General features: G+C 39.6%; 2 protein-coding genes and 3 long non-coding RNA genes across 7 annotated transcripts; 3 read left to right on the top strand and 2 right to left on the bottom strand.

Annotated features, from left to right (window-relative positions):
- Nucleotides 1–13,649: 13,649 nt before the first annotated feature.
- Nucleotides 13,650–139,969, top strand: dscamb (Down syndrome cell adhesion molecule b). 3 transcript variants are annotated; one of them, XM_044354778.1, is made up of 33 exons: nucleotides 13,760–14,481; nucleotides 33,836–34,153; nucleotides 35,443–35,589; nucleotides 95,356–95,502; nucleotides 96,266–96,544; nucleotides 96,921–97,196; nucleotides 98,637–98,933; nucleotides 100,038–100,310; nucleotides 101,884–102,162; nucleotides 102,422–102,541; nucleotides 105,442–105,621; nucleotides 115,616–115,812; nucleotides 116,323–116,419; nucleotides 116,757–116,885; nucleotides 116,977–117,144; nucleotides 117,893–117,963; nucleotides 119,264–119,507; nucleotides 120,697–120,843; nucleotides 121,853–122,008; nucleotides 122,621–122,760; nucleotides 122,995–123,148; nucleotides 123,404–123,521; nucleotides 123,643–123,809; nucleotides 124,504–124,602; nucleotides 125,382–125,570; nucleotides 126,020–126,310; nucleotides 128,034–128,210; nucleotides 128,657–128,687; nucleotides 128,927–129,042; nucleotides 129,156–129,320; nucleotides 131,493–131,693; nucleotides 132,102–132,404; nucleotides 138,541–139,969. In XM_044354778.1, exons 1-33 carry the CDS (start codon nucleotides 14,439–14,441, stop codon nucleotides 139,092–139,094), a joined length of 6,273 nt encoding a protein of 2,090 aa, XP_044210713.1. In that variant the 5' UTR covers nucleotides 13,760–14,438; the 3' UTR covers nucleotides 139,095–139,969. The 3 variants fall into 3 exon arrangements, with proteins under 3 accessions (XP_044210715.1, XP_044210713.1, XP_044210714.1); XM_044354779.1 differs by having other exon boundaries at nucleotides 13,761–14,481; nucleotides 122,621–122,754; XM_044354780.1 differs by lacking the exons at nucleotides 101,884–102,162; nucleotides 102,422–102,541; nucleotides 105,442–105,621; ... (20 more) ...; nucleotides 132,102–132,404; nucleotides 138,541–139,969 and having other exon boundaries at nucleotides 13,650–14,481; nucleotides 98,637–98,926; nucleotides 100,038–100,159.
- On the bottom strand, nucleotides 97,105–98,723 carry LOC122984379. The gene is made up of 3 exons (XR_006403873.1): nucleotides 98,584–98,723; nucleotides 97,460–97,502; nucleotides 97,105–97,189 (listed from the first exon to the last, which is right to left on the bottom strand). It is a non-coding gene; the product is annotated as an uncharacterized LOC122984379 (long non-coding RNA).
- A 16,480-nt stretch (nucleotides 139,970–156,449) lies between the features above and the next one.
- pcp4b (Purkinje cell protein 4b) lies at nucleotides 156,450–195,862 on the bottom strand. Its single transcript, XM_044354318.1, has 3 exons — nucleotides 195,682–195,862; nucleotides 172,259–172,310; nucleotides 156,450–157,210 (listed from the first exon to the last, which is right to left on the bottom strand). The coding sequence occupies exons 1-3, from the start codon at nucleotides 195,688–195,690 to the stop codon at nucleotides 157,080–157,082; spliced, it is 192 nt and encodes a 63-aa protein (XP_044210253.1). The 5' UTR covers nucleotides 195,691–195,862; the 3' UTR covers nucleotides 156,450–157,079.
- LOC122984039 lies at nucleotides 158,930–167,280 on the top strand. Its single transcript, XR_006403809.1, has 3 exons — nucleotides 158,930–158,942; nucleotides 162,515–162,520; nucleotides 167,190–167,280. It is a non-coding gene; the product is annotated as an uncharacterized LOC122984039 (long non-coding RNA).
- Nucleotides 183,425–185,585, top strand: LOC122984040. Its single transcript, XR_006403810.1, has 3 exons — nucleotides 183,425–184,278; nucleotides 184,534–184,918; nucleotides 185,103–185,585. It is a non-coding gene; the product is annotated as an uncharacterized LOC122984040 (long non-coding RNA).
- Nucleotides 195,863–202,706: the final 6,844 nt, after the last annotated feature.

Genomic DNA, 202,706 nt, shown 5'->3' on the forward strand with positions numbered 1-202,706 from the left:
CTCCCTCTCTCTCTGTCTCACTCTCTTACTGAAGTTAATCACTATAGTTACAATAACCCTAATAATGTGGGGACAGGCTGTGACCACAAAAATTCATCTTTCCGGTATTGCTTGTCATGCACTGGGTCTTGTGAATGACCCATTTAAGCATAGTTCCTGCTTCTTCTTCTTCCCTGTGACTTTGAGATACTTCCTTGGCCCCAGAGTATAAAAACTGGGGGAAGCCGGAATGCATCGTTTACTTGTCTGTTACTACCCATGACACATTGTGAATCCGGTGGTTGATCATGTGTGTCATACCTCTTTGGGTTAGAGGGTTTCCCAACCTTTTATGGCTTATGACCTAATTTTTAGGTACCAATGAAATTCTTATTAATCCAATCCAGCAATTAGAGGCTTGTGAAGTTGTCATAAAAAAGCTGATTATGACACACACAATTGTTTTTTTTTTCTAGAGTTGCACATTTATTACAAACAGTAATAGATGTCCAACCAATTTAATTCAAATTATGAGATAAATCAAACACTGTTAGACCGGTCTGTTAGAAGTTAACTCATTTACAGCATTTAATTTGTAATGATCGATTGAAAAATGTCTCAGATGCTCCTGTGTGACTTTCATTTACTCTCAGTTTTGTTTTGATTATGTTCCTGTGTTTTATCCGTCGATTAAGTTTTTCTCATGGGGCCATGCAGCTTCCTCCTGCAGTCCCACATCTGGCCACAGCAAGGCACTCTACACCATTCTTGTGCCAGGTTTAAATCCAATCTGAAGGCGCTGCAGCATCATCTGTGGATGAGCAAATTAGGCAGATTAGGAGAGCCACTGGTCCTACATTTGGCAGTGCAAAGCTCCTTTACTGGGACATTGGTACTTAATCCTCACAGCTCTGATCATTATAGCTGATCAGAGGAGGACATTATCTCATATGCACTCACTCCCCGTAAACAACACAGCCACATCTTCACCTAATCACAGATGTAAACCATCTATAGGCTTTTTTTTGCTTTAAGGTCAGTCATTATTACAATTATGGATCAAAATTGGTTTGTGTAATTCAGCATCAGCAGTATGAGCTGATTTTGAAGCTGCTAAATGAATTTCTAGTATCTCTGTGTTTTTACACACAGCTATATAAAGTCATGTCAACTAGTTAACACAATATGTCACCCTGATGTATTTAATTGTTAAAGTGAGACACGTGTCAGTTGTTCTTTTGCCCAAAAGAGAACAGGAAAAAAGATGGTACTCCAGCGGTAATGACAAAGTCACCTCATACTCTATCTTGATTATTTTTTGAGAATTCTGTTTACAACTAAGTGTAAAAATGACAAGTTTTCGTTTGTCAACGCTGGACAGAGCCTGGCTAGCTGTTTTCTTGTCTTTTTGCTAAGCTAACTGGTTGCTGGCAGTACCTGAGTGCAAATTACTTCCCAAAGTATCAACCTATTCTTTTGAAGTAAGAACCAAAAGAAAAAAAAATCATTTGAATCACCAGATATGTTTATATTCATTGCCATCATATCTTCAGTTTTTTATTTTACATTACAATGTCCCTCATTACATGAAAGAGTTTTTCCATTTCAAACAAAAGTTTCAACGTATAAATTGTGTTATGAAGTCCTTAATTGGCAGTATTTCCTGTTCAGTGACCCCAGCCTTCTGCCTTTTTTAGCCTCATGCAGGTCTGTGATAAGCAGCTCCCCAGACAACCCAAAGTCTATAACGCTTATCTGAGATTTGCTGAATCTGTTAGCATTTCCCCGTGATATCAGATGCAGTGTAATTACAGCACAGGGATGACAGAGCTGGATGAGCGGCAAATGGGGATTTACAGTGTGGCAGGTTATAATGATCAGGCCTCCTCCTTTCTGAGGCAAATCTCATTTTGATAGTAACTGGGGTCAATTAGCTTTTAGCTCAGTACATTCAAATATTAAAAATGGGTCTGTCTTTATTAAAGATAAGTTATATGAAAATTTTAAAGATGTTTTTGTATCTTAAAGACAATCTCTTGTTTATTCTCTGTCTGTTTTTGTGTTTCCTCTCTCTGCAAAGCAGGGATTGACATATAGTTAGCCTGTTCTTCATAACAAGCTACTCTTCTGCCTCTCCCTCTGCCAGAACTGTCAGCCTCCTAACAAGGTGTACATATTCACAGCTGCCACTGCAGGAGAGCAGCCCAAATGAGGAGAGCCTGGATGAGATGAGAGGGACGAGCCAGACAACAGGTGCATGGGTACCTCACTGCTCATCTACTGGCACCACACTGCATGTTTCCAGCTATATAAAAGACAGCTGGTTTTGATTTATTTTTGTTTTTTTAGATCAATTACTTGTAACTGTATGGCAACTCTGTGCTCAGACAGGCAGGAGTATGACTAAGGATGGCTCATGCTAGTCTCACAGGCTATTCACACTTACACTTCCCCCTGTGGTGGTAGCGTTGCCTTTCTGCAGTGTATCTGTATCTGTCCATTCATAGGGAAAGCATTAGTGACACGTAGATGAGTCACAGAGGCTAGCGTCTAAACAGGCCACAGTGGGAGTCAGGAACCCTGCCACCCTTCTGCTCCTCGCCTCAAGGCACTACTCATACCCTCACCAGTGTCCCTAGTTACTCTAACGCTTACACACACACACATATGCCGCCTGTGTTTGTTCAGATACCACAGATCCCACCTGATGCGTTGGGTGCCTCAGAGCAGATGTTGCTGTAATCGTGGGCAGGGGAGCCATGGCGTGGCGGGTTGTGGCTGTCCTCATTATTGAGTTGCTGCTTGTCAACAAAGTTAGGGCACTGTGCTGTAGTAGTACTTGTTTACTGCAGTGGTTGTTATAATTATTCACTCCAAGACCCACATGAAAACTGCCAAAATCTATCTGAATCTATTGTGGAGCTCTTGCAGGTGAGACATTCCACTTGTGGACTGTTTCTCCAGTTTTTCATCATAAAAAATAGACAGATTTTCACTTGGGCGGAAAGATGAGATTTAGATTTTTCTGAAACCTAGAGAGGGAAGATCAGGATACAGTTTTTTTTTTTTTTTTTACATCAAAGTCACCTATTGGTTTGACATCTAAATAGCTTTGTGGCTCTATTTCTGAGTTGAATAAATGTGAAGGAGTCAAATTGCAGATCTTTGCGTTGACTTTGCTGTGAGCATCCGGACATCATCATTATGGCCTGACAGTGTTTATTGTAGAGCAGACAGATGGAGCAGGGGTGTGTGTGTATGTGTCATAGTCCCTCTGTGAATCCCAGAGGTTATATCAGGTGCAACACCTGGAGTTTGTTATCTCATTAGGGTGGGGGTCTCCAAGGTGAAGGCCAATTATAAAAGCTGAACCTGGCTCTTAGGACTCATGAGTGGATAGAGATCAGATGCATCTCATCTCTCACAAGCAAATTGCTTTCACAAATACAGCACATTTGTGAAGCTCATCGCAAAGGGAAGCCTACTGTATTTCTGTTGTTTTCTCATACAAACAAGCACATTCTCTCACACTCTGCCATGTTTCCTTTCTCCCACAGTGGGCAGAACAGAAATTCCACTCTCAAGTAATATTCTCATGAAGGCTGGTGCACCGACTCACCTTGCGGTTTTGGTATTGAGTCTCCTTTGCGCTTGACTGTGTCCCTCTGTTCTTACAGCTATCTATCGGTTTCATAGCATGCAATCTGCATCCTTCCTGCCTCCCACTACCCGCCCACCAGTGCTGTATCTGTTGGGTTCTGCATGCATGTAGTGTGCACATACAGCGCATACAGGCGCATTGTGTTTTTGCAAAAGGCTCAAGTGTGTACATGTTTCCCGACCCCCCCTCTGTAATAAAGAGAGGGGAGCTCCTAGGCAGATAACACCTACCGCAGAGCTGCCCTGGCAGGGGTAGGAGAGCATGGAGGGTGCTTGCCCCCTGGCTAGATGCTACTCAGAGAGGGGGAGATAAGGGCTGTGAGGGTGGTAGTATGGTTATAGGAAGGACTGAACAGAGGCAGGCAGGGAGGAGGTTGGAAGGCAAGGAGATGGGGGGGGGCTTCTTCATACATTTTTATGACCACATAGATAAGGTCAGTAGTGTGCCATCGTTACTAGGCAACACTGCGACCCTGAGTTGGATTGAGTTGTGAAGCTGAGAAGTCAGATATTCTTATTACAACAGCCCTGCTTTAGTTCTGCTGTGTGCATTTGTTAACAAGCAGCCTGTCTCCATGTGCCATTCTGAGAGTCAAGGCTGAAAGACTGCTTTAACTGGACGATTAACTGAGGCACTGAAATAATTAGAAGGCCATTGATTGGATTATTACATTGTTACAGCCATGTTGGTGATATACTGATATCAGCGCCCGTTCAGAAACGAGATCATGGTAATAGTGATGAAAAATGACGGTGGGGTGTTTGATTATATATTTTTAATGATCCAGTGCATGTGGGGATACACTAGACTGTGGGTGTATTGATTTTTCCAGTTTTCAAGCAGAGAATGGAGGAGATGGAGACCAGGTGCATATGCAGCCAGAGTACAAATCACCAAAACCCACCCTGTTCTCTCTCTCCCTTTACTTATACTCGCCACCTTCACTCCCTTCCCTCTCCACTGCTTCCCTCTGTATCCCCTCTTTTCCATCACCCTCTCAGCTCTCCATCCTCACTTCCTTATTTCTGCCACTCCTCCAGCAGCCTTTCATTACGTTTTTTTCCTTCTCTCTCTCCTTTCGCTCACTCCCCTGCCTCTCCTCCTCTCTCCTCCCATTTCTGTCCCCTTCAGCGTCCTAGTTTAGCACGTCAAGGTTGGCTACAGATATGCTCCTCTGTGCCTTGGGGCTAACCAATGGGAAACTGGCTGGGGTTGCTGTAGCAGGCTGGGGTGTTGGTATCATGAATTGAGAGGGAGATGGGAAAAGGTTACTGTAGTGCATGTTCTGTGGTCCATTCTGCAAAGTGTGCGGTTTATAGGTTAATCTACAGGAAATCTGGAGTTCTGTGACAGAAATGTCTCACCTCTTAGATCCTGTCATATCTGTTGAGCAGCTGTGGTCAATTAAGTAAAGTTTAAATTACAATTAGCAATTTAAAGCATGAATCTAACAGATAAACTTAGAAATTTACAAAAAAAAAAAAACAGTATATAATCTTGGATGGTTCTGCTGCCATGAATTAAGATTTTAAAGCTGCTAATGTAATTAATATTGTTAGATTAACAAAGCATCACATAATCCATTATTACTCTTATGTATTTGGGGTCCCTTGTAGTCATGATCCTACTTGGAGTGCTGTTTACCTCAGCTCTACAAAGATTTAAAGCATCTTTCAGCTCTCTGTTTTGGTTTTCCTGCTGGCAACCTTAAGCTAATATTATGGTTCACTTGCACTGGTCTCATCAGCATCATTTTTGGCTGCAAAACGCAGCTGTTTTCCCTGCACATTACCTGCCCAGTACCAAATGACAGACAGACAAAGTCAGCAACTAGCTGGTGAACATAGTAAAGCATTTAACTGCTAAATAGCCAAATAATTTCTCAGAGGATGGTAGAGATCAAAATAGAGCTAAAAGGAAAGTGAATATTTGACTTTCATCCACTGCATGGCCAGAGACTCGACTTCAAATGAATGCTAATACTCCTCCATGTCTGCTGGATGTGTAAATAAGCAACTGTACGCTAACAAGTTTACCATATGAGTGAATAAGGCAAAAATATGTCAGTGTTATGTCTGCTGCTGGTTTCCGCTGTCCGCAAGTGGCCAGAAAAACAATTAGTGCATGTTTAATGGTTTGGTCCGTTCAAGTTGGAGGTCAAAAATTTCCATGATGAAAATTCCACAAAATGATTTTAAATGCAAACAATCAACATAGCTGACCGCGACAAAATCTATATCTAGCTAGCTAGCAATAGCTCTCCATATAGCTAGTTAACTAGCTTGCAACATTTATAATTAATTTTGACACTTCATCACTTTACATAGAGAGTTTGTCTTATTTTATTTACAGCCTGTCTCTTTTCAGACAGGAGAAATGACTATATGGCCTTAAGTTGACCTCTATATTTGCGGTCAGAGCATCTGCTTCTTGGTGAAATCAGGTTGCATGAAAGTGTTCTGAGTTTCACAGTTAGAGCTTAAAGAGCTGTTCCATCATACTTTTTCTAGAAGGAATTCGGAAATTTTTGAGTTCTGAGTTGTCTGGAACGCAGCATAAAATCAAATTATCAAGTAAAGATCATGAAACATCTAAAATAGTGCATGCCTTTATCCAAGCCATCAAGCAGTGCCACTGTGGGTGGCGCTCCAAAGAAAGTAGTGAAACCTCTAACCCTCACACCCTTGCTCTTTCCATTGACCTCTGCAGCACATCTCCTCTTCAGTATTTTCAATATTTATCATTACCCATTCTGATGTGTTAACTTCTTAAACCCTGATGTCTTTGTCACAGTTGGCACATTCTCAAGTTAGTGCCCACCCCTCACGTATAGCAGTCTTAATTTAAAGAGTGTGCATGTGTCTTGATGCTGATTGACCTGCAGGTGTCTTTTCATCCCACCGGGACCAACAGAGGGTAAGAGTACACCACCCTGAACTCTGTTTAGGAGCCACATCACTCCTGCCCTGGCTACATGTAACCTTATACACACTTCTATCAGGAGCCACGAGTGCAGCTTGTCTCTTATCAATGTCATTGTCTTAGCAAACAAAGGGGATCATTATACCGGTGCTGAGAATGTTTCTATTCTGAGTTAATGGGTCGCATAGTGTAAAGGCAACCTGATCCTCCTTTGGGTGACTAAGGAGTGAGCCGGGGGCTGACATTTTGCTGATGATAGGCCAGTCTATGTTTTGTTGTAAGAGACACTGGGCTTCACAGGAGTTGTCAAAACAAGAGGCCCCATCCTGAGGGATTACCTAGCCTGTCTGCACACACGCCAGGGACAGGGTCGGCCAGAGGGATAGGGAGGGGCTGGGGGGACTCTGAGTGTGTGTATGAACATGTGTGGCGTGTGAGTGCCCTGCAGAGATGAAGGTGTGGCATAGCTAAAGGAAAATGTGCTCTATCTGTCTTGCTATCATTGTTAATATCTTGCAGTGACAATGGTTATTAATGAGTTTACATGCAGGCTTGACCACAGCAGTATTGGAGTATGTTTCAATAAATCACAAGAAACACTTGATTTGATTTAGCTTATGATGTAATTAGTATGACCACTGAAGCGCACTCTGCATTGTTACCTATCTGGTCTCAATTCATTAGCTAGGCAAGATAGTGTGTATATTGTGTGTAGTAGAGTTAATTTGGTAGCAGTGTTTTAAGAATTTTCTCTGATGTAAAATCTACATGAATACCCAATGAACACTTAAAGTGCACTTCCAGTCTTTGTCAACCTGAGACTTATTCTCATATTTTTGTTACTTACCAACTTAGCTGTAGAGATTTGGTAGCAAGAGTATTGTCGAAGGAGGCAAGGAGGTCAAGGCTTCTGCAGCTTTTTGAAAATCTTGCAGGAATTATCTACAACATTTGTTTTCCAGTCCGACTCAATGTAAACACTGAAAGTAGTCCCCTGGAAATCCCCGTAGCTGTTTGAAGCAGAGAAGTAAGTAAATGATTATGACCAGTTGTCTTTATATACATAAATATGAGAATAGGAGCCAGGCTGACAAAAATACTGGCATTTTCCTTTAATATTAACCTTTAACCCTATTTATGTCTGATTATGTCTCTTTTTTGTGCTATTGTTTGATCATTTTTTGTAGTGAATAAATGCTTTAGCTAAACTAAATGAGGTAAGGTACAATAATAGAGCGGAGCAAATACAATCATATCCATAAATTGTACATCTGATAGAATACTGATACACATAATACACGTTAAATTGCTCCAAAAGTCTTTAATCTAAATCAGTGATAGATGCAGTCTTTTTCCTTGGATTCATAAATATATTTTAAGAGAAGTCTCCCTAATATTTTTGTATATTGAGTTTACTCTCTTACAGACATCAGCAGTCTTTACTTTAGAGTGATTTAACAATTCAGACAACACAGTTCTCACATCCATGTGTAGGATCGATTAAAATAATGCAACTTCTACTACTGCTGCTATGGCTGCTACAACAACTCTGATTAATATCTTTTTAATCTTATTTGATCATCCATGATGAAGTTGGCAGTAAAACAAAGGGCACCAAGCACAGATCCCATGCCGTTATGAGTTTTACAGTATGAGGAGTCACGACCCTGGGTGTTCAATGTTCATGAATTGTCTCATATGTGCTCCACTTCCTTCCTTGTATCCATGCTCAGACATGGTAACACATACAAACTCACACACACACACATGCATGGCCACACAGCAGGGCTAAGAACGTCTGCAGCAGCCTACGGCCCTCATTGTCACATTCACTTACCACGGTTTAGGCATCATACTGGGGGGCTAAAATGAACTACACCCTCCTCCTCCCTCTACCCACACAGTAAACTCTAAACCACCAAAAATCAAGCTCATATTCAAAACATTTCTGCAAAGAGAAACTGAATTACGTTACTTCATGTTTCTTCATGCTCATATCATGTTAGCGTGTATCTTGTTAACTGTGCAGGAATAAGATCAGTGCATGTAAAACAGAAAGATTTTATGTGGAAGCTGAAATCTGTTATTATAACTGATGAAGATGGTCAACATTTAGCATTGTAGTAGAAAAGTATGGAGAATATCAATGTACAGATTCACCACACTCCACCAAACAGATGGATGTAATAATGAGATATGAATAAAAAAGCATTATGGGTTTCAGATTTACATTCTGTATGTAATTGAAAATAATGTACATTATAAAGCCTCACCAAGGACATTCATATTGCTTTTGCAGTTAGAAAACATGTGTGCCTCTTCTGCATGCCTGAATATAATCTAATAGGAGTCACCACTGAATACCTCAACCCCGCTGGTCACAAGGTCAACGCTCTTGTCTTCAGAGTGAAAATTCAAGGTATTGTCTTTCACATTGCAAGTAGTCTGTTCAGTTGTACAGCTGTCCTCCTGGTGTAAATGATAAATACCAGCACCTGTTTTCTATGAGTATGGGAGAACCAGTGTGCTGCTATGGGAAACATTTGATATGTATCACTACGGTCAGTTAAATTTGATCTTTGTATCGCCAAATATGACAAATGAGCTTTCTCTTTCTCTACATTTGTGTGTTGGAGATTATATTATAGCACAGTGCGTGTGGTATTACTGGAAAAGCTTCTCTCAGAGTTGTATATTTCTCAATACAGAAAAAGAGGAATTTATTTTCTAATTATGGTTTTTAAGGTGAAATGGCAATTAAACCCCCCTAATCAAATGTTAGACACTGGGATCAAATGGCCCATATTCTTGATATTTCTCAACCTATGATGTCACAACATTGCCCTGATGAGTGCGAGAGAAACTGTCACACACACCTGCTGTCATTTGGTCGTTATAAGGTCATTTCGTCATTAACAGTGTTGATGTTACTCTGTGTTTGTTTGCTGTCAAACACACATTGTGAAACGGTGCTTATACCGGGCAACTCCCACATATGGAGTGTGTGTACAGTGGTGTGAGTGTGTATATACTGTACACACCCTACAGCAGGGGTTCTCAAACTTTTTGGGGCCAGGGACCCCTTACAGGGGAGAAATTTTTCCAAGGAACCCCTCATAATTGTAACACTTCACATTGTAGCATATGCTTACTACCATTTTTACTCTTACATGCGATTGGAACTATTTGTATTCTAAAATCTTTCAACCTAAATACTTCAGATCTGTTTCAATTTGAATCATGTTAATACCACTTATATACTTTTAAACAGAGGGTCACTTTATTCAAATTTCATTTGGACTTGACAGCATTCATACTCACCTGTTGTCCTCCCAGGCACCTCCTTGCAGAACAGAGAGTCCTCCAAAATGTTCCCTTCCCATGGATGGTGAAAGAAAACAATCAACTGAACCACCCTGGCAACGTCTGTTGATTTGTCCAACTGAATAGAAAATTGCTCACAGGAACACAATCTATCCAGTAGCTGTGACTGAATTTCAACTGAGAGTTCTTCAGTTCTCCTCCTCACGGTGTCATTTTAGAGCAGAACAGCTTTCAGTATATTAGCTGCCTCTGTCCAAAGCATAACTAGACTAAGCATAACACATTTCAAACGGTGCTGGAAGTATGGGTTCTAGTACAATTGTGTGTGGCTTCTTACTTTTAGCAATCCATTGAGCCATCAAACAAGAAGACTTCTGTGCTTTCTCTGAAGTTGTGGCCAGGTTCACCATCCGTGTTTTCTGGCGGGCGTATTCCTTGCTCTTTTGATGGAAAAATTCTTTTTTTTTGCCCCCATGTTCCGGGTGCTTTGAAATCAGATGTCACTTGGGCTTGGCTGGCTCCATGGCTTTGTTCACTAGCACCAGCGTTGCCAGATGGGAAATGTTAAAGTATTGTACCAGAGGCTTAAAATGATCGTATTTTGAGGAAAGTCATCGTACGTGAGTCATAACCAAGAGAACAAATAGGCATAAATGTGTAATTTCATAAAACACATTTGCTGAGACGAACGACTTTTTGACACCACCTACAAATCTAGCCATATTGTTTGAAAATAATTTGAAAATTTGTTGACGTAGTAATATGATGCATGGAAGGTGTTAGTCTTTCAGAACTCATCAAATAAAAATGTCCCAACATCGAAAACAAAAGCATAGCTCTTCAATAAATTAAGGGCTATAATAGTAAACTATAACAACATGAGTTGTAGCCTCTTCAGCATCTACATAGAAATTAAATAAATAACATACCCACCATATCAGCTCAACTTCCACATAGCCCACCGTTCTGCAATCTTCACATAGGTTACTCTATGTGTCCAGACTGGCAGGAAAGACGTCACGTGGGAAGAGATGCGTAAACACAGATGTAGGACCCATATTTTACTATCCTGATCATGTTGGGAAATGAACTGAAATGAGATATCCTAGACTGACTACAACTAATACTAAGTGTCACAAAATGATCAAATGATCGTACATTACAGGATTTTTGGCATTATTGATTGTACATTGGGCAAAAGTATCGTACAAATATAATAATTATCTGGCAACACTGGCTAGCACTTGAAGACACATGACGCATGACCCATCGCTGTTCTCAATAAAACCAAACTTGATATAACTGTGGTCATATTTTTTCAATTCAGCTAGTTTGGGCTTAGTGTCACTTGATGTCGTGGACTGACTCAAATATTTCTCCATGTTGCCAGCTAGCTAGTTGGCTAATAAACCGAGCTAAGCAGCAGAAGGAAACGGTTCATTGCACCCTGAGTGAAGTGAGTGATTGATGACAGATTGACGTGATGTGTCACAGTCACATCTGAGTTTCTATTGGCCCAATGCTAAAGTGGATGGGAGTAATGGACACAGTGTTGGTTACGTACCATAATCCCAGTTTCTATGAGTATAGGTGTACTTGTTTTATTGCACAGCTTGGTGTAAGTAACTTATAGCAAATTATTTACCTCCTGGCTATGGGGTCTGCAGGCCCCACTGTGAGAACCACTGCTCTGCAGTACGTAGCCCCCCCCCCCCCCGCAAGTTACCCTGTGTGCTGGGGTGAAAAGAGCAGTCGAAACCAAGCTTGATTGTTCCATCTGTGTGTTAGTGTTGGTTTTCACATCCCACACAAACAAGTATAACCTTTTGATTTGCATTTCTTTATTTATTACATTTCCTTTTTTACATTTTTTTAATTTCAGCTTCTCATGAAATCCTGTTTACTGAGCTAGATTATAGTAATGCCTCATTTCCTCTAAAATGTCAGATGGCACCCTCTAATTCCACGGATCCCCTCTCCCGATCCCTTGAACCCACAGCCAAATCTTTCTTCTTCTGTCTTTGAGTTTTATTTGTCTTTCCAGGCTATTAATGTCACCTTCAGTGTCAAAAAAAAAATCTTCTACCATTTAACACTGCTGAGGGCTGAAGAAGGGAAAAGTACATGTATTACTGGTCTGGTTGGTTACCTGCAGGGCATGAATATACTTTGTGGCATCATACACCCTTTTTTGAACAAGACACTTAACTTTCTCTTTACCCTTGTGAAATTGCTTAGTGGTGAGTCTTGTGAGGAAAAAACTCCCATAAATGTTTAGTCACGTGGTATTGCATCCTTGGTCTTCAGTGATCATATCCCTACAGCCTGTCACTCCTAATGAACTTACTTGCTCGTCCATGCCAAAAATCCAGTGCTGAAACACTAGGACAGTGCTCCTAATCCACTTTAAATGACAGGCAGGATCTCTGACCCACTGCCCTGATTCGCCTGTGCTTTCTTCTCAGCGCTACAGGGACTTCAACTTGTTTGGGTTTATCTTACAGCTTAGGACATAGAGTAAACACTAGGTAAGTAAACATGTAAAACGAGCCCTTAATTTTTGGTGTGACAGTGGTTCAAAATTAGGAAATCTGTGATGAAAAAACAATTTAATTTGGGCCGCTGCTGAATAGATCAAACAGAAGTCCAAAAAAGAGGGAACCGTACCGTTTTTAAGGCAAGCTAGAACAGTGTGCTCTGGTACAGACTTCAGTACGTGCAGAACAGTGCACTGGAATGAGCACTGTAAGAGAGGCCGTTAGACAAGTGGACACAGACTGCAGACAAACATATATTATACTGCACTTAGAACCAGGAAAAGGTCAAATCCTGCTACAAAATTGTGCCTCCATCATTCTCAAATGAACACACAGAGATTAGACTAATTAGCTCTTTTAGACAAACACACTCACCATAAATAAAATGACAGACAGTGCTGTGTATCTGTTCACAGGAGTATTTATTATTTTCCTTTGTACACATTCAAAATTGTAAAGACTCTCTCGTCAGCCCTGATATAAGGACAGAAAAATGAGTATCCTGCGGTAAATAAACAGGATTTCACTTTCAGTATATTCTGTCATGTGGAATAGAGAATGAGATGCAGACTGCCCTGCTGGTTATATCACATTCAGTGTAGCCCTGCTCTGTGGACAGGCCCACAGGCTTCCACAGCCTACTATAGCTACACCCTTGACTTCAAGGCAGGCATTAAAATGGAGGGGTGGTGGTGTTGCTGGATTATGGGGTTTGAGGGAGGCGGTGTGTGTGTGTGTGTGTGTGTGTGTGTGTGTGTGTGTGTGTGTGTGCCTTTGGGGTGGGGGATGCTTTAGTTTAACCCTGTATTTTCTGCAACCACTGCCACTTTTCTTTCTATTTTCTTGTTGCAGAATTCTTAAACCACTTTAATCAATTTAAAAGTGTTATTCAATTAAGCACTTTTATTATTTTTCCTCCTTAATGCACAAAATATGCGTCATTGGATATCCTTGTATAATTTCATTCCTAAAGGGAACTCCTCTCTGTCCTTATCCATATGAGAAACACCCTTATTGAGTAAATTAAGGACAAATCTGACATGTAACTCCGTATGCTGAGTGCACCTGCACGCCCGCAGACAGCGCTTTCTGTTTGTGCCGGTACATCGCCGTGCGTAAAAACGTTATGCTCGGTGGCTCAGTGCGTCAGGTGCAGCTCATTTCCTTAATGCAAATGCCCCACACACGCACTGCGCGCTCTCACACTCACCTCCAGTAGTACCTTGCCCTCAGGATCGACCGGTATCCGCCTCTGCTCCTTTAAGGCAATGAGGAATTAAAGCGTCTGCAGGGGCAGGGGAGAGGGTTATTCTGTGTAATGCTCAGAGAGTCAGTGTGGTGCGATTAGAGAGCGGCAGCGGGGAAGATGCGCTTGCTCGCCTCTTGCTGGACGCACAGAGGCGATGAAGATGATCTGACTTTGGAGTCTCTGATAAAAACCTGTTTTCATTCTTATTCTACCACCCTCTCCCCCTTGTTTGCTTCTTTGCTATTTTACTTGTTTTAATTTTCTAACATTTTTATTTTTTCCCCCCAAGGATGATCCGTCAGTCAGTTTATTTAGGATATCGGAGCTTCTGACATTTTTGTTTTTTTTATTTAAAGATTTAGTTTAGCCAGTTTTGGCATTCATTTTTGTTTCAGGATTCGCTCGTACCCGGCTCTGACTCAGCATCACACACACCTGGGGTTCACCCCTTCAGCATCCTTTTGAATAACAGGGAGAAGCAGCAAGACGCGGAGCAGAGGAGGAGAGTCTGAGCACAGCTCTCCCCAAGACAATCACTGAGGCTCATTTATGTTCCAAGCGCAAAGAGAGGGCTCAGAAAAAACACATCAGAGTGAAACGGAAAAAGTAGGAAGGAGATATTAAAAGTAGAGACTTGGACCGGCTTGCTTCAAGACAGTGGCAAATGTTTAACCTTACCCCAAGCGCACAGGAGAGAAACCCAGGGAGGCACCGGTCGGAGGAAGAAGAGAAAGCATAGCTTGGGGGGGATTGAACGGAGCAGGGCATGTGGATATTGGCTTTTATCTTTTTCCAGAGCATCTTGAATGGTAAGTTTCGGCTCGTCTTTTTTTTTTTTTTTTTTTTTTTTTATATATATATATATTAGTGCTCATTCCCTGATGCAGAAGGCAAATCACTGGTAGACAGCTAAGTGACTGGAGAGGGAGGATGGAGGTCACCTGTGACCCACATGAAATGGATTTTATATGGTTGTCAAAAGGCTGACACCCTTGATAGAGGGAGAGAGACAGGGCGAGGCATGAATTACCTTTTAAATCCTTCAAGCTCTCCTACAAACCAGCAGACACATCTCTGGCCTCCAGATATATATCCTGAGCTAGATGAAATAAAACATACAATTTATGTTTGTTTCTCCCTTTATTTAATTGATTAATTGGATATGTTTGGTTAGATGTAATTTTATAAGTTTTAATTGTGCTCATTCGCATCCAGTGAATGTGATTTGTTTGTTTTTATTTGATGCTTGATGATACTTATTCTGTCACAACCTTGTTCCACTGTGGCCCTTAGTAATAAGTGACGTATTTGATATAATGGACATTTGGTTTAACCCTTTCCCCCTCCCCCCCAGTGAGCATATTTTTCAAGTTCAAAGTGGCCTAAATTAATGTAATACATGACAAGGGTCAAATCATACACATATATATGAGACAGTAATTCCAATTTTCATTTTAAACACATTTGAAATAAAATATTCAAATATATTTATGGCTCTATCAGAATGTATTTTTGAACACAGCTTTACATTATTTACCTTGAAATGCAGTTTGTAGGAAGAAATTAGCACCATATTGTGTATGTTAATAATTAAAAAACAACAAAGTGCAACGTTGTGGATGAGACACATTCCACCGAGGTCACATTTTTCAGGAAATGCAAAGGTAGTTCAAAATACACACACACACACACACACAAAATGTGAAATACATTTTCCATTCAAATAGTTGAAAGCCTCATTCTACATTCAAATACTGTATTCAAAACCCGGATTTGGATGTGTGTCTTGTCTGTGTTTTCTTGCACACATGTGTGTTTGCGTGAGTGCATGTGCACCAGTGCACACATGCATGCGGCTGAGGTTGTGCACGCATATTCGTGTGCTCATATAGTGTATCTATAATCAATAGCAGAAAATTGATACAGTTTATTGCATTCACTTATTGGCCAGAGCCCCTTCTACAGGGAGGGATTATGGCTGACTGGGTGTGTACGAAAACAGGGGGAAGAAAAAGGGAGAGTCGTTGAAGGAGAGGGAGGAGGAAAGAAAATGGAAACATGTCTGTGAGAAAATATATCGGGGTGAGAAGATGGGGATTGTTCACATATTTAAACAACATCAAACCCGCAGTTGGCTGCGTTTGTATCACAGGGTCAAGAAAAGCTGAATTCACAAAGCAAAAATTTGGGGAAGTGGGGATTTACAGGTATGAATACATTTCAACCACATCGAGGGGCAGCGATGTGATACGGTGTGTCCCCGAAATGGATTTTCCCTTCTGGCCGGGATGATAAAATAAGGCTTCGAAATGGATTTTTGTTTCTGTGTCATGTCTTTTTCAGTGCTGAGGCAACCCTCAGTCGGTAGCGTTTATTGACATTGACTCCATGTAAAATGGTATCTCCCTCAGTCCAGCTTGTGCAGAAACTCATAAAGGAACAATAAGGAATCCTCATTAATCATAATCATCTGACTCTGACATTAGATCAACTGCTATGCAAGACTGTGTCCGTTTATTGCATAAGGGATTATTGAGGAGGCCTGTGGCAAACAATTGATAGGGATTAAGCAGTAGACGGCGTTGAGTGCAGACATTACACTTTTTGTGTCAGTCATTTGCAGTGCAATCGTTTTTTTTTCTTTTTTCTTTTTTTAAAGAACGGGTTTTTGCTGTTTGCGTTGTCATTTTATTTGATTTCTCCGTCGCTGTACAGGAGCCTTGCTATATGACTTTGTCCTCTGTGGATGGATGTTTTGTTGATTATCATGAAAATGAGGTGTTCATCGGCTGAGCAGGCGTTGTCAGAATGAATGAATGACCTTGTAGATAGAAGCCAGCACAGCGATTGGATTCCAGACAGTTCTTGCTGTTTCAGAGTTAGGCCTATCACATGCTCACTGGCCTGTCTCTATGGTAACCTCCTTAATGGGTGTCAGGGGCTGAGTCCGAAAACGTTCACTCATTCACTATACGGGGTATTCTATGTAGAAAACTATATAGTGTGTTGTTGTCTGGTGGCAAAAAAAGATATCAGACATTCAAGTCTTGAGCATGAGGGTTGTTGGTTAGTGTCTTATGCTTGTTTACTACTTTCTGCATTGCATTGTGGGATCATTTTTGTCCATTGTATAGGGTGAAATAATTCATCCAAGACGACTCCGCAGCACTACAAAATGGCAGACCCTCTCACTATATAGTGGACTGTATGAGGTGACCTGGAAGTACTTGTTGAGGAGCTAATAACATCCTGTCACATCAGCGCATCCATAAGTGATAAGTGGCATACAGGTGGCTGCCTAGTTTTTCTTTTTCCTCACTGCATTGTGTTAATTTCACTGCACTTATATCAGCTCAGTGAACATAGCAACCGATTAAAAAAACACCCATGTTTGCTAAAAATGTCAAATTTGAATCACGTTCAAGTCCTGTCAAAAGGAAGCAAAATCACAGTCTGATAGATCATTCTTCTGTCATGTTCCAGACATTCAAAACATATTCAAAAATGTTTAATCTGTTCAACAGGCACATGTATTTCTTGTATTCTATCTAAGATCTTATGCTTTTGCTGTTTTCTGTCTATCAAAGTACAATCTATAAATTCAGTCATCAGTACAGGATAGGAAACATATTAAATATCTCTCCCTGAAAGCTGCCTCTAGGCAAAACCACAGCAAGCTAAACTGGCCTATTCAAATTTTCATTGCAAAGATATAACGAGAGAAGGCTCCTCGCACAGTCCCCGTGAAGACTGCGATGATTTGTAGACATGCACACATGACTTAACCTGATACTCGCGACTTAAAAGGACTTAATCTTGTATGTGTTCAATAAATGAGCATTTACACAAAGGTCAGGGGATCACGCAATCAAATTTTGATCTCAATTAGCTCTGACCTTTCTTGGAGTAAAAGCAGATCCACTTCGGAATAAGGAGGCTCCTCCAGAGCATCTAACCCAGTGTAGCTTACAGTACAGAAAATAGCTGCCAACATCAGTTAGCCTACCAATTTTACATGACCTCACATTATTAGCAACCTGAAACAGTGGATGAAAATGCTATGGGGACTGGAGTGGATAGATAGATTGAACTTGGCTGCGAGTGGAAAAGGGGGAACCGGAGTTTGCATGGTAATAAATCTACATGAAGGCAATGAAGGCAGTGCACTGATGAGAGCCACATTTGTTGGAAGGGTGAGGTGCTCCTCAAGTGTGTGTAAAGTCGTGTGTAGCGTCCAAAGATCAGTGGCCTCCCAATTGGCCAAAGTGGCCCTGCACAGACTTCATAAAGGAAAGAAGTGAAATCTGACTGGCTTTATATCTGCGCTCACAGCCATCAGTCTGTTTACTAATTACCAATTAGGGTTTGGTTGCAGAAGCGGTATCACAGCTCATGAAATTAAATTACACCTTGAAAACATGTAGCATACGGTCAAGTGATAGATCATCTTGTGCAGTATTACTCTGATATAAATATCTAATGGGCTAAATTAAGTTTACAAACCCACTTAACTCTTGCTCACTTGTGTGAGTTATAAGAGGGTTTGTTGGGTTACATTCTGAACTCTGTGTGTGATTGCAGTTGAAAGGGCTGCTAATGTTGGGTAATGGATACCCTGATGTGTGATCATAATAGATATCCCCTAGTTCATACATCCTAGCTGTATAATGAGGGCTACTCTACTGTACCGTACCTCCTCGAGCATGTTTAGCTCTCTAATTAGGAGCCAGCTTTGGCGACTAGTGTGTGTGTGTGTGTGTGTGTGTGTGTATGTGCGCTGCATTTCACGCAATGTAAAATCTAATTACCGATCACACTGTGTCTGTCTGGATTCCACTGAATCAGAGGTGTAATTGCGCAAGCCCACGTGTAAATGTCTCTTGCATTAAAATGTTAACGATATCATTTAGCATCTGCAGGGAAGAGCAGAAAAGCCCTCAGCACCCAGATGTAGGTGTTTGATCATGCGTGCAAAGTGAGGTTGTAGTACATCTGGCGGGGGTTTCCCTCTCAGACGGGTTCTCAGTAGAGAGGATGTTTTTAATTCACTCAGCACCTGTCAAAGTGACATGTCATATTACTGTGCTGCACTGCACAGGTACTGTAGTGGAGGAGTTGGTGTAAAAGCTTTATCTGACAGTTTAAAACAGGCTAAGTCAAGAAAGAGGCACATTTGCTCTCATGTGCAAAAGTGCTTCTATCTCGATTTAGTTTCAAAGAAAAGAATTCAAGAAGAAGGGTGTAGAAATTTAGAAAAAAAAGCCATCCTAAGACGTGAGCGATCTTTCTGCAAAACCCTCCATCAACTTAGTCTTGTAATGCCAAGATTTCCAGCCTGGTGCTGATACACTGCAGAAAAATAACAGACTAACCTGGTTTGCAAAACTTTCTTGATTTACTTTCAAAAACTAATTTGTGCTTTATACTTCTTGGTTTTTCCACTTGCTATGAACCAAAGACTGTTTTTACTGAAAAATGTCATTTCTTTATTATTGGTGGATTGAACAGCACATTGCTTGTCTCCCATGGAAACCAACTCAAACACTTGAGTTATCTTTATCATAATCCAAAACACTGCAACACAAAGGTTGGTCTTGCTAGGTGGAAGGTGAATGCAGGCCAAATCACCTGCACCTAAACTGCAGGAGCAGCAGTAAACTAACCATCAGAGATATGACCAACATACACAGAATGTAAGAGGCTGTTAAATGTAGCTAATGGACAAGTAAACTAATATGATGGTCTTTTGTGGTAACATTTGAAGTGTTGATAAATTCACTTCAAAGTTCATGTCATTCACTTTATTTTGTCTACATTCTGAACAATAAATGAATATTTTAGGTTGTAATGCTGCATGAGCTTTTGTGCTGACAACATATAAAGTGGTCTACAGTGTATACAAGTCACAATAACATTTAATACAATAATATAATAACATTTTGATATTTCCTTTCTGTCCTGTTTACCTCATATTAACCCTGTCTCCTAGAAATGATGTTTTTATATCCAGAAGGGCTGAATAATATATCATGACATACATTTATATACCATTATAGAAATGCAATGGAACTTAGATTACCTTTTTTATTAACCAAGTCAAAATTTTTTTATACTGAACGTATCTGTAACCTGACATATTTCATTTTTTCCTGCAACAATATCCACTTATAGTAACTAAATTGTGATTTCTAGTTATTTTTAGGTGCTCATATCACTTGGTTAGTAGAGAAAGATAGTGGTCTTAGTTAAATATTGGAGACAGGGCTCCTGCTCAGTATGTCAGTTGTACATCTGTGCACTAATATCCAGACAAATCTGTATAAATATATATTTACCCCACAATTACTATAATATTGTCTGAAATTTCAATTTCTGGATAGACTTTTCTAACAGTACACAAGTGTCTGCAGTAAAAGCAGTGAACCCTCTGCTGAGTGAGTGTGCTGCACACTGTGCACTAGGCCCATAGTCTTTGTAGTGAGTGCCCCAACAGAGCTTTTGTTCATTGTAGAAGACAGGTGGCGGAGGTGTGATGAGTTTGCTATCCATCACCCACCAAGACAAACATTCATGCTGGACCTCATAAATACTGCCTCTTAATCCAGTCCTCCACATAGCAGAGCCAGGCTTTGAACTCAACACACTCTGAGGCCCAAGGCTGAATTGATCCCCGCGACTGGCCTGGGCATGATGCATGTGCCTGATGTATTGTGGCTCACTAACATGTCTACCATTCTGTCTCTTTCTCTCCCTTGCTGCCTTTGAGCTTGGCTTTCTCCTCTCATATTTCATGGACTTCTCCTGTAGATGCTAACCCTTTTTATAAAAAATAGTCGCGCCCCATGTCTCTTTGACCTCTTTGCAGTCTTCCACCTGTCGTATCTTTGCTGTAGATTTCTGTGTCTCAGTCTGATTTTATTCAAGACTGCATATCCAGGGGATATTTCACCCGTGTGTCTGATGCTCCACAGTCCGAATATTAAAGTAGGCTAAGGGATAACGGAGGAGGCAAAGCTGGATAGACAGAGTGACAGAAAGACAAATGGGTCCAGCTTGGTTTCTCGACACTGCTCTTTATTTTTAAACCTGGCACACATACTAAGATTTAAGACCAAGTTAGTGGCGGTTATTTTTAGCCGGCCATTTTTAAAGCGATGTCATCTTGTTGGAGTTGAGGTAAGGTGTGAGAGTGTGTGTGCATGTGTGTGTTAGAGATGTCTATAGTGGGTGCTTTATTGTGTGTGTTGCTGATGTTGATGTGCATGTGCAAGTACCTATATGTGCTTCTTGTGTGCATCGTGTGTACTTGCCTGTATGTGTGTGTGTTTAACCGGGGAGCTGGGTGGGTGGGTTAGGGCGTGACATGAAGTGCAGCCACAGGAGTCTGATTTATGTCCTTCCAGCCACTCATCGATCCCCCGGCCTGGTGTGAGACTGAGTGCATTGTCAATAATCTTAGCACTTTGTGGTATTCCTAGAATTCCCAGACCTCCTCTGCTCAGACCAAGGTGTGATGCTGCAGTAAGCCATCTTGTCCAAGATCAAATAAGAGGGCACAGGGCCTGGCAGCAGTGCATTTGATTGTAGGGTAGTCTAGCAGTGAATAGATCATTTTGCAGTGGAAGCACTGTTGTTGGATATGGAGAATTGGATGTATTGTTTGCACAAAGGGACGTAATTTGGACAGAGCCCTGCATGGGTCCCTAGAAGCATGTAGCTGTTTACAGGTTGCTAAGTGTCCCCATAGACTGTTGCCAGGATGAGGTCTATTATGTGTTGCTCTGTGTCTCTCTATCTAGACCATCCATCCCCACAAGTGATTATGCTAATTAGTGTTTGATCAGATGATTAAATTAAAACTCGATTCATCCAAAGTACTAAATGCTCAGAATACATTTGTGTCTGCTTGGCTGCCTGGCTTCACACGGCACGAGTCCCCCGGTGCTGCTGCCACTGGAGGAAAGGATGACCGGAGAGGAGAGGAGAGGAGAGGAGAGGATAAGAGGGGAAGAATAGTGCAAAACAATCTCTCCTTTTTTAAGGCAGTGGCACATAGAGAAAGAGAGTTGTAATAAAACAAGCTGGAGGGGGAGGCTGAGGGAGAGAGGAGGAGCAGAGATGGAGAGAAACGAGGCAAAGGAGAAAATAAGGATGTGTGTGTGTGTGTGTGTACGGTGGGGGCGGGGTAGAGGGGGAGTACTGAAAGGAGCCGTGCTGTGGTCCCCTAAGTGTTGAATAAACATGCTTGGTTTAGGGAAATGGCTGCGATAAATGTTTAATATGATAAGTCCATAAAGACGGTCAAATGAGTCTGGAGTATTAAAATGAGCATGGCACGCAGCAGCAGTAGCAGCAGCTTTAAAGGAGGAGGAGAAGGAGGGGGGAGGTGGGGGGGGGGTGGTTGATAATGGCAGGCAGAGCTAACAGGATGAGGGCAGCCAGCTGCTGTGACATCAACATTAACACACTCCACCAGCTGCTGGTCACAGACGTTTCTTGGGCTAAACAGGGACAGTGGAACATCTTCAAAGGCCCACCATGGCCTGATAATGACATTATTACCTGTATGATATTAGTAACAAGCGCAGCATATTTATGTAGCACTTTTCAAAATCAACTTCAAAAGTGCTGCAAAAAAGGTAGAAAAAAACAACAACAATCAGCTGGAGTGAAGGGAAGACTTGCAGTAGTGGCGCAATTCAAGCCAATAGCTCGTTAAAAAGAAAATACAAAAGGAAAAATTGAATGCAAGAAAAAGAAAATAGGGATTTACAGCACATACAACAAGCAGCATTATACGTATTAGCAAAATTACTGGGAAAAGATCATAAAGATTCAAGTAGAAAAGCGAACACGAGTTTAGAATTAAATCTAATAGCAACCCGGTCTCCTACAAACACATTCACAGCACATGTACAGTTTACTGAATTATGCTTTTAATCAGCATAATGAATTTATAATAACCTTTTTGATGGACAAATTCACAAAATGTTGATATAACGTATTTCATTTATTTTTCATACTTGCTCCTACAGTACAATATCCGCTCATAGCAACTAAGGCATAATATATAAAAAAACAACTTCATGCTTATGTTTTGGCACTCGCTGCACAAGGTTAAGATTAGGGAGATATTGTTTATGGTCTTGGTTCAATACAGAAAAAGTCCACTTGACGCACGCAGCAGGATGTATTTACTTCATTAATAATTAGAGTGAGAGAGATTAATCCAGTCGATTAATTGATTAGTCAATCAACAGAAAAATAATCGCCAACTATTTTGATAATGGATTAATTATTTTCAGTCATTTTATAAGAAAAAAAAAAGACCAAATTCTCGGGTTGCAGCTTCTTAAATGTAAATATTTTCTTGTTTCTTCAGTCCTCTATGATAGTAAACTGAATATCTTTGGGTAGTGGATTATTGGTCAGAACAAAACAAGACATCTTAAGTTGCATCATGGGCTTTAGGAAACAGCAACTGACAGTTTTCTTTATTTTCTGACATTTTATAGTCCAAACAACTGATCAATTCATTGAGAAAATTAAAGTCATTCATTTAAATTGAGGGATGAAATTCAGCATGTGGTCACTAATTGAGCTGAGTCACCACCTCATAATTTACAGTTAAGAGAGTTAGTTTTGTCACCATTTCAGAAAAGTGCATAACAGTTTCAGGTGAAACAAGTGAAATAAGATCCTCAAGGGTCAAAGGCCATCAGTGTCAGGTCGTTCTTTTCATGTTGCAACTCGTGTACAATGAAGCTTCTCTGGACAGTAAAACCTCCACTGACATTGTGTGTTACCTTAGCTGGCATGCAGGTGGACAGCGGTCATGTTAACCCACCATCAACAGCAACTCCTTTGAGGGCCCTTAACCTTAATGTTTGGTGACATAATAAGGTTGGTTGTCCACTATGTGCCATATCTGCTTGACTAACTGAGGTAAGGCTTCTGCCAACAGCAATCTGCACAATGAGAACGCTGCTGCTTAATCGTGTTATCAAGAGAGACGGTGTATGCTGACCATTAGATTAGTTTCGAAGCGATTCGATTACATCCACTCAAGTCTCAATCAGACATGTTTGAGTATCATAGTAAATTACAAAGAGGATCTCAAAGGATAGAAGTTTCTGAGGCTCACCGTTCATAGTGATGATGCACCAACTGAACTTTGCTCATCATCAAAAATATGACTAAAGCTAAAGTTGAATCGTAGCCTAAATGCAGCAGTGCTTTATTTGGTGCATAAACATGTTTTGACATATGTGTAGTTGTCAAGAGAGATGTTAAATCATTAACAGGCGGTAGATATATTTGTTGAAAAGGGTTTTTTTCTGCGTGTGTGAGAGAGAGCCAATTGTAAACCTGGATATCATTATTAAATATTTAACAAATCTCTATTCATGATTATCGGATTATATTTCTGTTCACCTCTGCTCATGTTCAACAATATCCCACATGAATGTATTGGTTGGTTTGGTTTAATACTGGGTATTTTCTTTTAGAAAAATCATATTGAAATGTATGAAAGTTGTATTTCCTTACAGTTTTCTATTTGAAAACTCAAACCAAAACCAGTTATGAAATATAATTTTAGACTTTAATTAGGCAACAAACTTAATATCACATATGCAGTTTGGTACACTTCCATTTAATTATTAAATGTGATTTTTAAGAATATAGTCCTACACTACCGCACTCAAGTGTCAGTGTGATACCTCCTGGCAAACTACCATGCTGCAACTCAGTAGACTGAATAAACCATAAAATATATTTATAAATATATTCACACAAGCCTAATCCACTGTCACATGGATTAGCATTAGCTTTCTATAAATACAGTTTTTATTCTTGTTAATTAGGTTGAGAAGCGGCAGCAACACAGTACTGCTCTCCCCAGTTTCTTGGTAAAATTAGAAAATGATTTTAATTAACGGGTAAGATTGCAGGTGTTGAAATTCAAAATAATCTGAATCAAGTTTAATTGGAAAGGCTGCGATACAGTAGATCAGAACAATTTTCTAGATTCACATGGTGACAGCCAACTCAGACAGACAGTCAACCTGTGCATCACTTTTTATGTAGTCTTTGTTTTATTTACTTTATTACAGACATGGATTTCCCTCCACTTGTTACATCACAGAGCAATATTAGATTTATACTAGCAGTAGTTTTTATTCATCATCAGCAGCAGCAGAGGGAGCTGCTATAGTTTGCTACAGTATAATCCCTCATCAGATCCTCTCTCATGCACTCATCATCATCAGCAGCAGCAGCATAATTTAGATATCAATGTCTTTATCGTTCAGATTTGCTAACTGAGAAACAGTCCAGGGTCTCTGGCTTCCCTTGATGAGACAGGCAGCCACTCTGGCCCATTTAAGACATGAAAATAGACCGGGGAGGAGGAGGCTCATCTGCTGTGGGGGCCTCGTTTTAGCGTTGCCCGCCCCTCCTAGACATCAGAGGACAGATCTGTCGGTGTGGATCAGCAGCTTGCATACAGCCAACCCTTTCTACTGTCACAGCACTGCTTAATATTCATGAGAGCAAATTGGAAGACAGTCATTTAACTTCCGTGCATGGTGTATTGCCTCTGGGCAGATCAGATCAGTGGGAATGCTTATTCACACTGGACTGCCTGGCCCCGACTGGTTGTTATCTGCCTGTCTCAGGACTTCTAGCTACTTTACGTTATTTTCAGGTTCAAGATCTTGTATGTATGGTTAAATTTACTTTGGTGAAGCATGATTTCCAACATTTTTAATCAGATTAAACAAAAAAGACCTGTACTGATTTTTAAAAAAAAATTGGGTCAAAGCTGCTGTGTAAATTCAGCCAGTGAATACAGCTTGATCACATGCTTTAGTACAGCATGCATCATACCAGTGCTGCTATCCATAAATCCACAGAGTGGAAACAGGAATTTGTTAAGGTGGAAAATTGCTCTTTGGCTACTGTGAGTCTTGAATGTCAGCGAGCCAGGTATGATCTCCACGTCCCAGGCAGACTTGCCCTGAGGGCACAGAGCAGAGAGCTGCTTTAATTACCCAGGGTTCCTGCTGTCACATTGTCACTGTGAAGCACCCGGTGCCACGCTGCCGTGCCGTGCTGAGTCCCCCTGCCGTAGCGGCGATGACAACTCAGACAATGGCTCTACTCGCTCAACAGATGCAACACGAGTGCCCTCTGAAATATGGGAAGCTGAATCAATCCCACTGTCTCTCTGATTCTCTCTTTGCCTCTCCTTGTTTGCTCTCTGCTGTTCTCTTTTCTTCCATGTCAGAGAGTGTTCATGAAAAGAGCCAGCAGCTGCATGAAAGGAGAGAATATGTATCCACACAACTATGAAATAAGATTTAATAGGTTGTCACCAGCTTCCCATGTGGCACTGGGACCATTCACATAACACTGCAGGTACATGAGAGGATGAAAATCACTGCACCTCTATGTGACTTTTACATGCTTTGATCAGGTGTCCGATCAGCCGTTACCCTAAAAATAGATGAGCTGTGAATTCAAGATTAGAAATGTGGCAACTTCTTCCTTTTAGTGATTCAGCAAAGAGCCAGTTAGTGAATTCAGTTACCTGCTGTTTGCTCCCAGCGTCATTGATTGCACGTTTACTTAAATGAAGCGCCCCAGCGGCTCTGAAAGCACATGTCATGGTTGGTTACACCCTGTCAACTGATCAGCTCTATTGTGTGAAGGATCACAGTCCTGTGATGATACCAAACCATAGCTGTTGTTTGTTATATTGTACAGTCACTCTGTGGGAACATTACGGCTGCTGCTTCCCCAATTCACATTTTAAATATTAAATCATCAGAGAGTAAATACAGTGAAGAGCAGTTCAATACAGTAAACATAAATCATGAATACCTAGCAGTTACAGTATTACAGTACTGTACAGTTATGTAACGCAGCAGGCAGTTCAGATTATGTAAAACTTGAGGTTGCATTGCTGATGAGCCTGATTGTTGTCTGAGAAAAAGAGTGCTAGCATCAACTAAAGTCAGATATATTTATGGCTTTCACATGCTAAAATATCAAGTTTGAAATGACACATTTAATCTAAGACCCCGTAGCTTCAAGCCATGTCATGTTCATTAGTGAAATTCCGCCTTCAAGATGTAAACACACACTGTACAGATACAGTTCATGTAACATGTATAGTTTTTGTCTGTGAATGCAAGCAGTGGCAGCCTAAAAACTGCAGATGCAGCTTTGTGAATAGATGGTTGCTGGTTTGAACAGAATAAAAGTGTAAATTTTAAGATACAGCAAGGCTCCATCTTCTTCAGTATCTGCTTGAACTGGTCAACACTGAGCTGTCCTACAGTATAAATATGTAGCATACATGCTCATCAGAAAATTCAATCAATTATTGCTCAAAGGTAGTGCCAAACTGATATGTTCCATGTAGACTGACATGGATTTTACATTACTTTTAAAACGAAATAATTAACTTTGCTCTAATCAATATTTTTATATTAACAGTGGATCAAATGACTATGTGTAATGTGAGGTTGCTCGCAGTGATTAACTCATAATTGAGAAACTAGCTGGTGAAGACAGTGAAGAATTTAGCAGCTAAAGATATTTCCCTCCGGAGTTGGTGGAGACCAAAACAGAGCCGAAAGGAGAGTGAATATTGGATTTATCAGGTGGCAAGAAACAAGACTCAAAATGAAAATGAATACTAATGTTGTTTTATGTGTGTTCAATGTTTAAATGTTGCTATTTGCTAACATGTTAACCATATCAACTTAGGATATGTCAGTGTTGTGTTTACAGGTTGCTGCACTGTCCCCAAGCAGTGAAAAAGGCTATTCATACTAGGAAATTGCTGCCATGATATAAATAAATTAATAATTTTGAATCTCAACAATGATGGTACAGCAGTGACAACACTGCTATGCTACTCTACACCATTTGCACCCACCAAAGCTATGACAACAAGAACCAGCTTTCAAACAACAGTATATGTCTTAAAAAGAATAAATGGAAAAAGTAATATATTAAACTACTTGTTCCAACATGTCTCAGAATAATGCGTTCTCCCTGCTACTGTTTGGTATTATTGTTTGGTTTATTATCTCTTCCGCTGTATCCAGAACAGAAAGGTTTAAATGAAACAGCTTTTTTTCTCTCCCCCCTCTTCTCCCTGAAGATATCCCGTCAGAAAAAAAAAATCATAGTCAATTATAGATGCATATAATCCATTATTGAACAGTGTCATTTATTTCACCTTTACGGTTGGACTCATGAAAAATTATGCCAATTACTGATTTCCTCTCGGGCAATGTAGTAAGTGGTCGGGCCCTGAGGCCGTTTGTTGGGGCATGACATGGTGCTCTTTGTGAGGTCTGAGGAGGCGATGTACCTGCGTCACCGGACCATTTGTGGTCTGGCTCCTGAGCTTAGTCAATTAGGAAAACGAGTAGCGCAGTGATATGCACCCTTCCACCGGAGTCCATTTCTTTTTTTAATTAAATCAATCTCGCTATCACTCAGCCAGTCGAAATTGAGTTGCTCTCACATACTTTTCATATGTGAAATAGACGAATATCGAAACAGCCACAGCATAAATCCTAATCCAATTTCTCCGATGCTTGCACAGAATTGAAGCTTTCCTAGCAACCGCACACTTCTTTGATCTGCTTCTCTCCAGCCATTTGCTATTATAGCGCTGTAACATTCAAAGTATCAATTAACTAAGTACCCAAATTGTATTTGCTTAAAGTTTGATGGGTGCCAGTTGTATCAGTTGCTGGATTTTTTAAATGAAGAAAATACTGTTTTGCTTTTTATTTGTGCATATTATTTTTGAAAAACAGTCTCGTTTTCTTCACTTACTTCCCAAAATCCCCTCTGTACGATAACATCAAAGCAGGATCTCAGAGTGTTTTGCTGACATATTACAACACTAATACGAAAGCCAAATTTACAAAAGTCTTGTATATTCACCTACACATTTTGTATTTCACACACATGTAAATTTTCTGCTGATCAACAAAGACTGTTTGTTTTTAAAGTATAGACACAAGTGATCTCAAAGTGTCCTCTCCTTCTCATTAACCTTGAGCACCGTCCATGAACAGGTGGGTTTTGATCCCCAACCCCCTCATGGCTCCAGTCTGTATTATCAACAGAGCGCTGAAAAGATTGATACTCCCTGTGCCAGTGGAAAAAAAGAGAATGAATCAGAATTTAATATGACTTTGATGTATTATTTTCATCTTGGCCGGTGCCACAGACCCACTGAGAACCCAGCACACTATCCCGCCGCATTTTAAAAGATTCAAATTGACTAAAAATGTTTGATGTAAGAGACTCTACAGGAGTGTTTACAAAAGTTTCTCTGTTTGGAGCATATAGTCACCCCTAAAATGACACACATTCACAGCACAAATTTTATTCTAATGAAAAATGACTTGAATATGGACAAAGCATATAAATATTGCTCATTAATTTAGGATTAATGTAAACCAATTCAGGAGTAAAAACATTTGTTTATATAAAATATTAGTGAAAGAATGCTATATTATCTAAATACAAGACAGATTAGGATAACACCAGAATTATTTGCAAATGCTTTTTGGCACAATTTTTTTTTTTAGTAAAATGTTTATCAGTGATTCATTCATATAATAAAATGTCTTGTTTTCCTTTTCTTTGTATTGTATTGCAACTGAAACTTATAAATCTGTAATAAACAGACCGATAGTGAAAAGTAAAGGCGTCTGTGCAGCCATGCTTTGTGGTTTTCATTCATAGATACATTAAATAATAATATACTGAATTTGACTCGTCAGTGTGCATTGCTGCCTATTCCATTTTCCCTGGTAAGGATGGGAAGACATGCACCCAGATTTGCTAATAAGCATAGCGAGTTGTTCACAGTATCATATCTAGAGACTTAGAGACTGAACCTCCAACATATGCACAGAAATATGTGCAGAGCCAGAGGTAGATTGTTAGTCATCACCCTGTACAGTTCACAGATGGAAGTAACAAATAGTGCATCATTAGCATTTACAGATGGAAACATACAGAGACAGACAGGAGGCAGAGTGACTCATGGGCAGATAAATGAAGAGATGGATTCAGTCATCAGATTGTCCTGCTACATTTGCTACTTGCAAGCGACCTTATAGTCACAACTCGCATGTTGAAGAAGATGGTTATAGTCACTACCAAAGTCTGTAAAAACAATTCTGTGATTGCTTTGTTATTTAACTTAAATAAAGCAATGGGCTTACAAAAGGTGCATAATTGTCAGCAAACATCCTCCTGTCACTCCTTGGGAACTAATGCCACATACCACAGTGTTTATAGCCTAAGATAGTTTGCATAAAACTCAACAATAAAAGACATAATATGTGAACTATGCACAGTCCAATAATACATACAGTACACATACTGCACCTTAAAGCACAAAATACAAAACCTTGATGCAAGCTGCACTGCAGTTGCTGTCCATGGTGTCTACAGGTTGTAATCCACAAACAGGTGAATGTAAAGTCACTGGCTGTAAATTTTAACATTTGTATCACAATCAAAATGTGATCTTGTTACAGGGAGACTTGATGGGCAACTAAAATCACTGACATGAGTAAATACATTACAGTGCACAATGTTCCAAAATTGTTGAATGGAATCAGTCATTTAAGTGTTTTATGTTAAATTTAATAACTACTTCATCATTGTATTTTGAAAAGCTGACAAAGTGCAGACAGTAAACAGTCAGCTTAACAGTCAGTTAAACGTCATTCCTTTAAGAGACCTACAGGTCAGCTGCTCCTTCACACTAATGTGATATAAATCAGACACACATGTGATGCTACCGTCACTAAAATGTATACTCTATTCCTGTCTTTGATGTATAGCTTATCTGCCCAGTGTTAACGTTAATGTTAGCTAGTTAGATAGTTATTGTAGGATTAAAATGTGTGCTAAAAAGGTAAGATACTACTAGGTTAAACCTAATAGGTTAAACTAACATTAGCCAAAAAGGGCGACAATTTATATTTCCAACATCTAAAAACCACATTGCTCGAAAATACGGAAGCCGAGAACGGCCATGCTTGCAATTATTTTTTTTATTACCGTTATCTCTAGATCACAAGTTAATTATGTTGTTATCTCAGGAAAACGAGCTTTGTTATGTTGAGAAAAAGAGATAATTGACCAGTTATCATGAGAAAACAAAAGGTCTGACCTTTCTACTGTTTGGACTACCAGGCTGAGAGGTCATATTTTCTTGGATGTCTAACACTATGTATTTTATATTTTCAAGCCATATCCATACATGGATATGTTATGTCTACTTAACAACAGAAGTGAGAATGAATGAATGAGTCATCCATTTCATGTGAGCAATAATTCAAAACCTCAGGATATTAAATAAATAAACATAACCCTAACCATTTACTGCATAATGTACTCCATTGGCTATAATGATGGCTCAGTTTACACCACTAACAATTTAGATGCTTTTATCATATCAATAATGATAAACCTAATGAAAATATAACAATGCATATTATTTAGTCATGGAGACACACATTAGTCTAAGTGTTTTGATAGTATCAGAGATTCTGCTGTTTAGTCTGACTTCTGGCTATAGGACAGTGTAGTTAGTTAGATGTACCACAGCTGAGTGCATATCTCTTCAAACATCTTCCATGAGTGTGACTATTACGAGTGCACTATTGTAAATGTAGCACTGGGTCAACATAATGGACAATGCATGGAGGAATGACATGCATTGATTATCTTGTTATCTCAAGATAACAAAGCTCGTTTTCTTGAGATAACGAAATAATTAACTCATGATCTCTAGATAACAGTATTAAAAAAAAATGCAAGCATGGCTGTTCTCAGCTTCCGTAGGAAAAACAACAAAAGTGAGTTACCTTCTCTACATGTGAATTAATGGGACATTGTCCTCGCCTTCTCTTTGCCACATCACATGTTAACCGACACCTGTTGGCTCTAATGTTAGGCATTGTTAACAGGAAAAATAGTGAAAAATGACCACAAATTGCTAAGCATGAACTATGAACAACCTCAATACTGAAACTGTATAAATATCATATCATCATTGACAGCACAATAACGCTATATCAGACATTCAGAACTCATAATCTTAGATGCCTGCAACATAGACGTGCAAAATATCACTCATATTTATGTGAAATTATTTTTGGTATTATTACTCAGTAATATAAAAAAATCCAAATCCTTAACTGTACCACCTTAAATCTTTTAGCCCTAATGTTAAACACCACTGTACATCCATGCAGGTGTTTTTACTTATTGTGGCTGATTAGTGACTGTTAGTTTTGTTGCATTTTTCAAGGCAGGATAACTTATGTCTTGAATGTTTCTATTAAGACTTGGAGTTTGGGGACCTCAGAAAATTCACACTGAAGAGTTGAGAACTGATAATCATAAGAATGTGAATACATTTTGTTTGTTTTTATAGCTGTCAGCGAAATCTTCACAATAAATCCACAATATAATAATGCATTTGGCCCGACATCAATTATTGGACATGGCCCTGTCTTCTTTCCACTTTTGAAACTCCCCACAGTCAGTCCACTTTATCTAAATAGGTTTACCAATGCATATGCCAGTTTCTGTAAGAATATAGAGTTGGTTTGATTCACTGAAATAGTGCAAATGTCCATATCTCCAATATGTCAGCTAATAGTTGTAGGACAAAAATGCTGCAGTAGACTATTGATTGTTTGTGCGCTAATAATCTTGAAAGGGTATTCCTAATTTGTAGCAACAAATGAGTGTTGTGTGGATGTGCGTGTGTACATGAGCAAGTCATTGGAGTGTCTCATTGCTGGTTTAGAGCTACTGGAGCAGAGAAAAGGATGAAAACGTCTGCAATTTGAAACCTTGTTAGGAATTTATGAAGTGCTAAAATGTTTTCTCCCCAGGGAGAACCCAAGCCAGCTGCCACTGCCACTGTAAGCCATTTAGTGCAGAGCCTCTGGGCTCGTCACCAGCCTGAGCTGGCAAGCTAGATACACATATACAAATATTTCTGCATGAAAAACAAAAATACAGATTCTCTCTCAAACATAGCACCTCAGACTGTAAACAGACATCTGCTGAATTTATCTCCCAGAAATTAAACAGCTACTAAGGAGCTAACTGGACCAATGTTGACATTTATTACCCTCTTCTCCTCTGGATAAAACCCCCACACAAACTGCTCTTAACGTTGTTCTCTTCACTGTGATGTTGGCTTAAATTAAAGCATGAACATGATCAAGGCAGCTGACCTTATTTTATAATTGATAGTATGTTAATTTAATGTTACAGAGGTCCCAAGAATAGGAATACATTGATGAATCTAAAACTACGGATCATGCTCCATAAATAGAAGCACTTACAGAACAAAACTACAGTAAATGCCTTTAAAGGAATACTAATTTGTAACTGTAATTTGTAATTTGTAATAACTAATTTTATTTGATTTTTGACATTTTAAATGGACATTTTCATACTCAAATACAGGAATGCAACTATTATTTTCATTATTGATTACCTGTAGATAATTTTCTTGATTAACTGATTATTTTTTTTGTCTATAAAATGTTCGAAAAAGGGGAAAAATGCCTGGTCCAAGGTGACGTCATCAAATGTGTCGATTTGTAGAATCAGCAGCCCAAAATCCAAATATATTCAGTTTTCTATCATGTATGACACATAAAAGTTTCAAATCCTGATATCTGATAAGCTGCAACCAGCAAATGTTTGGCATTTTTCCTTAAAAAAAAAGACTAAAATGATCGTTCAGTTATCAAAATAGTTGCTTATTAATTTTCTGTCAATTAACTAATCAATTAATCGACTAATCATTTTAACTCAACGCAAATACCAAACAATCTAAATACAAAAAAGAACACTTTTTTTTTTTGCAAAATTAAATGTTTTATCATTCCAGGATCTCTGGTCCAGACTTCATTTGAGAATTTATTTCTGCCTTTGCAAACTTTATTTACAGTAAAACACAGTTGAGACGTGATCCATATACAGTGAAATCCAATAAACAAATGCAGAACAACAGAGGGTTGAAAACTACCACCTAATCAAAATGGTAACAACAAACATCCTGTGTTTCCTCTCTTGCAGTTTTCAGTGAGGACCTACATTCCAGCCTATACTTTGTCAATGCATCTCTGCAAGAGGTAGTATTTGCCAGCACCACAGGGACCTCGGTGCCCTGTCCTGCTGGGGGTGCGCCGCCTGCCTCGCTGCGCTGGTATCTGGCTACCGGCGAGGAGATCTACGATGTCCCTGGCATCCGCCATGTCCACCCCAATGGAACCCTCCAGATCTTCAACTTCCTGCCATCCAGCTTCAGCAAGCTGATCCACGACAACACGTACTACTGCACTGCCGAGAACCCCTCTGGCAAGATCAGGAGTCAGGATGTCCACATCAAAGCAGGTGAGTCCACAGAGGAACAATCAGGGTAGCAGGAGTACTTTTAATAACAGTGGTGGTGAGTATAACAGTAGTATTAGTAGTATGTAGTAGTAGTTAGTGGTAGAAGCAGGGATGAAAGTCATCATTCTAGTAGCTGTAGAAGTAGTTATTAGCAGTAGCAACAGCTCTAGTAGTGGAGCTATTTGTAGAAGTCAAACTAGCAGTGAAACACTTGGGAGACCAACTAATGTGAGTGTATAAAACTTAATTCAAGTGAGGTTTTCCATAATAATAACCTTGTCTTCTACCTTTGGAAAAAAAAGCTCAAAGCATTTTGAATCTTTCTTAAGTAAAAATACATAAGTATTAGCAGCAATACTGACTCACTGATGAGTACATGTAAGCAGCATTTTATTGCTGTGAAGGCAGAGCTAATTTTAGAAACTTATACTGTTGTGTAGTCTAATGCTGTTTTATACTTATTTTACAAAGTCATCATACTGTATGTTTTACATATAAAATATTGATATGAAAAGTAGCTAGTAACTATAGCTGTGAAATAAATAAAGTGGAGTAAAAAGTACAAGTACAAGTACAATTCACTGTGAAATGTAGCTGACTATAATCGTAACGTAGCTCAAGTATTCAAGTAAAGTACAAGTACTTCAAAATTGTACTGAAGCACTTGAGTTAAAGTACTTAGTTACATTCAACCACTGCTGAACTGAGTCTGATTGATGAATGTCTTGAACCAGAGACTGTAAGTGACTGTAAAGTGACTGTAAACATCATCTGAGCTTTGTGAGAGCATGTGCATTAAAAATATCAAAAGGCAAATGCAGGCAATTTTTTTTTACTTTTAAAAATATGTCAGAGATGATATAATATTGTTATATACTGTAGATCCGTCATCTGTTTGTCTATTACCCTGTTAATGTTTTTGAAAGCTTATCAAATATAATTTCATTAACCAGCATGTAAGAATTATACAGATTATTTTTGCTTATTTTCTTTTAAAAATATACTGAAACACAAATATCCAATAGTAGTAATACTGGAGTCAACTACCTGTGGCCCCCTGACACTGGTAGGTTCAATTTGCTCAAGGACACTTCATCAGGTTTGAAGTTTTGCTAGATGAGGGCTTTATCCTGATCCCTCTGGTTCAAGGATGTAGTAGTGCTGTAGTCTGCAAAAGCAATGTGGCCACCCACTATCTCCCCTAAAACAGAAAAGCACACGATAAAGTTAGTGGTCTCTTATATATGAGACCTGTCATGTATTTAGTGACTGTTTTTCCTCCTACTTAGTTTCACGGGAACCCTACACAGTCAGAGTGGCTGACCAGAAGGCTATGAGAGGCAGTGTAGCCGTCTTCAAGTGCATTATCCCTGCTTCTGTTGAGGCCTACGTCACTGTTGTATCCTGGGAGAAAGACACTGTTTCACTCAGCTCAGGTAAGACAATGATAATCATATTTGGTATGTATGCAACTGAGTGTTTCAGTATGGAGCTTTAGAGCTTCAATTCAGGGGAAAAACCTGTTAAAATCAGGCCTCATGTCTGTGATATGTGAAGATAAAAGAACCGTGTTAATGTTAAAACGACTGACCACATTTGTGACTTTATATAAAGTATTTCAACACAAAAAAAACACAAGTGAAGCCTTTTTGTGCCCACTTTGATTACAACAAAAACAACGAGATTAAATGTTTGTCGGTGAGAGAGGCGTGTTGCCTTTTTTCGGCTGTTTTTCTCAGTCCCCTCCCTGCTCTGCTACGCTCCGTGCTCTTTGGACACTCTGTTCTGTTTCACTGTGAGTCATCTCCTTACCTGTTTACTGTCGTAGTCTGCCATTACTGGGGCTTTGCAGCTCCATACAGCCCTGTCCTCTCACTAGCCAGAGGATGTTGATAACTGTCACATTGAATCACCGAGCTTCTTCCTCCTATGCACACTCCACCTCAGCCACCTCCATTTTGAGTCCAGCAAGGGGTAAAGTGGAACAGTTTACATAGCATCATTGACCTAGTTACCCTCCTTGTTTAAATCCAGTGGCACAGCGTGATAACGCGAGATGCCAGAACGTTCTGCGGGGTTGGATTTTTTACTCAAGTTAAATGGGATGCTTATCTCTTTGATTGCTCCATGTACTGCCCGCTGGCTGATTTCGCTTCATACTGGGGCATTCAGGGACCTGTAAGTGAGCACTTGATGTCATTTGACTGAGGGCAGAATCTGGGACGGTGTTTTGGTGGCATTTTAAATGTGTCTGCTCAAGCATGAAGATGTATCTTCTGATCCATGCCAGCGACTTATTTACTCGAGGTTACTAGAGTTACTCGCTGCAAGCTGTTGGTTTGAAGACACTGCCTAATGTCATGGAGAGCAGGCAAATATGCAGCATGCAGATGTGATTACATTCTTGTAAATGAAATGAATCATGTAGACAAGACTCAGAAGTGATGTTTTTCTCAGCTGTGGTTAAAAAAATGTCCGTGATCAGGATAAAATGCTGTAACATATCACCTCTACCTCACAAAAACATAGAAAAAGGTGACATGTGTGTGCAAAAACCATCTCTTCATGTATGAACTGTGAATATACTGCAGGTGTGTTCTTTATATTAAAAAAAACAATCATTGCTAATCATTTTTAAATCAGCTCTTATTGTACTGTCTACAATGCCATCTTTCCATTTTTAAAGCAGGTCTGACAGCCCATAGAATATGCAGTGAAGTTTTGATGGATTATATTGTATGCCTGGTGTTCTTTTGAGTTCTTTCGCAAGCGTTCAAAAGAACAACGATATTGGATCCGTGTTTACTCCAATAAGTATTGCAGCAGGCGAGTGCTGTCAAAAGCATGAGCACACGGTCAAAATCACTGCTGCTCCGTGATAAATATTTGATGGTAGATTCTGATGCATGAGCGGATTCACCTCGCACTGTTATGGAGAGGGTATGTTTACTCTAGGAGCGAGGGTTTGAGGGATGTGTGCGCGAATGTGTTTGTGCGCGAGCGGAAAGCGCGCGCAAGAGAGAGCGGGACCATGCCGACAGGGCTTGACAATGGCAACCGAGTGCAGTTTGACCCAGCCTAGTTTTCCGACTCCTTCTCCAGCCCCTCTTTTCTTCTCTTTTTTTCAATTTTTCATGAAAGAAGATTTGGTCTCAGTGGACACAAAATAACAGCCGCACTGAATTATTAATCTCAGGTTTTTGTTGGGAACGGTAACATCAAGTGCACTTCCCTTCTCTTGCATTGTGCATCAGAACGTGAGCAAGAACAGTCAATACTTGAGATATTTCTCTTACTACAGACACAAAATAACATAATAGCAGAGTGAGCTCTGCTGTGAAACACAGTGAGAAATTTAGGCTGGAGATGTCACTTGATTATTAAGCTAATGTTGATGAACATCCACAGTTTAAATACACTTTGATGACTGCTTGTTTAATAGTCAGGTGCTTTTTAAGATCACTAACTTGCATGTACAGAGGAAACTGGCTTAAATCACGGCTGCTGAAATCTTTGAATATCCAGTGATTCATATTAGGGTCAAAAATAGATGCATAATTACAGACTAGGGCCTGTCTTAATTAATCAGCTGTGATTGAAAAGTTAATTACAATATGAATTACCTCTCAGAATGAGGACTGCTTAGTAGTCATTTGAAGCGGCCTGTTTTCAATGTGAATGAGCATGACGCAAGCTCACTGGGTCCTAATGTTGCCACTAACATACCATTAACCCGTCATGAATTTTAAAATGGATCTCGCAGCACGAGCTTTCAATTGCCCGGCTCCAATCGCCTCCTCGCTGCTTTTGATAAACAATTGACAGAGCTAATAGAGAGATGAAAGAGGCAAAAAAAAAAAGAAGAGAAAGTAAACCGGGGAGGGGACGAGTTGAGCTGTTCTACTTTGCTGCTGCCAGGATTTTATATAGTGGACCTTTATTTTAATGCATGTGTGTGTTGGTGTTGCCACATGCACCTTTGTGTATTAGTGTGTACACATTTGATGTGTGTGTGTATTTTTTTACGTGCTGCTGTGTGTTTGTGTGTCAAGTGGCCATGCTTTTGAAAAAGGGATGGTGTGTGTTTTTGTGTTTTTCCATCTACCTACCTTTTGTCTCTCATCATTCATAATATTAGCCAGCGTAATGAGCTGGGTGGCCTTGGTTGAAGAGAAACGCTTCAACAAAACCAATGCTTGGATATTGAATGAGCTTCAAACAACATGTCGTCACTGAGACCTTGCACTCTTCTTCAAGATTCGTGCAATTAGAATTTAACTATTTGCATTCACATTTCGGCTGTTTGAGTCTTTTTAACGTGTTAGTCGTGACCCATCAGCTCACGGCTTTTACTCTGTACCTCGCATGTATGATCGTGTGTGTACGTCTCCTACACAGTGACTTCCTATTGACTTTTCTTGCGGATGTAGAAGCAACATTAGCGTAGAGTCAGTATAATCTCTGTAGCAAATGATACACACAGTGCCTCATTCAGAGCTTTTCATGCATGTATCATTTGCATCCATTTAAACCTTGCGCTGTACTGTAAATGTAAGCATCTTGCAAATTTGGACAACAATACCAATCCAGTCAAAATGGATTATGTTGGGAATACCATAAATTAGATTTTGTGACAATAGCAAAATCTGAATGTTAAACTGTTCGTCATAAAACATGTTCAGTGTTAAGATTAGGTTAGTAAGCTCACTCTGGTTAACTGTAGGTTCTGTTAATAAAGGGTGAAGTGTTGGTCATACTAAACACTTTTTCTTAAATTTGAACATAATTCTCATTAAAAACCTCTGATTTATATTTTATTTTTGATGTCAAATTACTGTTTCTAGTTGTGGCACTTTCATGTGATCCATTCATGGTTGGAAAACATGTTTGTCATTTGTGGATTAATATGTCAGTTGAATTGAACTATTTTGATGATCAATTAAGTCATTTATTTCAGCAAAATTGCAAAAACTGGCAAAACAAGACATTTTAAGATGTCATCAGTGGCTCCAGGAACATGTGAGAATTGGTTAATAACTTGTTAATGGAAATTGGTTGCAGCCCTACACTTTTCATCCAAATGGAAACTGAGTTCCTTCATCTAGTCACTCATCCAGATGGAAGCCTGACTCAACCATGGATAGATAGACAGGCAGCCTGTATAATGCCCCTGGAGAGGACAAGAAAAAAGGGAAAAGGTGAGGAGAGGTGAGGTAAGAAGAGAGTGAATGAAGGCAGACAGTTCTTCTCTGGTGTGGAGAGATATGTAGGGTTTCCTCTTTGGAACAAACATGCAGACCTTTCATCTTTTCAGGCTGGAGATTAGGATAGAGATGGAGGACAGGAAAGCTTTATTCTGTATTAAGACGTAGGCTTAGTGCGAGGCCGGTGAAGAGGGATGACTCCATAAGCCATTCCTACCTCCCAGATGTGTGTCTGTCTTCCCTCCTCTTAATTGTACTAGAGCTACAATGATTAGTCAATCGATTAGTTGATTGACAGAAAATGAATTGTCAACTATTTTGATAACTGATAAAACGTGTTGGTCATTTAAGCAAAAATGCCCAAATATTTGTTAGCTTCAACTCCTCAAATGTGATGATTTAATGCTTTTCTTAGTCGTACGTGACAGTAAAGTGAATATAATTGTGTTTGTGACTGTGTTGTTGGACAAAATAAGACGTTTAAAGACATAACCTTTGATTTTGGGAAATAATTAATGGCTTTTTTCACTATTTTCTGATATTTTATGGACAAAATGAATAATCATGATAATAATCTGTAGATTAATCGATGATGAGAACAATATACACCAACCATACTAACCATTTATTCCTTGTTTCTCTTTTAAGACAATATATATTGTGAGATTATATAAATTTGCCAACAGTCAGAAATTCTGCAGGACTATTTATATCGTGGTAGCTACAGCGTCATGTTAATGTCTGTTTGTTTAAGGCCATTTTGTATTTTGTCTGGTATTTTATTTGCTTGATAAGCCAAAAACAGACTCTTTCTCCATTGTTTTACAGAAAATTAAAATTACATATAGCCTGTCGTGATAGAGGACTTTTTCCATATTGCTCACACTTAGTTGGACTTCAGTGACACTAATTGTAGAGAAAGGGGCTTTACAGTTTTCTATGTACACAGAATATTTGTTTTTTAATATTGAATATGCCACTTACTAACAATATCAGATACTGACATTATTTATGTTGCATTCATATTGGGAAAACATACAGAGTGACAGTCAGGCAGATCAGTAAATTCTCTCTTTCCCTTCTGTCCTTTTGCTTTGTTCTCTTCTTTTGTTTCCTTTCATTTTTCCTTCCTTTCTCTTCTCCATCCTCCACTCCTCTCCATCCTCCTCCGCTGGCCTTCGCTGTCGGCCTTCTCCCCTCTGCTTCTCATCTCATTGCATAACCTGCTTGGCACAGCGCCCCAGTCAATTTCCTCCTGTGTGGAAAATGTTGTTTTTTTATTTGCTTTATGCAAATAAGTCCATTCAATACTCAGGGCATCAGAAAAAAATAAATCTCCAGTTACATTTTTCAGTCACATTCACGCCGGCCGCTTCCCAACTGTGCGTTTAGCATTTAAGCGATGGAAGTGCCTGCGCACTCTCGCATTCTGCTCACTCTTCTCTCATGGGTTCTTGTGAGTGCTTATAGAGGCTAATTAAACAGTTTGCTTGCTAATAGAATCACAGTCTTAACCAGCCACCAGCTCAGTCGCAAGAATGTTAAGGATGTCTTCAAAGAGGCTACTGTAGGTGTTTGGTTTACAGGATCACTGCTCAGCAGGAATTTATCATGCCAGTGATGTGCCACCGCCTCCATTTTTCACTGAGATTGACAGTGAGGGCACTGAGAGGCAGGCGGAGATGGGGCTGTAAATTCAACACGCCCAAAGTCAGGCCAACCTTGAAAGGAGGGCACAGCGATAGAAATGAGCTCGTGAGAAATGAAGATGCAAGGAAATGTAGAGGAAGAGAGGGCAGATTAGAAGAAAGGAAGTGAGAGGAGAGTTGGGGAAACAAGAGAATAAGAAGGAGGAGATCTGAGAGGTAGAGAGGAGGAGAGTGGGCGAGGCTTTTTTTCCCTGGTAAACAAGGGACTGCGTCACGTTAGCCACAAGATCTTCTTCCTCTTTTCCTCTCCCTTCTCACTTTCCTTCCTCACTCACTGTTCTCTCTCTCCATCCCCCCCCCCCTCATTCTTATTCTCCATCTCTCTCCAGATTTCTGTCTCTCCTCCTCGCACAAACATGGTTTGTTGATCTTGTTGTTAGGGGGGCTGGAAAATGGGTCATGGCTCAAGCAGGAGTGCGTGATCCTTGCATGTAACCACATAGCAATCGAGAGGAAGACATAGATAGATTACTGTGTACGTCTGCATGTACATGCATGCAAATATACCGTACATGTATGTGTTTCCTGAGTGTGTGTGTACGTGGATGTATTTTGTGCGTGCTACTCCACCCATCCTGCAGCGAAACCCTCTGAAAACAACACAGCCTATCATTTTTGCTCCCCCCCCCCACACACACATCAGCAGTTAGTGAAATGCTGACCCTTGTCTTTCACTGCACCCCTTTTCCCAGTCCACTCACACACAGCTGCCTGAAAGCTGAGGGAGATGGGGGTGCTTATTGTTTGTACAGTGAGAGTGTGTGTGTTTGTAAAGGTGCTGTAATTGTGTGTGCATTTTCATTTAAATGTATGTTCATTGTCTGTACATGTGAGTGACAGTGTGTGATGTGTGACACTGTCAAATAGGAAATGTTTGGGGCGGGGGGCGGGGGGCACTCTCCTGAAAGAAATAAAAAGAAAAAAAGCAAAGAAAAAAAATCAATAGTTGTGTGCATTAATCACGCTGCTGCCACAGAGAATTATGGGCACATGAGCTGAAGGATGCATTTTGTGCATTTGCAACATATGAGTGCTATGTGAAGGGGAGTTTGGGGAATTGGAAGAGGACAAGACAAGACCCTTTTAGTAAGAAGCGAGGTTAGACCAGAGATAGTTTAAGGGTGTTTTCTTTACATATTGTGTGTCTCACTGTTGCCTTTTGTAGAAGATTAAACCCACTGTCTTTTGTAAAGCTCGCTTTAGGACAGCGTACACAACATGTTGTTTTGAAAGCTTTGATGCTACAGCTTTTAAAATAGCTGAGATTACATTTTTATTTTCAAGCTTTTTATAATATGTAATGGTTTTGGGGATGTTGTGGCACACATTTTTAGTCTTTTCACATTCTCACATCTTCCCTTTGCTATGAGGTTTGCCATTTGGAAAGAAAAGAAACCTAGCACTCCTTTGACTTTCTGTTTGAGCTGTTGCTGTTTGAAGTCTCCATCTTAGCTGTGGTGAAGGCTTGAGGATGTGATACATATTTGATAAGGATCGATAGAAGGGTTACTGAGACAGAGATGGAGGGAAATCGATCTTGGACTGGGCTTCCCAAAAGCATCTTAAACCTAAGGTCATCTTTGGAACGTCCTTCTGGCTCAGCGGCTGAGGCACAGACTTGTAATTTGTGCCAAAACACAATGAACATTTTTATTCCTTCCTTGCTATCACATTCTCTTCTATAATACATCAGCAGAATAATTCAGAAAAATACCAGAAGAAGGGCTGCTCTCAGCTCTCAAGTTTGCTTTATGTTGTATCTAAGGTTTATGCTTTATATTAAGCCATCTACTGACATCCTAATCACTATGCACATAAAACAATAAAGCAATCTGTTTAGTGACGGGAGACTGAACAGCAGACAACATTCTGGCACGGTGGCTGCGATTCCCAGCTGATACTCCATACGGATAGACAAAATCAACAACTGTTGAAGCGGGCACTCTTCCATCAGTGTTTACTAATAAACAGTAGCAATATGGCAGCCATTAGGCTGTTTAGGCAGGGAATGATTAGGGTGGTGATGGCTGGGCGCGTTGGGAGACTGAACATGCTCTCATCTTTAATAGGCAATTTGGCTTTCTGTGATGGGGATGCCCCTTTGTTTTTCGACTTGGATTGAAGACAGAAGCTTAAATAAGCACTGTGTGCAGGAATCTAGTTTACTGTAATGGCCTGAATTTATTTTATTTACTGTCTTGGGGTGTCTGTGCATGACACATGCCTATGAAACCAATTCAAACAAAGTGCAGAATATCAATACGATTTTCATTTTAACTATCTGTAAATCTGAAGTGGAACAGTTTGTTATGGAGACGGCACTTTACCAGAGTGAAAGTAGGATTATATAGACAACACTGTGCAATTTTAGCTCTCATTCAATATTAATAAGAACTTAATAAAATGACTCATTCATAGAAAAGTTAGAAATATGGGTTTATAGTTGAGTGCAGCTCAGTTAGTGGAACGGGTCCATCCTGCCAGAGCTTATGGATTACTGTAGAGCAACACTGCTGAAAATGGACTGGAGCCGGGCCAGAACTAGCCTGGCGTCAGGCCAAGACACAGATTAGTAATAAGCATGGTGGGAGCTAATTACAGCCGAAACAAGCAAGTAATTTCTGTTTATAAACTCTCCTGGATGTGGGCTGTTGGATGACTGTGGCTGTGTAGGTCAAATTTCCCTGCGTTTGCTGCTGGTTCGTGTGTGCGTGCGTCTGCGTGTGTCAGTGACAGGTGGCGTGTTTCATGCTGGAACCTTCCCATATGCTCCCAGCTGAAGCGCTGGGGGAAATGGAGACAAACTGGTGCACTCAATCACATCCCATAATGCAACAGTGTCTGATCCCATCTTAAAAGTGACTGATTAGAGTAAAAAAAGGCACTTAATAACTCAAATCACTCTGCCGACCTAATAGGGATTTTTCACTCCACTTTTTTTCTCTCTTTCTCGTCTTCCATCCAATCAAGGATTAATACATGGTCTTATTCTGCTCACAGGGTGGTAAATCTGGAAAAATACAGTAAATCACGTTGAGCCTCTTTAAACTTTCACACAAAGCCTTGGTGGTTGTGGCCCCACGCTGGGCATCTGTAACACTGATTAGACATGATCATGGTTTTAGAGCACCTGCTGGACACCAATCAGAAGGAGAGATCTTATTGGAGTGTTTTTGTAATCACAGGACCGAAAATCTGTCTCAGAACAGTTCATCTGAAATGTACTAGTTCAAGATTTAGAATAAAACTTATATTACCTAAATATTTTGGAAGCAAAAGATACAGGAACTTCAATAATACTTCAGAGTGAACCTGAAGATCAAATTTTTAAAGCTTCACAAATCAATATTTTTATTGCAAAACAATTGATTAATTTAATATGTTTTATGTTAAAGATGTGACTCTTAATGACAAATTTATTTTCACTATCAATTAATCTATCAATAATTTTCTCGATCAATTGTTTAGTCTATGAAATGTTAAAAAATAGTGAAAAAAGTCCAAAGATATTAAATTCACTGTCATATATGACAGAGAAAAACAGCAACGCATCACATATAAGAAGCTGGAACCAGAAAATGTTTGGCATTTTTGCTTGAAAAATAACTGAAAACAATTATTCGATTATCAAAATAGTTGCTGATTAATTTACTGAAATTAACCGATTAATCATTGCAGCTCCACACCCAACTGTGCAGTTGAGTAGTTGCAGTAGCTTGCAGCTCATTGTTTTGATTTTACAGCCAATGTTACTGTTGTTATTGTTGGTTCATTCTCACTGCTCTCATCAGCAACTTATCCAGGGCAACATTAAACAGCAGATGGGCAAAGTCAGTGACTAGTTGGTGAACATAATACATTTAGCAGCTAAAGAGCGATATTTCCATCAGGAGTTGGGTGTGGAGACCAAAATAGAGCTAAAAACAGAGTAAATAATAGATTTAAAATCATCAGGTGGCCAGAACGTCACTCGTAATGAGGGCTAATGTTGCTGCTGGATGTGTAAATAGGCATCAGTTTGCTAACACGTTTGCGACATAAGGTGATAATATATTAATTTTGTGCTTACAAGTTGGTCCTTGACCAGTGAAAAAAAAAAAAAACAATTGTTACTCCTGTAAAATGAATCATTTAAGCAAAAACATTTAAACTTTTTTGTCAAGCAGAAGAAAATGAAAAACCTACAAATTTTTGAAACCAAATATTTTGAGCCCATTAATAATAATAAGTGGTGGCTGTAATATCTGCAACATGAATGAATGCATAGAATTAGTTGAATGAACAAGAGACGTCATATACTGTAAGTTACGTTTGCAGATGTTTGTTAGACTTTTTAATGCAAAGCACAGGGCTGGGCAAGATGATAGAAATCAATATCACAATATTAATAAGAATGTTTTTCAGATACTGATATATATCATGATAAATGTATACATAATCACATATAAAATAATAAAAAATATATTAAATTACTGCACAGTCCTACTGCATGATATCAGTTTCCGTTGACTTCACCTGTGATTTCGACAAATCGTTCTCCAGATTGACTCCCTCGGTAGCAAATGACCAGCTGACTTCACTGCAAGGTGACCCTCTATCTTTTTCTTGATGTATGAGGCATCAAGCATCATTATTTTTCTTCAAGGCTCGTTTTCTCTCCTCTTGCCTCTTTTCTGGCATGCGCCTTGAGAACTCACTCTGACACACACACACACACACACACACACACACACACACACTGAGTATACTTGCAGCCTGTCTTTGACCTCACCTTGCCATTGTACAGCCAACGACTAAGATCCAAACAACACCCAAACTCCCTGCAGGCTGCTGCTAAGTGGCTGTGGTGAAAACAAGGGGACTGGATGGGCCACAGGCAGTCAGTTTCTGTCATAACCTTAGATGATCAGAGCTGTGTATATGTGTGTGTGTGGGTGTTTAAGGGCAGCTCAAGCTATGAATGTGTTTGATGCATTCACAATTATCTTATCATGATGTTATTACAGTGAACACATAATTTAAAAATATGTCCCTCACCTTGTTTTAAATGTAAGAGGATGCGTCACACAGAAACATTAAAAGTGGAATGATGTAAATCTCATTCTTTGTGCCGCGAGTACGGCCAGTCAAACTGTCATTTGCGGCAGTGACGTCACAAGGTGACAACCACAAGCAGAGTGGCCTTTTGACAGACGCAGCCTGCAATCTTCACATCAGCGTAGGAGTTGAGCCAGCCAATCAGAGCCGAGCGCCCATCGCTGCACACGCTTATCACCTGCATACAGCTGCTGCTGCCCCTCCGAGGGAGCGAGTGAAGAGGATGGAGAGAAAGGAAAGAAAGAGCAAGAACGAATGGTGCGCCCGAGACAGAGGGTGATTTGTGTTGTGTGTCGTAGCACATTCATGCCCGCATCTTTCTTTCATTTCAGAGGTTTTGCGTATTTTTCTGGCTACTGTAATCCACATTTGTCATTTTAAGGGAATGAATAGGAAAACAGTTGTGTTTGTTGTGATTAGTGCTGCATCAGCCCAGCAATAGTTAAAATGTGATTCAGAGTGGAAACGTGCTTTGTAGCCCTTGTGAAATGAGACGGGAGCAAGAGAGAGAGGGAGAGATAAGCTCAATCTGAATTGATTTTCCTGTTACTTTCTGCTGTACTTGAGTTTCCATAGCAACGTGGCCAGGTTCCCTCGGCCTCCTAGGGCAAGTGTAATTGTTGTCTGTTTCTCCCAGCCAAACTCTCCATTTCTCTCTCTTTCACTCCTTTTCTTCCTCTGTCTGTTTTCTCTCAACAATGGAAAATGGTGTAGATGAGATTCTTTTTGGACTTTTTTTTAGTCCAGTTTCACCAACCAGCCACATCTAAAGGTATAAAAAGTCCTTTATATTCAATGAATATGAGCTTTGCATATATAACATAAAGTTTATGTTTATCCAGCCAAAATGGCTGAAAAATGTGGTTTGATTGAAATTTGTATTCAATAAATTTAGGGCAGCAACTAACAATTGTTTTCATTACCAATTAATCTGCCTAATATTTCATGATTAATCAATAATTGTACTGATAAAAAGAATGTCAGAAAGTAGTGTAAATTATTATAAAATGCTCATTAATGTCCCAAAACCCAAAGATATTTACTTTACTATATATATTATTACTAACAGTAAATCCCCACATGTAACTACAAAATGTTTGGTATTTTTCCTTTACTAAATGATAAATCAAAAAATCAAAATAGCTGTGAAATCATTTTCTATCCACAAATATAATCTGCAAATCAGTTCAGCTCTAAATAGGTTAAATCAGAAGGTAAATGTATTTGATTTCACAGTTTAATTTGTCTGGGTTTCTATTGTTTTATGAGTCTGGTGATTTATCACTGTGTCTACAGTGATAGTTATTGCATTACAGTGTTGGCCATATGCTAAAAAAGTATTTGCAGTTATAAAATAAAATGCTGCCGCTGTCCCTGGCTGATTATCACAGCACAAGATTTGCTGAATCACATGAAACTGTCACGCTCTCACACACTGTAGTGCCATGCACATACTGGCTCAGCAGAAACCAAACCTAAATAAGGAAATGTGCAGAATAATGAGGAACAATATTCAGTTCAGGATTTGTGAAATGTTCTTGTGACTTTATACCCGACTCCCCCACATGATCATTTCAGAAGTCAAATATCAGATCAAGGATAATGATACAGCAGAAATCTGATTTACTTTAAATAAAACTGTATTGGAGAAGTTTGTAGATAATCAATGAAAACTGCTGTGCCACAGCTTTTGCAGGAATGTGATCATAAGCACAAAATTTTGTGTGGAAGAACAGATTTTGAATGTGGCTGAAAAAGCGACAGAGACAAGAAGGAGGCTAAAATAATCCTAAATTGAGTTTGACGCACATACAAAGATGTCTGGTGGACCCCTTTTTATCTGAATTAGATATTACCAGCTCTCTCTCTGACTCCACTGGTACACTGCTGTGTGCATAACAAGGCATTCACAGCTGTTTGGAGCCTAATGGCTCAAAGAGGCCTTGCCTGCTCAGCAAGAAGAGATGGAATGCATCTTGGGTCTGCGATTAGGACTGCTGATCTAGAAACATTTACATTATGGCTTTCAGGTCATTACAGAAGAAAAATGGTCAAAAAGGTCCAGGTGAGAGAGCCTAGATCAGCACTATGACCCTGAGTAATCTACAGTGTATAAGAAACAAAGAACTCAGCAAAACAGACACAAGTTTCACGCCTACTCTTCAAAACATACTTGTTGATATCAAATTAAAACTGGAACATATGAGAAGTGGACAGAATTCCTCATTTGTAAAGCAAATACGGCAACATATCGTTCTGCTGTTGCACACATGGTGCTTTGCTGTGTTTCCGGCTGTCAGTTAGCTGCCTAAAATGTAAAATGTAAATGTATTCTGTGCTGTATTTCAAGTAAGCTCCTGTATCTGTGATAGCCTTGGACCTGTCCCAATCTGCTCTGTGTTTTCTTGCTCCAGATCAATGCTAATTAATACACATCTCCCTCAGGGACAGCAGGGAGGCCATGCAGAGAATCAGAAATCGCCGTCATAGCCGAAGCTTGATCTGGACGCTACATGGGAGGGAAACCTTCAGAAATATTTGCACGCAGGAAGTAGCTTAAAGCTCACCTTGCGTGTTTCCCCGCAGCACTGCCGCTGTGAGGCAGCAGTGATAAACTAAAGCACACTCACGGACGCTCCGTGGTCAATGAGCGCTCGTTCAGTGGCATTCTTACATGATAATTAGTTTGTTAGGTGTCTAACCATGTGCTTTGATGCAAATCAAGTTCAATTTCGTATTTAGTAGCATTGTCATGTGTTTTCTCAACACCTGAATGCAGAGCTAAGGAAAGATGCAAAGTTGTCCTCGCCTCTGCATTCAGTTGGACGATACAGATGGGTGAGCCTTTACATAGACCACAGTATAAGTGTGAGACCTGCTGGTTTTGTGCTTGTTTGGTTTACTCTCCCGTTCTATTTCTCTTTCTGCTCTTTCCTCTCCATCTCCCTTCTGAAACGCGCTGTTAAAACAAGTAAGAAAAAATGAAATTGGGCGACATGTTTTTGTGCATGCCTGGCGGACAGATAGGCGCTGCATAACTAGCAGTTTCCTCTGAAGTAGGGAGAAATCTATTTGCTTGTAGAAGCTGCTTGCATAATCCTTTAGTTACACTTGCCAGCTGTGAGCAAAGATACGGCGCTGTGGGATTTGGCATGAATATCATTGGGAGGACAAAGAAATGAAACTGATAAGTGTTTGTGCACAGGGTCCTTTGCATAATCCAGGATAACCCATAATCTGAGTTCTTTAAAATCATGCCCAAATAGATGCGGTGAGAAACCATTAATAAGAGAACATACTGTTTGGAAATTTTGTTTGTCCAAAAATAACTGGAGCATTTGAGCTCCTTTGAAATCAGATTTTTTGATTTTTTTGATGTATTTTTTTTTACTCTTAGATTTTGTATCAGAGAGTTTCTGCTGAGTGACTGATGGTGAATTTAATTTTAGAGAAAAGTCTTATTACTGTCAAATGTACTGTAGGTATTCTCATGGCCATGCTTGGCACATCGCATTTCCATACATACAGTACAGTCTGGCCTTGTTTTGGCTTACACCCATATGAAAGGATTTTATTCTTACAGAAACACACCTCACCCCTCTCTCTCTCTCTCTCTCTCTCTCTCTCTCTCTCTCTCTCTCTCTCTCTTACATATCCTTCTTCCCCTCTCTCTCAGTCAACAGTGTGCACAGCAATAAAGAAAAAACACATCACTCAACAGCTTTCAATACATCTGTCCTTTCCCTCCCCACCTCTCAGTGTGTTTGTTTGCTCAGCCTCCTCTACCCTGGCGCCTGCATTTTATTCCTCTCTCAATGTGTTATCGGACGGTAATAGACAGCTGCTGAAAGCTAGCATGAAATACCAGCATGCTACATGCTACGTGTGTGGACCTCTTGTTGTATAATACAGAGGGCTCTCTCTTCCACAGTCACAAAGTATGCATCTAAACAATCTCAGCAAGTATGAGATGTTCATTAAAACACATTATTACATTTTTTGCATTTTTTCTCCTTGCTGCATGGTTTGTTCAAATAATTTGATGAGTACATAATTCAGATCCATCAAGGCTTTTTATAGGTCATTATAATAATAAATAAGGAATGTATCAGGAGGTAAATAAAGAACATTTTTATCTGTGAAAAGCTCATTTGTAATTGCTATTTATCTGACTAAATTTGAAGACTTTTTAAGTACAATACAAAGTACCTTCACTTTGTATAGATGTTTAAAAATGTATTAAAAGTAAAGTAGATTTAAAGGGTATCCTTATTTTTTTTCTTATTTTTTAAAAAATCCCACAAAAAGTCCAAAACCAGTTAGAGTGTCGCTCAGTACCTTCTGACTTCCATGCCTGTGGCTCTGAGCCCAAACTCATTTGTTCCCACTGAGGATGTAAAATAAAAAAATAAATAAATAAAAAAAAAAAAACAGGTCACAAATATACTGTGTAATTTGTTAAAATGACTATTAATATCCTAAAACAGCTGGGCACTGGAGTTTGTTGTAAAATACAGTGTGTGGGACTCAAAATAAATTACCATGCCCATGTTCATTGTGAAGCAGATGTATTTTTACTAGTGTTATGAAACAATGGAGGTCTATGGCACAGAGGAATAAGCTATATCAGGCTTTGGCTACACAGACAATACTGGTTAATAAAACCAGTTCACTGTTGGTTTTGGTCTTTTCATGGAATTTGTTGACAATAAGAAAAATATCCTTAAATTCAAACAGTGTTTGAAAACTGCTCAGCCCAGTAACTTGTTACTGTAACTCTAATTGTTCCCACTCTGTGTGACTATTAAGAAAGTGTCCACTTGAATGAAGTGTGTCCAGATCAAAGTGACTCTCAAGCGGTGATGTTTTCTCTCTAAGAGGATCTACCCATGCAGATGGCCTCAGTTTTCTTGATTTTTGCAACATGGCCGGCATGGTTGTCTTTGACCTGTGTTTACAGCATGTCTCTCATTCCCACATAACATTAACATTTCATTATGCAGTGGAAACAATAGAAATGTACAAAAAAAGAGGGGGAAGTCTCTGCATCAGGAGGCCTAAAATATTGATGCGATTGTGAGGTAAATGGCTCCAAAATCTGAGCGAGAGGGTGAAAATGGGAGCTATGAGGAGAGTGAGCAAGGCGAAGAGGGGAAGACATCACTTGTAAAGCTGGGCTCTGAGGGGCTTGGGTGCATAATCAATGAAGTGAAGTGTGTGTTGTATCTGTGGCGTCGAGTCAGCTTCACAGAAGCCAATCCTATTTTTACAGGGAAGACAGGTCTGTTGCTATGCTCTTTGAGAAGGTCTCCTGCAGCTCGAAAAAGTCAAGAAGCATCCACTCAGGGGTCGTATCACACCTCCAGAGTGGACAGAAGAAAAAAGAGCAGTTGAAATGAGGGGAGCTGCATCTGCTAGGTGACAGATTCAATTGATTATTGATGATTTGATCCATTACACACTCAAAGGAACATGTTGACACCAGCAGAAATAGACTCTGTACTTATTCATGTCTTTTTAGGCAGAGGTGTGAATGCAGTGAGACACAAGCTGTCTGGCAAAAGAAGAGGTGCATATGAGGAGTGGGTTTTAAGTATTTATTATGTATTTCATTATTTACAGTTTAATTGTTGATTTCCCAAATTCAAAATCTCAAACTAAAACTAAAAAGTTATTTAATCAAAAACCTAAATATTGGATCATCACTGCGATGGGTGCTTGTCAGCTTTGTCTCAAAGGAAAATAACATGTTTCTAGTTATTTAGCGATAAACACAGATAAATTCATGCTTATGTAAACAAAGTTACTGTACGGACAAGATAATCATTCCCAAACAAGTCAATCAGATTGTCCGCGGGCTGTGTTTTTTTATGTTGTCTCGTCCAGATGTCGTCTATTAGACATCAGATTAGGAAGAGTGGTGTTGGATTAGCCAATCCAGAGCCAGAATCATCTTAGATTAGATTATAGTATATGGACATCTGGGTCGCTGCGATGGCTCTGCTCAAGCAAAATAACATTAAGTCAGTGTTACACAGCTAGACAGTACACAGACTGTAATCAGCAGCCAGGCAGAAGGAGGATGACAGCATTAGGACGTAGATGGATGAGAAATCCTTCGGTTTTTACAACTTCCCAATTACAGTATGGCAACAGACTGTACAACAAAAGCAGTGGTGCTCCTAACTGTCCGTATAAAGTCAAAATTACAAGGCAAAATAGGAGTTGTGTGTGTCATGTCACTGTACAAAGCGTGTGTGTGTGTGTTTGTGTGTAAAGAAGGTGATCAGGCCTCCAGTGCAGACAGCTCTGTCTGCTAATAATAATGGTTATTTTCTCCTCCTCTCCCTCTCTCTCTCTCTTTGCTCAGCGTTTGTGCCCAGGCCTCCTGGCAGATAGATGTGCAGAGATTACACCTTCTAATTGGTGCCAGCGGCTGTGGGCCGGTGGAGTTCAATGTAGTTTAGTGCTGTGTAGACTGGTTTTTATGTGATGTGGATTTGTAATCACAATGATAATGACTTTAGAATAGTACGTCTGTAGTACAGTTAAATGTGGTAAAGCATGTGAACTATGAGTACATGTGGTCGGGTGAACTAAGCAGAAAAAAACACATTGTACTCATTGATATGTTCCCATGAAATCTGACTACTGATGCACCAAAACTACACTTTGAAATGTTTGTTAGACATGATGACTTCTGCCTAATTGGTCATATCTTTTGCCAGAGGACGCACACCAGGACAACCTATTTAACTTATCAACATATATATTATGAGTGCAGATAGGAAGAAGCAACAAAGAAGAAGGTACACTATTGTCCAGCAAACCAGTTTTTAGTGGGGTTAGTCAGTTAAGGCCCTGAAAACCTTTTTTTCCAATCAATTTCTCAGTATTAGCAGTGGGGTCCAACATGAAGACAAATGTTTCTGCCAAAATGTGAACAGTTTTGTATTTTTTCACATGATATTTTTGTATTTGTGTTTTGGTCTCTGCTTTTCCCTACTGGTTTGAAGTTGGTGGGGCTCAGTTGGAGAAAGGTGATGTGACACATAATCACAATTTAGAAATATTTGAATCAAAATATACCCTTTTTTCAATATCCAACTCTGAGAAACATCAACATATTATACAAAACACCCCCCCCCCCCCCCCAAATTAACAAAAGAAACCAAACTTCATAAATGTTTAATGTTCCCTAAACTCAAGCAGCTAGACAACAGCTTTGACTAAATGATGTACTGTCTAAAATTGGCAACATTTTGCTTGAAATCAGAAACTCAAAGAACAAGTAAACAAGATTATCAGTCTTACCAAACATTCAATACCAACTTTCAGTACTTGACAGTTTTCTTTACTCGGTGCTAAAGACATACTTCTGTTGGTACCAAAATGTATTGAGGTTTGATACACAGCCCAAAATAACACACACACACTGGATATAAACACATTTTTTAGAGCTTCAGTAGTTGTATATTTTGCATATGAATGAATCAAGCCGAACAAATACCTGACACAACCCATATGATGAATGATGTTGTTAATGTGTGACATTATTGGAGGTGACAGTGTGATGTGGTCTCTGGATGATGATGCAGTGGGGCCAGCTAAAGGAAAGCATCTCTATCTCAGCCGTTTGCATCAGTGCCTTTTCTGTCTCTCCGACAGTCTGTAGAGAGCGAAAGAAAATGATCTGAAAATGAAATATGACGTGTCATTTTTTTGTATTTGCTGCACATTTTGCAAAGGGTCCCGTGATGCCCGTCTGCAGGAAAATGACGCCTTCACACACACACACATCTGCACACAGTGTGTCTGCTGTATGTCATTTGTGCATACAGTATGTGTGTGACAGTCGGCTTCCCCCTGTGAAAGTATATCTATGCGAGTGTGTGATTCTAGTTGCATTTGTCACCCTTTTTCCTGGGGTGTGTGTGTGTGTCATGTCTGATTAAAGTTAACCCCTGTGCGGCGGCTGGTGCACCCCTCCTCTGTATCCCCCATCCCCCCCCGCTCTATTTCTCCTTCCCCTCTCCCTCCACTCCTCCACCCTTCTATCACTCCATCCCTGTTCTCCTTCCTCCTGGCACTCTGACAGCACAGGAGAATATGCTCCCTCAAGGTCTCACCCTCCCTTTCTGGCTCCCGCGGGTGGCGTTTCCTTGGAAACAGTGTCAGAGTTGACTGGGTGGGTGCAGATAGATGGCTGCCCTTTATCAGACTACACCACTGGTCCATTAAAAGCAACCATACTGGACCTGTGTGCACACTCACACCCCTCTGTTCTCACCCCAAATGGACCGTTCCACCTGACACGCGTGAATATTAGCTCGACCCAGGCTGTGGATGTGTGTGTGTGTGGATGTGTGTGTGTGTGTGTGTGTGTGTGTGTGCTCTTTTTTCTGTGTGTACTTTGAATGTCTATGTTTATTACTGCTTATGCACAGTGGGTGCAAATGTATGTGTGACTGATCAGCAATATCTCTCATTGAATTGGACATATTTGGGGAGAAATACTGTGCAAGTGTCTTCCTTCCTCTGTGTCCTTGGGAGAGAAACAAAATGGAGACTGGTCTTTTCTCTGCTTTGTCTCCCTCCTCTCAAAATGATGGAGCAAAGATCCCTCTACAGCAAGCTCTAGTGAAAGTGAATTTGATCTATCATTTTAAACAACTGTATTACACTCCTAGATATATGACTACAGTGATTGGCTGTTAAATAATTTAAATGCAAACAGTTGCATTTGGTGTTGAGGCCACACATCAGCAGGGAGCAACATGAACAAACCAAACCTGATGCACAGTTTCCTAATTTAAAGAGGGGCTGTTGCAAACACCTTATTGCTGGATGTGGCTGTAATTGCCTGCAATATTAAAGCAATCTACCATACAGTAGATATTGAAGAATACATATTGCATGAGCTCATTTGAGTGTGAACACAGTGTTGTTACATGATTTAACACAATCTGAAGACTAAACACATTCAGAGACGGTACATACCGTATGTTTAGGTGGGGAAACACTTGTGGGGTGTGACTACTAAGAATTTAAACTTTTAATTTTCAGCCGTGATGTGTGAAACTGTGTTTTAGATGTGATGACAATAGTTGTATAACTACTGGAAAACATAGTTTGATGTCGACTTCACAAGCTTTTCTAGTTGTGAAGCTATAATGAGTCTCTTATCTGCCAAAATGTGTATGAAAGCTTGTCAGTAAAAACTGGAAAAAGAAAGAACAAAAAGAACAAAACATTCATGTTTCCCATCTGGTGCTTGTTCTTCCATTAGCGTTAATGCTTTGTCAGAAATTACCCAAATTAATCACTGACCCGCAGTGGGAACAAGGTCAATGATGGTGTCAAACAGTGAATTTTTACTACCTGATGGTATTTATTATAGCACTTTTTGCATATTTCCTACTATCATTATATCGTTGTGTTTTATGTGGGTGGCTCTCTCTAAATTGAAAGTTAATGTTCTCAGGTTACAGATTCTCTCAGATAGGACATGTAGATAGATAGGACTGTTTTTTTTTTGTTTTTTTTACTATTTTGTTCTTTCTTATGTAAAGAATTTATACACAGGTTTCAGGTCCATAGCCTTGCCCAAATTTGTACCTACTTCTGCATTTGTTTTAATGACATTTCTATGCATCTGATACTGTGTAAAGTCTGAGTCAGTCTTTACTGTGTATTTTCCTTCATCATGCGTGGAACTCCTCTGCAGTCAAGTGTCTTTAACTTGAAATGGTGTTGCAAGCCCACTTTATTGGAAACTTTATGGTAAAGTATGGAGCTACCTTCCAAAAGAGGTCACATTTGTGAGTCACATCTTTTTGCTAACTGTGACAAAAATGATTTAAAAATTATTGTGCTTAAGCATATAATTACCAAATTCATAAGTTCCTACGGTCAAAACATGGCTTATGTATAGTAGTCATGAGTAAACATCTGTTAACTCATGACAGCTTTACTATTCACTAAAAAAGTCTATATTTGAACATGTTTTTTTTGCCATTTGATACTATCATATATCAGAAAGTGGTGACAGGATATGCGCTATTTTTCAGGGTAAACAAACCTAACCAGCAAGATTTTATTTCTTTATCATCTACACAGTAATGTTGGCCTCTGCTCACAAAGTAGTGCACAGCAGGACTGCAACTGTCGAGACAACCTCTTGCTTAAATATCAATACAGTGGGTCACAGTCTGTCAGCAGTGCACATGCGCATGCACACACACACGCACACACACAGTATTATGTATTTAAAGTAATTACCTCAGGCCTGATCCATACTGAGTTTAGTAGCATGTGATAATCCATGTAGGCAGCATATGGGAGGAGGGGAATTAGAAGTCCAGAAGAAAATTAAGAAATTAAAGTGTCCTGGTGGCTGTCTGCAGATCTGCAGGAGGGAACATTAAACTTCTCTATGACACCCAAAAAGGGGGTGGGGGTGTTAGGAGTGTGTGTGTGTGTGTGTGTGTGTGTGTGTGTGTGTGTGTGCATTTGAAGGTTTTCTGCATGCATGCATGTGGTCAGCCGTAAGGATTGAGGAGGTGGTAAAGAATGATTTTGTATGCCAAATGGATGAGTATCAGACAGATGGTGTAATTAATGACATCACTGGATACAGAGTGTATTGCCTTATGCTGTATAAAGGGTCATCGTAATATCATCAGAGGAAAACTCAGCTGCTGGATAACGAGAGGGGAAAAAAAACAGCTCCATATTGTCAGAATCACATACTAATTTGGATAACCTCCCCCACAGAGACTTTGTAAATTGATTGAACTGCCACAGAGCCTGTACTTTCAACAAATTCTCATCCAATTTCACCTCCTGTTTTTTTTGGCACCAGGGTATCTTTTCCTGGTTGATTTGCATCAATAAACCTCAGTAAGCAAGGCATTGTAATGCCTAATTGGGCGGTAATGAGCTGTCGCATTATGCAGAGTGCTGAGGTTCAAGCTTATTAGTTGCTTGGTTGCCCATAACATTTTCCTGTCTTCCCTCTGCTACTGTACTTCAGCGTTGCACGATTGTCAGTGCAATCTCCCTCTCGCTCTCTCACCTCATGTTCTCCCTCTCTGCTTCATCCCTATTCTTCTCAGCCATTTCTCTCAATCTCTCTCCCCCTTTCCCCTCTCTATCTGTCTCTCTCTGCTGTTCTAAAAATAGTCTCCTATTATCCAGGAGGCCGGGGCCATGTACAGTGAGGCAGCAATCAGCATGGCGGCCGTGCACATCAAGATTCACAATAGCTGTCATTCTGCTAACGCTGGCTAATATAATTCTCTCTACATTACTCAGAGCCCTCCTGGACTGAATAGAGGGTTATATTCCAGGCTAATCTAAATTAAAGGTCCCATATTATACTCTTTTTTTCTTAACAAGTTCATACAATTCCTCGGAGTCTAAAAAAAGTCTGTTAAGTGTTTAGCAGAAAATACCTTGCAAATCCTGCATTTGTGGTTTCTGTCTAGTCCTTTTGTCTATCCCTCAGTGCCTGTTGCTTTAAATGCAGATGTGACAAAGCTCACCACGCCTTCCCTCGAGGGGAGTATAGAGAGGCAATGGACACTGTGCTCTCCCTGATTTACTTTGAATACACCCATAATATATAGCTGCTAATGCAAAATACTTAACATCTTACTATGGCACTTATATGCTAAGGATCAGCAAGTTAGCACCATTTGCTGATCCTTATGACCTACAGGCCTCCTTGTAATATTATACACAGGTCAGCAGGTGACATTGTCTCCTCAGGGTCTGAGCAAAGTGGTGACCTGATAGTAACCAGATGTTGCAGTCTCCTAGGAACAGCGTTACCTGGTGCTCAAATCAAAAACAGCATAATGCAAGGGGCTTTGTCAGTGAGGGCTTGTTGCAAGTAAGCTACCCGGAATTTGATTGGCCAAGGCAATGCATTGCCCGATTGGGTTTGCGCTAAAAGTTGAGCGACGTTCAATTTCTTGCTGAATTACCCTTCATATTTTGGTAGAGCTCTATGTGTTGGCAAACAGATAGGGTAGTGCCAACTCTCCCATCTGTGGCCTTATTGAAATGAATGAGAGGGCTGCATTTTTTCATGCACTGCAGACATGCAGCCTTAGAGGTGAAGTAATTGCTCATAGTAAAACCATATACCTACCTCAGGAAGCTCTTGGTGAACATGGAACTACTGTCATGTTAGCTGCAATCAAGCTTGTCCTTGGAAAAGTGCTAGGGGCTCGAAATCCAAACCGCTTGTTGAATCACTTGTTACAGAAAACAAATCAAAGATTTTCCTTTTTTCATTTTCAGGGTTGGTAGGTATTGGTGACCCACATTTATGTGCACAGGAAGAAACAATTCCACAATATAGTACCTTTACAGAACATAGGGTAAAACAGTTTCTCATAATTTTTGTGGATGGCATGGCAATCATAAATGTTACTTGATTTCATGGGAACAAACATATTTCAAATACATTTTAGCCACAAGTCATTTTTGCTGACAGTCAACTATTTCCATTTCTAGTATGAACTGTGAATGCTGCACTCTAAGCTCCAGCTCTGTACTGTGCTGCAAACCAAACTAGACCTTTTAATTTACTATATATTTAACTATATACAGTATATATTTTTTCTGCAGCTCTTTTCCAGAGGAAAGGTTAAATACAACTCAGGACTAATGCTCCTCAACCCGATGATGTTGGCAGAAAAATAGTCGAATTAGCTGGAGCTCGATGCTCGTTAGTCAATCATTTCTTCACCCAGAAGACACCAGCCAATAGATCAGACAGGTCTCCCAGGGCCCCATCCTGCTGCTTGGTGGGGCCTGCAATTAGCACTGAAGGGAGGAGGAGGGTGTTGGTGTTTTAGGGTGGCAGTGGAAGGTGGAGGGGGGTAAGAGGTGGTGGGACTGTGTGAAACATTTTCATCTTCCAATCTGAACACAGTAAGGAAGGAAAACATGCCCTGAGGCAACTGTTGACATTGCGTTCAGAGCTACTCTGCACTGAGCTCCTGTGCAGTATTGTTATAATGTATTTATATAACGCTGCTAAATGGCGAGACCTGTTCCACATTCATCTACATAAAGCAGGGCCGTATTGCCTAGGGGTGGAAATAGACATTTACACACACACACATACACACGTGAACATACACACATACTCAGATGAGATCGTTAAGCAAAGCCCTCCCATTGCTACCCCCAACCCCTTAACACACCCTGTGTTCACTGTTGATTCCCTGCTCACTTGTCACTTGTGATTGCCAAAAAGCAAGGCACCATATGTCATTCTGTTTGTAAGTGAGACCACCCCCTGTGTTGTCTTAAATACACACACACATGCACAGGAACGCTCAGACACTGACACATACACCTAAACTTGTGAGCACCCATATGCACACACACACACACACTACAGATACACACACACACACTATAGACACAATTTTCCTGTCACAGTCAAAGACAACGACAAAGTGCAATTCCCCTCAGCAAACGACTCTCAGATGATGAAAGTGAACGTTTTCTGCCTGTGATTTTTGATGTGCAGCATGGATGTGATCAGAGGCCTCACATTGCCACTCTTCTCTCTCTCTCTCTCTCTTTCTCAGCATTATGCAGTCTGTTTCTATCCCCCCCTGCTGTAAAGGGAAACACTCACAGTAGACATGAACAAACAGTTTCCAGCTGCTTGCTAATTCTCTTTTTGTTAGTCTGGCTAGCAGGTGTTTTCCAAGCAAATGACGACTTTTACCTCTAGTGTCAATAGAGGGTCAAGCCTAGATTTGTCCCCCATCCTTTCAATGTAAATCTCATGTGCTGTATAGGTGAAATATAAAAGATTATCGAAGAAATATTGTAAGCCTTTCCAGCTTTATTCCCTGTTGACGGTTTCAGTGGGATGAATCTTTTCACATGTTGTCACATTCTAAAACAAGCTATAAAGAAACATCTGGCTGTGCAAGACTGACTGTCATTATCCCTCATGAACTGGTGGTTCATCATTATCGCACTGACTGGCTGACTGACAGCAGTCACTGAGTAACATATTGACTCTAATTGACTGTCTGGCTGGCCATCTAAATGACTGACTTAAGTGGAGACTTACCGACTGGCTGGCTGACCGGCTTACTAACACAGCCACATGGCCCGTTCACTGACTTACTAATTAACTGACTGACCCACTAAATTCTCAACTCTCTGCTGACTGACTGATTGACTTGCTGTCTACGGACTGACCAGCTGACGGTCGCACTGACTCATCTGTCACTGGATGTGTTTTCATCACGGTGGAAAGGGAACCCTCGCTCCTGATATCAGCAGTACGGCTGTCTGAATGATAGGCACATTTCCATTTTTTCCCATTAACTCTGATATGGCAAGAAATGGGAAGAAATGATGAGATATGAAAAGAGCCTGGGAAGAAAGAGACTGGTGGCCATGTGTGTTTGTGTGTGTGTGTGTTTATTCAAATGGAAGAGACCAACCATCCAGCTTGTTTCATCCTTATTGACTAAGTTCTATCTATCTTGTTGCATTTGTCTATAATGTGCAATCAGTGTAGAAAGGATTTGGAACAAGTTGCTGATATCGAGCTGCTGCCTGATTTGCACATTCAATTTCTTACTCGCATCCGGGCTCCAAATTCTTTTTTTCTCAGCTTCGTCTCTCCTTCATCAATGTCTATCCTTCGTGACTGAAATGCACGTAATCTGTGAAATCAATAAGTGATCAGAGATTTCACCTGACATTCATTAGGTCAGACAGTTTAATACAAAGAGCAGCTGTTCCTAACATTTTATCATGATCTGTGCATCCCTGTTACATAGATCCATGCGTTTTTTAACCACCTGTCCTCTTCAGGGTTGTGGGAGGCAGAGGCCCTTCCCAGCATGCACCTTTGAGGATGTGGTCTCATTCCAGTCCCAAACAAACTCTGGAGCGGTTCATTTGTGGTGGGAATGTGATCTCACATTTACCCAACAAGTGAAATTGCTAGCAACTAGCCACTGAATTAATTGAGGTCCAATCTGGACTAGCGCAACAAAGAGTGCTGCATTTAGCCAGGGGTCCTTCTTCAGGACCTTCCTCCTGTTTTTTTTTTTTATGTTCTTGCTCCCACCCCAGACACATCTGACCAATAAGTGGTATGAACATTCTCCTGTGGCTTGTAGTGATGCAGCTTGGTTTGTTTGGATTTTTGTCTGTGTGAAAAGAAACCGAATCAAGTGGAAAACACACTAACTCGTCCACTGATTCAGACAAACTATAGGTTTGAAAACGTTCTTACTCTCACTGGTGACATTTGCTTCCAGCAAATTAAGTAATGTGTGGAGGTTGAGGAGGAGATGAAAGTGTTCACCCTCAACACCTGTGGCCAGGGTTTATCTTAAACAAGTCAATATGAACATTTTTTGTATTCATTTAGCAATATTTATATTTATTCACGACTTTAATCCATCTCTGTCTTTGGGGTTTTAGCTGCCTAAACATACCTTAGTCATGCTGTAGTTGTGGATATTGTTGTTTATATTTACATTCACGGTGACCTGTCTGCAAAAAAAAAAAAAAATGCTTGCGGTTTCAATTCATTTACTCATTTTCGTATATGTGAATGTGTAAGTGTGTTTGTATTGTATTGTATTGGATGTGTGCCTGTGCCTGTGTGCCTGTATTTGTGTGTGAACGTAACCATGTGTGTGTTTGTGTGTGTGGTGACTCATAAACCACAGCAATGAAGGCCGCCTGTGACAGCTGCTATATAATCAGATTACTACTGCTTCAATTTGGGCATGTTGTGTGTGTGTGTGTGTGTGTGTTAATGTTTGGTCATTTGGACTGGGCCCAGCTTTGTTAGTATTGGTGGCCCTATCAGCATATGTGGCCAGAACACATTCATTCACTCTGATCCTTTTACCACCTCTGTGCTGTAGATGGTCCAAACACAGGGTCAGTGTGTGTGTGTGTCTGGGAATATTGAACTGTACACATATGTGTACAGTACATGTTTGTGGCTGCAGGTTGGTTCACAGAAGGTATCTGAACCAGAGCAGGAGAGCTTAAAAGGAAACAAAGCATGTCAGTGTGTCACACAAGCTGTGCTTTTACATATTCTGCTCCATTTAATGCAGGCACACCAGCCTTCTCATCTGTTCCTTTCATCTTTTCATTTTCCACATTCTTCCTCTCACTCTCCAACTCTTGTTGAATTCTCGGAAGCTAATTAATGTTGAAAAGGACATTTTTTTTTTAGCAAAGTCCTGCAAATGCTTTTTGGCTTTCCCTTGGGGCCATCTTATCACATCCTTCGTTCTAATTTTTTACGCATTAATTTAGATCTTTTTTAAAGTTCTGTCCTTTCAGTAACATAATTTCTTTTTTACTGTTCAGAGAGTTCGCAGAGTTCAGTATGTATGTATCCAGACTTACTTTACATACATGGGGGTGAGATTCAATTCCTGTCAGGGTAAAAATCTGTTACCGTTACAGCAGAAAATTACATTTTTACACAGAGCCATCATATTGATGATTGATCGATGTAACAACTTTCTCTGAGTTTCTTTTGAAAATTGAGAACACAAGGTCATCAGCATTGCCTAAAGAGGATTAGTGGCTCAGTACCTTTCTTCAAAGCACCTCGGCATTGCTGCAGGGCACCGCAGATCTAATGCCAGCTTCCTTCCAGCTGCCATGTATGACCTGGAATAGACCCTGCTGTCGGAAACGGAAATTGAACCAGTGACCTCAGTCAAAGTATATTTCTAGGCCAGCTGGTTGCCCCTGTGTGTGTTTTACCCCTGTGTATGTCTCCAGTGTGGGTATTGTGTCCACCACAAGGGCATTTTGTCACCTCCCAGCTGGTCTTATCAGAGTCTTGCAGAGCTACGTGGCGCTGGAAAGGTCATCCACACCACAGGAGGCAGCATCCACACTGCAGGCTCCCTACAGCGCTATTTGCTCTGTCTCTTCGACTCCTCATAAAGGCCTCTAAAGATGTTGTGGACCCTATTTCTTTGGTTTTTCATTTTTTTTGGAGTGAGCGTCACAAGTGAAGACTCAATCGAGGTCAGAGGTCAATGTCACAGACACAGCGTTGCAAAGACAGTTCTTCCTCCTCATTTCAATCACCAAGCAAGAAGCAGAGAGAGAGAGAAAGACAGAGAGAGAGAGAGAAAGTGAGACAGACAAAGAGGAAGGATTGCACAGAATGTCCTCAACTTCCTCATTATCTCCTTGGCTGCTTATGCCCTCATGTAGAGCTGGCTCACTGCGCTTCATTACTGTAAGGAGACTATCTTAAGGGAGGAATGGCAGGCTTCCAGTTGGCTCTATCAACCTGTCAATCACTCTGGTCTAATCTTAGCTCTGCCCCTCAGTGCTGCCCATCATTTCCTGGCACTGTGGAGCAGTGAGCAGATTCTGTGTGCCTAATTCCCCTAAAATAGATAAGGCCTTTAATGGATGGCCTACTCAATTATGCAATGATGTTTTGTTGTCTCGTATCTTGTTGTTTGCTGTGGTGTTCCATACTGCGCCACTCTGGTCTGTCCTGTTATGTTTGTTCTGTTTTTTTTTTTATTATTTCCTGGCATTTTTTACTTCTTCTCTTCTCTTCTCTTCTCTTCTCTTCTCTTCTCTTCTCTTCTCTTCTCTTCTCTTCTCTTCTCTTCTCTTCTCTTCTCTTCTCTTCTCTTCTCTTCTTCTGCAAACATACATCAGCTTGAATGCTTCGGTGTATTTTTCTAGTCAAAATAAGTGGTATTCACCACTGAGCTACAGTCGACTTCCAAGACTTTATTGTTCACTGAAAAGCTGCATAAAATAGCCACCTTCAGGGACACATACAATACACATATAATGACTGCTGTAGAATATCGTCTTGTACTCGCACACATACACATCTGCACACACACACACACACACACTGCTCTCTGCCACTCTGCCCGTCATTCTCTGCTGTTGTCACAGTAACCATCTCACCTTCCCTTCACAGTCCCGCCCTAATGAGACCACTGGAGGACAGAGAGAGAGTGCGAGGGAGAGTAGCAAGGGGGTGGAAGAGAGATGCAGACACAGAGAAAAGGAGAGATATATCACAGGGAAGATAGGCAGAATGGAGGCAGAATTGCCATTGTCTTGTATCTCCTCTTTGCACACAAGAAACCTCCCTCTCCCCTGTCAACTGGCCAGGATCCTTCTAGAAACAAAAGCCACTGCCCTGCCAGCAACATCCGCTGATTACATTGTCTCCTCATGACCACACCACAAGTTCAGTTTGCTGCCCTGGCATTTCCATATAAATCCAATAACATTATCGTTAATAGATAATTACCCCACACTGCATGATTTGTAACCGCAAACACAGATTAAAATTCAATTAAAGGTAAAAGTGTGCGCGGGTGCTGCCTGTTCTGCTTTGCTGAGTGGCTCCATTTAAACCCAATAAATCACGTTCAGTGATTATATCTAATGTGCGTGCATGTAATAAGACAGAAAATGTGCATTCAGTTGATGGAGGCCAAATTAGAATAAAACTGAGTTTTAATATTCTGATAATATTATATAACAATGTGAACCTAGCCTCACATCATAAACAAATTGATACAGCATGTAGATATAATGAAAGAAACGCAGAGATATGAAATGAGGCAGAGCAGAGCAGCAGTATGATGTTAACATCTGTTCCTTTATGTACTTTTAAAGTCTCTCCGTCTGCTGCGCTACCATCAATGGCCTAAACGAAGTGAACGAGGCCTCTGGGCTCGGCACAGATTGGCTATTATACACCTCAACATTTGAGGAGACCTTTAGTGGTCCAGCCCTGGGTATTTCATCTGCACACACATCTGCCAAATGTTAATAGGCGGGCCTCTTGGACTGGAATTTGAGTGTTGCAACAGGTGTTAAGAGGCTCTTGGTTGAATGCATACATATGTGCACTTGGCAGGTGACAAATGGATACATACAGTATGTGAATAATCTTGTTGAGTAGAAGTGTGTAATAAATGTGTGTGTTTGATGTTGCAGGGCTCACTTGGCACCACCTGTACATTTGTATTGGTGTTTTATAGGTTGTTATTGGCGATTAGCCCAGGTTTAATTGAGACCCTTTTACATGGAACACTAATTGTTTGTGTCATTAGCTAGCATCTCAGTGGGACGGTCATTAATAGAGTTTCTAAAATAGTTAGATGGTCTCACATTTAACAGTGTTTCTGGGCTCCAGTCCCACACACACTATTTTTTGCCTTCTCAGGACTGTGTGTATGTGTACAAACTGAGCTTGATTGACATTTATCTCACTTGTTTGTTACACCTGTTAGGGTGAGACAACTTACATGGTATACCCAACATCAGCCTGAGCAGAGGTCTAATCAGTCGCAATAACTGAATAACTGAAAACACCTGTGCCTCTAAAAGGGTTGGGGTTAATTTTGGGGTCACTTGTTTAATGTTTTTCAAAGCTGGTTCCACTTTCTAAAGGCCTGGTCACACCACAAAATGTGGCACAGCAGAGTTCCTCCGTATGTCCTCATAGATGGTGTCAGAAACTTGATTTCATAATGATTACTCACAGGACAAGATGGCAAATTGCTGTAACTGGTGAGCTAACTGCTAACACGCTAGGTAGTTGGGAGCATGCTAGCGCTAGCCAGTCCCAGTCGCTCCCCTGGCAACTGCCAGTTAGAAGGGTAGTTAGCTTTGTCGCCTGGTCACTAACAGAATAAATAGTTTATGCAGGAGATGGTAATTAAATTCAATTAATCAATAATTACATTGCAGTCTCAGTTTTCACACCCACACATACAGTACAGTATAAAAACATGTGATCTTACACTCTCATGTTACACATGGTTGTGCTTGTCTTAATTAAATCATTTGTCTCTTCACATTCATGGTGACAGAGTGATTTGCACCTGCACACCATAGTACACAAACACATACAGCAGACCTACGACACAACACACACCAATACATGCACTCACATCATCTGCATGATGAATGATGAATACCCTGACATTGCTCCAGACCTAACAGTCCTCACCCTGTGATACCATTCACTCCCAGTCAACTTCCCCTGTCAATATTTACTATCGTCTGCCTTTGCCGTTCCATCAGCCGCCTCTGCCGTGCTCGCGTCTCTCACCATCAACCTAATTAGTCACATCTCTCGGTTTAATTACATCAAGTGGAAGGAAGTTGCAATCTCAAGTAGATCAAATTAAGCCCTATGCAAATCCTGGAGTGTCTCGTTCTCGGTCTCTGTGGCAATAATGTCTCTATCTCCCTTATTTCTGTGGGGAGGAGTCACATGAGGCTTGTCATCAGTTGCTAAATGAAATCTTACACTGGAAATCACCCCTCTTAGGCTGGTTAAGTGGTTGACTGTCTGTTTAAGTTCCCAGTGAGAAGTGACTAATCTCAGTGTGTCTGTGTGTGTGTGTGTGTGTGTGTGTGTGTGTGTGTGTGTGTGTGAGAGAGAGAGAGAGAGAGAGAGAGAGACTAAGAATGAATCAGCTTGAATTTGTGGGGCACTTAATTTGGATAAATCTAACGTTGAACCTGCAGTATATGGTGATGATTAACTTTATCATCATGATGCACTGGCAAGTACCCTGATTTACAGGCTACTCTCATAATAAATTTGGTTGGTATTTGAGACTTGAAGCAGGTAGAGCTTTAGAGTTAGGCTAATTAAAATAAGCAAGTGATTATTCACTTTTTACTCATGTGCTTGAGCTTTTACGCTGACAAACTCAAACTACTACAACAATAATTGATGTTTTTTGTCACTTGGGGGCAGCACAACAAGCTATAAACACAATAATAGCAAATGTGTTAACAAACTGCCTATTTATACACTCAGCAGGCACGTAGCAATATTAGCATTGATTTGAAGTCATGTTTTTGGCCACCCAGCGAATGTAAGTCCAATATTCACTCTCTTTTTAGCTCTGTTTTGGTCTCCACCAACTCCTGAAAAAAATATCTATTAGTTTCTCAATGCTTTGCCATGTTCACCTGCTAGCCACTAACTTTGTCTTTATGCTGTTTGGCACTCAGGAGGCAGTGAGCCAGGTTATCACGGCTTTTTCATGGCAAACAGCTGCCTGCTGCGTCTTGAGACTGAAACAAAAGAGTAAAGTTATAGGCCGTAAAAGCAAAACAGTGACAACAGTGCAGAGACTAGTGATAATACCCTGTGGGCTTATCACTATGAGCGACCCCTTTCATATTACACCGGCACTATCACACAAATTCAGGTCAGTCATAACACACCTGTAAACTTATGACTTAAACTCAGGACAGTATTAACATAATATTTTTCTATGAATCGCCATTCTTCATACGTGATGTTATCTGAGAAAAATTATTTTACATTACATGTACTTGAAAAGTGTTCTATAAATAAAATATATTATTATTATTAACAGGTAGAATTTACCTACAAATGTTTCATGATCCCCATTTTGTATTCAGAATATATATCATCAGGCCACTCTTCATTGTTAGCAATCAGCTGAGGGATTGGGCAAAATCTGTACTTGTTTAATGACATATTGATATAGATAAAAGCGAATATCCAATACAACTAGACATCCTGTAATACTGTTATTTGCTTTTTTCACCAGTTTTTTTTCCGATTGTGCACTCAAACTCCAACAACTCAACAAACTCCTGAATTTGTCACATAACTTTTCATCCCAAAGTGTGAAATTGTGACAGGAGTGAGACGTGACCTTTGATTCTTGTACACCATCCCAGAAAGCAGTGTTAATTAATATGCCTTGCTGAATGAAAACTCTGACCTTGTGGCATGTGAATTTCTCACACCAGTTTCTTCTTCTTTCACTCCATCATTAAAATTCCAGCCTGGGTCTTCTATCTACCTCATGAGCCCCTGCCCTTTTCCCTCCATCTCTCTTCCCGTCCCGTTCTTCTGTCATCTCTCCACACACACACACCAGATGCATAAACCATGTGATATCGGGAGAGAGCACACAAAGGCTCGCCTGACAGTTATGAGAGGATAAAAGTGAATTTGGAAAGGGCAGTTGCTGTGAGGATCATTCCTAGCCATCATCCACACCTTACTGTGCTGCATCTTACATGTTTGATGAAATGACAATGATAGGGTGAAGATGGTATTTTGAACTGTTCTTTTAAATCACACAATATCTAACCCTTATTTGTTTCTGTTTTGCAAAATATTCATTGCACACTTACAGATGAGCATCCATATAAGGCAAATTAACTTCTTAACTTCTTATGTTCCTCTGGCTGTTTGCACAAATAAAGACAAGCGCAACATTTACAGGTAAAACCCCAAATATAAAGAATTTAAATCCAAACAAATCCAAAGAGACACCAAGTAGCTTCTGTGCAGCAATTATGCTGGATTACATTTAATTTACTTTGCGCACATAGGACTACAGTGTGCCATATAAGGGATTTGTAAACTTATACATCATGTATGGGGCTTTAATCTACTACACATGCTTTGCATTAACAGGGAGATTTTCATTTATTCCTTATTCATTTTTTGAGGCTGTTGTTTTGTCTGTCGGTGGACATGTGGTCCTCCCTTTAATCCAATCCCACAAAACAACTGGCCATTGTTCAGTAGTAACCCAGATGATCCCCAAACATTAAATAATACATTATCAGGCCAGCTGAACAAAACACCTCAGGGGGGGCCATAGTGTTTCTGTGTACCACACAGCAGCTAGAGATGCAGCGGCTAAACTCACTTTACCTTTTAATTTATAAATTGTGTCAATCAAAATAACAGTGATCGAAATAATAATCGTAATGAGAATCCAAATGAGCACAATCATAGTCATCATTTACATGGAATTTTCTTAAACAGGGTTCACAATAGATATTATTATATAATGACTAAATATAACAAAACAAAGCATTTTGATTAAACAAGATATAGTCTAAATATATAAGATCAAACAGAGACAATACACTCACAGTGACCAGTGAAATGGAAGCTTTTGTAAAATATGATGTAATTTATTTAAATACTACTGTCTTATATTTAATGTTTTGTTCCAGGATTTATGTAAATTAGGTAAAATATATACCTTTCTGTACATCTATATAGTAGTGCACCAAAAAAATGAATGTAAGGATGAGTTGACAGCCAGTGTTGCAAAAAAACTGAGATCATGAGTCCTGCATGCTGTTTTTGGTCAGAAAAATGAATAATAAGCAGGCTTTTTTTCTATTAAATTGTTTCCACACACATTTTTTAAGAATTCGTTACATTTGTTACAGAGCTATTGTAGTGGATTGCATCACATTGTGCACAGGTCTCTGACTGTTTAGCACTCTACATATATTTTTAGATTGTTATAATTTGCACATCAATTTACATTAAACATGTTAGTAATGCAGGTGAAAATTGGATCATATCCAGCTGTTTCCCTCAGGTTCCTTTTATGCCTTTATGTCAGTAGTAGAAATTCATTAATGAAAACTACGATCACTATGAGCTTGTACATAAAATCTTTGGTCTTTCTATGGGATTACAGTGTAGACAGAAGTAAAGTCCTATTCTTCTTATGTAGTAGTGAGGCTGTGGTTGACACTAAATGGCTTCCATTAACGATCAAAAAGAGGTAATTTGTGTCACAATCTGACATCAGTGACGGGCTGCATCTGGCTGCACCCAATCTGTGTGCTTAGATGAGCCAGGAGAAACAGAGGGAGGGTAGTGAAGGAAGGAGGAAGGGAGGCAGACAGAGGAAGAGGACAGAGAGAGAGAAGAGAGAGAGAGAGAGAGTGCAGCTTTTTTTCAGACAGCTGGTGATGTGCAGCTGTCTAGGAGGTTGGATTACTCCCTAAAGTCTGGCCTCTGAGAGAGAGGCGAGAGGGAGAAGAAAAGAGAAATAAATAGAAATGGAGACTGAAACGGGGACAGAGAAGGAAAGGGATGAAGACTGTGAAACAAAGGGGATTTGGGCAGGCAAAGACGAGGAAAGCAGTGCAGAACAAAAAAGGAACAGATGTAAGTTATTGAGATGGAGGAGGAGATTGAGAGAGACATGAGAGAGGGAGAATGATCATCTGAGATAAACAGCATACAGAGGAGAGATCAGAACTCATCAAACCAACCCTGCAAATGATGATACTTTCAGCCTTTTTCATTTAATTGGTTTGAAGTTTTATTTCATTGAGGTTATGCTGTGTTACATGGATTTTATGTGCACTTAAATCAGTGTTCCTCTTGTTATTGATATTACAAAGTTATTACTTCTGTAATACCATGCTTTTACAAGATATTAGCCCTTATTACCTTGTTATTACTGAGTTGTAATGTAAAGAACTATCTCTGTTACTTTAATTCCAGTTTTGAAGATATTTGAAATATCACACACCATTTCTCTGGCATATGCTAACCTTTACAGGTACTAGTATGATACAATACAGTAGGTGCATTTGAGATTCTTGACCTTGGAAACAACAGTTGTTAAAAACAACCTCACCACAAGGTCCACTCAGTAGATGCTCTGGAGTGTTCGATCATATCGCAAGAACTTCTTCAGCAGTTGTCCTGTAAATGTAGACGTTGAAATTTCCATTTTTCTGTGCACTTTAGGCACTTAACATTTAAAGTTGAGATTGAAAGCTCATCCTTGACCTTGGAAATAGCAGCTGACAAAAATAAGGCCCACTCAATAGCTGTTTTGGAGCTTTTTGTTCGTATCACACCGTCTTCCTCAGCATGTTGATATAGCAAAGTTAAACAGTACAAAACAGTATCCATTTTGCACACTTAATGCTAAAATATATATGTATTTTAAAAGCCTACCTAGGGACAGGCATTGTGAACTGGCTTAGGTTATAAATGCTGTGGTATGTGGCAAGTTCATGCTATATACTTTTCCCTATACAAATAAACATTAATAGATAAATGTTAAAGCACTGTTTTTCAATCTCCCTTTCTAACATTATTTTTAGATTCACATTGTGTTTTCAGATATATGACTCATGGTCCTAGGTCCATAGTTCCACGATGTAAATATGTCAGTTTATGCTTATAGTATTTAGTATTTAGTAGTCTCTCTGTTCTGTATGAAAGGTTGTGTGTTCTTTGAACCTTGCATGTCAGTAACTCAGGGAAAATCTCCTCCCCAGAAACACCAATTGAAACATTGCTCTACATGAAGTCTGATTCTGAATATTACTTTGAACCATGTCACCGGGAAAATTTCCTGTGCCTTTGTTGTCGGTTAAAGTGATCTTGATTCTGATCAAAGTGAACATGATATCCTCTCTAGCTCAGAATATAATAGAGGAGCATGCAAGGCCAGAACCGGCTGGAGATCAGTAGCAGATGCTGCCAAAGAAACAGGAACTGTAGCTGGCTGGCTAGCAGGCTCGTATAATAATAAGAGACTGTCTCCTGCCCATGTGTTCCCCTCAGACTGAACTAATATAGTTTTTGCTAGGTAAAGATACCGAGACGCAAGCTCACATTCCCCCGTAATTGATCCTGCCGGCTACTGCCACACACTAACGAGCTAAACGAGGAGGAAAACCCTCCTAGCAACTAGAGGGTGAGAGAGGTAGAGAGACACATAGGGAGGAGGAGAGAGAGGACGGATGGTTTAGCCAAGCAAATAAATGTATGTCAAGTCAAGTCAATTTTATTTATATAGCGCCAAATCATAACAGAGGTTATCTCAGAGCACTTTTCATATAGAGCAGGTCTAGACCGTACTCTTTACAATATTATTTACAGAGACCCAACAACCCCATGAGCAAGCACTTGGCGACAGTGGCAAGGAAAAACTCCCCTTTAATGGGAAGGAACCTTGAACAGAGCTGGGCTCTGGGTGGGCGGCCATCTGCCTTGACCGGTTGGGTTGAGAGAGTGAGAGGGGGAGGGAGGAGAGAGCAAGTGAGGGGGGGGGGGCATAGCACAATGCAAGTTCCACGTAGAGATGTATAGTAATAGTAATAATAATAATATTAACAATAATAATAATAATAATAATAATAATAATAATAATAATTGTAGCAGTGGGTGTTTAGCAGGATCACGGGGGCAATGGGTGTTGCAATCACAGATCTAGATTCTACAGCAGAAATACCTGCAGAAAGCAACAGGAGGAAAGAGATGAGAAAGCACAAAATTACTGGAGAGAGATGTCAAGTTAGTAACATGCATTAATGGGACATGAATGTGTACAGATGGAGAAGGAGAGGAGGAGAGAGGAGCTCAGTGCATCATGGGAAGTCCCCCAGCAGGCCTGAAGCAGCCTATCTAGGGGCTAGTCCAAGGCAAGCCTGGGTCGGCCCTAACTATAAGCTTTATCAAAAAAGAAAATTTTAAGCCTGCCCTTAAATGTAGAGAGGATGTCTGCCTCCTGGACCAAGACTGGAAGATGGTTCCATAGGAGAGGAGCCTGATAGCTGAAGGCTCTGCCTTCTCTTCTCCTAGTTTTTGTCCGTACATGTGCAGCTGCATTCTAGACCAGCAGGAGAGTCTTTAGAAACTTGTTGGGGCAGTCTGATAATAAGGAATTGCAATAATCCAGCATTGAAGTAACAAATGTGTAGATTAGATTTTCTGCATCTTTTTGAGATAGGATGTGCCTGATTTTTGCAATATTACGTAGGTGTAAAAAGGCAGTTCTTGAAATTAATTTGGTTTCATTGATAAATATAATTGGGTGTCATCTGCATAACAATGAAAGTTTATGGAGTGTTTCCTAATAATATTACCTAAAGGAAGCATATATAAGGTGAATAGTGTTGGTCCAAGCACAGAACCTTGTGGAACTCTGTGTCTAACTTTTGCGTGCATGGAGGATTCATTGTTAACGCGTACAAACTGAAATCAATCTGATAAATAGGACTTAAACCAGCTTAATGCAGTCCCTTTAATGCCAATTAAATGTTCCAGTCTCTGTAATAGGATGTGATGGTCAATGGTGTCAAATGCAGCATTAAGATCTGACAAGACAAGCACAGAAAGAAGTCCTTTGTCTGATGCAATTAGGAGGTCATTTGTAACTTTCACCAGTGCTGTCTCTGTGCTATGATGCGCTTTAAATCCTGACTGAAAATCCTCAAATAAACTATTGTTATGTAGAAAATCACACAACTGATTGGCGACTGCTATCTATAGTTATCTAAAATGCCTCAATTACAGCTACTTTAAAGAACTGTTGTACATAGCCTGTTACTAAAGACAGATTGATCATATTTAGTAAATAAGTGCTAACTAAGGGTAAGACTTCCTTAAGCAGCCTAGTTGGGATGGGGTCTAAGAGACAGGCTGATGGTTGAAGTTAGTTCAGGAAGGTTGATTGGAGAAAAAAAGTCTAAATATATATCAGATTTTACAGCTGTTTCTAAGGTTCTTGTGTTCGGGGATAAATTGTTGCCTGTTGAGGGCAGGAAGGGATGAATAATAGTTAGAATTGTATCATTTAAGAAGCTCATGAAGTCGTCACCACTGAGAGCTATAGGAATACATGGATCAATAGAATTATGACTCTTTGTCAGCCTGGCCAAATTGCTGAAAAGGAACCTAGGGGTATTTTTATTCTCCTCTATTAATGATGAGTAATAGGCAGCTCTGGTATTACAGAGGGCCTTTCTATATGTTTTAAGACTTCTTGCCAGACTAAGCGAGATTCTTCCAGTTTGGTGGAACGCCAAATCCTTTGTGTGTTCGCAATGTTTGCTTTAAAAATTTGGGTTTGGGAGTTATACCATGGTTATACCATGGAGCTAACCTTTTATGTTTTATTGTCTTCTTTCTTAAAGGGGCGGTGGAGTTGAGTGTCATTTGCAATGAGCCTGTGGCACTATCAACAAGATTATCAATTTGGGAGGGACTAAAGTTAGCAGAAGAGTCATCTGTTGTATTGAGACATGGCACTGAATTCAATAATGATGGAATCACTTCCTTAAATTTAGCCACAGCACTTTCAGATAGACATCTCGTGAAGACATTTTTGTCTAATGGTGTGTAGTCTAGTAATAGGAATATAAAAGTTATTAAATACTGGTCTGATGAAAGAGGATTCTGTGGAAAGACTTTTAAATGTTCAATTTCAATGTCATATATCAAAACAAGGTCAAGGGTGTGGTTAAGACAGTGAGTGGGTTTATTTACACTCTGAGAGAAGCCAATTGAGTCTAATAATGAGATAAACGCAGTGCTAAAGCTATCATTATCAACATCCACATGAATATTAAAATCACCTTCTATAATTACTTTATCTGAACTAAGGACTAAACTTAAATAAAAATTCGGTGTATGGGCCAAGAGGACGGTATACTATAACAAATAAGAAAATGGCCATAAAGTTTTCCAGGTTGGGTGTGAAAGACTAAGAACAAGGATTTCAACTGAGTTATGATTGAGTTTAGGTCTAGGGTTGATTATTAGGCTTGAGTTCAAAATGGCACCAGCCAGGTTTTGGTAAGACAAAATAAATCAAAATGATAATGCGAGATTAGATCACTTATTAATACGGCTTTAGATGACAGAGATCTAATGTTTAAGAGTCCACATTTAATTCTCCTATTTTGTTGTACTATTGCAGTGGTGGTGTTGTTTTGTATTGGGTTATCAGTGTTTCCCCTATAATTGTACAGGCCTGGCAGAGTCAGGCCAAAAAAATATTTTTTTTAATGCCAAAAATAATGCCAAATATCCATTTATTCAGAAACTAATAGTGTTTGGAGGCCTCGCTGTGCAGCGCTGTTCCGAAACTTGAGTCAACCTCTGTGTTGTTGCCTGGGAAACTCTTGGAATAGGGTAATGCGTAATGTGTGTGCCTAGTGAGTGTGTGGTTGAGCCAGTGTGAGAGAGTGAGCGGCAGAAAAGTGACAATGAATGCGAGCGGAATAGAAGAAAAGGTTAGCAGTAAGTTGTCAATCTGGCAGTAAATGAACAGTATTGAATATAATGTTTCAGTTAATAAATGTTGCAGCTTCTTGAGACCAAGAAAAGTCTCGCCTGTCTCCCCAACTGCTGGAAAAGTGAAGGGGGCTAGCCCCGAAGTTAGCAACAATGGGTTAGCCTAACCTGACGATGCTAAACAGCTCAGCACTATTTTTTTATCATATTTATGCTTATCCTTAGCCAGCAGTTTGAAATAGGATTCTACGTCGCCTGCTCTGGCCCCAGGAATATATTTGACTATGGTTGCTGGTGTCACTAACTTCGCGTTTCTCATGATAGAGATGCCAATAATCAGAGTTGGTTTCTCTGCGTGTGTGTCACTAGAGCCTGTTAGAAACATGATGCATGTGAGTCAAACTACGGTAAAAGAAGGAGAAATCTAATACAGAGACACTGAGATTGAGATCTGTTACTATGACGGCGGCATGCTGTAAGGAGATCAAAGCAGGTAGTGTAAAATGGTTGAAGAGTGCAGGAGCTGCTTGAGTATTCACTTTCTTTTTTCTCTCTATTCCAGAGAGAATGAGCAGAGAGAGAAAGAGAGAGCAGTGCGGACAGAGCACCAGTGCACACTACCTCTTTCATCTTTGACAACATTCACGGGGGATTGGGCTATTGTGAATTTGGAGTGAAATATTTCAAAGGGGTGTTGGAGTAGGGCTGGGGCTGGGCTTCTTGGTTGGGTTCAGGCTGTGTTTCAGAGAGATGAAACACACCTGGTTCCCAGCCTCTCCTCTGATTAAACAAGGTTTTGTAGCCGATGCCACAGGCACTCACTGATTAATAAGGTCTTGATTTAATGACTGACTGATAGTAACAGATAATATTCTTCAAGCACCTTTGTATCTGGCAAAGCCATCAAAGGCAGACCTTTTGTTTTTAAATGAACTTGTCTTTGTTAACCTTTTTGATTTCATATTTATTCATATTTATTGTTTTCAGATGCACTGATGAATAATTTGTTCTCAGTCAAATTGATCTCAGTCAAAGGTTGCATTCTTTGGATCTAACTTAATTGGTGTTGATAGGTTTTCAGCACATGATAACAATGTTTTTCAGCTGAAAATTACAAGATCGATATACCTTTATATACAATATGCATATACTGTACATCATTACACACTAAACATGGCTGTGTTGTATTCTGATAGTCCAAAGCACAAATCTAAACCTTTCTCCTTTTTTCTGTTTCATGCTTTCCCCATTTCTCTCTTGGATACAGGTAAGTCCTATTGATATTCTAAAGTGAAAAATGTTGATTTGGTGTCCACAGAATGGGCTAATATCTGCACATTGTGAGAACCGCACTGGTGGTTCTTCCTTGGCTTTTAATCAATACCTCTCAGATATACACTGCTCATACTGTAGCAAATGAGGGGAAAGAGACAAACGAGCTAAACTCAGCAAAGCGTAAACAATGCCCGTTTTGAAAGAGTGGGTGCAAAAGAAAGGCCCTGACTGTGTGTATGTGTGTGTGTGTGTGTGTGTGTTTATGTATTTGTGTGTTTTTCTCTCCCTGCATCTGCGTGTGTGCAAGCAATTGCGTGCACGCGCCTACTGTTGTCTGCCGAAACGGAGATGGGGGCTGCTGAATATTCATGGTGTCTGTGCTCGGTTGGGGCCGAGAGATAAGACGTTTATGTTCTGGCAGCCGGAGAGGGAGAGAGTGCGTGTTTGTGTGTGTGTGTGTGTGTGTGTGTGTGTATGGGGGTAAGGGGGGAGGCCAATGGGCGTGGCGGAGATGTGTCGACATCAGTGGTTTAATGGTTTGAATCTAACTTGGGCCAATTAAAAGGCATGCCGCGTGCACCAGGGTGGGCTCCCATTCATTTCGGGGGAAATTGAGGTTGAAATGAGCCATTGTCGGGCCACGTGGCCACTGTGCATACTAAGCGGCGGGCCTTCAGTAGCTCTCCAAAACGGCAGATAGAAGACAGAGGAGAGTCTTTGTCCAAAGGGGGAGGCTGTGGACAAGGATAGGCAGTGTTCGCTTTGAGAAGCAGAGGAAGGAGAGAGGAAGTGATGCGCACGGAGAGACAGGAGAGAGGGATGGAGACAGATGCAGAGAGATAGAGGGAGAGAGGAAGAAGTAGGGAGAGAATGACAAGAGGCCAGAGAGGAAAGCACAGAAAGAATGACAAGTATGTAAGAAAATGAAAGAAACAAACAAAGAAAGTAGAGGTTGAAGCAGGAAGAAGCAGAAGTGATGAAACAGGAGGGAGGGATAAGAGATGAAAAGAACAAAATGAGCTGATATCAAAAGAAGAGAGAGCAGAAAGAGAGGGCCATATGGATGCATAGATCCAGAGCTTTCACTGGGCTGTGGATGGGGGTTGCCTGGCTGCCTGGTACAGTAGCTCCTGCCCTCCTGACGTCAGCTGGACAAGCTGTGGAAGTGCTGACTGAGCCCTAGACACACACACACACACACACACACACAGAAAATGCCTGCCAAGTCGATGCCTGAAAATTGTACATCACAGCATATCAGGCAAATGGGTGTGCGCATGTGTTTGTGTGTGTCATAGACGAGGAGCTCCAAAATAACAGATGCCCTATCAGATCCCATACCCAGATAGCACAATTCCTGTCCATGCCGTCACTCTCTATCTTCAGCAGTTTACAACATCATTCCCTCATCACGTTCCTAGGTGAGCGCATGTTTCTGACTGCTAACAAGCCCCCTTGTCAAACAAAACAACCTAACATTTCTCATCATCATGAGTCCTCAGCGTCCAAATCCAGATTTGAGCAGCCAGAGGCGATTATGTCACAACACTGTCCAATCGAGAAACAGATCCACAGTGCTCAGAGTGTATCACTTCCTGTTTGGCTCCCCCCACCATCCGTCTGCATGATTGGATGGTAGCACGTATCCCTCTGAGGCTCGGAGCCATGGCGGCTGTGGAAGGAGTCTACATGCGACCTTTGGTTAATGTCAGACGTCACAGGCTTTTATGTCACCCTCGGATGACAACGTGACATGACAGGAATCTTTAGTGACTTTTTTTCCCGGAGTGAGGTCTCCTTCACAGAGGAATGCAGGGCCTCATCAAGGATATTTCAGAGCACCGATGCAACATTAATTATCCTTGTGAGTGGTTGTGATGGAAGAAGGGCAGTTGTACACAGGCAGCATTGGCTATGTGTGTGTGTGTGTGTGTGTGTGTGTGTGTGAGACCCTGAGGTCTACCCTAGAAAGTCCTGACAGAGGACAGAGGTGGTATCTGGGGTGATTTCATCTCTACTGCCAGACAAACATCAGAGCAACTTTCTGCATCTCAGAGGACTTAGTTTCCTTTTTTTGATATGCATCTCTTTGATGCAAGCCTGAGTCTACCAAATACAAAGCACTTTACTCAAAACACAAAGAGCAGCCCTCCATTATTGCAATAGCACAGCTTCCATGAACAAAATGGGCACAATGACGTCTACTGAAGTTCACAAAAGACAGCATCAATATTTCAAACCTGAAAACTTTGGGAGGAGAGCCTGGGAGCAGGAGGAGGAGATGTGACACAAGGGCGAGTGAAAAAAGGTGGATATGATATTAAAACTGAACATAACTCAGGAATTCCTTTATGTTATTATAACAGTTGTCAAGGAGAAAGATGGATGACCAAGCTAACTGATCCACTATTACCTTTGTATAATAGAACATTTTCTCTTTCAAACAACTTTAGATCTTTAATGAAAACTTTTGCAGTCTCACTACCAATTTCTGCTCTTGCATTTCTGCATTTAGCTTGCTGTCAGTGAAGTAAAAAACATTTCCAATTTTAAGTGTAACTATTTATTATTGACTTGTCCCTTACTGTGATGGTGGCATCTGTAGGTTTGTCGACTATCTAATCAGGCAGCACAGACATTATTCTGTCTGAATCTCCTGCCATGAGAAAAGGCAAGTCCAGCCCCCATGAACAAAAAAACATTTAATATATGAATATATTGCACAGTATGTATGTATCTGCTTTACTATCATTCTGTGGTGGACTATTGTCAATTTTGTACTGCGAAGATTTATTACCATTCTCTCTTAACTAGAAGGAAAAAAGTAAAAGAAAGGCTAACTTCTGCTTAATAACATGTTAGCGTCTTGTACAAGTGACTCTTCTTATAGTGTGTCTGTTTTTGTTTCCTTCATACTTGCTTTAACAGCAAAGACATTATATAGATGTATAGTTTAGAGACATCCAATAAGATTTGAATCCAAGTTTTCTGGCCCCAATCCGAATCCTTTAATATCTATTGTCTGCCAAGACTGATTCTGATCCAGTATTTATATTTAACTAAATGGCCCAGCTGCCTAATGCACACTGAACCTACAACTTGAAAATGAGACAAGATAGAACTTAATTCAGTTCAGTATACATAGTAAAAAGACATATATCAGCAGAAGATATGTAATGCTGATTAAATATGTATCCTGTATCCTGCACATAATAGCCTACATAATTTAGTGCACCTTATTTATCACATGTCCTGGAACAAATATATGAAGTTAAACAGCTTAAATTATTAACATGAAACTCCAAAAACACTCTTTATTGTACAATGTGGTTACAGTGTGGAGCTTCTACCCTCACAAATGATGTTTAGCCCAGTTAACACCAGCTTTTCAGAGAGCACTTAAACCAGGATGACTTTTTTGACATTTGTTCTTTTAACCAAGGAAAGTGTCAGCGCTGGCTAAAAATGAGAAGCTGCTAGTTGAATGTTGTGCACACTGCTGCTTTTTGTTAATAAGACTGATTTGTTTTGTGCCAGAGCTTAATGAATCCATGTATTTTGCCAGTCCAGGTGCAAATAATGTTTCACATTCACACCTTTCTAATTTTTCACATGTGGGGCCAAATGCTGCACTGTCTGGCTGTCGAGAGCCGTTTTGCAAAACTAGCAGGCTACTGTAAAGAAAGGATCAGCGTTTGATTGGGTTAACTTTAGCCAATACTGACTCATTAAAATGTGCCTCAATACAATCCCAAGCTTGGGAGATCTCTAGTTTTCACTTATTTTGCCTGGTAACACCTTGACTGAGGAGCCTGCAAGAGAGCCAGCATCCACGCTACCAGGACTGTGTCCAAAACCACTCCCATGTTAACTCATTCACTACTCCCTTTCCAGTAGACACTCAGTTAACTCAATAGTGAGCTGTCAATTGAGATTTTGGACACATTCAGATAAAATGATGGAGGATGATGTATCAAACGTTTGTTTGAATTGTTTACATGGAAATGTGTTTGCTTACTTTCCTGCTAAGCTCCACCTTCCATGTGTACTGTATATCTGCGAAAGGAGGCTGAATCTTACTACAACAACATGCCTCAAGCTACAGGTTGTGTTGCTAGAGTAAAAACATGCACGTTGTGTGTCAATCTGTTTCCTGGAGCTTTGATACTCTCGCTCCTCTCTTCTATTCCCTGTCCTCCTTTCTGACTTGCTCTCTCCCTTTTTCTTTGTTGTCTTCCCCTTTCTGCAAACACTGACTTTTATGAACACCTGCATTGACAGAAACAACACACACACACACACACACACACACAGTCTTAAACAGTCGTTCCCGCCATGTCTCCCTCTCCCCATCATCCCTGTGACCTGCTCTCTCAGGTAAATTGGGGCCTGAGGCGAGTGTGTAATGCAGAGTAAGTTTCTGACCCTTTTACACGCTTCATTGAGTCATTTCCCATAGAGAACAACAGGGCTGCATTGTGAAATGGATTTTATTGTTGCCCTCGTTGCTTAATATAAAGCACAGACATGATAATTTTGCTAGAAGCCATATCTGTCAGAAGTGTGATATGCAGTTATGTGGGTTATTTTAAGTTGCTATGTACTGTAGGCCAGGCTAAGCCTAGATTCATATTTCTTGTTTCACTCTATTATTGTTCTGTTATTGCTCAGTTGAGTCTGGAGAGAAAAAAAAGTATTGAAGCAAGCAGTTTTGTATAGTTTTATTGTTTTGAGCAGTAATGTGAAGTTTGTACATCTACTGTTCAGAAAATCTAAATCTCGTGTTTTTTTTTAGCCAAATGGCTAAAGATTAAATTATATTTTTCCAGTTTTTTGTTGCGGGTATAGTAAGTTGTGGTCTTAACAGGATTGTATATATGCTGACCTTTTTCAAAAGCCATGCTGTCAATACTTTTGATAGCATATTTTCTCAGTAAAACAATCAATATAGATTTAGTATATCCTGTTCTTCATGGCACTTAGGCAAAGATGTAACATAACAAGTAAATGTTATAAAGAAACTATATATAAGCACATACAGTCATTGATGTGTGATTATGTTTTGGTTTGCTACTTGTTTGTCTTGTGGTCACCAGTGATTGGTTTTCATATTTTATCCACCCATGAACTGCAGATCTCAAACAGGGACAGCATCCCACTCACTAAGGAGTCGAGCCATTTGTCATTAATGTCTTTTGTTGACATGGATTTGAAAATAATGGAAGATTGTTGCAGATTGTGTTGTGTATGGGAAGCAACTGACCCACAGCTTGGTACCGGATATATTTGAGTGTGGATGGATCGATGTTGTAGCTTTGGGCAGAATTGCTGGATCTGACAGTGCATAGATCTGACAGTGCGTGTGAATGTCTCCACACCAAGATTTCTGCATGCAGTATCCTTCCTGTGTTTGCAGACAGGTGGGCTTAATGGATGTATTCTTGTGAAGTGTGAGGCTGAGTCTGAGACTTCCAGGAATTCTGCATTACCAGACAACGTACATGTGGGGTTACCCTCAGAAAATTCATAGCAATAAGATGTGAGAGTATCAAAGACATGGAACTGGTAGTAATGGTATTAATAATAATCTAAGAATGGATCTTCCAGTATGTGTAAAATACACTAAATGTATGGCTATATATTAGTTTTCATTGCTACTTGCGTCATTAGCAGAGTTAACCTTTCTTGCATGGGATTCAAGTTGTGCACCACACACTTGGGATTCTCAGAGACCACTGTGTGCACATACTAATGTGAAACACAGTATTCAATTTGGAGTTCAGTGGACATTGGACTTTATTAAAGTGTGACACGATGAACTTTTCAAATCACTGTTTGGCAGCACTGTAAACACATGAGTTGCTCTTCTTCTGTTACTAAACGTGGCTAGAGGCACATATGCTGCAGTTTTAAGAAAGGATCAAAATCAGTGCAGCAGAAGCAGGGACATCTTCTTTTTTATTCCACTCATTCTTCTTCCTTGTCAAAACCTGGCGCCTACATTACCCAAAATGAAATTCAATTACCGATAGTTCGGTAGGAGATTAAGGTGTGTTATGCAAAGTGGCTATTCTAACCACACACTGCTAGCTTCAAGCAGAGATCTGGTAACCTCACTTCGTCCGAATCCCAAGTGACATCACTTGAGGCAATTTATCAGACTTTGCCAGCTCTGGAGCCACAAAAGGCTTTAAACAACTTTTACTTACGTATGCAGTAGTCCTCCCCAAGACCTGTAAACAGACTTTCATTTGTTAAAGTTTTTGTAGTTAGATGATGTTGCACATGTACAGTACCAGTCAAAAGTTTGGATACACTTTCTCATTCAAGTGAATGGGAAGGTGTGTCCAAACTTTTGACTGGAACTGTAAATAATACGCCTAAAACTGCAAGATCTGAGAAACAATTGTTTTCATCCAGTTAAGAGAAACTTATGACCACTATGGTGTGAAGGACAAGTGAGATGCACACAGCTTAGGGTTGCACAGTGTTACAAACATTAATACACTAAAAATACAGTTGTGATCAGAAGCCAAGATCTCCCTTAAGCAGTTTAGCCTACTCTGCACAGCTACACCTTGTGTAAAATGCTAATGTGGATTCCTTTCAGAAAAATGCTCAATGAGATGGATTAGAGGGTCAAGATCTTGGCATTGGTTGTCTCCCCAGCAACACATGAGGCCTGTAGTCCTGTCTCATTAATGCATTTTTTACCCTTGCTACTCTGCACCTTTTCAGACTTGATGTACTGACGATGAGATATTCAGTTGTGTCACTGTAGACTGAGATTTGTGAGAGTCCGATAGTCCACATCTCAGTGTTGGAGCTGAAGGCAGCTGGCAGCAGATCTCAGTCCTAACATTAATGGTGTATCTGCTGGACAGAACACACATTTCTCTCTGTGCTTGTTGCTGAGTTTGTGAGTGTGTGCGTATTTCTGTATGTATCTGTGTGGTGTGTTTATGTGTGTCAGTCTCAAATGCTGCAGCACATCCAGGTGCAGTATATCTTTATTATACTGTATCTGTATATCATTATGTCACAGTATGTAGTGTGCTTTTGCCTGTGCAGAGCAACCCAAGGAATCGATTATTGAGGGGGCCTGACAGCTCTGCTCGCCGGATGCAGCAGAATACATACTGTAGCAAGGGAGCGCCATCAGTTGCCCTGACAACACCAGCGCCTGTCAACACCTCCGTCTTAATAGTGACAAATTGTACTTATTACATCAGCGTTAATTCCCCCCGATCTCCCTCAGATGAAGATACTTAGCTCCGCGCTGATCAAATTGTGTCAGCATAATTACTGGGAACAGAACCCTATTAAAAACCAGGGCCTCAGACGCACTGTCCAGACTCATCCACAGGCCTATCACTCAACATGCATCTCTGCGTAGGAAGTAAGGGAGGGAGGGTAGAGGGTAGAGGAAGGCAGGGAGATGGGGAAATGAGGGGGGATGAGGATGGAGGAAGGGAGAATGTTATTCTGAGGCAGTTGTATGCACATAGATGTAACTGCTGGAGTCGTCCACCGCTAACATTTTTTGACTGGTGCTGAATTCTCACAAGCAGCTGCTACAAAAATCCTGCAGTAGTGAAGCGGGGTGATTGAGGAATCTTGTAAAAACTTTTAAAAACTTTTTAAAAAACGAAATAGAGGTGAAGATTGGATATGGCCTTACATCAGCAAAAAAGTATCATACTTAATTGCAAAGTGGCAAACGTTGTAATTGGACATTTGTAAGTTAGTTGTTAATTAATTATAAATAATCATGGTCATTATAGATATACCATCAGATTATCTAGCTCTAGAAGGCTATACACTTAGGCGCATGAATATTACCAAAAAGGGATTCTCCTTTTCCCCTGGAGTGAGAGGAAATCATTGTTCGATGGAGCAATTTCATTTTTCTTAGGGAGCTGTTGGGGAGAGGCGTTTTATGGGGAAGTCAGATGAGGAAACATGGGGTCCCTGGGGGAGCAGTCAGTAAATGTGGACTATACAAAAAACAAATGATTAAAATTTGAAATTTCATTAAAGCTTCAGCCTAGTTTTACAATAACTGCAATTACCATAAGCAATTTTCACAGCTCTATAGATATGGATTTAGCATTGCCAGTTGCCAGTAGCTCAACAGTGAATTAAGTCTCTCTCGCTCTCTCTCTCTCTCTCTCTCTCTCTCTCTTTCTGTCTCTCTCTCTCCGTGTTGGTCCTGAATGGTGCTGGAATGGAATTCACAAATTAGTGTCGTCTGATGGAAATGTGCTAATTGCTGTTGTTAAGCTGCTGCAATAATTAGGTTATGATGGCAGACTGCTACACATGTTGCACACACACACACACACACACACACACACACACACACACACACACACACACACACACACACACACACACACACAACTCAGCAGCCCAAAGCCAACATCCTCTCTCCAGTATGGTGGAAATAGAAGGCTAGATTTAATTACTCATTTTACTATCCATCTGTGAGTATAATTTTCCAGACACAGAGTCAAACACAGAGTGCAACAGTTGACTACAGTTTCTCCTGCTGTGGGTTAGAGAGATGTTTTTTTAATTACAGTAGTACACTGTAATGTAGTAACGCTAAGTAAATGATTAGATTAGTTAGCCGGCCATTTGGCTGTGGAAATGTGCATAGCAAGATGACAGAGACAAAGCACAGAGGCAGGTCGGTGTGGCATTAGCTGGGATCTCCTTCTGGGCTGAAGACTTTTCCTCTCAACAGATAAATACTTCAATAGTAGGTGATGTTTTGCAGCAACGTAGGCATAGTGATGGTACTGGGCATCCCATTTGAGTGGCATGGCATCCTGCTCCAGTATCACCTTGCTCCAAACACTTTGTTGTATCTAAGTATAGCTCCAACAGTTTCCTCTTTCTATACATACTGCTGTCTCATCAGGCCAACACTCTTCTTCCTCAATGTACTGCATAAAGCTGACAACATGCTAAACAAGCAACAGTGAGCTATTAAAACAAGGAAAATATGCAAAGTCCTAAACACAGACAGCTTTCTACAGTCCATACATAAAGCACTGTAGAGACAATGAACTCATATTGCTCATCATTCATCATCTAAAAATTTTTGTTATAGTGTGCGATTTCAACATGTTATAGCAGTGGACACAAAAAAATAAATAGCCATGTTAAATGAGAGAGAAATAGTATTGAGGCTGCCACTGTGTTGACTGCTTAACACTTAACATGAACATCTTTGAGGAAAAAAACATGTGGAAGCAGGTCAGAGTACATAACATTTTTGGGGGGGCAGTGAACTGAATATGTCTGGTTTGGACTAGTGGTTGTTGTTTTTGTGACCTGATAACATCACATCTATCCAAGTTGCCTTACTAAAAAAAAAAATCGCTCTGTACTGTGTGTAGTTGTTGTTTCGATGCTGCTGTCCTGACGTTCTTCAATGCACAGACCTGCTTAGCAACATGCTATTTAATGGCTCTGGGCTTCAGCAGAGATTACTGGATTGCTAACCTCATCAAAGACATCAGCTACCCCCAGACTCTTTAACCTTGGAGACCTGACACTCCTTTTCTGCAGTTTTTGTGATATATGTGTGTGTGTGCCTGCAGCCAGACTCAGCAAGCTACTATACATTTATGTAAAATGAATCTTCTCGCCTTGCGCTCTTGTATAAGGGTGCTCTCCCATCACGACATAAACCTTCTCCACACACAGGTGCAGTGCTTCTCTTCCTTCAACTCCATCATTGTAACATATTGTTGTTTCACATCTCTGAAAAACAAAAGAAAACCTCTATGTTGCCCGTTGCTGTGTACTCCATGTCGACGTAGTGTTGTTATTGGCAACATGCATTGCAGGGCTGTCTTCTGAGTCATCCCTCAGTTTACTTTCCTTTCACAAATTTTAATGTTCAGTTGTGTGGGAAAATATTTACAAAAACTATTCAGAATGCTTCAAATTATGTTACAATTCCTGCAGTAATATCCAATTTCTGTTACATCACAGTGCATTTATTTAAAACTAATCCATTCAGCAGTGTCCCAAAATATGTTTATTCAACTTCTAATAGACATAAAACGTAACAGTAATGTACCAAATCAATATTTTTAATGTTTTAGCTGTCATCACACATGACTAAATGTATTTACATTTCCCAAATCTGCTGTCAGTCCTGTTACTCTAATGTAGCAAATCTGACCAGTACCAGGAGCAAGCAAATACCGTGAAATAGGGGGGTCCCATGATTTATTAAGAAGACATCCTTCACTTGTTCAGTTGTTTATTAAATATGAATTGTTCATCTCATGGCAGTTGGACATTTTTTGCATGGATTACAACGCACAAATTATTTATGATAAATGAAAACCCATTTTTAATTTAAAACTGTGGTGATATAACACGACCAGTCACTGCATTTCACTCTGTCTGCCTTTCTCATAGCGGATTACTGTTCAGAAATGCAGTTGAAAAAACGACAACACATCATCACACTTTAATTCACATTCATTGTTGACACTCCAGTGACTTTTAGTCATCAGATGAGTGAATGGTTAGTTTATGGAAGTCAAACACACTTAAAACACACAAGCATGATTTAAGGGAAATATAAAACACAATGAAAACAGTCTTTTATTCTCTCTTATCGATCTAAAGAGCCTTCAATATTTGCATTTCCCTATCCCTAGAATCAAAAAGTGTATCTTTACATACAGAAGATGCAAGTTATTGGTATTGGTTTTATTCACCCATCCCTTTTATCTTTGTCTTTTTTGACATGTGTAATTCCTTTGCTCATTGAAGCCTTATTTTTATTGCTATGAGATTATTTTAAATGATTTTTGGCTGTTTTCCCCCTAAATTGAATTCATTATGCAGTATGACATCTAGTAATTTCAATACTCAAAAGGCTTTTATGGTATTCAACCAAGTGTTTATCAAAGGTGAAATACAGCTTTGGGATGAACTTGTAGGTAAAGGAAGGTGTTTACTGGATGTGGGCGTTTGACACTGCAGGATTTCATTGCAGTGTTCTGACAGAGCCAACCACTGTTTAAGCATTCAGGACACAGAGAGAGACGGAGAGAGAGAGAGAGAAAGCGAGCAGGAGAGAGAGACGAAGCAGGAGAGGAAGTAGAATGAGCCAAACAGGAACACAGAGGTTTTTGAGGGTGAATAAGAGACAGAGAGTCTCTTAGCATTCCAGCTCTGATGCCAAAACTTTCACTGAACCAAAGATGCCTTCTTCACTGGGGCTTCAATGGCAGCTCTGTCATTTACTTGTATTCCTAAAATCTATTCATACAGCAGGTGCATTGAGAGAAAGAGATTTTTATAGGTGACTTTTACAGGTGCTGAAAGCTTTTTGAATTGACTCGGTTTTAATAGCATTAGCTTGGAGTTTTTGCAAGCAAATCTGCGATATTTATGTTCCAATCTTAGTCTTCACTGCGCTGTTTTGGTTGGGATTTTTCCTTTGCTGTCTCAAAACAATTTGGAGCTCAAAAACACAACCAGAATTGGATAGTTTTGGGTCATCACTCTTAAAAATAAAACCTTGAAGGCTAGTTAATGGCACTAAAAAACAACTTTATTTTAATTCCTTACTCATAAGCTATATGATGTAGAAGTATTTTTTTCTTCTTCTGATTCCTGCCTCAAGACACTGCACACATGGTTTTTCATGATTATTTTATATCATTATTTTATATTTTATATATTGTTTTATATATTGTTTGGCTGTGATGCAAACAAAGCTGGCGAAGGCATGCAAATAAATGACCCATTTATGGATAATTTGTGGGATTAAATGCATCAATTTTGGAAGCCCTGAAGTGGTGCACTCCTATACAGTTTTATATTTTACACTGCAAATTCATGAAGAAATTCAAGAAGAACAAAGAACAGCACTGAGGACATACTATTTCATTTTACAAGAAGATTCAATCATGAACGGATTTCTTGATCCTGTTGACGTTGGTCTAATACTACTTACATTTATCACTTTTCTAAGGGTGCACTACTACACACTGCATCTCCAGAGTCCTAATTCATTTCTTCTACTGCAGTGGGCAACTCAGCAGCCCACTCCTGATCTACCACATTATGCTGCTGTAGTGAACTAGCTAACCACTGCTGTAATTTACCTACTTGATAGTCAAAAAGCTCATTTGGCATCCCATCTTCTCATGGTCAATGTCTCAGATGTGTTATGCAGTAGTCAGAATAGGAGGGCAGTCAAAAAATAATGTGATGCATTCAGAAAGTTGTTTTTGAACTTTCAAATATGTGGCACAAACATGAAGTATGACACAGAGAGGAGCCAGCAGCAAACCTACAGTACATGTTAGTGTTGCAGATTACTGTAACAACAAAAGATTACATTCAAGATTGACTTAAATACATGTATTTCCATATAAAGAGTGTTGCAGTAGTTTGAGAAGTAGCATGTCTTTTATAGATTTCAGAGTCATCATTTTAATTAAATACATCCAGGAGAGAGACAGTGTCTGCATTCACCCCATGGTCTACAGCGAGACACTTACAGTTCACTGTCAGGCTTAAGCTTCAGTTATCTGTAATATATTTTAACAGTGCATGAATGCAGTTATGATTATATATGGTAATCTAGATAGAAAGTTACAGTAGATCAGCAATAGATATTTCTTGGTTTGGTCCGCAGAATAGTCATAGTACTCATTTCAATTTCTCTGCATGTAGCCATGCAGCACTGAGGAGCCCTGCGGTGGAGAGTTCAGTCCTGCGATCTGACCTCAATCAGCTCAGATTAGAGCTGTGATCCAACGTGAGGCCCCCCGTGCCCTGTTTCACGATGCAACGTACCCCCGACTCTGAGCATGCAGAAATTAGTCTGAGAACACACTGTTCACTCCTCTGACATTACCACCACAGGAGTCAAGGCAGTGCTTCCTCTTAAATGTTTTTTTTGCAGCAGCATAGGATTGTATTGCAATCTCTGCAATGTTAAAAACAGTAAATGCTGAATTCATCCAGGTTAACAGCACACCTACAGTATCATTTTAATTGTTTTTTAGCTGAAAAACATTTGGATAGGTGGTTCATTTTCTCAACAGATGCAGTGTACAGAAGACCTATGATAGCAGCTATCTGTTTTTAATTTCAATATAATAACTGAACTGACTCAGGAGAGTTGAAGTGGGCCAGAGAAGTTACCACACAGACCTAGAACATTCATAAGCCCATTTATCATCTCTCTGTCTCCGCTGACCTGACTAGAACTGGGTCCCTCTTCACTGTCTGACTCACAGTGCACTGTAGATGCAGTCCCACCATCCTCTTTAAGCAATAACAACACTGACTCACCGACTCACCCTTTATAGAAGAGACTACAGTCTATACATAACATTTTTACCCTATTACATTCAAAGTGTACTGACATATAGTGTTGCATACTGTTTTTAGTGCAAGCTGCAACCTCCAAGGCTGAAAAATGAAGCCAACATGGAAGTAACAAAAACTGCAGTTCCTCAAATGGCCACTTGAGGCTGGCTCTAAAGGTGATTCAATCATCATAGACCCCCATGTTAAGATGCCCAACTTATAGCAGAAATAAACATGTTTACAGCCTGGTACAAAATGGTTTTGGTCTCGATAGCTAATTTCCCCTTTCATGACAACTGTGTGGGAGATGAATTTTTTTTTTTATATATATATATAACTCACCTGTTTAAATTTTTATCAAGGCTTAAAACATACATAATTAAGGGCATGGCTGCTTTGAGTGACAGGTGCTAACACAGCAACAACGTTGGTTAGGGAACGTAACCATGACGTAACCCCAGATTCACAGAGTATAGGTGTAGCCATAACTTTTGCTATTTTAGTGTGTATGGTCACCTAAAAAAGTCTTGTTCAGTGTTTGGTTGCACTAAAAGACCCTCTAAGGAGTCGAATGTTCAGTTTTTCCGGTAAGTACATTTTGTTTGAATGGTTTTAAGCCTGTTTTTCACTAGCAAAAATTAGCATTAGCATTAGCACAGCTAACCATGGACTGTAAATGCACCATGTTAACCAAGCTAGCAGCTGGCGTTAGGAGCAGCTCCACCCTCTTGTCCAAATATGGTCACTTCTGGCTCCAAAAATCCAACATGGCAACAGTCAAAATGCAAACTTGAGGCTTCAAAATGGGAGTCCACAAACCAAAGGGTGACGTCATGATGGCTACGTCCAATATTTTTTACAGTCTATGGTTTATTGTGTAATATTGAGGTTGCTTCCCGTGATAAATGGATAAACTGACCACTTAAACAGAGTGAGAACCCATCACAAACAGAAACTAAGCATTAACAGAATACACTTTTCCACTTTCACATTTGCAATATTGTAAATTAATAAAGACAGGACCTACTTCATTAGTAAATATCCCAGATAAATTATTCTTTGTACAATGACTAAATGTACATTACCACTCAGTTTGGACACACCTTCCCATTCTCTTGAATGAGAAAGTGTGTCAAAACCTTTCACTGATAATGTATATGTGATATTAGCATGTTGACTACAAATTTTGTTTTAATTTTAAGAAAATCAAGAGCTTAACAGGTTTGGTACATCACTAGTTGTAAGCATATTTTAAATTCTATAATATTCAAAGAATTTTTGAACCATTTTCAGATTCATTATGCTGAAAAGGCTGAATGCCACAAAGTCATCTTTTTCAGGTAGCTTAAAAATAAGTTTAGTTGTTTAGTTGTGTTAGTTAAGTTTAATCTATGACATTTGTTTGTCAGGGGCCATGTACAGAAAAAAACCTTGATCTCACATACAGAGAAGAGTACCAGATTTAGCCACTAGCTAATTTCCATCTCCAAATGAAGTATAAATAATAATAACATAAGTATTATATTTGTGAGAAATGTGAAGCACTTGCAGCCGCGCTGGACTGCAGATGTTGATTTTACATGGCAGATTGGAATGAAGATGTTGGCATTTTATCACTAATTCATTCTAGTCACTGAGTTGCAAATTGTCAGCTAAGATGTGACCAACTGGGCTCCCATTTAAATCACAGTGACTTCAGTGCATCTGTTGGCAGTGAGGATGCTGTGACACTAGCTCATCTGTACGTCGAGGCTTATTTAGCCTGCTGAGAGTGAGAGCCCGCTGTTCGTATTAGATTCTGTCTCTGGCAAAGTGGGGATGATTAGATAAAGTGTGTCTGGTGGAGTGGAGCACTTTTTCACTTTACAGTAGCAGCGCCTGTGAATGAACAGAGAGAAGGGCTCCACTTTCTGACAATAACACAGAAATCTCTGTCCAGAGGATTTCAATACATCTGGGAACTGAGGCCTCAATTACTGCTGTAATTAATCCATAGCAGTTTATATACTGGACTGGACTACACTACACGTTTACAGTCCTTTCACATTTAGTGTATTTAAAGGGGCGTAATTTTTCACTTCACATACTGGCTTTGTGAACGGGAATTACTCCTAAATGCTGATGCAGTGAGCGAGTTAAAGACAAAGCAGTGGAATTAAAGGGAGCGGATCGCGAAAGAAGAAATACAATACAATACAGTACAATAGCTCTCATTTTGAATCCCCTTGCTACTGTAGCGTCCCCTCTGCCTGCACTTCATTCTGTCATAACACAATAACTGAGCTCTGACGTCTTAAAAGGCATTGCAGGAGCATAGAGGTGCTTGAAGAGAAAATTGCAGCAGCTCACAGCGGCTGGAGTGAAATACCATTTTGTCTCACTCAAGATGGATTCCACAGTGAGATTTCAGAGGACCAGTACAGAATCAAAATGGAGAAGCCAGAAGGGAGGAGAGAAAAAAGGGAAAGCGGCAGTGTGTGGAGTGGACAGCTACAGAATAGATATCTGAATTTTTTGATTGCTGCTACTGTACATGTTAATATATAGTTTTCAGAGTTTTCACTTTTTTTTTGCTGTTTATTGGCTAAATGTTTCTTGATCCCCCCCCCCCTTCTTTTTTGTAACTGGTCACGGCCATATGGTACAGTGTTAACAATGTGAGAGGCATTTATAGAATTACTTAAATACAAAAAAATAAAATGAAATGTTGAAATTACTTCTGCCTCTGCTGTGTACAGAATGAAAATGTAGCTAAAAAGCAAAGGCGATGATAGCAAACATCAGTAATGCAATTTTTTTTTTTTTTTGCATCTGGCCTCCTCAACCTCTTGAGAAGATTTCCTCCCACCAATCGTCTCACACACTGACATGCATGCATGGCTGCCGGCATCTCCACACGCACACACACACACACACTCACACGTACACACACACATGCGCACACACACACACGCACACACACTCCCTCCCTCTCTTTATAGATTCCACTTGCTGGTTGCCCATCTAACAGCCCTGTATGTAAACCAGCGAAACCCCTTCAGGACATCAAATCCATGGAATCTGTTGTCGGTTCTATCTAGGTCAATGCTTACAATAGCTGTGCAAAATTTTTTTTTTTTTTTTTTTTTTTTTGCTTCTCCCGCCCCGCTCTGTATTCCCCCTGCTTGCTTAACCCCACAAGGTCTATTTTCTTTTGCATGTATAAACCTCAAAAATGCATATAAAATGTAAGCATATTAAGCGTGCTTTGCTTCTTTCATACATATTAGTCTCAAGTGGAATATTAAAACATGTAGTGGTTTGATGTTAACATTAGTCTAGAATTGAATGTTTGACAAAAAAAAAATACATTTAGGGTATTTCTCGTTAGCATTTTTTCAGCTAATTGGTTTGAACTGTGCCATTATTCATACAACTCTGTCTGGTAGCACTGAACCTTCACACAGCACTGGAGCATACTGTAGCACTGCAACATGAAATGTAGAGGCTACACTACAATTATAGTGTGACATACAGTTTCTGCTCTGATCTGTAGGGGATGGTGTTACGTGACCTAAGGGAGGTGGCTTTTAATTTGTTAACCCATATAGAAAGGAGAAACCTCTGCACCTGCTTGCCCATGAATTTTTCATACAATCTTGAATTGTCTGTTTGGAAGGCCAGTTTGATTTTCACAACAATAAATATTAAAACAACACCAGTTGAATATAAATATCCTAACTCTGTAGTACTTTTGCAAATTTTGGCTGAAAAAAAAGAGCAGGCAGTCTTTTTACATGATAACAAATTTTAGCCATTTGTTATCATGAACATAAAATCACATCATACATGTTTACGATTCAATTCAATGGGCTTTATTGGCATGAAGGCTTCAAGAACAACGTTGCCAAAGCATCAAAATACAATTTGTCCAAATATTTGGACAGTACAAAAAAAAAATATGAACATTAACACAACAGTAAGATTAATATATATTAATTATATATATACAGTATGTCTTATGCATGTATTTGTGTGTGTGTGTGTGTGTGTGTGTGTGTGTGTGTGTGTGTGTGTGTGTGTGTGTGTGTGAATGTATATGTGTGCTGTTGTGGCCTGTTGATACATAATGGGCAGCAAGATATGCCCTGTCTCTTTCTCCTATGAGTGCTTTTAATTTTGAGAGGTCAATAAGCTCTTTGAAATCTGAAGTTACAGAGTTGAGCTTGTTAAAGTAAATGCTCTTTATCTCATTGAATGTTTTACATTGTAGGAGGAAGTGCATCTCTGTCTCAACCTCACCTGTCGAACAGAGACCACATATTCTGTTTTCTTTTGGTTGTTTCTCTTTTGTTTTAATAAAAAAAGGAAAAATCTGAAGAAAACCCTCTGCTCCCCTTGTTCAACTTAAATGAATTACCCACTGCTAATCTGCTTTAGGGGCTCCCACACAGCCTCAGTTCGTTCTGTTGGATAAATCGCTGATATCACTGCCTTCAGACACGGAGTGCAATCAAAATCAAATATGCAGAGAAAATTTCTGCTAATCTTAGCAGTCAAAAATAGCAGGGAATTAAACTTTTGTCAGTATTGTTTTTTGTGCTACTTATCCAGGTCTCTCTTCTACTAAATATTCTTCTATTAGGTGTCTGCATATACTCTGAGTAGTTGGATGTACAGTTTTATTTTTAGACGTCCATTTGTTGCTCATTTTTGTACAGTATGAAAAACAACTTTCCACGGACATGAATAACCTGAACCTAATAAGCCATGGCAATAAACACAAAGCCTTAATTTGTTTTTGTCTAAGTTGTTTTTGGCCTTTTTTTTAGTAGCTTGCTAGTTGCTCCTCTTTACATTTTTGTATTTATGCACCATATAAGTAAGGGAGACATGTTTAGTAGATGTGAGCTTGTAACCTTGTCACACTGGTGTATGATATTTTTCCATCAACATCACCTATACCTGTGGCTGTTACCAGGCTGTCCCTCCTCCTGTGTTAGCATGTCCACCACTGCACAAAGAAGACAATCATCAAATTGCTTTTTCAATCAGCTTTGACATCAATCTGCTACCATGGGAATGTAGACATCCATGGGATGGGAAGATTTCTTTCCTTATGGATGTTGACAACCCCACTCAGCCTGGTTTGATCTGCAGAATTAACATAATATACATACTGAACTGGCTGTGACAGCCAAAGAGGGATTGGCTTTCTATAGGAGACACTGGCGCCACTGAGGACAAGACAATAAGATCTGTTAGAGATCAAAGATTTGATACGCAGCTCTGAATTTAGAAATACTATTTGTGTATGTTTGACATTATGAATATATTTTGTGATCTGTTACATGGGTGATACAGATATTTACCTCAGTAAAGTTCAAATATGTGTGAGTTTAGTCTCACTACACACCAAATCTCTTGTAGTTATTGTTTATTTATATGAGATAAGTGAAATTATTTTCACTTCGCTCCAATATGCTTTCTTATCTCATGTAAAAATAGAGAAAAACTTTGAACTTCTACAGATTTGCCCTACACCAGCACCCTATGGAGAAAGAAATCCTTCAGTTGTACTGGAGTGAATAAATTGTTTATGCTGTGAAAGTTGTTTTGATGCTATGTAACAAATGTTGGCTTCTATGTGTTTCCACTCTCTCTTCTTATCTGCTCCAGGACAAAGATATCTCATCACATCCACGGGAGCCTTGTATATTCTGGACGTCCTGCCTGAGGATGGGCTGAATAACTATCGCTGCACTACACGCCACCGCTACACCGGTGAGACTCGGCAGAGCAACAGTGCGCGTCTCATCGTGTCAGGTCAGTACTGCATTCAAACTGGAGTCAATTTAATTGCCAATACCAAAAAAAAATGTTTTTGGCACCATTTACAGTTAATACTATCACCAATGGAACAAATAGTACAGTAAATAATAAATAATTGTATTGGAAATAATGCTGTAGATCATCCTTACATATTCTTACACTTTTCAGTTGGTAAAACTGAATAAGACAGAAGAATGTGCTCTCTAAATTATGAATTACACCAGCTAAAATGATATCAACCATAAAAATGTTGTCCCTTATGAATTATGGGTGAATTATAGAACTTTGATTGATTTGCAAGGTTGCATAAGTAAGACCAGAGAATGGCATGTTGAGGGTTAGGATCAAGTTTACAGTCTATCCAATCCTGTCATGCAGAACGATCCACTCTACGGTCAACTACATGTACTGTATGAATTATGCAGTCCTTCTTTGTGCCAGTCAGGAACAAGTAAACAAACACTGCTATGTAGGCTGTTCTATATTGTGAGTAGTGTGATAAATGATCATCATTTATCATATAATGGGCAGGTGGATATAAAAGACCAATCCATGGCGCCTTCTCTGATTTGGTTGTGAGGGACATTAAAAAATGAAATGATAGAAAGACAGTCTGTTTCTCTCTTCTCTCCCTCACATAGCAAAATATACTGTATATAGGACTGAATCTTGACCCTAAGAATCAATATTGGATTATACTGTCAAGTGCCTGGCAACGCTCACCACTAATTAACACTAAATTCTCTGCTCCTTCCAGACCCCACCAATGCTGAGCCAAGCATCTTGGATGGCTTTGACCACCGAGAGGTGATGATTAATCATCGGGTGGAGCTGCCCTGTAAGGCTTCAGGCTACCCAATGCCCAAATACCGCTGGCTCAAGGACAACAGCCCTTTGGAGCCCGACAGTCGCTTCCGCCAGACCATCACAGGGTTGCTGATAGAGAACATGCAGCCTAGTGACTCTGGGACTTACGTTTGTGAAGTGTGGAACAGTTATGGCAATGATGAGGTCATGGGGCGCCTGTATGTCAAACGTAAGTCTTTTATCAAAAGGAGGGGATCCTCTGTATTATCTGTCTGGTCATTCACACCTCATGCTGTGGTAAATTGTAACTACTATATGTAAACCATGGTGCTGTTTTTTTTGGCATTTTTGGTCACAAAATGACTATTTAATAACTATAAATGATCAATTTTGCAGATTTTTTTGCTAACCAACTAATCCATTAATGGATGACTAACTTCAGCTCTAACCCGGAGATCCTATATAGCCATGTTAGTAAAATCACACCTGAACTTTCTTTTGTATCATTTGTACTCTGTCTTCCTGTCAGCCTTACTGTCATCAAAACAAAGAAACTATGACTGTTTCTTATATACAGCATTTGTCTGATTTTTCTGTGTCCTCAGAGCCCTTGAAGGTGGTGGTCAGCCCTCGGAAGGTGAAAGGCAGCGTGGGTAGCAAGGTGTCTCTGTCCTGTAGCGTGAGCGGCTCAGACGAATATGAGCTGTCATGGTACCGCAACGGAGAGATCATCTACCCTGGCAACAATGTCCGTTTCACTGGGCTCAACCGGGAGAACCTCATCATGGAGGGAATGTCGAAGAGTGACGGCGGAGCCTACCAGTGCTTTGCCAGGAAGGGAAAGATGTCCGCACAGGACTTTGTGCAAGTCATCCTTGAAGGTAAAGTAGGTGGATGTGATTTGTAGCAGTGCAGCACACAGGTATCCATGTACACAAATGCTGACAAAAAGCCACACTATAGCACTATACATAATCAGTTATCAGAAACAGATTCAGGCCTCGTGGATCAATACAGGGCTTATGTGTTAATGACATCCTGCTGTGACTCTCTGCTATAGGCCGCCATTAGTATGATCATCCCAGACTTCACAAACACATACAAAAGAATACATGCACACACACTCTTGATTCCAACAGCTTACCTTGGCAGCGTTGCTCAGGCAACTGTCTCCTGTGGCCAAGGAGCTGTAAAAAGAAGATATTGATCATCTATAATCATGTGGAACAGCCCTAGATTATCAGAGAGCAGCAGCAGGCAGACACAGACATTTCAAAAGCCAACCGCTCTCTCAGTCTGGGAGGAAAGCTCCTGGATCACTGTTCATAATGAAACCTATAGAAGTATAGTGGGTCTGCCTCACAATGTACAAATACACAATGAAACATATACGCACAGAATGACAAAGTCTTCACACAAACTCAAGATTTATCCTTTGCTTTCGCTGGGTTGAGACTTCATTATTATATTACAAAAAAGGCTTTTAAGACAAGATTTCTCCCTGACAGCAAATGAACCAATTGTGATTACACAATATGCTTTTTCAGTAGAAACTTTGTGATCTGACCTCCAGTCTCACTGTTATATGCACTGTGTTTTTCCATTTTTCTGACCTCAAGAAATATCTACTTGATATACATTATTAGTTCAATGATGACCAGTAGCAGCTCCCATAGAGGAAGAAAACATTTAGTGTTTCTCTGAAACCACGAACATCCCCAACCACAATTCATGAGAAACAAGAAAAGAGTGTTTTAATCATCCTGCTATATAAGAACTCATAGTGCACATTGTTTATCTGCAGAATAGAGAGGAGCACTTCTCCAACAATAAGTTGTGGGAGGTTTGAAAGAAACCAAAAACAAAGAGCAGACAGATTTTTGCAAGTTCAGAATAAAACAATCCACTGGACAAGACAATTTCATCATTTATTCAAATGACTTTCTAGCTCTAATCATAGGTGGGAAATCCTTCTCATTCATCCTGTGGAGATGACACTGCCGCATGCAGTTTCTGGCCTGGAAATTGTTTTCAGTTTGGCTTTTCTCCGTGTCTCTGACTGAGATGATTCAACCTGTTCACACTGCCCTAACTGCCAAAGTCACAGACACTTCACAGTTTTTATATTTCTGTCATTCAGAGTATATAAAGATATATTTAGCAGTTGGTGTTTGGTCTCTATACCTATAATATACTTTAAAACTTACTGTGAGTGAGTTGTTTTCTGAAACATACAATATGATGATAATCACTGACATGTTTGCTTACTGTTGTATTCACCACTGCATTCCTGTCTCCTACCACTTTGTCCCCCACCACAGACGGTACTCCAAAGATCCTGTCCTCCTTCAGCGAGAAGGTGGTGAACCCCAACGAGCCCGTCTTCCTGGTCTGCAACGTCAAGGGCACGCCACCTCCCAGGTGCACCTGGTCGCTGGACGATGACCCCGTCATCAAAGACAGCCACCACCACCTGGGCCACTACGAGACCCACGAGGGCCATGTGGTCAGCCAGCTCAATGTCACGCACACGCAGGTGCAGGACGGCGGGGTCTACCGGTGCACGTGCAGCAACTCGGCAGGGGTCGTGTACCACCAGGCTCGAATAAACGTAAGAGGTGCTTGTCAAATCAGCTCCTCCAAGAACAACAATACACATACCTGTCTGTCTGTTTGTGTGTCTGTCTCTGTCTCTCTGTCCAGCTGGCTGTCTGGCATTTGCAGTACACAAGCGCTAATTGTTGTTGGGGTCTGAAAATTAGCCGCATAACGTTTTTTTTTTAGGATTTTGTTGCTTTTTCGTGTGCTTTCATGATTTGTTTTCTAATGTTTTGTTTTTCTCTGCCATTTTTGCTCAGTAATTTCTAGATCTAATATTAAATCTTTAATCACGTTTATATTAACTTTTAGGTTGTTCTCCTTTGATTGATTTTGCCTCCATTTTTGTGTTCTTAAGTGTGTTTTCTTTTTCACTACGCCTTGTATAATTTTTAATATTGTAGCCTCGTCTTTTTCTCTCCAAATTATTGCTCTGCTTTTCCTACATGCCTGTATTTTTAGGTCAAATGAATTATCCTGGTTTGCGGCACATAAGCGTATCTGGATATTGGGTTCCAAAATGGGCTGGTTTGTAAATAGCCAGAAGAAAATATATTTCTTCTGTTTGCATGAATAAATTTATCTGTGGTTTGCTTGTGTGTGAGTGAGTGTTCATGTGTGTCTGCGCGTGTTTACTCAAGCAGCCAATTCAACTCTTCACGATCAGATGTTAAAGTGATTACTCTGTTTCCATTTTATGAGATACAGACTGTATTACTATTATGTGGGTGAGCAGCAAGAGCCGAGTTGTAAGCATCAGTAGCGCAGTGTTATTTAAACACTGTTTTCCTTTAGATGGTTAGCACACTTTAATCTGCTCGTCATTTCACCGCCTTCTACTTAGAGTTAAGCTGAAGATCCTGTGGTAAAACAAACAACAAAAAGCTTTAAACAACAGTTTCTATGCATATCTAAGTATTTTGGTGGCAGGTACCACATGTGAAGCTGTGAAGAGAAATGCTCTCTGTTTTATTAGCTGTTAACCTTGCCCTGTTTAAATCCTAATGCGTCTAAAATGTATCGTTTTATTCACAAAAACAGCAAAATTCAAGCACTGCACTTGTGATTTGATGTTAGTTCCAATATCCGTGAAATGTCCTTTCTCAATCTCTGTCACTTTTTAGGCCGTGCCAGCATCCGTCCAATGAAAAACATCACAGCGATTGCCGGACGGGATGCCTTTGTTCACTGCCGTGTGATCGGCTATCCTTACTACTCCATAAAGTGGTACAAGAACTCTGCACTGCTCCCATTCAACCATCGGCAGCGAGCCTTCGAGAACAATGGCACACTGAAGCTCAGCAACGTGCAGCAGTCGGACGCTGGCGAGTACAACTGCAAGGTGATGGTCCAGCCCAACAAGATGGACTCCCAGAGTGTCCATGTTCGTGTGAGAGGTAAGGCCCATCGTGTTGCCATGCAGCTGGTCAAAAATGAATACATATGTGATATTGTTCTCTTTGATTATGTTCTGCAGATGATCGGTGCACCTTTATACATTAGGACAATACACTCAAAAGCTCAATTTTGTTCTTTAAAACAAAACTTTTCTTTATTTTTGATTTGAGATCAAACAATTCACCAAAAGTTTTCATCAAAATGTGACACAGTGCTGTTCTTAGACAATATTTCTAGACAATATTCAGACAATACAAGTATTTTGTTTTTATCATCACATCTGCTTGTTCTCGTTAAAGTCACAGCTTGTTTAAGTGGTGATGAAAAAGGCTTTTCTAAATGGATTAAGCACAACTCAGTTATTGAATTTTAAAGTTACATATTTCATGCATTATTTATAAATATGAGGCCTTCCTAACTTGTGCACCTCAAAATGGCATCACTGAGAAATCCATCACTAGATAAGTAAAATAAATAAATAGACACACTCACACAAAGAGGCAGACAGCTTTATGAATATATCTCACCAGACTTATAAGTTAATCTTCCTGAAATTCCTCAGTTCATCGGGGTAACTAATGATAACTGACCTCAGTGACTGATCTCCGCTGAGATCTTACAACCTGTAACAGGAAATACTAAGAAGGGCTTCCCATTACGCTCCATTTCCTTCCTTCTGTACTATGTGAAGATGTTGTCACCACCACAATACACTTTCCCACGGAGCGACGGAAACAAAGAGGGAGCATCAGGGAGAGAAGAAAGTGAGAACTAAAGAGAGAGCAATGATATAAAGCAACACTTCCCAGTGGTGCTATAGTGAGCGAGTGCATTTGTTAATTTACTCTGCTCACGCTTAAAATGCGGAAGTGTCTTTGGGGATCCCTAGAGGCCATTATCTCCACTTTGTTGTGAATTAAATAAGCTGCTAAAGTGCTGCTTATTTCTGTGTTATTTGAACTCACTGGACACTCAATCACTTGTGTGATGGCTGGAGATTTCCCATAGAATAGAGAGCAGGCAATTTGAATAGATCTTATTTTATAACTGTGATTATATTACGCAGCCAGATTCACTTTGTACCCTTGTTTTTTCTGAATATGTGCTATTTCTGTAATCAGCATTTATAGTAGTGGATAAAATGGTTGATTGTAGTAGCCAGGCTAGCAGATATGTACTATGTAGGTTAGTAGATCAATAGATGATTATCAATAGACTGAGAGACAATGTTCAGTTTGACTTAGATTTCTTTTTCCAAACAACCTGAATGAGTCACCTCAAAGTTATTTTGTTCTGTTTCTGTGTGCTCTTGTAGCTTCTTGTGCTCAAAGGACAAAATGTTCCAGTCTGAGAATGACAGGGAATTATTGCAGAATTCTTTGCTGTTTGGGTCTTTTATGTTCCTTCAGTGACCTCTTTAAAGCATGATAGTGAGAAGATTGTAGGATTACTCTAAAAAAAAATGACATGGTACCTGCCACAGAATCCAGGTAATTAAGATGTTCTTTGAGACGCAAGGCTGAAATCACATTTGATCTTTGTGTCTCCCTCCTTCCCTCCTCCTGTCTGCAGTCCCTCCCTACATTCAGCCCTTTGAGTTCCAGCGCTTCACCATCGGTCAGCGTGTCTTCATCCCCTGTGTGGTCATGTCAGGTGACCGGCCGCTGGATATCACCTGGCAGAAGGACGGACGGCCAATCCCTGCCAGCCTGGGTGTGACTGTGGACAACATTGACTTCACCAGCTCACTGCGAATCTCCAACCTGACGCCCGACCACAACGGCAACTACACCTGCATCGCCCGCAACGAGGCTGCCGCTGTGGAGCACCAGAGTCAGCTCATAGTTCGAGGTGAGACAGCACAGAGGAATGTATTTCATATCTGATGGCACCTATGGACTACTACAATCTGTATAGGTGCGGGTTTTCATTTTAACCCATCCCTGCAGCTTCAGACTCATCTTATTAGTTCCTTTTTTTTCTGGCTGAAGGTAAACTAATGTAATTTTTGGTAGAATGGAATCCTTCTTAAATAGACACTTTATAATAAAGACACCAAAGAAATGTCATGTATCAATGTCAACTGTTACGTGTATGTGTGTGTTTACAGTTCCTCCTCAGTTTGTGGTTCAGCCTGAGGACCAAGATGGGATCTATGGGAAAACTGTGACTCTCAACTGCTCCGCTGAAGGCTACCCACCACCCACCATTGTATGGGAACACTCCAAAGGTACATTAAGCACAGCATGTGTTACTCTGCCAGCTGAAAGGGAACCGTCATGTTGAAAGAAAGTGAAACAATTTGAATTCAAACTCACAGAATTACAAAGCAAACTTTGGTCTAATGAGTCATCAGGATGCTCTTAGGCTCAGAACTTAAGTGACCATTAATAGCACAACTCATTGCAACAATAAACCTAAAAGATGACAACTAGAGTACTGCAATAGATAGTAATATGTATCCAAGTTCAGTGAATCTATGATTGTTTTATTTTGAGACTTATATACAAGGGGGGGCCCAAAAATTGCCAGAAGCAATCGATAGCATGTGAAAAAGGTGTGGTTATCAGATTTAGTAGTTTTTTAGTAGTAGTAGATTTCAGTACTTTGGAAAGGTATCACTGACAGATTTATAATGACAATCCCGTGAATTTTGGGGTTCCCCCTCATACAGTATTTCCTTTGTTTTTAATAATTAAAAGTCAAATCAAGTGCGTATGTTGCCCAAAATCACAAATCACAAGTTTGACTCTAAGGGCTATACAATCAGTGCCACATACGACACCCTCGATTTGGAGCACTCATAATTGAGAAAACACCTCAGAAACCTCAGTAAGAGCAAAAGCAACAGAGTTCTGTACACAGCTGATGTGTTTTTACAGGTGAGTGGGTTCCATTTGCTTTACCCGCAGCGAATGCATATGGGTTCATGCACAGATATATAAACACACTCAGCCATCTGCACTAGAAACATGGGCTGGGGGTTTGCAGAGTTTCCTCCTGCATCATAAGAGAATCACCAGAGAGAGAGGGAGAGAGAGAGACACCAATATAGATAAACAGGCCAAAACAGACAGGCAGAGAGACAGAGACACAGAGAAAGACAGAAGAAGACAGACAGACAGACAGGAAGGCAGCAGGTGAGTTCAGCCACTTGAGCAGGGCAGATGAAGAGGGGGCCCCAGGTGTTTGCTCCATCATCCATATAACCAGGGATGAAAGCTTCACCAACAGAAGGACATCAACCAATGAGGAGTGGTGCGTGTGTGTGTGTGTGTGTGTGTTTGTGTGTGTGTTTGCTAGGTCCCATGATCAAAGGAATGAAAAAATCAGATCTGTCTTTCACCCTTTGATGGGATGTGTGTGTGTGTGTGTGTTTGGGGGGGGGCACTGATGTGTATGTGGCTGTGAGACAAGCAGGCCTCATGCCTGATTAGCACCATCTGACCAGTCCTGATCTGTGCAGAGGGATCAGGCTGAGCAGTATGTGTGTGTATGTGTGTGTGTGTATCTACTCAGCCGTAATGTTAGAAACAAGCTATCCAGAGTAAAGCACCACATGGCACCTTTTTTTTTTTTTTACCTGTTTTTCACATTTTTCCTGATGTTCTCTAATACATTTTTGAACAGGATATCAGTCATAGCAAAGAGGCAATGAAAATAACCACAGAAAAAAATGTATCCAGGGAAGGTGGCTTGGGAAGCTATCGTCTAATTTGTTGTAAGCCAGAGTGCAGTTTGTCTAGAGAATGGCTGTCTAGCATGCTTTTACTGCAAAAGAAGTAGCTAAGAGCCAGATGAGTGTCTCTGGGAGATATGGAACAGTAAGTAAAGGTCAACTGCTATTAGCATAACGACTAGCACTATTTGGATATGCAAAATCCATAATTCAAGGAAGAACACATCTCCCCCGCTCTCCTTTCCTCTCTCTCTCAGAGCCAGGGGAGCAGGAACAAAGTCACCACTTGACCCTTTGCTAGCCACAGCCACTTGACTGCATTTTAATTAAAAAGCAAAAACCCACAGCTCACTAAATGGCCTAATCTCTACACGCTAACTTTAACACGAGCTAATGCAGCATCTGGCTCAGTTCACACGTGTTTAATACTACATGAGCAAGGTGGAATACAGTGCTTTCATCATTATAAGAGCAGAGCACGCACGGTTGCTAAAGACGTTATCCTTATAATTCAGTGTCAGTGACATATCCTACAGATTTAAGGCTGCTATTAGAGATGAGACACTGCATTGTTTAACAATAGAACAAGAGCAATTATATCATTTTCTATTAAAAAGATAGATATTAATTACACGCAGGCAGCAAGCCAGAATGTGTCAAAGTTGCCAAGTCCAATTATTTCAATGATCCTTCAATGATGGATTTTAAACGTCAGTCTGATTGGACTTTTGACTCCACTTATTCTCAAACCAGACAAATCCATGCCTTTAGGATTCCTCTATGCTCAGCTGAGATTACATCAATTTATATTTTAAGGTCATTAACATAGTTGTTGTGAATATTTCCTCCGGATCCATTATCTCAGCAAACATAAATGCACAGAATAAATCCAGAGAGTTGACCATTCACACACAGGAATATTAAGTCAGAGGAAATCCTCGTCTAACTACAGTAAACATCTTCGAATCTCTCTGGCAACACCCCGATGCTGAAGGCTAGCAAGGCCTCTCTGGTCTCCCTCTGCCTGTTGTTCCTCTGCACCAATCTGCTGTCTTGTTGAACACGAGTATTATGTCTGTTCTGATTGCATCACACCGGCAGCTCGGCCCGCTACACTGCACTCAGCAGCTGTTTGGCGGTTTAAGGATTTAGGCCTGTGTTAAGAAACATGTTTACAATCCTCCCTAAATCTGACAGGCTTTGTCATCAAATCTGTAAACACAGATGCATGGTCAGATGAATACACACATACACACACACATACACACACTGGTCAGCTTACTGTATTGTATGCCATGTTAGCATTATACATCTATTTCTCTACTGAACATTTTAGGGCAAAATGTGGGCTTGTGTGCACATTTATATATATATATATATATATATATATATGAAGAGTCACATATTATATTTTGTCATTATTTACACCATTGTTTCTTTTCGTGCTGCAGGCGCAGGCGTCCCCCAGTTTCAGCCCATCCTTCTGAACAGCGGCTCTCGCATCCAGCTGCTGAGCAACGGCTCTCTGCTGATCAAACACGTGCTAGAGGATGACAACGGCTTTTACCTGTGTAAGGTCAGCAACGACGTGGGAGCTGATGTCAGCAAGTCCATGTACCTCACCGTCAAAAGTAAGGGCCTTTATCTGATCAATATCAGCTGATGGGCAGCAATCAATGTGTATTTTAATATCTGGGTTGGCGTGGCAATAGTCAGCCGCAGGATTTTCCAGATAGCTCCTCTTTAAAGACATTAATTTAGCACATAAACAAAAGGAAGTGAGAGGCAGATTTACACGCTGTGCAAATGATTAACAAACTGAGTCTTTCAGATTCTGGTCATAATACATCTAAAACTCTTCACTGGCCCAAATATCCTCTAATATGGTTATAAAACAGTGATTTTATAAGCTAAGCTAAGCATCAAAGGGGTTAATTTGTTGACTTGACATGATATAAATTTGAAGACAGATTTGTTTCAAAACATTATTACTTGGGAAGATGAAAAAAGTAGACCCTTATTCACATTAGCACTTTGTTGAAACACTGAAGGCTAATATCCAGTGACACTAAGGGAAAATTTGCCTGCACATATTTATTTATCTGCATGCAGACAACTTATCTTGCTGTTTCCTATTCTGACTGTATGTAAGCATGTGTCTTTTTGTGTGTGAGTGTTTGTTTTCACTGCTCTCTTCAGTGGTCGGTATGTTAATGTCCCCCTGCTACAGCTCTCCTGCCTCCAGTGAGCATTAGCATGTAGCTCCCCTATAGTGCAAGGAGTGGCTCCTCATATCCATGGGGCTTAGATGCGAGTGGGTCTTATTTTCTCTTTGCTGCTGTTATCAAACTGGAGCATGAGGAGCCCCGCTGACGGGCAGCCCTCTCTCTATCTCTTCTTCTTCGCTCTCTCTCTCCTCACCAGCCAACAGTCTGATTTATAAAACACAAGTACTGTATGCAAAACATGTAAGTGTATGTGTGTGGTTGCATCTTTACCTATTACAAGGAGCACATATTGAACTTCATTAATTCAAGTAAGCCTGATGGGATGGAGATGGTCAATTGTTCAAAATGTTCTATAACTGACCCTGACCCCTGACCTCTTTGTAGAAGAAATGCCAAAGAAAATAATTTGTGTAACAATATCCTGCTGGATAAATCAGGTTTTTTTTTATCAGTAATATCAACTGGCATGTTATGGATATTCATGTGTCACTGTAATTAAGCCTCGCAGTGTACAAGGTTGAGAGCTGCCACTGTGCGAAGCTGTCAGCACTACAGCAGCAGGCTCAGAGACAAACATGCTCTCTGTGTTTTCATAGGTCAGTTTCCTGACTGTAGCACCCAGTTGCTATGCAGCAAGTTGACCTATAGCTGTACTAACCCTTTTTCTTCCATTTTCTACCAGCCACAGAACAACCACTGTGGCTGCAGCTACTCTAACTCAACTCAGCTCTCAGTTTTTTTTCATGCATTAAACCTGTTTTCACATTTGGTTTTACACTGAATGTTTTTGTAAGAATATGAAAATATGAAAAATGCAGGTAATAAATTGGAACTGCATTCATTCATGAGGTGCTTGTACTGTATCTGCTGGACTCTGTTATGCCAATTTGAGTCATTCAGAGTCGAAGACAAGACTCACTATAAGAGAGATGATACAGCTCAGTAATCAGTGCTGATTTACTCCTCTTTTCTCTTCTCTGACCTTTGTTTTTTTATTTTTGAGGCCATCTTGCTGTAACAGCATTCTACTGAGAAAATATGCAGGAGCAAGCAGGGCATAAGAGTGGTTTGTGGTGTGATCCCACTCAACTTTTTGAGATATTTGATGTTTTGAGTTATGCTATGCACACATTTTACAACAAAATAGAGAAGAGAAAGAACACTGGTATGTGTGTGTGTAGTCTTGCTGGTGTGTGTGCATCTTGTAGTGATGTGGGGAGTGTGAGAAGTAAACTGAGATTGCATGCATAGTTTCAGTTTCATCGATTTTTATAGTCGTATTATCTTCCATAGTAGAGGAGAGAGAGAGAAAGAGATCAAGAGTTGACCCACCGAACTCACTCTACTGTTGCTCTAGGCTTCAGTTTCATGCTGTACTCTGCACTATCAAAGGGAATTTTGACAACTTCACTGCTGAATAATGTAGACTTACTTCTCATAAAGGACCAGTAGTTTCATTAAGATGAACTGCAACGGTAACATTATTTACAGCTTTTATTATTTATATCAAAAACATGTTCTTCCCTGAAAGATAAATTTACATTTTGTACAGTAATTTGATTAAAATAAATGAGTTATCATTTTTATTGATATTAATCAACAGATTATGTTTTGTTCACAAGTTGACAGCAGTTGTGTGTACGCACAAAGTACAAAAGTTTTTTTTTTTTCAGTTTGTAACTATAGTTACTGTGCTAGTCACTTAATTCTTATTAGAAATGTACCCAGTGGCTGCTTACAGAATGTATTCTTACTGCTAAAAATCAAATGAACAGTTATGTATTTTTGCAGCACCTGCAAACAGCCGTCTGACCTTTTATACAATTGCAATAATCAATACCAACTCAACCAATCTGAGCAGTTTTACCAAGTACTTATAATTCTTGCAATACATAAAAATGTTTGTACATTTCACCAATCACATTACTTTCCACACATAAAATTATTTGATTCAAAACCACTGTTATCTGATTTAATTTAATCAACGCCATGTACATTTTATTAATACTGCATCTAATCAATAATCATGCTAACACACTTCAAAATGCCTCCATGACGTTATCAGAGTATGTCATCATCAGTAACACTGTAAAAGTGAGTTGTCCTCACTCGTTTAATCAATATTCACTTTGTCCATTTACTTTTGAATTACATTTCTTTTGCAGTGTCATTTAAAACCTCCCAAGTAATTTATGATTCAGTTAGCATTGACATGTCATCTTCATGGCTAGAATAATTCACATTACAGGAAACAGCTGTAAGGGTTTTTAGACCTATGATAATATTCTGTGCTGTCGTACCTCCGCTGCCATTGGCTGCTCTGTCATTACATGCTGGCTCAGTCGCGTGCTTGTCACTCATCAACAGATCACATTTCATGCCCTTTAAACCCTAAACTGTACTCGTACACTCAAGATGCTTTCTCTAAAAGTGTACTTACTCGCATGAGTGGTTTTGAAAAAGGGAGACCATTACTGTGCTCGTATTCACCAACACCATCATGTCCATTTCCCAGTGTTTGTGTGTGTGTGTGTGTGTGTGTGTGTGTGTGTGTGTTTGAGGACAATTACACACTTCTCTTTATTTTTTAACCTTACAGTCTGTTATCATATATACTGCATGTTACTGCTTACATGTGTCTTTACCATTTCATATCTGTTTTCATTTTCATTCATTTATCCATGCCTGCTGCATTGTGTGTGTGTGTGTGTGTGTGTGTGTGTGTGTGTGTGTGTGTGTGTTTGTGTGTTTGTTAGGAGACGCTGGAGTGCATTTCTGCCTCATTTAAATCCGTCAATACTTCAATTAGAAGCCGACAAGGGGCTCAAGGGAAAAGCAGTCCGCATGTTTCTCTGCTTTATTTGCACTCTCTGGCTGTCTTTGTTTCTTACATTTCCAGCAACGAGAGAAAGATTAAAAAGATAAATAACACGTTATTCGTTTCATTTTATACCCTTGTTCATTTGCTGGCAGCTGTGTGTGTCTCCAAGTGTCTAAGTCCCCCATTGCACACAACAAACCATACATTTACTCACCATTTACAGATCATTTTTTAGCTTTATTGAATCAATCTGCTAACAAAATAGTTTTATTCCCAGATGAATATTAGAGTAATACATCATATATTTAAATCATTATACATTAATCTGCACTGCTCTTCTGTGTGTGTGTGTGTGTGTCTGTGCATGTTTTGGTGTTAGTCTTCTTTCTAAATTATAGTGTCAACATAGTGATTCTTGTAAAGTGACAAATGTGCTTGTACAATAGCAGGAATCTTTTGACTCTGTAAATAACCTAGAATCTTTTTAATATATAAAATCTTACATAGCTAATGAATTCTAAAAACCCTTTTATACAGTGGATGATAAGGTGTTCCTCATTCTAATTATCCTATTTTAATATCCATGTTGTGAATTCAAGCATGGTTTGTAAATTGTCAGTAACTGACTGGTTCCATCTAGGCCTGCAACTGCTGATTATTGATTAGTTTTCTGACTTTTTTCTTGATTTGTACTAAAAGTACTGAAAAAATGTCAATATGCTCAGAGCCTGAGGGTACAGTATGTCATCAAATGTCTTGTTTTATCCAGCCAACAGTCCAAAACACAAAGATATTGAATTTACTATCATATATGACAAAGAGAAGCAGCAAATTGCCTCGTAGCGAATGTTTGTCATTATTGCTTGAAAAATAAGTGGAATGATTGATGAAGTAGCTGCCAATTCATTTTTTCTTGATCAATGATTCATCGTTTAAGATCTTGTTCCATCTACAAATGTTAAGATTGCTTCACCACCAAGATAATTGGTAACTTGGGGTCAAGATGTGCCACTGACAGCATGGGCTAGAGAAACAAAAAAGCGTCCACCTCTCTACATTTCTTATCCCTCTTCACCTCCCTCTCTTCCTGTCTGCACCTTTCTGTTTTGCCCCCCCGCCCCCTTTCCCTCCCTCTCCATCCCCTCTGCTTTCTCTCTCTCCCTTGTCTCCCCTCTTCCCACTCACACTTTCTCCTCTACCCGCCTGTGTTTTATTACCAGGCCCCTGTAATATCGCTGGATATTAAAAAATATACATCAACCGAGCAATTATGGGCTATCAAAAAGAATAGGTTTAGCCCGGGGCCCTGCGAGTGCTGCACAGTAGATGCGTAGAGATGAGATGAGGAGGAAGCGAGTGAGTAGCCTCACCTCAGCTCGGGCCACTGAAGCACAACCAAGACTGGTGAAGATTGTAGAACATGTGAGATACTGCAGTCTACTTCACATGGTAGAGATCTTGAATACATGAACATTTTGCATGTTTCATTCACATATATGCATACACATCATGAAACAAAACTAAATGCACACAGATGTATTCATACATGCATATTCATACACAGGAGGGAACATACACACACCTAAACCGAGAAGCATGTGCTCATACATACAAACATAAACAAATATTCTTTTAAACACACACACACACACACAGAGCCTTGCGTACTGTCATTGTGTGCCCTTTCTTGAGTTCTTTCAATGAGCAAACATGAGCCTCGTCAGTGTTAACTTGCACTGCCAAGGCCTCAGATTTAGAAGGAGAAAATAACCCCTGTTAAGAAGCAATAACATTTAGAGAAGGGGCTGAGGAGACTCTTTTAATAGGACTCACTTAAAATTCATAGTTGCTATGCAAAATAAATCAGCGATTTCCTGCGCGGGGGCAGTGGGAAAGGGGATGATGGTGTGGGGAGCGAGGGAGAGGGAGGGGCTGCGAGTGAATAAGAGATGAGGTTTAAACGTTGGCAGTCCCAAGTCTGACACATTCCATCATGTCGGGGGTGGGTGGGGGTTGAGGGTGCACGTACGCACACACTTGTGAGCACACATGCCTACATGCACAGTTGTACACGCACAGAAACACAAGCAGCATACCGTTTTAATTTTTGTTCGCTGCTTCAAAGAAGGAAATGTACTGTGGAGAAAAAAGAAAGAGAAACTGTGTGTATGGGAGATTTGTGTTTGTGTGCTCTTTAACTCTCTGGATTTGAATTCACAGTATACAAATTAGAGCTTGAACAAAACATTTGCCGAATCTAGCTTATCACAAATATACAGTATCAGTATTGACATATGTGTCACCTTATAAGTGACAAGAAATCGCAGAAAAGAAATGCCGAAGATACGTTTGAGGTAATTTACAAACAGTGTTGCCATTACATAGTTTGTCCACCAGAGAGCACTGACAAGTTTATTTTGCAGTTGTAAAATGTCCAGCTTGGTGCATGTCTGTATGCGTCCTCACAACAAAAATTACAGCATAGGTCTAAAATTCAGGCCAGCAAAAATGACCTATAGTTACGTTTACGCCATCTAGCAGCCGTGGTAATTATTACCCGGGGAATTGACACAGTTCAGATGACGTCAGTATAAGATGACTTGATAAGATTATTTTTGCCTAATCATGGTGGCAATGGTTTTGGAAAGTGGCATATATGTGGTCTAGTCCCCATCCGTCCTGTGGAGGGCGTGAAAAACACTCATGTTGTTTTTGGGACTGCAAATTTCTATTTCTACACCTATTCTGTTGTTTCGGTATGACAATGTGTTGATTTCTCACAATTCTTTAATCCCCAAATTGAAGGGATCATCATCAAAAAAAAAGGTTTTATATGTGTTTAGACCTGCAGTGCAGAACTTTTACATATAAATGAACGTCCGTTATATTAAAAACCTTGCCAAATGAGTTCAGATATTGCTGATTAAGCTTATCACCACCAGATAAATCTCTCTGTATTTCACAGCATACCAGAGTTTTTAATCTGGTGTCGGGTTTGACATTACCACATTGGCCAGATGAATGCATGAATAATGCAGACTTCCTCTGACCAATCAGCTAACTTCCAGTTAGCTCTTTAACTTGAAATTCTGATAGTGAAACAAATCATTTCGCGGGGGTCCTGTGCCGCTCTAAAAAAATGTATCTATCGTTTTACAGCCGCAACAGTAGTAATGGAGTAGGCTATGCCAGAGCCTATGACATAAGCACATGTCGACAGTTTGTCAACATTGTTTTTGTAATTACTCTCACTGCCAGAGGGGGGAGACAAAAGTCTCCAGCTCCAGCTCTCCAGCTTTAAGCCTTAAAAATCCAGAACTGACAAGCACATACAAGTAGCTACATTTTTACATGTAGTACTGAAATAATAACAATGGAGCAAAAATAATCTGCAGTGGTGTTCAGCCTCTACACACTACGGGATAGGTTAGGTTTAACACATCGGGGACATTCAAACACTGTCAGGCAAATTGCCATTCACAAGTACAGTTTAATAGATGATTCATTATAATTTCAAGTACTTTAATTGACTTGTGATTGTCTAACCTTCCTGGCACTCCTTCTACAAGCAGACGGTACCAGACTGGTGCCTGTGAAAGGCCAAAACAAATGATTACAAAATTATCTACAAACACAATTTGACCCATGGGAATACAGTATGTGTGGGGAGCCATGTGTGCATTTATAAATTGTGTGTTTCGTTGTTTGTGCTTCTGTTTTGGTTTGCATCTATTTGTGCATGTGCATCACCTCTATTTTTTATCTTGTCATGGTGCAGACATTCATACTGTACATGTTTGCAAGGCCAGTTTCTGTTTCTGTTTGTTTTATTTGTGTATTACTGAAAGTGCAAGGGTGTGTGTCTCTGTCTTTATCCGTGCATGTCTGTATATGTTCAAATGTGTGTGTCTGTGTGAGACAACAGCACGGCCAGCGGACTTGTCTGCTGTGTATGAATAATCAAAGTGGTCTCTCTCATCATTAAATCATCGCTATCCTGGTGGGAGCCTGAGGAGGGAGATGGAGTGAGAGAGCGAGGCAGAGGGAGAGGGATCATAGTTAGCGCTGCAGGGGTCATGCTCTCTCTCTCTTCTCCATCGTGTAGTGTGGCTGAGATGTGTCATGAGCACAAGTCTTTTCTGCTCTCTGTGCTCGCCCACTTAGCTCCCCCAGACACAGCCGCTCTTATCCACTCTTATTCATACATATGCACATGCAGTGTAACACTCACACACATGCACACAGACACATTATTCAGGAGTGTACAGACATTCACACTCTGGCTCAAACACACATATTGCATTTCTCTTGGAGGAGAAGGCCTCCAACCACTGCTATAGCAGTATCTGCCACTACTGTCCTTTTCAATGACATGGTACTGAATTCACTGCAGAACATGTTTACCTCACAGATACTAGAAATCTTTAAATTAACACTTGAATGTGTAATGTAAATAAAAATTATCATAAAGTCACTCACAACAAAATGCACAAAATAATTCAGATAATTGAAAGCTCCTCTAATCAGTATTTCAGTAACAACTGATCAATCAACTTGTAGAAACAAACCCACAGAGAATCACTTGAATCTGCTGTTCTATGGAGCTTTATAGCATCTTTAAGCTAATGGTTTTGTTTCAAGGCCACAACTTTACTGTTGTGGTTCACTCTCACCGCTCCGAATGCAGCAGGAAGCAGTTCTCTGTGAAAAAGCTTTAAAAACCCAAAGGGTGAACATGGTGAAGCATTTAGTACCTAATGAGCCTGATATTTCCCTCTGGAGTTGGTGGAGACCAAAACAGAGCTAAAGGGTGATTAAATATTGGACTTACATTAGTCAGGTGGTCAGAGACACGATTCCCAATGAATGATTATGTTGCTCTGTATCTGCTTGCTTGTTTAAACAGTTCCCAAATTTTATAGTGATAATAATTCAATTTTGTGCCCACAGCTTGTTTCTGCTGCCCCCAAGTGGCCAAAAAATCAATTAAGGCAGATGTAAGGAATGTATCAAGCAAACCAGCAGCAACTGTTGGTCAGACAAAAAAATACAATTTGAAGAGTCTCCCTTATCTCTTTGAAATTATGATGGGCTATTTCGCTGTACTCTGATATTTATAGACCAAATGATTAAGTGCTTAATCAAGAAAAATAATCAACAAATTAAAAGATAAAGACAATCTTTTAATGTAGTGTTTTCAGAGATTGCCTGCTAACAAATCAAAACATAGTTGCACTTTATTCTACATTGTATGGAAGACATTTGAGGTGTTAATGCTGAAATATGTCCTATTTGTGCCTTCCAGTTAAGTTTCTACTTTGTTAGTTGTCTGCCCATGCAGGTTTTTTTCCCCCGGCTATCTGAAATGACAACTATTGAATGTCTCTCTCTTCCTTGTTCATTTTTGAAGTGGTTGTTGTACACTCATGAATGGCATTCTGTCTAAAATAATAGAATAACAGAAGTGGAGCGTTGTTTTTGACACTACATTAGCAGTTTAAAGGTTTCCAGTCATTTCCTTTTTTGCGTGTAGCTTTGAATGGATTCCTGTGCTTGATTCCTTTTAAAGAGATTCTCATAAGCCATCAAGCCGCTGGCAGCAATGTTATCAAATAGTTTAAATTATTTTACCTGCATTGTGATGTCTATAATAATAATTAGGGTGACGTCCATAATGTCCACACTGATAAAGATTAGCATATTCATTCTCTCTGCTCAGAGCTTCAGAACTAATATGGTGTAATCCAATTCAGGAGCTTCACACTTTAGAGATCATTATACTGTGAATAGCACCTGAAAGTCTCTGTGAGGGTTATAATCGGGAGACAGCCTCATGCAAGTAGGGAGAAAAAGACAGAATGAAAGAAAGTGTGAGTATGAGAATAGTGTGAGTACAGACTGTGAGTAGTCTGGGTGAGAGACATTCACAACACACACACACACAGGCTAGATGTGTTGCTAATGAGGCTGGCGTGCAGTTACGGCGTAGAGCCAGACCGGCTCCATGCTTAGACCGATGGGAGTTCAGTCAGGAGTCACCTCTTTCTTCTCCGTTCCTCCGCCTCATCCCCTGAAAGCGGCATGTTACCGTTCGCTGTCGTTATCAAAGCAGGCGCATTCTTACCTGAGGAGCTTTCAATCTCCAAGTATTACTGGAGACAGGTAGACTCAAACATGACTTCATGATGGTCCCTTGTGTGTTTAAATGGTTGTCATAATTGTCAAAGAAAAAGAGAAAAGGAAGCCTTCTAGACAAGAAATACAGTAGAGTTAGAGAATGCATATGTGCCTTTTTGCAGAATGAGATTCTTTCTTCTCTTTTTCTTTTGATGAACACATGGCACTATGAAAGCAATTATTTCCAAAATGGTCCTTGGGGGAAGGAAGTACGTACTCTGTTGAAAAAGGTGATTTTGATATGACTCTAATGACGTCTTCAACAACAGCATGAAATGGCCAAAATCTAGATATTTTAACTGATATATATCAATGACTATTCTCCTTTCTTCATCTCCTTCCTCCCCATCCTCATTCTCCCTGCTCCCCTCCTCTACCTTTTCTGTCACCTTCATCCAGTCCCAGCCATGATCACCTCCTACCCCAACACCACGCTGGCCACGCAGGGCGAGGAGAAGAGGATGAGCTGCATAGCTCATGGGGAGAAGCCCATTATGGTGCGCTGGGAGAAAGAAGAACGCATCATCAACCCCGAGACCAGCCGATACGTGGTCACCGTCAAGGAGGTGGCTGACGAAGTCATCTCCACATTGGTGGTGGGTGCCATGAATTCAGTTTTCACACATTTTTCGATCTAATTTTTGGGGAGCGAACCAGCTTTCAGTCATTTTTATCTTTTCAGACAGATGGAAAGCAGAGAGGGAGGCATGGCAGAGAGAATTCAGGCTGGAATACATTCACATAATCTTAAAATCTACAAGTAGAGTATGAAATATTAAAGAGCTACCTTCTAGTTCAATTTGATGGTTATTAAAACACAGTATGAACGAGAACATGTGTATTGCAATACTGTAAAACTACGGGGAACACTGTGTTGTATGTGACTTGAGATAATTGAGTAGTTAAGTATCCCACATGGTTTAGGATGAAATCCTACCAGAAGTTTGTCTCCTTCTCTTCTTTAATATATAGTTATTGAAGGTGAGTACACTGCCCATCCTCCATTTTGAAAAATCAAATGGGACAAAACATAATTTTAGATTGTTAAAGGATAGTCCGAGTCTCCACCCACCTGAATGCCTTGAATGATCTGTGTCTCTCTGTAGATTATGCCTACTGTTCGTGAGGACTCTGGGTTCTTCTCCTGTCATGCCATCAACTCCTTCGGTGAAGACCGAGGCATCATTCAGCTGACAGTGCAAGGTAAGCTCCCCCTCGCCTCAGACTCAGCTCTGCTCACAGTAGGAGCTTTTTTTTCAGTTGGTTTGTTTGGAAGAAGACAAAATTCCCTCAGGGGTAGTAAAGTTTTCAGTCATTTATTACTTAATTCATTCATGTATTAATTTAATTGCTGCACGGTGTGACTCCTGCTCTTTGCAGCTCCCCCTAATCTTTCACGAGGAAATCAATCGAGTAAAACTGATACATCTATCTTGTCTGTCTGCCATCCAGTTTTATTTCAAGACTCCAGAGTTTTCTCTCTCTCCCACTATCTCTGTCTCTATGTCTCACACACTGTTGTGTTCACACTTTTCCCCAGAGCCCCCTGACCCTCCAGAGGTGGAGATCCGGGAGGTCAAAGATCGGACCATAGCTCTCCGCTGGACCATGGGTTTCGATGGCAACAGCCCCATCACAGGATATGACATTGAGTGCAAGAACAAATCAGGTAGACGTGACTGAACTGCAGTGAAGCGTGTGTGGAAAATGGCACGTGTGAACAGTGACACATCACCTTCTCTCTCCCTGTATTCGTTTAGCTTCATGGCTATCAGCCCAGGTAACCAAAGATGTGTCACCCCAGCTCAACCAGGCAACTATCATTGACCTCCACCCTTCTTCCACTTACAACATCCGCATGGTTGCCAAGAACATCATCGGCAACAGCAACCCTAGCAACGAGCTCACCATCACCACGGATGAAGCAGGTTAGTGAGCTTCTCACAAGGACTTTTACAGTAAGTTATCAGTCTAGGGTACAGCTGAAATAATATTAAACGACACTATCACCAATTCACACTCTTCAAACGTGTCCATTTGGATATTATTAACTTTACACTGTCGCTATAATTTATTTTAATACTTTAACTTTGGTCCTTAGATGACTAACGTGCTGCCAAAATGCTAGTTTGGAAAGAGACCTATTCAGATAAAGTGTCCATTTCCTCCTGGCCCTCAAACCTGTTGAGTCACCTAGAACATTTATTTTATGGTTGTTTTAAATGGAGGCTATCATCTTTTATATCTGGGGAAACAGATCAGTTCACTGTTGCTTTTAGTCAGCTCAATCAGTGTTCACTTATCTTCTATTGCTTGTAATGGTCCCCCCACAGGCATGACAGCACATTAAAACGGGACATATTACTGGATTCATTGCAAAAAATAAAGTCATGAACTTCAAATTAAATAAAACATGTATCATTTCTCACATTATTTCCAGAGGTTAAAGTTGATGATGTTACAAGTTTTTTTTAATGATTATTAAGCTGCAAGGTGCATGAATGAGCAAGAGCATGAATAGAATATATTCTCAACTCAACAGCACCATCTAGTGTAATTGAAAGGGATGAAGTAGGGTGAAGTAAAAGGGTGAAGTAAATTGTTCTTGATGGCGGATCATCTCTCCCATTTAAATACGAGAGTGCAGTAATGTTGAGTGATGTGTTTCATTTACAGCTCCTGACGGCCCTCCACAAGATGTCACTCTGGAGCCCACCTCCCCTCAGAGTATTAAAGTTTCCTGGAAGGTGCAGTCAAATTTTATGTGTCTTACTATGAGCCGACTGAAATACATACCAGCATGTAGAATATGTACTATAATGTACATCTTGTCAGTCATTACTGTATGAATTAAACATCAAATGGTAAAATATGACAATATGTAAAAAGTTGTAAAACAGTGTCTGGGCTGCTTTTCATTTTTACCATTATTTTGCTGTTTGTTTTTATTTTTGTTATTTACTTTGGACTCCAGAAACACTAGCAATCACTTAATAATAAATAAATAGATATAGGCATCTAAATAAATAGAAAGATATATATATATTAAAATAGCCTAAACCAGGAGTTCCCAACCTTCTTCCTTAATGGATCTCCATTCTATCACTGAGTAAACTGATGACTCCTGATGAAATAAGATATTTTATGGATATTCTTATATTATATTCAATGCATAACAATAACAGCACAGAACAACTGATAAACTGTACAATTAACCCAAATAGTGAACACAATAACTGCAGGAAGTTTGTGTAAAACTTGCAATTTGGATGAATACCGAGCAGGTTATTTTCTGTGAATATTGCATCAGAGATGAGTTTTCTTTATATTTTTGAGAACTTTCTATACAATTCTCTGTCTGTATTATATATATATATATTTTTTTTTATCTAACATACATACTTAATAGGCTTCTTTCATTCTGTGTTTTCTTCTCCCTGATGCTTGGCCATTGTTCTGTTTGCGCTTTGGTTGTTTTAACTTTGTACTTTTCTAATGCACAATGAGGCTATTTAGCAGAGAGTGGATCATTTATATCTTGAATAACAATCTAAACATTAAAATGAACAATTACATTTACTTGTTTTCTTCACAGAAATTAATGAAATGCAGAAATATACTGTATATTAAAAAAAGTTTTCTTACACCCCTTAAAATCAAGAAGGCCTCTCAACCCCCTGTGAAGCTTTAGTGACCCCTAGTGGGGGTCAGGACCCATAGGTTGCGAACCAGTGGGCTAAACTACATGGTTAAAGACAATAGGTAGCATTAGAAAGAGAAACAATGATTTTAGGCCTTAGGCAGTGTACAACTTCAATTCCAGGTTTATTTTACAACCTGGTACTATGGTGATGATAATTTGGTCATGATTGTTTATACATGTATGAAATTGACAGAAGATATAGTAAGTATAGTAGAGTAATGGTAGTTCATATGTAACAGATAAAGTTCAGGGGCATAACCTTGCAGAATCATCCAAAATTATTGTCCTATTTGCTGTAAAAGCTGTTTATGACTGTTATTCCTCTATTAATCCTCGTCTTGCAGCCTCCCCAGAAGCACCTGCAGAACGGTGTGATTCGCGGCTACCAGGTGGGCTACAGGGAGTACAGTCCTGGTGGGAGCCACCAGTTCACCATCATCAGTGTGGACACCACAGGAGACACCACAGAGAGCATCTTGCTGGACAATCTGAAGAAGTTCACTCAGTACAGCGTGGTGGTGCAGGCTGCTAACAGGGCAGGGACTGGGCCATCCTCACAGCAGGTGGTCACCAAAACCCTGGAAGATGGTAAGCAGGGGATGTAGGTGATATGAAGTGTTATATATGTGTTATATGTCCAAGGTTGGAGTCTATGTGTCACTGCTTAGGAATTTATTATTAATATTTAATAAACTATTATTTGGTTAATTAGGACATCACTTTAAGTAATTATATCCTGTTATTTTTATTATGTGCATTAGTTGCGGTTTTAGTTTTTATCTTGAACTGGATTAATGAGTTTTGAACCAGATTCCTCCCATTTTACACCAAATCATTAAGATGCAATGAGTCTCAAATAAGCTCAAACTGATTTTTTGTAAAAGACTACCATCTACTGGACAATTTTTGAACAACATCAGACACGGTTCAGTTCATGGCTGTGATGGAGTGGGATGTGTACTTGGGTTTTATAAAATATAAACAGTTCCTTAATTTTTTTGAGAACCCTAACAATTTTCAATGAAACAATTCAACTTGAGGGTGGGAATAAATTAATTGATTTAATTATTATTATTTCTTCAACTTAAAGTTTCAAACAGGCTCACTAAGCACTGTTAGTATGTGTTTTACCGGCTGTAATAAAATCATTTCACACTTTTCTTTTACAACAATAAAAAAATCTATCTTTTTATATCTACATTTTCATACAGAATTTTTTTTTTTTTTTAAATGAGGATGCAATGGTAATTATGTGATAGAGATGGTATCTTGGCTTGATAGCTCCTTTAAGGACAGGGACTTTGATCACAGAGTGGGGCACAGAGAGTTCAATCCAAATTAACTTTAATGATCACTCGTTGAGTAAATACAGGTCATAGATGAGCACAAGGTATTGGTTTGGATGTTTTGGGGTAAATGTGGGTGTGTGTGTGTGAGCTAAAGAAAACTGAAGGAATAAAAATACAGTATTAATCTTCAATAACATACAGTTTGATATATACATGAATAACTTGTTAATATTATTCTTGAATAGTTAAATGAAATAGACTGGTTAAGTTAACTCTAAGCACTCTGGTTTATGCATGAAAGAAATTAGTGATATCTGTGTTATATATGTTACAATCACATTACTTTTGAGATATTGAAGAACTACAACATTTTAATCTATTTTAAACATGAGGCTACTTGTCCAGATTACCACACAGATCCTGTTACCACTTTTGAAGTGTCCATTAAGCCCCCTCACCGATATTTTTTCTTCTCTTGTCAATGTTAGTGCCGTCTCGGCCTCCTGAAAATGTCCTGGCTGTGGCCAAGTCTCCAGAGGTCATCTCTCTCTCCTGGATGCCGCTGCCCAGAGAGGCCCTTAATGGAAACCTGCAGGGCTACAGAGTCATCTACTGGGCCAACCTGCCTGATGGAGGTATTAACATGCACACACACAAACACTGATATAATTTATAGATCAATAAAGTTCACTTGCCAATCAAGTCTATATTCTATTCATCTGATCGGACATTAATGCTGTCTTCAGCATTGCTGTTGCTTGTTTTCACGGTTCATCCACTAGGGGAAGCTGTGGCATTATCATACTGTAATATACTGTTGTGTGTTGCAGACGTGGTGTAACTTGAATAATTCAAACTGTGTGTGATGTTGTGTTTTCTAAAATTTCATACCATGTTTTGCGAAATTTTGAGATAAAAGCAGTTATTTTCAGATAGATAATAAATGATAATTACCTCAGTAAAGGACAAATGTGGCTCTCCATCTACTTTATATCTGATTATTTGAGGTTTATGTGTTATCTGTTAGCATTTTTGCACATTTTTCAACAACTTATTTGCACTAGTAGTAGCATTTGCACTACAGGTAGTGTTATCTCTCTTGTATATATCAGATGATTTACACACTTGATGAACAATATCAAATTTTTCAAACAATTTGTGCCACATAACAGTATGAGATGATTGTTTTTTGTAATGCTGATCAGCAATGGGCATACAAACTCTGCAGTGCACAGAGGGAATAGTTGTGGTTCTTGTGTTTTTCCCTTGATTGTATATTGCGCTGAATAGCAGTGATCCAACCTGCAGTCTGGCCAGTCTCCATCAATAATTCACAATGCAATAACTCACTGAGGCCCACTGCCTGAGTGACAGGACAAGAGGAGAAAGGGAGAGGAGAGCAGAGGAGAGGAGAGGAGAGGCGTTGTGAACTGTTAGAGCAAATGAAAATTAAAATCCCTTTATGGCTGTTAAATTGAAACTCTTCATTATGCAGTGAAGTGCTTAAAGTCCACAAGAACATTTAAAGTTGACTCCTCAATTACACTGGACCAAATGTCTAACCCATATTATCAGAGGAAAATAGTATTTGTGAACCATTTTTGATGCCCAGGCTTATTATTTTATCTCCTTCTCCTGTGTCAGAACTGGGAGAAATCAGGAACGTGACCACCAGTCAGCCGTCTCTGGAGCTGGATGGTTTGGAGAAGTACACTAACTACAGCATCCAGGTCTTAGCCTTCACCAACGCTGGAGATGGTGTCCGCAGTGAACAGATCTACGTGCGCACTAAAGAGGATGGTATGCCACAGTACTGGATATGAAAGAGACAACACATTCAAGTTTATGTTCATCTTAAATCTTAGAAAATAGAGAAATTATCTGTAGAAACATTTGTTTTCTTCTGCTTTCAGTGTTTTCAGGTTCTGAAACAAATTCAACCAATTCAAGTTCTTACTTTAAGTCATGCAGGGATACAGTAGGTAGACAATGAAAATGTATTAAAATGTAAACATACAGTGATGATTGTAGTTATTTGAATATCATATGTTCTGACCAATTCAATGATACCTGGAATTGTTGTTCAGTTTTTTATGTCAAATACTGAAAATCCACTGACATTACCAGTTATGTATCAGAACAATTTACTTGATACTGAAAGACATTTTTGCACAATAACAGCACACACAAGTCAAGGATTATGGTTCTTTGTAGTGGTGGATAAGAACACTTACAACTCATATTCATCATGACCTGTTTCAAGATTATAAAACAAACTGGAGTTTTGGTCGGTTGAACCTACATCACATACTTTAATGCATATACTGCTTATTCAGTAGGATATATAGCAATACTCACTTAAACTACTGTACATATTCATGCATACTCTTACTCTGTTCTTTTCTTCCCTAGTTCCTGGTCCTCCAGCAGGAGTGAAGGCTGCAGCTTCCAGCAGCTCTGTGGTGTTTGTCTCCTGGCTGCCTCCACTCAAACTCAACGGCATCATCAGGAAATACATCGTCTTCTGCTCTAACCTGCATCCGATGGTAATAGTATTTGTATACCACAAGATTTTCATTGGTTTTGCTCCACTGTCCTACCCAGTCTTTACAGACAGGAATAGTGATCTTGAATGATAATAAATCATGGTACACTTCCATTTAATTATGATTAATATTGACTATGGTACCCGTGCTGCTACATAACGCTCTGAACTACGCTTCTGCATTCTGAACGCTGCTGCTTCCCAATGATACATGAAACCTTTCCCTCTCTCCGGTTTGCAGGTGATGAGCGAATTTGAGGCGTCTCCAGATGCGTATTTCTACAGGATCCCAAATTTGGCTCGGAACAGACAGTACAGTATCTGGGTGGTGGCGGTGACTGCTGCTGGTCATGGCAACAACAGCGAGAAGATCACAGTGGAGCCTCTGGCCAAAGGTAAACCATATTAACTTAAAATACTTAACAATCTCCTGGAATATTGTTTAGATTCATACTATTTGATAATTTTTCCACAATTTGCTTGCTTGAAAATATAGATAAATTCACTGGCATGTTTTTAGCTAGTGATGCCTGACAACAAGGATTTGCCTCAAACATTGGTGTTTTAAAGATTTGCAGCATTTTAATGGATTTAAAAACTTGTGTGTTAGTTGCTACATGCATCAGGTTGTGTGTGTGTGTTGCTTTCAGCTCCAGCCAGAATTTTGACCTTCAATGGGACAGTGACCACCCCCTGGATGAAAGACATTGTTTTACCATGCAAGGCTGTTGGAGACCCTCCTCCCACCATCAAGTGGCTCAAGGGAAAGTAAGTTACACACAAACAATAATATATTATGTATTATTATAATATTATCAAATATTATCAAACTTTTCATCATTATCCATATAGTAATAATATTCCTAACTTTGTTACTGTCTTTCTCCAGCACCAATGGGACTCCTACCCCTGTCCTGGTGGATGGCCGTCGTAGTGTCCATAGCAACGGCAGCTTCATCATCCGCACAGTGAAAGCAGAGGATTCTGGGAACTACAGCTGTGTGGCCAGCAACAATTGGGGGTCAGATGAGATCACACTCAATCTGCAGGTCCAAGGCAAGTAGTGATTGTAGTAGTTTAACTACCTCACTGATCACAGTGTTTTAATAAAGCGATACAGAACATGAAATCTTTTAATTTAGGAAAAGCTCCTCCATGGTAACAACATTGTAGAGAGTTAAAGAAGAAAGGCTGGCATTGTTTTGTCTTATCAAGAATAATATCCCTGAAGAGACCAAAACCAACAATTTATCCTGCTTCCAGGCATTTTATAAAAAGCCAAAACTTGATGTAGTTTCTGCCTCTATGCCACAGAACTCCATTGTTGTGGAATAACTATTAAACTCACATAAAAGAGCCATAATGTTGTGCTTGGTGACAACATTTTTTATAACAATGAACACAGCTTGGAATTGGAACAGCCCTTAGGTTATATAACATGTACTGTTGATGTATTTCATCACCAGATGCTGAATACGCTTTTTTTGTACATTTCTTATCCTATCAGACCTGTAAGCACAAGTTTATTTCTTACTGTTCCTGTAGCTGCAAAAAGTTCAAGTAAAAAGACAAAAAGATGGAGAACAAAATATCCCCAACAGCATGGGCTAGAAGTGTGGTCACAGCAATTCAACAGGGAGCATCATGTTGCTTTTAAAGAATGGGAACTGATTGGATAAGACAACGTGAGGCAATTTAATGTGAATACTAACAGTGCAATGAACTTTTTGTTTATCCTCATAATCCACAGTCCCTCCTGACCAGCCACGCCTCACAGTTACTAAGACTACCACCACATCAATCACGTTGTCATGGATACCTGGAGACAACGGAGGGAGCTCCATCAGAGGTGAGAGGCGACACACTGGCACATAGATACACAACAAATACATCTGAAACAACACAGTGGACAGTTTCGTTACAGCAGAATTTGATGTAAACAAACACAAATATGCTTCAACTACATACATTATCCTTCATGCAGAAACAATCACCTCCCTTCAGCTGCCTGTGATAACCAATATCACCTCCTCCTTCACTCTGTCCTAACATCCCTGTTCTTGTTTCTCATTATCTGGTGGTGGGGCTGAATACTTGAGCCCTCAAAGATAGATTAAAAAGCAGCAGAGAAGATTAGGTCTGTTTAAGTGAGAGATTAAAGCGCTCCATCTTAAAGAAAGCGCAATCACAGTAAGACTATATGTGGTGATTTATCATTGCTCCTAATCAGGGCGCTGCTGTCTTCAGAGTTGTAGTCGCTGTAAAAGCTGTCCATGATACCTTCTCTGTGATATTTGTTTTGCCTCCCCGCTCACAGCATCATCCATCACCGAAACACACACACCTAAGCTTACAATTGTCTATTTTTAGCCTTGCTTGTGGCGTGCTCTAGGGCTGGCAATGCTGGTTGGTCAGTGAGCCTGTTTTCAGTCTGTTATCCTAACACTTTTCTGTTTAGTGGATTGCCATTAAATTAAATACAGATATTGAGGATCACTCAAAATGATGGTGGTGATCCCCTAATTTTCTATGTAGGGCCCTCATCAAACACTTTTCACACATCCAACACTTCAGTTCATGCTAAATATTATCATGTTTCATTCTAATTGTAGACATTTTCCTATACAGGTTACATCCTGCAGTACTCAGAGGACAACAGTGAGCAGTGGGGCAGTTTTCCCATCAGCCCCAGTGAGCGCTCCTACCGTCTGGAGAACCTAAAGTGCGGCACCTGGTACAAATTCACCCTGACAGCCCAGAATGCAGTGGGTCCAGGGCGCATCAGTGAGATAATTGAAGCAAAGACCCATGGGAAAGGTGGGGAACTGGATTAGTTTTCTCTGATATATTGTGAGTTTTTGGTCTCAAGATTGTGAAAATGTAAAATACAGTGCTTTGATATCAACTAATCACATTGTCTGAGATGATTTAATGCAACTTCTTTTGGGATTTGTGTTCCCATACCTACTGTATACTGCATTGTTTTCTCTAATAAATGAATATATAGGTAAGGGAGTAGTGTCTTTTCTCAGCCATTGCAAGATGATGACATGATAAGATTTTATTTCCATTGATCCTAAAAACTCATAACTCAAAACTCCTCTAAAACCCACTGAATAGTGTCAAATTTTGGATATAAAATCTACTTACAGAATCTTCAATTAATTTTACTTGTATTCCCCTGTAAACGTAATCATGTTGGTTGACTTGCACTGTAACATGTTGATCATGTCCATAATCTGTTAACCCTTTTATCTTCTCTTCAGAACCCCAATTTGCCAAAGAACATGAACTCTTCACCAGCATCAACTCCACCAGGGCCAGACTCAACCTGGTTGGCTGGAACAATGGCGGCTGTCCTATCACCTCCTTCATTCTGGAGTACCGAGCCGTGGAGTCAGCCACCTGGACCACAGCCCAGCGCACATCGCTGACCAAGAGCTACATCCTGTACGACTTGCAGGAGGCGACCTGGTACGAACTGCAGATGAAGGTCACCAACAGCGCTGGCTCTGCAGAAAAGAGGATCACCTTTGCTACTCTCAGTGCTGACGGAAGTGAGTTTGGATTAAACAGACTGCCACAGAGTTGTGCAGATGCCGAGGAACAGGAGTATCCGTAGCATCTGATACTGACACTGATTGTTTGTGAACTTAATATATAGTCAAGCGCCATTTTAAAAAGTTTCAGACAAGAATAGTATCACAATACTTGAATAACATAAACTAGCAATGATGCAAAAAAGACAAATAAATTGACAATTTGCAAGAATAAAACATCTTTTCTTCCCCCTAAACAACACAAGAGGAAAACAACAACAAGGATTCCTCTTGTGTTGTTTAAAGGCAGTTCTACGTTATGGTATTCTCAAACAAAGTTTTGCAGGAGACAATTATGTTTCACACTAATACACAATAAGTAGGAGGAGGTTTTTAGGTCAATGGAAAAGATAGGAGTAACTTGTTTTATAATAGTGTCATTACATCAATCATTAAAACAATGTTAAATTGCAGTTGTGATGTGCCATTCTGCAGCTCTGCCTACAGTACAGTAGATGCTTTAAAATTACTTATGAATCAGACTGTTTTGTCAGCCTTTGACAGGTATTCTGAAGGCTCAGTTGAGTAGGAAAATGGGGACGGTCTTCAGATTCTCCACGGGCCACAGTGTAGCATTATTTGCCGCAGGCTACAGATTGTGTCAGTCACACACAAAGGAAGTGTATAAGCTTTAAAGAAGGATAGGAGGTGGTGAGAGCTCTGTGGTGCACTCCAGACTATTCATTAATTTCCTTTGAAGGGTTTTGCTGAGAAGTGTAAGCTGCCTGTCAGGATGTTATGTATGTGTGTGTGTGTGTGTGTGTGTGTGTGGGCAAGCATGTTTGTGTGGATGCTATTGTCAGTTTGTCAGTGGTTCTATAGCTCAGCTCAGCTGCCGCGCAGCAGCCCAGGAGACTAACAGCACATATTCGGTCTCATACAAACCTGGTGCCCCAGCCTCATTCAGCTACAGGCTATTCTACTCTGACTGAGGAGAAAATATATTTTTACGGTGAAATTAAGGAAAAGGAAGTCCTTAGGCATCTTTCCTGGCAACATAATAATCAATAAAGCATGAGTGGGTTTGAATCCACCCACTACTTTGTGGAGATAACAAGTTCTCCTTGTGTCTGAATGTGTTTTCTCCCACAGTTCCAAAGACATCCAGGTGGGTGAATATGAAACTTTAAATTACCTGAAGAATATGTTTATCTGTCTATTAGTTATGTGTATGGCCTCTCTATGATGAACCCATAGGCTCCAGATCTCTGTGACCCTGTTTGAAAAATGGATGAATGTATGGATGGTAATACAAATATAACAATAAACAAAGCTCAAGTTAGAGGAAAATAAAGAACTTTAATTGCTTTTCTAAAGTGCTTAGAACAGCTATAATTGCTTTTAAATTGTGTAGATCAACTGGAAGAAATGCAGCTTAAGGGATTCATAGCTTCCAAATCTACACATTAAAACTATGCATGTAGAAAATCTCTATTGGTTTCCTGTAATCTTTGACTGCGTTTAATCTTGTTTTTGGTGCATAAATGAGAAAATATAGCAAGTGTGATTTTTAACTAACGTTTCACACCAACAGCAAAAAACCAAGCTAAATATATAATATCATGTGGGAATACTCCGTAGAGCACACAAGTAATAAACCCTCTTTAATTCCAGATGAAGCTTCTTTGTGTTTGAGCATTAATTCCTCATTAAATGTTTAAATCTGTTTATTTCCTCCAAGGTACCATCCCTCCCCTGCTGAAAACAGGAGATCCCATCTCAGACAACATGTCAGGCAGCGGAGGTCTGAAGATGGTGGTGACCATCACGTCTATTCTTGTGGTAGCTGTCCTGGTATTTATCATGCTTATGGTGCTAAAGAGGAGAAGGAGGGAGCAGAGGCTCAAGAGACTCAGAGGTACATATCAGTCAAATCATGATTTATTTTGTATACATTTTTCTAACACATTTTGTATAGATACATGTTGAATACATACACACATCTAGTCTATGGTTGAGCATGGCTGTTTTGCATATATACTCACTCTGACACATGCATAAGCCCACAGACTAAAGGAAAGCAATACATTTGGTGTCATGGAATTAAAGTGTTAAGTGCATCTGAAGCAATTAAACTGAGCTAAACCAAAACTGGGGCTAAACTTCGCTTTTGTAATGAAGAAACTTTACTTTCTCTTCAGGTCAAACACCTCCAAGTTCATTTTTTCAACCCTTTAACATGCTTTTGCTGCCTTTTTGTGAGAGGAAATCGTCAGTCACAGTGTACAATATTTCTCACTGCTGTAGCTTATCAACTAGGACAGTACTGTTACGGTATTAACTACCTCTTTGCTGACTTCACAGATGCCAAAAGCCTGGCAGAAATGCTGATGAGGTATGTATGTTTAATTTTAATTTATGATCACTGCTTTCCTTTAAGCAGCGGATATAAATCACAATGTAGCCTGGAGTTACAGTACCTATCACTAAAAATCAAATATATTGCACACAGGATATGCTGTCCCTCTCTTACAGCTACTTATCAACTTAAATGAAATTGAATTAGCGTTTCTGCGATACAATGCGAAATCACGCAGCTGAAAAGTAATTAATTTTTCTCATTAATCTGCTCAGTAAGAACACACGGACACCAGACACAGTGAACAAGCAGCAGCAGACGCTAAGAATGCACATCGACATCCCCAGAGCCCAGCTCCTCATTGAGGAGAGGGACACCATGGAGACAATCGGTAAGACAGTCACCAGGCATTACGCTCATAACTGACTAAATTAATTATTATTTCTCATTATTGTTTTCTTTTCTCTCTCTCTTTCCTTTCTTTCGTTTCTTCATGTCTCCTAGATGACAGGTCCACCGTGCTGTTGACAGACAATGACTTTGGGGAGACGAATAAGCAGAAGTCCTCTACAGTGACCCATACAGTCCATTACCAGTCTCTGTCCCAGGCCACTGGACCGCTGGTGGACGTGTCCGATGCCAGGCCTGGAACCAGTGAGTCCCATCACCGTCAGTGCTCAACATTTATTTTCTTTACTACTAATCTTACTTCTATACTGCTCACATGTGTTACTAGTAATAATATGATACAGTTGGGTAGAAAAGTGTTTTATGGCTAAAGCAGGTATTTTGTTTTTTATTTGTTTCTTTGCAGCCATGAATCATGTGCTGCTAACTTTCCTCCTCAATCTTCTTTACATGGTTATATTCTCATAGATGGATGTCACTGTAAAAGAAAATTGCCTCACCACTAAAAAATACAAACTAATAATAACCTTTCATTGCACATTCATCTGAATTACATGCAAGAGAAAAATTTCCACCCTGTCCTTTTTTAACTGTAGACTGCACTCATACAGTATGCGAGGCGTTTTTCTGCGGTGAGATTACAAAGACATAGCAGCCATGCAGCAGAGCATCCTCTGGGCTTCTGGTGTTTGAGCTCCACTGAAGCAGAACTGATGAAGAGTAGCGATCTCCCTGCCTCCTCTTGACACGTCCTCACCTGATTGCCCCGTTCCAACTGGCCAGTTCAGCCTGAGTGAACACAAGCACATACAGACACGGACACTCACGCTCAGATTAGTGATGCACTGAAATTATTTTGTGCAGATATATGATATTTTCACACTCATATTGGCCAGTACACATTCAGATACCACTACTGATATTCTGTTTTGTCATAGTTTTAGTACAAATACACATGCGTGTTACATTTATCAGACATGCTTATCTTTTGCTACTTAAATAGTTTTTAAAAAAAGACCATCATTCTTTTAATTCTTTCTAATGTCATGGTAAAGTTGCACACTCTTAGAAGAAGAAACATGTCTGTGTGTCTAGTTTGAAGTTCGAACCAGGAGGTGTGATTAGCTTAGCTTAGCATAGAGACTGGAATATGGCTGAAACAGTTAGCCTGGCTTTTTCCAAAGCAAAAAAAAAAAACATCCACTAACTGTATCAGCATGTATAAGGCTCAACATGCACAAAAGCTTAAAACACAGAACAAGATGACAGCTCTGTGTTAACACTTGCACACACAAACTCAGACATAAACCCAGCAGACAGTCATGTGATTGGGTCGTTTAGCCTGGCCAGTGGGGCATGAACCCAGTTTGCTGACTCAGCCCTTTTTATTTCTCGCCGTGGGCAAACACCTCCATCATTTCATCCTTCTCTGCCCGCTGATAGAATTACTGTCTGACCTACTACAATTACTAGCACCATTGTTCTCTGCACAGATCTAATGCAGGCCTTTTCTAAAGGGTCTGATTCTGATTTGGCCCAGTGGTGCATAGAGCAGCAACCTGTCTGGGTCAGACTCAATATGATACTATTTGTATATGTCTGTATGGAGACAGCTGGAGTTTCAGATTGATGATAATGTCATTGCATGGAGCTGTGGGATGATCATGTTCACTGTTCACAGAGTAAACTGTGGATTTGTAGACAACACAAGAGGGAACATGCATTTTCCCCTTTTGAGGTTCCAGCTACAAATGATGTAACTGTAAATTACATAAACAGCAATTTAGATGAAGATTCGGGAATTTATAAACTAGTCTGTGTCTATGGAGGGAATAGCTCCCAGCTGCTGGAGGCAAATATATCCCCGGGGATTTTAATTATTATTATTTTTTTAAATTGTTCATTTTCAGCTCTGTACAATGATGACAGAAATATTCTTTTAAATTCTATTCTTGACAGAAGTCTGAAGAAATTAAAAACTTAACAGTTCTTATAGTTTACTATGACTGAAAAATAAATGTTTGTGTTTTTTTCCCTCGAAAATATATACATACTGTATGCATAATATATACATATTTAATTATCCAATATCAATTATCCCAAGTGTATTTACTCATTCAGTAAACAAAAAATATGGGTAATGATTTACTGTCTTATTCAAGATATCTATTTATCCACAGAACCGAAGCTCTCAAATCTGTGTTGATATTCATTATGACAAGATAAATTCTTAATATGCTAAACTAAATCTTTCTAATAAGTCAATAAAAATGAGTCAGAGAGAATTTCACAAAACTAAATCAAAACATATAAATCAGACTAAAAACCTGAAGATTCTTATGTCAGAGAACTTTGATTCATTAAAACAAAAAAAATGGAGTAGCCATTATTACGTCTGTCCACTGACAGATTTGCCCCCTCTCTCCTCATCAGATCCCACTGCCAGACGCACTGCCAAAGCTGGTCCTGCCGCGGCACGGAGCCGCTATGCCAGCCAGTGGACTCTGAACCGGCCACACCCCACCAGCTCCTCACACACCTTGACCACTGACTGGAGACTCCCCACGCCACGTGCCACTGGATCCGTGGACAAGGAAAGCGACAGCTACAGCGTCAGCCCCTCGCAGGATACAGGTAGGGTAGAGCAGGGTGGAGGGGGATCGGTACAGGTATTCACCAATGAAAGATGGATTCACAGCTGTTGTTTTGTAATTCAGATTGGAAAGTTGGGGGGGGTTCAATGGAAATCATGCTGCTTTTGTGACATTGTCTAGTGTGAAGGCAGTCTGCATGGCTCTCATGTTGGCTTCTGTGCAATCCAAATAATATTGGCAGTGCTTTTTTCATTTGCAAGTGCAACACTGGGACGTCCTCTTGGCTGAGGCTTTCAAGGTGTGAATCCACCAAACCTCACGCCATCAAATGATCCAAAAAAGCTCCAACATAAAGCCATATTTTGCCTGTATTTGAAAAATTGCTGCACTCTACAATCCCTATTATACATTTTTCTTACGTATATGATGTGTAACCTGTAATCATCAGATCGTGCTCGGAGCAGCATGGTATCAACAGAGAGTGCATCCTCCACCTATGAAGAGCTGGCCAGAGCCTACGAGCACGCTAAGATGGAAGAGCAGCTCCGCCATGCCAAGTTCACCATCACAGAGTGCTTCATCTCTGACACCTCATCTGAGCAGATGACAGCAGGGACCAACGACTACACTGACAGCCTGACCTCCAGTACGCCGTCTGAGTCAGGCATCTGCCGCTTTACCGCTTCGCCGCCCAAACCTCAGGATGTCAGCCGGGTCATGAACATGGCTGCGCCCAAGGCGCACAGACCTGGTGAGGAAGTGGAAGCATACACACAACTCACAACCTTTTGTTTCCTCTACAAACATTGAGCAGCTTCTCCGTCCCTTTTCCTTTCCAACAGTATATAATCAAAATCATGATCAAGCTTTCATGTTCACTTTCTATCAGTTTAAGGTCACTTCAGAGAGATTATAATAACAAAAGAAAAATATACATAAAATATAGATACAAATATGTTGCAGAACCTCCTGAACAAGAAAAGCAGATATTTATCTGACAACATATCACTGTCCAAAGAGTAAGAAAACCTTAAAGTTACAGTGAAACAGGTTCAGAGTGTCTTTACCTTCAGTAATGTGATGTATTTCTGAATGAAACTAATATGTGGACAATGTACTGTACAGTTATGAGAGGAAATGAAATACATTTTTTTTAGATTTGATGAGGCCACTCAACACTTCCTTAGCAAGTGTTTGCTCGCCCATAAAAGCCAAAACCTGGCCAGTTACTTTCCTCTGGCGCCGGGACTGTTCACTAGTCGTCCCAAATTGCATCTGATTGGATAATTTTATGCAGTTGCCCCCGAGTTCAGGATGAGGCATAAAAAACATTTTAACATTTAACAAGAAAAGAAAAGAAAAGAAAAGAAAAGATTTTTGGAGGGTTGCCATATATTCAGCATATTAAAAAAGATAACTGAACAATTAACACAGGGACATATGGTACAATTAAAATTGTAACACTTTTGTTTGTAATTCATTAGCAGTCAATTATATTAGCCCTTTATTTTCTCTCCTGTCACCCATTTTGTATTAGACTAGATAACACTAGATAATATCATTTTTTATTAGTTTGTTGTCTGTGGAAGCCCCTCAGTTTGCTCTTAAAATGACATTTTTGATGGCCACCTTGGACCACTTGTATTACAAATCAACTTTGATCAGGTTTCAATCATGTTGTGCATTGCATTAGTCTTCAGACTACTGCAACATACAGTATAGTCTCATTAAACCATTTCTAGAGCCTTAACACAGTAAACAAGCCCATTACATATGATGAACAAGGATTGTGAGATGCAGTTTCTCCAATAGCCCCCCAGGGATAATCTTTATTGTAGGAAAACAGAAAACTTTTTTGCGAGTAATTGATCTTATTTTTTAAACCATGTGGTGTTTCTGTTTCATAAGCCTTTGACTGCATCTGCAGTTTGAGGATCGTGCTGCGCTGCGCTTTCCTCTCAGGTTGTAGTCTTACCTTACATGACCCTCAGCTCCTACCAGTAGCCCTGTGGATCAATTACGAGATCTGGCACAGCATGACGACGGGCTGCTGACTTCACTCAGAACCACAGTCATTAAGATAGACAGATACCCTTCTCCCTGACACGTGTTACACAGCTTGTCCATCAACCCATCTGCTGTCATTTTATAGTGTGTCTGGGGATAATTAGCGTTGTTGGAGGTGTCCCATCCATGGCAATGAAGGTCTGCGTTTGTGTGTGTGAGTGTGCGTAAGGGTACACTGTCCCTGAATCTTGAGTTTGACCAGGCAACAGTTGAGGGAATCAGATCTGCCTCTAAAGTTTCAGGCCTCATTATGTTTTGAACGTTTGTGCACAGGACAGCAGACTCATATCACCAGTTCACCAGGGAGAGAGGTCAAGTAAAGGCTATCTGTCAAGATAATCTGAAACTATTGTCATTTAGTACAAAACACCACTTAACCGCCACTGCGGAGACCGCTCAGTGTAACACCAACCTTTTAGCCTTTCAGGCTGGTGGCAACGCTGAGTGCTAGAGTCTGGTGTCGGTTACATTGGGAGATACAGTTTATGCATAAGAATCGAGCTGTGTGGCCTCTACCATTTCCTTCTGAAGTGTACACTACATTTAATAAGATGTGTTTTGACATTGCACAAAAGTAGCAATGTGAATTTATATAGAAACTGGAGTTTTAGCAGGAAATTTGGAAGCGCCAGACCTAAATGTCTTTTACTGTACATATTTTCATTAGACGATTAGCTTTTTAGCTGTGTTAACCTTTATGTATTTCAGCTGACTCTACACGTAATGGACTGTAAAATGGTAAGGATATGGTTTTCTGAGAAGCATGTTAATAGCGACCTGCAACAACCCTGACAATTAATTACAGTAGTACCCAGATACAGCGAGGGACATGTTGGATTTACACATATTATTTTAATCACAGGATCTTAAGTCTGTCTTACAACCATAGAAGGTCTTAAAGGATAATAAGCATTTGTAAAGTGCTGCTTTGACCAATGTTCACCTTTATTGTAAGGATTTGTTTCCGCAACCAATCCAACCAACAACAGTTTTTGCATGGCCAAAAAATATGTTTATGTATATATCAACGTATACATGATTACGTTCCATATGCTGCATTCAAATGCTGTTACAACAACCTCCACTCTTCTGGGAAAGTTTCTACAAGATTTTGGAGTTTTTGGATTTGCTCCCATTCAGTCACAAGAGCATTAACAAAGTTGGTTACTGATGTTGAGTGATAGGACCTGGCTCACAGTAGGCGTTTCAATTCATTCATCCCAAAGGTGTTGGAGGGTGTTGAGGTTAGGGTGTTGACTGTTCAGGACAGTCAAGTTGTTCCACTTTTCCAACTAGGAAAACCATTTATAGCCCTGGCTTTTTGCACAGGTGCCCTGTCATATTGAAACAGGAAAGGGCCTTCTTTAAAATGTTACAACAAAGTTGGAAGCACTCTATTGTCTAAAATATCATTGCATCCTGTAGCATTAAAGCAACATTAATTTATGTTTTTGGCCAAGTTGCGGCAGCGGAACGAGCTGTAAACACAACATTGACCTGTTATCACCTTATAACGTTGTTGTTAGCAGACAGAACAACATCAGCATTTATTTGAAGGCATGTCTCTGGCCATCCGATAAATCTACAATCTCCTCCAGGTTGATGGGAGCAGTGAAGCTAAACCAAAACAGTCGAGGTGCATAATGAGCTGAAAGACATGAAAATGATCCATAGAGCTGCGGAGTCAGGTGATAATTCTCTGTAGATTCATCATTACAAGGGAACCTTTTCACATTACATACAGTTGTTTGACCCAACGTTATACCAATATAAAAATATTTATCAGTACAGCATTAAGACTTCCCTTTAAGATTGTCTCAGCAACAATGAAACACTTTCAGCTTCACAATCAGCTGTAAAAGTGGATAAATTCAAATTAGCGTGTATAACAGTATTAGTCTATTGAAATCTAGACCCAGTGTGGAGGCCAGTTTAACTGACAGCTAGTGGATGACCCCAGTTCAACCCCATCGCTGTCTCTATTACATCTGACCGACCTTAGTTGACTTCACCTGTCTATTGCAAAGGTCAAAGGCAGAGGGACAGCTGCTCACTCATCCCTCTCTCTTTCCCACTCTCATCTCATTTCATGTGACCTGCCTCACCTGACAGAGCTGTTATGAGAGTAACAGTTTATTTATTTGTGATTCTTCTTCTTCTTCAGTACCTTATAAGAGCAAATCCATTGGGCCTGTGTCCCATTACAGCATGTCCCACAGCACTTTGCTCATAAACTTTTATACCAGTGCTGGTAATTACAGAGATACAGGCAGCAGTCAGCCTATGATAGGCCTGTAAATATGTTATGTGAGTGTGTGTCCCTGAATGACACACACAATATAGAAATACGGGTCAGATAATATTAAAACATTACCCTTCACAGCCGTGCAGACTGAGCTGAAGATGCAACAGACACTTAAACAGATTAATGGCTTGGCGGAGAGTTGCTGCTGTATTCTGGTTACACTTAGTGCCCTATTACTTTGCGATCTGCAGTTTACAGGCTGATGAATTTTCAAACTACATTTCTAATGAGCTCCCACAGAAACACTTAAATCTATATTTAATTCAATTAACACTCCTAGCCATTCATCATCTTTACTGGCACTAATAGGGCTTATTATAAAACACAGTAAATTATTCATTCTCTCTGTGAACCCAGACCATTCTTCAAGGTCACATGTTAGACTGAATCTATAGAGACAGCCTTGTCTGCTCTGACATTAACGCTAAGTAGCTGCCAGGGAGTGTGTGTGCGCACAGTATATACTTACATCTGTGCACGTGTGGGTCATGCACATGTGAGTGTGTCGGCATGTGTGGGAGAGAGAACATGTGTTGAAAAGTGTTTTAAGCAATGAATCGTGAACCTGCTTGTTGATCTCTGAAATATAAATGCGAACGTGAACTCTTCAGTGGTCATGAAACAATACAGACGGATCGTCCACTCATCATGTGCTGAAACTCCAGTGCAGTCCATTAGACCTGGAAACCCAACACCCCTTTGTGATGGGCTGATTCGTCTGTTAAATGTGTAATTTGATCAGTAAAAAGGGATACGCTTACAATAGCAGAAGAGGTGCTGTAAACTCACTGAACTGAATCAAAGTGTCTCTCGCTGTCGTTATCTCTTATCTCTTATCTAACACCTCAGAAAATGACTTAAAGATTGAAGTGACAGCTTTTAATCATAGTTTATCACTCTGTGAAGGTTTTAAATCTGACCTGGTTTGTCTTGCTACAGGCATTACATGACAAGTTATTCTGGATCCTAATAAGAATCAGCTCTTCTTCTGCTTCAGTACAACTAAACCTCCAGCAGAGAGGCGGTTTCAGAGCTACCAAATGCGAGCACAAATTGAACATACTGTATATTGTGTGCAGGCAGGCAGGAAGATCCAGATTCACTAGTCAGCTTCATCACAGAAAAAATAACAAATCATCATGGCATATCATTCCCTGATAATGATAGAAAAGATTACATTGTAAAATTCAGCCTCCTATTTCATCATGTTCTGCACATTTTTCCTGATAGCGATGATTAAATCAGATAGATTCACACTTGGTGAAGATTGGTATTACATTAGAATAATAGTTATATGAATCATAATCCCAGAAATCCTTGAGGTGAACTAATATAACAATGTGAATGTGTGTTAAATAAGATTTTCAGCTCTCCATGCTGTTATTTTAAATAGAAGAAATTATAAAAATGGAGACTGGAAAAAAGTCAGAAGTGTAGAGAGCACACAATGTTCCCAGTGGGGATCCCAGGGAACCACTACACTATCTTTGGGGGTGAGTAGAGAGTCTCCTGATGATTACCATACGGCCAAGCTGGCACTGTTTGTAAAAAAGCAGCAGTGGGGGATAAGGCCTCTGCTGTCTGACTTTATGTCAGATCCTGCTGCAGATTTACTGGACATTTCTTACAGTCAGAATATGAGCTTATCTAATGATATTTTAAAAAACAGATCTCCATTTTTCATTTAAAATATCATAATTTAGTCATTTTTTAGAATAATTCTTTAAAAAGAGACAGGGGTTTTCAAAAGTATTAGTATCTTTATCACAAGGCAATGACACAATTCTTCCCAGTAGAAGTGATGCTCTTTTAAAACTAATTAAAGCAATGAGTAAGAATTTTTTAATATCATTATTTACATGCAGTCGACAGTGAATTAAAGCTCCACTAATACATTTTTTAAATAGAAATAATGGATCAAATGATTTATGTGTAATGTGAAATGTGTTGCTTGTAGTGATGAACCCAAAGAGAATTTTGACACATATCTGCAGTTTCCCTCAGCTCTACTGAGCATTTTATCATCTTTTAGCTCATTGTTTTGCTTTCATTGGTTTACTCTCACTGCTCCCATCACCTTCGTTTTAATCCGCAGCAGAGAGCTGCTTTCAGCAAAAAAAAAGATGACAGTTACAGTAGAAACTAGCAGGTGAACATAGTGGAGCATTTAGCAGGGAAAGAGCTCGATTTTTTTTACCTACATTACATTGAATTTGTTAGGCGGCCAGAAACACAATTTCAAATGAATGCTAATATAGCTCTGTATCTGCTGGGTGTGTAAATACTGTAGGCAATTGTTTACTAACATGTCAGCCAGAATAAGTTTATAAGTTGATAATATGTCTGTGTTATGTTTACAAATTGTTCTGCTGCCCCCCGAGTGTCCAAAAATTAAATAACGCTGCGTTAAGTGTTTACTTTAATATCAAACAACATGTCAGTGTATATAGAGACACACTGTTATTTAATTAAATCTTACTTGTCATCTGTTCTTATCTTGTGTGTTGCCTCACAGGAGGAGAGCTGGTCCACTTGCCACCTTACCTCCGTATGGACTTCCTGTTGAACCGTGGCGTGCCACTGGCAGCCCGAGGTGGAGGTGTCAGCAGCAGCAGTGGCAGCAGCAGCAGTGGAGGAGGAGGAGGTGGAGGAGGTGGAGGAGGAGGAGGAGGTGGTGGAGGTGCAGGAGCAAGCGGAGGTGGTGCTGGTGCTACAGGTGAAACAAGAGGAGGAGGTGCAGGAGGAGGAGCCATGGGCCAGACCTGCCTGGAGCCCCAGAGGAGCCGTACCCTGAAGAGGCCCCCTCCCATGGAGCCCACCCCTATGGAAGTGCCCTCACCCAGGGAGGTGCAGCAGTGGCAGCCAGGAACTGCCTCCACCCTTCCCCACAGGGATGTCCGGGAGAGGGGAGAGGCTCGGGGTGAGGTCCGGGCGGAGGTCCCCTCCTCAGGAGACCTGGCCCAAGCACAGGCTGCCAAGCTCAGCACCTCCCAGGAGTCACTGCTGGACTCCAGAGGACACCTGAAACAGAGCAACAACCCCTATGCCAAGTCTTACACTCTGGTATAACACTGGGACACACACTGGACTGCTTCAGACTACGGGACTACTGCAGACACACTGCTGGAGGTTGGAGGAAGGACAAGAGACAGACGACAGGCACAGGATGGATAGTTTTCCACAACAGAAAATGTTGTATATAGAGCCGTTTCTGACATGCGTCTGAAGTGGATGCTTTTCTTTTGAGTCTGTCTTTCTTTCTTTCTCTCACTCTTTTCTTACTTTCCTCTGTCGCTCTTCTCTGTTGCTTTCACACTTTTCATTCTCTCACACCTCGCTCCTCTTCTGATGGATTTTCTCTCACAGTTTTTATTTTCTACTTGAGTATTCTTTTATTCTAAAGTGACAACATATGAGGATTGCCAAAATGATTTATTTAAAATTTGAAAAAGAGAAAAAATACTATTGAATTTATATCAAGGACAATTATAGTCATTATTATTATTACTATTATTATTATATAAAAAAAGAAAATATCTAAAAACAAGAAGGGTACGAGAGGAGGACTCTGGAGCACTGGAGAACATTGCTTTCTTAATTTATTTTTATTTTATTGTCGCAGTGTGATGAAATCTGTGATTGGGTAACCGATGGGGTTTTTTAGCACTACGAAGAGCCAATAGAGGAGAAGAAGTGACGCCAGACACGACCGCCAATGCTGACCAATCGTAATGTTTTTCAACCTTTGTGACGACTGCATGGCGACTGATCAAATGACAATTAATAGGAATGGCTGGAAATCCAAAAAAAAAAAAAAAAAAAGAGATTTTTTTTGTCACACTATGAAATTATACAATGTGAATATATATAAAGAGATCACTTTTATTTGTGGATATTACGGGGAAAATGATTTGGTTAATAAAGTCCTTAGTCATGTTTGCACACATCTGACTTTGATTTATATGGCTCGAGTCCAACATCCCTTATTATTCATGACTGTTTCTCTCCTCCTCCTCCTCCTCCTTCTTCTTTCTGCTCTCTTTTGTTCCATTTTCTGTAGCCTACATTCCTCTCATACATCCCACTGAGACCTGTCATTTACAGAAAAACACAGTAGTTCTGCCAAGTTATTTGGTTCCCCATTAAGGTCTGAAAGGGACCATGTTCAAATCTTAGTCTGATAATTATTTGTTAAACATCCCCTACAGATATGTTTTAAGAAATACAAAAATACTCTGCTTTGAATAATAGTTTTTTTTCACATTTCAAAAGTTTAATTGCTGGACACAAGATATCTCCTACTTCACAGTTGAGTCAATTCTCAGTGTTTGTGCAGTGGAGGCTTCAAGTTTTCACATCACACTTGTGTAAGTGGCATACTGGAGCATGATTGGCTCCAGATTAGTTTTGATGTCACAAATCCTGCTTGTAGGTATATGCCTTAAATCTGAGACTTAAAGTGACCACAGAGAAACTTTCAGCAGATGATGTGAAAACAGCCTTCAGGTGTTAAACTCAAATGCATCATTCTGCACAGTGAAGCTCAAACATCCAACTGGAGAAAAGAAGAAAAACACTTTTTTTTTTTAGTGGAGGGGGACTTTAATTTATTCGCCAGCAAGAATTTTGCTGAGATCTGGCTTTTGTTTTATTTCAAAACAACTTTGGTGAAGTACAGTTTCTGACTCTAATGAAAGCAGGTGATTAATTTTGAATGTCTTCCCTTTTTTCTCCTTTTCCACTATTCACCAGCTCACATTACTCTCTTCTATCTCTAAGTATAACACAATCTTCTCAACACTGATTGATCCGAGTAACAACTACACTCAGGGCACGTGAATTCATTTTCACACATTAGTTGTAGCAGCCAGAAATACTTCCTAGTATGACCTGTCAACCCCTGTTAACACTCTTGCTTGAAGGTTGCGTGGTCCAAGGGTCAAACAGCTAAAAGGGCAACTGTGAAAATCCAATTTATTTATTATCTTAGATCCCTCAACTACATTTAGCTGTGAAGAAACAGGCATTGGTTAAGCATCAAAAATGTCATGCTGTGGAATCTGTGACCTTATTTCACTTAGATTATAATCTGTAGTTGAAATGTGGAAGGTTAAAGGGCCACTCCACTTATTTTAAATGACAATTTACCATTCATGAGGAGTTCTGTTCAGCCTATGAAGACAGCTGTATAATGTCTGAGAAAATAACCCCTAATAAAGTTATCAGGGTTATCTCAGTTTGAGCATTTAAACTATTATAAATTGATAGTGTAGAGCATGAAAGATGAGGGCAGAAGTGTAGGAGTCAAGGTTTTTAGAGCTTTATCCAAACTAGAGATTAAAAGTCAGGATTTTAGGCTCTCTTTTATTAATCTTAAATCTTAAACAAGTTCACTCAAACTTTATGGAAATGCAATACTAAATCACTTTGGTACTCTTGAAGGATGTAGGATTTAGGAGGATCTATTAGCAGAAATGGAATATAATATTCATAAGTATGTTTTCATTATTGTATAATCACCTGAAAATACGAATCGTTGTGTTTTTGTTACCTTAGAATGAGTCCTTTATATCTACATAGGGAGCAGGTCCTCTTCCACGGAGCCCTCCATGTTGTACTGCCATGTTTCTACAGTAGCCCAGAATGGACAAACCAAACACTGTCTCAAGAGAGGGTCTTTCACGGTTTTCTTGAGTTTTGTAGACACTGTAGGTTCTCCTACATGCTTGAAAGTGGAGGGGTGTGGGGGTATTCACTAAATCCTACACACTGGTCCTTTAACAAGAGAATATCAGTCATATCTACTTCCTTTACATAAACATTACATTTCGCCCCAATAACTTTCTAAACTCAAGGTTCACTTACTAAGCTGTCCCCAAAGCTTTCTTCCATATGCTATGGACTTCTGTCAATTCATTAATACCTTTAATTGTTAAATAGCACAATTGGCTTTAAGTTCCTTTTGGAATTGGCTTTGGCTAGCAAAAGGCTGTCCAAAATAAAAATGGATTTAAAAGTAATTTTTTAAGGTGACTTGTTTACAGGGATTATTTGAAGACCTCCGCTTCTTTCTTTGGGTGACAAGTGATTGACAGTAAACAGAGCGAAACGTTTCTGTTATCAGCACGCCACACAAACAGCTCAGGACACACAGGGATACAGCAAAAAATAATAAAACAGACTCTTCAGGCTTCTAATTTCAATTATATGAAAGTCGGTTTTCATGCATTAATGAACTGCAGAAAATAGGAGGTTTAATCACCAACTCTCCTGACTGGGTGCGTATACCAGCAAGAAACATCTTAAACACAAACAACCTTATAACTGGCACAAACATGAGGAAACAGTAAACATTAAAAAACAGTTTGTATTGTTGCTGGTGCGTCTTGCTTCTGATCAACAGATGGCGCTGTGTAGTCACTGAATTCAGTTCATTTGCCACTAACAAGGAGTGAGCTTACGGACTTTGAGGAGGTGGAAAAGGGATGGTTCAGCACCAAAACTATTTGTGACAACCTGGAGAGAGACATCAAGGACAACCAAGCAGTCTGTTCCTCTGTGTGTCTGCCATTTGCAGGTGCACACCACCCTCAACACTGTGAATTATTCATGCCAGCGCTGACACTGGGACCTAGATCAGGTTTACACTGTCACGCTGAACCCCACAGCGCCTGAGAATGTGGATGAGACAGCAGAGGCAGGAGAAACACCTTGCATGTGTGCAGTTACATATGCATATATGAATTCAAACACGCATTATAATAATCTAAAGGGAAATCAATGTCACTTATGTAGAATTACAGTAGTTGATAGGCAGAAAATTGAAAACATTATCTGTTCTTTTATCATACTCTAGCTTAGACTGTGTGAAGAGAGTTGAAAGTGTGTATCTGCTGCATGATTGAACACATGCTGTCAGCCTGCTGATCCACCAGGAAAACTTCATGCAGTTACTATAAATGAGTCCAAGAAACTGGTCAGATCAGAGATTGAATTTACTGTGGGTGAATGACAATGATTGCATTTTTTTAAAAATCTGTGGACTTCCCTCAGTGGTGTGTGGTGGTATAATGAAGATAGATGAGCCACCTGCACACCGAGAATACTTTATGACTGTGCACTGGCCCTCATATATTAGGCAGGATTGGCGTGTGTGACTCCCCTTCTGGCTGCAGGCCATTATCACATCTCCCACCAGGCTCAGCAGCCAGAGAGGGAAACTCTGACATAGGGGGAGATGAGGTCTCAGATCTAATAAGATTATTAGTGGTTTCCAACTTTTTTGTCTGGTGTACCCCCACAGCCCTGTTAGATGAACTCAAGAACTCCTTCATCAACATCTCTTGTGCAAAATGTATTCATTTGAATTGATTTTAAGGTGGATGTTATTTAATCACTATCGATTATACTAAATATAATGGATATTGGATATTTTTACCATTTTTTTTCATACAAACTATGAATTTTAGGGTTGGTCTGGTAAAGTTTGCATTCATAAGACTTGGACTAGGAGAAACTGGATGCTTTAACCATTTATCCATTACTTTTAGCTAACTACTTAAATTGTTTATCCATTACTTACAGTATATCAGACTATTTCAACTGTTTGTCCATTACTTTTAGCTATTTCAAACATTAATTAACTATTTAATTCTCTGCTTGCTTACATTCTCTCAAATTCAACACTTAGTGTTTATGCGTTACAGCTGATTCAATATGTGGATATTTTTTTAATCAAATAGTAATTTCTATTGTTTAAAGTAGTTGAGCTGCTCCACAATGTTACCACCTAGCCCTTGGCAACTGTAGTAGTAGTACCCCTGGGAATCACTGAGATCGTATGATTGCTAATTTTCATTTTTACTGTCCTCATATGGTATAATGCACATTTTTATTAGAAATTTTCTTCTAGTTACAGTATCCGCCGAGGATACTACAGCGTGATGTGCAGTGTCAGAGAGCAGAAGCAGGTTAGGAATAGACCAGTGCCCTCCCGAGTGGGTTTCATAATGAGGTGTCTGTAGAGTTGGCAGGAGACAGGGGGGCAATTTAGATAGCATGAAACGGAAGGACTTTCCCCCTGAGTTTATACAGCACTCCCCTAATCAGTCACACCCTAGCCCATCTCTCTGTGGCCTCACAAGACCTGTTCTTCTTCCTCTCCTTGACTTTGTGCTCTCTATGTTTATCTCTCTCTCAGACCCATTATTTTTCTCTCTTCTCTGTCTTGTTCTCCTTCACTCTTCTTTCTCAGTCTCAGATCTCTTTATCGATCCAGCAGCTCGTCCATCCTTGTCCTTGTCTAAGAGCAAAGGGATGATTCTGACAAGAAAATTGCTTCCCGTGAGTTTCCTTTGTTAGACGGGCAGATCTGATGTGTGGATGGTTACTACACCACCAATCTTTTTTCCCCTCATGGATTAAGGCTTGGTGTGACTTTATGGCAAGTGCATATCCTACCATTTTCACATTTGCAAGAGTGGAGAATGGGTTTTACACATATGTAACTTGATTATTTTAAGATGAATGAAATTAACCCATTCAAGCCATTCATTTACATTCTGTAGATTCAAATACATTTTGCACAATCAAAATAATCCAAAAGTAACTATATTATGAAGTAATTCCTTGTGACAGTGCAAAATGTTACAGATTATGTGCCACATGTATGAACAATATTGATTTCTGTAGGACTGATAAGCCTTGACTAAGGCATCTTCTTCTTCATGTGTCCCTATTTAATGAGTACAATTAAAGATGGAGAGTCTTGTTAAGAGAGGTCGATGTCTGGAGGGGCTGTTAATTATACTTGTAATTGGTCATACTTAATTGGACACAGACCATCCAGGAAGAGCGGGGAGTTAAGAGCTAGCATTTGATCTTTGATAAAGCTCTGTGTCTAATACAGCTGGGGTCAGGGGTTTGAATCTCACTGGAGCTAATGTATTCACTTCTGGTATTGTAATGTGCTTTAAATAAGCTTCCATCAAATGCCTCAATTTACATTTTGCTCACGTAACAGATCTGATTTGAACTCATGAGAGTCTCAGCTGTAGCTTGTATCTCAAAGTCAACTTCACCTGACTGCCGTCATTTTTAACTTCAGCGGGACTACAACATTGGCAATCCACATTACAGTAAATCTTTCAGAGTATTGCATTATATTTCATCATTCAACAAATGATGGATTGCAAGAGAGGTGTGTTGTCTGCTTAGGGATCTGCTTCTGTACTCACCACAGTATGTCTCGCTATTGTGTCTCAGAGAGTCTCCTCATCTGCAAAAGTCAGTGACTGTCTTGAGTAAGATAAGGCTTCGCTTCACTTTACTGTACTGTCCCTTCATGGGAAAGTTGTCTTGCCATAAAAATACAGCAGAAAAGCTATGCCCATGCTAGCTCCCAAACTGTAGTACCTGGATCAAATTGTGCTGGCTAACTTTTGTCATTTGTTCTAACTAATCAAGGTACAAAGAAAAGTAGCTCTAATGGGTAAAACACCATCTAAGGTTCATAATCAAGTATTTAGTCAGGTAGTATGTCATGGTATTGATGTCTTTAATCAAAATTGTTTAAATGGCAAGAATTAGAATTCATTAGCTGCATTACATCCTCGGAGTTGATGGCTGCTTGTGCAATCTGTCAACTTATTTCCACTGTTAAAGGGAGCATTTTTTCGATGGCCTGACATTTCTTCTGGAATCTTTAAAGCAGATTTTCTTGCCATCTCCAGCTATTCATACTGTTAAGTAGATGTGCAACTGTTCTGACCTTTTTAGTCTGAGTGTGACTGTCTGTAAAATACTATATTTCCTGACCAACAGTGGAAGAAAAATGGGACATTAGTTGGAGATTATAGTCTGACCTTTCAGGTTAACACATAGTGTCTGACAAATGTCCTCAAAATGCAGCACTCATTTAAATAGTTGTTGATAAAATTATACTTTTCTCCACACAAGAATGAATTACTGAATTAACTGTAGAGTGATTTTCAAGAAAATACAGTGCAATTATTTCTTTGGCAATGGAGTGGCCTTTGGCAAGTGCTGGATATATATTCCTTGGGGATTTTGGTTCCCAGTGACAAAATAGCATTTTGTTGTTCTGCATTTTTTTAGCCAAAGGTGCTTTGTTGGGTTGTAATCTGTACAGGCTATTGAAGTAAAGTGAGTCATGTGTTACTGGAAGCATCCTGAGATGATCACATAGTGTATTATTGTGCTACAAGTATCCACTGGAAAAAATGGTAAATTTTAGCCATGAACAGATAAAAGCTAAGGCACCATGTGAGATTAAATTGATGCTCTGTTGGTATTAAATGGCTTACTGTGTAATAACACTCTACAAAATATTACACCACACCAACAAATTAGCACAAAATAGATCCTTGGGATTAAGCATTATGGCAGCGGAAGCTAACCTGCAGTTTTAACCCATTTGCTATGAGAATTGAAAGATTGTGCATTCAGAAAAGTTGTTGTAACCAGTGTGTTACCACCAAGTACAGTGTGAGAAATTAATAATAAAGGTAACTGTATGGATTGGGCCAGACTCTGAAGAATATAGGGACGGTGGGAGTCAAGAGGATGGATGACCATAGTGTAATAGAAACACATTGAGCACCATGGTAGGCAAAGGGTTACAGCAATGTTCCTGGTTCAAATCTGCCTGCTGCCTGTCACAAGTTTTTAATTTGTTAAGCAGTGATATACTGAGTAGAATTACTCTTTCCCATTTTATTTATCATAGATTTAAAGGTCAACAGTCTGTTATTTGGGGTCAGTAGATCAGCTTGGCAAGAAAGCAAAAGTTACTTTCAAGGGACCATGACTGTTTTTGTAATTTGTAATGTAATTTCAATTAGTAAAATGGTAACCACTGTTGGAATTGAGAAAATTCATAATTGTACATTGTATATTGGATCTAAACAGTACATTTTTGTGTTTTTTAGCTGTAAAGTCACACGTTTTTAAAGTTAGATTACTGTTCCATGGCAGCCATTTGCAGATGCAACCTGTCATGCCGAGATACAGGTCACTGTTGTGCAAAAACGATCATGCACAAAGAGGATATGACATTACATGTGACTGGATGCCAAAAAAACATGTGATATGGTGCCACCCCCATGTGAACCAAGCTCATTGGTGCTATCCCCATCAATGCCACCTTCAGCTGAAATCAGCCCATCTGTGCTATCCTCATCATTGGTCTTCCAAGAAAGTGCTTCCAAGAGATTTCAGCACTTCCTTCAGCACATATGTTGCAAAAACCTCACTCAGAGCCTCATTAGAGCTTGTAGACCATTCTTACACACTTTCTCCCTCAGCTCCAGTCCCCTGCAGTTACACCACAGTCTTGTCAGTCACCCTCAGCTTCACCTCCAGAGGCCTTCAAGTCATGTGCTTTTTCCCCTGATGAGGCAGTCAGTGCTCCTGCACAGTCTGAAACTATGGAGTTGGCATCTTCACATGTGACAAATTTAAAGACAGTGAAGTGCCCTCACTGCTCTGTTGTTCTGTTCAAAAAGAAAACTTGCAAGGCCAAAAGACATTACAACTGCATCTCACCTTGAAAAAGTTTTTGTGTTGATAAAACTCATGGCCTATTTGCCTTCCCAAATGGTACTCATGGTTGCTATGTGCCAATACATGTACAACGTAAAATGAATTAGAAGAGGAAAAATTGTATTAGGTATGGAGGCTGATTCCGTCTTCATTGAAAAGTGTCAAACCCGCTACATTTGTTTATACAGTGGAAACCGCTTATAGTGATCACATTTGTCAAATTGATCACTATAAGCAGATCATTATTATAACAATTTTTTTTTCCTTTTTCTTAATTTCTCATGCAGATTAATATAATTGATATTTATATATTTATTACATGAATATAAAGTAATGCAATGGACAGCTTCGCTATTTACTGAATTTTATTGACTGTTTCAAAATACAGAACGCTTGTTTCGCTGCTGCATCTCGGCTCATTTTTGGCAGTTTGTCATAAGCTTCAAGGAGACTATGTTTTTCATTAAGAGACTTTCTTTTTCCATCAAGATTTCAACATGCATGCAGCACCAGCCTCAGGTAACCAGATGGAAGCAAATTGTTTGTGCGTTGTGCTTTTAGGCCTACAGCATGAAAGTTGAACCAGAATCAACTTTTGGAGAAACGCAACCCATAACGCTGTACAACCCTGCCATGAGAGCAGACATCAACATTATTAGGAAGAGGGGAGGACATTTCTGTTTGTTTGATAACGTTAAAAGTAAAGTTAGGCTTTGGTGACGGCCTCCCAACTCGCAATAGTTGAGTAAACTAGAGAGTGGATGAGGAGAGCGAGCAGTGGTAGCAAGAAAACTGGTGAATGAGAGGATTAAAACATTATTTTTTGATTGTTTCATGGTGCTTACATATAAATACCCACACCCCACACCTCCACACAACCCTGCAGAGGTGCGCCACAATGCCTGATAATGGTGCCGCAGCCGCTAAGTACATATCATACGTGTACTATGGGAGTAAGATAAAACGAAAATAGAATTACCGTAGTTTTTAATTTTTTTCTATATGTTTTCATGTATGAAAAGACCCATAATGAACACTGTAAGCAGACTACTTTATTACTATAAGCAAATTATTTAAACAGCACTTGTATAGGAATGATTCTGTTCCAAGCTTTTTGATCTATATAAGCGGTGAATCACTGTAACCATGATCACTATAAACGGTTTCCAATGTACTACATGTGTTGTGTTCATTGATTCACTGAACTTTATTCATTCGAGTTTATAAAAAAGTTCTCTTACTCTTGTGATCAAAAACATTGACCTTAGGCTCAATTCTGAGGCTGCTCTGTAAATAGTTTTCCAATAAACAATAAATATAGTAACTTCTGATCAGCCCATATCCATTTCAGGCTTAAAATACCAACTTCCAGTTACACTCAGCCCACTTCTGAATTAAGCCCCACTCATTCCGAGTACGGAAATAAAACAGATAATTTAGTCACAGATAGAGATAATAGTGTACTTGCACTTTCAGTGTCATGTACAGTGTATGTGTTTTTTATTGCCAAGTGTCCCGTTTTTATGTAGACATCACTTACGCCTGAAGGTATAAACTGAACATGTGTTTGTTTTTTTTACAGCCTGCCCTGTACATTGCCTTACATGTTCAGTTTGATAACTCAGTAGTAAGTAGATTTCTACACTGAACTTACATCTTCATCTTACATCTTCTGTTATGCACTAAACTGAACAACTGCTATTTAACTACGATTTTAGTATGACTTGCCTGTTTTGTGGAGGTGGTGGTACCTGTTGCTGCTTGAGAACTATACCTTGAACAGGTAAAAATAAATTTAATTCATTAAAAGATGTGTCTCAACAACTGTGTTGTTTTGTGTGCGGTTGTTTTCTCTCCCCCCTTTTCAGACTTTGGTGCAGTTCAGTGGTCATCGATGTTGGTCCTAGTCCCTTCCCTGATGCTGCTCCCACTTGACGTGACGCTGTGTTTTCTGTGTGCATCTGTTTTCTACGTGGTCTACGTGGCAGTGGCGGGTGCTGCCCTGACTCTTCCGTCGTCAGTGCTGGCCTTCCTCTCTCCTGCCGCTATTCCCACCTGGATGCTGAATTATGACTGCTACTCTCGTTTCTCTGAATCTTTAGCACCAGTCTCAGCCCCTTCTCATCACCGGATGCTGCCTCTCTTTCTTTTTTCTCTCTGTTTTGTCCTGTCATTATTGTTGCCCATGATTCTGTTATTGTTTTGCCTGTTGTCTATTGCACGCTTAGCCATTTTTGTTTAGTTAGATCTGATTAGGCTCATTCTCTGTTAAGTCCTTTGATGCATGCTTGTGATAAAGGGCTATATAAATATACACATTTGAATGTGAGCATAATTGATCCGCCATCATGGTTGCCCACTGGTCCAAGGAGTGTGAGGCATTTCTCAAAGGGAAACATTCTCCTGTCTTCAGGCTGATGAAGAGGAAGCTTGAGCAGGACACTGTGGTTGGTTATCAAGAAGGGGAGTTAATACAGACAAGTTTTAGGTGTTGAAGTATTTTGAGAACACACAGTTGTTTATGACATTTAATTTTAATTTCTTATTTCTTTATTTGACAGAGACAGTGCATATTAATAACATTTCTGAAAATATGCCAGAGTTAGCCAGAAAGGCTAATTTTCATCTGTTGTCCCTGGGCAGGCACAAGTTGGAAGCACAAATATTATGAATAAAAGCATTGAAAATACAATCAACAATGAAAGCGGTGAAAATATGCCTGCACTGCATAGAAACAACACAGGTCTTAACATCAACAAAAGCATGACAACACCTACAACAAATAGCACAACAACACATTCAACAAATAGCACGACAACACAATGTCAGGACTGGTAAAGTGTGGATGTTATATGCAAAGCTTATCATAAACAAGAGCAGCTCTTACACTAAGCATAATAATGACAAGTAAGTCAACAAACAACATGAAAAATACCTCACAGATGGCAGTCTCCATTACAGTTACAGTACTTTGAAATGCATGAGGTTATATTGGTTGTATTTTTCCCAAGATTTATGCCACAAATGTGTAGAAATAATGACACATATTCACTTGTCCAAGCAGCCATGCCAGAGAGGTCGTCCGACACCGAACAGTGACAGTTTATGGCAGATATTAAGAGGGTCTGTGTTTTCCAGACTTCAGAGAGCACTGGAATGAGGTTAGTAAGGAAAGAGTTATTTGAAGCACTGAAAACTTAAAAAACAAGGGCCCATTCATCATCGTTTTTGACAAACTGACAAGAGGGGCTTATTTATTGTAATTTGTCTAGTTAATCCTGGGAGGAGACAAGGCGGGGTTAGGGTTGGGGGCTCGAGTATGTGCACTCAATTTCATGTTGATCGGGATGTATAAAGAAATGGTGTGCAGGACCTGGCGTACACAAATGAAAGAAATGTAACACAACAACACAAACTGTATTTTATTTTGTTTATTTTAATGTCTGCACCAGACAGGCCCTGAAAAAAGTGTAGCACATAAGCATCATTACAGTATGTGGCTTTGATGCAGGCATTTACCACACATTTGAGCCCTTCAGAACCAAAACACCTGAGCATAACACAAAAAAAATCAGGGGTCTTCTTGGGTGGGTTTGAATGACATCTGCTTTTAAGGTCAGGCACAAGTTTTTGGACCTGTGAGGACCTCCAGCTGGATCATCAGTTCCACTAAAGGTTTCTAAGATCATTCTGAGATCCACATGATTTTCAGAACTGATGTTTCCACAAATGAGCATATCCTTTATATAAAGTACATGATATGGCTGAAAGCTTCATTTTTATATTGTGATGTAATGTAAATGAAAAACTGGAAAATTAAGTGTGTTTTAAAGAACACTATATAGTCTGCTAAAAATCTACCACTAACCACGTAGTCCTTTGAAGAGTGATTTGCAGCTGCAAAGGTGAGGTTTCATTAGGGAGGGAGAAACTAGGTATAAATAGTACCTGGTTTCTGGAATTGATTCACAATCACAAGGTCACTGGAGCAGCAGTACTGCCGAGGGGTACGGTTTCTAGGCCGCTGTTCAAATATGAAGATAAAATGAGAAAGTATTCCAGGAGACAGTGAGATGGCAGAAAGAGTAATATTTTGGGCATCAGTGATCTCTTACTTTCAAACACTGCGTCTCTGGAAACATTGAAGCAGTGTCCCTTAAAGGTTTTCATAGATTTCTCAGAGGTGATGAGTTTACAACTCCTCCTTTGACCCATCACATGATCTCAAATCAGCCGATAAATTATTATATTCATACCCTTTTACTGTCTTCTTTAAGCGCTCAAGAACTCAGAAGGAACATTAAGTTATTCTGATCACTATTTGCTGTCTGAAATGACATCCTTATGCCAGCCTGAGCCACACAACAGGAGGAGAAACCAGTGACTTTGTTCTCCTCCCCCTCTGTATCATCTGCCAGTCCTGCAGGCTCAGAGACTTTACACTGCTCATTCATTACATACTACAGCTGCAGCGACTGTCACCCCTGCATCTACGCTTAAAGCTATGGGTCATTGGTCATCAGCTGCTTCTGAACGTTACCTTTGCCCTAAGGCTCAAGATATCTTTACTGATGAAAGTGCCATGAACCATTTGCAGGCTCGTTTCATAAGCTTCACCTAGATTATTCTAGTCTAGTTATCCTTCTATATACAGGCTAAATTTGGCTAATAATTTAATTAATAATACTAATATATATTTATTTCTGTAGTCCATTGAGTATAGCCTATGGTTTGTGCATTCTGCTTACATTGTTCATGCATGGATGGGCAGTGAGGTCTCAAACACAGCACTATGCTACCAAATGTAACTGTGCAGCTAAACCACAGTTACATTTGACTCCAAATAACTCACTCCATCTCTCTCCATCTCTCTCTCCACTCTCCATCACTCGTTCAGTCTTTATCTAAAACCAGTAGCCCTCTAAAATGAAGCTTTAGTAGGAAGTTTGCACTGGAAAGTATAATCTGATGCATAGGAGAAAATAAAACTGTCGATGTGTTACACGGTAAACAGAGTATGATTAATATACTTTATGTTGTACATACTGTACTGTGTCTCTGTAGACGCCATCACTCTTGACAGCATCAGCTGATAACTGCACTCAGTATTGTATTTGCTTCAGTACTCTCAGTAGAGCAGCTCAAGTATGCAGCTGCCGTCAGTTCACTGATGTTGCAGTGCTGGCAAATTGTTGCCAAGAGGACAAAACACACATTATCACAGGCCCAGAGTTGATACTCAGCTATCAGATGATATTTAGTATATTAATCTTAACCTTCATGAAAACTTAAAATGAATGCTTGAATGAACTGTAATGTAAATATTTAATATGTAGTGTATTCACACTATTGTATGAAATCTGCAGGAAACCTGAAACACAGTGAAGTTCATATAAAATGTGACCATTTTAACCTGCTACACATAGTTGAACCTGATGTACTGATGCTATATTCTCAAAATGCATTTAGAATTAAGTTTTTGTGATACTGAGCTGTACTTAAAAACATAATTAAAACTCACAGAAGTTACATATATCTCCCTGTTTATCATATTACCGTAGAACTCCAATAGATACTATTGGAGACTGAATTGAGGAATAGAAGAACAACAAAATGATTTGTTTGATGTGAAAACATTAAAACCAACTCTTATCTGTGTTTCTTATGACAAGGATGCAAATATGAAGTTTTAATTCATCTTTTAGAGTGATGGCAGGATTTTTCATTTTTTTATTTTTTGCTTTGTTCTCCACTTTGTGAAGTAAGTTTTGATTGAATCCATCAACACTCAATTTTCTGTCTCATCACTGCAGGAGATTTATCAGTGGAGAAATTCACTATTGTGCAAACGTCAAAGAAATAAACTTTACAGAGAGGAGATTGGCTGATGCTGTACGCTGATAAACTCAAATCGTTTTTTGAAACTTTACAGTTACTGTCGGATGAAGTGGAAATCCTCCATCTAATTCCAGTGGAAGCATCGGTCATTTGTGCACACAGTAGGCAGGCAGTGAACTTCCTCAAACCACACTCGCAGGCACACATACTTGTTAATTAGATCAAATTCATGTTACAGTACTGTTAGTGTGACAGGCTAATAATGGTTAATGTAAATTTAATGGATCAAACCCAGTGGAATTATCTATCTCCCTATATCTACAGGGACCACGAGTGTGTTACAGGAAATACCCGCGGCTCCAACCAACCAATCATATGACGTAAGATGAATGCATGAGAGGGTCGGTCTCCATAATACTGTAAAACTTGTACATGCACATACAGCATATGTATGAAAAGACCCAATATGAGCAATATGATTTGTTTTTTATTTTCAAGGAAATATGTTCAAATGCATGTGTGCAGCAGGGCATGAAACAATCCTGAAAATGTCAGTTTTCATAAGAACATGGATGATTAAATATTATCAGTAACCACAAAGTGTGAAATTGATTTCTGGAGCTGTCCAGACATAAGCAAAGGAAACAGTAAAATGCCATAAATGCTGAATTTATCTTTTTCTTCTAAACAGGAATGAAATATAGCAAAGACAGTTGGATGAACAATGTAAAGTATATGCTTTGCTTTTACTGACTACAAAGGGTTAAGAAACCTCCACATATTAAAAATGTATTCTGCTGTCTGCAAGATTGATATTCTTCATCGGCAGAACAGAAGGCGCGCCACAAATTTCACAATCTCATTCTCAGCGCATGTGGAAATTTTCACCATAATACAGTTTCAGTGCATGTATCATCATATCATTATCCCCAGAATGGTTGATCCCTGCCCAAAAATGGTCTACAGCATATCCTTGCAGTATGGCTGCATGAACGAGTGCTGTTCTGCCGTGTTTAGAGATGATGAAAGGTGCCTCTGTTGACTTTAAACCCCACTTCAAACATTAACTTTAAAATAGTACGACTCTGTCCGGAGCCTGTGGTGGTGTGATCAATCTCCAGTTTCTAAGTGAGAGAAGTACACCATCCAGCCAAACTCCAGGGACAAAGTGAGCACCCAATTGTGATGGCATAGTTCACTATCAACCTCCCACTCCGCCATTCTCCGGGGAGAAGCAAGTCACACACACACACACACAGGAGAGGAGAGCAGAGGAGAAGAGAGGAGAAGAGAGGAGAGGCTTGGCTTATAGTTATGCAAGATCAGAAGAAAATTTCCATTATGTTCATTATGTTAATATTATGATTTGTATTCCAGCACACTCATACAAACACAAGAAAGAGTCTAACAGAACCTCTGGAGGACAGTTATTCTCTGTGGGCCTTTGGATGACTTGGCAACATCCTTTTTAGTAGTCTTCAGGGTGGAAAATAAAGCAAGCAAGCAAGCAAACAAGCAACAGCAGTGAGACTTTATTTCCATGAGACAGTGACCTTTACTGGAAAACTAAAGGTCACAGCACTGCTACCTTTTAAGTTGAAAGACTATGGCACCAAACCTGCTTTATATTTATTTGTTAGCAGGAAAATAAAATGTAAGCTTTGTACAATAATTGACCACATTTCATGGAAATTTGGAGATTATATACAGCTTTTATAAGTGCTAAAAGATTTCTTTATCATTCTGTTTAAGCTGTCTAGCTGTCTTGGCAGTTTAATCCTCAAATGCAGGCTTACAAAGCTGATCTGCTGTTAGGATCAATTCCCCAGGGTGCAAAGGTCATTGCTGACCTCAATATAATACAGTTCAGTGACCCACCCCTCTGTGGTGTCATGATCCTGATTTTAAGAAAATCTGTGCAGCTTCTGCTTAACCTTTAACAGTTTAAATTCTTGACATGATTACACTCTTCAGTTTCCTGTAAAGATTAGAGTTAGATATATGTTTTTGTTTGCAAAGGATTTATATTAAGAACGATACATAATGCAAACCTGAAAGACCTCTTTGTTATTTGAAAGGTTAAACTTGTAATGCAAAGCAGAGTCCCTTGTTATTCATGTTTTTTTAGACTACACAAGGGGCTTTATTAAAAACCCTGTTTTTTCTGCTATCATTATAAGATAAAACATTCAGGTATATCAATAAGAATTTAAAGGGTTAAGTTTTTCTGTATTTTGTGTAATTTGTAGGAAAATCAACTAAACAGAACAGAACTAGAAAACAATGTGTTTCTGCGTGACGTGAGATATATTTTGCTCATATGCTATTACCTTCAGGCTGTAACACATAATGTACAGTATTTTTGGCAGTGCTGGTTTCACTCTCACATGTTCCTCATGCAGACTAATGAGACAGGCCACACACTGTGCCTCAGCAGTATACTGTACTGCATAATGATGGAGGGAAGCTCTGTGCTATTCTGTGATCATCTTTAAAGGGAATAAGGCTTATTTGTGACAGCTGCTTGCAGCCGAAATCTTGGCCACCCAGTCATTTACACACAGCTGAAAGAAAGTCAAACAAAATATGGAGTGGCAGCTGGGCAAGTAGATGCCAATGCTCCCTCAATTTCAATTTTTTAAAACTCAAACTTCTATCAAAAACTCAAGGAAAATAGAAATAGCCTTCCACAATGAAATATCAACCTAAACTGAACATGAACTAAAATATACATTTATGCACATGTATATTGTCGGGTGCTTGTTTCAAAGTGCCTAAAGCTGAGAAGAGCTCAGTGGGAATCAGTCAGTCAGTTAGCCCAGCTCTACATTGAGAAGGTTATCAAGCTGAGAAAGGAATAGATTCAGCCAAGGTCATTCTGAAGTGGTTTCTATTTATAACTTCTGTCATCAGAATACATCAGTAGCACTGTTATCTCTGCAGAGTGTATATTAATTCAATATATCACATATACATACAGCTCCAGGTATTTGTGAATGTTGGTATTAACATGCACCGTACACATGTTCCACACAGAGTCTTTATTTATTCAATGTACACTGATACACATCTTGATAGTACCATGCAGGCGAGACAAATGCCTCTGGGTGAAATAATCTGTTAGGATGGGATACAGGCTAAGTTTCCTAAAAACAATCTTCACTCTAACATCACTTTTGCTCCATCTACTCACAAAATACAGGTGTTTTTTTTTTGTTTGTTTGTTTGTTTTGGAAACATAGTCCTGAGCAGTACAGAAAGGGATGGTGCAGGTGTAACTCTATGAGGCTGGGATAAGTACAAAAACATATTCTAACACAAACACCAGCTAGACTTCATGATATATGGGACAAATATGGCAGGACAGAAACCATATCTTTACAACTCGTTCAGTAACTCATTTATTGACACAGCAGTCAAATAATAATAATAATAATAATAGTCGTAATTATAATAATAGGATACATAATGAAAATTCACAGACTTGTCATATGATTAACAGGCTATTGCATTCTCTCTCCCCCAAACCCCATCACAACCCCTGGAGTTCCAACAGGTATGAATTTGTTTACATGCAAATGTCACACCATTGTCACTGTGCCATCGTTTCGACCTGCCATCTCTACACACAGTGGCAGAGCGACATGGCGCTCACTAGGACTTCTCATCACGCTTCTTCTTCTGGAACTTCCTGAACTGGGACTGGATGGCGACGGCCGCCTTCTCAGTCTCCGGGTTCTCCATGTCGATGTCGAAGTCCTCTGGGACGTCCGCCTTGGACGCACCTGGAAGGAAAAGGAAATGTTGGATGTGACTCACAGCAGTGTGCAAAGACTGTAGAGATTCACGTGGTCAAGTCAGGTGAATTGACTGTTCACTAAACCCCTCCCCAGTCAATCCTGTGTAGATGAGCAACCATAACAAGGCATGGCAGGCATGTTGAAGCGGTGTTCATGGTGCTCTAGTAGCCATACTCCGAGTTTGGAGGGTGCATTTTTTTAGCCTAACCAAAATCAAAAGCAAAAGTGCAAGGAATGGATTAACTGCCGACTGGCTGACAAGATTACTACCTACAGTAGGTATAAGTGTTACTCATAAGGAGACAAGGGACACAACAGTGTCTAACATTGTTTTGTTGTGGGGTTAGAGGTCACGGTAAAAAAAAGCCGCGTTCAAGACTAGTACATTCACATTTCCCTACTGTGCAGATGCTAGTCATGGACGCTATCAGAGTTTAGGCTAATGTTAGTGGCTCTGTCCTGTTCGGATTTGGAGAAGTTCACTTTCCAGCAACCCCAGTCTTTTCTCTTATAACATTAACAGTGAAAACATACTGTTTAAAAATATGTACCCCATGTATGTTAAGCAGCTGAAATTTAACTTTTTGCCAGTTTATATGCAGCTTTAACCTCAGTCTTTTAGTATGATATATGTAACCATCATGTGCTTATTAAAGACCCATTTTATAAGATTCTTGTTTCAAAGCAAATCAGCTGGAAACATTAAAAAGTCAGCCAGAGACAGTGTTTTCAACTGGCTCATGGGAAACTTTTAATGCTTAATTAGCTTCCTAGTTACTGCTGATAATATCCCTGCAGATGTCATTTCAGATGGTTTAACACATTCTCACTACCTCTGTCTAAAATTAAGGACCCACTGTTTCAAAAATTACTAAGAATTTCAAATGGTAAATCTGTCACCATTATCATTATAAACTGCAAATGTGCCATATGAAAGCAAAAATCTTGACACGCATAGGGGAGGGGGTGCTTCACAAATTGTCAGTTGTGTCCTAGAGCTTAGTTGGCAGTGAATATTAAAATAACAAGTCATGTTTAAAAGTATGCACCTGCAGGAAGAAAAGGCACCTTCAAATATAAGTGATTTCTGTTTGTAGAGCAATGGTCAAGGCCAAGGACTTCATGTAGTACAATATTTTTCCACTGTATACAAGGGTCTTTAATGACACTAACTCCAATTTCATGAACTTGCAAGTGCTCATTCACAGCTACTTTCAGAAAACTAATCTCTAATCTAACTAATCTCGACATCAATTCTGTCACAGTAAACCACCAGCGTTTAATTTTTGGGTTGGAAATCTGTAATATAATGTGGTGTGAAACAGTAAAACATCCACTAGCTTTTCTTCTTAACTCCATCTCTCATTATAATAGTGGAGCAGAGCTCTGAGCAGTTGTTGCTCAGGTCAAAGGGCACAGAATAAATTGGACTTCAGTTTTTAATCCTCTCTGGAGCTTAGCCAACGCTGACCAAGAGGTCATGACTGTAATCCCAATAAAAAACAATACAAGTTGGATTCTACAAGCAGTAGATAAGAAGAGTATTTTATCTTCTGGTCAATGAAGTCCTAAAGAGTGTAGTAAAAGTACAGAAGAATATCTACTCTATTAAACAAGAGAATTTACCTTTGGAGTAAATATAAGTTACAATTTCTTCATGTGATAACTGGATCATATATGTTAAATTGTTAAATTCTATATAAATATAAAATATACAGTGTATGGTTGCAAATACATACACTGTAATATGTAACAATATGTCAAATTCATGTATTCTGAGTCTGTGGCTCCTTACATACATAACGTAGAAAATCAGACTAAACAATATGTGTATTTCTGTAAAGGACCAGTGTGTAGGATTAAGTGGCATCTAGCGGTGAGGTTCGCACTGAATACCACCCCCTCCCCTTCCAAGCGTGTAGGAGAACCTACGGTGGCTCACGAAAAACCTGAAAGGCCCTCTCTAGAGCCAGTGTTTGGTTTGTCCACTTTTGGCTACTGTAGAAACATAGCGGTGCAACATGGCGGGCTCTGTGGAAGAGGACCCACTCCCTATGTAGATATTAAGGGCTCGTTCTAAAGTAACAAAAAAACAATTGTCATTTTCAGGTTATTATACACTAATTAAAACATACTTATGAATATTATATTCCATTTCTGCCAAGCCTGTTCCTCTAGATGCCACAAAATTCTACACACTGCACCTTTAAGTAATATTTCTGAATAAGGGGGAGTGCAAGTATTATTTGTCCAAATAATGAACATTTCATGACTAATTCAACTTTATACTAACATGTTTTTCACATTCATAACCACTAAATCAACTTGTCAAATAGTTATATACATGAAAAAAATAGCAGTACGACTAAAGGATCAAGCCAAACACACCAATCAGTCATGGTGTTGGTTAATTTTTTATTGATTAAAAATGTGTCATCGGCCGTTAATTATTCTCTGAAGTACAGAAATATGTAGCTGAAATGAGAGCAACACAAGCTGTAGGCTATAATGAAGCAGGGATATTCAGGACTTTGAGAGGCCATGACAGGTTAACATTTACTCAAGCAGGTTTCACTGTGGCTCAAACGTCTGTCAGAGACAGTTTATGCCACCAAGAATCACAATCAGGAAAAATGACCCATCCACATGTTACTTTGTAATTGTTGTACTGATTCTGTGATATAGAATTAAGGCTTTAATATCACATATCAATCCACATTGACCATCTGAAGATCAATAAGGTAAGAAATAGTAAGTGAATAACAGTGGTGGAGGAAGTATTCAGATCCTTAAGTAAAAGTACCAATACAGCAATGTAAAAATACTCCATCACATGTAAAATGCATGAAAAAATCCTATTCAAGTAAAAGTACATAAATATTATCAGCTTGATATAGTTAAAGTATTGCAATAAAAGTAGTATTTTGGTCCCTCTGACTGATATATTATTATATATGACATCATTAGATTATTAATACTGAAGCATCAGTGTGTAAGCAGCATGTTACTGTTGTAGCTGCTGGAGGTGGAGCTAATTTCAACTACCTTATATACAGTTAGCTAGTTTAGTCCAGTGGTTACCAACCTAGGGGCCTCTCCAAAGGGTCACTAGATAAATCTGAGGGGTCGTGAGATGATAAATGGGAGAGGAAAGAAGAAAAAAGGAAGTTCTGATACACAAATCTGTTTTGAGTTTTTGGACTTTTTCTCTAATCTTTGATTTTTGGTGAAATATTGGATCATTTGAACATTTATTGAAATGAAACCATGTGAGAAGTTTAGAGGAAAAAATCACTGTTTGGTGGAGCTGTTAACAACTCATAGACATCTGAAATGTGACCCTGACTACACACTGCTTTTTGTAAGACGTCAAAAGCCAAACAGGTTGGAAACCACTGGTTTCATCTTTAACAATGTGTTGTATTTTGAAAGCTTGTTATATTATCCATTGTGTCAATTCTTCATCTGAAAAGTAACTAAAGCTGTCAGACAAATGTAGTGGAGTATAAAGTAGCATCAAATGGAAATAATCAAGTAAACTACAAGTACCTCAAAAATGTACTTAAGTACAGAACTTAGTAAATGTACTTTCCACCACTGGTAAATAAGAAGTTTAAAACCAATCAATCAACCAACCAACTGTTTTTACCTTTTTATTTTTTATAGTGACTAATAGTTTCTCTCCTAAGCTGAGCATGCCTTTCAACACTCCTGCAATAGATCAATCTGCTCGAGAGCCTACTATAGAGAAACATGCATGACAGACAGCGAGTGAGAGAGAGAAGAGTACCAAAAGCAGAAAAGCAGAAAAGCAGAAAGGCAACTCATGTATTGACTGTGCAGCTAATCCTTGGGTTCCCTTGGGGCTGAGCTTGAGTACCTCTCTCTTGCTGTTCAAGGAGGAAACACTAACTGCTGTGTCAAGCCGAGCTTTGAATCCTGCATTAATTGATATTGAATTTTCCGCCGCTCTAATGCCTGCTGTTTTCATCCCGGCAGCATTAGCTATTGAGCTATTGTGCCCTCCACCGTGTCAATGCCAGACATGTTCATAATCTTTGTAGTACAAGCTGGTGACATTTAAAAAAAAAAAAAAAAGATGTCTGGATTGTCAGACTGAAGAGTGAAGTGCCTTCAGGTGCTGGAAACAATATTGTGATTGTGACGACAGAGCACATGCGACGCTGAAAAAAGTTTTTGACATTTATGTCAAGGAATTGACTATTTATAGCAAATGGTTGAGATCTAATATTCAAAGATTTATTTGTGACATACTCATATTTTCAATTTGTGCAGTGAAAAGCGGGGATGGCAAACTCTAGAGCAGTATGGTTCCCAAAGTGGGTAAAAAATGTCATTCTTTTGTGTATTTTTGATATCATTTCACCATGTTAAAATGAGGTGACGTTATGTATTATGTTACATTTTCAGATATATTACGACAGAAAAAGTAAAAACACCTCAGTTAATGTTGTCCACGTTTTCTGGTTTTCATAGTAAAGCGACACGTTCTGTGGCTTGAGAGTGTTTCAGGTACTCAGCAGTAAGGAGGGCTTCCATGACAAAATAGTTCTTATGAAGGGGTGCTATGGGAACCACTGCTCTAGAGGATGTGCTAAAAGGCTAATGTTCATTAACAAGAATTAGAATAAGTGTGAAAAATAATGATTAGAAAAAAGAATGTACAAATATATTTAATATAAGTATCAAAATGTTAGAGTGTGCATTTTCAGTATTGGACAAATGAAAAATATACATATTTTAGGCAAAAAATATGACTGAATCATTAAGAAAAAAATTGTACAAACTCAGAGACAGAGACTCTGGACATAAGCTTTTTCTCTCTCTGTGTTGTATTTGTGGATATACAGAGATGCCTGTTTGCATGAACGTAGAAGCTGGAACTGTTCACTTCTGGGGTGTTGAGGCTCCTTCAAAGTCCTACTAGATGCTGGTTCTGCACCTTCTGGTGAAAAGACCAGTTTGTGATATCCTGTTAGGATGCTTTTCACAGCACCAGAGTAGAGGGTCTATGGGTGTCCCTGAGAGATTCGAATTTTCGAAGGTGTTGCCTCGTCTCTCGAACTGACACGTCTGTGTGTGTGGACAATGTCAGTTTCTCTGTGATGTAGACAGTCAGTGAGAGGATGTTGGTCTTGATCCCACATTATAGCCATAAAGAAGATCTGTCTCTAAGCCACCTTTGCTTTTTTACACTGAACCAAACAAAGCCGCCATAATGCCGCCCCGTGTTTTCTTTTACATAGCGTGCCAGCGTTCCGGATTCAGAGGTGTGTCGTGTGACACAACAGCGTCAGCTCCCTGTCCCACCTTGCTGGCTGTCCCTTTTACACAGATGTTGATCCCGCTCTGTGACTATCTCTGTAGCCGGCTTATTGGTAGAGCAACTCTGCTTCGCCATTCCGTGTCCATCACATTAAAGAACAAGTTTACAATTTTTCAAGCTTGTCTTAAAACAGTAGTCAGGTGCTCATATGAACATTGAACCAGGTTTTGCTTGCTGTGATCATTCCTCCGGTTCATACTGACTATTAAATTATCCCCTTCAAATGTGCTTTCTTCTAATGGCCAGTATGAACAGGAGGAATGATTACAGCAAGGAAAACGTGTCAATGTTGATTTGGGCTCCTGACTGTTGGACAGACTCGAAAAACTTTGAAACTTTGAAAATTTCAGTGACATTTAAGAGTGATCACTTGAAAGCAGCATTTACTCTACATTGTGTATCAGTACAATTGTCAGCATATTTGGTTCAGTATATATAGCCTTATATATATATATGCACCGTTCATGTTTTTGCAACTGTCACAAATGTATTACGCCCAGTTTAATATTTCAGAGGAATCAGATTTATTTGTGTAAAAGAACCATATCATCATCTTGATAGAGGCTTTAAGGCCTGAGAGAAGATTGTCATCAGTTTTTATAAGACAGGAGGCAGTGGCTGAATGTGACAATGACGTATCATTTTCCTCAGGTTGAGGATTCATCTCTTCCCCGACACACACACACACACACACACACAAACAAATTACCAAACCTATTACCTCTGGCAGCACTTTCAGTGTCCCCATCTTCACCTAATGGGAGTGTAATATCTGCTGTCAGAGTGCCATTTTGGATCATCTTGTCTTTGTATTCAGTGAGGAAGAGAGAGATGAATTTATTTATGGTGTTGTTTTGTGGTACAGTATCTGCTGAGATCGAAGTCTTAATGCCACAAGGTCTGAGGCCCAAGAAGATTTATTTTCTTCAGACATGACTTTCCTGCATGTTGTTGCCAACTTTATCCACAGTTTAGATGGAATGGGTTCATAAGTGACATGATAAGATCATCCTTGGTTGGCTGTCTTTCAAAATGTCTTTTAAAAGCTGCTCTGAAGCCCAGTGAAAGCTGGGACGTCTTATTGATTTCACTGCTTAAAACCAGTTGAGCCATGAGAGGGATTTGTTGAAGCAGGGGACGAGACGCATTAAAGAAGGACTTTTAGACCTTGAGACAAGAGAGACAGATCATGGAAAGTAGAGTGTAAGTCTGTTTTAAGGGTGTAATGTTTTACACAATATATGGACATCTATAGTATTTGGGCTTAAGATGCTGCAGTGAGAAAAACGCTACACATTTTCACCTTATAATGAATAAAGCAGCACCGTTGCTTCGGAGACACAATTTCCCCAGTTCACAAATATGCAAATGGTATTTTTTGAAATATTGTGTTTATGTTCTTTCTTTTCAAAAATATCTGTTTTAGTTGTTTGCATTATAATTATTCACTCATTCGCCACTTCATTAGGTACACCTGTGTAATCTACTACAATCCAATACAACAGCTCAGCCATAAATTCTACATTATTGCGGTCATAGTGGGTGGTGGTGTACTGGAGTGCATTATATTGAAAAGTGTTCCTAATATTCCTCCTCATGTATGTTAATGGAGTGGACAAAATATTAGGAACACCATTCAATATAATGCACTCCAGTACACCACCACCCACTTCGACCTCAATAATAAACATAAAGGAGAATTTTCGCCTTTCTGACAAAATCGGCAAAAACTGAAAATGTATTTATGAAAATAAGTTGTTGTATTGGATTGCATTGATTGCACAGGTGTACCTAATAAAGTGGCCGGTGAGAGTATGTGGCAGAAATAAAGTATAAACCTGTGGTGACATTGAAACACTGGACCGCTCATGACAGCTCCTTGACTGTTGCTGAGATGGACCTGCATGAAATGGATGAATGTGAAGAAATGTGAAATTTAGCTTTAAAATTGTGACATATTGCTTCAAGTTTGACAATCATTTAAGTTATTAAGTAAAAATACAAAATATTTTGTGGTTAAAGCTGTGCAAATGTGATAATTGGTTGCTTTTCACAGTTTTGTGAGAGTTTGATGTCATAAATGAATGCGTAAAATTGAAAATTATCAGATGAAGTAAGCCGCTTCAAAACCTGTGGTGGGTATTTGTAATGTTTGGCATTTTATTTACTAAACACTTAATATATTAAGAGATTGAATAGCGAGCTTTGATTGTGAATGAAAAGTGTGAATACAACATCAAAATGAAAATAATTATTAGTTGCTGCTGCCCTAATTGCTTTTCATAATATGAAAAAATTGAGATGCATTGCATTGCATTTATTTTCAGTGAGTCCTCTGTTCATTTATAAGTACACTCTATTTGTGTTTCAAAGTAGACAGATCTCATGGCAGAAGTCCCTTTGCATTGCAAAGTTTGCATGATTTTTTTCTTTAACACAAACCCAGCACTCCAAATTAAATTGCAATCAGTGTTTTGGGCTCGCCAGTTAACAAACTAATAATGTTACTTCTGTTAACAAGCTTATAAAAAATGTTTTTATAAGCTTGCAGCCACATTTCAAAACCACTGGCATATTAAAGAGGTGAATGTGAATGACAATGAAAGTAAACAATAAAGGTAAGTGCATTCTGGCATGAAAGACATGACCTGCGGTACGTGGCGAGAGCAGCGTCTGCAGCACTCAACTCTGCAAATGAATCTCCACACAAAACATGCATTCTATAGCAGATGGACTGACCTCCAAGTTTAATACTTTAGATGTACTGTATGTGTGGTTGAAAATGGCCATTTCATCTTTTTTTTGATTTAAATTCAAAGGGATGCTTCAATTTCACAAAAAGGAACAAAAAGTACAAACCACCTTATGTAGTACAGGATTGTTCATGTATGTTATTGTTTGGTGCTATGACAGCAGCCAAGTTTGACAAATCATCATGATTTAGTGTCTAGGACTTTGGTACCAAGCAGTTACTATAGCACTTTATTTCTATATTTTTACACAAAAAGACAGACTGTGTTTTTTTTTGTTTGTTTTGTTTTGTGTACCTTGTTGTTACACTACATCTCAAAGACATCTGCTGCCTTATACAAAACCTACATCTATGGTGTGTAAGTAGAATGCATGTGCATGTTTAAGTGGGTAGGAGTGTGTGTGTGTGTGCAAATGAGCTGCCAGTGTTTGTTTCTAGTTGAAAGTCAGTTTTTGAAAGTCAAGAAAACATCAACGATCCCTAAGGCCTTGAAACACCAAAGGGGCAGCAAAGCGTGAGAGAGACCATAGCAATCAATACGCAAATACACATGAAGGACCACCTCTGCATTGATTTGTGCTGTGCGCTTAGGTTTTCAATGTGTGTCAACTTTTACTTTGCTTTGGGGAGGAAGTGTCTGTGTAGTGTCTGTGTAACCTACTTGGATGTGGTGGCACATTTGAAAAAAAAAAACCCAAAAAACAGATAATGTGGGATGTTCAAAGACCTGCTGAGGAAATGTATAGTTTCAGCTCTTTCTAGCATCGACAGCTTCTGAAACAGTGAAAACGGTGTGCATTTACTAACAATATCTGACAGAATAAGATGAATTCATCATGGCTATAATTGAGTACAGTAAAGCTAATTAAAAAGTGCGCAGAAAATGGGTCATCTTCACTTTGAGCGCTTGTTGCAAGCTAATTATAAAAGGATGACTTTGATCTCTAAGGTGAGCCAATTTGCAATTATGCCTGTGCCTCTTTGAAGCGAGGGGGGAGGTGGTGTTGGCGAAGCAGATTTCACATTGTTCTTTAAAGGGGACCTTTAATGCTTTTCCTTATTTTCAATCATATATATATAATGTCACAATGTCTAATGTTCATATTAAACATGGCCAAAGTGTCAAATAATTTGGTAAACGTAGTAATCGATGTAAGCAAAAAGCACCGGCTTCAGACTGCTCTGAAGGCTCAGTTTCCAACTGTTTTTTCTACTTTCAGCCTGAGTCGACATCGGCTTGTGACGGATTTCTTTATATGGTCATCTGCTCCACACACAGTGCACAAGTGCACTGCTCCACTCCACTAACATTATGGCATTTTTCCACTGTTTTGGGGGTTGTCACACTGAGCCATGACTTGAGTTGAGCTGGCACGCTGAGAGTGTTTTTCCATCACACAGCAGGAGGTGCCTGGTGGAGGTGTGCTGGTCATCCACAGCTCTTCATCAAACATCATCATCACTGTGGCTGTTTCTGCTTGTACTATTCCTCCCTGCATTATTTCTAACTGATCCGCTGAACAAAGAGCTCCAAATAGCTCCATGTCGTGTTATGTTGATTATTTTTTAACACCGCTAACGAAGCTCTGCTAATTCAGTGAGGAACATGTTTAATTCCCTGTAATTTTTTACAATAAAAGTCTCCAATTATTTAGTCAAAAAATAATGAAATGTTGGGTTTGCATCGGCGGCAACTTGACATGACTCTGATATGGCTTCTGGAAAGCTGGCCAATAAGAACAGAGTAGGCTCATTGGGAGGGGGGGGTTTAAAAAGACAGGAGCCAAGACTGCATGTTAGAGACAGAGGCTGAACTGAGGGGCTGCAAGAAGAACCAATATAAGATAAATAAGTTTTATTAAGAGTTTTTTGAACTATGAATCATGCAAAGCTACTCTAGTGGAGTCCCAGAATAAAACTATAGAGCTGTAAATGAGCACAATAGGTCCTCTTTAGTTATACTCTACAAGCATAACATTTATATGAAGAAAGGAGCAGTTTTTATCTGTAATGTCCTGCATAAATGAGCGGATGATTTTTTTCCCCATACGATAGTATTATAAGGATTACCAAGTGCTATCCTTCAGTGTTTCTGTTAGTGTGGTTTGTTTGTACAGTATGATGTTAAGCTGTAGTAAGCCTGTACTGCCCCAGCTGTTGCAGTGACGGGGACAGTCTGTGTTGTTATTGGACTCATATGGTCAGTGAACATATGGAGCATATGGCCCAAATACACAACATCTGGACTCTAACCATGTTGTCCAATGTCACAGAAGATGACTAACAGGCTTTTTAGGAGCAGAGGATGGAGCTTGTGAGGGTGCTTCAATCAGTAGTGGAAATTAACAAAGTACATTAACGTATGTTCTATATTCAAGTACAGTTTTCAGGTATTTGCTTTTATTCTATTACACTGCAGTTTGAAATATTATATTTTTTATTTGATAGCTATAGTTCTTACACTGTAAAAAAAAAAAAGTAAATCTGCATACAGTACAATGTGTGTAAAATTTCAAACATCATTTTACATACTTTTCACATTTTTGAAGAATATTATTGAGTGTCTATAATTGCGCAGTTAATGTACAGTTAATGGCTGTTTTTAGATGTTTCTGCCATTAATTTATAAATTCTATAATTCCTCAAAGCAGTCAATCTGTCTTTTACAAATGAGATCAACACTTGTCATGCACATGAATTTATTTTTTTCACAACGATTTGGGAGTAAAAACACACCAAGAAATTTATGTTACATTCAAATTTCATAATGAAAAACAACCCCTACAGATTCTGAATTTTAGATATGCATCATATAGCTTATAGCTTGTGGCTTATAAAATACGATGCATTGTTAAAAATACCCAACATTATATACTGTAATTTATTTAATCAAGGTTAGTATTCAAGTAATGGCAGGATGTAAGTTAAGTTCTCCCAGCTACACAGATGGTGCTGAAGCTGAAGCCGCTGGTGGCTCCACCCATCAACGGATGCTTCAGCTGGGTTTAGAATACTCTTTCAGTACTAACGTTGACCGAAAATGGCCCCGTTCACCAGTAACAGCGGATTATCCAAAGTGAATCCCAGTTGTCTCCGATGAAAGCTTGTAAAACTACCCGGTGTAAAAATAGTAACTATTTGTTTGTGCACTCTAGCGTTCATATAGTGGGGGAGGAGTCATGCTAGTAACCCCTCTACCTCATCGAGCCACCATTTCAGGCCCGCCCAAAAACTCCTTAACACAGAAATGATGAAAAATAGTTTAATGCTCAAACTCACAATTCAGTACCACATAGTTCAGTCTTTTCATGTTTTCAGCAATTACTTTTTATCATGTATAATATGTTTAAAAATAAATCTCTGATTTTTCTTTATACAGACTTTAAGTTCAGTTAAGTTAAGTTAAGTCAAGTTAAGGTACTGTCAGTAAAACACAACAGCACTTCCTGCATGTTTCTCAAATTGAAAGCCTGACAAGTTTTAGGATTATACACATTGAGTCACCTTTTTCTTTCTACACTTGAGGTGAATAAAGGCCCTGACTACTATTTGAGAATTTACAGTAAAGTAGTAAAATTAAGTCCACCGCAACCAGCTATAACCTGTGAGTGTTTCTGATACATGAATGGATCACTAATAATAATCAAAACAATTTAACACATATAATAACACCGTAAAATAATGTATAAAATAATTTAGATATGTTTTGATGTTTTTGCACTTTTTCTCATATAATTTTTTGAATGCAGTGCATTAACTTGTAAGAGAGTGTTTTTACACTGTGTTATTACCACTTTAACTTAATAAATGGATCTTCCACCACTGATTTTAACATACAAAGCAACCTGTTTTCTTTATTTCTCCCTTATTTTCTTTCTTTTATCATCAAGAATAAACATCATCACAACAGCACTGATGGTCCCCAGACATCTCTAGCACAGTTTGTATTGTTTGTCTTGAGGTAAACATGATGCAGTGGAGTGGAAAAAAAGTTTGATTCAACTGCATCCACTTGATAAATATTCAGTCTTGCACAGTTATCTTTACAATAAACATTTCCATACTCCAGTTCCCCCGTTACTGCTGTTATCAGGTAAGCAGCCTCACTGCTGCATCACTGAGGTCCGTCACAGTTGCAAGTACGGTTCAAAATGAGTCCTGCTTCCAGCGGATATGAATATTTCTCTCTCTCTCTGGTTGTCCTTGAGCCTGTGAGAGACTGTCACTAAAGACTGTGTTCTGCTGTTTGCTGGGGGTATGCAGAGTGGGCAAGAGTCAATAACAGCGTCACTCCCTCCTCGCCCACTCTAAGAGCTCTCTATGTCTCTACGTATTGAGAGACACGCTTCAGACACACCGGTAAAGCACTTTTTCCAGGAATCAAATTAATTGTCAAGGTCAGACAACCAAGGACTCTCTTGTTGGGTGTGTGTGTGTGTGTGTGTGTGTGTGTGTGTGTGTACCACAGCTTTTCCTTCACTTTCTCTTCTTATTAAGTGAATAGAAAGGTAGACCTGAACCCTAAAGGCAGTGAAAAATTAGTCTCCTGCAACATGGCGTTTCACTGCGGCCGACTGCTTCATGTAATCTGGATCCCATTTAATTGTAGTTGGTGAATAATGTTGCTGAACGGTGACTCTGTTTAATAGAGCAATTTATTTTTTTCAAACAGGCTCAGTGGCAGCCTCCACCTGGTTTAAAGCTTCCTTCAGTCACAAATTATGTGGCATTAATTCTAACATGCTTTCCCAGCAGGTTATTGGCTGTTTAAAACACATCTGAATCTAAGATAGAGGATATTTTATTGCTATTTGAGATGGACTGTTTAAGAAATTAGAAAATGAAGAGAATGAATAGGATGATGAGATCATTTAAAATTGATTTGATTCTTTTAGACTTTTATAACTTTATCCCCTGCTTTATTACACTTTTGTTCTCTTATATCTATTTTAGAAGTCACAGCTGCCTGTCTGACATTTGGGAGGGCCAACTGTTTTTGACCTCTTCAGATTAAGAGTCTGTAGAGTTGTTGTTATTCACCTCTGTGCTCAAGGTTGTGTAATACTTAAAACTTTGTATTTGACTGTTTTAATAAATACACTGTTAGCTGCATGGTCATTTGAATATCACCTATCCCTGAATACAAACATACTTCAACAAGTTTTATACTGTGAATCCGAATAAAATTGAAAAATGAGTTCAGAATCTGTCTAATACAAAGTTGAGGATGGCCCAGTAAAGTTTGGTTTTGCTTTGCACTGATGATGATAGTTCATGGTCTTTTGCTTGTGGAAGAAGAAAATATTGAGCAGGGGGGTAAACACTGGGAAAAAATGCATTAAATGGGTAAAATTATTGATTCACTGGGCTGAGTCAATGTCAGACAGCTGTCTCTTACAGTACTCTGATGTTGATTTTACATGCTGAGTTAGCTACAAAACAGCTGATGAAGGGCCAACAGTGATGGATCCATAAAGAATCATCAGAGGGGAAATACAGCATCAGCAAAAGCTCAGTTTTGGATAAATGGGAACGTGTGACTCTGTTACTGTCATTTAAAGTGACTCTGTGTAGAAATGCACCAACTGTAGCAGCACCATTACACTCCAAAATCACTTTTAAATTAAGTCTTTTTACATCAATATTTCTACACATCAGGTAAGACATTTGATGTTTAAGTTAGTTTCTAATCAATCACATTTCTATGAAAAATCTGTAAGTTTGTCAAGGATTTAATTTCATGCTTGCACTACTCTGACTAATTAAACCTCTTTCCATGCGGTAATTATCCACACACTTATTGAATAAAGTGCAAAGTACACTGATGATTATTTTATAAAATATTTCTCCATCACTCTTCGTGCTTCCATCTCCAACAGTGATGTGATGCTGAGTCAGGGCGACACACCAAATCACTGCCATGATTTAGAGGAGGTGAAAGCACAGGAGATATTAGTTTTCTTGTTGAGGCCTTTATTTGCTGTGCTGTGATAGGTTTAATGACAGAAAGCTCAACAATAAACATGATTTGTAATGCACTTGGTGCATGGAGCCGATCTTTATTTCCCCCAGGACTGAACGGATACAGGCAGCCTGTCTTTGCTCAGGGAGGCAATCATCAGAGACTTGGATTTACACAAGCTGATGGTCATCTCAGTTTTGTCTCCTGGTGTCTGTATTATTTTACCCAGTTGAGTCAGGACATTAAAGCTGAGAGCAAGCCTTGTTAAGAAAACTGTAACTGCAGCACATACCCTGTGAAACAAACTTTATTAGCAACGTTGATTTGCCATCATGTGCTGAAGATTCCCACAGTAAGCAGTATTTTTATTTTGAACAAACCTCAGTATAAATGGCTCAGCTCCCAAGCTCATGCGCTCATGCAACACAGTCATGACTTGAGGGTATAGCATATGACAGAGATGCAGAAAACTGATCAAAATGACAAATTAATTCATACAAATTCTTGTTATGAAATTAGCTCTATGTCATGTCGTTGATGACATGACACACTGAACTCTTGAGAGACAGAGATAGGATCTGACACAAAGCCTTGAGGTCAGGTACTCTCTGCGTGTGTGTGTGTGTGTGTGTGTGTGTGTGTTTGTAGACTCCGATGGCAGCTGTCCTTCAGCCCCTGTTACTGTCAGTCATGCCTTTTAAAGCTCATGTACTGTAAACTCTGGTCCACTTACCCTCTCACCCTCTGTTTGCTGCAGTCATTCTCTGCCTTTTTTCTGTCTCCCTCAACATCAGTTTTACAGCTTTTTTTTTTTTATTGAAAAATTGTTCAAAAGTTTAAAATGCTTGTTCTCTTTCCCGCTTCATTTTGGGCTTCTTTTTTTGATGTGTGTCTTGAACACAACATTGTTGATTTGAAAGTAAATCATCATGTACTTCATGCAAACACAGATTTTCAGATTTTTTTTCTTACCTTGTCCTCCAGATGTCTTGTTGTTGCCAGCAGTTGCTCCAGATCCTTGTCTCTGCAACACAAAAATTATAACACACAAAAAAAGTGAATTCGTTTTTCTTTTTTCTTTTTGCACAGTTAATTTTCTTCCAGCTGAAATCCACAAGACAGTGGACGATGATCCTGTCATCATACCCATGAAAGCCGACTTACATGCAACTGCTCTGTGCCCTTTACTAATTAAGTCTTGTCCTCATGATTGTTCTGACATTTACTGGGGGCTGAGCTGCCACCTAATCTGCTAGCACGCTCTGCAAAGCCTCCACTCTGGAGTATTTTAGCCTGTGGGGTCCCCTTGTTGTGACCAAATGAGCCGGACAGAGGAGACCCTGCACATTGTGACAGTAAAAAAGACCTACAGACAAAATGTGTACAGTATGACCAGGAGTGACACAAAACCTGAGGTGTCACTGTTAACTATGCTACACTACAGAGGTCAAAGCGGCTTAGTTTTCTTGTCATCATGTGTGTTTTTTATAGGAAATATGATGTGTAATTCAATTTTCTTAGATTTTCATTCAATTTTTTTTTTTGAAGACCTGTCCACCATTTCAGCTTAGAATAAGGACTTTAAATGGAACCAGATTTTCATAAAAATTCAAGTAGCAGAAGAATATATGTGCATACACAGATTATATACTACCGTGTTATGAACGGTTTCATTCAAAGAAACCATATAACGGTTTTAGAGGAAAAAATGGTAGTAATAATCATAGACTAGAGTTGCTACTTCACCCTCATTTAAATTCACTAGCACATTACAGGATTCAGAGGTGTTAAAAACAGACAGACTAATGGATGTAAATGAGAAATCCACCAACAAAAGAACCAACAATCTTCTGAAGGAAAAGTGACTTCTTGACAGAGAGAGATACATAATTGTACATAGCCGCACTTCGTTGATGTACATAATCATTACTTTACACACTGATGCAAAAACATTTATCCTAAATGTCAACTCATTATTCTACAGCCATTTATTTTTGCCATGCCATATTACCTCTGTACTACAAAATCACTCGCTTTCCTCTATTAAGCTGCAAATAGGCAGTGATCTCCAGAGAAATAACACATGGAGCTGCTGTGTTAATGTATGTCGCTCCTCATGTCTTTTAAAATGTGCGTGTTTGTGGATGTGCACTTAAAAATAGCAGCTTGAAGTTTTTCACCTCATAATATGATATCTGTTGATTCTCTTTACATCATGGCTAACGCGGCTTTTGCATTTATAGTGTAAATTACTTCTTGTAATCCATATTTTTAAAATGTTAGGCAGTTTCTTTCAAAGACGGCAGTTGTTTTTTTTTTAAAAATGGATTAATTTTGGAATAATATCCCTCCAGGTCTGCAGAGTTCACACAGGTGCCGACAGCATTAGAGGCGTGAAAAGAGTGAAGCAGATATTGCGTTGGAGGGGAGAACAGGAGTGACACTACATCACAACGAGCAGATTAGACAAAGCTATTCTTGGAACCATATTATAGTCCTGCTTTTAATATGCGGTAGAGCAAGAGGAAGGATATCACAGGCCATGATAAAGAGAACGGAGAAGAAAGAAAACGAGCAAGGATGGACTGAGGAAAGGAAGTGAGGGGGAAATGTGGTGAGAAGTTACATCATAAGCCTCTTATTAATCACACAGCATTCAGGTGGCAGTGGGTAGACATGGACTTTAAGCTGCGTATTATTTGTTTCTGGTTCTCTCTCGCAAACAGAAACTATCAGACATTTTATGAATATAAATTGTAAACACATAGAACATAGCTCTAAAAGGCTCACTGAAAATGACCAGTATTTAATTATTATGCATATAAGGTAGTGGTTAAATTCAGAATAGTGATTGTCAGATTACACTGAATAAATCTCCTTCTTATCAACTTATTTCTGTCTGCAGTTTGATCCCTTAAAGCCTTTTTTCCTTTAAATACGTCACAAAATCTGCCAATGCAGTAAGTTTTAGGACATTTTACAGAAATGATGGTGAAATTTCGAAAGAATCTAATATACTAATATGTAGTTTGACAAAAAAACAACAAAACAACACACTGAGGATTTTTCTGTCAGTTAAAGAATTATAAAGAGTCCAATTTATTAAGATTTTTTTGCAAATTAAAAACTATAAACCCAAATATAAGGAACAGGTACTTACCAACTAAACCAACTTAACACTTTTTTTCCTTTTTTATCTTACAAGTAGACCAAATTACACCACCCTTTGTGTGAAATGCCCTAAAAAATAACCATTAAATACTGTACCTGTAAAGTACACTAAAAATTTCCAGGAAGTAAGTATTAACTTAAAGAATCTGATGTAATTATCTTACCGCTCTGACAGATTTTTCCACCTGTTTTAAGAAAATAATTATACTTCTCACCACAACTATAAACCTGATAGCATCAAATGATCCTCTTATTTGCTGCCCGTGATAATTAATTCAGCATTCACTATCCCTGTTATAACTGATGTCCCAAGGCCTGTGTTTGGGACCGCCTTGGTGGCCCATTTATCTTCACAGCCGCAACCAAAGAGCAGGTGGGATTCAGTGGAGAGAGGGAGCGCAACAACTTCCACACTCCAACACTCTGTCACTGCCACAAACCTTACAAACACATTCAATATGTACATAAATTTAAAAGTGGGCCCCCCAGAGGAAACTGCTCCCTTATGGAAACTCTCAGAAAGTGCTCAAACAAGATAGTGATGTAAAACTGATATTTTTAATAGCATTTTTTGTTGTGTTTATGGTTTCCATCTCAAACCACACACCATGTTAGAGGAGGTTAGAGGCTTGAGAGTCCCCATACAATCAATGTGTGTCAATTTGAATGTGCCGGTGTTTGTGGAGGTGAAAAAATATCTCTCATATGAAATTATTGCAAGAATTACAGTGTCACTCTCCTTATCACAGACTTGCACAGTTTATTGCTGTCTGGCAGGTTGTCAGCTTGTGTTTTCATATGCACAGCCTGGGTGGGAGCTTTGTTGATTTTCCTATAATGAAGAGAAGGATGATGAGAGGACAGGAGAGAAAAGGAGAGCAGGATCAATACCTCCCTCTGCAGTTAAGATGTACTTGTAAACATTGGCATTGGGGAGATAAATGACCTGAACCAATTCTCTGACTGTCTCTTCTTGTCTGGAGAAAGAAAAAGGAAATACGGGAAGAGTGGTAGAGACAGGACTGCAGCAATTTGGCTTCCAGTCTTGGCCTGAAGTCAAATAAGTTTCTAGGATGTTAATGACTAGAAACCAGATTCCAAGACTCTGAAACACCTTTTTTTTTGGCTCCTACCAAGAGTTAGGTGAGAAGGTGGATACCACTCTCATGTCTGTATGTTAAGTATGAATCTACAGCCATGAGACAGTTAGCTTAGCTTAGCATAAAGGCTGGAAATGGGGAAACAGCTAGCCTGGCTCTGTCCAAAGGTAAAAAGAAATCTGCCTACCAGCACTTCTAAAGTTCACTAATTTACACTTATTTACATTTTGTTAGTTTGATCTGTAAAACGAAAATGTAAAGAGAACAATTTGTGGATTTACAAGCCTCCAGCAAGTCACTGCACCCGGCCAAGAAATAGTTCCCATGAAACCACAAATTGTTATTTTCACACTTGAGTTTTTGTGTGGATTAAACAAACAAGAAACATCATTGTACATCGTTGCCAGTAGGCTGATTTTTTACCTTTGGAAAGAGCAATGAAATCAATCAATGAAATCAATCTTTGGCAAAAAAAAAAAAAAGCAGATAAGCGTATTTCCCAAAATGGCAAACAATAATAATTGATCAATTGATGTTTGATATACAGTAACATTTGAGTATGAGGAGACAGAAAAACTGTATCAGCTCTGTGTGATCCTTCATATTTTTTGTCTTGTTTTTGTGAAGCACTTTGTAAACTCTGTGAAAGGAGAGTGCTGTGTAGGTAAGGCTTATTATTATTTAATTGTATTTCAATCAAGCATTTCATATTTCATTCCATTTTGAACAAATTCAGAAGGAAAGCACTGGGGGTTCGGCATGGTAACAAAACAGAGAAAGGAAATGGTTTCATTTAGGTAGCGTGTAGCCAGCTGGCTCCTGGGGGATTTAGCTCCAGCTTCTTTCACCGCAACCTTTTCACAGCTATTCCCCTCTCGTTCAAAGGTTTCCAATTTGGTCATGTCAGAAGGGTTTCCATGCTTTAATAGCTGAGGAGTCGAGAAGGCATCGTGCTATGTGTCCTCTTTTCTGAGCTTCTCTTTCTGCATTATTAATCCAATGCTTTCAATGAATTTCAAACAGCGTGTGCTGAGCTTTGATGCTGGGGAGAGGGATGGGTGGTGAAGGGGTTTGAAGTGTCCTCGCGAGCTCATAGCACAACACACCCGCGCCTTTTGGGAAGACACATCTAATTTGAGGCTGGTCTTTGATGCAATTCTGAATTTTGTAAAAAAAAAAAAAAAAAAAATTGAAAAATCCTTACTTGGAGACACTTATAGATGTATGCATGCAACAGTGAAGTTTATGTTTACCTGTCAGGCAAATCACAACGATACCCGTGCTCTCCTTTCATTTGCCTGTCAGGAAAGAACCTGAAGTGAAACGACTTATCAAATTGCTTTGTGGTGTTTCACATAACAGTCACACAGCTGAGCTCTCAACCAGCCCCCCTGCAGCTCCAAACAAATATCAGAGCCAGATAAGAGCAGTGTTTTGTTCTTCCCTGTTACTAATCCAAGTTCAAAGGGAAGCGCTCAGTCTCTCCATCAGCCTCTTGTAATGGCCATGAAATGAACTGGTGCCTGCACTGGAACTACAGAAGCTGCTCCTTCAAAACCGATAATGTGCCTCCCAAAAAACTAGCCTCGGCTGAGCGAGGGAGAGTAGAGTGATCGGTCCACGGGGCACTGTATCAGCGCTCTCTGCAAATAAAACTGCCCTCCAGCTCATCTGGTTAAGTTATTCATGGTTGCTTTTGGAGATATCATGTTGCAACATTGCAGCATCGTTGCAACATCAATTAATATTATGTTCCAGAGGCACAAACCACTGCAAAGGCTACATACTGTAGTTCAGCATTTACATCATTTTACCGTTCCCATGAATAGTATAAAATATCAGCGTGATCCATTTCTCAAAGACAAATGATCTTTATGTTATGATTCTTACTATTGTTTTGTGCTACCATGTACTGACACATTCATACCGGAGTCACTGTCCTGTCATGCTAGTGTGTTGTTAAGTAGCAGCTGTTGTTAAGTGATAATCTTGTATCTTAAAAAATACATCAACTAAAAGGTTTGTCCTTATTAATAGTCTGGTGAGCAAGAGGCGGAAATGATTAATCTCTTTGCTGATTTGAATTGTTTTTGTTGAGTTCAGTACAAAGATTTACAGTGAATTTGAAGCAGTTATCGCAGTTAAAACACATTCAAACATCAGCAAGCGATCACACATGGTGTTCTCCTAGTTTACTTCAGTTTTGGATTATAGTGAGTAGGAGTTCAAATGATGGTTATTTTAATTATTGATTAACCTACCAATTATATTCTCAGACAGTCGTTTGATATATAAAATGTCAGAAAAAAGTCAAAAAGGCACGATTTCTTCACCACATGTCATAAAATTGCTTGTTTTATACATTTAACAGTCCAAAACTTAAAGATATTTAGTTTATTATCACATAAGACAAAGGAAAACAGCAAATTCTCACAATTTAGAGGCTGGCACAATGTTTGGAATTTGTGAAATATCTTAACTGGTTAATCAATAATTATTTGTAGAAGTTATTTTTTTGTCAATCAGTTAATCAATCAATCAATAGTTCAAACTGAACTGTTTAATTCAATATAAAACTAAGCCTATGTAAGCACTGTTAATAAGGTAATAGCTCAGTGAAATATAACATCATGGTCCTTCAGTAACCTTTTAAGCAGGACATAACATATTTCACATGACGGCTGAGCCAACGAGGCACATTTAGTCATCGGTAAGACGAGCTCCAAAGCAAAGAGTGAATGTTATTGGTTATTGACAATATTCATTCAGTATCCTTGAAGATTGTGTTAAAAATGAATTTGTTCATGTTCTCAACACCTCTAGAGCATGATTGAAATGTTTCATAAAACCAATAATTGTAGATTTTTGTTCACCCACACAGTAGATAAGCCTGAGTAAAAACACTCGGACCTACAAAATTGGAGTGAACATGACAGCAGGACTCTGTGGAGCCATTAGAAACCTCTGAATCTCTCCTCTGAGACAACATCACTGTAAGAGCTACTTGGCCATGACAATCACAATGTTACACTCAGAACAGGGTCTGCAGGGTTTAACAGGTTACAACTTGGCTTAAAATACAAGACGCGACTTGAGGTCATTTTGTTTACGGCGAGAGTGTTCGAGTGAGTGCAGAGGTGGTGAGGAGCTATAACACTCCTGAGGGCAGCGGAGAGGAGGAAGCATCACGGCTGAGCAGCTCTGGGGCTGCGCCAAGTGTAAATTGCAATAACAGCAGCTCGATGAGTGAGATTACTGTGGGCGAAAGGGGCTATCCTCACTCTGCAGATAAACATGCACATGACCCCCCCCCCCCCACACACACACGCGCACACACACACACACACACACACACACATTTTAACACTGGTGAACAAATCAGCACACCTGTGAGAGGGAGAAACAAGCAGACGAGAAACCAATCAGGTGGAGAAAAAACAGTAATTACATGACGTTGACAAGGGAGATGGAGAGTAGAGATACATATTGGGCCTCTCATTAATCATTTACAAACTCAGAGGGACACCAGGGTCAACAAACAGTGTTTTCATGTGTGTGTTTTTGTGTGCCTTTAAATGAAACACACACACACACACATACAAACAGCTCAGCTACTGTAGCATACTGCCTGCAAATTCCACAGAGGCTGCATCAGAATTTGCGCCTCCAGGCTTTCAATTAGGATACTTCAAGGGGAAAATATAAACACACACATACACACACACACACACATAAAGAAAAGAAAAGAAAATAGGCATGCACACACACTGAGGGTGAGTCAAGCAGAATAACAGAAGATCCAGTGTGCATATACTGTAAGCACATTGCACATCAGAGAAATGTAAATATGTTTTATCTCTGATTAGGCATTCATCGGGGGATGGTGAGGGAAGGAGCGAGGAGGGTTTCAGAGAGAATCCTTTAAAACATCCACCTCCTTTCTTTCTGCTGAGAGCGAGCCTTTATTTTCCTCACTCCAAGCAAAACTCAGTTATCTGTCCTGCAGAAAAGGATGCTGCCTCGCTGCACCTGATATTTGTGTGTTTTTCCATCTCCAAAGTACCTCGTTTTTAGCTCTTGTGTGGTGAACGGGATTGAAAATGCAACTCATTAAACTCCAGGTTTTCTAGCCATTTCTTTTTCAGTGGATGTCAAGATTAATATGCATTCATACCCAACAATCGAGGCTGGACTTTCAAATTTAATCTTTATCTGGTTACGTCTTGATAAAGCAGATCCACAAGGATGTGGAGGCTTACGCTAGCATGTTTTCTCCACAGTGTATAACACAACCGATTGGAGGAGTTCATGTTTTTACAAAGGAAAAACATGAATGTATTGGTGCATAGGGACAGATGTGACAGGCAAGTATAATATTAGGAAGAGTTTTTTATGTAGGGCCTCATATTCATATCCTAAAACTCTAACTTTCTTCTGTGAGGTTTGCTTTTACGAGTGTTCCAAGTTGGATTCAACAAACTCTCTTAACTGTATTTCATAAAGTGCTTGTACGTGCCTCTTACGAACAAATCTGTTCATACCAGTGGTTTTTGCATGCCCATAGATTCTACAAGGAAACGCTTTAAATTTAGCACCTTGTCGCAGGTTGCCACAAAGGTATCAATAGTCATTCATGGAAAGACTTTGACTGTAAGATTTTTAGGACACCACTGATAGTGTCAACAATAGCAGCTGTTGTTCTGGAAGACATATTATCTGGGATTGCCCAGTATTGAGGGGATTTTGGCAGAAACTATCAAAATTATTTGGCAAAGAATTAATTGATATCCCACTTGTACCAGTATATTTTCTACTCGCTGTAATACCTTAAGTGACAGATGAAAAATAAATCTTACACATACTCTTACTGGTTGCCAGAAAAATTGGATGAAATATTATCATCAAACCAAACTCAATGGATTGAAAGGCTGAAACAATATGATAGCACAGATGCAAATGTCCATCAATAAAGAGGAACTCCAATGATGTTTTACCTGAATAGCATTCAGTTTGAAAAATGCTTTCCATCTCTGTGTTTAAAACAGACAAATCTTAAATTTGTCTCTGTCCTCATGTTGATTAAATGTCTTCAGTCTCACTGGTGCATAGCAACATAAGTTTAGCACACTGATTTAGAGGGATACATGTTGGTGGGAAACAAGATGCCTCCTTGTTTCCATGACAGTGACATGTTCGTATCATTCCTGTAACTGTGCTGCTGCTGCCTCTAAAAGGCGATGTTGAGCGTAGGGAGGATGCTGCTCCGCTGAAAGCCTGCATGATGAAACACTGTTTCCCTTTTGATCTTCTAACCTCCCTCTCCTCCTGCCTCTTCAGCTCTTCAGAAATCAGCCTGCTCATCCTTACCGTGCAGGCAGTGGGAGTGTGTCTGTGCGTGCTCTTTACTACGAGTGGTTTTTTTTGAGCATGTGTGTGTGTAAAGTTGTGTGCTACAGACCGCTCATCTGTATGAGCTCCATTGGCAGTTACATAAACCATACTGTCATAAAGGCCACAGGGCATACTGAAACTTTGCCAAATCAGTGCTGGGTCAATAACTCCCCACTGCAGATTTTTGGATATTCTTTCCTTTTGTTGGGCAGTCAGCATGTAGTCTGGTTGAAAGTGAGGAGGAAATGGGTGGATTCTTGCTGTTGCAGTGCAGCACAGAGGTCAGTAATTACCATGAAACATAATTACTCACTTTCCTTGGGACCTTTCTTCTTTGAAAAGACAGACAGTAGTTTGACCACAGTAATTAGAACAGAAAGAAAGCCATTTGCAAGAAATGGAGAGGCATGAATTGAGGTTGAAATGTATCTAAACTGCCAGTCCAGATATGCACCCATGGCACTTACACTAAAACCCACCTCTGCAGCCTCTGGCACTGAGAAAATGCCAACCCATTATTTAATCGTTCATTTAGCTAGTTTTTTCATTTCTCATTAAGCCATCCGACAACATTTGCTATGCTAAAATGCTATGTCATCTTTTCCACAGTCAGTTCAGGGAATATACCCGCTAATAATGCAATTTTTCAACACTGGAATCCTGCTAATCCCCATGCTGTGCACAAGTGTGGGAATGACGCTGAGATGACGGCAGTCTAGTATCTTTTACTATCTACAAGTCAAGTGTGGCGATGGCTTTTCTCCTCAGAGGAGCCTTGGGCACAGGTAGAGCGAGTCAGTGGAGGGAGAGGAAGAGTTGCTGATTTGCTTGTCGTAAACGTCAGCTTTTGGACGCTGGCGCGCTCCTCCTCGCAGACCACAAGGCACAGAAACTCAGCTGCACACTTCCCATTTCCTCAGTGGCAGCCAGGATTCCTGAGGTGACACTCTGCTGAAGTGAACAGTTGTCAGCCCCTGACGTTGAAGATGATCCCCTTTTCTTCCTCACACACACACACACTTGTTTTTTCATATTATCTGTATTTTTGCAAAGCAAAGCTACTCTTCTGCTCTCTGTCTCATACGCACAACAGCAGTAGTTGTCAAGCCACCTCCACACGATGTGCACGCCTGTCAGTGTGTGAGACATTCAGTTGTTTTGCCTTCTTCGTATTCCTCTGAGGTTCAGGCTGAGGAGGGCTTTTGGTAAAATTATGAGTCTAAGCAAAAAGCAGGCCAGCTGTCATGCTACCAAGGAGCTGTCCCTGGAAAAGCTCTGATCAAAACTCTCACACTGACTCACACAAACTTCTTTTGTTTTTTGTTTTTTGTTTTATTTTAAATCAAACATTATTTTGGGGGATTTTTGCAATGCAGCAGTAAAACCCTCAGCTCATACAGTACGGTCGACACAGCCAAGAAATACTAATGCCTTCATGGCCCAGAAAAGCCTGAAATCACAAAACTACAAATGGTCTCTATAGAAAAAAAAAAAATCATTTGTTTTCATCTTAATACAGCTGGTGCTGTGGTAAAAAAAAATACTTTAATTCACAGCAATTTCCACCGAGAGAGGAGATGAGGGAGGGAGAGAGAAGCAGGGAGGGGGAAAAACACATTACAGCTCCTCTTCAAATTATTTTTTCAAACTCCCGTCTGTTACACAACTTAATGAGCCTTGAAATTGGTGAGATTACATTTTTCGGCATTTCTTTCATTAGTGTGGGTGTCGCCAATCTCTGGGGATTGGTTTCCTCACTTTGGGATTGTAAAGCATGCTGCCACAGAGCGTGTTGCAGCGATGAAAGGGGCAACAAACTAACCAGCAGGCCAGTAAATAGATGAGGGAGTTCCCTGTGATCAGGCTGGTGTTTGATTCAATCAACCAGCTGATTTACAGAAGCTGTGCAGTGGGTTAAAGCACTTCTCCCTACAACCGATTTAATCATGCAGCGAGTGTGAGGATCCAGTTTTTACTTAAATAACAATAATAACTATCTGCCAATGAGGTGAGATAGCAGCACTTGTTTTTACTATAAGTTTTCTTTGTTCAAGAACATAGAAAATGAGGACTCAACAAACAAAATTTCAGTTAATTAAAGAAATAATTCAACATTTTGGGAAATTTGCGTGTATTCGCTTAATTAGTTAGTTAGTTAGTTAGTTAGTTAGTTAGTTAGTTAGTGAGATGAGAAGATGGATACCACTCTTGCATCTGTCAAATACAGTCATACTGTAGATATGAGGCTATAGCTAGCAGATGTTTAGCTCAGCTTAGCTAAAAGACTGGAAACAGCTAACCTGGCTCTGCAGCACTGCTAAAGCTCACCAAATAACATGTTATCTTGTTTGATTAATCCATTTAAAAATATATATTCTTTTTCTCAATAAACTGAGGAAATTTTATCTGCTGATGAAGACCATGTCATACAGTCAAAAGTTAAGTATATCTAGAGTTGAGATTGTTATGTCAACAACTTATTTATTGTTTCTGATATCAAGACTATCTACTACAGCTAAATCATTGACCCCCTTTACACCTTGCATTAAAATATGGTTTGGGATTTGAGATTGGATTGCAATCAGATACATCTTGACCACATTAAGTACAGATGTAAATGCACCCAAGACGCATTGAGGACAGATTGTGATCCGATTAGCCAAACCATCTCCGGAGGTGGTCATGACCACACTGAACACAAGTGTAAATGCAACTGCGTTGGCAATCCACATACAACAACTATGTGGGTGGAAATACATAATGGCACGTGACCAGCAAGGTAGCAGCCATTAGCCAGTTAGCGAGCTACTAACAAGAAAGCAGCAAGAAAGCTATGGATATTTAAGATATTTGTAGATGGAGTGTCGGCTTCTTCCCCCTCTTCAAAAAGCAAGCAAAAGTCCATACAATAGTGCAGCTTCAAGGATGGCTACCATCTTTTTTTTGTTTGTTTATTTATTTTTTGGGGGGGGGGGTTTGGACCCGTGCAAACAAGAGGAGGATGTGATGTTCAGTCGTTCGAGCTGGACAGAGTGATCAGATCTAAATCAGATCTCCATAAGTGGACACTGGAGACACGTATTAATACCAGGTATAAATGTAATCAGGTTAAATCATATCTACATACAATCTGGATACAAGATGCATTTTAATGCAAGGTGTAAAGGGACTATTAGCTCAATTGTGGCAGTCATTGATCAAGTACAATAAGAATCTGTTGCGTCACAGACCGTGTCATTATGGCATCCTGGATTTTATTGTAGCCCTGCCCGACCTTTGTTGCTCATCATCACTGTCTCGCTCCACTGCATGCTGCTAAACAAACTCAAAGTAAGTACTGGTTCCTCTTCCTCCTGCAAAAAGGATTTTTTAACCTGGAAAGCTGGAGTTGTTTTCTGATGCCAGTTTCTTGTACTCTCCAAGCTTAACTCTGGCGCATGAAACTGAAGCATCTCGCTATTTGTAGTAGATGAGAATGAGAAAATCAATATTGTGGATCCCGAAAAGCTTCTTAGGTTGTTAATCTGTGATAGCTGATTCATAGGCATGGCTGGCATAATGTGATGATTGATGTTTTGGCTTCAGCTTTTTCATCTGGATCAGCATCACTGACCATTTTGGACTTGAGAGCTGAGACCCAGAGAGGCTGGCTTGTTCAGAGGTGGGCCAGCCTGTTGGCGGGCGATTCTATTGCTCCTGTCCTGTGCCAAGTGCCCATCAGCTGTGAGAGGATCCACGTGACCCAGCAAGCGCTCACTACGTAACCAAGCGACCCAGATAACGCTCCAGTCTAGTTTGTGGGCCAAGCAGCAGGAGAGCAGCTTTGCCAATGAACTGAGAAGAGCAAGGTGTTCAAATTAAGACCCTAATTATAAGGACTGATGAATCTGTCCTCTGCTTCTGCTGTCCCACCAGAGACTGTCGGATAGAAACATGCCACATCACAACTTTCCAGGGAAGACATAGCTAGGTATTTGATGTGATAATGTTCAGCTTGGACACCATCCAACTGATATATCCTTTGCGTTGTGGATTCTTCAACACCACACAGTTTCAAAATATATAACTTAGTAATTACAAAGTAGAGTGGTGGGTGAAAATGAAGGGTGAGGAATTTGGAAAATAATTTAATAATCTCCTTCGTTTGTTTCTAGGTTATTTTAAGACTTGGCAGCTTGCACAGTCCAAGAGTTCCCTGCCACACTCAATGGCCATTAAGAATTTAAGAAAGCAGAAGTAGGCCATGGACAATTCAAGCAGAAAGAACATAAGGCCAAACCACTTCTTCTTCTGTCTGAAGAAAAAAAAAGGACAAAAGACCCCGGTCTTCTAGCAAGAGGAGGAACTGTAGAAACTCAGGATCAAGCGCACATTTTAAAGGGTTCACCTCCACCTTTTCCTTCTTCAAGACTAATAAACCAAACTAATCAATCTATGCAACACATTTTGCCTGTAAATTCACTCCCTCGTGTTTAAATGTGGTTGTGAGGCGCTGTCTTATAAAACAATTCCTCAAAGGCCGCAGTGAATTTCTAGTGACATCTGCAGAGGGCATGTGTTGGCTTCCGGCTTGTGCCTGCTCAGACGAGAGGGGTTTGTGACAGAGTCGCTTTGAGGAAAGACAGTGATAGAAAAGACCTGTGGGACATGAAAGTCCTGAAGAATTTATAAAGAAACAGAGTTTAAGTGATTCCATCTGATACTTACTTAGAGCTATATTGTGTTTATTGAGCTAGCGCCAGTCCAAAGACCCAGTTAAGGTCAATAAGGTTGTTTGTTCCACTTTTTGTCTCAAGTGTTTATTAGGAATGGGCCCAGAACTTAAACTTGTTCAAGAACATAAACAGTATCACATGGATGTACTAGGTATTTAAGAGGCGGGTCAGTCCTAAATTAATTGTGCAGATGCTGGATGACAGCTCATAGGGAACTGATGCAACTGTTGCATCTTGACGGCAGTCTCTATAGGTAGTCAAGCCCAATACCTATTACTCATTTTACAATAAATTCTGTATCTCACTAGATGTAAGTATTTGAAGTAAGTTGGTGTTGAAATAGGCTCCAGTTCCAGTTATGACATACTGGCAAAGGAAATTAAAGAAATGGCAGATGGTCCATTTCATGTCCTTTATACAGCCTAATAATCCTTTCTTTCTTTCTGCTGCTGTTACTTCTATGGTCCACAGCTCATAATAATCAAAGACAGTAAAGATGCAGCACATTAAGCACCGAACTCTGCAAAGTAAAAAGTACAAAATGTTCTTTGGAAACAGATTTAAGTTGCTGATTTTACACTAAAGTGCTGCTAAAGAACAATGTCACCTGCAGGAGATGATGTCAGCCAGAATCACAGTCTGAACCTCCTCTACGGAGACAGTTCATATAAGACTTATCATTACAGATGGATCCTCTACAGGAACATAGCGACAAAGTCCTGTATGTGCTGTTTTACAATGATAGAAATGACACATTTTGTTAAAGGACTGTTGAATTAAAAAACAACTGAGAGGTATATATTTATCCTTTTTGTCCAACTACAAGGAATACTTTAGACTTTTTATGAATTAATATGATACTAAACAAATAATTATATATTACAAACCATAATGCACCTGACAGCACAAAAGACCAAGTGTAACGTTTGGTGGCCACTGTATTATTTAATATGCCTCTAACACAATGTCTAAAATCAAACTGGATATAACTTGAAGGTACAAAATTACTCTGTTTGCATTAGAGTTGCTAAATCCCTCTTCAGCTATTTTATCACACCAGCTGTTTTACACCAGACATGTCTGGCTGTGGTTGTCAGTCAGTCAGAGAAAATTCTCTTTATGATTTAAGCCTTAAAATTACCAGAAAATCTCATAATTAAGCTCCACATCTCTGCTGTCATATTTAGTCTCCACAGAGCAACAAGGAGCAAATTTAACTCTCCCTCTCTTTCTTGAACACGCACATAAATCTAAGTATGATCTGACACTGTGATTCACATTTGGATAATGTGCACAAAAGTGGTTTGACTCTCATTTAATGTCTTGTAATGCCTCTACCATCTCAACCCAGTGATTACAGTCTGAATACAGTAAAACATATAAGAAAGGTAAATTTTACTAATTTTTCAGCACCATATTCACGGTATTTGTAGGTATTTTACCGGACAGGAAAGCAACTGAAAGATAACACGTTATGTATTTTCAAAAACAAATTCACTGTAAGAACAAAGTCTAATTCTGATTGCAACTGAGGTTTTACTGACTAAAACAGATTACATATATGCATCTGCAAAGATTTTTCCATTTGTTCAGATATTCAAACAGACCCTGTAGTCACAAACCTGTTTCTGCAACCGTTTTACTTATTAGATTGGCCTGCAGACCCCTGCAGTCCCCAATGTGCTATTTCCAGCCTCAAATCTTTGGAGTGTGATGCTGTAATGATTTTGTGGGAGGTAAATTTGCAGCGTGCAGCAGGAATGTCGCTCCGCTAATTCACGCCCTTCCCCACGCACTCATTTTGTAAGCTGAATGACTGAAACACGCACACATAGTGCACTATTGCTGACGTTGCTTAAAGCTGGAGTGCAGGACTTTTAGATATAAATGAACGTCCGTTACATTCAAGTGCTTGCCAAACAAGTTCACACAATGCTGTTTAAGCCTATCACCACCAGACGAATCTCTCTGTATTTCACAGTATACAGAGTTTTTAAATCTGGTGTCTGGTATGACATTCCTGCACTGGTACACTGGTAGTGATGCGTTTTACGTCAACCAGCAGTGATTGGTTTCCCCTCAAATTTGCCAGGAAATTACATCATGTTCCGCCTCCCGACCCATCCCAATGGATACAAAGCTGTTGTCATTTTCACTCTAGGGCTGTTAATGTGTCACTTTATTAACTTTTAATATGTTTTACGGTGAGAAAGTAACCATTTAGATTCCCAACATATGGTCAGTATATACAAATAACGCCTATTTAGAAATTTGCCCTGACGTTTTCAGAGCTGTAAGAAGCCACTGGTTGTGTGAGATCAGCTGGTCGGCATATGCCATAAAGCACATGTTGACAGTGCTTTTGTAATTATTCTCACTGCCGGAAGGGGGAGACAAAAGTTCTGCGGTTTTAAATGTGGCGCAGGCAGAAAGCCAAGTTGACTGTAGCTTTTTTAACACAGAGATGATGCCTATTATCATACATTAACACATTTTATGGTTGTCAAACTGTGATTTCACATTCCAGTCTGTTGTGTTACAATTTGAAAATGATTAAATATAATATTAATATTGAACAGTAATGTTTCATGTTTGATTCATCTTCAAATTATCAGTATTTTAATGTAATTCTAATTCTAAATTTGTCACAATTTTTTATCCACAACAAAAGCTGATGCTTGAAGAGATTTTTTTTTCATACCTGTTGTTTCATCTGACGAAGACTCATCCATCAGCCACTGGATGAAAAGAGCTCTATAAACACCTTCCAAACCACTTCACTGAAGCAACAGGCTTAATAAAGATGTCAGTTTATTTTATTGATTCACTTTGCATTGTGTATTGCCTCTGCAAGACGCAATTCATGCGAACAAAGAACAGGGGCCCATCGGCCTTGTGTACACAGCTGGTGAATTTACGGCTGCATAATAATCAGACAACAGCTACACATGCATTACAAAACTGTTTTCATCCTAGTCACTTAACCACCCCAGTGTGTAATAGTTTTGCAGTGCATTCGGCACCAATCCAAGTGATTTATGATGCTACCATTGAGTAAATTGCCATTCATATCTTCTTTGCTGTTGATAAAGATTGTGTTGGTTGATGGAGTGTTTGTTGATTAGACTCATGAGGGAAACTAAACTTGATATGAATCAACATGAAGAAAATAAATATGTTAATAGTATTACTGTAGATTGTTGTGATTGTTTTACAATAGCAGAATTAGGATAGAACCTTTTTAGGGAAAAACTAATTTGAGAATAATTGACAAAAAAACACACTTCTCTATGATAGTAGCCTTTAACCTCTTAAACTCCACAAGGACGCCAGTGTCCTCTGCCAACATTACTGTCTTTCAGAGGCTGCTGCAGGCTCAGTTTTAAAGCTAGTATCCTATGAAACTAGACGACCTAAAGGATCCATTGTTACCAACCATATCATGCTAGCTTGTTATGAAGGGAAAGATGCTCCAAAATTGGGCTAAATTTTGGCAAGGGAAAAACTGGCATTGCCATTTTCAAAGGGGTCCCTTAACCTCTCATGTCAAGATTTCTGAATGAAAATAGACTCTATGGGTACCCACAAGTCTTCCCTTTACAGACATGCCCACTTTATGCTAATCCCATGCAGTTCTGGGCAAAAACCATGCAGCCATTTGCATACAGTATAAATGTGTTATTTTCGCCTATTCTAAAAATGGTGTATTTGAATATTTCTGCGTACTGGAGTCCCTAAACAGTCTTGGAATTGCATAAATTTGTGCTCCATTTGTGGATTCAGTGAGCCCAACTGTATTCATGTGTGATGATGTTAGTCCCCATAGTAGCCGTTTCAATGTAGTGAGACCATTTTTTGGAACTTGACCTCACTGTTTAACTGTTTAACCTATTGTGACCTCTAGGAAAATCACAGCCTCATGAAACTTAACAACCACAAACTAGAGACCGAGGTCATTCAGAAGATACATGGCTTTCATAGGTATATTGACAATAAGAGGGTTTCTGAGCAATTTCCAGAACAGAAGTGCTCCCCATCCAATCACCAAAAAATTTAATTCTTAAGGAAAATCTCCAAATATAAAATGTTTTGATACCAAATTACAGCATGAATTTTTCTGTGGTGTTCCTCAAGGTCTTGGTGTCTTAATGTGGTATTTTGGAGGGATTTTTATTCACCAAATAATTTAAATGAATATAAGAAAAAGCAAGTAATTGTCTTAAGTTTTTAAGAACTCTTTTCTGTTCTCTGAATGAATTTTAACTAAATTTTCTTCGAAACAAGTCTGAGAGGGGCACAGCTGTGCTTTGAGCTAAATGCTAACATCAGCAGGTAACGTGTGAACCATGTTCACCATATGTAGGTTTGCATGTTAGTATACTAACATTTGCTAAACACAAAGTGCAGCTGAGGTTAATGGGAATGTCATTATTTGAAACCAAATTATTTTCAAACCAAGGAATTGGACAGTTGTTAAGATATTTTAGTCTGGATTCAAAGTGGTGGTCCAACTGACTGACCAACAGACCGACATTGCCATCCCTTGAGCCACACTGCTAACGTGGCTAAAAATTAGCAAACAGGTGTAACCATCCATCACATTAAAACCACTTGTAAAGGACAAACATCTGTAGAGACAAAACACCATCAAAATGATTTTACTGCTAGACAGTCCATTACAACAGCAGTGACAGTGTCACATGACAGACTGACAGCAATAAATCACAACTGAGTGAGTGTTTATTTCTGCAAGTTTGCATTTTAGTGCATTTAAAAAGCCAAGCCAGTCTCTCCAAGTGTAAGCCATCAGCCCGTTGGATAGTGAATGAGAATCCGGGTGACAATGTCGGAGGCCGCAACACAACAGATCTACACAATCCACAAAAGTCCTCTAATCCTGCACAACAGTTCTAAAGCTGCTTAATATTTGAATGTAGCTGCACACCAGTTCCTGTTGTAGGTTTAACAATCTGGAGAGATGAGGACAGTGCTTATCTTCTGGCTTTTGCTAAGCATAAATGCAGATTTCTCCCTTTAGATACAGGGTGCATTTTGTGGATTAAGCACCTCATAGTGCTCATGGTGAAACCTGCTGATGTCAGTTTTTAAATGGCATGGAGAAGAAATGCTTGAACCCTGAGATGGAAAGTGTTGAGAGGACCAACATGAAGAGGATCACATCTGCCCTAAATTCATGATAATGAGCACAAATGAAAATGGATGTCATCACTCGCACTGCTTTTAATAAAAATAATGAAATCAAACTGCAGCAAAAAATACATCTAATTTTGTCCAGAGACATTAACACAGTGGATTTACAACATCTTCTGTTGCAGTTCCTACCTAAAGCTCAGTATTGGGCTTCTTGAGAAGCAGCAAAAGATTTAATTTTAGGGCTGGGAGGGTGAGGATGTGTGAAGATGTCAGTCCTGCATTACAGAAGACAACTGGAGGATGGAGAGTCACTGTTACATAGATGATTGGCCAGTTGTCAGATACAATTAAGTATGTTCAGTTGCTCCCTGTGTGACTCCAACAGCCCTCCACAAGACAGAGAAAACTAACAACGTAGTGTGATGGCGTTTTGTCCAACTGTTGTGTGCAGAGAAATGCATTGGGTAAAAAACAACCCAGCTGAAGGGAAATTTACTGAGTGAAATTCAATGGTGCTAATAAAAACAGGTGCCTTTGTGTCTCCAGTAACCATGGAGTTCACTGCAGTTCTGTATATGTGTGCTTTGCTAAGTAAGCAAGGGTCTTTAGTAAGTAAGGGTCTTTAGGCTCCTGAAAACTGTGAAACGATTCAGCTTTGCCTCATTTGTGCTGAGTATTAATGTGATGACCTCATCATTACTTCGCTGGTCAGGGTTATTTCAGTCCAAGTACTTAGAGAAATTTCAGTCTCTGCTTAGAGTGGATTAAACAGCTTTTTCTGTCATATTTATGTTTCCTGTCTGTGGGCTGTTGAGTTCAAAGTAAGGCAGAGCTAATTCAGAGTAGCCTGAATACTGCTTATGATTTCTCACTGCAATCATCCACATAACCAAAGGCTTTTTTAAATATATCATTAAAAACTCTAAATCTCCAAAGAAGCTACTTGTAGTAATGATATGGCAGCCAATCAAGGCTAAGTTTATGCTAAGCTCTAATCAAGCTAATTAGCATTTCTGTCCACTCCCAACTGGGCCAACTTGGTCAAAAATGTTGCATGTCATAAAAATGAATGGTGGGGGAAAAAAAGTTCTCATTAATTTCCAAATGAACAGGCAAAAAGGTAAATGCCTTCACAAGCATACAATCATACTTTCTTATGAACACACTGTGTTTGTACGTTAAGTTACAGCAGCACACAACACTACTTTGATATTAAGTAGCACAGAGCAGAATGTGGATGGGAGGTGTTAAGGTAAGATCAATAAAATCTAAGAATATCTTTGACTTCATTTCGATGCCGTCTTCAGAGTCTGAAATGAGTGCTGCTTCTCCTATAATCACCTAAATTGATGGCGCTGATGTGACAGTGCCGAGAAAAACTAAATCTTGTAAGAACCTGCAGAAACTACAGATTTTTTCTGTGAGTTGTTTTGGCTTGAAGACGGCTTAGCTATGAGTGAGTGACTGCATGAATTCAACAGCAGTGTGCAATTTTATAGTGCGAAAACACCCGTGAGTCAACATGAGTTCAAGCATCCTTGGAAAATGTTCCATGAAATGTGCTGCAACTCTTTGCAGTGGCTTTTTCTTTGCAAAGTTAACGGAAACACAGTGTCCACCTATAGCAACGGATCTGTGAAATCGTCTAACGTTTTGTAAATTATACATAGTTTTGTGGCAAACAGTTGATGTTTCTCTAAGGTTTTCTTTGGGTTTGACTTAAATTGTTGCTTGAGTTCATTTTCAAAACCTTTTTGAGTCTAACAAGCCTATTTGACAGCAGATAGTTTGGCAGATTATGGCAGGGAAAGCACAGGTGTAATAAACATTATTATTATGGCTGCATTACATTCAGATGTGCCATTTCCAGAGCTCTGCTTTGTGCATGCACCATCAATGTTATTGGTTGCACCTGTGCTTTTGCCTGTTATGTTGAGTCAAACTGCTGCAAAAAGGCCTTTTCCTATGATGGTTTGTGGAGTTTTATTTAATTTCAGTGATTCTGCTTCACATCTGTAAATATGATGAAGTTTCACTGTGGCATAGGAGAAAAAAAATTGAAGCTGATGATAGTTTGAGACCTAAGAAACTTGGAACAGTGGGACAGTGTCATGACGGTACTTTACTGTGTCAGTTGCTTAACCTCTACTCTGTGTCTAAGTATTAAAGTGTCTCAGTCAGGTATTTTCCACCATCTGGAGAACCTGACAGTTTTTTCAATTCAGTCTCTCTTGTTGGCTTGTTCATTCCTCCTTAACAAGCACTTGCTGACAGAAGCTTTAGAGACTTGTTCTGTTATAACAAAACTTTTTTTATCTCTTAAGTTGTTGACTTTGGTTCATTGCCAAGAGACAAAGAAAGAAGGAAAAATGCAAGACGTAGGGATAAAGCTGTGTAACAGTATTACCTTAGAGTATTGCATTTGTTCTGAGCAGTTATGTGTAGGTGAGGGGAGAAAGTGGGAGGTGGAGTGAACAAGGGCAGAGAGTCTGGTGGGGATGAGGGAGGGAGCGCTGCAGTGCTGACCACTGTGAGACTCATCCATCCAGAACACGCTGAGCTGCTCTGCTTCAGTTACTGGCTTCAAATCAAGTTTGGAGATTGAATACGTTCATGATCACAACTCCACTCTGCACAGAACTTGACAAAAACATTTCAACTAAGCAGAAAAATCATTTCACATCCACTGCCTCCTCCTCCTCCTCCTCCTTGTTCCATTTGCACCTGGGCCATGTTCTCCCTAAAATTACACCTCTTTTAATCAACAGGAGATGGCAGCTACTCTTTACTCTGAACATTATTACCAAACAAAAGGCTCAGGTGATTTTGCTGCCGGGCGAGGGATTCAATTATTCAAAAGCTGTTATAGCTCCTGTTGTGCAAGTGTGTGTGTGTGCACCCTAGTATTCATCTTTTATTGAGGCGGCCAATGAATGACTTGTTATAAACAGCTTGAAGGGAAGTACGGTGATGTCTGCCACCCATCTATTTGAGGTAATGACAGACTGCATACCCACTAGACGGCAGGACTGCACCCAGATAACACTGCCTTCTACCTGACGCCTTCTGTTGGTGAATTTGAGCATTTTTTTTGACCTGGGAATCACTGAATTTGAAGTGCCAGGTCTGAGGAGGTTTATACCTACCGCTGCTGTTAAACACTGTGGAGCCAAATTACTCTGAGCACCTCAAACTGCCAACTTATGCTTTGTGCATACATTTATGTTTTCTCAACTTTGACATATGCACAGGGACACACAAACACAAATGTGCATGTGGGCACAAAAACAAATATATATCTGCACATTCACACACACAAACAAGACTACTCCTGCAACTCCAACTGTACTCATGTTACTACAATAAGTTAGTCCTGGTTACGCTCGTTATCCTACTCTACTAATGTGCAGCACAATACACTCCAACTTGCTTGAGTGAGAAACTGTCACAGTAGAATTTCAGGACTGAATTTCACGGCAAAAGCGCAGTCATCTCTCTTCTTTTCATGCATCACAAGGATGAGCAACAACAGTAACAAACACAATTCAGCAACAAGATTTTCTCAAAAATATCTAAAATTGAAGTTATTTGCCTTAAAAATGTCATTTTTATTCATTCTATAAAAAATCATAGCACTATTGGATGTGGACTGAAGTGTAATTTACTAATTGTATAGACTGAAGAACTGGAAGCGGGTTGTTCCCTTTTTTGCTGCGTAGAGCTGAAGGATTTGCTGCTGACGGGTCCGAATATGTCAAACACTGACAACTAGGTGTCCCTTGGATGAAGGTATGACAGTGCCACTCAACGGACACCATCATGAGAATACAAGTAAAGATCACAGCCTCATCATCATTTTGTATAATATGTTTTCTACCCTCTTTTAATTAGCAGCAATTAGCACCCAAACTGAAAATACTAATAGTGACATTAGCAGAATACTCCAGGGCTCTCAGTAATGAACTTTAGAGTTTGTGCAGAATAAAAAATCTACATTAAAAAAGGAGCTATTAATACCCTCCTCCCTCCACTTTCAAATGAAAGGCGCTTGAACATCTGTGACTGTATGGAATCAAGTGGGGATTGAGCTGTGGGAAAACCTAACAGCAATTTTCCATCGCAAGCTGTAACCCCCCCTGTGGTGTTAGATCTCTTATGCCTGTAACAGCTGGGTTATTTATGCTTGGAGATAAAAAAAAATAAATAAAAAAATAAAAAAACCTACAGTAATACACAGTACAGTTAGTACAATCACCTGTGTTCACTGCCACTGGATTACCAAACACAATGCTAAATCACCTGCAAAACTGGTATACCGTTCCCTAATATGATATACTTTTTTAGGTTTTGCAACGCTTCTCTCTAATTCAAGCAGTAAGTGAAAGGTGCTCACTCCTGCCAACATTTCTCTAACCAGTTCACACTAAGCCCCATTTTCGCCTCATATTGTGATTTTTCTAAAACTATGCAGAATAAAACTCAAATTCTGACTGAAAGTTAAGTCTGAACCATTCTAGTGTAAAAGAAAGGCGTTTATCTATCGTAAATATACTAACTCACTTCAGGGGGAGTAGCCTACAGCGCGCTGATGCGTCCTGGTGTTTCCCTACACTGATGCTGCTCAGCGCACTTTGACAATGCAGCTGTGAAGCATCTGACACACTGTAATTAATCGTGTCCGCACTGCAACAGTAAATGTGGGATGAGAAATCTTATCACTTCAGAGAAATCCGTCGACAACAGCAGCACGCCGGGATGTTAAATCTCTCATTTATGTTGCTTCCCTCTGCGCATTAGCGCACGGATCGTGCGTAATTGGGTTAATCCCGACGCGTCTCTGTTTTAAAACATAAAATAGTCCTACCTCGCTCATGATGAACGGTGATGTCGAGGTGTCTCGCCTGCTTCCAGTGCGTGAGTGAGAGTGAGAAGTTTCAGCAACAGTGGTCTTTAAAAGAGTGGCTCGCCGCGGACAGAGAAGCTTTATAAAGTGTTAAGACCAACTCCTCCGTGTCATCACGTCACCAATAAACCAATAGGAACGCCGTGGGCAAATGTGTCTCCCAAGTCACCACCCAACTCCTTCAAATATTCATATGCTGTGTAAGCCCTTTTCATCATGATCAGCCAAACGGAGCTTCTCTCTCTGCTGTTGATGAACAGAAATGAGAGCGTTGAGAGGTATTTCATGCACCAGTCATCATGTCATCAATAGAAAATTGTTATTTCAAAACATGTATCATTATTACCCCCACCTGAGTGTGTGCACTAGTGCGTGGGTGTGAGCTTCATAACAGGAGTAAAACTGTGTTCTGCTTTTTTATCTTCTCTTTCAAAACCACTAAATTGTTCCAACTGGGATTTACAATTTGTGCTGCTTTACTGTAACATAGTTTACGTCTTTTAATCCATCACTGTAATGTTCATATAATGTCTCTATATTACATCTTGTAGTAATTTTATTTTATGAAATGTGCTGTGATGTGTGCCTCATTTCTCTTTAATTTGTTGCAGGACTAATTATATATAGTTAAGTTTTACTGCGGTATAATAAACTAATTCGATTTTCTCTGGTGCATTCCCAAATAACAGCATGTTGAATTTATTGCATCAGAGAGATTGAGCTGCTTTTTAACTTTATTACATTTCTTGGTTGAAAGAGAAACTGCTGGTGATTTTGTCAGAAAGAACAGTTTACTCTGAGTGGGCTTGTTTAATCCTTTTGCATCAGTCTATCCATTCTTCTCCTTTTCATCCACTTCATTTCACAAATTGAGGTTGTTCATTATCGTCTGTCCTAAATCCATACATTCATTTGTAAAATTCAATACAAGCATTGTTTGTCGAATTGAACATTTGAATAGCAAGCAGACATTTCAATCCAAAACCCTGTGTGAAAGCTCTATCTGGTTCCTGCAAATCTAAATGGAAATGGTTTCAGACAAAGAGAAGCAGGACCAATATTCACAAAAGCACTGATGTGAATGCAGCTCGAAGGCTGTTCAGCATCCTTACGGACTGTCACTGGAGCACCAGTGACATCCCAGTGGAGTCTTGATGGATGGAGGAGGAAGAGGAAGAGGAAACCGATTACAAATGAGGCCTAACATCACTGCTGCTCTGACCTGACCTGTGTGTCTCAGCGTAACTGTCTGTGCGCCTGACAAGCTGGAGAGGATTTGCACTGAAAATGGCTTCGGGGTCTTTGTTCTGCAGAAATAGTCTTCAAATTTCTCTGTTTAGATTTGGAAGGAAGGAAGTCGATTTGATTTGCCAAGTGCGACAGATGGTACTGAGTTTTTGTGGAAGCTTAGTTAAGTTAGCAAGGCACAGCACAATCTGTGGTGCCTGCCATGTAGCATTATAATAAAAGTGTCCTTCATAGTATGAAGGACACCTACAGTACACTAACTGCAGAGACTTCAGGGTAGCTGGTCAGCTCGCATGTGAGGAAACTGCTTGAAGTCCTTCAGTGCCTTAAAAGAGGCTTTGTGCCAAAAACAGGAGTTCAGATACAACAAGATCAGATTGGAGATCCAACACATTTAACTGACATTGTTCCATTTAGACAAAAACATGTTGAACAAACGTGCATGGGGAAGTTCAGAGACATTTGCGTTGGCTGTTTCTTTTTGAGCATACATTTCAGTTTAGAAACCACCTCCCAACAGGTGTTAGATCAACTTGACCTGAGCTTGCTTGACATGCAGGTCCATACAACACATCAGAGAGATTTGGGAGTGTGTATCTACTCTGGTATGAGCCTCTGCAACCTGTATCCATAACACCAGTCTCTGTGTAGGTTTTCAGAGACGTTTTCTTCACAGAAACATTATTACAGCAGAAGTGTTATGACATACAGAAACTGCAGGGCTTCTTCGTCTATGAACTTCTTCAATGGAACAATATGGTTGTGTAACAGGTACACTGGATAAGAAAAACTATTAGGCACGATGAGTCCATCCCCAGGTAGAATATTTATTGAGTTTCCTTCCTCTCTTGCATAATAAGGTGTAGCCTCAGGATGTAAATGAAGTCTGTCTTCAGAAAAATATGCCTGGCAACATAAGCAAAAATTATCTAACAGCAGCAATTAAAAGTCAAATAATCAGAGTCGAGGAAATGAAGACATCAGGAAGAAAAAGAACCCAATTGATTTTGTCCGCGGGAAAGGAAACAGTGCAACATTTACAAGCAAGTATATTGTCGGTCAGCTAGTGGTGGAGAGACATCAGATGAATATTTTGGGAAACAGCCAGCAGTCCCACAGGAGACAGTGAAGAGCACCTTAAGGCAAGTTGCAATATTTCAATCAGAGGAACAAAGGATGGTATATTGAGTGCCATGGGAGGAGAAAACAGAGGAGGCACATAAAGAGGAATGTATACCAGCAGGGTGTGTGTGTGCATGCATACATGTGTGTGTTTTCCTATCCTACCTGGTAACTACCTTATTAAAATAGCTACCGGAATAAACAGTCCCTGACAAGATGACCATAATATAAAGCAGCAGGGCTCTGGATCCAGGATTGATATCCACTACTCTGCAGTCACTAACGTGTGGTTTTGTACAGTATATTATTCCTCTGATTTTTCAATTGAATGCCTAGGTTACAGGGGATTGTTACACTACAGCCTCTATAGCGGCAAATGTTGAAAGATGTTTTCCAGATGAATCAGAGGTCAAAGATCAGCTGCAAAACGCTAGAGGTGGAAGCAGATCAGAGTTGTGATGAAGGACATTTCAGCAGGAACTGACACCTATTTTTGTGTGAGTTATCTCCCTTCAACTCAAGGTACCAATACTAAAAAATAAACACAATGCTTTTACAGTGTTCAGAGAGAGACGACATACTGTACAATACAGTACAGTAAAGGTAAAACCAAACCAAACTCCCAAATGCACATATTATCTGATAGCTAAATTTGTTATTATCTGCCATCTGTCACAATATGTTTTGAACTTTGAACTTTCTCTGAGATCGGAAGTCTTTTGTGCCTGCATCTAATATTACAGTGTAAGTTGTCGATGCTGCTCTGTTATATTTTCATCAGGGTTTTTACTTGTGAATCCTTCCACCTTTATCCTGCTTTGTTGCACTGAAGATACTCGTCCCCCAGAGAGTTACAGAGAATCTATTTTTACACTCTGCTCTGTCTGTATGGATGTGAGGTGCACACATTTATGTAAATATATGTTAACTAGGCCTTTTGTGGAGCTTTGCATAGATTTTTTCCAAGATTAAAAATAATTTTGCTGTTTTGTTTACAGAGATCCCCAAATACACAGTAAGTCTATGTTGTCATTTGAAATACAAAATAGCCATAGTTTACCAGTCACATCCCATTATGTGATGTTGTCTGATATTTTTTACGCTTTTTTGCACTTCACAAAAGCCTGGAGCCAAAACTGCTTCTTTTTTATTTTTATTTATTTTATTAAGATAAACCCATTGAGATGTACCATCTTGTTGTCAAGGGGTCCCAAACTTCAAAATTCACTGAAGAAAATGTCACAAGTACAAAAATAGTGCTGTTGAGCCTTAAGATCCTAATAATCTTTTATGTTCTATATTTATGAATCAATCTCATGTCTTTTTCTCATAAAATAAATGTGTTGTTATACACGAGTGAGGAGAGTGCGACAGATCTTGAAATCTAGTATGTTACACCAAACACATGAAAGTTAGCAAACCGGGTGTGTGTTCATTCACTGTGTTACTCTTCCACATCTCCTCTGTGAAGCATTCACTAGCTCTCTCTCACACACACATACAAACACACAGAATCAATCTCATCTGAGAGCATTTCGACCACAGACAGATTTTCCTTTCATCTCTCTCTGTCTGAAGGAGCGAACCTCTGCCCAGCAGGTTCATACCCAGGAGCAAAGAGAGTGACCTCAGTGCCCTTCTTGCCGCAAGGCGAAACAGATGAAAATAAATGCCTTCACAAACCAGTTGAAACTGTTTAAACATAAAAGATAATTATGAATATCTTAAATAACTAAACTAACCAAACTAAGTCACTATCATCACTTTTTTCATAACAAAATCTTACAAAATATTGTTTGAAAATGTAAAATTCATAAAGCCAGTCAGACAATTGTTAAGTGTAGCTGGGCATCTTGTGAAAACATCATTAAAGGGGACACATCATGCACATTTACAGGTCTATATTTTCAATCTGGGGCTCTGCTGGAATATCTTTGCGTGATTCACAGGTCAAAAAACTCCTTGCACAGCCCCAGAGCTCAGCGTCTGTCTGAAACAGGCTGTTTTAGCTCCTGTCTCTTTAACGCTCCCCTCCCGTGAGCCCACTCTGTTCTGATTGGCCAGCTCTTCAAAACTGCCCCTCATCTGCAAACGTCCGCCAGCTGTGGAGGCTACATCAACAAACTATACTACAAGGATTTCATTACTTTTTTTCATTCTTTACTTGAAATGTCAACTTCTCAAATACATCCGTACATGTTCAAGCCCGATCTGAAATATGAGAGTGGACAAAGCCAACAACACATGGAAAAACCTCAGCAACAACTTTAGCAACCAAGACTACAGAACATACGGCAATTTATGGGCATATGAACAATTTGACATTAAGGTAGAAAAAAACCTTGCAAATGAAGCGTTCAGAGGAGACTGAAGCCCTGGCTTTTAACCTGCAGGGAGCATTTCTACACACTCAGAGTATGAGTTTTTATTTTGTTTTGTTTTTGGCCTACGGTATGGTGGCTGAAATAATGTGAATCCTACTATTGATGCCTTTCTCACCACAATGTTAAGTTAAACAAAACACCAAGGATAAGACTGGCTGCATTTTTTTACTGCCAACAAATCCCAGAAAGACAGAATCACAATGAATTTATTCATTGATTCTTCTATCAGGTATCTTTTGTGTAGCCAAAGCCTGACATATCGTATTCCTCTATACCATACACTTACATTGTTATCCAAAAACTATTAAAAAACAAACATAAATAACATACACTGTTGCAGTGGGTGACGTTACATTACATTATCACCGTGAACATGGATAATGTAATAACTGACTTAAAGTTTGCACTACATACTGTACACTGTTTATTAACACACATACTGTCCCGACAGAATTAACTGGTCAGTACGATGTGATCAGATATTGTCTCAAGCTGCTAGAGCCAGGCTGAGATAGATGGTCGTTCATACTGGAAAATATACTGACTATGTGGCAGCTGTAAGAATGCTGAGAGCTGCAGATCTTTGTTTTGGCACTAATAAACTCTTTTTTGCACACTACGTCATTGTGAGAGCCAACAGGATTCAGTCCCTTATGTCATCTGAAATTTTAAAGCCCAGACAAATAAACTGAACTACATGTAGAGTACTGAGTAAAGAGGGTGTACATATTAAAGTTATTATGAATAACATGTACACATTTGAGTACATAATAAGACCTGTTATGTCATTCTTCGTTGTACCATTTTCTAAATAATGCATAGAATTTTTTACTCTCATGCCAAAAAGAAGTTGTGTGTTTTCATCTGCATCTCAGACCAGATCAGTCAAAATTTCAAAAAACTTTCAAAAAGTTTCAAAACGGTGTTCTTGTGTTACTCACATGCAGCAGGAATTCACCGCACCTTGAATCACCAAGAACAATGAAAGCACACAGATTTGTCTTGGTGACACTGCTGCAGACTCACAGCTGACAGCTCACAGTGTTTCACAGCACACACAGTTTGGACAACAGGAGCTAAGTGTGAAGCATAATTCACAGTCACTGTGCACTGCAGGGGACAACACTAGATATATGACACAGAGAACAAATCAGTCTGCACATACATACAGCCTGCAGCATTATATACTTTAGCTCCATGTGTTCCCACACAGTGTGCCATACAATATGATTGCATCTGCAGAGGGAGGTGATTTATCTTTATCATTATGTTATTTCAGACTCCACAGAGAGGATACACAAGCTGAGCAGCAGCTGCAGACTTACTGCCTGCGGTTCACCTGACCCCCAATATGTATCACAAGCACCACGCTTTCAATTACACACCGATAAAACTGTTTGTCTCATCTGGCAACAATAAACCATATCATCCTCCATTAACTCTGTCTTAACTTAGTGAATTAATCAATACTCTCCATTTGTTCTATCTTCCCTTATCAATATTGTAAATGTGGCTGTTGCGACTGGAATTTGCCACATAATATCTTGAGAGAAGGAGATAGAATAGTCAGTTTCTCAGCCAAGGGTTTAATTGATCCAGCTGATTAAATAATAAATAGATTAAATTCATAATTCTGCAAAGCGTGGGTCCATGTTGACTAACAAGCATCTAATTCAGTGCTGTTTAATGAGAATGAGCTCGCTTGTGAAAGAAATTACCAGTTTACAAAAATACAGTAAGGAGCAGGGAAGCAAAAAGGTTGGAGAACACATGATGCAAACAGGAAGACACTGAACGCAGTAAGATTAAAGACGAGATGAAAACAAAAGAAAACGTAATCACCTCCCTTCAGGAAAGCCTCTGCACTTCGAGGGAGGAGAACAAACAGACGAGAGCTGCGTGGAAGGAGGAGAGTGAAAGGATCAAAGGTACCTTTGAGAAAGAGTGAATAGAAAGCAAGACGAGGACAGTCATTAAAGGAAATAAGATTCTGAGCTATAGATTATAGAAGAAAATGAGAACCACAAAAGTCAGGTTATGAAAACTGTGAGTCTTGCACAAAGTTGCATTCGCAGATTTTAGTCAAGCTGAGAGAGAGGAAGAGTTGAGAGATGGTCTAGGAGAAGTTGCAGAGGTGAGTGAAGGAGGTGTAGAAAGAGAAGAGCAAACTGAATGTGCAGCATCATCATCATCAGCTTCAGGTATGCCGCCTCAGCTGTTCATTTTGCTTTG

This window comes from Thunnus albacares, chromosome 6, assembly GCF_914725855.1.
Source record: "Thunnus albacares chromosome 6, fThuAlb1.1, whole genome shotgun sequence".
Taxonomy (NCBI): domain Eukaryota; kingdom Metazoa; phylum Chordata; class Actinopteri; order Scombriformes; family Scombridae; genus Thunnus; species Thunnus albacares.

What these genes read in the sequence shown, in the direction of transcription:
- dscamb (XM_044354778.1), top strand. Translation starts at nt 14,439, where the DNA reads ATGTGGATATTGGCTTTTATCTTTTTCCAGAGCATCTTGAATG. An exon ending in GGCCAACCTGCCTGATGGAG is followed by an intron (nt 120,844 to 121,852) that starts GTATTAACATGC and finishes CTCCTGTGTCAG; the next exon opens with AACTGGGAGAAATCAGGAAC. An exon ending in GAGGCTCAAGAGACTCAGAG is followed by an intron (nt 128,211 to 128,656) that starts GTACATATCAGT and finishes CTGACTTCACAG; the next exon opens with ATGCCAAAAGCCTGGCAGAA.
- pcp4b (XM_044354318.1), bottom strand. An exon ending in CAAGACATCTGGAGGACAAG is followed by an intron (nt 157,211 to 172,258) that starts GTAAGAAAAAAA and finishes TTTTCCTTCCAG; the next exon opens with GTGCGTCCAAGGCGGACGTC.